Here is a 288358-nt window from a genome sequence, read left to right on the forward strand (position 1 = left end):
GGAGAAAGCAGGAGACCCAAGGACAGCCAGGGGAGAGAGGAGGCCTGGCAGACACCTAAGTGGGGGGGGGGGGGGGGGGCGCACGACATCTGAGAGGACAGATGGGGGAAGCTGGAAAGGAGCATTAGCCAGGGGGAGGAGGGGAAGACTAGGGATGATTCAGAGATACAGAACCCTGCAGAGGCAGAAAAGATGGAGAAAAGAGACTGTCTGGGGGACAGTCAAGGAGAAAAGACTGGTATGTCAGGTGAATGATGGAGTATGTGAGGGGGAGGGGACTGGAGACCTAGAGACAGCTCACAAACATCTAAGCTTCTCCTTCAGCCCACACAGCCTACTAGGCACATCCTACATCCCCAAGCAAGGATGTGGCGGGTGGGACCAAGATGGAGAGGAGGAGGTAATGGGATGTACCCCTGCAGGGCGGGGCCTGGAAATCTGCAGTCAAGGGCAGTAGCTGCAGAGCCAAAAAGAATCACAGAATTTTCATCCCCAGTACCCGCTTCCTTGAAACAAGTCAGAGAAAAGAACCAACCCACTTCCCCTGTCCCTAAGGTTTGAGGTCGAGTCGGGGTCTTTGGGCGGGGCTGTGGGTACCGCATGCGCTGGGTGCTCCCCCCACCCCCGCCCCAGGCCCTGGCAGGACAGGCCAGGCACTTACGAAGCAGCTAAGCATGGAGCAGGAGACGCGGGCGGTCAGGCTCATGGTCACGGGCTGTCTGGACCAGCGCACATGTCCCCGGAGCCGCTGCGCTGCCCGCCAGCCCCGGGCGCCCGCTGCATCCCGGCTGCGGGGCCCGCCTGATGCAGCCGCGGCCAGAAGCGAGCGCCCTGGCGCCAGGACCCAGCCTCTGCTCCAGCGCGCCTCTCCCCTCCTTTCCACAATGGAGCGGGCCCGGCTCCGCCCTCCGGCAAGAGCGAGGAAGGGAGGGGAGCTCAGCGACAGGAGTGCCCAGGACGCCGCCGGGGAGGTGGAGGCGAAGGCGGAGGCAGAGAGGCTCCCGGGCCCCGCCCGCTGCCCTGGCTCCTCCCGCCCCGCAACCTGGGCGGCGTTGGGGAGACAACCACCGCCACCACCGCCACTACCCCTCCCGGGAACTCTAGGGACATTCTAGAGTGGGACGAGGGACCGCCCCAGGACCGCTCAGAAAGGAGAAGCAAGCCTGCCCACACCTTTTCATTTCCCATCTTTCCAGGTGTGCTACCCAATGTGCTTGTCACACATTTCCCACATGGTCTTCCCTTCTCCCAGAGCACTCTCTAAGCTTGCTACAGATCCCAAGATGGAGCTCTCCCCATTTTCTTTACAGCCCCAAGCCTTTCTTCTTTCCCTCTGAAACCACAGCCCAGCAAGCTCGATTCATCTGCCTCCCTGCTTTCATTAAAGTCCTTTTGTCCTCTTAAAAAGAATATTGGTCTGGTGTTATCTTAGTGGACATTCCACACCTCTGTAAGGGAAATCCTTGGAATTTTGTATTTTACCATCCTCCCAAACACTCCTTAGTTCCATCTCTCCCTTGATTCACACGCCCTGATCAATGGAAAAGGAAACCCTTTGGAAGAACTTCTTAGTCTAAGAGACGAACTGGGATTATGGGCCATTGAAGCTACAGAAAACAACAACACTCAAAACCCAGGGGCAGAGCAATGAGTGGTGTTGGGTAGAGAGCCAAGGAATAAGTCGTGAGTGATAAGCGGCTTAGTGTTTCCAAAAGTAACAGAAAGCTTACTAGAACTCTTACACTTCCTGTTCCTGGTAACTTTCACAAACCAGAGCTTTTGTTTTGGGGGCTTGGGATGAATTTTTAATTAAGTACTTACAATAATGGCCAGCAGTGTCAAACATTACCCTAACTGTCCAAGAATAAAGCTCAATCCTGGTTCACTGGTGAGACTGTAGGCTTAGAGAGAAACTCTGCACTTCTTCTAAGTGGTGGTGCTAATATGAAAGAGACTCACTGTGAAATGCACAGTGTTTTCAGTACACCACCAAGCCAGAAAAGGGGATGAGCTATCAGTCTAAGGGAGCAGGGTCAGTAGTAGGCTCTCTGAAAAGAGCCTGGGCTAACGCACACATCACAGACAGAACCACGGGTCCAGGGAAGGAGGGAATGCACCCACTGACTGAATTAATTAACCTGTGACCCCTGAAAGGAACTGAGAGATACAAAGGATGGGTCCTGTCTGGAAAGGGTTTCAGGAATGTCTCCTCATCTTATCTCTGGAACCCTAGCTCTTCAACTAGGTCTAAGATGACCCATGCCCACTGATACTCAGAACACCTTCATAATGCTGTCCTGGTAGATATTCAGTCAGCTGTCACCTGCAGTGGCTTAATGGACAGCAATACCTGGGAGCTGGAAAAGGCCTACAATTTGGGTGGAATCACTCCTGGGACAGCACCAACAATATATTCATGAGACGAGGTTCATGGATCTGATTTAAAAAAAAAAAAAAAAAACACCAACAACACAAAACCATGAAGTCTTTTCTGGAACTCACTACACATTCTTGGCTGACCTCACTGAGAGTCACCTGTCCCTGTCTCCAACTGATGTGATTAAAGGACTCTGCCACCACGCCCTGAAGTTCAGGAATCTTAGATAAGAAAGACTTGTTTTCTTAAACCAGAATATGCATAGTTTTAACCAGGGATCCAAGTAAGAGGAGACAGAGCAATTGTTAGTATAGAGAAGCAACAGCCTAACACTGAGAAAAACTACAAGTTGCTGAGCCCAGTGTTATATAACATAGTGCCTGATCTTTTTTCAATCCTCGGAAACCGTAAGCTAGATACATAGTTCAGTGTTAGAGTACTTGCCTAGCATGTACAAGGCCCCATGCTGCACTCACCTGCGATTCTAACACTTAGGAGATGGAGGCTGAAGGATTGCCATGAGTTCAAGGCTGGCATGGGCTACATTTCTAGCACAAGGCTAACCAAGACTTTACAGCAAGAAGCTGTCTCAAAACACCAGCACCCATCAAAAAAAAAAAAAAAAAAAAAAAAAGTATCAGGGTAAATGAGCCTGTTTAGGAAGTGAACTGAATACCCAGGAGTACTAGGGCCAAGAGAGGTGGGGCAGCTTCACCGAGACAGACTAGAGGATCAGACACACGGTGGTATGATGGAAAAGGAGTTACTCACCATTCTACTTTGGCGAGGGTCCTGGCTGCCTGCTCGTCACTAAAGGAGACAAGATGAAAGTGCACAGGTCATTAACATCACCATAGAATCGGCAAATGTCACAGTCTACCTGCCCCTGAACTTCTCTGCAACTCATTTCCCTCCATCATAGAGGATCCAACCTCTCAATAAAGCCACCACAACAGTCAGGCGATGGAAGAAGCAACAAGTAATCCTGCCCGGTGAGAATTCCACCACAAAAGTTCCAGAGCAGGCGTTTCATCCAAGCTTACTCAGCAGAACTCAAGCGTTCTGATTTCCCACGACCAGAAGTAGAGCACTCCAAACCCTGCTCTTTACAAAAGAGAAGAAATGCCAACTCTGAAGAGACAAAGACTGCCCAACTGGGACTCACTTTTGGCCCTGGTAGGGTCATGAATCCACAGGGCTGTTCGGCCAGTCTAGGAGTAGCACCCACCTGACCTGTTACTGGGGGGCAGAGTCCAGAGCAGAGGACAAGAGGGAGAGGACCACAACCTGTGATAAAAGAGCAGCAGGGTTGGCCCGGTCCTGCTGAGCATACTTGAGACCAAGTAGGTGAAGGTTAGAGGGAGGAGGCCACACAACAGGAGCAGAATTAGGCCAGTCCGGCCTGAGAGTCAACATCTGTCAAATGGGTCGAATTAACAAGGATTTCAAGTTAAGGCCTCCTAGGCCCACTTAGGGAGCCAGGTCTGAGTTTCACTGACACTCCATGTTTGGTATGCTCGAGGGGGTGGGTGTGCAGCAGAGCCCACAGGAGGCTACGACGATTAAAGCCTCCATTGTGATCCTACCAACCTTCCCTCCCTCACGGGGGAGCCCGCAAGCGGCCAGCCGGAGGTGCTGCCTCACGGCTCACTGGCACGCAGCCTGAGAAACAGAGAGAGGAAGGGAGCGATAAGGACCAGGCCTAGGAGGCCCAGGGTTTTCACAGTTAGGGACTCTGGTCTTGGGGTGGGGGGTGGGGGAGGACGGGCTAAGCAGGCAGGAGATCCAGGTGCCCAGGTTTTAGGGGCGGGGCTAAGGGCTCGGAGGCGGAGCCCCGAATGACAGAGGGCGGGACTCAAGAGTGCCGGCGAGGGCCGGGCAGGACTTGGTCGTTGTGGTTCTCAGGCTGGCAGTGCACGGGGTACAGTGACTCACCCAGGCGGCGTTCGCCCGACCCTCCAAAGCCGCGCTCTCACCACTTCCGTCTCCCGCAGCTGCTGAGGCCGCGCAGCTCGAACCCCACCACGGTCCCTTCTCCCCAACCAATCGTATCTCTAGCCTCTACCCGCCCTGGCCAATAGCCACGCGAAGTCCCGCCCTGCCTTACCACGCAGCCGCCGCCCTCACTCTCCACGCCGCTCACTGGTCCAGTGGGCAGACGCCCTCTCAGCCTGTAACCTATCCGCCACCCAGAGACCAGACAGTACCTGGAGGGAGGAGGCTTGGCGCCAAGGGAGCAGACGCGACCAATAGGAAATCACAGCGCGTCCCTCTGGCAGCCAATGGGAGAGGAGTAAGAGGGGTTGCAGATTACGGCTCCGGGGACAGGAAGTACGGCGGCCTGTCGCCTACTGGTAGCGCAATTGGAGGGCGGGACATTGCAGGGAATGTTAGCAGTCACTTCCGATGACGATCCCGCGCTAGAGGTAGTTCTCAAATGACCTCGCGGTAGCTCCGCATTTTAATCCAGTCGTGTTTCTGTTTCGCTCCAGTAATGCGGGGATGGAAGGGAAGCATGCCGGCTAGGAAAGGGGACAGTTCCTTCCCAACCTTTCAGTTCCTTTGCTCTCGTGTTTCATCCCTAGGTTGGTGGAAAAGAAAATCCTTCTGGAAATTCTTTTTTTGGTCTGCGAAAGAGAAGAGCTAGGTTCGCGGACTGCTGAAGCTATAGAAATGGAAAACTTGAAAGACCCTCCTAGAAGGCCTAGGAGGAAGGAGCTCTCGCATTGGCAGCGCTGGCGTTTCCCTTTGCGTGTCCGGACTGATTCTCACGACCTCCGATTCTTAACGACCCATCGACCTTGCCGTCCTTCGAGACCTGCATTAGCCGCCAGTCCAGAGTCTCTCAGCCAAGAGAGAAAAACTGGGTCTGACTGCCGTTAGCTAGCTGCGGCTTCCTAGTCTGTAAAAGGGGTAGAGGGACAAGACTGAAACGCTTGGAGCCGGCACCGGGACGGAGGTCACCGGTAACGCTGGAGGTCTTCGTGATCCGCGCCACGACTAACCAAGCAAAAACGGAAAAGATTCCGATTCTGAACAAATAGTCTAAGTTCTGGAGTGGGTCTGAGCGCTGAAATTCTAGGCTAGTGTCCTCACGTCTTAGTTTATGAAGCACTGGAACTTTTAGTACAGTTACTAAGTCATAGGAAAACAGAAACCTCTCCTGAGTTCACTGTTTTAGTTCCAGGATCTAGAACCGAGGTCTAACCTAGCAGACGCTTGATACTAAGCTCCGTGGGAACGATGGTGTTTTGTTTTTCCTATGTCCCAGCACTTTAATTACAGGACCTTCAGCATTTCTTCAGCGCTCTACCAAAAGCTTCCTGGAATTTAGAGCTTAATTCTGCATATCTGTTTACCCAAATCTGGGGAAAACCGGAAGTCAGGTTGCCACGTAGTTAATACCTTGTTTTTCCCCCGAGAGCAGCAACAAAATGAAGGTATTATATATGGGAAACATGAAGGCAGAGTAGAAATGGTCAATAAGGAGTGGACGAGCTGTGTCGTAAGCGGAGTGAACTCTATAAGGGAAGGGGAAATTTCCCCCTTTGTTTCCTACTAAAAGCCAGAAACCAGTACCCCTTTCTACCAGCCTTTCAAACAGTCATAGGAGCTATGTTCCAGAAAATGGTAAAAATACAGAGACACCTGAAGCCACATATAGGTTAGTTTATTTCCTCTGAGTCTCTGAGAAGTCAGCAGGGATATAAGGCGAACTGGTAGGAGCTGCGGGGTGGGGGGGCCCGAGTAGAGCTGATGCAGGGAAGAGAGGCTGGCATGGGCAGGAAGAAGAAATTTAAATATTCAGGTCCAAAAGCCCGTTAGTGAGTCTCCTTCATCTGTCTTTGGATTTTGTGTAGCATCTCCTGCATCCGCCGCAGCTGAAACAGGCACATAATCAATACAAGGTGTCTGATAGGAAGAGTCTTACTGTACTGAAGAAGTGTTCCCCCAGATTCTAATCCCTTGAGTCTGGGGCTTTGGTGGCCCTTATGTATGATGAAAATGGCAGAGCCACTCAACATCCCACATATGTACCAGAGCACAAGTATATGTCCTTCTATTCCCGAGCCAAGAGATAATGAGACTTATCGAATGGGGGACTTCCCAGGCTGACAGCTACAGCAGGTTACTCTCACCTCTTCATCTTTCTCCCGTATTAGCTTCTCAGTTTCTGGATCTGTCCCTGGTGGGACAGCAGGGATAGGGAAGTCAGTACCACTCTCTCTTGTCAGTTTGCTGAAGGGAGGGGGAAAGGAGGGTAGTAAGGTTGGGGGGACCCCAGCACCAACTTGAGTGAAGCCTGGGGCCTGCAGAGTAATAAGGGGAGGACTTGGGATTCCCCTGGCCAGCTTTGTCCTGGCTCCTGGTCATACTTGCGATTCCGTTCCTTCACTACTAGCCGGGTCATGCTCTGGATGCACTGTGCCCTGTAGTTCTCATAGTGTGTCTCTCGGGTCACATCCTTTAGGTCCTGCATGTGGGTACGCACCAGCATTGTCCTCAACTTGACAAAGTCGCAGTGACCTGGGTTTTCCACTGCATAGCAAGGCTAGGAGTCAGCCAGGGTCATAGGTAAAGAGGAGCTCCTAAGGGCACAGGTACTCTGGTCACAAGCTCAGAGCTTTACCTTCCACGATGCCCCAAGGGTAGAGCCGGCCTCGAACTCTCCGCCCCCTGGCTTCTACCACAGTGTTGCTGCCAATCACCGCAAACGGGATGCTTTCCTAAGAGAAGTTTACAGCTGCCTGTCAGCACTCCTGTCCCTTTCCACTTGTGTCTTCCACTTTGCTCTAAGATGACAGGGTCCTCTTCCACCCCAACAGTCTGTCCTTGTATAGAATTCTCCTCCCCTTTTCTGCTCAGCAGAAACAAGATAGGAAGGGGGTGCCCTAGGGTGGCCCCACCTTTAGGGCTTGGTCCTGTAATTTGAAGTCCTCATCCTCATCAGAATCGCAGTCTGGGAACTGATAGATCTTGATTCCAAAGTGCTCAATCTCCTCCCGGATCTGGCAAACAGAGGAGGGTCCACAGTTCTGGGGTACCCCATCCTTCCTAGAAGCCCACCTGACCCCTCCCACCACTAGCCTCCCTCACTTTGCATTTCTTTCGGTCCACTTCAGGAGGCGTCAGTGTGTCTGCCTTAGCCAAGATAGGCACAATGTTGACCCGCTGATGCAGGGCCTTCATGAATTCAACATCCAATGGCCGGAGCCTGGGGAACAGGAATCAGTGACTACCCACTAGTGGTAGCCCTGCCCCGTGGTGCTCTCGGCCTGTTCCCTTAGTAGACCCCGGTAGTGCCAGGAGCCTTAGGCTCAGACCATACCCGTGGCCAAAGGGTGAGATGAAGTACAGGCAGCAGTGCACCCTGTTGTCTTGGATGTTCTTGCGATTCAGGCCACTTTCGTCTCGGAAATACTGCTCAAACTGCTGGTCGATGTATTCGGCCACAGGCTTCCAGCTGGGGCAAGGACAGACAAGCAGAGAGACTGTGGGAGTGGGAGCTGCCTGGGAAACTCTGGCCTGAGCCATGTTTGGCTTTTCCTACTTTTCCAGGGAAATACCTGAGTAGAATGGGAGTATTTCATGTCTTGATAGAAAATTAGACTGGGTACACAGGTAGTTCAATGAATACTAGTTTGAGGAGCAAAAGGGGCTGAGGGGTGACCAGGCAAAGAATGGCCAAGGGGCAGCAGGTGAGCACCAAGTTAGAAACCAGGAAAACTGAGTTCACGGTCTAGCATTCAGAGCCTCTGTCTCTCCAGAGCCTCTTGTCCTTCTTATCCAAGACCCAGTTCTTGCATGATAGCGTCTTTGACTATAGCAATGCACACTGTTCTCCACTGCATAGCCGGATGTATATTACTGCACAGCCATCCACCATGAAGCAATGTTTCCATCAACCTCGAGATCCATATATTTCATTAGTCCCACAAGGTAACTGAGCTCACACAACTGCCACTCTAACGTCATAGCGCCTATGAGTGCCTCACATGTGCTACCAGGCATGGAAAACAGCACGCAGCTGACGAGAGCTCTCACTTGCTAAGAATGCTTGCCCCACAAGCAGTATGGGCAATTCCAGGCACACAGGTAAAAGGAGAAAACTGGTTTCACGGTGTTTTAATCTCATCTCCATACGCTGCCCCGGCACAAACACACCATGCACTCTGACAGTACATTTATAAAAATTAATTTTAAACTATAGTACAAAAAATGTGTATCACTTAATAGGGCTGACAAATGGCTGTCACCTCATTCACTATAATGTACTATAGCATACACTCTCTACGTATGAGAAATGTTTATTGTAAAACAACTTTTATGCCAACAGCGGCCTCATTTGTCTTATGTTTGGTCTCTTGTCCCTTAAGAGGTCATGTCTAGTAAGGGATCTACAACATCTGGTTCTGTGTTAACAGACTCTGTAATATTCAATGATGAAATCACCTAATGTGTTTCTCTTGATGAGTCCCCACAGTTAAACAATGCCCCCTCCCTGTGTGTGCCTGTGTATATCTGTATATGTGGGTGTGTACCTGTGTATGTGCATACTCACATGTGTATGTGTGTGTGCATGTGTGTATGTGCACATGTACCTGTGTGTGTGTGCATGTGCATCTTTTAAGAACTTCACTTTTCAGGCCTTTTGCTCTTTTATGTAGTTTAATCCTCACTGATGTGACATCAGCACTTCAGGCTCAGCATTCTCATTTTACACATAAATCAGAATCCTCTGAGAGACTTCCTCCAGATCCTTTGACTAGTAAATTCTCTACCACTTGGGTCTCTGGCTTTGTGACTCCCAGCTCAGTGACAGTAACTACACGTGGCCTTACCCACCCATTAGTTATCTGACAGACACAACTGGCTACAAAATCGCTCTCCCTCTGCTCCCCCACTACCACAAGGGTGTGCGCCTCTCTCAGGGATGAGGATATTTGTTCTGCATCCCTAAAAATGTCCACCTTTGTATATGTGTGTGTTCCATTCACTATAAATAGTGAGGTAAAATTATCTGGGAACTGTTATTACTGAAAGGAAATTCTTACTGAAATGGAAATTTATTAAAAGGAAAAGGAGGTAAACGGGTTGAAAGAAGAAAGCAGGTACTAGTTGGGATTGGGATTTCTGGACAAGCTGTCTGTTGAGACATACTGCCAGAGCAGGAAAGATGTTGACAGCACAGTCATCCTCAGTCCATACGAAACACTGATGGAAACCACAAGACCAAGACCCAAAAACTAGCACAGTGCTGTAGCAAGAATGTAAGAGATGGCCACCACCACGGCTTACACAGAGTTGACGGTGAGCCAGTTGTCTGTGAGGACAGCCACACGGTGTGATGATCAGGCAGGTGATGAGGGTTTAGATAGGCCTGTGAGGGTCTGGTTAGTCAGTGAGACAGTTACTCAGGGTTAGCACCATGGATATACAGCCCGTGCAGTCACAAGGGAATCTGCACTCAGGAAAACCATGCTTGATCTGATGTTCTTCTGCTATTATATGGAAACTCCTAAAATTACAAACATGGGGACTCACAAATCTTGTTGCTGGCCCTGCAGTTACCATTGCTAAAATGCACAGGTGTCATTCTGGATTATTTTCAGATCAAACAGACCATGTAGAAATGGCTGAGTGGGGTTGTTGTTGTTTTGCGGGCTTTTTGTTTGTTACTGTTTTCCATAAGGAGAGAGAATGCAACCATTTGCTCAAGCTCATCCAGTTGCTAAATGCCAATCAAGATCTGTGCTCTTACTCCTGTCTGCCCAATTCATCAAACATGCTGCCCCTTTCTCCTGCCTTTTTGGTCCACTGCCTGCACCTACTCACTTAGGTGTGACCATTACCTAAGCATTCCTCTAGTTCATGAAAAACAAAGTTAAAGGTATGTATGTGCTTGTGTGATGCACGTGTCAAAACTGCCTTTCTTTTGTTAGCCTGAAAGCCTCCTCCTGGAGTTCCTTCTTTTTCTTCTTCCTTCCATCCCTCCCCCTCACTCTTCTTCTTCTTTTTTTTTTTTTTTTTTTTTTTTTTTTTTTTTTTTTTTTTTTTTTTTTTTTTTTGAGACAGAATCTCATATAAGCCAGGCTTCATGGTTGAGACTGGCCTGGAACTGGTCCTGCCTGCAGCTCCCGAATACAGGGCTGACGTGGTGCGCAGCAGTGCCGCTTGGCATTTCTTTGCTGATTCCCTCCCCCCCCCCTCCACGATCTTTTTCTTTTCTTTCCTTCACGCCTCCCTTTCTTTCCCCTTAAACAAGCTCTATTAGCATCTAAAATAATAACTGGAGGAAAGGAAGGAAGGAAAGATGGTAGTGTTCACACTGCACCCACACGTGCTCACAGGCGTTTGCTCTTTTGAGGCTTTTCACTGGTGTCTTCACATCAGAGAGCTGTAGGCACAGTAGCACAGGCTTGCAGTCCCAACACTTGGGAGGCTAATGCAAAAAAAACCCTGAGTACAAGGCTAGCTTGATTTACACAGCAAGTCCCAGGCTATACAGCAAGAACCTTAAAAAAATTAATCCGAGATCTTGGGAGGCAGATCTCTGAGGTCAAGCCTTGCCCAGCCTACATAGTAAGTTCCAGGCCAGCTGGGGCTACATAGTAAGAGTGCCTCAAAAGTAAACAAAACCATCCATCCCAGTCCTTTATCTCTCACTCCTACAGAATAGACAGCTGTCCGGCTAAAGGAACCCAGCTGTCCAATAAGGTCACTGACCTCTTCCTCCTAGCAAATATGACTATGTCTGTGACCAAGTGTGACCTGTGTAAATGCATCCAGTACGTGGGTGGAACAAGGGCAGCTGGGGCTGTACTTGGTCAGACATACCACTCTGTGTTGTTGACTGCATCCCCAAACCCTGGCGTGTCCACAATGGTGAGCCGCAACCTTACTCCCTTCTCTTCTATATCCACCGCATGCTTAGTAATCTCCACGGTTTGCATGATGCGCTCTGGAAAAGAGGGAAACTGAGGCAAAGACAAGGGCCATGGTCCTGCCCAGGTCCCCCAAAAAGCCCACCCCAGCTAGCTTTGCTGCCCAGACAGCCTCCCTTTCCACCCCCAGGCGCCTGAAGGCCTGTTCCCTGGGAACCAGCAAAAAACACATTTCCCAACACAGGAAATGCCGGTGGCTGTTGGCTCTGGCCCCAGCCTCTCCTCTGCTCCAGGCTTTTTTCTTGGATTCCTGGAATCCTTTAGGGGTCAGAAACTCACACAAAAATTGGGATTCTGGTCCCTGCCCTGCCTTTGCACCCAAATCTTTTTATCCCCCAAAGACAAGGTTGCCTTGGCTGGCCTTGAACTCTCTCTGTAGACCTGGCTAGCCTCGAATTCATTGTGATCTGCCTGCCTCTGCCTCCTGAGTACTGGAATTAAAGGCATGTGCCACCACGCCCAGCACAGCACCCAGGTCTTTAGAGAGCTGGCTGGTGAACTTGCCAGGTCTGTGGAAAGAAGCCATATATTTCTCAGGGAAGCCCAGGGCTTCTACATGCCAAGGCGGCCCCATCTCCAGCACCTATAGGGAGTTCAGCTTCTTTCTCCTTTCCTTACCTTCGGCACCGAGCAGTTTCCGATCCCGGTACAAGTCAGTGAGGAAGAGGCTGTTGACAAGAGTGGATTTACCCAGACCAGATTCTCCTGATGGGAGAGAAGACAGAGGCACCAACTCAGAAGGTAAGGTTCACCTGTTCAAGATCTGGGACAAACTGCTGCCTTACCAAGGAGAGCTAGATCGACCAAAGCACAGTATTTCAGAGCTGGAAACTTATACAGCCCTCTTGATTGAATGAAGCCAAGAGACTGCTCAAGGTAGCAAGGGAAGGGGGAAAGTCTAGAAAACTGTTAGCCAAGCACATCTTCTTCTCCAGAATCTGCATTTTCAGCCATGCTTTATGTGACTTCTCAAAACAGGACAGCGCCATCTGTTGCTCATTCCTTCCCTCCCCATGCACTCTTCAGACACACACATCAAATCCACCAGAAACACCCATGCCCACTCCAGCCTCGACCCTTCCTACCTGCCACCATGAGTGTGAAGTCAAAGCCTTTCTTCACAGACTTCCTATGGACTTGATTGGGGAGGGTTGCAAAGCCCACATACTCCTTGTCATCCTAGTGGACAGGAGACAGAATGCATCAGAGTGAGAAGCAGCTCTGTCACTAGCCTTCCTCTTCTAGGTCTTTGCCTCATCGTCTGAGCTCCCATCCGAGGCCTCTGGACAGGGCTTCAGTTCCTACTGTTACTATGAGTTTCCAATGCCTTCACGGCAGAAACCACAGAGCTGGGGCTGATGCAGAATAGAAAAGTTCTCCTGACACAGTTAATGCACACAACCACACACCTACCCCAGGCTCTCTCTGCCCTCCCTCAGCCTTTCAGCACCCACCCACTGAGTGGCAAAGGCAGTGGAGTCTCTACCTCAGAGGAATCATAGGGATCAAGCTTGCCCCATGGACTGCGGGGCCTGGAGGAAGGGCTTTGAGGGGCTGGGGCACAGAAGTGCTGCTGATTGTCAGAGGGCTGGGGCCACATGGTGGCTCTAAACTCCATGTCATCATCACAGAGGTCTGGGCTCTGGGGCCTTGGCTCCAAGATCTGGGGCCTGGCCACCCTTGTCTTGGACTCCGCTGCGTGGTAGGGTTCACTTCCTGGGAAATTCTTCACGAACTTGCTCAGTTCAGCATCATCAGTGCTGTCCTCCAGGAAGTGCTTGATCTAGGGGTTTGGGGTAGAGGAGGTGGGAATGGCAGAAGGGGGCAGGATGGGAAGATCAAGGCAAAAGACAAAAGGTGAAAAGGAAAGAAGGAAAGTACCTGTAGTTAAAAGAAACAGCAGCAAAGCCAGAGGATGTGCTCACACCTCACCTAGCCTTGTTCACACCTAGCTGTGCTCACACCTAGCCCCGCACACACCTGCTCACTAGCTTCCCCAAGCCCCAAGAGACTGGAAAGGGCCTCAGACTCCAGCCCTACAAAGCCCTGTGTTCCTAGCAGGTCATCACCGAGGCCACCACTGCTGGAGGTCAGTCTGCCCTAATCAGGGGCCAGCAGCGGTCCCAGAAGCAAGCAAAGAAAGAGGAGGAGGAGCAGAGGCCAAAAGACTCAAGTGTGCCGCTCAAGAGGGGTGCAGAGTCAGAAGAGGGTAGGGGTGCTGGTGGGCAGGGTGGGGGGAGGGAGTTTGTCCTCCAGGTAAATAAAAAGCCAGCAGATGGTTCAGTGCCTGTCACTACTGGTCAGGGATCTGGGGAGCTAGGTGCAAATTCTACTACAGGTACTAATTTCTAGGCTTCCTGCCCAGGCTTTAGACCACTGACCCTACTCGTACTCTAGCTGGTGAACCATGCCCAACGTCGGCCTAAACCCCAGAACTGAAGAGTAACACCTTCCTCCTGCCCAGCGGATGCTAAATACAGAGGGCAGCCAGGAACAGCCAGGTGATCGATTATAAAGGAAACACCAAAAAGGCCCGGGAAGGCTGCGGGATGTATGGCTAGACCTCCTGCTCTAAACATGTGCCATACGTGGGCAGCGACATCTAGGAGAGGGTGCCCTTAGTTGCCTACGGGCCCATTTTTCCTGAACTCAGCAGTACAGGAAGGGTTATGGCCTCATCTAGGAACCACGAATGGGGTTGCCGAGAAGAGAACTGGCTGGCTTCCCTGCAGAAGCATGTTCCACCCTCCTCATGGAAGTCAAGTGGTTCCCCCTATTCTTGCCCTTAGCTCCCCCATAGCCATAAGCTTCATAAGAGTTTCCCCTCTCCTTTGGGGGTCAGCATTCTTTGTGGGGTGCCTGGCAGTGCTGGGCTCATCTCGGCCTCACAACACCCACGTGCCACCCCCAGACAATGGACAAGGGCCAGCTGCAGAGGCTGAGTCACCGTCTGGGGATTGGCCAAGCCAGCGGGGCTACCCTGGACCACTGTGAAGCCTCAGCCAAAGCAGGAGAGGTAAGACAACCCCAGCCTTCCTGCATAGCACCATTTTATGAAGGTCAGAAGTGAAAGGGACAGACATGCACACTGCCAGGTTTATGCTAGAAGAGACAGAGAAGGGGAGGTTAGAAGGGAGAGTCTTGTATGACTCAGATCCCTACACCTGCTGGTCATCAGTCTTCAGGGGTTGCTCGGACAGGAGAGAGGAAACGGGAACCAGCGTGTGGACCTTAGTGCCCCCAAGAGACTATGCCAAGACAAGGCTGACTATGGCTCCCCATGCCCATTATATCTGAGGGCCAACAGGCTAACCATACAACCCCGTTTATGCTTGTTGGCCTAGCAGAATGATTAACTGTTGCCCCTTTCACTCTCGAGTGTCCCAGCCTGGCTAAATTAACTATACAGCAGCAGAGAAAGGACGGAGTGGCTCTTGTTGTCTGGCAGCTAATGAGTCTGGGGAATCCTGGAAAATCTCCCTGCACCATGCCGTGGTGACCCAGAAGTTGATCTGGGGGCCTTGCTGAGCATTTGAGAAAAGACTGTGTTCTCTCTGGGGCACTGAAGACTGGGAAGCACTGATGGAAATCCCAAGCCCACAGAGTCTTCTGGCAGAGCCACCAAGATCCCAGCATCACCATCTTCCTTGCTGGACCTGATGGTACGTCAGCACGGGGAAAGCCAAAGGACTCCAGACAAGGAGTTTGAGGCACTAGGTTCTTTGCCCATCTGTCTATCCACCTCCTCCAGCTTTGCCAGGGACCAAACCCTTTTCCACTTCTGAGCCCCTATGCAGGTACCAAGTGGAAGACCACTTAAGTCTCCCCATCTCCCGGAGCACCACCTTACCCCAGTTTCAGTCCCATCCTCGGGGACGGAGTTCCCTTGCCATTCCAATGAATGGTCCATGGCCCACACTTGAGACCCCCGTCAGCAAGCTCTAGGTCTAACTTTATCTCCAGGCAAAGGTCCTCCCACTGAAACAGGCTTGCCTTGATGCTCCTGCTGTCATCTGGCGTCCTGGTTTGTTCCTTCCCCTTTTTTTGTTGACCCCACTCTGTCTCCGTGGAATGTTCTTCTCCTCCCTCCCCTCCCCTCCTCTCCCTTCCCCTCCCCTCCTCTCCCCTGGGCTCCCACCCTCCAAGGATGGCTCAGCTGCAGCAGGGTCAGTTAGATCCTCTGCAGCTCCCTCTTCCTCTGATTGGCTGCCCCGTGGCATCTGCCTGCTTCCTACCCTGGTGGGCACAGCACCAACCTCCCAACAAGTCTGCAGCACAGGCTTGATCCACTTAGCTTCTCCTATTAACCCCTAAGGACACTGAAGACTGCCTGAGGACTGGGACATAGATTCCTAAGGTGACTCGGCCCATCAGTACATCGAGAAGGCCAACCAAGGTCCAAAGATTCCAAGCCCTTCCATCTTTTGCCTTAACTTTAAGCAAAGCTAAAAAAAAAAGGGGGTGGGGGTGGGGATGCCCAATAATCCCCTGCATATAGGTTCCATGGAAATGTGGAAATGGCCCCACACTTCTTCCCAGGTTTCCCATTGTTTTTTGTTTTGTTTTGTTTTGTTTTTTTGTTTTTTTTTCTGAACCAGAAGAAGCTGCTGTCCCATTGTCCAGAAAACTGCTGCTAGATTTCTCTGCAGGGAACCCCAGCCACAAAGGAGTCTTTGCTCCATGGACTCCAGCCATCCAAAGATACACGAACTTTGTACTCACGAAGACCTATGACCCACTACCTTGTCTTTTCCACAAAATCAGTAGAGCACTTGGTCTCTAAGGACCATGGGTTCAAAGCAAAGAAGGCTGGCATCTCAGAGACCAATTGAGGGGTCTTGGGGGGGGGGTACAGATGGAGCATCCACTAGGAGTCAGGAGGCCAGTGTTTCTGGTTGTTGAGGAAAAACCTTTTGTGAGCCTGAATAATCTCTCAGTTTTAGGGCTTTACAGTCCCTCCCTGGCTTTCATTTCTCCCAGAACAACTGAGGAGAGGAAGCACTCCCAAGGAACAAACACCTCAAGCTGATCTGAAGCTGAAGTTCCTCTCAAGTCACAGACTGGTCATTAATAGCGTCCTGTCATTCTTTTCATGTGGAAATCCAAACTTCCTAGAGCTCCTCGGCTGGAGGTCTCCCGCACTCATTTCCAAAGGAGCTAGGATACTGACCTCCTCCGCTGGCAAGACACAGCACAGAAAAGTGTGGCCCGACATGAACCGGTCAGCCCAAGCCTTTGGCTGGTTGTGAGTGCGGAGGTATCAAACTGGACATTTGGGTGGTGTGGGGTATCTTTAGCTAGAAAAGAGCAGGGTGGCCTCAGCCAAGCTGAAAGCCCAAAGACCTCAGTTGAACTGAACTTAGTGTGTGGCAGAAAAAGCCCTCCCACCCCGTTCCTGCTGGGTTTAGCACTGGGGATAATCAGTGCTCCCCCAGGCTTCTATCTTAGAACAATCAGTCTGTCCATCTCCCATGTGGGCAGAAGGTTGGGGAACTGGGATAAGGACAAGCACAACTTGGCCTCTCCCAGGAACCCCCTTTGAGTAGGTCATAGGGTCACTAACACTTCCTGGCCAAAACTTGGGCCTCTGCCTAGACACAGCTTGAGAGACGAAAGCCCGAAAGGGTGGCCTTTCTAGACCTGAAAGCTGGTTCCTGATTCCACAGGGCCCAGAGAGTTCCCTTTTGGCAGCTGCTCACAGCCAACATCCTGCCCTGTGGGCTGATCACCAATCCCCTCCTGTTGTAAACAGCTTGTGTCTCCCCATGCAGAAGGCAAGGTCTGGAAGAAGAAGCTGGTGTGTGGCTTGGAAGCCTTGACACTCCCCCCCCCCCCCCCCAATACATTGTGTTTCTGGCAGGACAACAGCAGAGGAGCTGGCATCATCAGAACCAAGGGTGAAAACTTTTATCTGGGGTTACAGCTTGTCTTCTCACAGGCAGGTGGCAGAAATGAGTCCCCCCCCCCCCCCAACCAACCAACCACCAACCCCCACATACTGCAGAAGGACCTAGTTGCAGGGACAGGGTAGACGCAGCAGGAGAAATGTTTCTCATGGTTCTGGACCAGGAGGCAAAGGGATAGAGCTGATCACACCCCTGTACAATAGGACACTGGACCTGTCTCTTCCTCTCTGAGAAAGGTCCAAGGGATGTGGGCCATTCTGTCATCATTCCTTTTAGTGAGCCTGGCAGTGTTTACGGATTTCCTCTGTGTTTTCCAAGAGAAGTTGGTGCTAGTCTCTGCATCCCAGGTAGGTGAGGAAGGGTCATCCAGGTAACACAAGCTGATTTCAGAACGGGCAGGGACCCCCTACTATCCTTATCAATGCGGTCCTCTCCAGCACCAGAAGCTACCAGCAGGCACCTCCTACAAAACTGACCTATTCCTTCCCCCAAGACCTTGGGCAGCACCCTGGGGGTCGCGCCCGGCTCAAAACAGCTCCGCTCATTAGGAATAACTTGAGAACGGCGATGCGGCTCCTAGCACCAGCAGTGCCTTGTCTGAACCCGGAGCCGGGGACAGTACCTCCCGCCCTGCCCAGCCAGGGCTGCAGCTCCGAGTATCCCCTCGGAACAACCCGGGAGTGGCAGGCCCTGTGTTTCCGGCTGTCCTCTCTCCTTACCATGGTTGCAGCCCGAGCCGGGCCAGCTCCTCCTGGACAGCGCCCCAGCCACCCGTGGTGCGAGCTGCGCGCCGACCTCGTTGCACCGCGGGGCCCCCACTAGCCTTGCAAGAGTGCGGTCCGCTGGTGGCAGGGTGGGGCGGGGCTAGTCGGGCCTGGGGCGGGGCCTGTACCTCTGCAGCCGCGACGGGTGCCTGCGTGAGCTTCTGAAGCCCAGGGCTGCGCTGTGCAACTGCTTTTTCTAGAATAGTCTCTCCAGGCAGTGTTGGACCGCAGGAACTCGAGTCAGTTCCCACAGAAAAATAAACCAGCCCACCTGGCATCCCTGGAAGAGAGGTTGCCTTTGGCACAGGAAGGGCGAGTTGTGGCAAGAGTTGGAGAGCGAGCATTAGTTACCCCCGCCCCCCAGATTCAACAAGGATTTAGGGGAGTGAGCTGACTGAACATCCAAGTTACTCATTGCTCATACCCACACTACACCTCCTATGAGGGAAATGTCAGATATTCCCCACCTCCACGCAAGCTGTGAAAAAGACACAGGTTAACTGCAGGTTCCTTTTGTTCAAGACCCCAGATTAAAGATTAAAGAGGATTTACTGCATAAATTATCCAGAGATCATCTGCTGGCAGGGAGGACGGAAGAGGCAGAATGGCTCTGAGAGGGAAGGTGAGCCTTGCCTGCGGCAAGGCAGAGTGGGGAGGGCCTCTGGAAAGGCCAGCCGAGCATAACTAGCAAGGGAGGCCATTCCTCCAACTAGCAGATGAAATGCAATGGGACTAACGCCCCAGCAGCTTTGGGAGCATTAGAAGGTCAGAAGGGTCAGAGCAGCAGCTAGCTAAAGGTAGATTCTTGGGAACGGGGAGTTGGGAAGGGATTTCCTGAGTTAAGTAGGGGCTGAACTGGTCAGGCTCTTGTGAAAGTTTCCAGAAACGTGTCCCTCCCTGACCCCCAAAAGCCCTTCCCCAAGGGCAGGTTGACTGACTGGCCTCTGCCTGAATATGCTTCAGGCAAAGCCAAGCTCCACAGCTATCACTCTCTCAGTACAAGTGTTAGCAAGCCAGCTGAGGAGAACCCTTTCTAGTTGGGAGACCTCAGGCAACGCACTTCACCTCAAGGCTTCAGCTTCCAACCCCTGAAATTAAGGCGATAAAACTAGAAGGTTTCTAAGTTTCTAACCGTTCCTTCAGGCTTTCTAAACATAGGTGCAGTGTGGATGGAGATGTGCTGTATGCTTCTATCGGCCTTAGAGGCAGATGGGAAAAAGGCACAAGTTTAGCCATGAAGAGACCCTGAGGGATATGGTGGGGGGAGAGGGGGACCCTCTGAAGTTATACATAGGTCCCAGATAAAGGTTTGTGATAGACAGGAGATCTCAAGCTGCACCCAGAAAAACAAGGACACAAAAGGGGAACTCCAGTGCTGCTGGAAATCTACAGAAGCAGCTCCCTGAGGTGGCTGTACCATCTGAGAGTCAACCTTAGGCTACACAGAGCCTCAGGCCACCAGCACACACCTGAATGATGCATCATCAGTAAGATACATCATCAGTCTTCTTAGTCAAGTGGGTGGGAGTGGGAATACATCTGTATCAAAGCAAACAGACCTGGGGATGATGTAGCTCAGTCTACAGAGTGCTTTCAGTGCGAGCTGGAAGACCTGGACTTCATCTTCAGAATCCATATAAAAGCTGGGTGTGGTGACCTACTGTAATCCCAGCATGAGGAACGTAAAGACTGGTGGATTTCTGGAGCTCACTGGCTGGCCAGCCTTACCTAACTGGTAAGCCCCAGGATCCAGTGAGAGAGCTTGTCTGAAAACAAGGTGCACGGCTGTCCTGGGAAACAACACCCAAGGCTGAACTCTGGTCTGGTTTCCACATGTACATGTATACACCTACATTCGTGTAAGACAGGGGGGCAGCAGGCCTCTCTGTAGCCACTTCCCATAAGTGGTTCAAGAACTAGTAAGTGTCTCCCTTCTGCCACAAATGAATGACTTACTGATGATACAGTCAAGAGCTCTGGTGGAGCCAAACTGCTGGGGTGTGTCTTTCAAGGAAAACTCAGTAAGTTTGTACAGAAGCAAAAAACAAAACTCCCTTAAACCCCCCCAACCCTTCACCCCACCCCCAGCTGCTGCCTCAGCTTCCACATTTCTGGAACAGGCCAGAGATGTGGGTGACACCAGTTATGTGGCTATGCGAAGAGAGCAGCTCCGAAGCTCGAAAGGTGCCAAAGGCCAACCATTTGATAAAGCAGGAATCTCCATCACAGGAGGTCCAGGTGGGAAGGGCCTGGCATGCCTTCTGACATCATCACTCCCTGACTGGTCTGACTCTCCTAGCTTCCCAGCCTCCCTTTCAATACCTCCTCGGCTTTTAAGGGCATGGACTCTATACCCTGCAGTCTATGGAAACTGATTTACCAAGGTATTTGTCAGGCCCAGTCAAAGTATTCCCCCACCCTGGCTAACTGCTTCTGTGCTAGAAGGCTTGCTGACTCATTTCACTAGACTTTGTTTGTCCTTGATGTCCACGCCCTTTCAAGTGACCTGTCTGTATACAGTTCTCTCCCAAATTAAGCAAAACCCCTAGGGGGGCTGGAATGTGTCTTCCATTTTAACCTCTGCTGACTTCTATCCTGGGAATAGAGAATCTGTCATGTGACAGTAACAAGGCCCTGCCCCCAGGAGCTGGCTAATCAATACGCACTGGCTAAAACAGTGCACTAATTAATTTTCCGTTCTGGTTTTAGTGCACAGGCAAGCCTTCAGGGTCTAGACTTCACTGACCCAGCCCTTGTCCTTCGTTTTGTCTGCTCCCAAGCACAGGCTTCCTCACATGCGAAGGCGTGACTGTTGCCCTCAGAAATACCCTTCCCTTTACCATTCCTGACATTCTGAAATGCTGAGAACTTACTTTATAGGAAGATGCGGCTACAGAGGAGTGTCTGTACCACACTGTGGGGCAGTAGAATGGGATATTCCTTAGTGTTCTCAGCTTTGACAAACAAGCTCAGACCCTCAGTTTCTTCATCCGTGAAGCAAGGAGAAAAAAAAATGTCTACGCCACAGGTTGCTAGAAATATATTCAGTAACATGAGAAGGTAAAGGCACTAAAGTGAGCAGTAGCTATTATATCTGCAAGTGAGGACATTAGCAACACCAAACCAGCTGCTGCCAACTGTGGCTAGTTCACATGTTTTCCCTCCAGAGGATTAGGAGTGCCTGCGTGTGATGGGTACAGAGAGATGGGAGCAGAGAATGCCAGAGTAGTGCCTTAAAGTGACGTTGGAATATGTTGCTGCCACCTGTAGGTCAGCTTTTCAGGTCTTGCACTTTAGACCGACCAATACAAATTCCCAACAACTGCCACTACAGAGATCATTTTAGATGACTTTTGACGATGGTGGCTGTACCAAGGAAGAGACTGGCCCCTCCAGGTCAAGTCTGAGTGCTGGGGCTTCTCTCAGGAACTAAGAGACATTACTCACATTCTGTTCCCCTCCTCCAAGGATTGTCCACCCCTGAGGAGCAGCTGTCTCTCTGGTCCCCTCCCAGCAGCTGAACCAAAGGCAGCTGGGCAGAGGGTGAAGGGACATGGCTGGCTCCACTGATCATGACAGCGGCCTTCTGGCTGAACAGCTGTCAGGATGGCTTCTGGACTGAAGAGTTTCGCTGTCAGAATGGCTTCTGGAAGGAAGAGTTTTATTCCTCACTTCCTCATTCAAGTTGGCCCCCTGAAGCCAACCTTCCTGCTCTACCTGAGCCCACTGTCTTTCTCCTTACTAAAACCATCACCTCAGACGTCACTAAAATACTCTAAGTGAAAGTATTGGAAATAGAGTCCAGTCAGGAGAGCAGTTAGCTTTTCAAGGAACACCGATGGGCTCGGGGAGGTCTGGAGATGTAACTTGATGCATAAGAGAACTGGCTGCTTTTCCAGACCCAGGTTCAATTCCCAGCACCAACATGGTGGCTCACAGCTATGTAACTCCAGTTCCAATGACCTGATGCCTTTTTCTGGTTTCCCGGGGTACCAGGTACAAATGTGGGACACTGACATACTTCCAGGCAAAAATACCCACACACATAAATTAGGTAAATAAAGAAGAAAAACATATACCAGGAAGTCCAAGATGTATGTGCCTGTGTGGGATTATTTTGACAACAGAAAACTAAGGAAGTTTAGCTGCTTCAGTGCCACCATCAAAGCCAGAGAGGAATCACATTTTCCTGCCCTTATTACAATAGGGTTTAGAGCCAGCTGCCCAGGTCTTACAGTGAGGCTGCGAAATCTGTCCCTCAGCTCCACATCCAGAGGCTGATGCTGAAATGGACCATTCCACAACTTTGGGGTTGTTCATGAAAAGCAGGACTTTCAGTAATAAACCCTTATGGTCAACCTAACCTGTCCCCAAATTAGTGAGCCATGGCCAGAAGTCACCAGCTAGCTGTTCATCCTGCTCCAGAAGTGACTACCCATAATAGGTACAAATGAACGATGTGCCACCTGATAGGGGAAGAGGCTGTGTAGTGGGGCCAAGCTGCTGTGAAAAGCCTTCTGAGGTACCCTGCCTCATTTTCACCCACATTGCTCTATGCTTCCAACCACCAGATAGAGCAGCTGTCCTAAACCTGTGGGTCGTGAGGGGTTACCTAAGACCATCAGACATCACAGATATTTATATTACAATTCATAAGAATAGCAAAATTACAGTTATAAGTAGAGACAAAAATAGTCTTATAGTTGGGGGTCACCACGACATGAAGAACTGTATTAAAGGGCCCCAGCATTAGGAAGGTTGAGAACCACTACTCTATACAAGGCAAGAGGACTGAGGAGAGTGGGAAGAGAGTTCCCAGGATTCCTTTCAAATAGTTCACATTGTAGGATTCTGAACCTCCTTCATGAATGCAGACACTCCTGGGTTCCTAAGAGACTAGGGGCTTTCCTTTGTAAACAAGGTGCCTCAGAGCAGAGCTCCCCCAGGGTTCAGAAATCAACAGGAATCTGACAACCCTCTCCTTCTGAGATCAAACGACCCTGGGTGACCCTGAAGACATTTCAAGTCTGCCTTGAGTACCACTGAGATGGCCTCCTCTGGTAACTGCCCTAATTTCCAGCACTGGTTTCTTACATAATTGATAGATGCAGCAAGAAGGAAACCACCTCATCTTCTGATAGCCCGAGAAGTCACATCCAGAGGCCAGGAGGTCTAGTACCTGAAGGCAAGTGATCTGGGGGCTCGAGTACCCCATCCATCAGAGGCATTGCAGCCTGTCTTATTAAAAGATGTGTTATTTCCAGAAATCCCGGGGCCAAAGGAGAAGGCAGCTTCCCTGACCCACTTCTTGTTGAGATCTGCTAGTACATACTAGATAAGAATGCTCCCTTAGGTTAGTCCCGTCTTCTCTGGGGAGATTCCAACCCCTATCATCCCAATCCATGGGTGAAAAGCACTTCTCAACCCTGCTCCTAGACAAAAGGGCCTCGAGATTAACCAAGTCATTGGCAGAATCTGGCGTTATTCATAGCTGCAGACCCAGAGGGGCTTATGAAGTTCAGTATTCTCCATAGCTGTGGACCTGGAGGGTTCACAGTTGAGTATTCAGTAACAAATGCAGCCTTCCATGGGCCAGCCACTGAGGTTGAGCCACTAGAGACTTCCTGCTGGGAATGGAATCTGGTACAGTCTCTATCTATGGTCAAAGCACTCCCAAATCAGAGGAACCAGGGTCCTTGTACAGCAGGACCACAAGTCTCCATCCTGGGCCTGCTTGAGGGTTACGTTAAACCCTACCTCTAGAGAGCCAAAGGAGACCCCGGCCCAGCTGCCTGAGAACCTCTCTTCCTAGCTTCTGGGGAGCAGCTTTGCTACTGAACAGGGCTGAAGAGCTGTAATTATCCAGACAGGATAAGAGCTATTTTGGGAAGAAGTCATTCTGCTGCCAGAACTTTTGACTTCCTAAACTAAAACAAGATGCACAGAAAAGGGGGTGAGGGTGGGAAGGATGGAGAGAAGCCTGCTTAGTCACAGGCATTAAATCTTGAACTGAAGAAAACAGTACCCCTTTCAAAGTTATAGCTTTGTATTAAGGTATCTATTAGGATATCTCCCTCTGGCCTCGGAAAGGAAGCTGTAGCTACTCTGTACTCCCCTCCTCCTGGCATCCCATCTCCTAAGCCCCATCAAGAGCATTCATTCAGCCTGTTGTTTGTTTGGATATCCAAGCACAGACTAGTATCTATTTATATATTGTTTTTTTTCCCTGTCCATGTCTTATCTCTCCATTCCTGTAGTCAGTATCTCAAAGAAGAGAGAGAGAGAGAGAGAGAGAGAGAGAGAGAGAGAGAGAGAGAGACTCTGTGTGTGTGTGTGTGTGTGTGTGTGTGTGTGTACTAGTGGCTAGCAGAGTATCAGACATCTGAATAAAAACCATCTATGGAATGAAGCAACAGGATGGGACTGGAGGAAAGTAGAGGAAAGAGGGACTTCCTGCTTTGCTTGGAAATAATCTCTCCGAGTGCCTTCTCCCACCTGCAGCTGAGCTCAGGGCCTGCGGCAGACGGGGTGGCAGCTGCATTCCTGGACACCTCCCCTCCAGCTGTTGTTATCTGAGCTCTTGCTGTACCCCCTCGTTTCTATCTCAAGTCAACTGTTCATCCCGGGTCAGCCAGCCATGAATGGGACTCACTAGAGATTTTTGCTCGGATTTGGGTTAAGAGAGGAATGTGGTCAAAGAGTGGATAGCGGAAGAGCTTTGACCATCTTATCAGAATCGGACCAAGAGGAGCACAAGTACTTAAGGGAACAGTCAACATACTGCAAAATCAGGACACTGACAAATTTAGGACACAGGACTGCCAAGGGCAGAGCCCACTTAATGTTTCTCCAACCTGAGGACTCAAATAGTGTGTAACCCAGAAAGGCGACCCCTTTCTGAAGTGCCCTAGGCAGGAGAGGGAAGAGCCAGATGGGAAATGGGCTCCCATAGCTGCCCAGTCTTCCCCTGGAGCACTGGGTGAAGATCTCCACACTTTGTCTTCAAAGCTGCAACGTTAGCTCATGTGACATTTTGTACAAATGCCCCTGCACAGTGCCCTTCTACGAAGTGGACAACCTACCAACCACGTGTAGTTCTGTCTCCTTCCACATCCGTCCTATCAGAGGACAGGAGTAGATAAGGGGTTGGGACCCTGGACTAGAAGTCATATCCCATCAGGATTCTTACCTCCTCATCTGTCAAAACAAAGAAGCAGCAGCCAGGCATTTCCGGAGGCGGGCAACAAATGGAATTCAGGAAGTGTCAACATGAGGGAGAAAAAGAGTGTGTTACTAAAGATGGCTAGTTGACATGGGAATAGTCCAGCCCAAGCCCCTTCCTAGGGCCCCAAATGGCCTAAAAAACTGCAGCTACCATTTACTGAGTGTTAACGATGCCAAGCACCATGTTAAGTGCTTTATACATAAAGCAACTCACACAGGCCAGGCCCTCCAAAAGGGAGAAGAACTCGGGATTGGAGTGTGTACACAGGGCACTTTCCTCCTCCAAAATGTCATCCAAAGCCCTGTCCTGTGTCCCATTAATAAATAGGACAAGGGCCGGGCGGTGGTGGCGCACGCCTTTAATCCCAGCACCTGGGAGGCAGAGGCAGGTGGATTTCTGAGTTCGAGGCCAGCCTGGTCTACAGAGTGAGTTCCAGGACAGCCAGGGCTACACAGAGAAACCCTGTCTCGAAAAACCAATAAATAAATAAATAAATAAATAAATAAATAAATAAATAGGACAAGGAAGAGGAATAAAAAAGAAAAAGAAAAGAAAACAGAAGAAAAGAAAAAAAAAACAACAAAAAGAAAAAAAATAGGACAAGGGCTTATCACGCCATAATTCTTACAGCAAGAACTCTATGCTACCAAGACACACTCTTAGAGGTCTGATCCCCACGCTCCTGTGCCACCAGTGGCCAAGCATAAAAAGGAGCAAAGGATATGAGACAGTGTTAACGATTCCAGAGACATAGGCAAGACCTGCTGGTATTTGGGGGGGTGGGGTGGGGGGGGAGGTGTGAGCCGTTGAGTTGGCCTAGAGATCCTACCAGGGCAACAAGTGAGGGAGAGCTTGAGGAGAGTTCTGAACCCTTAACCTGAATCATTGGGGATTCAACAATGGGCATGACTTCAAAGTGGGTTGTCATGTTTTGGTGACTTTCCCTTAAAACACATGATTAGTGGGGTTAAGAGCACTGGCTACTCTTGCAGAGGAACCAAGTTCAATTCCCAGCAACTACATGGCAGCTCACAAGTGTAACTCCAGTTCCTGGGTATCTGACGCCCTCTTCTGGCCTTCATGGGCACAGAGATACATAGGCTAAAGACCCATACACATCAAATAAATTAAATCTTAGAAGCAGGTGGCACACATCTTTAGTCCAAGCACTCTGGAGGCAGACAGATCTGTATGTATTCAAGTCCAATCTGGTCTACATAGAAAGGTCAAGGCTAGCCAAGGGCTAGCCAAGGCTATATAACAAGACCTTGTCTCAAAAACAAACAAAAACCCAATCTATGGTAGGTAAGACCACAGGACTTGAATTGTTCACCTTCCCAGTTGTGAGTTCTCATTAGAAGGAGACTGCTGAAAATGAAAAAGGTTCACATTCCCAAAGGGATGACTAGCATTGGAATTTAAGGTGAAAAAGAGAATTATCGCTCTTTTACGTCTAACCCCTAGCCATTTAGTTTCCTGACAGACTTCAAGTACAGGACAGACATGGAGGCCACCCCATCACCTGTCTTCTTACCCTCCCCACAAGCCTTTCACAACACCCTCCACCCGCCCCCGCCCCCACCCCCAGAAGGGAAAACACAGACCTTTCAGCCACCAGAGGATCCGGTTGTACGTTTCCTCGGAAACATCTGAAAGTAACAGAAACTTGCTTTTTCCTGTGTGTGGAATGTCATCCTCTCTCTATGCCTCCACCAGAAAGTCTTCTTAGCTCCTGACCCTCTTCACTCTCCTCCCACCTAGGACTGGGTACCACATGCCCGCTGTCCCTCTTCCACCTTCTCTGTGCATTTTCACACTCTCTGCCTCCTGGAAGCCTGAGACCCAGCCCATGTGTGCCCCAACTACTCTACTTTCAAACCAGAGCATTTACCTGAGGCTCCTGTTCGTTTTTAACAGCCTCACTAGCCCTCACCCTGGCTCTTTATTTCCACTCTGAGGAATCCACTTCTGACCCTGCAGTCCATTCTCTACCTTCCACGAAGAGTTAAGCTGCAATGCCTGTTAAAAGTCAATGCTCAACTCCAGATTTAACCATCTGCACTGATGTCAGCAGCTTGGAGCTCACTGAAGCTGGCAGGCAAGGCACGGAGCACTGAGCTCAAAGATAGAACCAACTTTGGCACTAGCAGGAAGGCAGCCTTGGGGCCCAGAACGAAGAGAGGGTGCTTTCCTGCCAATCCCAACCCATTTCACTAAATGTGGGCTGCAGCTGGACAGTTTGCTTCTTCACATACCCAGGAAGAAAGCATTGAACCCTTGAATGGGTGGTTTGCTGGTGGACTTCGGGGTCTTTTGCACTTCTGTCAATGGTACTCGGTATAAAGAATCCTTCGGGGATGGTGGTAGGCTTGCTTTGTCTCTCTGGAACATCAGGTCCTCACAGAAAGGGGTTGAGTCCATTTCATAAAAGGACTCTAAAGGGTCTAGGGGAGGAGGTGACTTAGGTTCAAAATCAAATATTGGTGACTGGTTTTGGGACGTTTCAACTTTAGGATTCAGTAAGGCCCACCATGAGCAATCGGGCCCATACCTAGGTAAGGACCGAGGGGGCAAAGGCCGAGGGGTCAACTCAAAGGCTGAGGGGGCTTGGGTGCAGGAGGGTTTTGGAGAAAGCTCTGAATACAGGGGAGACTTATAGCCTCCTTCAGACACTGTTCGACATGTCACACGATGAGGTGACTGCATTGACTGTTTTCCTGGGGAGATGGTCACCTTGCGTCCGACCTCACGTTCTCGGGTTGGGGACCTCATAGTGGGCTCCATTTCAGATATTAAAATCTTTGGGGTGGGCTTGGTCTCAATACAGACAGAACGGTCTGGTCGAGGAGGAGGAGGAGCTCGGTGTGCCCCATCTAAATCTCTAAGGACAGAAAGTTTGAGGCCTGATGATAATTTTGCATTCTTTTGTGAGGTCTTAGGTTCTGAAAGTATTGAGCTGTGACCAACTTCTGGTTCCTGGGGAGGGATCTTTCTAATGACTATCTGAGGGTTATTAGCCATGCGAATGCCATGCTCTTGGACAGAGATATTTCTTGAAGATTTGACCTCTGTAGTAGTCCTTCGGGTGGGCTCTGTTTGTATAGCTTCATCCTTCGGGTAAGCTGAAATCCTACGGGGCACTTTAACCCCCTGGGGGTTCTGGACCTTGGAGGGTGGGTCCTCCTCTTTTTCTCTAGTAAAACACAAGTGACGGTATTTTGCATCAGAGGCCATAGAGGAATGGTAGCCAACCTCACGCCCTGGCTTGTTCTCAGTTCTTCGTGTTGCCTCTTCCCTGACTGGACTGACATTCCGATGTACTCCTGCGAGATGGGAGGACAGAGTCTGGATTGACTGGTTCTTTCGATGAGGAGAGTGATGAGGAGAGTGATGAGGAGAGTGATGAGGAGAGTGGTGTGGAGAGTGATGAGGAGAGTGATGAGGAGAGTGATGGCGGGGTGCCTCTATCCTTGTTCGGGTCTCAGTTCCCCGTGAAGTGGTGACTGCACAGAAGCCAGGCCCTGATTGTGGGGACACAGAGCGTGGGTAGTCTGATGTTGAATGGTGAGTGGTGGGTGCAGCAGCTTCGGTTCTTCTCTGGGAAGGAGGAGGAGGAATAGAAGAAGGACTCAGGGAGACAGCAGCAGCAGCTCGCTGGCTTGAGGAATAATACCCACGTCCCCTCTGAGGAGTGGACGTAGTAACCTCAGCCCCTCTGTGCGAAGAAACTGCTACCTTGGACCCATTTTTATTTGTCTTGTACACCTGATAGACTGTGGCCTTCTGGGTAGATGCCATGTTTTATCAGCGGGGTTGTTTTCAGGATCCCAAATAAGCATGAATGTTTACCCTCATTGTTTTCAGAGCTGCTGTTCTTGGTCCCCCACGAAAGTGGCAGCTGTTCTAAGAGTGTCTCACAGTTCACTTTACAATCTGTCTGATGATGTCATAAAAGGAGCTTCCTATTAAACATCTTGTTTTACAGTTACAATTCTTCATAGAGAATCACTGCCCAGATGGAAGGTCACTCTGTCTTTGGACTTGACAATAAGCCTTTGGCCAAGTTCTTAGGAAAATCAGGATTTCCTTCTATAGAGGGAATTTCCTTATTCATCCTGGATTCTAGGAGTTCTCAGGGACTCAGCTAAGGAAAAATCAGCTAGAAGACCTTATGAAGTCAGCCTCACAGGTCAATCAGGCTGTGCTAGCTCAGCTTGAACAAGGTACAGACCTACAGATGTAATGTATTTATTCCCATCTTGTTTGAAATTGCTACATATGAATTAAATAATAATAGTGATGATGACGATGGTGCCCCAGCCTCATGATTGGTTTGGTTGACTCTAGGGTCAAAACCTAGGTTACTCAAGTCATAAATTCTCACATTATTCCAGGAGCATGTAGTATCATAGTAAAGATCTGGAATTAGTTTGGTCTTGATAATAAACAACTGGTTGAGCACCTTGGGCATGACTTAGCAGAGTCTTAGTTTTAATCTGAAAACTACTGCCTTGTACATGAGAATCACACAATAAATATTAATGTTTCTTCTCATTAATGATCCTCTTGTTAGCAATCAGCTAGATACAGATATTCATCCTTTTTCTTTTCTCTTGATCCCCTCCCCCTCTCTTTTGAACAGGGTCTCATGTAACCCAGGCTAGCCTTGAACTCTTTCTGTAGCCAAAGATGATCTTGTACTTCTGACTTCTTGTCCTGATTCTATCTCTCAAGGATTGGGATTATAGACATGTGCTACCATACCCAGTTTATGTTATGTTAGGAATCATGCACAAGGTCTCATGTATGTTAGGCAAGCTATCCATTAGGCCACTAAGCTATATCCCAACCTTCATTCACACACACACACACACACTAATATATATGTGTGTAATATATACGTATGTGTGTAATATATACATTACATATACATATTTATACACATATACACATATATATATACACACACATATATATACACATATATACATATATATACACATATATATACATATATACATATAGGGTTTTTTGGGACAGAGTTTTTCTGTGTAGCTCTGTCTATTCTGGAACCTACTGTAAGACCAGGCTGGCCTTGAACTCAAGAGATCTGCCTGCCTCTGCCTCCTGAGTGCTGAAATTAAAGGTGTGTGCCACCATACCTGGCTCTTTTGTTTTGTTTGGTTTGGTTTGGTTTTTCGAGACAGGTTTTCTCTGTGTAGTCCTGGCTGTCCTGGAACTCACTCTGTAGACCAGGCTGGCCTCGAACTCAGAAATCCGCCTACCTCTGCCTCCTAAGTGCTGGGATTAAAGGTGTGCATCACTACTGCCCAACCCCTGGCTCTTTTATAAACATTTTAATTATAAACATTTTATAAACATTTAATTATAAACATTTAATTATATTTAAACATTTTAATTATAAACATTTAATTATGTTCATGTGAGTGCTGGTGCCCCCAAGGATAGAGGTATTGAACCATTGTGAGCCACCTCATATGGATGCTGGGAATTAAACTTAAGCACTCTGCAAGAATAGTATATGCTCTTAACCATTGAGCCATCTTTTCAGCACCGTCCTCTTTGGGGAGAGATTCTCACTAAATGGCCCAGGTTAGACTCAAACTCACCATCCTTCTACCTCAGCTTTTCAAGTTGTAGGGATTTTAGGCAGGTGCCATTATACCTGGTCTTATGGCCTGGGTAGTCTTTCACAACATATGTTCTCCTTCTCTGTCTGTCTCTGTCTCTCTGTCTGTCTCTCTTTCTCTCACCCTGGCTGTCCTGGAACTCACTCTGTAGAACTAGCTGAGCTCAAACTCACAGATCTGCCTGTCTGCCTCGCTGTGCTGGGACTAAAGGTATGTGCCACCACTGCCTGGCATGGCATTTTTCTACTTGAAGACCAACTTTCCACTTTCAATGAACATTGTGGATAAAGAAACAGTTACCTTTCTCTTAGACATCCTTTACCCTCACTTTTTGACAGAAATTATCATATGTAACTGTCTATCACTGACTCTGAAAGACTAAGTTTTGTTTGAGACAGAATCTTACTGTGTAGCACAGGTTGACCTCTTACCTACAATCCTCCTGAATGCTGCGATTTCATATGTTAGGCCAAGACTTACCTTTATAATTTAAAAAATTTATTTATTTATTTGATGTATGAATGTTCTCCTGCATGTATGCCTGCAGGCCAGAAGGCGGCACCAGATCCCCTTATAGATGGTTGCTGGGAATTGAACTCAGGACCTCTGGAAGAGCAGCTAGTGCTCTTAACCACTGAGCCGTCTCTTCAGCCCTACCTTCGTATTTTTGTGTACTACACTCACCATTCTCTTCTGTTAGTTTTTCTTCAAATGAGTTATGATAAAATTAATTAGGTTTATAGTTAATTATAATGGCATTCTAATCTCTCCAAGGACTTTAATTTTAAGTATTTCTAAACTCTGTCTATTCCCCCCAATTAAAGGAGTTTGCAAAGAATTACAAAAACTTGAAATTATATAATAGGATCAAACTTCCCTATTTTATTATTTAATAAGTATTTTCTGCATTTCCCAAATATGGACATTATAAAGTTATATAAGTGGAATCCTATTATGTCTATTAGAATATTACTACTATCACTATTTCATATGTCATAAGTATGTTTCCATGCCAATCCATATCTATAATAGGACTTTTAATGAATTCACTTATGGTTATTTTGTAAGTTTTTGTTTTTTCAAGACAGGGCTTTTCTGTGTAGCCCTGGCTGTCCTGGAACTTGCTTTGTAGACCAGTCTGACCTTGAACTCACAGAGATCCACCTGCCTCTGTCTCCCAAATGGTGGGATTAAAGGCATGCACCACCATTGCCCAACTATTATTTCATAATTTTAAAACAAGTCTTTTATTATTGGACATTTGGGTTATTTTCAATAGTCCAGTATTATGAATACCACTAAAATAAACACCCTATATACATATCATCTTTATATACTCTATTATGCCCTCCTTAAGACAGCCATTCTTTTTAGTTTTTGGTCTATCTATGAGTATTTTGTATGTTATGTATATATGTGCACCATGTGCCTCATAACCAAAGAGCTCAAAGGCAGCATCTGATTCCCCTGGTACTGGGCTAGGGATGGTTATAAACCACCATGTGGGTGATGGGAACTAAACCTGGGTCTTCTGAAAGATCACTAAGTGCTCTTAAGTGCTGGAGCCATCTCTCTAGTCCCAGAACAGTCTCCCCTAGCCCCAGAGAGGTTTTAAAGCTCATATATAACCTCAAGTAAAACAGAGGGGGGAGGGAGATCTCTTCAGGTGATTCTAACATGGACTCAGCATAAGGACCACTTCAGAGCCCTCCAGGACTGGAGTTACAGTTGTGAACTGCCATATGTATGGGTGCTGGGAGTCAAAGCCAGGTCCTCTGGAAGCACATCCAGTGAGCCGTATCTCCAGCCCCTCATTGCAACGTCCCAACAGCTTCCTCATAACTAATTCTGCTTCTCTATCACACTGGCATTTTATACATACTGGCCTTTCATACCTCAGTTCAAGTGTGTTCCATGGAGCTCTGTACCCATGGCTCTTGGTGCTGGATGCTCATCCTCCAGACACAAGGCTGGCTCCCATCATTCCAGACAAAGTTAAAGGTCACATCTTCAGAGCAGCTTCCCTTGAATACTTTATTTAATGTTAAGTTGTCTGTTTTTTTTAAAAGATTAATTTGTTTGTGAATTTTATGTATATAGATACCTTCCATGTATGTCTGCTCATCGGAATATATCATCAGACGGTTATGAGCTGCAAATGGGTGCTGGAAATTGAATTCAGAACCTTTGAAAGAGCAGCTAGTAATCCTAACCACTGAGCAATCTCCATCCCCATTAAGTTGCCTTTTAACATCCAGATGTAATTAGTATCATTTTAACTTGTTAGCATTACAGCATTTACCATGAATACCATTTGGTCACCGAATCACTAGGTAAACTCCAGAACAGAAGACTCTGTTTGGCTCCTCGTTGCTTGAAGACATAGGGCAGTGACTGGCAGGTAGGAGTTATTACAAAGATTTGTAAGGCAGGCTTGGTGTCACGTATCTGTAATTCCAGCACTTGAAAGGTAGATCCAGGAGGATCAGAAGTACAAGGCCAGCCTTAAAGGAGACATACTAGCTGGAAGGAGCCACTTGTGAAGGCTGCTGGAAGGGCAGTGGCAACAAAAGTGAGAAAAAGTAAGGAAAAGTAAGATGAGGAACCTACAGTTTGGAGGTGAAAGTTTCTTATTTGTCTGGCAGGGAGGGGCTCTTTGCTGTTGCCTGGTTGGTCTCAAACTGTAGCCCAGACTGGCCTTGAACTCTAGGCAATCTTAGTGCCTCAGCTTCCAAGTGCTGAGATTGTGATCCTGTGTCACCAGGCCCAGCTTGAAACAAACAAGTCTTTACTGATTTTTTTAAGTGCAATGAGTTAAGATTGTAAATCTAATGGAATTGAGAGTCACGGATGGTATCCGGATCTCTGATTTGAGTGGATAACACGACACTAATACTAGTGGAAGGAGAAGCTAAAAGCTAACGAGCCAGACATGGTGAGCTCAATATTGGCTGGACCAGTGAGTTACCTAAAAGTAATTCACGAGGAGGCACTGAGTGTACAATAAGTTCATGGGCTCACATCAGAGGCTCATTCCTCACAATACAGGATTGTTAGAGCATGCCCGATGTCCAAAGCCATGGAAGTAAACTAGGTCACTGGTTTGTACTGTGAAGAGACACCATGACCAAACAAAAGAAAGCATTTAATTGGTTACAAGTTAAGAGGGTTAGTTCACAATCACCATGGCAGAACACAGACAGACATGGCACTGAGAGCTTGAAATCTCATAAGGGGTGGGGAGGACCTGGGCCTGGCATGGGCTTTTGAAGCCTGACACCAGCAACACACCAGCAAATAAGGCAATAACTCCTAATCCTTCCAAACAACTGGGGACTAAGCATGAAAATATATGCGCCTCTGGGGGCCATCCTCATTCAAACCATCAGTCATTTAGAAAGAACATTCAGAGAAAAGCTAGAGGTGGAGGCTGAGGTGGAATACTCGGAGGTAGAAGAAAAGCCAAGTGTCTAACATCAATAAGACTGAAAAAGTAAGTGGCAAGAAAAATTAACATGGAGCAATTAACATGGAACAAATATTATCACGGAGAAAAATTAACATGGTGACTGTGTGATTTAGGAGTAAGGAAGACACTGGTGACCTGAGTAACTTCTGAAGAAGTGGGACCCAAATTCTAGTATGCTGAGGAGAGAGGGGGAGGCAAGGAACTAAAGATATCCAAGGTAGTGGGTACTATGAATTATGTATTCTAGTTAGCCTCTATAAAAGACACAAAATCCTTTTATTTATAAGCTGTAGGCCTAGATTGTCCAGGTTTTGAGCTATTCTAGCTTACATCCCAGCCACATGTCCCTTGTTACCTGCTGTTTGATTCTTGCCCAGATTATCCTTAGGGTCCACTTCTCCTGGTCACCTGCTCATGATCCATCATCCAGCCTTGTGGCAACCTTCTCCCTATCTCCTCCCCTCCTCTCCCTGGTCTCTCCTGAGACCCCTTTCTCCATCCTCAAGTCCTGCCTTTCTCTCTACTGCTCAATCCGACTCTAGAAGAATAGTTCAGTGGCTGGAGAGAGGGTTGGGATGCGGGACATGTTTTCTGCAGTGCTGAGGACTGAACCTGAGACCTCACACTTCAGGTAAACACTCTGCCACTTGTTTGATTGCTGCTTTAAAACTTAGTACTCTCTGTATTGCTCTGTGGTTTGAGGAGTTTTTTGGAGGCAGGGTCTCTCACTATATAAGCTTATCTATTTTGGAACTCATTTTGTAAACTAGGCTGGCCTTGAACTAACAGAGATCCACATGCCTCTGCCTCCTAAATTTGGAAATTAAAGGTGAGCACCATCATGGCTGGGTAAAATTTATATTTTTTAAATCTACATGTATGTGTGCACTACATGTATTATTGGGTACCTGTGGTACCTGTGTCTCACCTGGAGCTAGACTTAAAGACAGTTGTGAGCTGCCTGGTGTGGGTGTTAGAAACTGAACTAGAGACCTCTGAAAGAGCAGGTTCTTTTAACTGTTGAACCATCTCTGTAACCTGCTATGTTCTTTCTGCAGTCAGGTTAGTCTTGAACTCATTCTGCAGTCCACCCTGGGCACCAATTTGCAATTTTCCAGCCTTTTATTCCTGAGAGTACAGGCCCAGATTGGGGGAATAATTTTTTAAACCCAAGAAAAATCAGTATGTGAATGCTTATGGAAAGAAATGAATAAAGAAGAATGTTTGGGACTAGGGACATGTTTCAGCGATTAAAGCACTTGATGCACAATCATGGGGACCAGAGTTCAGATCCTCAAACCACTAGATAGATGCATCAATAATCCCAGGGCTTGGAAGACAGAGATAGGATCCCAGGAGCAAGCTGCCTAGCAAGAGTAGCCATAACAGTGAGCTCGGGGTTCAAGGAAGACACTGCTTTGAAGAATAAGGCAGATGGCAATTATAGAAGATTTCTGACATCAACCTTGGACCTTCACACATGTAAACATACACAGACAGACAGACATATGCATGCATGCACGCAGGCATGCACACACATAGCTATGCTGTCCTGGAACTATGTAGACCAGGCTGGTCTCAAACTCAGGGAGATTGAAAGCCTCTGCTTTCAAGAGCTGTGATTAAACTATGTTCCACTATATCCAGCCTAAATTAAATTTCTTATCAGCAAGCATTAGTGCAATCTTAATCCCTATGAATTGATGATGTTACAACTACATAAGCACATTTCTCATGCAGTCTGCTATTAGTCTCCACAGTTCCTTACGTGTAGTATTTGTTGTAGCGGGCAAATTACTGCAAGTTGAAAGGAGCTAAGGTGGGAGGAGTAAGGAGAGGAAGAGAAGTAAAGGGAGGAAGAGAAGGGAGAAGAGGAGGGGGAGGCAGAGATGTAGCGCCATGGATGACCACACATGTATCTGGGTAACAACGTATATCTGGGTTTGTTACTTGGGAAACATCTATAATTATGTGGGCATATTGTTGAGCATTACCAAATATATAAAGCCTTTAATTAATATTTAAGCATTAGTATTTCATTTCCTACCGGGCCCACGTGGATGGTGGGATGGTCTGGGCATAGCTCAGCCTTGTGGAGACAGCGTGGAAGACTGGCAGAGCCATCTACCATACTGGCGTCTTGTGGGTGGCAGGGCCGGTGTCTTTGGCTGCCTGAGCCTGCGGACTGAGCTGAGCTGCCATGATACGCCACTGCTGCTCGTGGCCACAGGCCTAAGCTAGTCAGGAACATGGCAGCTGATTAAGAAAAGCCAGATTAAATGCATCCATTTTAAATATCTCCTGCAACATTTGTAAACTTGGGGGTGGTATTATTTTGTTGCTTGCTTTTCAATTTTATTATCATATTTGTTTATTCCTTGTGTGTATATGGAGGGAGATCAGAGAACCACCTCTGGGAACCAGCTCTCTCCATCTCCCACACAGGTCCTAGTGACCAAACTCAGGCTATCAGGCTTGATGGCAAGTGCCGTACACGCTGAGCCATCTTGAAGGCCCCCTTGTTGTTTTCTTCCTTTCGGAAGGGTCTCACACTGTGTCTCAGAGTGGCAATCCTTCTTGAATCAAGGAAATCCTTCTGACTCAGCTTCCCTCCCAAGTGCTAGAATTACAGGCTAGAATCCATGAGCTATCACGTATCCATCCATGTAACTGACTAGTTTTCTGATGGTTTTCCTCTGGTTAATTGTTTTAAGGTAACCAAACAAATGCGTATTTGCTATTTTATCTGTGCAGAAGAAATTTTCTGCAATCTAAAACAAACATGATCATTTGCAACAGGAGCTATTTGGTTTTCACAACCAAGACCTACTACTTACTGAGACAGAGTCAGACGCTAGCACTGCACAGCAGTATGACCTACTACCTACTGAGACAGAGTCAGAGGCTAGCATTGCACAGCAGTGTGACCCACTACCTACTGAGACAGAGTCAGAGGCTAGCACTGCACAACAGTGTAACCTACTTCCTACTGAGACAGAGTCAGAGGCTAGCACTGCATAGCAGTGTGACCCACTACCTACTGAGACAGAGTCAGAGGCTAGCCAGTATGACCTACTACCTACTAAGACAAGAGTCAGAAGCTAGCACTGCACAACAGTGTGACCTACTTCCTACTGAGACAGAGTCAGAGGCTAGCACTGCACAAGTGTAATGCTTCCTAGAGAAGTTGCTAATCATATGTGAAAATTCTACATGGACCCCTGTCTAGATAACATATTCATCTGACTAATAGTCACAAAAAAGCTAAATAAGAGAAAACACTGATTTTAGTTTTGCCACAGTTTCATTCTTCTAGTTCCCTGATGATGTTAGATGCGCACTCCAAAATGTGTGGAGATGATGTTCATCTTAGAAATTCAAAATACATTGTGGGGGGGGGGGGGTCTACTGTCTCCTAGTAAGCTGGTTCTAGCCAGAAGGGAAATTCAGAAATCTTCCCAACTCCCCAAACTAAAGCACAGAAATGGATCATTCACAATTGGCACCTAACTAGCATTGAAAGTAAACACTTTATTATATAACAAAGTTATGGTTTCAAAATTTTACATCAATAAAAACAAAAGCCATTCTGAACACAATTAAGTGTTTGCCATTATGGTTACTTTGAACTTTTCAGAAACCTGATTTAAAACAAATGATTAAGCATGCTACATGATAGGGCCGCATTACTGTGCCCATAGTAGCAGCAGAACAAAGCATGAGTTACAGACTGGAACTACTGTCCTTGAAGCAGCTGAAGAAGATAAGAGAAGGAGGTCACAGCCACAATGCAAGCACGGTCCAGTTCCAATCAGTCTGACAAGTTGCTCTGATCCAGCACAATTATCCTGTGTGCATATATTTTAAGAGACAAAAAAAAAAAAAAAAAAAAGGCAAGTTTTTTGAGTTCACATGTACTTTTAAAAATTCTTGTGCAATACTTAGACCTCACACAAACCAGACAAGCATTCTGGCACTAAGCTCATTTCCTAAACCCAATGTGTATCTGTGTATCTAACGCATACACACACACACACACACACACACACACACACACACACACTTTTCCTATTCAACTGAAGTCATAGGAAAGGAATTCCAGTCTGTATAATCAAGGCAGACAGTATCAACAATGTATCTTGGAAATGCAAAATAACCACAAAGCAACTGATAGCAGCAACATCCTTCATACTCCCTGTGTATAAAAACTTTACTTGAACAGCTATCACTTACTTAAGCAAACTTGGCATTAACTTCACCTTTTTTTTTTTTTTATCAATTATAGAGATAGAACTTTAAACCGATCAGCGTGGTATGAATTCAGTCTGTTACTGATATTTATTTAGACACTGGTAAATATTTTAAGTCTGCTCACACACTCTAAAAAAAAGCAAACTCTGACCTACAAACATGCTATCTCATTACCTGGAAGGTTCGGACCAACCCAGTCGCTTCCAAAAACAGGGTTTTAGTTCATCTTGATGGAACACAAGAGAAGAAAGAGAAAATAAAGCCTGGTTACTTTCTAGGTCGAGGGGGGTCAGACTTCAGTACTCACACTGGAGGGCTCTCTAGTTTAGTGTGCTGTTTACTTACTTGTTCCACTCTAGATGCAGACTTCCTAAAAATGCAAAGTGTTTTCTAAAATACAGCTAATGGCTTCTTCTCCTAATATCCTATAGCTCCCTGCCATAGCAATGAGTACCAGTGACACTAATTCAAAAGTCCCTGCATTACCTTTCCCAGTCCCCTGAGTTATGGTCCTAGTAAATTCACTCTTGGGTAAATGTCCATATCCTCTGGGCCCTGTGCCAGCCAGAGTTCTGGAGGAAATAAAATGTACACAGAGCTGGTACAGATAAAGATCCCTTAACAGAGTGGCTATCCACGAAGGTATAATTAGAGCTAAGAGAACAAACAAGGACGACAGAGCTTCTTTTGGCTACAGCCAAAGCCTAAGTGGACAGCAGCTAACAGTGGGGATGGGATGGCAGGACAGTTACTGGAACCTGGGGGGAGAGAACTGGAGCTAGGAAAGACAAGATACTTGTGAGGGACACCATGGTTACCAGATGCAAGGTGTTCAAGTAGGTAGGAGAAGGAAGTGAAAATAATCTTCTTGCCCTCTGATCTTCTGCCAGGGCCCCCAGAAAGTCAATGAGATACAATCCACTAGGGTCAGCACCCTGAGGCATAAAGCATAGACCAGGGCAGGGAAAGGACAATGAGAAGGGACTGGGGAGAAGAAGTTAGGGACACTAGAAGACTCAGAAGGGTGGACATCTAACTCCCGAGTAAAGTAAACAGAAAGGGGGATCATCTGTGAAGATACACTAGAAGCCTGGAACTCTATTAGAATAGTTTTAAAGTTAAGGTTAATTTGCAACATTTATATTACTTGTAAGCTCCATTTAAATTCTGTAATGAATGATTTCCTCAGTTTCCTCAGTATCCATGTAAGCTAAATTTAAAGTGCATACGAAGTTGTATTTTACATTTATGTGTATGCACACGGGCATATGGAGGAGGTCAGAGGACAACTTACTGGAGCTGGATCTCTCCTGTCTCCATGTGGGTTCTGGGGATCAAACGTACATCTCTCTGGCTTGGTGAGAAGACCTGTTAAGCAATTTCCAAGCCCTTGGTTTTTGTTTTGTTTTTAGACAGGTTCTCCCTGGCTGGCTTTGAAATCCGTGGGTGATCTTCCTGCTTCTACCTCCAGAGTACTGGGGTATGCATCACCACGCTCAACTTAAATTTAAAGTTCTTTTGAATACATTTAAATGCAAAACAGCTCTACAGACAATGTACAGATTGAGGCTGGCCCAGGGCTTGTTTTAGAAACAGAACTAAAAAAAGTCAGGAGTGTTGGCCCATGCCTGCAATCATGGCACCTGCTAGGTAAGAGGACTGACTGCTTTGAGTTTGAGGTCAACTTGGTTAGAGTGAGACCCTGTCTCAAAAAACAAAAGAAGAAAAAAAAAACCCTCAAAATCGGTATTACTGTTTAGTATGAAGTTGATTGCAATTATTACAAATGCTGAGCTGAACTTCAAGGAAAAGGAAACTATCCCAGGTTGCAAGATGGTATGCAGCATCTAGGAAACATTTCTTAAAAGCTTTGATGGTCACCAAAGCCCAAGGACTACAGACTACATATAATCATTCATCCATCCATACCTTCCTCCAAAGTTCCTAAAAAGCTGTCTGATTTCCTTCTCTCTGGCTTGATGCTTTCTTTTTTTCTCTTCTGTTCAACAACATCTTGATCTTTGTTTTTTTTCTCCCTTTAATGACAGTGATTTGGGATATTAAAACACATATATAACCATCAGGGGAACAAGACTATGTTCACAAGTAAGCACAGAGTGCTTAGTACTAGTGGGATGCCCCTACAGAGCAAGTGTTTAAAGATAAAGTATTTATCTTTATTTACCTTTAGTTTTTGTTTATCTTTTTTTTTTTTCTTTTTTTTGGTTTTTCGAGACAGGGTTTCTCTGTGTAGCTCTGGCTGTCCTGGAACTCACTCTGTAGACCAGGCTAGCCTCGAACTCAGAAATCTGCCTGCCTCTGCCTCCCAAGTGCTGGGATTAAAGGCGTGCGCCACCACCGCCCGGCGTTTTGTTTTTTATTTTATTTTATTTATTTATTTATTTATTTATTTATTTATTTATTTGCTTAGAGACAGGTTTTCTTGCTGGGAAAACCTTTATAAATGTATGTTAACTTTATACAGTTTTCTGAGCTGTATAAAGCAGTTACTGCCACATCTACATTGAGTGATGAGAAAACCAAGGCACAGAAAATGACATAACTAATTAGTTCTAAAGCCTATGTAATCAGACTTTGTTTTCAACATTAACACTATACAGCTAGTCTCAAAGGGGGAAACGCATTTCCCTTTTATTATCAGCATTCTCTTTCAAGTCGACTATTCATCACCTTGTCTTCATTTCCTTCAAGGACCCTGAGACGTAAGAAATCTAAGTAAGCATCTCACAATTTAAACCACACTCTCCTTAAAAGCAGAAATAGCTACCTCTAGGGTGGGGGAGAAGATAAAGCCACCTAGGGCAAAAAGAGGCTTTTTCCTCTTTTAACCTTCACTAACATAATCAGATGCTCGAGAGTGGGCAAAGGCCTTTATATTTATCTTCTACTTCTGTCCAAACTCCCAGTCATCACGTCCACCTGAGCAGCTGTGCCTCTGTTGAAATGGAAAGGTTGTTTCTTCTATATAATGATTATGGCCATTACAAAATCATGCTTCACTAATAAGAAGCTGTTACTGTGCAACATCCAGTCCACCAGCTCCATCAGAAGACAGTAAGCAGATGCTCTTCACTTTACAGTATTTCAGGTAACTGAGGGAAGCTATCAAATTCTCCACTCATCTGCTCTTTTCAGGCCGAGTCTCCCTGGCTCCTCAGCTGCTCTCCTATGACCTGGTTTCCAGACCTGGGACTATTGTGTGTCCTCTCTGTTGACTGCTGACATCCATTTAGAAATGCGTCCTGGGAGTCCTCCAATAGCACATGTGTGACCTGTGTTAAACTTCTCTGATCTGAACAGCTCATGTTTGTTTATCCAGCATTAATGCTATATTGACTTTTTCAGAAACTAAGTGCTGGGTATGTGAATTAAGACTTCCTGCCCTCAATATAATTACAGTTAGCAGTTTCCAATTAAAAAAAAAATTATCCAGCTAGGCTTGGTTTCTCACACTGTATACTTTTGGATCTAAACTTACCAATCTTTTAAGTGTCATTTGTACTGTTATAGTTTTGTTTGCCTGAGATATTGGAGCTCTATGTTCCTTGGCTGACTTTGAGCTTCTGGGCAAGCTCAGTCTTAGACTTCTGAGTAGCTGAGACTACAGATCACGAGACAGCCATGCCTGGCTTTATCTTTATTTTTTTTAAGTGGCAAACATTTCCACCTGTCAAGGTAATTTTGCATTTTCAGTCTATCATCCATCACATGAACATCCACTTCTAATCCACTTGTTGTGTTATGTGAAAATTTGATACAGATGCCTTTTCTGATTTAACTCAAATGACTGATGAAAATGTTGAAGGTGACAGGGCTAAACTCAAATCTAAGAGCTCTGATACCTGTCTGCTAATCAGTGTCCTGGGAGAGAAGATGGCTGTAGGAAGAGAGGCAGGTCTGAATGAGGACAAATGGTCAGAGCTGGCTCATCTACAGCAGGACAAAGCTAACACCAGAAATACATTCTGCAAAAAGCTGAAAGCCTAACACTTTCTGGGTGAGAAAAAGGTAGAAACTGGGAACCTATCGAGTCTTCTATGACCTTGTATGTTTTTTCCCTATGAAACATAAGAAAATGATTCCTTAGGGGGTAAAGACAACCTTGTAGAGCCCTTGGTGGGGTCCATCAGTGCCATGTTCTCCTCAGGTAACTGCAGCAATCTTTCCAGGTCCTCATCAAGAGAAGAATGAGCTCTGTCCAGGGGGAAGTAAAGATAATAACAAGAGTCATTTTTCCTCATAGCACATCACATCACATCACATCACATCACATCATAGGCAAGAACTCTACCAACTGAGCCACATCTCCAGTCTAAGTAACTAACCTGGTGACAAGGTACAAAGAACTTTACATTGTGTAGCCAAATGTAACTTGCTTTTTTTGTTCTTAAAACAGGATCTCTATCAAGTCCAGACTGACTTTTTTTTTTTTCCCCTGAGACAGGATTTCTCTGTGTAGCCCTGGCTGTCCTGGAACTCACTCTGTAGACCAGGCTGGCCTCGAACTCAGAAATCCACCTGCCTCTGCCTCCCGAGTGCTGGGATTAAAGGCGTGCGCCACCACCGCCTGGCCCAGGCTGACTTTCAACTTTGGTCTTCCTGCAGGAAATACAACATGTGCCAGCACATTCAGCACCAATTTGATCTTGGGCAACTCATGGCTTATTGTGGAAAGCGTCTGAGAAGACAGATGGAATAGTTACAAAGTATTACAAAGTACCTCCGGTAAGTACCTGCCACACAAGCCTGACAACCCTCATCTCCAGAACTCACTTAAAAGCTCTCCTCTGACCTCCACACTCAGATCACAGTATATATGTATGCTCCCATACACCACACACACACACACACACACACACACAAAAAAAAAAAACCACAGGAAGTAATGATACATAAATTTAATAAGTAAAAACGTTCAAAGGTTTCCAAAATGTTTACCAGGGAGGAAAAAAGTCTTCTTCCTTTTACCCCTTGGTTTTCTGTCTCCTTTAAAAATAAAAAAATTAAAAAAAAAAAAAAAAAACTTTCTTCTCAGCTTTTAAGATTGTCTCCTACTTCTGCAATTCTGTTTTAGGCTTCTCCGTTCGTGCCTTCCTTAAAAAGAATGATTTAGCTTTTAAAGTGGGAAGTACTGGATTCACATTCTAGCCAATGAAATATAAGTGACTATCAGCTGGAAAACTTTCGGGAAAGGTTGTGCCTCCCAAGTTAAAGCGAGCAGACTCCAGTGACATCTTCCTTTGTCCTACTCTCTTCTTACATTTGCCTGCTGTGTGGACAACAGCCATCCTGTCACCAGGAGACAGGTGTTGAGAGAGACAGAAAAAAATAAACCTAGAGCAAAGGCCAGCATGTCACAGGTGATAGAGCAGAAGACTGAAATAACCAAAGTCTCTGGTGGTGTGACTACACCACACCCACGTGCCACCCATGAGCCTCTTATTAAGTGAGGCTAACTCACTCAGCCACGGCAGTGGGGCTTTCTATTCGTTGCTGCTGAAACCACTGTGTAGGGCTTCCCCAGGAGATGTAGGGCCAAGATTAGAAGTAGGATGAGTCGAGGGAGCACATGCCACCACACACCTAAGTCTGGTTTGTAGGATGAGGAGAGGGGGCACATGCCACCACAGGGCTAACTAAATCTCATCTCTTTTCAAAGTTTATTTTGTTCATTGTAAACTTGTTTGTATTAACTTCAATCTTTTCAATGTTTTATTATTCCTTTTTATTTTTTATATTGCATTGGTGTTTTGCTTGCATGTATGTCTGTGTGAGGTGTCAAATCTCTTGGAACTAAGTTACAGACTGTTGTGAACTGCCATGTGGATGCTGGAAATGAAACCAGGGTCCTCTGGAACTATAGCCAGTGCTCTTAACTCCTGAGTCATCTCTTCAGTTCCAACTTCAATATCTTTTTTTAAATTGCATTAAAATATTACCTAGCTCAAAAAGAGTGTCTTATTCAGTGTTCTGTTGTTGTAAAGAGACAGCATGACCACGACAACTCTTATCAAAGAAAGCATTTAATTGGGGTGTGATAACAGCTTCAAAAGTTTAGTCCATTATCATCATGGCGGGAAGCATGATGGCACTCAAGCATGTATGGTGCTGGAGAAGAGAAGTAGCTGAGAGCTCAAGGGCAACCTGGCCGGGCTTGGGTTTCTGAACCCTCAAAGCCCACCTCAATTGACACACTTTCTCCAGCAAGTCCATACCTCATAATCCTTTTAAATAGTGCCATTCCCTATTGACTAAGCATTCAAATATATTGTCTATGGAAGCCGTTGTTCTTCAAACCACTACAGACAGCTCAGCAGTTGACATTTGCAGCTCTTCCAGAAGACCTGGGTTCAATTCCCAACAACGACATGGCGCTTCACAGCCATCTGCAACTGCAGTTCCAGGAGATCCAATACCCTTTTCTGAACTCTGCAGGCCTTGGGCATGTATATGGTACACAAACATATGCTCAGATAGAACACTTGTGTGTGTTGTAATAAAATAAATCTTTAGAAAACATTTTAAATAGTGAAGTTTTTCCTGCCCCTTCAGGTTGTGCTCAAGGTGTAAAACTCACCTCTCCCTAGTCCTGGACAATATTAGAAATAACAAGTAGCAAAGGCGAGGACAGACTGGAACCCTTGTGCAACGTAGATGGGCACACGAAATCAGTGTGATGATTACTTACAAAAATTAAAAATAGATTTACCATATGATTTATAAATACCATTTCTGGGCATATATCAAAATAACTGAAGGCAAGAAAGTGGAAAGACTGCTTAGGAGCACTGCTGCTCTTAGAGAAGACCTGAGTTTAGTTCTCAGACCCCATGCTACTCCCTATTCTGACTTCTTCAGACACCCGAGTGCACATGATGTACACACACTGGTATACACACACACAAATGATGACATATACTGGCACACACACATACACATACACACAATGATGTGCATACACTGGCACACATACATATATACAATAAGTAATAAATCTTAAAAAAAATTAAAAGCAGGGCCTCAAAAACAGCCTAGAGTTGCATCAACAGATGAACCAGGAAAAAAAAAAAAAAAAAAACATGAAGCCCAGTGTGATGGAGCACGCCTACAGACCCAACACTCCAGAGGTTAAGGTAGGAGGTCTGGTACATATTGTGAGTTACCCTGGTGCTGTTTGTATTTTGATGTTAATTCTGCTTCCTAAAGAGGGACTGCCCCTAACAAGGAGTAGATCACGTATAGTGATAAATCTGCCTAATCTAGGCATATAACTTATTGTGATGGTTTGTATATGCTCGGGCCAGGGAGTGGCACTATTAGAAGGCATGGTCCTGTTGGAGTAGATGTGTCACTGTGGGTGTGGGCTATAAGACCCTTACCCTAGCTGCCTTGAAGTTAGTCTTCCACTACCAACCTTCAGATGAAGATGTAGAACTCTCAGCTCCTCCTATACCATGCCTACTTGGATGCTTCCATGTTCCTGCCTTGATGATACTGGACTGAACCTCTGAACCTGTAAGCCAGCCCCAATTAGATGTTGTCTTTTTAAGACTTGCCTTGGTCATGGTGTCTGTTCACAGCAGTAAAACTCTAAGCTAAGACACTTATAATAACAGAGTTGTATGTTTTTTATATGGGCTTATTGGGTAAGAAATTACCTCAACAGGCACAGGTTAAAATACAGCCTGGGAAACAGTGTCAGACCCTGTCTCCAGCAAAATAAGTGCTAATTACATTCTGTGAAGAGGAACAAAGCCCAGTGAGATGGCTCAGCAGGGAAACATCTCCCATTCAAGCCTGACTATCTGAGTTTAATCCTTAGGACCCACATGGTAGGAGAGAACCAACACCCCCATTTTTCTCTGACCTTCCCATGAATACTGTGGTATGTGGGTATGGATGAGCATACATGCATACACACACATACACTTTTTTAAAAAATGGCATTAGGACATTTGCAGAAAAGTGGCTTGAACTTGCATATTATTATATTAAGAAAAACACTCCGTGTTTTCCTCTCACATGTCAATTACATTTAAATAGTGAGTTCCAGGACAGTCTACATAATGAGAACCTGTCTCAAAAACAAACAAAAATATATCAAAAACTTTTAAGTGAACCACCATGGATAGTAACTATATAATTAACATTGAGCTATACACTTAAATTTGTTAAGAAAAGTGATTAAATGTTATATATACAAGCCCCAGACGCCCTGCGCATCTCTAGACAGTTAATGACTGCTGGGGGAAGAGAGACGTGCTCTTCAGTGGTGTAGCGACCGGTAACGTGTCCATGTTCCTATAAGTAACCCTCATCCACGCTCCTGTGAGAGACCCTACTGATGCTCATTAGGTCCCACACCATCCACAGAAGACAGGAGAGTAGAAGAGAACTAGTGAGAGAGGGAGAGACGAGAAAGAGTAGTGGGAGATGCACTTGATAAAAACACATTGTATACGTGTATGAAAACATCATCATGAAACTTACTCTATAATTAATACATGCTAATGTAAAACAAAACCCTAGCAACAAAGAGAGGAGAATAAAGAAAAGATTATTCTGTTCCTTCTTATTTGTTCATATAATAAAAAGTAATATACACAAATGCAATTTTAAAATCCTTTCAAAAGTCTAGGTTTTTTTGTTACCTCTCTGTGTCTTCCAGATCCTGAATTTCTCTGCTGGAAAGAAAACTGCTGTCTTTACTACTGTTGGTTTCTTGTTCTTCCAAATGCCTTTTATCTAAAGCAATTGAGAGAGCTAATTTTATTAAAGAGAAAAATGCTCGAGAGCGTGCTTTGAAACGCACTGTAAAAATCAAGGCCATCAGTCCTTCTGCAATGCACCAGCCCCACGTTCCCAGGAGAGCAGAAGGCCAGGTGGCAGTCCGCAGGGCACCAGCATTCACAGCAGCTGCTCCTGGGGTCTTGGGAGATCTCCGGTGCCAGGTGAAGCTACAGGAAGCCTAGCCAGTGCCAAATTCAGAGAACCAGACAAAGCAAAGCAAAGAAGGCACACAAAAGAGGAGGCAAACAGCTCTAAAAATAAACCACACAATTGTGCTTCAGGACACGCTTCCCTTTCTTGCTTCCTAGACATTCCAAAGGTAGAGCTTGACAGAAGAGATCTGTGTGGGATAAGGCTGATTCCTTTAATGTATGCCAAGCGTTTTACAAATCCTGGCTCCTTTCATCTGGCCAGCAGACCTATGAAAGGAAGAGGACTAATACTTGCTAACTATTTTAGTGTACTAGGCACTGTGCATAGAGCTATTATGTATCATGAGATAGAAACTATTGTTCCCATTTCACAGATGAGGATAGAAGAAGTTCAGAAATGAAAGTTTGTCAGACAACATTAACTGGTAGAATCAGAATTAAAATGGAGTTGTACCCCAACCTAAGTCACACTCTCCCACACAGACCACCATGCTATTAAGAGCTGTATTACATAAAAACCTCATGCATAAAGACCTGGGTATCAGCTTACCATTTTCAGTGACATTCAGATCATGTGCTGTGTTCTCATGTGACACCATGGATGAGACCTGCTGCTGCTTCAGTTGCTCTGTCACAGTACAAAAGCAGAGGGCGACTTATCCTACCTTTTCAGACCACACCATTGTCTAGGACAGTGGCTCTCAGAGGCCGGGCCTCAGACTGGCACTATTAGTAAACCCAAACCTACTGAACCTGAAACTCCTGCAGTTTAACTAAGTCATATTTACATGATTCTGACTCCTGAAAAACTGAAAGTCACTACTTTAGTACACTCTGAGTTCAGAAGGAAGTCTTCAAGTAAGAAAGCCCCAAATAATATCTGATAAAGGATTTTTAAATGATTGATAGTAGATGTCGTGGCACATGCCTAAAATCTCAGTACTCAGGAGGCACAAGCAGAAAAACTTGTTTAAGTTTGATGCCAGTCTGAACTACATAGCAAGTTCCAGGCTAACCAGGACTGTAGAGTGAGATCCTGTTTCAAAACAAAATAAAACATTAGGAGGTGTGTGGTTGGTGCACACCTATAATCCCAGGATGTGGGAGGGAGAAGCAGAAACTGGTAAAGGTCAGCCTTGGCTACATACATGGAGTATGTATGTAAGGCTAGACTGTATTACATAAAACTTTGTCTCAAACAGTAGTAACAACAAACAAACAAACAAACAAACAAACAAACCAAGATGGTTTGATGGGTTAAGGCACTTGCCTCCACACATGATGATCTGAGTTTGATTTCTAGGACCCATTGGGTTGAAGGCAAGAAACAACTCCTTCAAACTGTCCTGATCTCCAAAGCTCTTTAGAATGTGCATTTAAGTATACACACATACACAAACAACAAATAAACAAGTGTAAAAATGTTTTTTAAAAAAAAGAACATGAAAAAGAAAATAGGCTGGGTGTGATGGTGGACACCTTTAACACGAGCACTTAGAAGCAAAAGCAGGCACATTTCTAAGTTTCAGGCCAGCCGCAACTATAGGTGTAGGCCCTGTCTTAAAAACCAAACCAAACAACAAGGGTGAGGACGATGACGGTGGTCTGGGTGGGAGGTACTACTTATTTCTGTCTATCAGCTGAGGATTCATGTTCACAGTCCTAACAGCCCTATGATACTGACTATATTGTTTCTACTTCTGGTCTTCAGATGAGGAGCAACAGCACTGAGACCAGAGCTGAGAAAGGGCCCTGGAGCACAGCTACTGCAATGGGGAAAATGAAGAGAGCGGTAAGGAACTTTCATAAATGGAAAAGAATTAAGTAGGAGAATTGAGACTGAGTCCAGGAAATCTTAGCTCTAAAGTTTATGCTCCAAACTTTGATTTTAAAAATAAAATTTAAGATTTCAAATTTTATTTGTGTATGTATGTTGGCACATAGGTATGTAAGTATGTAGGTATGTATGTTCCACATTTATGCTTTGTGTCCACAGAGACAGTAAGAGGGCTCCAGATCCCTTGAACTGTTACAGAAGCTTTTAAGCCACTATATAGGTGCTAAGAACTAACCCCAGGTCCTCTGCAAGAGGAGTAAGTGCTATTAACGCTGAGCCAACTCTTTACCCCCGATCCTCACTTTATACTCTCAGTAGCAGAGTAATTCACAGATGTCTCCATCTCTACTGGCCTATGTTATGGGTTTGTTTTGTTTTCTTTTGTTTTTTTAATCATGAATATCCATCTTTTCCACTTCCTTATAAAATGCTCACTGGACCAAGATAAGCATATGCTAAATTCAGTAGCTGCTCTGTATTTGCTTATTTCTTATTTCTTATTTGCTTATTGTAGGTGCTTATTTCTTTCAAAATGCTCTTCAGAGCAAAGCAGAGATAGCTAGGGCCTACCCAGGCTCACTGTGAGGAGTAGGCAATGCTGGTCTACTCCCTTCCTACTTGTAGTGATTTGAGTATGCTTGGCCCATGGGAAGTGGCCCTATTAGGAGATGTAGCCTTGTTGGATGGAGGAAGTGTGTCAGTGTCAGGGTGGGTTTTGAGGTCCTATGCTAAAGCCCTGCCCAGAGCAGAAGAGAGCCTCTTCCTAGCTGCCTGCAGAAGAGAGTCTACTGGCTGCCTTTGGATCAAGAAGTAGAACACTCAGTTCCTTCTAGATGTCATGTCTGCCTGCACGCTACCATGCTTCACGCCATGATGAAAATAAATAGAACCTCTGAAACTGTAGGCCAGCCCCAATTAAATGTTTTATTTATAAGAGTTGCCTTGGTCATGGTGTGTCTTCACACCATGGAAACCCTAACTAAGACACTACTGTTAGTAAATTGCTACCTGACAGCTCTTGAGCTCAACAGTCTTTTGCTGCTCTTAAATGATCACCTATACCCTGAATTCTAAAAGACCTTTCCCTTTAAGACTCCTGTCAGGGGTCTAGACCTCTGGATGTGAACACTCCAAAAAAGCAGGGGATAGAGCCTGACGACTCCTAGAGGTCTTTTCAGAAAAAAAAAAAAAAAAAAAAAAAAAAAAAAAAAAAAAAAAAAAATCAAAATCAGTGATAGTACTACAGATACCCAAGTTCATTATGTCAAAGGGCAGGGGTTAAAGGTTATGCTAAGGAGTGCAGAGGATAGCTATGCCTTGAGTCAGAGCACTGATTCTTTATTCCTTATGAGTCATAAGACCTCAGAGATCCTGAAAACCAACTGATGCCCTGTGAGAAATTCTAAGTAGGCCCATCACATAGATAAGAATTGGACCATCACAGATCAAAGGAGACGAACCCTCTAAAGATAAGGGCTACACACTTCCAAGGAATATCTGGTTTGGATTGAAAGGGATATCAACAATTCCTTTAATCAAAGGAGTTTATCATCTAGACATGGTGGGACACTTGGAGGCTGAGGCATAAAGACTGAGGATTTAAGGCTAGCCTGGCTATGAAGTGTACTCTAGACCAGCCTGAGCTACACAGCAAGACCCCATCTCAAAAACTGAAAACGAAACAAAAACCTCACAAAAATTAGTTTATCACCATAAAACATCTGAATTTCATTACTTTACCTTAGAGTATTTCCCATAAACCCTTTAGTAACAAATGACAAAATAAGTGGGCCAATTATCCTGGCCACACTGTGGCCTACTTGATTCAAAAATTGTCCCTTCCTGAATTTCTACATTCTTTGTTTGTTTTGGTTTTTGAGACAGGGTTTCTCTGTGTGTAGCCCTGGATCCACCTGCCTATGCTTCCCAAGTGCTAAAATCCACCGCCGAGCCTGAATCTGTACACTGAACCACAACTTCATAGTTCTTTGTACTAGTGTGGATACCTAAGAAGAAACCATAATGTGGTCAGTAACCATAACCAGCAGGGGCCACAGGGTCCAAAACAGGGGTATTGAACACTTCTTACCAATTTCATCAAGTAGCTCCTGAGCTGGGGGTGGAAGTTCATCAAGATGATGCTGAGAGGTGGCTTCTGCTAGTTCTTTGAAAAGATCAAAGGAAAAATGACAACACACTCCTAGACCTGAATGGCAGTTTTCTAGGCTTTCCATGGACCTGAGGCTTTCTCAGTGGTGAAATAAACTAAAAAGTGTGAAAGCACCTAACATAACATTCTTAGTAGAAGCTTCCTTAATGTATGATGGCTTCTACTCTCCACTTTCATCCCACGTATGCCACTCTTTGCATAGGACACCTTTCCAAAGGACACTTGAATCAGATAAGGTGCAGATTCTTACTAAGAGGCTTGGGGATGATTTGGAGCAGGTTGTTAGAGGTTGTGACCCAGCCAACACAAACAAAACACATAGCAGGAGGCTGTTCTCTGTAGGTTATCAGGCCAGGAGATATGGAAGCAACCATATTTTGGGCCCTTTACCAAGTGCTCAATTATATATAATAAGTCCTTCCATATAACATACAGAAACTCCAAGAAACTCTGGAGAGAAACTCTAAGAGCTATAGCAAAGGTCTTAGACATTGAAATTACTGCAACAAAGACAATTTGCTCTAGAAAGTTTAGCATTCTTGTGTGATCTGAAAACTGTCTTCTAAGAAATCTATTTTAAGGAAAGGATCAGAGATTCAAATAAGGCAAACATACAAAGGAAAGCCTTGGAAAACTAAATTTTCAAATAAGAGAAGGGTTAAATAATATAGTGTATTATTATGTAGCTGCTATATATTTATTATCATTCTTAATTATATATATTATATAAGTACATATATAATATATAATTCCTAATTACAAAAGGAAATGCTCAAAATATAATTAGCCTTCACTGTTTATAAGGAAGTAGTTCCAGAATCTCTTAGCCTGGCAATACCAAAATCCATGGTGTTCAAGTTCCTCATACAAAGTAGCATAGTGTTTGATGCTTATATGCTTATATAATACCTAATATAATACAGATGCTATGTAAATCATTGATATAGTATACTATTTAGTTAGGGAAGAAAGATGAAACAAAGCAGCTATACATGTTAAATACAGCAATCTTTTTCAAATTCTTTTCATTTGCCACTAGTTGAACTCATAGATATGGAACTAAGAGGTAAGGATGCTGAGCATGACAAGGGGAAACATAGTCTAAAACTGCTATATGGCACAGTATAGTAGATATAGTAAATATTAGTAAAATATCTGTTATATATTCCTAAAACTATGAAACAATGTATCACAACTGTATGACACAGCAAGCTGTGCTGTGATTATCTAATCATTTTTGTTTTTTAAAACTATTTCTTATTCACCTCGTTTTCTATAATGAGTATGTTTTACTTTTATAATCAAGAGAAAATAGCATTTTGTTTAAACCAAATGTCACATGGAAGATTGATGAACATCAACCTAAGCCTTCTTAAACCGGCTTACTCTTACAACCTTCTTTAATATTAAACAAGGGTACCTCCAGGTAGGCTCTTCCTCTTGGTAGCGTGGGTTGACGTTACAAATACTGCAGATATGTTAGAAGAGCCAGCCCCACTGAACATACACAATCTTTGCTATAAAAATAAGACATAAAATATGGTAATTAGTATGTGCACTGAGTAAAAAGACACATGTAGCTCATTCATTGCCATTTATTTTGGACAGTAGATTACAAATTCAAGAAGTCGCCTCTTCTGAAAAGTCTTCTCAACTCTGTCTGCTGAGCACTTGGCCATCACACTAGGCCTGTCCTCCTCACTAAGGCATTGGTAACTTCAAGATAGGGCCTGTGTCTTTCTTATTTAGGTTTGGATATGGCGCCTGACACTTAGACTCTTCCCAGTTAACAGTTCACTGAGTGAAAGGGTAAGATTCTAAGTGGAACTTTTATGAGCCAAATACCAAAAACAAAACAAAACAAAACAAAACAAAAAACCCATTTACAATCAATTTTCCATTGAGTACTAAAGAAAATAACCAGTCTGCTTCTAGAGGGTGTAACAGTTAGCTTTAATAGTTACCTTGATATACCTAGCAAAAGGGGAACTTAGTTGACAAGTTGCCACCAACAGATTTGCCTCTAGGCATGTCTGAGGCATTTTTCTTAACTGCTAATTGGTGTAGGAAGCCTCAAACCACTGTGGGCGGTGCTATCCCTAAGCAGGTGGCCCAGACTAGGTAAGAAGAGTAGTTGAACAAGCCAGAAGGAGAAAGCCAGTAAACAATTGTGATTTGAATAAAAATGGTTCTCACAGGCTCATGTATCTGAATATCTGGTTTCTAGCTGGTGGACTGTTTAGGAAGGATTAGGAGGTGTGGCCTTATTGAAGAATGTGTATCAATTAGGGTGAGCTTTGAGGTTCTAAAAGCCCATGCCAGGCCCAGTTTGTGCTCTCTGCCTACAACTTGTGAGTCAGATGAGAGCTCCCAGCTACTGCTTCAGTATCATGCCTGCCTGTCATACTCCTGACACGGACTAACTCCCTGAAACTGTACACAAGCCCCCGGCTAAATGCTCTTCCTTTTATTAGTTTCTTTGGTCATGGTATTTATTACAGCAATACAATAACCGTGAGAACAATGTTTCTCCATGGTTTCTGCCTCAGATCTTATCATCAGGTTACTGCCTTGAGTTCCTACCTTGGCTTCCCTGGCTGAAGGACTATATATAACCTGTAGGCCAAATTAACCCAGTAGTTGGTTTTGGCCAGTGTTTTATCTCAGCAACAGAAATCAAACTACTGGAGAGGGTCAGCCAAAAGTTTTGGGGTTTTTGTTTGTTTGTTTGTTTGTTTGTTGAGACAGGGTTTCTCTGTGGAGCAGCCCTGGCTGTCCTAGAACTCACTCTGTAGCCTAGGGTGGCCTCAAACTCACAAAGATAAGCCTGCCTCTGCCTTCAAGTGCTGGAATTAAAGGTGTGCACCACCACCTCCTGGCCAGTGAAAAGGTTTTTAATGAGCAGTATTAGGCAGGAATTTGTGGTTTTCTTTTAAAAACTAAACATTTGCAATATGAACAAGAAAGAAGTAAAAGCATGTGGATGAGGAAAAAGTGATAGAAAATGAACTTTCCCTGCAAGGTGAGGGAGAGCAATCAGCTCAAGGTGAGGAAGCGGCAGGCTTCAAAGCAAAACATAACTCTCCCACAGTGCAGTCTCTAGAGAGGAAGCTCAGAGATGCCTGGAAGAAATCTAGTGTATTCCTTGCTTCTCAACACATCTGGAGAAATCTTAGCCATTTGGTCATTGAGGGCTTTGGACTGACCTCATGAAAGTGTAAAACAAAACTAGGACACTTACAGGGTCAGTCAGCTTTGCAGGTAGGGTTTTAGAAGAAGCGAGGAGAGATTCCAGGCTCTTAGCTCTCTCTCGCACTGTTGTAAATTTGGCAGACAAAGTTCTCATAGTTCCTTGACCATTCCAAAAAAATGTAGATCCTTTTTTAACATGAAATGTGGTATTTTCAAGGCAGTCTTCATAGTGACTAGCAGCTGAAGAAATCGACTCTAGGAGAAAAGAGAGCAGTAAATATCTAAATTCTTTACATTATAAACAAAACACCCACAAAACTGTGACAGGAATTTTCCAAATTGCTAAAACTGAAACATCCATGAATCTGAGATAGCTTCTCCAGTCTAAAATTCTATATTCTAGGTTCTCAAGGCATGTGTATATATACACAAATACATATCACACAAATACACACACACACACACATGCATAAACTTGGTCATCAAAATGAAATAAAGGAAAATTAAACCACAAATTTACTAGAAATAAGAACAAATATAAATATTTGATGCTAGTTATGTCTGGTAGTACGATTTAAGGACTGTATGTTTAGGCTGAAAGTAGTGTTTTCAAAATCCAGTGTTTCTGCAGTTACTACAGAGGTGCTTGTGCACTGGAGTATCTAACACTAACTTCAAACATTAACCACAGCACCAGCACTACCACGTTTAATGGAAACTCAGGGTCATAACCTACTGCCTTAGTTTCCCTGCATTCTCAAAGAAAAGTTAAAAAATCGTGAATTGGTAAAGGAAATTGGTTTGTTATAACTTTACTGGGGGGAGGAATATATATTATATTATATATAATATATAGGAATAACTTTATATAATATATATATTATATATATATATATATATAATAACTTTATATAATAATATAATATATAGGAATAACTTTACTTAGGAATATATATTCCTAAGTCCTTTCTACTATGCCTTGGCAATCTTGCAGTTTATGAAAAACTCATGAGAGAGGGTAGTGCTGGGGATTGATTTCAGTGGTAAAGAACTTGTTTGGTTTTACAAAGTCCAATATTTGATCTCCAACATTAACAGAAAGCAAACAAAAATAACCCAGGAGATATGGATATTTAACTATGAGAACAAAATTGACTATTTCTAAGGGGAAGGCAGCCCAGTGCTAAAACCCAACTTTCCTCCATTATAGAAGGCTGCCTCCAGCAGGGAGGGTCTGTTCCACTGTAACACCATACTTCTACCTGGAGAGACTGCTACACTGTAACACTCAAAACCCTACCTGACAGCCCACAGAATAACTGTTTAGTTCTCTTCAAAAAACACCTTTGCTCTGGGAGAAAGACAGTCATCCTGAGATATGCCCAGTCACGGCAAATAGCAAAGGCCTGTGAATATCTCTTCTAAAAACACTCTTCCCTGTGTATGACTACCTGGGCTGAGCGGAGTACTGGCACTAGTAGGTGCGTGTTTTAATTTAGGTGTTTTGCATGAGGTTTCCTTAAAACAGCCGTCTTGTTCATAGGTGATGCTGGACAGGTCTTGAATGTCTGTCAGTGATCTAAAGAATTAAGAACACACAATAATCTGGTCATAGTGGTACAACTGTGTTATCCCAGCAGTTCTGAAGCTAAGGCAGGAGGATTGCCATGACTTCAAGGCCAATCTAAGCTACACAGTTGAAAGCCAACCTAAATTACATTGCAAGATCCAATCTTAAAAGGAAAAAAAAAAAAGGTACAAAGTAATTGTGAGATGTGGGGAGACGTTTGGAAAAGCAGAATAATATATTCCTGATAAGAACGTCTTTTATTTTGATAAGTTTGAACTCACCGCAGGCTGGCCTTTAACTTATGATCTTATGGTTTCAGACTTCTTAATATACAGAGTGCAGATATATACCACCATGTCCATGAACTTTTAGTGTATGTTCGTGATAAAATTGTTATTTGTCAATAGATTTTAGAGTATATTAAAGAAAATATTAAGAATATCTTTAAGCCGAGCAGTGGTAGCACATGCCTTAATTTCAGCACTATGGAGGCAGAGACAGATGAATCTTTGAGTTCAAGTCCAGCTAGTCTACAGAGTGAATTCCAGAACAGCCAGAGCTACATAGAGAAGCCTTGTCTGGGAAAAACAAAACAAACAAAGGTGGTGGAAGAGAAATATCTTTAAAAGTAGGGCTGGAGAGAGATGCTCAGCGGGTTCAATTCCCTGCACTCACGAGATTGATCATAACCACCGGCAACTCCAGTTCCAGGGGAATCCAATATCATCATCTGGCCTTCTTGTGCATTGCATACAAGCAATATACACACTTGCATGCAAAATACCAGTAAAAATAAAATAAAAATTGAAAGATATCTATCTTAAAAAGAGATTCTGTGGAAAAAAAAGAGAGAGCAGAGATTCTGCGACCAGCAGTAGTAGTAGCTTGCTTATGCCCTTAATTTCAACACTTAGGAGGCTAGACCGGAAAAGAAGGACTGCTGCAGTCAAACTGCAAGCCCCACAGACTACCTCGACTTTGAGGCTAGCCTAGGCTACAGTGACTCCAAATAAACAACAACAACAAAACCAAAACCCAACCCAAACCAAAACAATGAAACAGCTGGGGCAGGGGATATGAATATGTCCATAACCCTCTCACTCCCAAATCAAGAAACAAACAACAAACAAAAAGAGACACTGAGCTAGGGAGGTGGTTTGGTGGCAGAGCACTTGCCAAGCACGTGACAAACAGGCCCTGGAGTTCTATTCCGGGCACCACAAAACAAAACTACATAACTTGTAACATATTTTGGCTGATTAAAAATAAACTATTCCCACTTATGAAAGGATATTTATAAGGAAAGTACATTAATCTATCTCAGATAGTAAACTTATTAGCATCATCATTACCATCACTCTCTGTCCTGGATTATAAGATACTGTTATAGTAGAGTATATCATCAACTAAAAACAGACTTTTGATGAAAGAAGAGATTTATATTAAATATATTTATGGTGCGAGTAAGAGTCATGAAGATGCTCAGAGAATACAGGCACTTGTTGCGCAAGCTTGGCAGCCTGAGTTTGATCCCCGGAGCCCACGTAAATGCAGAAGTAGAGAACAAACTCTACAAAGCTGTCCTCTCACTCCACATGCATATCATGGCATAAATTTCTCAATAATAATAAATAATAATAATAAATGGGAGGAATAAAGATTCTTACAAACAAGAAAATATTTCCATAAAACTATACAAATATCCTTTAGCTACTCTTTGGTGGCCATACATGTTTTTCTCTTTCAGTTCCTTTGGCATCTCCTCTAATGTCTCCTCTTGTTTGTCTTCAGCACTGTGTGAGGAAAAAGTAAGAACATTAATGAGTCCCTTGCCAGTCTGGTACAATAACATGGTACCAGTTCAGCAGCCTAGGAAAAGGAAAATGCACTAAATTCAGAAGCAGAGAGTGTGGATTCTAGTTTTGGTCCCAGTGCTCACTAGTCACAAGCTCTTTGGCATCACTGGATCTCAATTCTCCATATATTGGACAAACACTCTCAAAGGGTGACCCCAGCTCTGAAATAAGCCAGTTGGTCTATACGACAGGGAGAAAGCTCCTTAGAAAGCCATGGAACAGAGGAACTTTGCTAGTAGGCAGACACTGGCGCAAAAGGCACAGACAGGAGACTTTAGCAACTGTGACACAGCTTCCTGGTATAGAGAACCAAGAGAGGCCAACACCAAGAAACTCCAGAAGAGATATTGAAGACAAACAACCCATTTCTACTTCAACCAATGCTTAAGCTTCAATTTCAGTACTCGTGGGTATAGAGCTATAAGAAGATCCCACACTAAATCTTTCCCTATGTCTTTACATAGGGAAAAGACACACAGGTTGATTATGTCTCTCTGTAGCCTTAACTGTCCCAGAACTCATCTGTAGACCAGGCTGGCCTTTAACTCAAGAGATTCACCTGCTTCTGCCTCCTGAGTTCTGGGGTTAAAGGCATGTGCCACTAGCACTTGGCTTATAATTTTAATTCCTATGTCAGTGGTCTCAGAATTTTTATTCCAATTTTATTTATTCATTTATTTTGAGACCAGGTTTCACTACATATCCTTTGCCTGTTCTGAAACTTGCTATGTAGACAGGCTGCCCTTGAGCTTATAATGCTGGGATTAAAAGCCTATGCCACCAGGCCTGGCTTTATCATTCCTGTTTTAAAGATGTGACGGCAGGAAGGCAGAGACCTATAACCCAAGTCATGTGGATAGAGAGTCCAGAGCCAGGATCTCAATACAAATAATCAGTCCTTTTCACTACCTATCAAATTCTGCTCAACAAGTCCTATTATTTTTAAGTTGCTCAGAGCTAATTTGTATAGTGGGTAATACATTTGAAGGCAAGTAATACATAGACCTAATCACTCTCACCAATGAACATTGCTTCTGAGCCTTAAAGTGAAGAAGAAAATAACAGCCATACCATTGAATAGCTTGAAGCTGAGGCTTGGTCAAAATCTCAGCATTCTTTCGAAAGATTTCTCTTATTTGGAAATTTTCTTCAACTGAAATGATAAAGAAATGTATTTTTACTTTAATCTCAGCACTTAGGAGGCAGAGACAGAGACAGAGGCAGAGAGGTCTCTGAGTTCAAGTCCAGTCTGGTTTATTTTGTGAGTTCCAGGACGACCAGAGCTACATCGTGAGACCCTGTCTCAAAAAAATAAATATATGATGATAATGATGCTGATGATGCTGACCCTGACCACCATTACCACCATCACCACCATCACCATCTGGGTTGGACTTTAAGCAGAAGCACTTGCTCAGAAGCTTGACAGCCTAAATTAGGTCTCTGGATCCCACAAGGTGGCAGGAGAGAACCGACTAAAAGTTATCTTTGGATTTCCAAATGTGTGCGTTGGTGTATGTGTGAGCTCAGTGAGAACTATATCCCAACACTCAGGATACAACCAAGCTATTTACTAGCCTTTGGATGTAACAGTTATTTCTGGAAACAAATGTTATTTTGTCTTTTCAAAGCACACTAACTGTATTCTTGTAAACAGACACCAGGGGGCGATTTTTTTTTTTCCACTTAAGATTCTAAATTTAAAATGACAGGGATTGGGGATTTAGCTCAGTGGTAGAATTCCTAAGCAAGATCCTCAACTCCAGTGATTTGGGGGAAAGATCATTAACTGAAGAGTCCCAAACAACCAAAAAAACTGTGCCTCTTATCAATCACAGTTTATAGAGAGGGAAGCAGGAAGTGGGGAAAGTACGGAAAAGGTAGCTCAATAATCTGTTTTGTTTTTTTTTTTTTTTCTTCAGGATATGAAATGTCTGAAGTTAGTCTTTTCCTGTTCTCTGTAAGAAGCTTCACAAGTCTGTAGGCAAGCAGATCAGTTTCCTCTCCATGTTAACGTGCTCTACAAGAAGAGCAGCCGACTCGGACTCCAGATGCTCAGAATCACTTAACTCCCAAGGACTGAGAGGCTGGTGGGCACCAGAAGGTCCACCAGAGCATTGCTGCCTATGGCAGACACGAAGCTCTGAAACCCAGCTAGTAGAGAAATGTTGGGGGGCTAAGATTCCTCTTCCTGTGACATTCCTTTTAAAAGATAAACCTCAAGAAAGCATAAACTAAAAACCACAATTTATTACTATTTTAAACATGAGCTACAGGCCAAGGCTATGCAGAAGAAAATCAGTGGCAGAACAGGCTGAGAACCAGTAGGTGTCACATTGTACTTCTGCCACAATAGGAAGGGGTTGGTTATCTATCAGAACCCTAAGTGGGAGGAGAGGTAGAGAAAGGCTGTAAAAACAGAACAAACTAGAAGCTTTAGGATTTTTCATATACTTTAGATGTTTGTTTAGAACTGGCCCTGATTTTCTGATCTATCTATCCTACCATGCCTTTATCCAACAAAACACTCCTCCAAATCAAAGTGGCCATGTTTATACCTGACCCACAGAAAGTGATCATTGAGTAAAGACTGAAAGAAAGCATGGTATCTGTAGATCCTGGGGTCTTTTAATATACAGATCCTGAGTCCTGAGAGTTTCATTTCATCTCAAAGTCTGAAGTTCTTTTTCAGTACAGCATGGGTACAGTAGGAACTGAACCCAGGGACTTACCCATGCCAGGCAGATGCTGCCCCACAGGAGACAGTATCTTGCTACTTGGGTATTACTTGTGTCTTATCATTCACATGTGGTGTGTGTTCGTGTGTATGCACATAGTACACAGGCATGTGGAGGCCAGAGGTCAACTTCAACTGTTATTCCTCTGGAGCAACACCTTTTTTGAGATGGGGTCACTCATTGGGCTGGAGCTTGCAGTGTGGCTAGGCTGGCAGTCCAGGAAGCCCTAGGATCCCTCTGTGTCCATTTCCCTGATGATGAGATGTACAAGTGTGTGACACCATGCCAGGCTTTTTCACATGGGCTCTGGGGATCAGAATCAGGTTCTCATGCTTGCATGGCAGACACTTCCATCACCTGAGCTCTGTCTCCAGCTTCAGATCTGGCTTCTAACTCTGGTTTAACAATACATGATGCACATGCCAAGAGGGCAGATTATATAGCATTTAAAAGCACCTCTAGCAGAGCTGATACTTCACTTCCCTGCCCGCTGGTCCAATGTTACTTTCTTATGTAACGGAAAGTTCCTTATAAATTACATAAGAACCAAGGGCTGCTATCAGGACACAGTGGCAAAGACCTGCAATTCCAGTACTCAAAAGCTTGATGCACAAAGATCATGAGTTGAAAGTTAACATGGGGACCAAATAGTGAAACTTTGTCATTAAGAGAGAGGGAAAAAAATATAAAAGGGTCATAGGAAAAATGGATCAGCAGGTAAAGACCCTTGCCGCCATGCCTGATAACCTTAATTAGGGTCCCAGGATGCATGTGGTGGAAGTAGAGAAGTGACTTTCTTAAGCTATCTTCTGATATCCACATGTGTATCCCCCCATGTAAGCACATACATACATATATACATATACACACACACATATACATACATACATGTATGTATGTATATATGTATGTGTGTGTGTATATATATATACACACACATGTAAAAAATTGAAAGTTAACAAAAAAGAGGTGACTCTCTTAGACAAACCTACACCCATGATTCTTAAGTATATCTTATTTTTTGAGTCTCTCATGCTTAAGCCTGTATTAAAATAACTTTAATAAAACTCCAAATCTGCTTTCAAAGAAAAAAAAAGGATAAAGGAACCAAAGATTCCCTGGGGGTATTGAGTTAAATCTGCAAAGCTGGCTGTTATTTATTGGCTTTTTAAGATACTAAGCAAGCTAATAATTGCCAAAACATAAAATCAGCCTAGACAGCTATTAACAGATGAATGAACGGATAAAGAAGATATGTTGTGTATACATAATAAAGTTTTATTCACATGTAAACAAGAATGGAATTACTTCTTGTAGGAAAATAGAACTGGAAAACATAAGCAAGAGAAGTTAGACTCACAAAGACATACTTATAGTTTATCTCATATGCAGAATCTAAATTTTTAAAAAACTGTATGTGTTATAAAAATAGAAGGGAGACTATAAAGGAAAGGGGGACTACTGAGAATGCGCAGGGAGAACAAGAGAGGGTGACAAGGGACTGACTACACATAAGCAGGGTATGTGTGTGGTATACAATGTCACAACAAAAGCTTATTTTTACACCGATTTTAGAAGCATAAATTTTAAAGGAAGGAAAAAGGTACTAAGCAAAGGAAAATGGTGGTGACATTATGGCTTCTAGGGTAAAGAAAGACCAGAAATTCAGTTGTAGTTTTTGTGCTATGAATAGTCAGCTCTGTGGTGTATGGAAATCCCTCAAGCTGCTCAAGAATGATAATGCTGTACCTGCTGTACACCTGTTAAGGGACCTACGCTATGGGAAGTGTGCACTGCTTACAAAATGTACCACGGAAATACCCAGGGGGTGTCATTAACACAATGTGTGGCTACCAGGAGACTGAGGAGGAGGAGGGTTCATTCTTTTTCTTTTTTTATTCTTTTTATTTTATTTTTAACCTTGTTTATGTGTGAGTGGTTTGCCTGCATATATGTCTGTGCACCAAGTGCATGCAGTGCCTGCAGAGGTCAGAAGAGTGCATCATATTCCCTGGGAATGGAGATGCAGACAGTTATAAGCTGTAGTGTGGGTGTTAAGAATGGAATCCAGGTCCCCTAGGAGAGCAGCCAGTGCTCTTAACCGCTTAGTCATCTTTCCAGCAAAATGAAAATCCTGAACAAGGATTTCTAAGGAGCCCCTCCCCCCCCCCCACTGCCCTGCCCCAGCTGTAAACACCTGTGATCCAACAGAAAACGAAGGCAAACAATTCCCGAGGAGATCTGTTGTGGCGCTTACCAGAGCCTTGAGGTTGGGCAAAAGAACTTTGGATTCTTTCAAAGTCGTCTTCTATGGGACTTGAGGTCTATGAAAGAAAAGCAGAGAAAGTAGATCCTGAAGGCAAAGGCAAAGACATTTTCAAAAAGTTAAAAGAGAATTTCTTGGTATTTCTGTTTTGTTGTTCAGGTGCTGGGCATCAAAAACAGGGCCTTCACTGGACTTTTCGCATGCTCCAGTGAGTATATGGGCAACAGAAACTGGGAATTTTTTCTTCTTTTGGGGGGAGGGGGAATCAAAAGGAGGAAGTAGACCTGGAAGTACTGATCAGGATTCATGATGTGAAACTCCCAAATAATCAATAAAAATATTATATAAAAAAACAAAAACGAACAAGCCCCAGGCAGGGCCGTGTGCATGGTAGGGAAGCACTGAGCTGCACAGTAAGGCCTCTTGGTGCTCTTAAACTTTGACAAGTATAGAAAAAGAGCATTTTCCCAGATACTATTTTGCTGTGCCCTCCTTCTACCTCCACTGTGACCTCACTTCTTCCACTATCTAGTATTACCCATGTACAACACCCTAACAAAGACGCCATGGTTGTTGAAGCTCTGTCTCCAGAAGCAAAGGAGACTGAAAACAGCCCAAGAGAAATACTTTAGTGAAGTGAGGAATGAGAGCAATGACTGAACAGGAGGACAAGGGAGCTCCTTGGGGACACGTGATGCTCAGTCTCTTAACCTGGCAACTGGCTATGTGTTTCTGGTTTGCAATAATTCATAAGCTAAACTTTGCACTTTTTTATTTTTTTTAATTAATTTATTCTCTTTAAAACCCAATAGCAGCTCTTGCCTTCTTGCTTTTGCTCTATCCTCTACCCCCATCCCTTTCCCCTACTCTTTCCACATGCTCATGGCCAGCCTCTACTTCTCTACTCTTAACACACACACACACACACACACACACACACACACACACACACACACCTATTCTCTCTCTCTCTCTCTCTCTCTCTCTCTCTCTCTCTCTCTCTCTCTCTGTCTCTCTCTCTCTCTCTCTCCCTCCCTCCCTCCTCCCTCCCTCCCTCCCTCCCACCCAACTCTCTTCTCTATGCCCTGAATAAAGTCTATTCATTAAAAAAACTAAACTAAAACCCAAGAGCAGCCTCCTTCTCTTTAGAGAAGGGAAGCCCCTCCCTGAGTGTCATTTGTCTGCCCCTTCTCCCCAGTGTCATACACATCAAGTCATTGTGGGGCTAGGTGCATCTCTCCCACTGAGGCCAGACAAGGTGGTCCATTTAGAGGCATAGGATCCACCAGCAGGTAGGCAACAGGCTCAGGGACAGCCTCTGCTCTAGTTGTTGGGGGGCCTGCATGAACACCAAGCTGCTCATGTGCTACATATATGCAGAAGGCCTAGGTCTAGCCTTGGTTTGTGTTTCAATTCAAGGTTTCTGTGTGTGGCACTGGCTGTCCAAGAACTTGCTTTGTAGACCAACCTAGTCTCCAACTCAAAGATCTACCTCCCTTTACCTCCCAAGTGCTGGGATTAAAGTTGTGCACCACCACTGCTCAGCTAAATTTAGCACCTTTTATATGTGTGTGTGTGTATGTGTTGTGTGTGTGTGTGTGTGTGTATTTGTGTGTATATATATTTGGATTTTTTTTTATCTATGTAGTTTAGGCTAGCCTAGAATTTAATTCTGTTGCCTCAGCTTCCCAAATGCTGGGATTACAGACATATGTTATCAAACCTAGGTCAAGATTTTCTCTTTTTTATTAAAGACTTCTTAATGTTTCAGTCTGTATATGGTAAAGAATACTCAAAGTTGCTGGGCGATGGTGGCACATGCCTTTAATCCCAGCACTTGGGAGGCAGAGGCAGGTGGATTTCTGAGTTCGAGGCCAGCCTGGTCTACAGAGTGAGTTCCAGGACAGCCAGGGCTACGCAGAGAAACCCTGTCTCGGAAAACCAAAAACAAACAAACAAACAAACAAACACACACACAAAAAAAAAAAAACCCTCAAATTTAATAACAGAACATTGTTCTGAGTTTTCAAAAACAGAGACAAATGGAAATTACACTTTTCATGTATCTTGGGATTCTTTTAGTCAGTCAAATGCTAGACTTGACAACTATAATCGTCCCTTTCCTTCTCCCACTTTTTGTGATAATAAAAGCAGGACAATCCTCGCCAGGCAGAGGAGCTGACTCAGACTGTGTCTGCTGTGCCTGCAAGAGGACTGCAGTTTGATCAGTGGGATGAAGGCTGAAGGTTTAATTTAGTTAGTAGAGTGGTTGCTTAGCATGCATGAAGCTATATTCAGATCCCCATCGCCATGTAAGTCCAGCTATGGTGATACATGCCTGTATTTCCAGTACTTAGGAGGTACAGACGGGAGCATCAGAAGTTCAAGGTCAGCCTTAGCTACACAGCAAGTTTGAGTCTGACCTGAGCTATGAGAGACCCTGTCTCAAGAAAAACAAAAAACAAAGACAAAATAGCCCCTGGGATATAGAGTATATAAAACCAGTGCTAGGGAAGTAGAAACAGGTTAGATAGCTTTCCTCAGGTCTCAGTAAGAACCTTTGTCTCAGAAAAGAAGATTGGCCTCTGGTTTCTACATGCTTGTATGCATGTGCAAACACACACACACCACGATTCTTTAAAGGTGACAGGTTTTGAAGAGGTAAACAGATAAGCAATTGTGAGTTATGATAAAACAGCCTGTACAGACAGGCTCAGGCAAGTCCTCACAGACTAAGAAAACTTTGTTTCTCATGTTTGTTCTCGACCCTTTGCTTCTAATTCTCTCTCCTGCTAAAGCTTGCTGACTAAACTTCACCCCTTACACATCTACATGTCTTAGGGAGGGATTCCTTTCCTTAGAAAGGACACAGGAACCAGGAAGCATGAATAAAAGCATTTTGAAAAATGTATAAAAAGATACAAGTAAAGTTTCTGGAGAAATACAGAGAAACTACATGACCTTTCATTGCCAAAACTCTTATTTTCTTTCTTTCCTTTTCTCAGGCTAATTCTGAACTCAGGATGAGTTTAACTTGAGATCCTCCTGCCTCTGCTTCAATAGTGCTGGGGTTACAGCTGTACACCACTGTGCCTGGTCTCTGTGGTTCTGGAACTCACAGTGCTTTTGTGTGTTCATTTAAAATAATTTAAATTATTAAATCATGGTGCTTTGACTAATGGTGCTTGCCACTCGGGCCTAATGACTTGTTTGATCCCCTGGAACCCACTGTGGAAAGAAAGAACCAATGCCCAAAAGTTGTCCTCTGGCATACTGTGACACATTTGTCCTTGTGTATGGGAAGGCAATGGAGAAATCTGCAAGTGTACTTTACTTTATCTTAGTTACTCTTCCTGTTCCTGTGATAAAATGCGCTGAACATTATGGCAGGGAACCCTTGGCAGCCAGTCACGTTCCCTCTGCAGTCAAGAGGCAGAGAACAAAGGCTGTTTGTGCTCAGCTAGTTTTCTCTTTTCATGTAGTGTAGCCGAGGGAGAGACAGTCCTCCTTTAGGATGGTTCTTCCCACTTCAATGAACCTAAAGATAATCCTCCAGAGGACATGCACAGGGGCTAACCTTGTCTAAACAATCCCTCAACAAATGAGCCTGGAGATCTGTATCCTAGGTGACTCTAGATTCTATCCAGTTAACAATCAGCACTAACCATCAAAATATAGATACGAATTTTACACATAGAGCTAAGGTTGTATTTGTTTTTGTTTCACAGATGATGAATAAAAATACTCATGGTCTGGAGAGTGGTTCAGCAATTAAGAGCAGTGACTACTCTTCCAGAGAACCTGGGTTTAATTTCCAGCACCTACATGGTAGCTCACAACTGGCTGTAACTCTAGTACCAAGGGCTCCAACAACCTCTTTTTGCCTCCTCAGTCACCAGGCACAAAATGTCGTGTACATTCATACATACAAGCTAAGGTAGTTTAAATAAGAACGGCCCCCAGAGGCTCATGTGTTTGACCCCTTAGCCCCTTGGGAATTATTTGAAAGGATTAGGATTTTGTGGCCTTGGTGAAAGAAATGTGTCCTTGAGGGTGGACTTTGAGGTTTCAATAATCCACAGGCAAGCCCTGTGTCTCTGCTACTGATGCTGTAGATCAGGATGTATTTCTCAGGCACCTGCTTCAGCACCTTGTGTGTCACCATGCTCCCTGCCATGATGATGGACTAAGCCTCTGAAACGGTAAGCCAGTTATATGCTTCCTTTTATAAGAGTTGCTGTAGTCGCCAGGCAGTGGTGGCGCACGCCTTTAATCATAGCACTTGGGAGGCAGAGGCAGGCGGATTTGAGTTCGAGGCCAGCCTGGTCTACAGAGTGAGTTCCAGGACAGCCAGGACTACACAGAGAAACCCTGTCTCGAAAAAAAAAAAAAAAAAAAAAAAGAAAGAAAGAAAGAAAAAAAGAGTTGCTGTAGTCATGTGTCTCTTCATAATGATTAAGACAAAGGCAAAGCATTCATACACATAAAATAATAATTAAAAGATATACTATGTTCTGAAGTTTAAATTGATCTCTTATGTCCTCAGAAGACTCTGATAAATTGTACAGACAGATCTAACTAACAATGAGGGAGCTAATGTTTAAATTGCTATTCACTGCAAACAAATCCTTTTACAGCTGGATGCAATGTTAATAATGGGCTTATCCAAAACTACCAGGAGCCTAATGCTGCCCTAAGCTGGCTCCCCGTGTCTATTTGAACATGTACCTTCCTGGTGGAAAGAGACAGTATAGAGAATGTTAGTACTATTTCAACATTTCATTTGCAAAAGGGAAAGAGATTAAGTAAACTTTCTGCTCTGAAAATCTGAGAAGAGTGGTCCTAGGCAATTAAAGCTGACACCAAACTGAAACACCTGGATCCCTCAGGAGCATGGTGTAATCCATGTGCTAGCACTGTCTTATACATGAGGATATTGTAGCTGTCCAGAACTTGAAAGTTAAGATACCACAGTTTCAAGACAAGTTAGGGAGTCTGGTTTGTAAAATGACAATGAAATTTCAAGAATGAAATATAAAAAGTAGTCAATTCTGTGTATACTTGCTATATTTGGGTCCTGATTATTATCTGGCCTTTTCCATTTCAGACAGGTATTCTGTAAGATACTGCAGCTAATTTTCTTGGACATTACTTTTGCTATACCCTTCAGAATCTACACACTTAAGAGCTGTTCACTTTTGCCTGTCTTATCACAACAAAAATCCTCTGAAAACCCTGACCTCCTCAAACCATCCCCACTCCCTGACTAGAGCTGCTCCAGGTAAGTCAATGTGTTCAATGTATATCCCATCTTTCCAGCCCTCAGATGGTAGAAAGAGTAAATGTGATTTGTTGTTCATGTGATCTAAGTAAATATGACTCTGTACCATGTTCATTAAAAGACTTCATTATTGGGCTACTGAAATGGCTCTGCTCAACAGTAAAGATATATGACACATAAGCCTGGTAAAGCAAGTTTGATCTCCAGAACCCACACAAAAGTGAAAGGAGAGAACAGATTCCAAAATGTTGTCCCCTGGCCTCTACACCTGAGCCATGGCCCACATGCCAACACATATGCACCATCACAAGCACAATGACATTAAAAAAAAAAAAAACCTTACTATTGAATCATTATATTGTATCATTCTCAACAGTTATCTGTATCCCCCACCTATTTAGGTTTTCGGTTTGGGGGATGGGGTGGGTTGAGACAGGGTGGCCTTGAATGCTATCTATGTTATTTAAGCCACTATAGCCCTGTATAGTTAATATATCTAGTTTGTATAGCTAACATTTTGATGTCATAATATACAACAACTCAGGCTAATTTATCAGATCGCTGTGTGCATCTTGGTTCTGCCAGGATGTACTACTTACGCTGTAAAACTTCTCAGTGCCCACAGATGTGTCACAGCTTGCTTGAGAGGCTTCAGTGTGCTCTGGCTGCTCGTGGCTTCTGAAGAACGGGTATCTAATCCCTAGTGATCATGACACAATCAGAGACATGGTCACTCAGTGATACTCATGTAGCAGGAAAAGGCAAAAGTAATATTAGGGTAGAGATGTAAACACATTCTGCAAAGAGTAGCTAAATTCTCTAAGTTATATAGATATAGACACTGTGAATTTAGCCTGGTCCTAAAACATAGCCCTGGATCATCCAGCCATTTTGACCACGAATTCAAGAGCAATTCTTTTTGTTGTTTTGTGGGAGTTTTTTGTTTTTGTTTTTTGCTTGTTTGCTTGTTTGTTTGTTTGCTTGCTTGAGACAGGGTTTCTCTGTGTAGCCCTAGCTGTCCTAGAACTCACTCTGTAGACCAGGCTGGCGTCGAACTCAGAAATCTGCCTGCCTCTACCTCCCAAGTGCTGGCAAAAAGGCATGTACCACTACTGCCCAACAAACAGCAATTCTTGATGAAGAATAGATTCTAAATACCAAAAAACCCTCAGCAATTGATTTTACTGTGTTATTATTGCTCTTTGGTTGGTTTGGTTTTCTGGAACAAGGTTCACGTAACCTAGGATAATCTGGAACCTACTATGCAGCTCAGGAACCTGAACTTTTGATCCTCCTGCCTCCATCTCCCAAGTGTTAAGAGTATGAGTGTATATGCTACTCTGTATGGTTTTTCTTTTCTCATTTGTGTGTGTATGTGAATGCACATGTACATGAAGGTACACATGTGTGCATGTGAAGGTCAGAGATAGATGCTGTGTATTTTCCTCTATCCCTCCCCACATTATCTTCTGAGACAGTCTCTCAGTGGACCTGGCATTCACAGATTGCATGAGTTATGTATCCAGTGTGCCCTAGGGATTTACCTGGGGTTTCCAGGACTAAGGTTACAGATGCTGGTAGTCATGATTGAATTTTACATAAGTGCTGGAAATCTGAACTCAAGCTTCATGCTTACAAAACAGTGTTTACCCAGTGACCCGTATCCTCTAGATTCATATTCTCTGTGTCTCTGCGTCTGTCTGTCTCTCTCTCTCAGAAAGTACAGAGAGGAAGCCAATTGATTTTCTGAAAATCTAAGTGTCAACTTTAGATGTCTTTTTCTTTGGCTTCAATAGCTGAAAAATTATCTGATGATTTGATTGTGAGCCAATTATAATGACAGTAAATGTCACATGGACTCCATAGGTTTATCTCAAGCTTAGAATGAAATACAAAGAAAAAAAGCAAACTGGATGTAATAGCATACACCTGCATTACCAACACTCAGGTTAGCCTGGGCTATACTGCAAGGGGCTGTCTAAAGAACAAAGAAACATTCACTGGGGAATGATGGCCCATGTTCATCTTTAGGTAAGAAAGGTTTGATTCCTTACTAGGTTAGACCCAGGACCAAGGTCAGCACTTGGATATTATTTTACTTCCTTTGGACAAAGGGATCTTGTTTCAGTTATAGGAAAATTAATTCATCTCTTCACCTTTGGACACAGGGTTCTCAGAAAAGGAGACAGGACTAAGCACAGGGACTATACTAGAAGTGCACATATTTTGAGAGCTGGTAAGTTAGATCACCTGACCAGCTCCTCCAGTGAACTTACTTGTGAAACGCTGAAGGCCTGTCCATCTGCTGTGCTTGTTCTTGTTACAGTCACTGCTGTCCACTTTGCCAGGCTCTGTACTTCCTTCCAGCTCATCATTTCCCCTCTGGCATTCTAAAGTGTGCTGCCAATCTGTGCTCTCGGGACCTCTAACTTCGGGCCATGGCAAAGGAGTGCTCTCATTTTCAACCTTACTCTCAAAAGGCAAGCTACTCTGAGGATTCCAAGGAGGTACTAGGAGCTGTCCAGAAACTGCTTTCTCTGCCATTTCTTTTACTGCCACTGGACACAAGAGAAAGTAGCATTAAAAACATTACTGCAAACATTAGAGACAAGAATTTTCACCCTTAAAAGATATAATACTATTTCAGCCATCTTCTAACACTAACTGCTTTGTACACTTTCATTGTTCTTATCTCGCCTGCTTGCCTTTAAGGGGAGGGGATGAGAAAGAGCTCAACTGACTACAGGAAACTCCCCCAAATAACAGCCCATGCTGCCGAATTCCAGTAGCAAGCAGTAGAGATGGATCCTCTGCTGACTTAATGAGGAAAATCCTATCTGAAGTTCCCTGGTAATAGAAATCACCATTTGCATAACCTTTCTAGACCACACTGAGTCCAAACCTTTGGGAGCAAATACACACCTAGGACGCTGTAACAGAAGAGTTGTACAGAATATGTGAGAGAAACACTGCATGCTCTCCATTTTAATAACATTTATGGGGTAAATATACTGTGTATTGTTTTACTACATGTTATACAATATGTATCTATATAGATAGAAACTTTCCCTATAATTTTAAAAATAGAAAATCACTTTCCTTCTACAGTCTAATCAGAAGCGCTGTGCTTTCATTATCCAATGGTCTTGGAAAGGTGCTGTGTATAAAACAGTGTTGTGATCCTGAACAGTGAAAGCTGTGCTATATTTCAGAGACACCAAGCAGGAGCTGGTGGTGTGGCTTTGCTCTAGGTTCACTCCCAGAACCATAAAACAAAACAAACAAAATTGATAATAATCAAGAACTAAGAGATTCATTCCTCAGCTGAGCACTGCATGCCTATAACCATAATACTCAGGGATCATGAATTTAAAACCAGCCTGATCTAGATAGTGAGATCCGGTCTCAAAAAGAACAATAAATTAAATATTACCTTAAATAACAAACACATGACTCCATACTCACATCTCCATTTTAAGTGTGCCTCGCCATTGTCTTCATTATTTCTTGACTTAGTATCATTGATTTCAGAAGACAGAGACTCCATACTGATCCTAAGTTGCATCATTCAGGGCAGAAGTGACATAGATACAAATAACATCTATTTGTTCCAGTTCCTGACAGAATTCAAAACCCGTAACACTCTCCCTCCCTACTCCTAGTGATGCACTGACCCCGACTTACCACCAGAGGGCACCACACCATTAGACTATGGCCTTCCACCTGCCAGACCTCTTGGGGACTGGGTGATCCAGGCCTCCATAAGTGTCTTGACTCAGATAAGGGTACACTATTTAGCCGAATAACTTTTCACTTGGATCCCTGATTCCCTGGACCTTTCCTGGCTGAGAGGTTAAAAGGTTGAGCTAAAAGCTCTCTACTAGCTGCTTTACTATCCAATTTCCTCCATCATCATCCATCATCATCCAATTTCTAACAATGTTGCTGGGAGATCTTCAGAAGTAGAAGAGACTGACAGTTGAAATAGTTTCCTCTGACAGTGTTTGTTTGCTACTGCCAAGCCCACCCTGCCCCCAGTAAGACACATCATTCACGTTAAGGTTCTGCTTGGGACTTTCTATCAAAATTCTCTGGTACCAAACCGTATCAGTGACAGCATAAAAACTGACGTGGGAAACAAGGACCTTATGGCACAAGCACCCTAAGAACAAAGTTTTTCAGGGTTCTGGATCCTGCTCATTTGCTACGACACCTGTCTTGTATTAGTGAATGTCAGTCTCTCTGAATCAAGCTTCTTTACCTGCAAATCAGAGCAGTCTCTCTTCCTCTAAGTACCTCATGATTTTATCCATTTTGTCATTTATGAAAGTAGCTCTTCAGGGATAGACATGGATACATGCCTGTAACCCCCGCCTGTAACCCCCACCTGTAATCCCAGCCCTCTGCAGGTAGAGGTGGCAGACCTTTGTGAGTTCCAGGCCAGCCAGGACTACATAGTGAAACCCTGTTTCAGATACTAACAACAATACTAGTAAACAATATATAAAAAAGTAACTCTTCAAAAGTTTGTGATTCATGGCCCAGCTATGAAATCCTTGTTGCTTAGAATGCACTACCACCCAGCTGGACCAGAAAGGAACAATCAGATCTGACCAGATGTTTTCAAGAGCATTTTGGCAACAACTATGAAGGATCTTTAAAATGTTAAAAGCCTGTAAGTAATTCTGCTCCTGGGAAACTATCCTGAATACTTAACCAAAAACATAGAAAAAAACCCCTGGATTTTTAAAAAAGGTTTTTAAAGGATTATTTTATGCGTATGAGTACACTGTTGCTATCTCAGACACACCAAAAGAGGGCACCAGATCCCATCACAAATGGTTGTGAGTCACCATGTGATTGCTGGGAATTGAACTCAGGACCTCTGGAGAGCAGTCAGTGCTCTTAACCACTGAGCCATCTCTCTAGCCCTTAAAAAGTTTTTTTTTTTTTTTCTGTTGTTTTTGAGAAAGGGTTTCTCTGTGTGAGCCTGGCTATCTTGGAACTCACCCTGTAGTCCAAGCTGGCTTCAAACTCACAGATCCAATTACCTCTGTCTCTCAAGTGCTGGGATCAAAGGCAGGCACCATCATGCCTAGACTGAACTTTTTAAAGTCACTATGACCTTGCTTTCAAGAGATTAAAAAAAAAAAAAACACTATATAAAATTCAACAATGAAAAAAATTTCAAAATAGTCTTACAGAAGTTTTTAAAAATAGCATAGCATGTGAAGTCAAATACATGTATTTAGTTTGTTTATTTATTTTAGAGAGTCTATGTAGCCCAGAGCAGCCTCTACCTCCTTAGTGCTGAGATTATAAGCATGAGTCATTACACCTTACTTCTGGCATCTTTTTAAAAAATATACACATATGGGTGATTTGCCTGCACATCTGTTTGTGCCCAGTGCCTGTAAAAGCCAGAAGAGGGCACTGGATCTTTTGGAACTGGAGTCACAGATGGTGAGCTGCCATATGATTGCTGCTGGGAATTGAACTTGGGTCCTCTAGGAGAGCAGCCACTGAGCCATCTCTCCAGCCCTCTATTTTGCTTTGTTTTGTTTTGAGACAGAGTGACACTGAAGCCCTGCCTGGCCTGGAACTCACTATATAAATGATGCCGACCTTAAACTGTGTCTACCTCCAAGGTGCTGGGATCACATGCATATGCCACTATGCTATACTTTTGCACATTTTTATTTATTTGGGAGAGACTGTGGAGGTGTGTGTGCACGCATACACACACACACACACACACACACTAAATGTAAAAAAGCTGGAGATGGTTCAGTGGTTAACAGTACTTGCTACTCTTGCAGAGCACCTAGGTTTAGTTCTCAGCAACAACACAGTGGCTAAAGAACATTTTTAACTCCAGTTCTAGGGAATTCATGGGCATGCACATATACAGTATACATACATACATGCAGGCAAAACATCCACACTCATAAAATTAAAATGAATGTTTTAAAAAATATAATAAATATAGTCCAGCATTGTGACACACACCTTTAATTCTAGCCCTTGAGAGACAGAGGCAGGTAAAGCTTTGAGAGTCTGATGCCAGTCTCGTCTACATAGTGAGTTTCAGGCCAGCCAGGGCTACATAATGAAACCCAATCTCTAAAATAATAATAACAAGGCTAGAGAGATGGCTCAGTAGTTAACACAGGCTGCTCTTCAGGAGGTCCTGAGTTCAATTCCCAGCAACTACATGGTGACTAATATCCATCTATAAAGGGATCTAGCTAATAATGTCTTCTACCATGCAGGTGAACATGCAGACAGAGCAGTCATAAATAAATAAATAGTAATAAAATTTTAAGTTATCTAGGGAGTTTTGAAAAGGTAAAATGCTTTACTACTGATATTGATAAATTCTATCTGATTTAATCTGTTATGCACTTGGCTTGTGATGGCTCCTGTAAGTTTCCACTAAATCTGTTTCTGCATTGTTTTATTCATTATTTATAATCCATATGTCATTACACAGTTGAAGATCAGTAAGCACATGAGAATATTAAGGCATATGACACAAAGAACAATAAATGTTAACCCACCTCCTACTATTTTGGTTTGTATTTCTTTCCAAACTCTCCTTGACTTCTTGAGTGGATGGTAATTGTTCACCTGTGTTCTGCTTCCCAGGACCACAAGGAGTTGGCAGCTTTAAAAACAAACATGTTTCAGTGCTTTGGGTGAGGGATTATTGTTTCCACTCTCATACTCTATTTTCAAAATCATTTTTGCTAAGTGGGTAGAAATAACAAAACTAACTATGATTAATTTCCTTTGCATGCTTCAAATCTAATAAACTACCTATTACCTGGAGGCTTTTACCTCCAGGTAAAATGTGGAGTCCAAGGTCCCAGTCCAAACAGAGTGCAAAACAGACAGAAGAGAAGCTTAAGTATGGTGGTATACATTGCAGTACTAGGGAGGCTGAGGCAGAAAGACGGCTGTGTGCCTGAGGCCAGCCTGGACTACTGTACAACACAGTGAGAACAGGGCCAACCTAAGATGCACAATGAATTCTTCCCTTAAAAAGTAAGTAAGAAATCAGAAACCTAAACCCTTTGCTAAACATTTTTTTTCCTACACCAACATAAAGGCAGAGATTTTTAATGGCAAGACCTCTGGACCTTGGATTATAATCTAAGTCTTGATGAAAATGATACAGAAGTCCCCCAGTTCAATGTCATCATCCATAAAGAGAAAGTCGTATCTACCAGTGGGGTGCCATGAAAATAAAATGTATTAGAAGTTACAATCCTTTGGAAATAGCAAAAGTAAAGAATAATAAAAGCCTATTTTCTTCATCGACACCTGTTTACCCCACTTTTACTTCATTTTAATTAACAGTCGTTATTATTTCCTAGCTTACAGCAACAAGTCTGGAGCTTGAGGATGGTATCAAGACACACAGAAATGAGAGAAATTATATAAAGTATATAGTGAGCTCCTGGCCAGCCAGGGCTACATACTGAGACCCAGTCTCATGAAACTGAAGTGATGATTCTGTTAGTGTTTAGCTAGCATCAAGAAACCAACTGAAGTGATGATTCTGTTAGTGTTTAGCTAGCATCAAGAAACCAAGGGTCCAATCACCAGCAACCATATAAACTAGGCATGGTTGTAGTACCTCAGGATGGAGAGTCAGAATTTAGGGCCGGTCTGAACTATAGAGAGATCTCGTCTAGAAAGTGAAAACTGGGGGCTAATAAGACAGCTCAGCAGATAAAGACATTTGCCACCACGCCTGACAACCGGAGTTTGATTGCAAGACCCACATGGTGAAAGGAGACAATGGATTCCCGTGAGCTGTTCTGACATCCACAAGTGTGTCATGGCATGCATAAGTATACATATGCATGTATGCACACAGGCATATATGCATGAACACACTCATGTAATTTTAAAACACCTTTAATTGAAAAAAGTGCGAAGGAAACTTCCAGGCCAGCTCCTAGAATAGCTTGCTTATTTTTACTGAACTATCTTCTTTGAAAACAGGTTCCTCACCCTTTGTGTTTAAGTTAAAACACACAGGTGTTTAAGTATGAACACAGTCTGTGGCTTATTCGCCATTATATGCCAGACTCTAATATAACCTCTGGCTTTATAAATGTTTATTTACTTATCCTCTTGTCTGTCTGTCATCTGTTTGTCTATCTCTGTGTGAACACACGAGTGCATGCATCAGTCAATAGGTATCTCCTCAATCAATTCCCACCTTATTTTTAATTGTTTATGTATAGATAGATATATTTATTTATTTAATGTGTAGGGCTGTTTTCACTGCATGTATATCTGTGTACCAGGTGTGTGCCTGATGCCCACAGAGTTCATAATACCATGTCTAAGCCCTTGGCCCTTAGGTCTTGAGTTATAGACAGTTGTGAGCTGCCCTGTGGGTGCTGGGAATTGAACCCTGGTCCTCTGGAAGCCCAGTCAGTGCTCTTAATCTCAGAGCCATCTCTCTAGGCCTCCCCACCTTATTTTTGAGACAAGGTGTGCCACTTGTCTCAACATGAAACTCACCTATTCAGCTACAATAGTTGGCCAGCAAGCTCCAGGGATCCTCCTGTCCCCACCTCTCGAGCAAGAGGATTACTGGAACACACTTACATAACTGAAATTTTTTTCCATGAGTGCTGGAGATCAAACTCAAATTCTCATGCCTGTCTGGCAGGAAATTTACCTGCTGAGCCATCTTCCCAGTTCCATATTAAATATTTCTTAAATACCTCAGTGAATAATATAAAGTAGAGAATTTTCAAATGTGTGGGCCTGTGTCTGTATATACAGAGGAGGGCACTAGACCCCCTAGAATGGAAGTTATGGGTGGTTGTAAGCTGGCTCATATGGGTGCTGAGAAATGAACCCAGGTCCTTTGCAAAAGTAACACGTGCTCTTAAATACTGAACAGTATCTCTAGCCCCTAAAATACAGATTAATACCTGTCCAAAATACCTTATACACTTTGAACTATGTCAAATTGCTAGTACTTAATTGATCTGTAAAACAGAAATTTACATCACTGAACCTAATACGTTTGAATGTACAGAGAAGGACAGAGGCTTTGTCCTTGGTTTGGAATGGGTTAGAAAGAATATCTACCATAGAATTCTATCCTAGTGGCCTTATTTCCCAAACCAAGAGGACTTTGCTAAGAGCTGCCTGCATTTATTTATAGGCACTGCATGCAGGCTGCAGAAAATGCTAGTTCCAGGATCCTACTAAAGCAGTACCTTCTGCCCACATGACATACCTGATTGCTTGGCTCTGGGCAGTCCCCCCTGCTTTCTTCAGACACCCGTGTAAAAGGCTTCCAGCCACAGGCACTTAATTTCTCAGGTTTTGTGCCAAAATGTCCCTCTTGGAACTCTCTCTCATTTCCTGGAGACCTTGCTAGGGCCAACCAGTTGCCACCATTTTCAGGCTGCTTGGACTCTGATAATTGCATAACAGGAGGAAGATAGGTCAAAGACGGAGGGCCTACAGCTGACAGGAACTTGGCATTTGCAAACCTTAAGGAAGCATCCCACAAACTCCTGCACTGATTGTCCAGCTCCTTCTGCGCCCACTCAAGTTCTTCTACCTCCTGCTCAAGCTTCCTCAGCCACTCAGCACTCTGCTGCATCATCACCTGAGAAATCTTTAGATTCAGCACACACTTACTGACGTACTCGTCAGTCTTGGACCAGCTGCTCGTTTTGCCCTTGGCTTCTCTGGTTGGTTCAGGCAGGCTGAGTGAACTAAGAGAATCACTTTGCCAGTCCCCATCCTCAAAGCAAAGGTCTGTGTCAACTTCTGAAAGGCTTTTGTCCTCCTCACAAAAACAGTGCAATTCTCTCTCCATCTTATCCAGCTCTTCTTCCAGGGATGGTAGTTCATCTACCTGGTTTGGTTTATCCCCGTCAGGTGAAGAAGTAGTCCCCGGACACTCTTCCTCTTTGTCAGTTCCCAATGTCAAGCAGCCTGAGTAGACTTCATTGATTTCAAAGCTGCAGAGGCTGGCCTGACTTGCAGTGGGGCTCCTGACCTCTTCTGCCAAACATGAAGCAGGAGGAGAAGGAACACTCGGATTGTCAGGTTCCTGGGCTGACACACTTGAATCTAGGGTCTGAGGAGCTAGTGTTTTTTCAGTGAGAAAGGAGTGATCTGTTGGTGAATGAGGCTGACTACCTGTTGGAAAGAAGAGTAATACTAACTCATTAAACTGACCATGTAACAGAAGCAGCCCTGGCTATTGTTCCAGGTGTACAATATGAGCTGGGGCAAGTGGCATACACACCTTCAATCACAACATCTGGGAGTCTGGGACAGAAGGGTCTCAAGTTAGATGCTAGCTTGGACTACTAAGCAACTTTGAATCCAGTCTGAACCACATAAAGAGAGTCTGTCTCACTTCAAAAACAACAATTTTTTAAAAGGCACACACACAAAAAAAAATCTTTTATTTTTCTAACTCCCTTCTCAGAGAAGTGAGATCCTATCAGATACATTCGACAGAGGATAAAAGTATATGTTGTTGTTGTTGTTGTTGTTGTTGTTGTTGTTGTTTGAGACAGGATCTTTCTACCTAGCCCTGGCTGTCCTGGAACTCATGGTCTCATTAAGCAGACCAGGCGAGCCTTGAACTCACAGAGATCTGCTTGCCTCTGCCTCTAGCCTTCCATGTGCTGGGATTAAAGGCAGCAGAGGATGAAAGAAATTTCTAATCTTAGTGATAGTTCCCATATGGACACTGAATGAGATAGACATTTGGGGCTATGGAGGTCTAAGAAGAATGCTCTAAGCTTCATTTACACTATTTTAAATGTGTTTAAGTGTTAGAACATTCATATCACAGGCCCCTGGATCCCAAGGACTATACTCATGGCTTCCTTTGTGCATTAAATACTGTGACTAAAAATGGTCAAGGTGATGCTTTTGTGAGCACCTGATAAAAATAGTGGAGAAGCAGCCCAAGAAGCTACTTCATCTCCTGAGGGAGAAACGACTACAAAGATAACTCAGGTGACCCACACATGACATCTGTTTGATAAGGGTACTACTTTCAGGAAATAAGATGAAGGACACAAACAATGGAAACTTGGAAAAGGACATTCTGGGAGCTTCCAGTCCTGTCGGAGAAGAGTCCAAGTAAACAGTGATCAGGCTAAGATTAAGGCCCAGTTCCAATTCTGAAACATACTCAGGAATCCTGAGTGTTACAAGCTCCCTAAACCTTAGCCTCCTCAGCTGTAACAGGGTGACGTCGAGTGAGCACTATGCCTGAGAGCTCCCTTAAGAAGTAAGGCCCCGTGTGGCTAAGACTGGTCTCAACCCTCAGGACTCAAGTGATATTCCTGCCTCAGTTTTTCAAACAGTGGGATTATAAACACACACCACTGTGCCCAGGTGGTCAGCAGATAGTAGATTAAAATTTTTTACATTATTTTTGTGGGGCTGGAGAGATGGCTCAGAAGTTAAGAGTACTGTCTGCTCTAACAGAGGTCGTGAGTTTAATACCCAGCACCCATATGGTGGCTCACAACCATCTATCATGGGATCCAATGCCATTTTCTGGCAAACAAATGTACATGTAGATAGAGCATCCATATATATAAAATGCACAAATCTTTCTAAAAGTTATTTTTGTTTCTAAACAACTAGATAAATCCTAAGTGATCATGCTATAAATTCTGTAACTATTAAGTTTTGTATATAATCCAAATGTTTATACAGCTTACAAATTTTAATGATTTAAGAATCTTAAATTTTTCCTCAAGTACCCATCTTTTTTCAGCATAGGTTATATACACAGTTTTAGAGGAGACAGCTAGAGTCAGATGATTCTCAAAAAAGCAAACTGATATCCAGCATAGTGGCATATGCCTATAATCTCTCCATTTGGGAGACTAAGGCAGAAAGACTGACAGTTCTAGGCTATGAGACTCTATCTTTTAAAAGACAAAAAACAAACCAAAACCAAAACAAAACAATAAAACCCAGAACTGGAAAAGTGGCTCATCTCTGAGCACTGGCTGTTTCTCCACAGGACCCAGGTTCAATTCCCAGTACCCACATGGCAGCTCACAACCATATATAATTCCAGTTCCAGAGGATCTGATCCCATCTTCTGGATTCCATGGGCATTAGGCATAGACACTGGTGCACAGACATACATGCAGCCAAAAAATATACCCATAAAACAAAATCTCTCTTTAAAAAGCCAATGAGACAGCTCAGGAGGTAAAGGCCCTTGTCATCAAGTCTGACAACCCAAGTCTGATTCCCAGGTCCCACATGTTAAAAGGAGAAAACTGACTCCCACAAGCTGTCTTCTGACCTCCATGCATGCACCACGGCAAACGTATGCTAGCACACATACACCAACTTTTAAAACGTAAAACAAAACACCAAAATCATCCCACTATTATCAAAGTAATGGTTAATCCGTGGGTTCAAGACATACCTGTTTCCTTTAGCTCCTTGATGTCCAAGTCTGGAGGGTCTTTTTGATATTCTGAAGTTAGACCTAGGCAGATATTAACATCAGGATGGGGTTCATATCTCTGCCCTCTGGGGCTCTCAGTTGGCTGAGTTTTCTGAGCTCCAATAAATTCCTATAACAAAACATTGTCAAGGACACATTCCAAGTCACCCAAATGTGTTTGTGTTTTCAGAAACTTACCTACATATATCAGACGCTACCTTCTTCCTGTTAGGCAGAGCAGCTATTGGTCCTAACTAGCTAGTTTACTCTTATTCCACCATTCTTTACTATGCCCTACAACTTCTCCAGCACCTCCTGAGTTCCTTGCTGCCTTCACTAAGTTAAACAGGCTTTTCTCAGCAATGTAGAGTATAATAAATGAGGCTTTCCAAAACTATGAGTTTTTTAAAGACTCAGTCATAGTATGTAGCCCTACACTGGCTTTGAACTCTCTATGTAGTCCAGACTGATCTTAAACTCCAGACCCTACTTCAGCATCCCCCACCCCAACACATGTGCTTCCATGACACACATCCACAGGCATGCACCACTGGCCTCCATTTCAAAAGTTTTAAAAACTTGGGTTTTTAGCTTCCTGGTCTGTAACTTGATGGAGTAGATAGCAGAAACAAACTTCTCACAACTTCAGGGCTTGCCTTTAAGTCATTCTTCAGAATATAACGAATATCTTGTAGGTTCATTGCTCGGTTCTTCGGCTTGGCGTTGATACCTGTCTTAACAATATCATAGTAAGGTTCTGGAAGCCTGACATCAGCTTCTAAATAATTTCCCAAGGCTATGGTTTCTTTAACAAGTGAGCCATCCAAGCCGTTCCAGGGTATGTTGTCTACAAGGAAAGAGTAATAGATAGGAGTAACATTAAGATAAAACTGAAAGAGGGAACAAGATTTCCTTCAGTAATGTATACACTGGTAAGTTACCTATGCCTCTTACTCATGTTCCTATAAGCAAGCCTAATGGAACCCACTGGGTCATGAAGAGATGGGGGAGTGGGAGCAGATAGAGGGAGGGAGAGAGACAGACAGACAGACAGACAGACAGACATGAAAGTAGAAAGGGGACTAGTTGGAAGTAGAGTATGAGTGAAAGAAGAACAAGAGCAGGTAAGTGAAGGCTGGAGAGATGGCTCAGTGGTTAAGAGCACAGCCTGTTCTTCTAGAGTACCCAGGTTCAATTCCTAACACCCACGACAGCTTACAATCATATGTAACCTTAGTCCAGGGAATCCAATGCCCTCTTCTGAACTTTACAGACACCGGGCACACAAGCAGTGCACAGACATGCATGCTGACAAATACCCACACACATAAAATAAAATTAAAAATAAAACAGAGAGCAATTGGGGTGAATATGATACAAATATATTTTATACATGTATAAAATTTCATCATGGAACCAATAATTATATATAATTAATATGTTAATAAATCATTTAAAAATACAAATAACATGTAGAGAAGTAAAGGAAAAAAAGAAAAAACTTTAAATCAGAAATTGTTCAGTAGCTTTAGTGAATCACTTGGTCTCTTTAAACATTACTTTCTTCCCACAAGGAAACCACTTAGAAGCCCAACTATGGACAAAGAGCCTCTTTACCTATACACCAGGCCAACACCTGCCAGCCACAGCAAACATTAGTGTCAGCATCCTGCACACACGGGCATCCCTAGCACACTTGGGGGCAAGAAAATGCCTGGGCATCAAGCTGAGTACATCATTAATTCATCTCATGGAAAAGGTAGTTTTGCCTCTGGGACGGCAAACACCAGAAAGCCAGCTGACTCTGGCCTACTCCCTAAGCGGAATGTGGTTTTACTCTGGTGTTGTATGTGGCTATGCCTGCCTCTCTCTCCTGAAGGAGTCCTTTTGTCTTCATTTACATGAGTGCTTTCCATAAAGTCATGTAGGTCTGTCTCAAAGGCCTTTCATGTCTTTCAAGAGACATCATATATACATCTGCGATACCTGTGAGTGTTCAGTTTCATGTTTACTCTCCAGACGCCAACCTTCTCTCCTTTGTAAGTTTTTCAAAGGGGGATATCACAAAGGACCTTAAGTACCAACACAAATATTCAATGAACTTAGAATAAATACTCAGAAACGCTTTGCTCTGGAGGCTGGAGTACAACTCAAGTGATGAAGCTGTTGTTCCGGGTTCAATCCCCAGCACTGGAGGGTTTTTTCCTTCTTCTGTTAAATGCCTTATCACTAGCAGGAAGACCTATGGGCTTTTCTGAGCCTTAATAGTTAAAAAAAAAAAAAGATTTCTGGGAAACTATCTTATGTCTAATAAGCACAAAGAAGATCCTTGAAGTCAAATGTAGTGGTGTATGCATTTATTCTCAGGACTCAGGAGGTAAGTTCTAAATTCTCATACATCTAAGTAATTCCTGGGGGAAATCTCTAAGCTAACAATAAGAATGTTGATCAACACTTAATGTGCTCCTGGATCACCTGTTAAGATCTCTTGTATGATCATGCAAAAGCTGTAGATGTCTGACTTCATCGTGGCTGCCTTCTGTAAGACCACTTCTGGTGCAGCCCAGTTGTACAGCTGGGTGGGGAGGGGCACTCGAGTCATGTCCCTATGTGGACCACTGTCCTGGCTAGGGAAGGAAACACAAGGCAGAGTTACCTTAAGGAAACATTATGATCACCATAAAGTGCACTTAAATATTTTCCTGTAACAATCTCCTGGAGCTTCTGAAAATGCAGCTGAACACGGAATTAACAGGCTTCCCTGGAGCTCTTCCATTTCCTGTAAATTCCTCCCATCCTTGCTTGCCTGACCTGCATGCCCCATCTTGTGTGGCCACTCTTCCTTTCTTAGCACTCCATTCAAATGGCAGGAACCACCTTTCAGTCCCATCAGGAAGGCATCACTACCTCTTCCGCACTGCATGAGTAGTTAGTTCCCTCTGCCTGGAATGCCTTAGGGAGCCCTTCCCTAACCATCTACTTTAAAAGTAGTACTGTTTTACTAGCTACATTTTTTGTTGTTGTTTATTAGATCTTACATGCACTTAAGTTTCATTACTTACGTTTTTTTCTGCTGTTTATTATATCTTGTAGGCAGCTTTGAGAGTAGCTATTTATTATTTTAAAAACAGATTTTATTACATTTATTTACTGTGTATATGAGTGTATGTGTTTGTGGCAGAGCGCACATGTAGAGTTGAAAGAACAATTTGTGCCGGGCAGTGGTGGTGCACGCCTTTAATCCCAGCACTTGGGAGACAGAGGCAGGTGAATCTCTGAGTTCGAGGCCAGCCTGATCTACAGAATGAGTTCCAGGACAGCCAGGGCTACACAGAGAAACCCTGTCTCGAAAAAAAAAAAAAGAAAGAAAGAAAGAAAGAAAGAAAGAAAGAAAGAAAGAAAGAAAGAAAGAAAGAAAGAAAGAAAGAAAGAACAATTTGTGAGCATCACTTCTCTCTTCCCACCAAGTGGAACCCAAGGATCAGCCTCAGGTTTTCAGGCTTAATGGCAAGAGCCTTTCTCCTATGAAGACCAAGCTGGCCTCAAACTCACAGAGATCCACCTGTCTCTACTTCCTGAATGCTAGGATTAAAGGTGTGTACAACCATGCCCAGCCAATGTCTGCTTTTTTTCTGAACTCATGTCCTCTGGGGAATGAGCTGTTTTAGTTCATCAAAGTTCACTGATTGACCTAAACAACTTACCTTCTCAACCAGACACCCTATGAGCCAAGTCAAACAATCCTAAATATCTCCCAAGCCAATAAGAGGCCTCAGGGTGAGGTGAAGTCAGTACTGACTGCCCGTGGCTGTCATAGTAATCAAATAAAATTATGGATGTGGCAACCCTCTATGGTGCATACAGTGTTCATTCCACCAAGTAAGAAATGATATGAACATAATGGCAGGCATCTGATAAAGGTTTGATGACTGCTCACTGATAACTAAGTTATTATGGTGCTGGTGATATAGTTTAGTTGGTTTACATAGCTTATATGAAGGGCCTTTGACAGAGAGCAGAGAGGTCAGCAAACAGTGAACTAGAAAATGTGATCCTGGCATTTTATTTGTATTGCCAAATGGTAAAGGGGTGCCTTGTATACTATGATATGCATACAAATCTAATATATGTTTATATATTTAATTTGTAAATTTGGAATATTTACTATGTAATTATATAGTAAGTTAACATAAATTACATTAGTATCACAAAAAATCAGTAGGCTTTTTCGTTGGTTATGGTTTTGTTTTATGGGGGTGCTAGGGATCAAACACAGATACAGTTCTTCCCTCAGAGGCAATGAGTATTCTGTTATCTGTAATGTATTTTAAGAAACTGCCATGCTTCCTTCTTTAAGCTGGGCATTTCGTCAAAGGAACCTCAGGTCTCTGGCTTAGCTAAGGCTCTCGAGAAAGACAAGTCACTTATAAGCAGAATTCAAATCCTGTCTCTTATGTGCTCACGTTCTTCTCTTACAGCCTGTCTTCTTTCTCTATCAAAGCTGCATGGGGAGGCTGAGATACAGGCCAAGTGCTCACTTATTTTATGAGAGGCCCTGTGTCCCTGCCCACAGGAATGGGGTGTGTGGTGCTGAGGATGAGAGACTTGCAGAGTCAAGTGGTGTCCTGCTCTAAAGATTCAATTGAGGAGCCGGGCGGTGATGGTGCACGCCTTTAATCCCAGCACTTGGGAGGCAGAGGCAGGCAGATTTCTGAGTTTGAGGCCAGCCTGGTCTACAGAGTGAGTTCCAGGACAGCCAGAGCTACACAGAGAAACCCTGTCTTGAAAAAACCAAAAGATTCAATTGAGGAATTAAGAACAGAAGAAGACTGCTATTTATCTTTACAACAGGAGATGGAATATTACCATTAACAAGCATGTAAAACAAACTAATGTGCCCAAGCAGAGTGTTACCCAAAATAAATGCACAATTGAAAGCTATTTGGACTCACAAGTCAACTTACATCACAAAGAAAAGCATACTGTTGCAGCTATGATAACTTGCTGATTTCCATGTCTGCCTGAAGTTCTATTCTGAGCTCAGCAAGCCCAAATGTCTCCAACATTTCTATCATGCCCTGTATGTCTCTAGTGAACCCTAGCCAACTCTCACCATTCTCTCCTTCCTTTCAACCTCACCCCAACCCCAGCAGCTATTAATACCAGTTCCTCCATGCATTCCACTTCTATCTACTTTGGCTCTCTGGCTCCATCCCAGTGTCTCCTAACTGATCTGCTTCCTAACTGCATTCAACTTCCAGTCCATCCTACCTGTGGCCTAGGACCATTTCTATCATCTGGCTCTACTTCATTATGCCCCTGGACCCCTTCATCCCTCTGGACCAGTTTCCTAATTTATAAAGGCAAAGGGCTGAGCGGAGGCTGTAGCTTAGTGGTGCAGCACATGCCTAACATGTGTAGCCCTGGGGTTTATCTCCAGCACCATAATTTAAAAAGAAGTGGGCGAGTTAGAAAACCTCATTTTACTTTGGGATTCCTATTTCTATGGGAGCACAAAGCCAGAATAAATTGTTATGCTGTTTCTCAACAGCAGATGGCACTCCTTAACTGACCAATTGTGTCATTTATGTTAGCCTTTGAAGTCTCTGAGAATATGTATTATCAAGCAAAAAGTTTAAAAAGGTTAGCTGCTTTGGATTATAGAGCCAAAGTAGTTAACCCCGATTTTGTCCCACTAAGTGTTCCTTCCATCTACATCCATCCAATCATGCTGCAAATCCTGAGCACTGCCCTGGCTGTTCTATTGTCCACTGAACATGAGCTAGAGTCATTTGAGAAGAGAAAACCTAGACTGAGAAGATGCCCCCGAGACTGGCCTGTGGGCAAGCCTATGGTCCATTTTCCTGGTTCATGAGTGATGTAGAAAGACCCAGCTCACTGTGGATGGTGCCACAGCTGGACCAGTGGTCCTGGGTGCTATAATAACATGGGCCCATCAGTGCCTCCCTCCTAAAAGGATGGGGCCTTGTACTCTGGTTTATATAAATCCATATAGCCCCAGGTAACAAATCTCCCACTTTACCATGGCAAGCTTAAAAGCACTTCTGTTCTCATCTCCTCCCTAGTAGTGGAATTGGGAACTACAGCTAGTGTGGACCTCGGTTTAGAAGAATAGCATCTTTAGAACGCAATGATCTATCTAACAAGGCTATAAAGGGCAGGGAACAGATAGGTGAAGCAGTAGAAACAATATAGGACCAAATAGATTCCCTGGCAGACGCCATCATCCAGAAGAGGCCTAAATCTATAGCAGCAGAGAAGGGAGGACCCGCAGTCTTAAACGAAGAATTCGGCTATATTCTAATGTGCTACTAAGTTAGGAATAGTCAGAGATCCAACAGTTCACCAGTTAAAAGCAAACAGCCAAAAGGAAGGAAAAAGCACTAAAAAACATCCTGAGACTCTGGGAAATTGTTGCCTGATATCTTTAGCAGGGCCTTTCCTCCTGATCATTTTGAATCTTTTATTTGGACACTCTAAGTTACCAACTCCAGTTCATTACCACCTTTTTAAAAAAGATTTATTTACTTTATGTATATGAGTACACTGTAGCTGTCTTCAGACACACCAGAAGAGGGCATCGGATCCCATTACAGATGGCTGTGAGCCACCATGTGGTTGCTGGGAATTGAACTCAGGACCTCTGGAAGAGCAGCCAGTGCTCTAAACCACTGGGCCATCTCTACAGCCTCTCATCATCTCCTTTTATGCAAGCTATAAAGTTACAAATGGTATTGACATCTAAGCCCACCTACTAAGTAACACAGCAAATGGACCCGAGATGTCTGGCTCTTGAAGGACAATTCTAAAACTGAAGCTGTTTATGAAATCAATCCTCCAAAAGGGGGAGTGAAGGAGAAAGGAAAAACAGCAAGCTTTAATATTAATTATGAGGTCACACTGGAATAAGAAACTACTTCTAATCTGAGACAACAGAGCTAACATTGACTTCTGCTTTGTGAGCCTGCTTGCCCCTTCCTCTTTTCTAGAAAGGGTAACATCTGCTCATCTCCCTTAAGAAGCAACCACCACCAATATCTGCTTAGACAGCGACTCCTGTTTGCTAAAGATCTAACTGTCTTAACTAGAAACCTGCACAGTTCAGCTTCTGTGAAGTTAGCTCAGCACTGGGGGAAATCTTTCCTTTAGATGGAGATGAAAAGATGTTAATGGTCATATGATGATGGCTAGGCCTAACCTTATGGAAAACAAGAAATACTTTTCATGGGACTAGGCCTCTTTAAGCAATAGCTACAGGATACAGCTATGTGCTAAAACAAGTTCTTCCTTTGTCACTGAGTGCTGAGAATTTCATGTCAGGGAAGGTCGAGGCCTACGGCCTCTATATAATCTCAGTGCTGGAAGTCCAGAGACAAAAGGACCCCTGGAATAGAGAGCAACTGAAGACACCTGATGTTAACCTCTCAGGCACATGGACACAAATACACATGTGCATACATACACACATACACAAATGTTTTAAAAATTAGTGCTGGACATGGCTATAATCCCAACACTCAAGGGGCAAAGGCATGAGTACTGCCATAAATTTGAGGCCAGTCAAGTCTACACAATGGATTCCAGATACATAGTAAGATCTAGTGGGGGGAAAAAAAAAAAAGACAGGGCTGGAGAGACAGCTCAATGATTAAAAGCACCTACTGCTCTTTCAGAGGACCCAAGTTCAGTTCCATCTATAACTAGCTCCAAGAGGATCTGATACAGTGTCTTCTTCAGGCAGTTGCACACATGTGCACATACCCATGCACAGACACACATGAATGTGTACTTTAAAAATAATTTTAATGGAGGCCAGCCTGGTCTCCAGAGTGAGTTCCAGGACAGCCAGGGCTACACAGAGAAACCCTGTCTCAAAAAACCAATAATAATAATAATAATAATAATAATAATAATAATAATATAATTTTAAAAAGAAAAAATACAAGAGGGGATAAGTATATTCGAGATATACTAGATATGGTAGACACAATGAGGACACAGAAAGTGAGCAGGCTGAAAGTGAGCTCAAATGACCAGGAAGGGTCAAGAAGAGCAGCAAAGGCCTATGATTCCAGCACATGAGAAGTAGAGAAAAGAGGATCAGGAGTTCAAGGCCATTCTTGGCTATCTAGCAAGTATATAAGGCTAGCCTGGGCTATTTGAGGCTACAGAAGATAAAACTAACTAGGAAGACCTTGAAAGACTCTGTGTGTGTGTGTGTGTGTGTGTGTGTGTGTGTGTGTGTGTGTGTGATCAAAGGCAATTGTTATAGCCAGGAGGTAGTGGTACACAACTCTTTCATCTCACCACTAAGGAAGCAGAAGGAAACATCTATTGAGTTCAAGGCCAGCCTGATCTACAGAGTGAGTTCCTGGACAGCCAGGGGTTACAGAGAAAAACCCTGTCAATGGGAGGGGGTGCATGGGAAGAGAGACAACTTTCAGACAGAAATTCTCTCCTTCCATCGTGGGTTCTGGGGATCCAATTCAGGTTGCCAGGCTTGTGTGGCAAGCACTTTTACTTGCTGTCTCCTGGGGTGGAGAATTAAGAGTCAGTCTCTGGCCTCAGCCCAGTAGGAAACTAAGACCAACTACCAGCATTTGAACAAGGGAATTGTTTGAGTTTCTTTTGTTGCACTTGAGTGCCCTGAAAGTCTGTCTTTGCTATCCAGCAAAAGATAAAACTGTACAGAGGGGCTGGGCAGTGGTGGTGCATGCCTTTAATCCCAGCACTTGGGAGGCAGAGGCAGGCAGATTTCTGGGTTCAAGGCCAGCCTGGTCTACAGAGTGAGTTCCAGGACAGCCAGGACTACACAGAGAAACCCTGTCTCGAGTCTTATCTAGAGCCTTGGCAAACAAAGCTAGGCATTTGGGAAATCTCCTTCTGTACTGATGAACAGTTTTCCCATCAATCATGTGTCCTGAACAGATTAGATGTCAACCCTGTAATGAAGGTCCCCATGGAGTTCCTCTTAAGAAAGAAGCTACACTGCAGCCTTTACCTACCTTTCCATCATGTACTCCAGGTTAGTCAGCCTTGCTTCTCCTGCAGAGACAATGTGGACAGCGTAGGAGCTAAGGGAGCGATGGATGAACCCTCGGGAATGTAGGTATATCAAGGCGTCAGCAATCTGGAGCAGCAGGTGCACAATCACTTCCATGTGTAACACTGGGAACTGGGACCTCTGCAGGCAAGAGAGAAAGAAAAGACCTCCAGGCGCCATTTCCAAAGCCTTTTCATTTGATTTTCACTGCTTCCTGGTTTCTCATTCAGCAGATGGGAGCCTAGAAGTCAGTGAGGTCAAGTGACTACAGTTCCACTGGCCCAGGTCTCAGCTCCAAGTCTCAGATTCTTTCCTACAGGTGAGCTTGGGAGGAAGTACTCTAGATTTGGTATGTGCATTGCAGGTTAACCTGGGGAAATGCCAGGGAAGTCTCTCCACTCACACCAGTAAACCTGCCCTGGCACCTTCCTATCTAATGTAGATGGAAAAATCTGGAAGCTCAAAGGACTCTACAAGTTGAAAAGAATTCAGCTTCCAGCCCAAACAGATAAAGAAGAGATTCTCTGAGGGTCTCTCTTTATGCCTAGCCAGGGTATTTAGCATAAGATCACAAAGAGTTCTTAGAAGCCATATCCCAGCACAAAGAAGCTTAGCCACAAAACCTGTCAGTCACAGAAGAGTCCTCCATCCCAAGGAAATCTGAGAAGTAAGAAGGAAGTGATGAAGGCTGCTATATAAACAAACCATGACAGAGCACAAGGAAAATGTAGGGGGAAAGAGCCTGTGGCTAATGGCTCAGCAAGAATATGTCAATGTGTCTCTAGCTCCGTCAAAACTGATTAAAAAAAAAAAAAAAAGGAAAGAAAGAAAGAAAGAAAGAAAGAAAGAAAGAAAGAAAGAAAGAAAGAAAGAGAGAGAAAGAAAGAAAGGAAAAGACTGGGAGGCCAGCAATTGTGCTACATACCTGCAATCCCAGCTTTTAGGAGACTGAGAAGTAAGAAAGATTTGAGCTCAATGCTAGGTTGGGTTACATAGTCAAAGCCTGTCTCAAAACAAACAAAACACAACCAGATGGCTCAGCAGGTAAAGCAATTGTCATATAAATCCTATGACCTGCAATGACCTGAGTTCATTCCCCCAAAACCCACATAAAGGTGAAAGGGGAAAAACCAATTGCACAAAGTTATCCTCTGACTTCCACACACATAACTGTGGCATATGTGACAGGGATACAGCACACACACACACACACACACACACACACACACACACACACACACACACACACACTAATCATGCAAGCAAGTGAGCAATGTGAAAAAATAAATCACATTAGTTCCAACACATGCTTTCAGCCTTATCTGGCTTGTTAAACCGTATGCAGTACATGAAAAAGATTTACAAATTTATCTTCCAAATGGAAACTCTGAAAAGATAGCAAGGAAGAGGGCAGGGAGAAGAGTAAGGACACCTGGGGAATCTATGGAATGACCATTTACCCGTTCATGGAGGACACTGAACAGTGTGCCGACTGTGATACGCTCATAAACCAAGCGAATTTTTTCCAGGTCCCGGGACAAACATACAGCCATCAGCTGCAGCAGGTTAGGATGGCGCAGGTTGCTACAAAAGATAAAAATCTTCAGGAGGACAGGGAACAGGACAGCAGGATGAAAACACAGCAGTAATACTCTCTCTCTCTCTCTCTCTCTCGTAGGTCGTTTGAACACATTCTAAACAAATCCCATTTACAGCCAGGCACAGTGGCACAGCCTTTAATCCTGGTAGTGGAAGATGGAGGTAGCAGGAGGTTCAAGGTCACCCTCTACTACTCAGTGAGCTCAAGTCTAGTCTGGACCACATGAGATCTTGTCTCAAAAACAAACAATATATAGAAAACCAACGACTAACAAAATACAATTTATATACAGCATTTTCTTAGAAAAGAAGACGGGTTCTGGAAGGGGAGACATCTATTGGAAGAAGCTGAAGGTTTAAGCATTCTCAGTAATGGGATGGAGAGATGGTTCAGTGGTTAGAGCACTGGCTGCTCTTCCAGCGGACTGGGGTATAACCCTCAGCACCACAAGATAGCGTACAACTGTCCATAACTCCAGTTCCAGGGCTTCTGACATTCTCACACAGACATACATCTAGACAAAACACCAATGAACATAAAATAAAAAATAAATTGTTTATTAAAGAAAGAGTTATCAGTGGCAATAGTGACAGTGCTGGAAAACCCTACAAATCAAAATAGTCTGTGTGATGGCTAGTTATAGGTCAGCTTAACACACAAGCTAGAGTTATCTAAAACAAGAGAGCCAGAATTGAAATGTGTCCAAAACAACATACCTACTCAGCCTTATGTCAAATCATGCCTATCCAACTGTCTTTTCAGACTGTGTGGGTTCAGGCAAGCTTCTTCAAAAGCAAGGGATTCACCTGTCTAGAGACACCTCCTACAGGCTGAGTGGCCTACTCAGAAACTAGCTCAATGGTCAGGATTCATGACATGACTCTGGAACCTCAGGAAGCCTTTGGAACTGAGACACACGGAAATGTCCTTAGTAGTGAAGATGTGGTTCTCAGATCTGGCCTCATGGACTGCTATGCTCTATGAAAGCGGGACAGTCATTTGCTCTCTGGATGGGTACAGGGTCCCAAACAGAGGCTTCGGGAACATAGCAAAAAACAGATGGTCCTGGGTCCTGTCCATCTAAAGACTTGAATCACAGGACAGATGACAGAATTGAGGCCCTTACCATCACAATCCACATGCCTCAGAATTCCTTTCTCTTTAGCAGCTTCTAAAAGTCAACCAAGTCCCACACTTAGGACATGCCAAGGCTAGGTCTGTACAGACTTAGCCCCCGGAGTGGCTCCTGTTCTAGGGTTCTTCTCACCTGCTGTGTTCCTGCTCAGCAATCAGCAAGTCGGCCAGCCTCAGCCTGCTACAGTGGGGATGGGTGGGAAGGTTCAGCTCCTTCACTGTAACTCGGCTCCTGTTCCACACGAGGCTAAAAGAGCAGGAGAGAGTGTAAGTGGAGGGGCTGAGTAGCCACTGCTTCAGTGAACCAGTCTTCCTTCCCACACACCTGGAAAACAGGTTCGCACAGAATCTCTACTATCCTCTCTCCCACCAGCCCCACCGCCCCATCCCCCACCCACTCTAAAACACCCTGGAGAGTGAAGTGAGGAGGCCAAGGTCACAGAAGGATTCAAGGGAGTGAGTAATCTGGTCAGGATTATATTAGACCACGGTGACAGCAGTATGGAAACAGATAGGGCTGTGGTGACCCAGACAATTGGGAATAGTCATTAGCAGGGCTAGGAGCCACAGTGATGGAACAGAAACATGACCTAAGGACGAATTCATAGCACGGGCAGAAAAACTGGGGGTGGGGTGGGGGGGGGTGTTGCGGACCCAGCAAAGGCATTTGTAGATGTGTGTTTCTTTGAAGAAAAAAAAAAAATATCCAGGTTCTAAAAGCTGAGACATCCTGGCCAGGACAACTCTTCTGACCCTGCAGGGATGAGATCTCTGAGGATTGAGTACAACCAACAGGTTTCTGTCACATCCAAATCCTGTTACTGACACCATCCTTGGATTTGGCCAGTGAGAACCACACCCTGTTTCAGAGGCAAGCTAATTGCCATCTTGCTGCTTCTAGTTCTTTAGACAGCAGAAAAGCTAGCATATTGAAATGGGAAATTGTTTAGAGAAGTTGTTCTCTGGATAGAGTATCCTTTGGTAATGTCTATGGTCAGTCTTGTCACATTCAAGAAGGCTACAGACAGAACGGGGAAAGATTAGGCACATTCCTGACCATCCTACAATGCACATGTCTGACCACAACAAGAAATCATCTGGCCAAATGTAAAAAACACTAATTTAAAGACAGTATGAGTTCCTTCATGTTTGAGAAGAAGCTACAAATACACACTAAGCCACTCTTCCCATAGGACTGACTCCCAGCAACCAGTCCCGACTTACTTAGTCATGACCATGTAGGGGCCACTGAAGAAAGAGAAGGTCGGCTCATCGTCAGCCTGGATCACTTCCTTTTCTCCAATTACTGGAAGAGATCCTGGGTAAGTGAGCTGCATCCCTGAAGTGAGGTAAAACTGAAACCAAGGCACAGCTTCAAATTGTGGGAAGGAAAAAGAGAAAGTAGAATTCCTACCTCCTGTCCTCCTGTCCTTGGCTTAAAGCTGCTACTTGCCTAGTAAATACACCTATGTACTTACTCTCTTTGCTGGTAGTGGTTGGTTGGTTGGTTGGTTGATTTTTTGGGACATGATACAGAACTCACTATGCAGAGCAGGCTGGCGTCAAACTCAGACTAGCCTGTCTGCCTTCCAACTTCTGGGATTAAAGGTAAAGCTGGTGATGCCCAGCTTGTTTTTTAGATAAGATCTCTATAAGTAGCTTACCTAGGCCTCAAATGCATGATCCCCCTGCCACCTTCTGTGTAGTGGTACTGCAGGAGTGTGCCATCTCAGCTAGCTTCTAGCATCTCTTTTTACAATAACTCATCCTTCCTAAGGAGTAGGATCAGAGGCATGATCCTACATGGTCCACAATTGACTTTATATTATTTTGAATCTTGAAATATTCTTTCCCTTTTACTGAGGTGGTTCAGACAGAAGTCCAGCATCTTTTCTGAAGTGATGTGACTGGGACTGAGGGCTGTGATGGTTTGAATGAAAATGCCCCATAGGCTCATATGGTTAAGTGTTTGGTCCCTAGTTAGTGGAACTGTTTGAGAAGGATTAGGAGGTGTGGCCCTGTAAGCTCTCGGCTAGTACTCTTGCACTGTGCCTACTTGCCACTTGCCATGCTCGCCACCACTAATCTTCTGGAATTGTGAGCTGCCAAATTAAATGTTTTCTTTTATACGGTGCCTTGATCAGGGTGTTTTGTCACGGCAATAAAAAAGTAAGGTGTGACCTCTTCAGAACTCAGGCCATGTGTACAAAAGTCAATACACCTGTGCTGGGGATCTGACTCCCAAACAGAGCATCACATGTCATGCCAGAGATCTTGGCTTCACCTTCATCAACAAAAGGGAGAAAAGCCAAAATTCTTTTACTTCCATCCTCACCCAAGCACCTTGGTAGAGGGCAGAGATCCTTCATTCGCACAGCTATGTTCCCAGTGGAATCACTTCTACATACTTACTATCTTGCCAGAGTCATTCAAATCAATTTGCTACAGTGTTTACCATTTATTGTGCAGTAAGGACAGGAGTGTCAGGAGCCATAATGGGACAAGTTAATAATTAGCAGATGATCATCCTGAAATGCTTGCCTCAGATTATTATATAATCTGGGACAAGTGAGCCCCATTAGCAAGGCTGTGGCGGACATAATTTTAGGAAAGATTCCTGCTATTAATAAGCCTTTTCTATTATTATTATTATTATTATTAAACATATGTAACAATCACTAAGCAATAGCACATCCCTTTGGAACAGAACTCTGCAGATCCACAAAGATGTACTGTCTTGTAGTGATACTATATAGACAAATAGATGACTTAAGTCTTAATGATGATCCTATAAGAATTCCTAAAATTGTCCAACTTGGGCCCGGCAGAATGGCTCCTGCAAAGAAGGGTGTCGAGAAGAAGAAGGGCCATTTTGCCATCAACGAGGTGGTAACCCGAGAATACACCATCAACATTCACAAGCGCATCCATGGAGTGGGCTTCAAGAAGCATGCTCCTCAGGTACTCAAAGAAATTTGGAAGTTTGCCATGAAGGAAATGGGGACTCCAGATGTGCGCACTGACACCAGGCTCAATAAAGCTGTCTGGGCCAAGGGAATAAGGAATGTTCTATATAGCATCCGAGTACATTTGTCCAGAAAACGTAATGAAGATGAAGATTCACCAAACAAGCTCTACACATTGGTAACTTATGTGCCTGTTACCACATTCAAAAATCTACAGACGGTCAATGTGGATGAGAACTAACCTGAATATCAAATAAAGTTGCAGTACTGCCCCCCCAAAAAAAAGAATTCCTAAAATTGTATCAATGATTATTAAGCTCTTTTATAAGGGGACTGCTATTAAGTCCCTCAGGCATAGTCAAAACTGCAACAAGAACTCTGACAGTCTCCCTATCAGTTAATTGCCCCGAGAGAGATAATAACCAGACTTTCTCCTGCTCAGAGCACATTCCAAGCAGTTGTAAAACAATTAACCAAGGATCACTAAAAGGGAATTAACAATTTATTATAGGTACCAGAACAGAAGAGAAAATATTGCTTGGGTTTATCTATACAAAACTTCACTAATTATAAACTAGTTATAGCTTCAAATTTTCAGCGAACCTGTGGAGCTAGATAGGTGATGAATGTCTAGCTAGATAATTACTCCTAATGAATATTCATGTAAACATTCTGTGTTGTAAACTTCTATTTCAATTTATGACTTGAATTTTGGTGTGAACTTGTGATGAACCTTGTAACATGTGACCATGTACTCTGAATGATGTATAAGTTCTGAGGACAAAGAGATTAGAGTGAGTTAGACAGTTAGAATAGTTAGGGAAGTTAGAATAGTTAGATATAGAAATAGAGATAGAATAGAATTTTTTCCCTTTTCCCAAATAGAATATTAGTTTTCTTTTTTCCCCAGTTAGGACCTTTCTGCTTTTCCCCTATAGCTTTCATAGGAAACTTTTTACACTTAGTAATAAAATCTATATAATAACTTTTCTTAAGTGTCTTTTCTTTCTGCCACCTCAGACTAGCAGATGTAAGTTAGAGCCCAGCAGTTCCTGCTGAGATAGAACAAAGGCCACATTGCCTAATCCTCTGGTGTTAGGCTACAGGTGTTAATCACCTAAGCCTGCAGTCTTTTACCCTCAGAAGAAGTTTTTAGGACTTTTTAGAAGTTATCAGCCAGGCAGTGGTGGCACACGCCTTTAATCCCAGCACTTGGGAGGCAGAGGCAGGCGAATTTCTGAGTTCGAGGCCAGCCTGGTCTACAGAGTGAGTTCCAGGACAGCCAGGGCTACACAGAGAAACCCTGTCTCAAAAAACAAAAAACAAACAAAAGAAGAAGAAGGAAGAGAAGGAAGAGGAGGAAGGGGAGGAAGGGGAGGAAGAGGAGGAGGAAGAGGAGGAAGGGGAAGAAGAAGAAGAAGAGGAAGAAGAAGAAGAAGTAGTAGTTGTAGTAGTTGTTATCACCAGCATTCCAGTACAGGCCAGAGAGCCAAAAAGCCCCGAGACCCTCAGACTTTAAAGCCATCACCAGAGTCCTACTCTGTGCCCCCTCTCAGAGCTGGGCTGGCTCCTGGCACAAAAACACTAAGAAATATTTTTCCTACAATGCAGAAGAGCAAAGAAGAAGAAAATACTCTGAGGATAAGGAAGAGGGATTGAGGGCTGGTGTTAGAAATAGATAAAGGCCTATCTTGCCTAGGATGCAAAAGAACTGAGATTCTTTAATTCTCATGAAGGTCCCAGGCATTTGCCTTTAACAGAGAGGCAGGCAGAGAGCTGTGTCAGCTCTATGGACTTGCTTCCTGATGACTTCACCCTTCCACAGGTCTAATAAATATACTTAAAATGCTTTTAATGAACTAAGAAATGTTTTGAGGACAAATAGTATCCTTGGGATCTTCTATTCTTCCAGTTAAAGAAAGAGGCCACTGGGGAATACGCTGGGTCAATGAATGGTCTTTGCTTTTCCAGAATCCGGTAAGGAGAAAAAATTAGCAGGTTTAGCCAAGAGCAGACATGATAGTTTACACCTGTAACCCAGCACTGAGGCAGGACTATCTCAAGTTTGAGATCCTATTCCAACCCTTACCTCACAAAACCCGGAAGAGTTGAATAAGGTGGAGAGATATGGTCATATGATTCTCTAGCTAAACCAGCAAACCTAGGCTGGGAGTATCAGACTCTTACCTTCCCAAAGCCAAAGCTGTAGATATTTTGGGCAGAAATGATTCCAGGTTTAAGCTGTCGGCTAGGAGAACTATTTGGGCTTCTAGAAACATTTTAAAAAGAGAAAAGAGAGAAAAAGTAAGACTTTTATCATTTATACTCAAAAGAACAATACTAAACCAAGTTTTCAAAAAGGTTATCATATCATAGTTAGCTGTCATCTTAACACAAACCTAGAGAGAAATGGGGGAGGGGAGAGAGAGAGAGCGAGCTGCTCTGTCCCAGCTGGAGTTCCTGTCATTCCTCTCAATGATAGACTGTAACTAGGAAAGGAAACTAAGGCAGCTGGTATTTATTTACTATTTGGTTTTTCTTTTCCTTGTGACAAGGTCCTTTTAGGTAGCCCAGACTGGTATGAGATCTGCCCCTCCTCAAGTGTTGATTCTGAGGAACACAGGGTATAATGTATAATTATGTATAACAAGTTTGGTGGATACAAGAACTTAAACTCAGAAGAAAATTCAAGGCCAATTTATTAAAGCTTAAAGAAGAAAAAAAAAAAAAAACAGGACAGGCAAGTTGGAAAACTCTGAAACTTTGTTGGGGGAGACAGATAAGAGGAAAAAAGAAAGGTGGTACCACTTTTCCTCTGCTTTAGAAAGGATATTGTGGGCCATGGATTATGCTAGAGGAAGCTGACATAGATATGTATTCTTTCTGTTCACAGTGGAACCTGAGAAACACTTGGCTGCAAATTGCTCAGTTAGTCCTCTTCTCCCTGCTGGCAGCCCTACAAGGATGCACCTCTGCATCACCCACATAGCTTGACTTCTTGTTAAAAGAGAATTATCGTTGCATGGTCCTCACAACTGTAATCCAAACCTTTGGGAAGTGAAGATAAATGGACTGCCATGGGTTGGAGTCCAGAATGGGCTGAGACAGGGACCCTGACTTTTAACAAGAAAAAGAAAAAGGAATTAAAACGTTGAGTCTTTGTTGTTTTTCTTTTGGAGACATGGTTGGCGGAGGCCATACAGAAAAAGCTATAGCAAGCAAATGAGCTTCCTGGAGGCGGCCCACAGTCTTTGCATGACTACGATGGGTATGCCCTGAAGAGACATGGATCCCAGGTAATATGCCTTTCCATGCTTGCCATATATCTGGCATGATGTAGAGAGACCCTTACAGCGTATTGTTCCCTGGGTATTAACCCACTCTGTCGGGCAGATTTCCTGCAGAATCAATATGAAGATGTAGTTTCATGTAATAATGCTATTTGGATAAACTGATGGCTTCGCTAAATTCTGATAACAATTTTATAAAACTCCTGAGTTGATTCAAGTAATTCAAGTGCCCCCTACAGAATAAGAAAGCTTCAAAAAAGTTCTGTGAACCTTCATGTGTCACAAGCACATAAACTGCACTAGGAAGAGAAATAGGCTTAGGACAGATTTATCATCAAGGAAAAACATTACTCTAGGCTAGGTCCAGATGATGATAATTCGAAAACAGAAAATAGATAATTAGCTAATTTAACTATACAAAACTTTAAAAATAAGATATAAATGACCTGTCCTTGCTAATTTATAATATAAAAACTATTGCTCTGAACTTATAATAAATTTGTGGAGCTAAAAAAAGATAGATAAGGAATATTTATTCAGGTGCAAGTCTTACTGGAAAGTCACGTAAACAGTTCGGGTGTTAACTCCGTAAACCTTATTGACCTATACGACATGATTAACGATTCTACTTGTTCTTATAATTGCTTTTACAGGCTGGGCGGTGGTGGCACACGCCTTTAATCCCAGCACTTGGGAGGCAGAGGCAGGCAGATTTCTAAATTCGTAGGCCAGCCTGGTCTACAGAGTGAGTTCCAGGACAGGACAGCCAGGGCTACACAGAGAAACCCTGTCTCGAAAAACAAAACAAACAAACAAAAAAATGCTTTTACAGCTATGAGGTAAGTTTTCTTAAGTAGAGAACTTTATCTGAGGAGGTATAAAAGCCTAAGGGCAAAAAGAAAGTGTTGGAGCCCCCTTTGCTTCAGCAGTTGAATGTATGTGTGTGTGTGTGATTTTTTTTTTTCTTTTTCTTTCTCTCAGGCCCAAGTGATTGTCTTTTTCTAATAGCCTGCTGCTCTCCACAGAAGACCAACTGCCAGAAGCAACCAGCTCTGGTCCCAGAAAAGTAAAAAAGAGTTCAGACTTTCTTGCAAATTACAAGCAGTGAGCTGATCCTGAGCCACTAAAGCCAACAACTCTGGCTCCTTCCCTGTTTTTTTTTTTGTTTTTTTTTTTTTTCCTATTTTAATTGTGTGCATAATCAAAGACCTTGGTGCCAAGCCTACTAGTGCATGCCTATAATCCCAACACCCAAGAGGTTACATAAAGTGAGAGACCCATGAAGGAGTTGAAGCTAACCCAAGCTACACAGAAAGATCCAAGTAGGGTGGGACCATAGAATCCCAACATTTCTAAGGTAGAAGGAGAGGATCCAGAGTAAAAGGTTATCCTTGGCAATACAGTGAGTTTGAGGCTAGCCAGGGCTACATAAGACTTTGTCACAAAAGGGGGACAAAAGACTTTAGGTAGCTGAGAGTGAAAGCACAGAGCTGTAATTTCAGCATCTGGAAGGTTGAGGCATGAGGACTTCAAGTTTGAGGGCTCCTGGGCTAGTGAGTTCAAGACCAGCCTGGGCAGCCAGGCAAGACAGCACATGTAATCCCAGCACTTGGGAGGTGGAAACAGAGGATACAGAGTTCAAGACCATCTTTAACTGGAATATTCCAGTTAAATGACCAGAGTTGGATCTCTGAGACCCACATGGTGGAGAGAACTGACTCCTGAAGGTTGTCCTTTGATCTCAACTCTTGCATGATGGCACGTGCATGCATGGCTGCATGTGTGTTAATGCATGCACACACAAAACATACACACAATAAATATTAAAATATTAACTAGCCTGAGTTATATGGCATGGGGGTGGGGCGGTGGGAGAGGCTGACAAAGAGCAGAGGTTATCACAGGCAGTGGGGATGCTCAGCAGTTCTATGAACCAGTACGGAGGGGACGGCTCTGTTTCCTTCCTACTAACAGCCACACTGAAAACTATCAAACACTTCACTAACTTGTGTACTATGTTATGTTAGCACAGGGGCCATGGTAACTTTCTCTGTATTCCAACTTGACTGTATGTATGGCCAAATGAACATAATTTATTGACTTTCTCTTACGGAAATGAAGATGGTATAATAGACACCCGCTGAGGAAGGACCTATGATTCTCTCCTCCTGGTATTTACATTTTCCAGGGTCACTTCAAGTCGCTGTTGACTCAGTATATTGCAGGAATAATAGAGTTAGTTACTTGGGTGGAGGCCACTGAGCCTGATGACCAGAGTTGGATCTCTGAGACCCACATGGTGGAGAGAACTGACTCCTGAAGGTTGTTCTTTGATCTCAACTCATGCATGATGGCACGTGCATGCATGGCTGCATGTGTGTTAATGCACGCACACACAAAACATACACACAATAAATATTTAAAAAGCCAGGCAGTGGTGGCACATGCCTTTAATCCCAGCACTTGGGAGGCAGAGACAGGCGGATTTCTGAGTTCAAGGCCAGCCTGGTCTACAGAGTGAGTTCCAGGACAGGACAGCCAGGGCTACACAGAGAAACCCTGTCTCGAAAAACAAAAACAAAAACAAAAACAAAACAAAAAAGAATAAATATTAAAAAATAAATAAATAAATAAAGGCATTATCTCCAAAGTAAGATCTACCAAGACTTCTGCCCTGATCTCTGGGATCACTGATTCTGAGGGAATTGTGAGGACATTCAAGCCTTCAGATGATGGTACCCTGAATCCATTCTGATTCCTGAACCGCAGAAACTACATGAGATTAAAAAATACTTAGTGTTGGAGATTTGTGCTAATGCTTTGGATCTGTGTGTCCATATGCTGAAGGTCCTTATCCTCAATTGGTCTTTGATCTATCAATAAAGATGCCAGCAGCCAATGGCTGAGCACAGTGTGGGACACCTAGAGTTGCATGATAGGATGCAGGGGGAATCGCCAAGAGTAGGAAAAGAAAAAGGGCATGCAGTAGTGACAGGAGATAAAGCCATCCAGCCATGTGAGTTTTCAGGTACGTGGCCACTGGCCATGTCCCCAATTGAGCCTGCAGTAGTAGGGGAAGGCTTAGGAGTGCCCAGCCTTGTCAGACAGTGATGGTCACACCTTTAATCCCAGCACTTGGGAGGCAGAGGTAGGCAGATTTCTGAGTGCAAGGCCAGCCTGGTCTACAGAATGAGTTCCAGGACAGCCAGGGCTATACAGAGAAACCCTGTCTCAAAAAAACCAAAATAAATAAATAAATAGATAAATAAATAAATAAATGGAGTGCCCAACTTTGAGTTAGCCAAAACATTTTAAAATTAACTGGTGTGCCGGGCAGTAGTGGCACATGCCTTTAGCCTTTAATCCCAGCACTTGGGAGGCAGAGGCAGGCGGATTTCTGAGTTTGAGGCCAGCCTGGTCTACAGAGTGAGTTCCAGGACAACCAGGGCTACACAGAGAAACCCTGTCTCAAAAAACCAACCCCCCCCAAAAAAAAAAACCCCAAAATATTAACTGGTGTGTGTGTGTGTGTGTGTGTGTTATCCATTCACAGATGTACAAGGCAGTGCAGCCATAAACACACAACAAGAACTAAGTTCTTAAAGTTGTTAAATCTGTGAGGTGATTCATCATCCATCAGTGTGGGCGCCATGGCCCCTTGGGTGGGTCCCAGAGGACAGTAAGGGAGGCTTCCATGCCACTCTAGTAATAGAGGTCCCATGTCCACTGGCATACCACATGACACAAAACAGAGGGTCCTAGCAAACTAGTAGAACCTCAGAATGGGCCCAGAATAGGGTGGTAGCTGCTTCCCCAGTCTTTATGGAAGTCCCTTCAGGTGCTGGCAACCTGGCATCTCCTGATAGTAACAGTGGGAAAGGTGGCTATTCCAGAGCTTATGTCAATTCCCCATTGGTCCAAAGGGTGTATTTAAAAAAAAAAAAAACCTGCTTGCTGATGTACAATATATTAAACCTGCACCTTGATGCTCGTCAGTGGACTTTCCCAGGTTGGTGACTCTGCCTCCCACAGGCCCTCCTGAATCCCGGCTACCACATCAACAGATAAAAGTACAGATGGTCAGAGTTGGAAAGATTCACAAAGCATATCTTCTGCAACCTTTTCATTTTACAGATGGGAAAAATACAGCCTCAGAAGGGGAAACTGCCGGTCTACAGAAAGCTAGAGAACACTGGCCAGACCTAGATGTGAATGGTACTCACCCAGCCACTGTTCTTCCCACACACCACACTCAACCCACCCTGCACACCAGGGTCCCACCAACTCAAGTGTCATTGCAAACAGGAATAGCGCTATGTATGCAATGGCTGCTCAGTCGATGCTTCAGCAGTTTCAGCTCAGACTGAATGAAAACTATTCTGCTGCCAGGTGTGATGGTACACACCTTTAATGTCAGCACTTAGAAGGCAGAGACATGGGCTGGAGAGATGGCTCAGCCGTTAAAGGCTAGGCTCACAACCAAAAATATAAGAAGGCAGAGGCAGGCTAGCTTTGGAGTTTGAGGCCAGCTTGGTCTGCATAGTGAATTCTAAAGTAGCTGGGGCAATGAATGTAGAGAGACTATGTCTTTTAAAAAAAGAAAAGAAAAAAGAGGAAGAAGATGTGAACGTTACAATTCTGATCTTGGAAAGACTATAGGTCCTATCTCAGTAGCAATTTATCAATGACAGGCTTTCTCTTCCCCACTTCAACCTTTCAACCTGTTATGCTGCTAAAGAGCCACAAGGCTCCCACCAGGAAAGATGAAGTGGCTCAAGACTGTACTCACCCCTGAATGAGGCTACCAAACCAGGGTGGGCTGCCGATGAGCCGCTGAGGAGAGTCTATCTTCTTGAGGAGGTCATAGGAGAAGCCCTGGATGATAGCCTTCATGTGTGAAGCACATCGCTGCATGAACTCCACCATCTGTAATACAGAGAGCAGACTCAGCTCTGACAGTGTCAGGGAACGGAGGTGTAAACATGCAGGTGCATTTGAGGAGCTGAGGGCTCTCAACAGGAGTATCTCTGGAAAGAGATAAATCTGCATGATTTTCTAAAGGTATGGAATGTTTTCACGGAGGGAACCTGTCCTTCAATGGACAAGGAAGCTATGGCAGGAGATGAAAACCACAGGCAGGGACAGGGACTGTACATGGAAGTGCTGGCAGACGGCATGCTATTGTGTTTTACATTTTTCATGTTATCTAGTCCTCACTAAAACGTATCACAGAACTAAGGAGGTGGCTTCATTGGTAAAGTACCTGCCATGTAAGGATGAGGACCTGAGTTCAGCATCCCAGAACTCGAATTAAAAGCTCGGCAGGGTGGCACATGCCTGTAACTCCAGCACTGGGAGGTGGAAGGCATCAGAAGGGAAACAGGTAGCTCTCACAAGCTCACTGGTTAGGCCTACCAGCCTGGTTCAGTGAAAGAGCTTGTCTCAAAAAAAGAAAAAAGGAGACGCATAAAAACTTAAATTCAGCTGAGCAGTGGTGGCACACGCCTTTAATCCCAGCACTTGGGAGGCAGAGGCAGGCGGATTTCTGAGTTCGAGGCCAGCCTGGTCTACAGAGTGAGTTCCAGGACAGCCAGGACTACACAGAGAAACCCTGTCTCAAAAAAACAAAATAAATAAATAAATAAATAAATAAATGAAAATAAATAAATAAATAAAAATAAAACCTACAAGGAAAGAGTCCTAGTGGAATAAAAATACATTTGAAGCTGGGTTTGGTGGCACATGCCTTTAATCTTAGCACTGAGGAAAGCAGAAGCAGATGGAGCTCTAGGAGTTCGAGGCCAGCCAGGTCTACCAAGAGTTCCAAGACAGCCAGGGCTATAAAGAAAGAACCCTGTCTCAAAAAAAAAAAAAAAGTGTATGATTGCTTACATGGCAGTTAGTTTTTCTTTATCAGTTTAATGGTTAAGGGGCAAAAGCACAAATGCAAAAAAAAAAAAAAAAAGAAAAAAAAAGAAAAAAAAAAAAAGAAAGAAAAAAAGAAAAAAAAAAAGTCAATCTTTAAGAAACCTGGCGTTGAGTGCTTGACCAAAGGCACTCAGCATTTATCACCTAACTTGCTTCCCCAGGTCTCTGTTCAATTAATACTGAGACTGCTGTAAAGTTTGTTCTTGCTGTAAAGTTTGCCATGGATCCTGACTGACAGTCCACGGTCACAGAGGCCTACTTTTACCTGAGTGCTACGATCCTTCCCTGCTGTCAAGGCCCAGGCCTGTGGGTTTCGACCCTTCTCATCGTGGAGTCGCAAGTCTCCCCCTGCAGTCAGTAGTTTACTGAGGATCCACTGGTTGCCTGAAAAGGCTGCTGCATGGACAGGGGTGCTCCCATCAAAGCAGCGGCTAGGAACAGAAACAAACAGTAAGCGCCTATGACACCTCCTTCCTTCCACTGAAGGGATTTAGTGCTAGGTCTTCCAGTCATTAACAGTACATTGCAGAGATGAAGCTTACACTATTGTTTGTGAGAATACTGGTCTGCGGCAGTAAGAACTTTACACACATCCCTTTTCCCATCTTTATCTCAACCTCCTAAACAGATGAGGGATCATAAGGCCTTCATACCCAGAGAGGGATTTGAACTGTCTTCTTTCCTTACTACTCCCTGACAATGGCTTTACTGAACCATTTCCTTTATGTCTTCTGTATCTTGGGATGAAGACACAGAGGCCATTCCTCTCAGGTGACTCGTGCTCTGCTATCCACACAAATACAGTAGTAGAGCCCAACAAAAACTTTGACATCACTAATCCAGACAAAAATATGTTCCTCAAAGCTTCCACCAATGCCAAGAAAGTAAGCATGATTGATGGTCTTTATTTGTCCATGACAAGATAAGGCTATAAAAGATATAGCTGGTTTCCTAACAGGGTACACATCAGAATCACCCAGGAGAGCTCTCTCCCTGTAATTGAAAAAGGAAGCAAGAGGGCGTGTTAAAGAGGAAGAAAGGGGGACAGCATTAGAAAGTTTAAAGGAAAAAAAAAAACTTCCAACTTTTTCTTGGTTAGAGGCAATTACAAGTTCTGGATTCTTCTAGAAGTTTTCTATGTGTATACAAATCTGAATAAGAATATTTCATATGAGGCTGAAGAGATGGCTCAGTAGTTAAGAATACATGTTGCTCTTACAGAGAACCTGGGTTCAATTCCCAGCATCCATATGGTGACTCACAACCACCTAGAACCCCAGTTTCAGGAAAACTGACACCTTCTAACTGCAACAGGCACCAATGCATCAACGTGTCAGGCAAAACATTCATTCGCATGAAATAAACCTAAAAAACCCCTCTACCTTGTTTTATTCTAAATTTTGTTTAGTTCAGGAATATTAGAAGTAAATTTTCATGAGCTGTTTTTCTTCTACTAAGATTCTATTTAGTATTTGGCCCTTGGGACTGTAATCACTTAGAAGCTTTAATCCCATGATCAGTTTCCTAAACTTCCCTGTCCACTAGAGTTACTGTAGTGCTTTGTATCTAAGTGTCTTCCCTTTGACCTTGCAATTTCTTTGTTTTAGAGCTGGGATTCAGGCTTTAGAGCTAGACACTTATCTAGTCTGTACAGGAACTACAAAACATTCAAGTCATTTAACGTATTCATGGATTTATAAACACATCTTTAAAAGATTTCTTTCTTTTCCTCTTCTCCTCCCTCCTCCTCCTTGAACAGGGTATCTTTGTGTGACCCTGGCTGTGCTGGGACTTGCTACAAGAACTGTGAAAGGACTCGCCTTTCTTCCCTGTCAAGACCTATAGCTCAGGTGAGAATGTTTATGCCTAAAAAGAGACAGTGTTTCATGAAGAGACAGTCACATGCTACCAATCATTACATTGCTGTCCATATTAAAATCTGTACCAAATATTAAACTGAGATTATTTTAATTCCTAACCTTAAAACTCAGGCAAAAGTTACCCTTTCTGAAAATTGATATCAACTACATGTTTGTGGGTATTTTGATCTGTAAAAGCAATCAGAGTACATAATATAAATTACAACCCAGGGAATAGAATGGGCCAAAAGAGATAGTAAAGATTCATTATTATCACGTAATTATTTCAGAAAAATCATAATTTCTCAGAAAATCAATTTTATTAAAACATTTCAAGATAGGTAGATAACTATTTTATTGATAAGAAATTAATAAAGGTTCTTTTTAAATATTTTTTCAAAACAAGGAATAGAAGTGGAGCTCAAGGATTAGAGTCCTGGGTTCAACCCTCTAAATTAAAAAGAAATTGGCCAGGCATGGTGGTGCATGCTTTTAATCCCAACACCCTAGCACAGAGGCAGCAGATCTCTGAGAGCTCTAGCCAATTTGGTTTACATGGCAAGCTCCAAGGGACACATAGTGAGATCCTGCCTGAAAAAGCAAAACCTAGAAAGAAAAGAAAAAAAACTGTGTTTCTGTATGAGTTTTTAAAAAGCTGCAACAGCACTGTCATCTTACAAAGCTGTAAGGACCTTAAAAATGAGCTGGATATAGTAGCATACACCTTTAATTCCAGCACTGGGAGGCAGAGGCTGGCAGAGCTTAGTGACATGGCAAATTCCAGTACACTGAGGGGTTAGGGAGGAAGGAAAGAGGGATAGAGGAAAGGAGGGAGGAGAAAAATCTGAAAATGGCAATAATATTTTAAGATGGAAAGCATTTTCATAAAATATTTAATTAAAATTTAATTACAACTAGTTCTAAGAACTTAATAAAATCTGATAAAGTTAAGAAGTTTTTGAAAAAAAAAAAAAAAAAAAAAGCAAAGAGTGGTAACAAATAGCTATAATCCCAAAACTTGGCAAGTAGAGGTAGAAATTCAAGGCCAACCTCCGCTATATCAGACCCTGTCTATAGACAGACCAGAGAGATGCCTCAGCAGGTAAAAGTTCTTGCTGCTAAGCCTGACCCCCTTTGTGTTGGCATCCCACTCCCAGGTCCAACATGGTAGAAGAGAATCAACTCTCCCAAGGTACCCTCTAACCTACACACATACAATAGCACACTTGGAAATTAAATGTACACAGTGGCTGACATCTGAGAGGAGGTCCAATGTGTGTTCAAGGACAGCCTGGGCTAAATGGCGCCTTTCATACAACAGGGGATGCAGAGTAAGACTCTGACTCAAGAAAAATCATTTTTTTAAAACATAGTCTTTCATTTCTAGAAATTAATATTATTGTACTTACTGATTTGGATCTGATCCATAATCCACCAGAACATCGACTAATTTCACATGGCCCAATAATGCTGCAACAAAAAGTGCCGACTGGCCCAGAGTGTTGACTGCATCAACACAGACTCCTGGAAAACAAGTACAGATCAGTGTGGACATCAGGTTCATCCTGCGATGGAACTGGTGAAATTAATATTGGGGGAAATTTTTGTTTTTATGTTGTTTTTTTTTTTCTTTTTTCGAGACAGGGTTTCTCTGTGTTGTCCTGGCTATCCTGGAACTCACTCTGCAGACCAGGCTGACCTCGATGTTTTTGTGTTTATAATATATGTGTGCGGGTGGGTGCATAAAAAGGCCAGAAGAGGACATCCTACTCCCAAGAGCTGGAGTTACAGGAGGCTGTGAGCTAGGAACCAAACTCTCAACCCACCCTCTTAACTACCAAGGCATCTCTGCAGTCCCATGTGCTTTTGACTTTTGAAACAGGGTCTCAGTCCAGCCCAACCTGAAACTCCTGATCCACCTGCTGGAATTACAGGCCTGTGTCAATGCACTACATAGGAAGAAATCTCTAACTTTTCTGTTATTTATCTCATTTACTTATTTAACATAAAAGTCCTATGGGGATTGAAGAGATGGTTCTGTGGTGGTTAACAGCATTAGATGCTTTTCCAGAAGGTTGGGGTTTGGTTCCCAGAAGCCATATGGTCACTCACAACCCTTTTTAACTCCAGTTCCCAGGGATCTGATGACCTTCTCTGGCCTCCTATGGCACTCCATCAGCATAGTGCACAGACATGCATGCAGACAAGACTCCCATATGCACAAAACAACATAAAATGAGCATTTTAAAAAATGCAAATGTTTGTGTGTCCAGACTGGCCTGGTTGCCTCATTCTACAAAATAACTGGTAAATAACTGGTTTTAGGGGCTATACCCCCATAAACTGGAAGAACCTTTCATAGGCAGGAGGATCGCTATAAGTTATAGACAAGCCTGGTCTACATGTTGAGTTCCAGGCCAACCAAACCAAACGATTCATAACAAGACTAATCACTTTTCAATACTTTCAGGTTGTGCCTAGGATTTGTGGTTAGGGCTCTGGCAGGTTCCATTCCCAGCACCCAGTAGCCTGCAGTACTAGTTCCAGGAAATCCATCTTTTGGCATGTGCTTTAGGCATCTCTCACTCCACCTGTGTGTAACTAGCAGGTGAAGCACTCATTCTCTTTTCTCTCTCTCTCTCTCTCTCTCTCTCTCTCTCTCTCTCTCTCTCTCTCTCTCTCTCTCTCTCTCTTTTTGTTTTTCTAGACAAGATTTCTCTTTCTAGCCCTGCCTGTCCTAGAACGAACTCTGTAAAAGCAGGCTGGCCTCAAACTCGGGAGATCAACTGGGCTATACCTCCAAATTGTGCCACCGCCTAGCTTTCATTCCTATAAATTACAAAGCGAAACACAACAAAAAACCCTTGTGACTGCAAGGTCCTCAACCTGACACATTGAGCTCAGTCATCCTTACCCACAGAAGACAGAATCAACTCCTGCCAGCTGGCCTCAGACTTTCACACTTGAGCTATGGCTCACACAATACAAATACACAAAATAAAAACCTTTAACCTTCAGGCGGCGTCTCATGTTTTATTTCATGATACACTGGTGCTGAACTCAGCTCCCGCTGGTAGGGTTCTGTTAGAAGTGTTGAGAACTTAACCACAAGTCAAGAATGGCTTTAAATTCTTAAACTCCAGCTTGAACACTTGAGAAAGTAGTTAGATGTCTTAGTCTCACCATGACAAAATTTAGGAAAAGAATAAAGGCCTACCTAAACAAAAACTTCTAAAAAAAAGCCACTCGTGAAAGAAACCTCCACAGACTAAGTAGACACCTTTAAGAAAAGGGGAAGTTAATAGTCTTTTCTTAAGACCATGGAAAACTAAGCCGAGATCCACTCAGACTGCGTTCCCTCCCTCTCACCCTCCCGAAGGAGAGAAGAACGATCATCAATGGCAAGAGGCAGCTGCACTGAAGCAACAACTAGAGCCGGCTTCACGCTCAGGAGGGGACGCTACGTCTCGTCCTCGTGGTTTCGGGTGCTCTACACAGTCAGAGAAACTTCTCTAGTAATGAACTATAGAAATGATCCCTGAAAGTATAGTCTTAGCCACACACTCCCGCCATCGCCCGACTGTACCAAGCGCCCTCACATCTTACACACGGCGACTGCCGCCGAGACGCCCCACGCTATCCCTGTCGGCGCTCCCATCGCACAACACGTCTGCCCACGCGGGGACACGCGCTCTGGCCTCTCCATACCCAGTCCACCGGGCATTTGGAGTCGATACAGTTTCCCTGCACGGCCACCGCGATTAGCATACAGTCGCCGAGCAGCCAATCGGCTCGCAGTTCTCTCCTGTCTCATCCCACCTCCGCCTGCGAAGGGTCACACTTCCTCCTCCAGCATTATTGGAATGATTTTAAATTACATTTTTCTATTTCTAGGATTTCTGTTGCTTTTTACAGCTGACTTTTAAAAATTTATCACCACAGCCAGGCAGTAGTGACACGTGCCTTTAATCCCATCACCTAGGAGGCAAAGGCAAGTGGATGTCTGTGGGTTCCAGGACAACCTGGACTACAGATAGGGTTCCAGGGCAGCCCAGGATAAACAAAATCTGTATCAGGAAAAAGAAAGGAAGGAAGGAAGAAAGGAAGAAAGGAAGGAAGGAAGGAAGAATCTCCACAAATAACACATAGTTGTCAAAGTGATATAGTATACAAAAAAAAAATGATTTCTGTGAAAATCCATTTCTCTGCAATTCCTGGCTAGGTCCAACCGGTGCTGACCTTGAGCGTGAGCGTTTACTTTGTGTTGTAGATTTAGTCTTTGAAAAGAATGTGCTGTACATCTTTGTTCCTGCTGTCTGTATGTCCAGCAGCAGCACTGGGATGAAGCGGCTCCTGTTAGGCATTTATCTCTACTTCTCTGGCATGGCCACCATCGTCTGTCTTCTCAGCTTTATGTTCTAGGAGAGCCTGGTGCAGATGTCACAGGTGCTATTTAACAGCTACCACAAGATCATCATTATGCTAAAAATTGAAGTTACACATGGAAGAAGCTCAGACACTTCCAGAATTGGTTTTGTCTCCTACATGGGAACACACTCAAACCCAGAAGGGCGCACTGGTCTGACCTGTATCAATAGATCTGTCCCATCTATTGATCTCTAATTCACCAGTGGCACAGAAACACCTCTGTCAAACTAAACAAACGTTTTGGGTTTTTTGTTTTTGTTTTTTTTTTTGTTTGTTTGTTTTGTTTTGGTAGCTAAATGCAAATCACTCCTCATGCCTTCCCTCTGTTCACACTACAAGGAAAGCTCACAGCTTCCCTCTACCAACCTCTGCCCAGTGAAGGATTCAGAGAAAATAACTGGGCTGTACTGTGCTTTCGTGGGCAAGACTGACTCACCGAAGCAGTAATGACTGACTTCACTTATAGTCAATACGCTCTGCAGGAATGGATATGCTAAGGTCAGTTTACCGGCCTACAGCAGCACTTCACTTTGGTGCAGCCAGCTTGGATGTGTCCAAATTTACCACAAGAAAAGAACTGCCCATCTGAGTGTCATGGTCACAGCCTTTGCCACAATTGTAGCAGCACTGCTCCTGTTCCTTTCAGTCCTTGGCAAAGGAGCCACCTTTACCAAAAGTAGCAGGCATCCTCCTAAAGATCAGAGACCTTGGCAAAATGACCAGACTCACCACGGTAATAATAGATGTCTGGTAGAGATGAGAAAACAAACTGAAACGTCTATCCAAAGTAAACCACCTCTGCCACAGCTTCTTAGTTTATAACCCCAGTCATCATCAGTTGGGCATTCCCAGGCCCAGTGGCCAAACCATCCACACCCAAAGCACTCAATGCTCATAGCTGCAGTTAGAGCTTCTGTGTTTGAGTCCCCTGTAGGGGTGGAGAGTCTACCACAGGCCCCTGAAGGCAGCTCTCAAAGCAGTGGTTGTGTTTTCAGGGTTCCCACTGACACCATACACAGGTCTGCCATGTTGCCAATTCTTGGTTTTCCTAAGCTACTGAGGTATTTTCCAGGAAGTCCTTGCTATGCTCTAACTTTAAGTATTTCCCTTTCATTTTTGTTGAGACAAGGTCTCATGTAACCCAGATTGTCTTCAAATTTGCTATTATATCCAAGGTTTTTTTTTTGTTGTTGTTTTTTTTTTTTTTTTTTTTTTAAGTTTCTTGAGATGGGGTTTCCCTGTGTAGCCCTGGCTGTCCTGGAACTCACTCTGTAGAACAGGCTGGCCTTGAACTCAGAAATCTGCCTGCCTTTGCCTCCCAAGTGCTGGGATTAAAGGCGTGCTGGGATGTTCTTAAACCCCTGATCCTCCTACTTCCACTTCCCTAGTGCTTTGATAAAGGGATTGCAGATAAAGAGCCACCATACCTAGCTTTCCTTGTAGAAGTTGCAGGCCTTATATTAAGATCTCTGACCCATTTTAAATTCATTTTTTGGGCAGAATGAGCTAGAGCTCTAGTTAATTCTTCTACATATGGATGCCCAGTTTTCCCAGCAGCAGGTTTTTGAAGAGCCTGTCTTTTCTCCTATGCATTTTTAAAAAGTACCTGTAGCTCTGTTGGGTGTGTTGATTAATTTCCAAGTTCTCTAGTCCACTGGTCTCTGTTGTCTGTTTTCTGTGCTAGTATCATACATGCTCTTTGTTAGACTAAAATTATGATTTAAAATCAAGTCCCACTTTGAGCTTTCTGTTTGGGATTGTGTGTTAATCAGAGTTCTGTTAATGATCAAAACAAACAGAATGAATATTTATTATAAAAGAAGTGTATTAGATTGGCTTACATGGAATGTGATGGTTAGAATAGGTATGGACCCTACAGACTCATGTGTCTGAATTCCTGGCCCGTAGGGAGTGGCACTATTTATTGGAGTGGGTGTGGCCTTGTTTGAGGAAGTAAGTCACTGTTGAGGCAGGTTTTGAGAGTTCTTATATACAGCTCAGGCTTCGCCCAGTGCTGACAGTCCCCCTTTTTGGCCTTCAGATCAAGATGTAGAGCACATAGTTCCTTCTCCAGCACCACCTGCCTGGATGCTGTAGTCTTCCCACCGCGATAATAATGGACTAAATCTCTGAACTGTAAACTGGCCCGAGTTAAATGTCCTTTACTGTACCCTTCCCCCTGGGCCGCCAGCTTGCCTGGCTGAGCAGGCCCAACACGCTGTTTACTACTAGAGACCTAATAACAAAGGACCTGGGAAGCTGCTTGCATTGGAGACCCAAAGTCTGCCACAGGAGTCAAGTTGAATAGATTGCCTGCTGAGCTTGCTTGTTACACCTCTGCCTGCCCCGTGATTAAGGATGCATACCCACGCTGCTGAGCTGAAGTGCCCACTCTTCTTGTGGGGATGGGGTCTCCCTCTTTTTATTCGGGGGTCTTACATTAAACTTTGAGCCTCGAACTTTGTCCTGGCTTCATCTCTCCCCGCCCTTTCCCCATCCTCAGCCTCTCTTGCAGGTGAACCCGGTTCAACTGTTGCTGCTGGCGACAACACTTTATAAGAGTTGCCATGGTCATGATTTTTTTTCACAGCCATTTTTTTCACACCCACATGGTGTGGGGCTGGCTATCTGTATGCTTGAAAGGCTGAGAAACTGGTAGTATCTCAATCCACAAGACTATACATATCTTCAGCATTCACAATCTGTGGCTGAAGACCTGGAGAATTCCTGGAAAAATGGTGGTCTTTGGTCCACTTGAAAAGCTAAAGAAGCTGTGTTCTGATGCCCCACCCAAGGATGGCAAGAACAACAAACAGGAACAGGGTATGTATGTGCCATCACTCACAATGAGCAAAGGTAGCATCATTGTTTTTCCCTCAAACTGCATTATATCTAGGCAACCAGGGTCTTCCACCAACCCCAATTAATCATTCCAGAAACTATCCTCACAGAACAACTGAAAGGTCCGGGACTCCCCAGAAAGGGGGTCCACTTAAGTCACAGGATAGCACGCACCCAAAGGACACACGAAAGACCGTCTTGCTGTAAAGCACATGAGGTGGTTTATTAAATCAGAGCTCTGGGCCAGCCCATATCCCCATATCTCACATAGGGGATAGAGGGACTGACCTCGTGGCTCAGGGGCATAGCGCTTATATATGGGCGGGGTAGGGAAAAAGCGAACTTTTGCGCGGGTGCACAGGATTGGTTGTTTTACCTTTTTTGAACACTAGTAGGCAGTACCATGGGGGCAGGGTGTAGTTCTTCCCTTGGCCAGTCAGTTTCTGGAATGTTCTTAACAGGCCTTTGTACTGTAACTCCCCCTCCTCTGTAACTAATTAGATGGACCCAAACCTGCTGGCAGGTGCTTTTCTGCCCAAGGTCTAAGGCGAAAAATTTACACATATTTTATAAGATGGCCTTTATAATTTTTCACTCTACACAACCAAGTGTGTCTCTCACTTGGTATCAGATACACATACAACTAAGATCAATTGATTTTTCTATCTTTCACAATCATTATACTGAATAATGTGGTGACACTAGTTTGTAACCTATACTTGGAGGCTGAGATGAGAGTGACTACAAGTTCAAGGTCAACTTGTTTGACTACATAACAAGAACGAATCAGATGCTTATGTGTAGAGTGATTCTGTACCTTGATACTGTGCTCAAAGTGTGTATCAGATCTAAAAATTTTCTCATGGTTAATTTAAAGTATGACATCATATCATCTGCAAATAGGGATAATCTGACATCTTCCTTTACTAATTGTATCCTTTCTTGGCCATCTTATCCTAGCTAAGATTTCCCCCATTATATTCAATAAGAGTAGATATGAAGATTAGCAGTACTCTAAAGAGGGGGATGCCTCCAGATTTTTTCCATTTAGTATAAAGTTAGCTTGGAGGTTTGTCAAGGAAACAAAACCAAAAATCCCACGTGCCACAGTGAATGTGTAGAGGTCAGAGGACAACTCCCAGGAGTTAATAATTCTTCCTATTTGGGACCCAGGGAATGAACTCAGGTTGCCAAGCTTGACACAAATTAACTTTACTCATTGAACCATCTTGCCAGTGCCATACTTGGGATTTTTAAATATTAGACTGTAGCACTTTTATTTTTTAACATCATCAGGTAAATGTAACTTAAGTCATTGCTCAATTTGATACAAGGTCTCCCTGTATATCCCAAGTGGGGCTTAAATTGGTGATCCTCCTTTCCAAGCTTTGGGGATGGGAACAAAGGCTCTGAGAACACGAGGCAAATACTCTATAATAAGATATATCCATTATTTATTCAGACAGGGTCTGAGCACATAGTTGGTTGGCCAACTTCTGATTTTCCTACTTCAACTTCCCAGCGCTGAGATAAAAGGATGACCACCAAAGCAGCACTTTGTATATACAGAGTATGGTTAGATATTCATTTATTACATTGCCTAGACTGGTCCTGAATTCTTGGATTCAAGTGACCCTCCTCCGCTTCTTTAATGTTGGGACTTTAGATGTCTTTCATTAATGTTTTTAGGTTTTTTTTTTCCCCCCTTGGGTACAGAGGCTTTTGAACCCAGAGGTCTACTTCATGATACATAAGTGTTCTTGACTAAGGAGGTCTCCAGACCAGCTTAGAGTGACTTTTAAAAGCCTAGGCCAGCCTTGAATTCACTAGATATAGGTGAGGAAGACTGAAATCCGAATCCTTCACCTTCTACTTTTGAAGTACTAAGATTACAGGGGACCACCACTCATGGTTTCTGGGAGTTTGTGCCCTAGTTTATGTATGTAACAATGTATATAACAATGTCATAATGTAAATAACTATTTTGCATAACATCAGTTATGACAGTCTAGGTGTCATTCATATAACCTGAACCGACAGGTTCATGTCAAGAGTGACCTGTACTTATACAGGGTATTAAAACTTGAAGTCAAACACCCTTTACATTCCGAAAATATTTTGCATGTAACTTTCACTACAATTGTTAAGGATGATAAGGGTGATGACTACTGTAACATACAAAAAAAAGTTAGAAAATTGTACATATATAACACCAAGAAAGAACAAGTAGACTTAAACTGCTCAAATACAAAAAGACCAAAGCCATCTAACTTTTCACTATTAAAATTAAACCGAAGTCCACTCAGACTGCGTTCCCTCCCTCTCACCCTCCCGAAGGAGAGAAGAACGATCATCAATGGCAAGAGGCAGCTGCACTGAAGCAGCACCTAGAGCCAGCTTCACGCTCAGGAGGGGACGCTACGTCTCGTCCTCGTGGTTTCGGGTGCTCTACACAGTCAGAGAAACTTCTCTAGTAACGAACTATAGAAATGATCCCTGAAAGTATAGTCTTAGCCACACACTCCCGCCATCGCCCGACTGTACCAAGCGCCCTCACATCTTACACACGGCGACTGCCGCCGAGACGCCCCACGCTATCCCTGTCGGCGCTTCCATCGCACAACACGTCTGCCCACGCGGGGACACGCGCTCTGGCCTCTCCATACCAGTCCACCGGGCATTTGGAGTCGATACAGTTTCCCTGCACGGCCACCGCGATTAGCATACGGTCGCCGAGCAGCCAATCGGCTCGCAGTTCTCTCCTGTCTCGTCCCACCTCCGCCTGCGACGGGTCACGCGTCGTCACTGACGGCCACACGCCGCCCGCCCCAGTCCCCCGGGACCGCGCTTCCTCCCTGCCGTGGCGTCCGCCTTCAGCCCCCAAGGTGCCCGAAGCGGGAAGCGCCGCGGAGCTGCACGCGAGTTCGCAGGCGCGTGCCGGTTTGGATCTGGCTCAAGCCCGAGGCCTTTCGTGAGAAACAAAATGAAAAACAATGTGGGGAAAATGGCAATTGAAGAACTGCACGCTATTGATTTTGAACTGCACCATTTTAAATTTTTAAACAGAAAAGTTTTGTTGTTATTTGAGATACGAGTTTCCCTATGTAGCCCAGGCTGACCTTGAACTTAAAAATGATCTTATATGCCTCTTCCTTCTGAATGCTGGGTTTATAAGAGTACACTACCAGGTCTGGCCTCTATTTGTTTTCGGTTTTGAGACAGAATTTGACTGTGGCACTGGCTAGACTGGAATTCTATGTAGACCAGGCTAGCCTTGAACTCACAAACTTCTGCCTAACTCTGTCTCCCAAGTGCTGGGATCAAAGGCCTGGGGCAAAATGCCCAGTCTGGCCTCTATTTAATAAATTTTATTCTGTGATGAAAGTACCAGAAATAAAACTGGATATAATGGCACACTTGGGGAGACTAAGAATTGCCCTGATTGAGTGCCAGCTGGAGCTACGATTGTGTGAGATACTATCTACAAAAAAAGAAAAAGTACCAGATGGAAAAGCATTTTTCTTGTTTAATATTTATTATAGATGTGTGTGGTGCCTTCCAAAGGCAGTAAAGGGCATGTAAAGGACAGAAAAGAGCCTACGTTCCCCAGGAGGTGTTACAGGTGTTTATGAGGTGACCAGTGTGGGTGCTGGCCACCAAACTCAGGTCCTCAGCTAGAGCAGCCTCGGCTCTTAACCACTGACCTCTCTCTTTAGTCTGTTTTAGGATTTGTCTAACATATGAAATTTGCTCTACACAGGGTACATCTTGCTTTTGAGGGTGCAGGTGACTTACCGTTGGGTTGCAGAGCTTCTCTATCTACTCCATGGCCACTCATGTTCAAGCCACACTCATTTAGGAGCTGAAAATAGAAAATAGAATCCGGGTCCTCTAGAAGAGCAGCTGGTGCTCTTAACCGCTCAGTCATCTCTCCAACCCCTGGTTTTCAGTTTAAGTTTTATTACATGTATTTGTTTGCGTGTACCTTTGTGTATGTGGGTATGCACATGCAGCAGCATGTGTGTGGAGGTCAGAGGACGGCTTGCAGGAGTCAGCTCTCTCCTTCCTCCATGATATTCCTGAGCATCAAGCTCAGTTGTCAAGCTTGGCAGCAAACAGATTTGCCTGCTGAACCATCTCCCCAGTCCCTCAGTTATGTTCACCGTTGTTCTGTTCTGTTTGACATAGACAGGGTCTCCATGTGTACCCCAAGACTGGCCTTGAATTCTTGACCCTCCTTCCTCAGCTTCCTAAATGCTGGGATTACAGGCAAGAACTACTGTACTTAGATTCTCAGTTATCCTTTAAATGATGGCTTGTATCACCCATATGAGTAAGAATGGTCCCATAGGCCCATTTATTTGAATGTAAATTTATATTTGGATTACAAGGACTAGGATATGAGGCCTTGTTTGAGGAAATATGTCACTGGGGTGGGCTTTGAGGTTTTGAGGTTTCAAAAGCCTATGCCAGTCCCTGTCTCTGTCCCTGTCTGTCCCTGTTTCCCTCCCTCTCTCTCTGCCTCTCTGCCTCTCTCTGCCCCTCTCTGCCCCTCTCTGCCCCTCTCTGCCTCTCAAACAAAAAAAACAGAGTTGTTCCTAAGGAACAAATCCCAAGATTGACCTCTGGCTTCCCTATGCAGACATATGCAGAAATTACAAGCGCAAGAACTGAGGTTGGGGGAGTTAGAGAAAGAACTATGAATGAGAGAGAACAGGGTTCATGAGAGGACAGACAACTAACCACAGAATCTAGTGAGATTACTCAGTGGAAAGAGGCACCTGCTGAGAAGCCTGATAACCAGTTTGATCCCTAGGTCCTACATGGTAAAGGAGCGACTAACCCCTCCCAAGTATCCTCTGATGCCCAGGTGCATGCACACACATATGTACACAATAAATAATGCAAAAATATATAAATAAACATGGAAGTTGCTAGGGAATATGGTATGTAAAAACAACCTAAAAAGTATGTACCATGAGAATGTGCTCCTTGCTCTGTGTAGCTCTCCGGCGCTCTTCATCTTATCGTGGCATCTTTCAGAAGTGTGTAAATATAAATAAATGGCATCCCTCATTACTAAGACTTTACCATTTCATGCAAATATCAGTGTTTACCTTCCTTCCATGAATAGCTAGGCCCCATTGATTGTAAAAATATTAAACTTACAACCTGTGTTAGTCATTGTTCTATTTCTGTGAAAAGACACCACAACTCTTAGAAAAGAAAGCACTTAATTGGGCACTTGCTTACACTTTCAGAGGTTAGTCCATTAGTACTGTGGAAGGGATCTTGGTAGCATGCAGGTGGTCAATGATGCTGGAGAAGTTGTACATTCTGTTCCACAGGCAGAGAGAGAGAGAGAGAGAGAGAGAGAGAGAGAGAGAGAGAGGCAGAGGCAGAGGCAGAGAGGCAGAGAGGCAGAGAGGGGCAGAGAGGGGCAGAGAGAGGCAGAGAGGCAGAGAGAGAGGGAGGGAAACAGGGACAGACAGGGACAGAGACAGGGACTGGCATAGGCTTTTGAAACCTCAAAACCTCAAAGCCCACCCCAGTGACATATTTCCTCAAACAAGGCCTCATATCCTAGTCCTTGTAATCCAAATATAAATTTACATTCAAATAAATGGGCCTATGGGACCATTCTTACTCATATGGGTGATACAAGCCATCATTTAAAGGATAACTGAGAATCTAAGTACAGTAGTTCTTGCCTGTAATCCCAGCATTTAGGAAGCTGAGGAAGGAGGGTCAAGAATTCAAGGCCAGTCTTGGGGTACACATGGAGACCCTGTCTATGTCAAACAGAACAGAACAACGGTGAACATAACTGAGGGACTGGGGAGATGGTTCAGCAGGCAAATCTGTTTGCTGCCAAGCTTGACAACTGAGCTTGATGCTCAGGAATATCATGGAGGAAGGAGAGAGCTGACTCCTGCAAGCCGTCCTCTGACCTCCACACACATGCTGCTGCATGTGCATACCCACATATACAAAGGTACACGCAAACAAATACATGTAATAAAACTTAAACTGAAAACCAGGGGTTGGAGGGATGACTGAGCGGTTAAGAGCACCAGCTGCTCTTCTAGAGGACCCGGATTCTATTTTCTATTTTCAGCACCTAAATGGTAGCTCACAACCATCTAACTCCAGGTCCAAGGGATTTGACCCTTCTTCTCATCCATGGGCACTACATGCATGTAATGTATGTGTGTGTGCAGGCAAGACACCCATACATATAAAACAAAAGGTTGAAAAAATTAAAAACAAAATAGAATTTTATTTAGAATCTGTGATTCTAAAAATAACCTGGTACCTGAAAACTAAAGCAAGGTGCAGGCTTTGCCTCTGCTAAAATCTAATTGAATCTGGCAATTGGTAAATCTTAGCAGTTACTAAAATAACTACCCTAATTTGACTTTTTTCTTTTTTAAATCAAATTGATTGGTTGATTGATTGATTGATTGATTGACTGATTGAGATATGGTCTGGCTCTATGTAGCCTTGGCTGTCCTTAAACTGCAAGCATCTTCTCTGTCTCCTGAGTGCTAGGATTACAGTCAGCCAAGAAATAGGTCACCGCAACCGTGGCAAAGAGAATGAGTGACTGAAACCCAGGTATCAGTAACAGAATCTTGTGGATTTTATACCATGTTTATTCTATTTGTTGAGGGCTGAGCTGATCCAAGGCCCTGCTATATGGAAAAGGAAGAAGGCTACTTCTCAAAACCAGAAAGCCTGGGGCCAGAACCTTGGGAACTTTTCCCTGATGTCCTAATAAATATAGACAGAAGGTAGTTCAGTTTCTAAAATCAGGAATATACTTGGCAGAACCTTAATGGCTGGGGCTTGTGGAGGAGAAATTAGGAAGCTGTGAAAGGATTAAAATTTTCAAAATCTCCTAGCAGGCTGGGCAGAACCAAGAGTGCAGGTCAGCTTGGTCGTGAGCTCTGTGTTTCAGGAACTTGGCTGACAAGATAGATGGCTGATTATGTACAGGCTCTTAGAGAATGGCCAATACAACATGTTCCCCATGACTGTTCCTTGTACCCTGTCACAAGCTGAATAATGGGCTGGGACTTTCCACAGGTGCTCTCCAATAGCCCTCCTTTACTCCCCCTGGGTTGTGGTTTCCCCCCTGAGTTGTGGTTTTTGGCTTTAAATTCTATCTGTCTCCAAAGCCCGGGGGTCAGACCCCATTGCCCCTACGTGGGCTACAAGTCTTGACCTCAACATGTTGATCGAAATATACCTCTTGCTGATTGCATCAAGTTCGGTGTCTTGTGAGTTAATGGGTGGCCGAGAATTCCTGAGGCTTGGGTGAGGTCCTCCCTTTGTGGGGGCCTTACAGCTGTAGCTTTGGATCTTGGGGCCCCCTTCTCTTCTCAGTTACAAGGCTACAATTCTCAGTCCCAAGGCCTCTGTGCTTTGGGACTATAATGCTCTTGAGATAACCTGGGTTTCCTCTGGGCAACATTGCTTAATTAGTCTCCAGCTGACTTTGTCCCAGTGTATGATAGATTCTGCTGACTTTGGCCATTTTCTCCCCTGGAAATGGTATATACACGTGCTTTACTTCTTAGTAAGTTTGTTTCTCATAAGATATGTCTTGTGAAAGATCTTTTCTAAAAAAAAAAATAATATTTATTTACTTTATGTATATAAGTACACGTAGCTGTCTTCAGACACACATCAGAAGAGGGCATCGGATCCCATTACAGATGGTTATGAGCCACCATGTAGTTGATGGGAATTGAACTCAGGACCTCTGGAAGAGCAGTCGGTGCTCTTAACTGCTGAGTCATCTCTCCAGCCTGTGAGAGGCCTTCTGATCCCAAACTTTCTTTTCATCTTCTGATCTACTGGTCCTCTCATGACTCTGTCGTTGAAGAATGACTCTATTGCTGATCCAGTTCAACTTGTTACAATTTTTGAAATTTTACAATAAAGTTAGTTGCAGCTGGGCAGTGGAGGCACACACCTTTAATCCCAGCACTCGGAAGGCAGAAGCAGATGGATCTCTGTAGACCAGTCAGCCTGGTCTAGAGAATGAATTCCAGGATAGCCAAGGCTACACAGAGATACCCTGTCTTGAAAAAACTGTTAACTACTGAAGGCCTGCCACATACCCAGTATGATTCTGAATGCTTCACATAATGTAAATGTAATTAATCATCACCTCAGTTTTGTAAGAAGCTTAAAGAGACCAAATAACTAATTTCACTAAAATGACAAGCATTAAATAGAACCCATAGGCCAGGTGTCTGTCACCTCAACACTTGGGAGGGAAATGAAATAGAATCTGGAGATCAAGATTAGCATCAATTATGTAGCAAGTTTGTAGACACACACACACAGACACACACACACACACACACACACACACACATCTTGACAATCATCTATCTCTTCTAAGTGCTAAGCACTATTTCTAAGTTTTAAGTTTACAGAGTCAGAGGTACAGAGGTGTGTAAAGGTCTCTACTAAAAAACAGACCACATTAGTAGGAAGGAGAGAAAAAAAAAACAGATATATAGAAGAATACCAGATTATGGGGCACCCAAAAAACAAGGTTGAAATACAGAGACTTAACATCTAGAGTTCAGTAAAGAAGGCTTCTCTTTGGAGGTTACATTTAAGCCAAAACTTGAATGATTAAAAAGTAGCCATCCTGGGGGCTGAGAGAGATGGCTCAGTGTTAAGAGTGAATACTGTTCTTGCAGAGCATCTGAGTTGGATTCCCAATGGGGTATCAGGAAGTTCACAACTAACTGTAACTCCAGCCCCAGTTCTGACACTCCTCTGCCCCCGTCCTTCTCCCTCCCTCCCTCCCTCCCTCCCTCCCCCCACCTCTCTCTCACACATACATAATTTTAGAAGCCCTCAGATGATGATGAGACGTGTATTTTAATCAATGCCAAGTTCTACACAAGAGAACAAGATAGTAGAAATCTAGAGAACCAGATTTAGAAAGAGAAGACAAGAAGGAAGGGGCCAGCAGGAACCAAATAAATACTTCCAGACCAAGTTTTCTAAGTTGGTTCCACAGGTGGTTCTATCTGGCCCCCAGAGAGTACTGAGAACTAAACTTTCAGGCAAAGTTTCAGCAGCCATTTGTTTCATTGAGACATTTGTTTAATTGCCCTTGCCAGCACTGAAGTAATTCTGCAGCCTAGGCAGGCTTTGAACCTGTGCTCTTTCTGCCTTACCCTCCAAAACAAATGAGACTATAGGTCTGTACCACTCTGTTTGACACAGCGCCTAATTGGAGAGCTTAAGCTGTCATGGAGCTTACTTTGTAGCCACAGTTGGCTTTGAACTTAAGATCTTCTTGCCTTAGCATGTGCCACGGTACAAATACATTTTAAGACTTTAAATGTGAAGGGAAGTCACTGAGAGATGTGAAGCTGTAGATGGCAGTTCCGAGGCTGGCAGAAAGCATCTTTGAGAGACACCATGCACTGGGGCATGCTAAAGAAATGAAGAAACTGTTCTAGAAGGCGAGTTCCTATGAATCACTGGGATGGGGACAGGGTGAAGGAGAGACTTCAATGGTAACACTGGGGACTCGTATCAGTGGGGAGGAGCTTGCTTGAAGACAGGATGAAAGACAGATTTCTAAGTGGAGGAAGGAGCCTTTTCAGAACGGGGAAAAGGATTACTGAACTACTATAGTTTCTTAATCTAACTTAACCCTTCCAACAACCCCACACTGTACTGTTACTACATGTCTCTAATTTACAGAAAAAATAAATTCAGGTGAAAACCATTGAAGGGTTACTAGCTAGTAAATAAGCAAAACAAAACTACCAACCAGAAGCAATTCTTCACCAAAGCAATCCCACACACACTTTCTAGAAAACAATAGGAGGAAAGGAAGCAAATAATTGCCCACACTGCAACAAAACACAACAGCGAAGCCAGGCATTAGTTGCTAATTCTTCTGACATCAGCACTCATGAGGCTGAGGCAAAGACTGCCACGTCAAGGCCAGACAGACTTCACAGGGAGACTCCCTTCTCCTCCTCCTTTCCTTCCTCCCTCTCTCCCTTTGTTATTTCCTTTTTTTTTTTTTTTTTTTTTTTTAATTTCCTTTCTTCAAGATGGGGTTTCATTGTAGTCCTGGTTTCACTGAACTCACACTGTAGCCAAAGCTGGCCTTAAACCAACAGAGGTCTGTCTACCTCTGCCTCCTGAGTACTGGAAATGAAGGCATGCACAACTTTCAAAAAAATTAATTTATAATATGAACCACTCGGATGATGTTTTCTCCCTCTCAAAGGTTTCCCAAAGGAAGGGCCATCAAATGTAAATGAACACTGCAGTAAAACGACACAGGAGGACCAACCAGCTCTGTACTCAGAAGAGGATACTACATTGACTATAGAGACACTTGAGTATAGAAATGATTCTTCAGATAACAAGAAAACCCAAGGGCAGAGAAAGAGGTCGTTCCCATGAAGATTTTTTTTTAGTTTTTTTTTTTTTTTTGGGGGGGGGGGGACAGTGTTTCTCTGTGTAGCCCTGGCTGTCCTGGAACTCACTCTGTAGACCAGGCTGGCCTGAAACTCAGAAATCCACCTGCCTCAGCCTCCGAAGTGCCAGGATTAAAGGCGTGCGCCACCACTGCCCGGTGAAGATGTTTTCTTGATTCAGTGTTTCACAAACCCCTGCCAGCTTTAGTTCTTCAAGTTTTTCTGAATTCAGCTCAATTATTTCCTTCAGGAAATCTCAACCGACACACCACCCACCCAGTCGTGTTTAAACTGACTTTGTATATGCTTCCTGGCATACATATTTCAACTTCAAAGCTTTTATTACACAAGAGTTCTATGTGGTTTGTTTCAGATTAAATAGTAGAAAGACATCATAAAGATGCTATGTTATCATGACTCTTTTTTTTTTTTTTTTTTTGGTTTTTCGAGACAGGGTTTCTCTGTATAGCCTTGGCTGTCCTGGAACTCACTCGGTAGACCAGGCTGGCCTCGAACTCAGAAATCCGCCTGCCTCTGCCTCCCAAGTGCTGGGATTAAAGGCGTGCGCCACCACCACCCGGCATCATGGCTCTTTCACACAGTCTATACACAGTATCTAATATGTGAGTGAAAAAGAGAGAGAGGGCAAATGAAAAAGAAATGTTCAGGCTAGTGAGTGGCTCAGCAGTGAAGAGCATTTCATGCTCTTCCAGAGGACCTGTGAGTTTAGATCCCAGCACCCAGGTCAGGTGGCTCACGGTTACCTGTGACCCATCTTCTATAGCTTAAAAATGCACTCAAACACATGAGACAGACACCCAAACATAGAGTAAATATTTTAAAAATTAAAATTAAAAAAAAAAAAAAAGGCAATCTGAAGGCAATCTGACCTGGTCTGTAGGTGCTGCCAAGTCACTCCTGAGTGTGCATCTTTACCAAGTAGATAACATTTTACCAGGGCACTATCTCCTAAAAAATTATATAAATGCATTTTTAAAAGATTTCTTTAAAATTGATTTTTATTTTATGTGTATGAGTATTTTACCTAAAGTATGTCTGTGCCAGGTGAACTCAAAAAAAGGCCATCTGATATCCTGAAACTCGAGTTACAGACAGCTGTCAGCCATCATGTGGGTGTTAGAAATATGAATTAAAATCCTACAGAAGAGCAGTCAGTGCTCTTAACTAATGAGCCATCTTTCCAGCCCCAGATTTCTATGTTATTATTTAAAGATTTGTCATTCTAAATTATCTATAGGTATATGTGTCTAAGTCAGGTGCCCATGAAGTCCAGAGACAGCATCAGATTCCTTGGAGCTGAAGTTACGGATAGTTAGGAGACACCTGATGTGGGTGGTAAGAACTAAACTCAGGACTTCTGCAAAAGTTGTATGAGTACTATGTTAGTGTTGAGAACCGAGCTGGCCCACGTTTGGGGGCCCAAGTGTCTCCGACCGTTCTGTCAATGTTGGAACCCGCACTGCCAAAAGCCTTGGGGACTAACTTGTTAGCCCACACGGGGTTCAGCAAGAGAGAGTGAGGAATGGAGACAGAGTGTGATTCATTCCCATTTATTCTTCAGTCTCTCTTCTCTCCAAGTCCCAAGTCTTCAGTTCGTAGTCCCTAGTTCCTAGTCCCTAGTGCCTCCAAGTTCCAAGTTCTTTCTCCAAGTGCCTAATAACTAATAATTCTTCTTCTGAGTTCTCTAGTCCAAGTGTCTTCTTCCTCAATGCCTAATTCCTACTCCAAGTTGTACTCTAAATTGTACTCTCTAACCTAATTCCTAGTTCCAAGTTGGACCTCCAAGTGCCAAATAATCTGTTACTGATTCTCTGTTCTCCAAATTGTTCTGCACTCTCCTGTCTGCCTCCCGCCTTTTATGTCTCACTTCTAAACCACGCCTCTAAGTCACACCTTTTATCATGCCCTTAGGTCTTGTCTCTAAATCTGATCTCTAAGTCACACCCTTAAGTCACACACCTTTAAGTCTCACACACCCAAGGGGAAATTCTGGGTATCTAAAGCAAGATGTTATCAGAGTGTGCTCAGCTGCTGAAGGCTGATGTAATCAAGTCTCTTTTCAGGATATATGGCTCAAGATGGCTGAAAGGATGATAGCCCCCTTCTGTCGGCTCCCCACATGTTAGTGAGACAATTGTGGTGCATACATTTAATCCCAGAACTCTTGGAGGTAGAGGTAGGCAGACCTCTGAGTTCAAAGCCAGTCTGCTCTACAGAGCTAGAGCTAGTTCTGGCCAACCAGGACTACACCTACACACACACACACACACACACACACACACACACACACACACAAACTCACTCTCAAAAGTCCAAAACCAAAAAGGGGGTGGGGGAGAGTAACATGTTCTTAATCACTGAGCCATCCATCTTTCCAGGTTTTTTTTTTTTAAATTATATGTCTATGATTGTGTGGAGGTTTGTATACATGAGTGTATAAGTGCCTGCAGAGACCAGAAAAGAACAATGAATCCCATGAAGCTGAAATTAAAAGCAACTGTAAGCCACTTGGTATGAATAGATGCTGGGAACCAAGCTGCAGTACTCTGCAAAAGCTGAATGTGATCTTAACTGCTGCTGAGCCATCTCCGCGCAAAGCTACATCAATGCATTTTCACATACAATTACTCAAAATAACTGAACATATTTCAATTCTAAAGACACTAGTGACTTATCTTCTATTATAAAAGACAACTATTTAAAAGCTTTTGAGGGCTGGGAAGAGAGCTCAGCTGGTAAAGGGACTTGCTGGGAAGCATGGTGACTTAAATTCAGTTCCAGGACCCATGTAGTGCAAGGTGAGAATAAATTCTCACAAGTTGTTCTCTGAGTCCTTACTGTGTAAACCAGGCTGGCCTGGAACTAACAGGGTTCCACCTGTATCTGTCTCCCAAGTACTGGAGTTGTGGCACGGTGCCAAGTTTGTTGCTCCTGTGTCTGTTTTTTGAGACAGGATTTCCTCGTGTAGCCCTAGCTGTCCTGGGACTCAATTTGCAGACCAGGTTTGGCCTCAGCTCAAACTCAGGGATCCACCTGCTCTGCACACTAAGAGTGGGGATGAAAGGAACTGGGTCACTATGCCCAGCTTCACTGAAAAATAAAGCTTACTTTAAAATTTTTGCTCGCTTAAAAAATAATTTCTTTTATCTATGTGGATGTGTCTGCATACCTGTGTGTAGCCGCTCACAAAGACCAAAATAGGGCATCAAATCTCCTGGCACGGGAGTTACAAGTCATAGTAAACTGCTTATATGTAGGTGTTAAGAACAAGCACCCTGAACCACTGAATCTCTTCAGCCACTGGCTATATTCTAAGACTTCATCCTCCTGTCACAGCTCCCAAACTAAACCCGTTACAAAACCAAGTTTACTTCATTTATTCCTATTTTTGTATCTTATGCTTATTTGTGTTTTCAAGACAATGATTCTGTGTATCCCTGGCTGTCCCGGAACTAGACCAGGCTAGCCTTGAAGTCAAAGAGCTGTCTGACTCTGAGATTAAGGTGTACTCCACCTTTATGAGAGACGAGCTTCCTCATCAGAGTTCTAATTGCCCTGAAGCCCGCTATGTAGATTTAACTGGCCTCAGAAAAACTGTTAGTCTTGTGTCGCAACTCGGAGAAGCAACCAGAACTGAAACACCTAAAAGGCTGACACTAAAACCTTCTTTGGTTTCCAACACCCTTATACTAATTTGTGAGTACAAAGTGTTATGCCACAAAAACGCATTGTATGTATGTAAGAGATGCGCTACCCAAATACAAACTGCCCACAAAGAAAGCTGAGGAAAAGAGTACCGGTTCTAACTTTGTAACTTAAGTAATAAAGTTTCCGAGATCCACTCAGACTGCGTTCCCTCCCTCTCACCCTCCCGAAGGAGAGAAGAACGATCATCAATGGCAAGAGGCAGCTGCACTGAAGCAGCACCTAGAGCCGGCTTCACGCTCAGGAGGGGACGCTACGTCTCGTCCTCGTGGTTTCGGGTGCTCTACACAGTCAGAGAAACTTCTCTAGTAACGAACTATAGAAATGATCCCTGAAAGTATAGTCTTAGCCACACACTCCCGCCATCGCCCGACTGTACCAAGCGCCCTCACATCTTACACACGGCGACTGCCGCCGAGACGCCCCACGCTATCCCTGTCGGCGCTTCCATCGCACAACACGTCTGCCCACGCGGGGACACGCGCTCTGGCCTCTCCATACCCAGTCCACCGGGCATTTAGAGTCGATACAGTTTCCCTGCACGGCCACCGCGATTAGCATACGGTCGCCGAGCAGCCAATCGGCTCGCAGTTCTCTCCTGTCTCGTCCCACCTCCGCCTGCGACGGGTCACGCGTCGTCACTGACGGCCACACGCCGCCCGCCCCCGTCCCCCGGGACCGCGTGCTTCCTCCCTGCCGCGGCGTCCGCCTTCAGCCCCCACGCTGCCCGAAGCGGGAAGAGCCGCGGAGCCGCAAGGGAGTTCGCAGGCTTGCGCCGGTTTGGATCTGGCTCAAGCAGAAGACCTTGAGTGAGAAACAAAACGAAGGATTGCACGCTCTATTTAATAAATTCTGTTCTGTGATCAAAGAAACATCTGAAACTGCACGTTGTCAGAACTCTATGGAGATTGACGCAAGCACTTTTTCCCAAGTGTGAGGCCAGATGTGGTTAGCTACAAAGTTTTTACCCTTGGTAAAAACAACCCAATATCTCCAAATTCAAACCTATAATATTTTAGTTACATACAAAGTTTATTTACGAAATTTAAAATACATAAAATTTGGGGATTTGAGAGATAGTTCAGCAGTTAAGAACGCTGGCTGCTCCTCCACAAGACAGGTGTGTTCAATTTCTAGCACCTACATGACAGCCCACAATTTAACTTCAGTTCCAGGGTATCAGATACCTTCACACAGATATACATGTAGGCAAAAAACCAATGCACATAAAGAAAAAAAATAAATCGTTTTTTAAAAATATGTGCAACTTTGTACTTTTTTATTTATTGATTTACTTTTTTTTTGGGGGGGGGGGGTTCGAGACAGGGTTTCTCTGAGTAGCCCTGGCTGTCCTGGAACTCACTCTGTAGACCAGGCTGGCCTCGAACTCAGAAATACCGCCTGCCTCTGCCTCCCAAGTGCTGGGATTAAAGGCGTGCGCCACCACCGCTCGGCTTGTACTTTATTCCTATGAAGCCCTTCTCCTTGCCCTGGTTCCACCTTCCCTTGTCATCCTGTCTGTTTTCCATAGATATCCACACATATATCCTTATGGAGGAGAACATGACGTTTCTCTATGTCTTAATATGATGAGTTTCAGCTTCATCCATTTCCCTGCAAACGATAATATTATGGTTTTTGGAAACAGGGTCTTATGTAGCCTGAGCCAACCTTAAACTCATTACACAGGTGACCCTCAAGTGCTGAAATTACATCAGGGGTGGACATGGTGATGCTTGCTTTTAATCCCACCTCTGGGGCAGGGTAGATCTGTGAGTTTAAGGCCAGCCTGGTCTACATTGTTCCAGGACAGCCAGGGCTAGGAAAAGAGAGATTCTGTCTCAAAAAAAAAAAAAAAGAAATTACATGAGTGGACAAACACACCTGGCTTAGAGTGAAGACCGAATAAACCTCCATTTTGCATACATACCACATTTTCTTTATCCATTCATTTGCTGATCAGCATATAGGCCATATTGTAGCAATTCTGTCTATAGTATTCTGATTTACATTCCATCAGTGGAGCCAGAGTGGAGTCTCAGAAGTCAACTGCAGCACCGTGGATGCAGGAGTTGTTACTACTTCAAGGATTTTAGGCCAGTTTGGTCTTTGTAATGATGTTCAGGTCAGAGAAACCCATAGTGAGACCCGCCCACTATAAGGTTCGGACCAAGGCTCTAGCTGGCCTGGAACTCATTCTGAAGAGAATTTTGGTGATCCTCTTATTGCTGTCACGTTAGCACAACACTCAACTATTTTGTTTTTGAGAAAGACTCAGTATGCAGCTCAGACTGCCCTGGACTCACTCATGTGGCTCAAGCTAGTCTGCAGCTTTTGTTTGAAAACAATTAGAGCTGTAGAGCTCTAATTGACCTGAAACTTGCTACTTATATGTAAAACAACCTGGCCTTGAACTCAGAGATCCACCTGCCTCTGTCTCCCAATTGCTAGGATTAAAACTGCACACTACCACCCACAGCTGGTTTTCAAGTAGAAATATAGAGACCAACACTTTGTTCTTGAGGGCCACCACGCTGACTTCTATAGTGGGCACACACCAATCCATGTTCCCACTAGCAGAGAGGGGTTCCTGTTTCCCCCACATCTTTAGTAACATTTGTTATTTTATTGACACTAGCTATTCTGATTTAAGATGGAATCTTATCATTTTTTTTTGGAATATTTTCTTTATTTACATTTCAAATGTTATTCCCTTTCCTGCCCCCCCCAAACTCATTATCCCATCCCTCCTCCCCCTGCTTCTATAAGGGTGTTCCCCCACCCACCCAATCACTCACTCACTCACTCCCGGAGACGGAATCTTGATGTAATTTTATTTTCTCCTGATGACTAAGCATAACACATTGCTCATGTGTTATGTATGGTACACACGTGGGAATCAGAAGACAACTTGTAGAAGTGAATTCTCCTCCCACCCTGTGGGACCCATGTGTTATAGGCTCAGGTCTTCCGGCATGTTGGCAAATACTTTTAGCCACTGAGACATCTATCCATCACTTTTTCATATATTTATTGGCCATATGAACTTCATTTTTTAAACTTGTATGTGTATGAGTATCTTTCCTGCATGTGTGAATGTGTGCCATGTGTGTGCCTGGGACCAGTGTAGGTCAGAAGACAGCTTCATTCAGACCTCCCTGCCATGTCGGTGCTGGAAACTGATCCAGAGTTCTCCAAAAGAGTAGTAAGCAATAAGCACTCTTTACTGCTGAGCCAGCACCCCAGTACCCATCTTTCGTCTTTTGAGATCTGTTTTTTTCAATTCATTTGGTTATTCAATGACGGGACATTTGGGTACTTTTGGAGTTCTTTAAAGATTAATCTTCTCAAAGATAATATAACTAACAAAAGCCCCTTTCTTCCAGACTCTTTCTTCACTCTGCAGATTATTGCTCTTGCTATGCCTTTTAATTGCTTTCTGTCCAGCTTGCCAATTTCCCTCCTTCCTCCTCCAGCATTATTGGAATGATTTTAAATTACATTTTTCTATTTCTAGGATTTCTGTTGCTTTTTACAGCTGACTTTTAAAAATTTATCACCACAGCCAGGCAGTAGTGACACATGCCTTTAATCCCATCACCTAGGAGGCAAAGGCAAGTGGATGTCTGTGGGTTCCAGGACAACCTGGACTACAGATAGGGTTCCAGGGCAGCCCAGGATAAACAAAATCTGTATCAGGAAAAAGGAAGGAAGGAAGGAATGAAGGAAGGAAGGAATGAAGGAAGGAAGGAAGGAAGGAAGGAAGGAAGGAAGAATCTCCACAAATAAAACATTGTTGTCAAGGTGATATAGTATACAAAAAAATGATTTCTGTGAAAATACACTTCTCTGCAATTCCTGGCTAGGTCCAAACGGTGCTGACCTTAAGCATGAGCATTTACTTTGTGTTTTAGATTTAGTCTTTAAAAAGAATGTGCTTTGTTCCTGCTGTCTGTATGTCCAGCAGCAGCACTGGGATGAAGCGGCTCCTGTTAGGCATTTATCCCTACTTCCCTGGCATGGCCACCACCGTCTGTCTTCTCAGCTTTATGTTCTAGGAGAGCCTGGTGCAGATGTCACAGGTGCTATTTAACAGCTACCACAAGATCATCATTATGCTAAAAATTGAAGTTACACATGGAAGAAGCTCAGACACTTCCAGAATTGGTTTTGTCTCCTACATGGGAACACACTCAAACCCAGAAGGGCGCACTGGTCTGACCTGTATCAATAGATCTGTCCCATCTATTGATCTCTAATTCACCAGTGGCACAGAAACACCTCTGTCAAACTAAACAAACGTTTTGGGTTTTTTGTTTTTGTTTTTTTGTTTGTTTGTTTGTTTTGTTTTGGTAGCTAAATGCAAATCACTCCTCATGCCTTCCCTCTGTTCACACTACAAAGAAAGCTCACAGCTTCCCTCTACCAACCTCTGCCCAGTGAAGGATTCAGAGAAAATAACTGGGCTGTACTGTGCTTTCGTGGGCAAAACTGACTCACCGAAGCAGTAATGACTGACTTCACTTATAGTCAATAAGTTCTGCAGGAATGGATATGCTAAGGTCAGTTTCCCAACCTATAAGCAGCACTTGACCTTGGTGCAGCCAGCTTGGATGTGCCAAAACTTACAAGGAAAGAACTGCCCATCTGACTGAGCACAATCACAGCCAGATGGTCAGCCTTTACCACATAAAAAAACCTTTCCGAAAAAGACTAAGGAACATAAAAACTATCTTTTTCACCATTAAAACTAAGCCGAGATCCACTCAGACTGCGTTCCCTCCCTCTCACCCTCCCGAAGGAGAGAAGAACGATCATCAATGGCAAGAGGCAGCTGCACTGAAGCAGCACCTAGAGCCGGCTTCACGCTCAGGAGGGGACGCTACGTCTCGTCCTCGTGGTTTCGGGTGCTCTACACAGTCAGAGAAACTTCTCTAGTAATGAACTATAGAAATGATCCCTGAAAGTATAGTCTTAGCCACACACTCCCGCCATCGCCCGACTGTACCAAGCGCCCTCACATCTTACACACGGCGACTGCCGCCGAGACGCCCCACGCTATCCCTGTCGGCGCTCCCATCGCACAACACGTCTGCCCACGTGGGGACACGCGCTCTGGCCTCTCCATACCCAGTCCACCGGGCATTTGGAGTTGATACAGTTTCCCTGCACGGGCACCGCGATTAGCATACGGTCGCCGAGCAGCCAATCGGCTCGCAGTTCTCTCCTGTCTCGTCCCACCTCCGCCTGCGACGGGTCACGCGTCGTCACTGACGGCCACACGCCACCCGCCCCAGTCCCCCGGGACCGCGCTTCCTCCCTGCCTTGGTGTCCGCCTTCAGCCCCCAAGGTGCCCGAAGCGGGAAGCGCTGCGGAGCCACACGGGAGTTTGCAGGCGCGTACCAGTTTGGATCTGGCTCAAGCCGGAGGCCTTTCGTGAGAAACAAAATGAAAAACAACGTGGGGAAAATGGCAATTCAAGGACTACGTGCACTATTTAATAAATTCTGTGGGTAAAGGGCATGGTGACTCACTGTTGTAATTCTAGCACTTGGGAGATGAAGGCAAGGGGTCAGGAATTTGAAGCCGGTTTTAAGATTTTGAAGCCAGCCACACCTACATGAAATCCAGTCTAAAATGATCAAAAAACAAATATGTGTTTAGAGAAAGTGAAAATAGACAAAGCGAACTGGCCACATTATTAATTACTAGCTCAATTACTGGATATGTACTTGATGATCACTATTTTAATCTCTCATCCCATTTTAGCATTTTACCAGTAGGAGAAGCGTTATTTCCTTTTCTTATAGATGTTTCATTGCCTGACATCTGTTTAACAAGAGATGGAAAAAAAAGTTGGGTCTCTTTTCTCTCTGGTACAAAGAGCATTGTCTGACTTATGGGGAGTGAGGAAAGCTCTGAGTGAAATCAGTCCTGAATGAATGTGTGTTATTAACATGAGCACATCCTTATCAAGAACCACTCAAACTCATATGAAAAGAGATGGCAATACCTTCCTCTGGTTTGTGTGCATCTGTTGACAGTATGTGGAGAAAATATCCACCATACCTTTGTTTCTTCCCATATATTTTACACCTGAAGATGGCTCCCATACAAACTTTGGTCTCTCTGGCCATGGCCCTTCAATATTTAAGTCTTCTCCATTCTTCATTCCCCCTTTTGTTTTTGTTTTTGTTTTTGTTTTTTTTTTTTTTTTTTGCTTTTGAGATAGGGTCTCACTCTGGCAGGACTAAACCTCCCTTTGTAGAGCAGGCTGGCCTTGAACTCACAAAGATCCCTCTACCTCTGCCTCCCAACTGTTGGATTAAAGGCTGTACCATCATACCCCACTTACTTTCCACCTTCTGAGACATCTCTGCCCCTTCACTACACATGCTATACCTTGGTCTTTGAGTAGATGCTCCAACAGCACACGAGTCTGAACATTTCTCTAACATGTTCTAAGATTTAACTTGCTAGACATGTTGGGTCATGCTATAATCCTGACACTAAGGAGGCTGAAAACAGGGTTACCCACAAGTGTGAGGCCAGACTAGGCTACATGATAAGTTCCATATCAACTGGGTAAAAAGAGAACCATTTCCCCAAATAAAGAGCGGAAGAGCTGGTTCAGCAGGTAGAGTATTTGCTTTCTATCAGAGGGCTGGATCCTAGCACCTAGAACAGGCAGGCCACAAATGCCTTTACCTAAACTATAAAGGATCCGATATCCCTTTCTGACTTCCATGGATACTTACACACATACATGTGCATACATATACACACATAGATCCTCTTAAAAGATAATTAAAGGGCTGCGTTCCTCCCTTGGAGCCCTTCCCACTCTTGGGAATGTTTCTCCCTTTTCCTTAATAAATCGGGGCCTATGGGCGGCACTTTCTACCAAAGCAATTACTGCTTTCTACCAATACTGAAAACCTGACTTTCATTCCCAGAAAACACTTTGCTAGCATTTCTTCTAGGCTCCACCCCAGTTACCTGGCAACAGCCAGGAATGCCAGACTGGATATAAAAAGGGTTGCTTGCCCCTCCTCTCTCTCTCTTACTCTCTTACCCTCTTCCCTCTGTCCCTTCTCTCCCCATTCCCCTCCCTGCCTCTCCCCTCTCTCCTCTCTCTTCTCTCTCCCCCCCCCAACTTCCTCTCCCCATGCCCTAATAATAAACTCTATTCCATACTATACCCATTGTGTGGCTGATACCTCAGAGGGAAGGGATGCCTCAGCAACACGATGCACCTCTACCAACCATATCCCTGGCTTCTCTTTCTTTTTTATAAAACACAACACACATGGTGGAAGGTAAGAACCAATTCCTACAAGTTGCCCTCTGTGTAACAACATACACACACAATAAATAAATGTAAAAAATTTTAAAATAAATGTACATTCATTCTGCAATGATAATTAAGCAAGTCAATAAAACAATACTATTTAAGATGCTACTTCTCTGTAAGCCTTACAGACAGGTCTCAATAAGGAGCCATGACTGTCTTGGAACTCACTATGTAGACCAAGTTGACCTTGAACTCACAGAAATCTACACATGCCTCTGCCTCTGAGTACTGCAATTAAAGGCATGCACCACTCTGGCAAACCACCACGTATTTCGAGACCCCAATTATCTTTCTATGTGCATGTGCACAGATCAATTAATTGCAAATATATTTACTTACTTTACTAAAGTGGGTGTATTTAAATTTTGGTTTTGGCTTTTTGTGTGTGGTAGTTTGAATCAGAATGGCCCCCATAGGCTCACGTTTCAATTCTTGGTTCCTAGTAAGTAGAACTGTGTGGGAAAGATTAAGAAGTGTGGCCTTGCCGGGTGGTGGTGGCGCACGCCTTTAATCCCAGCACTTGGGAGGCAGAGGCAGGTGGATTTCTGAGTTCGAGGCCAGCCTGGTCTACAGAGTGAGCTCCAGGACAGCCAGGACTACACAGAGAAACCCTGTCTTGAAAAACCAAAAAAAAAAAAAAAAAAAAAAAAAAAAAAGTGTGGCCTTGTCGGAGATACTGTGTCACTTGTGGTGGGTAGCAATTCTCAGTAAGCTCTCTCTTTGTAAATGTAAACTCCCAGCTACTTTCCCCATGGTCATGCATGCCTGGCATCCTACTCCCCTCCATGATGGTCACGACTCTGAAACTGCATGCTCTAATTGGACTTTTTTTTTAATAAATTGCTTTGGGCCTGACATCTCTTCCAAACAGAAACTAAGAGTGTACAAGCACATGTCCCACTTGGGTGTAGCCCTCCCTCACAATCTACCTTGTTTGAAACTGGTTCTTGTCTTGCTACCGACCGCAGTCAGCTAGCCAGTGTAAACTTACCAGCCTTGAGCAGGCCAAGCAGACCTTGAACGTTTGTCAAGACAGGTCTTAATAACCTGGACAGAGACATCTGCCTTGCCTGTAGTTACAGGTTTCCATGGAAACTTAGCTGTTTTGGCTGCCGTGCTGACCTTGCTCTACAACATACTCAAGCTGAATCAGAGGATGGATTTTATAGTTTTTCCCTTTATAAACACAGTGCTTATTATTAAACTTTGAGCCTTGATCAGAACCTTCTTGTCTTGGCTTCATTCTTCTCTCACCCCCCCCCACCCCCGCCCTTTTCATTTCCTATTTGTCCTTTAGCCACCGGATGGCTACAAGCCAGTCTGCAAGCCTCCAGGGATTCTTTTCTCCCTAGTACACCTCTCATGGTAGGAGCACTGACAGTACCTATTGGTGATACTGGAAACAAACTGGGTTCTGAGGATTCCAACTTAGATCCTCACATAGTCAGGCTAAATGCGCTCGCTAACCAATGACCTATCCTCACTGCCCACTGTAGAGGTCCTCTGTTCTTCATGTGTGAAGAGAATGAGCTGTGCAGCTCGTCTCCTCACAGGCTCAAGTGATTATCTCAGTTCAGTTCCTACTTAGCCGATAGGACAGGAATGTGACAGTGAGTGTGTTTTTCAAGACAGGGTTTCTCTATGTAGCCCTGGAAATCCTTCTCTAGACCAGGCAGAGATACGCCTGCCTCTGCCTCTCCAGTGCTGGGATTAAAAGAGTGTGGCACCACGGTCTGACTATGACACTGTATTATGATTGGAAGACTTTGGTTTTTGGCGTTAGGGTGTAGCTGAGGCTGGGTCTCACTCTTTACCTAGACAGTCCTTGAATTTATGGTGATCTGTCTGCCTAACCCTCCCACATGCTGGGATTACAGACATGAGGCATCACACTAGGTTTAGGTCTTTCTGTTTTCCTTTTTACTTTGTCTGGACACAGGCGTCTTTTATGTAGCCCAGGGTGATCTACAACTCAAGGCGCTCATCCTCTAATACCCCAGTGCTGTGACTGGAGACATGCAGTATTTCAAAAACCAGAGGCAAAATAAACATAAAGAGAACTATCAAGAAACACAACTCAGGATTCTCACGCTCAACAGGAGAGCTCTATATGGACCCATAAATACTCATTTGTGTGTATCTTTGTCATAATGTGAATATTGCTACTGTATTGTGCTTTAATCTCATAAATATGAATGTTGTTATTGTATTGTGTTTTAATTGTTAATTGATTTGTGTGTCACTCCAGTAAATACTGAATTACTTGATGGTTTAAAAAAAAAGAAAAAAGAAAAAGATATAGGGGTCGGGGAGGGACTCAGTCAGTCAGTCACTGAATGTGATGTAGGCCAGGTACTAGGTATTCGGGAGAAAAAAAAAGAAAAAGAAAAATCCAAAGTTCAAGAGCAAGAGAGCTGGAACATGTCCACCATCCTAGTACTCAGGACGTCATAGCAAGAGGAATGCACTAGGTTTGAGGGCAACCTGGACTAAAAGTAAGAACAGACCACCCTGGGCTGCACAATGAAAAACTCTCAAGAGGGAAAATACAGATAAGACATACCTGAGCAATTAAGAGCACTGGCTGCTCTTCCAGAGGACCTAGGTTTGATTCCCAGCACCCACATAACAGCCACAACCATCAGTAATTCCACTTTCAGGGTATCTTCTATTTCCTCTAGCACCAGGCATACAGACAAACACCCATACACTATGAAGCACAGCTTAGAAGAAACATTGGAGAAACCAGAATTGTCAGTTACACATGCCTATTTTCTTCAAAGCAAGGGAATGAATGGTGACTCATCACCTGGAGCGCTGAAGTGACCAACAACCTTGTGACCCTCTGCTTGTCAGTTAGGAGGCAGCCTCCACCTGACTCCCCAATGTCCTGAGCTCTACCTCTCAGCGAATAAAATACACCCCTATGAAAAAGGCCCCATGTACTGTGCATTCTCCACCAACAGAATCTATCCTTATGCTTACCATAGACCGCTCCTCATAGCCAGCAGTTCTCAAACTGTAGGTCATATAATCAGATATCCTTCATATCAGATATTTACGTTTCAATTCATAACAGTAGCAAAAATACAGTTATGAAGTAGCAACAAAATTTTATGCTAGGGTTACCACATGAAAAACTGTAGTTAAAGGGTTGCACCATCTGGAAGGTTGAGGACACTGGAGTAGGACCTAGTCTTGAGCACTGTTGTTATCAGCCAAAAGAATCTCTCTTATTGTACAAGGTCACAGGTGCTTGGATACTTTGCAAAGAAATTTCAGTGTAGCCATCCCTGAAGCTTTGTTGTAAGAACTGTCACATGGAGACTTTTCCCTCAAAGGTTTACTATGTTTAAATGTGTAAGGAAAGCAAATCAGTCCCTGAAGGGTATAATCCAGTCCTGAAAAGATTGTACTGTCTCCAGTCTCATTCTTCACCTCTTGAGGACTGTGTTAACACCTCCCAGGAGGCTTGTAAGAAGGATATTCCTGACATTAAAATAAGTATCTTTGAAAGAGGGATGCCTGGCCTGGCAGTGGTGGTGCACGCCTTTAATCCCAGTACTTGGGAGGCAGAGGCAGGTGGATTTCTGAGTTCGAGGCCAGCCTGGGTCTACAGAGTGAGTTCCAGGACTGCCAGGGCTACACAGAGAAACCCTGTCTCAAAAAACCAAAAAAGAAAAAAGAAAGAAAGAAAGAAAGAGGGATGTCTATAGTGATGGTTCAGCATTTAAAAGAGCTTGCTGTAAAACAAGAGGACCAGATGTAGCAGAATTTTAGCAGAGCATAAATGAATTATGGCATGATAGCACCCAGGCTCTGAAGTAGTCAGTGATTGTTATCTGAGGTTTTATGGATTGTTTCTAAGGAGTCTCAGAGCCTTTGCCTAGTTGAGTTCAGAGACATACCAGGCAAACTAGAAAGTCTCATAAGGCCGAGAACTCCTTACATAATGATTCCTTCAGATAAGAGGTTTTAGTATTTAGACCCACTTGTTAAAGCTCCTTTTGTGAAACAATAAAAAGGCATCTGCTAAGCTGCCAGTGTTCAGGTGTCAGAGCTGGTCCCCTGCTGCCAGCAAGACCCTAATGCACCCTGCAGTATCCCTCTTTCCCGGAACACTGACAGCCAGAGGATTTTGGTTTCTTTTTCTTCCAGTGCTGTTCCTCAATCCTTCTGAAACCAACGACCTCTTTTTCTTTGTATTATTGTTGCAAAGATCAGAGACTGCAGCACTCAGCACAAGGCAGGCACTATCCCACAAACACCTGTGACCCCTGCAGGACTGCTGGCATCCTGCCTAGACAAAATCCAAGTTCAGGGAGAGAGCCTGTCTCAAAGGAGGAAAACAGACAGAGAACACCTGCTGCCTCTGCCCTTGCCTGTGCACCCTCACACACTACACACAAATATACCTCCTCATACATTTGAAAAAGAAAACTGGGGCTGGTGAGATGGCTCAGTGGTTAAGAGCACTGATTGCTCTTCCAGAGGTCATGAGTTCAAATCCCAGCAACCACATGGTGGCTCACAACCATCCATAATGAGATCTGATGCCCTCATATGGGTGTCTGAAGACAGCTACAGTGTACTTACACAAAATAAATAATAAATAAATTCAAAAAAAATATTAAAAAAAAAAAAAAAGAAAAAGAAAACTGAAGGACTTGAATGTTGGTACAGAGGCCTGGGTTGGTACAGAGAAGAAGACATGGGAAAGGAGAAGGGGAAAATTAGGAAAACCACCGGGGGTACGGGGGGGGGCGGGGGAGAAACTCTGAAGAAATCTAAAGAAAAACAAAATATTAGAGGTTGGAGAGATGATTTTCTGAAGGACCAGAATTTGTTACCCAGCACCCACATCAGGAGGCTCAAATCCACTTGTAATTCCAACTCCAGAGGGTCTGTCACCTCTGGCGTCTGATGTGCATGTATAATTTAAAATACACGTACAAAATGAAAAACTTAGTATTACATGGAGGGGAACACTGATTCAACTGTTGGGAACTACAGATGCCAACAGTCAGGCATAGTGGCACACACAGCACCCAGTTTTATTTTTTATTTTCTTTTTGGTTTGGTTTGGCTCTGGTTTTATTTTTATTACTTTGTTTTGTTTCAAGACAGGATTTCTCTGCATGGCCCTGGCTGTCCTCAACATTTGACGTGTAGATCAGGTTGGCTTCAAACTTACAAAGATCCGCCTACCTGTACTTCCCAAGTGATGGAATTAAAGATGTGAGCCAAGGAGCCCAGATACCCATGGAAGACAGAGGTGTCAGATTCCCTGGAGTTACTGTTACAAGCTATCATAAGCTGTCTAATGTGGGTCTTCTGAAATAGTATGTACTCTTAACTACAGGAACTGGTTTTTTGAGACAAGGCTAGCCTCAATTCACTAGATAGCTGGGGTGACCTGGATTCCTGATTCTAGTTACTCTACCTCCTCAGTGCCAGGATCAGAGGAAGGTGCTGACACATCTGGTTTTCTATGTGGTGCTGAGGATGGAACTGAGGGCTCCATCGATGCTAAGCAAACACTGCTCCTGCTGAGCTGCACCCCAACCCCATTTGTTTGTTCTGAAAAAGAACTTTGTTGGGAGCTGGAGAGATGGCTCAGTGGTTAAGAGCACTGACTGCTCTTCCAGAGATCCTGAGTTCGACTCCCAGCAACCACATGGTGGCTCACAACCATTTGTAATGGGATCCAATGCCCTCTTCTGTGTGTCTGAAGACAGCGACAGTGTACTCCTATACATAAAATAAACCAATAGTTCTTTAAGAAGAAAAAGGAGAAAAGAAAAAAAGAAAAAACTTTGTTGGCATTTGTTTGTTTTGTTTTTTAGATAGGATTTCATTGTATAGATTGGCTAGTCTCCAACTCCACTTTTTGAAGAAGCTGGCCTTGAACTCACAGAGAGATATGTCTGCCTCTGCCTCCTGAGTGCCAATTTTAAGTGTGGGCCACCAAATCTAGCCTTGGCACTGTTTTAACCAAACACTATTCAGAAATACGTTGCCTCTGCCACCTTAACACTGTATTTACCTTTCTTAAGAATTTTCTTGACTTTCACATAGTTCCCTTGCTTGGCATATTCATGAAGCTGCGCTTCCAAGGAGTCATCTGTTAAGGTGCCAAGCAGCACTGGACAAGGGACTGGAAAATGAACAGCCCGAGACATTCTGTTGGAAAGAGAACAAACACATTATTCTTACACCTCACAAATGCAAAGAAGCAAGTGCTTTCTTTCTCCTCTCTCCTTTCCAGATACAGGCAAGCCTGCGCTCACCATGGAGATCAAACTGAATTTCCATTCTTTTATTTCCCTCTGCCAGTTTAATTCTTGCATTTTTTCTTACACTCCTGGAGGTTTTTTTTGAATAAAAATGCCCACCATAAGCATCCCAGCAATTGAGAGGCAGAGCCAGACATATCTTTATTAAGTTTGAGGCCAGCCTGGTCTACAGAGTGAGTTCCAGGACAGCCAGGGCTACACAGAGAAACCCTCTCTTGAAAAACAAAAACAAAAAAAAACAAAACAAAAAAAAAAAAGGCAAGACCTGATCCCCCATAGACTCATATATTTGGATACTTAATCAAGACAATGGAACTGTTCAAAAAGATAAGAAGGATTGGAACATATAGCCTTATTGGAAGAAATCTGTGTGTCACTGGGTGTGGGGTGTCACTGGGTGGACCATTTCCTTCTTGATGGTGCAGGGAACTGAGCCCAACCCCTTACACATGCTTAGCAGTGCTCTACAACTGAGCTAGATTCTAGTCCCACACTTTTCTTTTGCTATTTGATGTTTTAAGACAGATCTTAAAAGTTGCTTAGGCTAGGTCTGACCTCTGTAACTCAGGTAAGCCTTCAACTTTCAATTCTTCTGCTTCAGTCTCCAGAAAGAGCTAGGATTATAGATATGTACCACCAGACCCAGTTTTAGATTCTTTCATACTTAGAAAACTGTCTTCATTAACATAGTTGACACTTGCAGAGCAGTGGTGGCGCATGCCTTTAATCCCAGCACTTGGGAGGCAGAGGCAGGCGGATTTCTGAGTTCGTAGGCCAGCCTGGTCTACAGAGTGAGTTTCAGGACAGCCAGGGCTACACAGAGAAACCCTGTCTTGAAAAAAAAAAAAAAAAAAAAAAAAAAAAAAGCAAAAAAACAAACAAACAAACAAAAGTTGACCCTCAATATCTGAGGAGGAATGGCTCCAGGACTTCCCACAGATGGCAACTTAAAGTCATAGATGCTCAAGTCCCTCATAGAAAATGGAATAGTATTTGCATGCAGCCTACACATACATTCCCAGTGAACTTACAATGCTGCCTGGATTACTTGCAATACTGAGGATGAGTCCTAGACAAACAGTTGCTAGGCTGCACTGTTTACAGAATAAGGCCTAGAAAAAAAAGCTTGCCCATTTTTACTACAGATGCAATCTCAGGGTGAAGCAGTGTGATGAATAGTATAACTATATTAACTGTTGACCTGACAGAAACTAGAATGACCTCAGAGATGCACACCTGTGGCAGATCATTTTGATTAGGCTAATTGAGATTGGAAGACCCACCCATGGCAGAGAGTGCTGTTTCCCTGGACTGGGATGCTGGGCTGAATAAAACGGAGAAAGTGAGGCAAGCACAGGCATTTGCTGCTCTGTTTATTGACTGTAGCATCAAGAAATCCTCCTCCTCAAGCACCTCCCAGGGATTTCTCTGCACTGACAGGTCAGACCCCCAAGCTAGAAGCCACAGTAAACCCTCGGTCTTTAAGTTACTTTTGACAAGGTATTTTAATCATCGCAACAGAAAAAACAAAACTAAAAAACCAAGACAGGTAAGTTGAGCCAGGATCCCACTCTATAACTCAGGCTAGCCTAAAAGATGCTAGACAACTCAGACATGGCTTCAAACTTCGATCCTTCTGCCTCGGCCCTTTAAGTGCTTGGATAACAGGTGTGACTTACATAGCTATTTTGTTGTTGTTGTTGTTGTTGCTGTTGTTTTGAGGATTTTATTTAAAAAAGGTTCAGTGTAGCTCAAGTTGGCCAACAACTCACTATGAAGCCGCAGATACTCTGAACTCCAGATCCTCTTGCTTTTACCTCCCAAAATCTGGGATTACAAGGCAAGCACAACCATGCCAGGCTTATTATTTATTTGCCAAGGCAGGGAGGGGACCTCACACTGTAGCCCAGGCTGGCCACAAACACAAAGCAATCTGTCTGCTTTAGCCTCTTAATACTGGGATTTTGGGCATAAGCCATGTAGGAAATCAGATGCAATTAAAAACCATTTTTTTCCAGTTCTAGCAATTAAGAACATTTACTATTCTCACAGAGGACCCACATAGTAACTCACAAACCAGTCACAATTCCAGTTCCAGGAGGTTCACTGCCTCTCTCTGACCTCCTATGACAATAAACACACACACTACACAGACACATATGCAAGCAAAACAGCCATATACATAAAATAATAGTATTTTTAAAGACTCAGAAAATTCTAAAGTAAGTCTCCTGAGACTCAGAAAGTAAACAACTCAAAAATCTCAGGAAACTTGCCAGATGCATAAAGCCCCTCCTTCCTCAAGGTTATATAAGTGGCAAGGCCTGCTAATACAGAGAAGACTCTCACAACTGTCCAGCTGCATTTAAGGTATATAGAGAACTCCAGGGTTCCGGCTTTTGGAAAGATCACATACAATGGGGTAGACTTTTGGTGATGAAGCCGTCTTTGAGTCTTCTATGCTCCTGTACATAACCCCTCACCCATAGTCCTATAAGTAACCCAATAAACTCATTGGTTCACCAAGTTAAACTTTGGTGATATCATTATTCTAGTGTTTCATCAGTTCTCTAGATAGTGTGAGTAGACATTTTCTCATGTCTCCCAGAAACATTATCACACTACAGATGGAAATAGTGGTATGTGCCTATAATCCCAGCATTTGGGAAATGGAGGCAGAAGAATCAGAAATTCAGCAAATTTGAGGCCAATCTGTGCTACAATGAGATATATTCTCTCTCTCTCTCTCTCTCTCTCTCTCTCTCTCTCTCTCTCTCTCTTTCTCCCCCATCTATTTATCTATAATGAGAAAAAATAATTAGAAGAATATAAGCTCTGACACGTTAAGATACAAAAGGAATTATTCCATTGCTGGGTAAATAAATGACAGACTATGCTCCCAGTTTATTCTAAGATCTTGGCCTAACTTTGTTACCTTCCCACGTAACTGGTAAGAACAGGATAGAAAGCAGCCAGGTGGTTTTAGAGCAGAGGGCTACTAAAGTTTCCCTTGACTAAAAGCACTGGCCTTGTGAGCAGTTCTGTCCTTGCCTAATTCTAGAAATATTTAAGCCAAGATGTCTTTGGTTCTGCTCTGGCCAGAAGTAAAGATACCACAAGGGAAGGAAGTCTGTTCTCTGTTCATCTCTCTCCTTCACATGAGCACCTTTCTTAGAACTGTATATGAAGACATGACAAAAACTGTGAGTGACACCTGGACATTCCATGGTTGAGCCATCTCCTTTCCCATTCCTCACCCCAGTTTCTGTTCTGGACAAAACCGCTCTATTGGAAGGTCAGTGGTATTCCACTTCTGAGATCCATTCTGCTCCACAGCAGCTCTGCCTACTTCCTCTCAAGCTCCCACCTATCAGTCTATACAAAAACATTTTTTCTAAATCTATTCTTCTATTATCCATGAACTTCAACATAAGAGTCTGGGGGCTGTTGGGAGCTGACTCCTAGCAGAAAGCAGCTACTACCTTTGCAGCCATCTTGGGCCATATATTTGCAGGTTAATACTCCCCCCCCCCCAAGAGACTTGTTTTTCTAGCATGATATTTCTACAAACAGCCCACAACAGCTGAGCACACTCTAGTAAACATCTTGTTTTTCTCAGACATATGGGGGACTTGTTGTTCAGTGTCCCCAGCTGCACTCCCCTGCTTGTGCTTATATATCCATAATTGCCTTTCAATAAACAAGACTTGATCAGATACCCTGTCTTGTCTCCATTCTTCGCCTCTCTTGTCCCTCCATCCCCACTCTCCCTTGCAGACCCTGTTGACTGACCTGCGGGCTAGGTCAGGGGGCCACTGACTCTATGTTTTGTGTGACTATGAGCTTCTGGAACCCTAACTCCCCACCTGGGGAAGAGGAAAAGTCTCTATCAAACTAAAAGACAACCCACTTTCTCCATGTTACAACCTGAGAGCAATGATTCAGCACAGATGAAAATGCTCAACTTCTCCATCCACTAAGGAGGATAACAATAACCAGAGAGTTGTTGAGAGGTTTAAATGAGCTAATAGGTGCTAAATACCTAGAACTGTCCCTGGTACCCAGTAAGTTCTCTATAGCTGTTAATGTGCCTGAAAGCATGTGGTGGTTTGAATATGAATGTCCCTATAAGGATCACTCATGTTTGCATGCACAGTCCCCAGTAGATAAAATGAAATCTCAGTTTTTGGAAACTAGATCTCCAATGTAGAGGTGTTGGGAGATAACTTTTAGAGGTGTTTGGGTCAAGGGGCACCATACCGATGAATAAATTAAGGCCTTTTTTTTTTTCACAGAGGTTTTTTAGCAAGGGAGTGGGATGTACAGTTATAAACAATAGCACCCAATTTCTCTCTCTCTCCCTTCCTCCTCTTTTCTGTCTGCCTTCTTTCATGGAATAAGGCAAGAAAACCCTCAACTAGATGCAGCTGCTCTAGACTTTTAACTTCCTGACCTGTGAGAAATAAATCTCCTCTGGGTATGGCGATTCACACCTGTAATAACTCCAGCACTTGGGAGGCAGAAGTATGAAGAGCACTGTGAATGTTGATGCCAGCCTGGGATACATACACAGTTCCAGACCAATCTGGGTTATATGAGAGCTTGTGCCAAAAACAAATGGTGGGGCATGGTGTTGCACTCCTGCATTTCATCACTTGGAAAGTAGAGGCAGGATCAGGAGCTCAAGGTCACAAGCCTGGAGGCAGGAGACTCATCTGCTACACATGTCCAAGACCAGCCTAGGCTGTAAGAAACTACCCTCCTCTGACCCCAAAATAGCAGAGTGTTCTTGTTTATGTTGTAATTATAATACTCAAGAGACTGAGGCAGAAGAATCAGCAGGTATGTGAGGTTACATTGTCTTAGTTACTTGCTTTGTTTGTTTGTAGACAGGGTCTCATTATGTAGCTCTAGCTGTCATGGAACTTACTATGGCCTCGAACACAGACCTGCCTGTCTCTGCCTCGCAAGTGCTGGGATTAAAGGTGTGCACCACTATGCCCAGCTGTCTTATTTTTATATTGTTGTGACAAAACACCGTGACCAAGGCAATTTATAAAAGAAAGCATTAACTGGGCTTCTGGTTTCAGAGGGTTAGAGTTTATGGTGGCAGCACAAAGGCATGGCAGCAGAAATACCTAACAACTCACATCTCGATTTCATGTAGGAGGCAGACAGAATACTGGGAACGGCATTAGTCTCTTGGAATATCAAAACCCACCCCAGTCACAAATGGTCCTCCAACCAGAACACCTTTTAATCTTTTCCAAACAGTTCCACCAGTGGAGAACAAGCAGTCAAACATAATGAGTCTAAGGAGGCCATTCTCACTTAAATCACCACACACAAAGAATTTTCTATTTAATATAAGTTATATATTTATTTATTATAAATTATAAAGCTATACAAAAAAACCTAAGTTGCTCAATGTTGTCTTAACTGACAGCATGAGACTGCTAAAACTACACCATTCTCATTTACAATGCTCAGTTTAAGGAGGACAAATGGCAACCCGTGTTCAAAAAAAAAAAACAAACAAACAAAAAAAAACATGAATCAACAAGCACAAACATCAAGGGCAAGATGACGACTATGGACTACTATTTGAAGAGGAATTAATAACAATTTAAATATAATAATCCTTCAGTCAGGAGGCTTGAGATTGTAGGTCACTTCTGAGAAATATCATACATCCTTTGACTAAATGTGAAAAGTGATTTTTTAAAAATCCTAGTGCATCAACTGTCTCTATATATGTAAGCTTTTTTTTTTTTAAACAAAGTGTCACTCCCCTCTCTACTTTCTTATATTCCCAGATACTAAGGGGGAAAATGGGTTATTTTCAGTATAATTTGAATGTGTAAATACAGATCGATGTTTCCACCCTTTGGGTGTTAAAATATTATCTCTAGTATTTCAAAATGTGCACGGTAGCCATATGTATTTAAAGAGATTAAAACCATCAAGGTGGAAGAAAGGGAGAGAGGCTGCTAAGAAAAAGATGCTTAGTCACCCAATAAGTAGGGTATCTACTAAACAGAATGCCACAAATTAGGATACTTCAGCCAAACACAAACATAAGGCTGACTCACAAGAGACTACAGGGAGACACACCAAGGGAAACATACTATAGAAAGCAAATGGGTAGTAGCAGGGAAGGAATGCATGCAACCAAAGCTCCAGAACGCCAAAGACCATAGAGAAACAAACTTTCATACATCTGCTCACCAAAAATAAGCAAACATTAAAAGCTACTACACCAAGTGGCAAACAACACTAACTCTTTTATTTAACCATAAGACCAGGGGAGAGCGCGAACGCAGTCCCCCACTACCACAAATTATGCAGTCGAGTTTCCCGCATTTGGGGAAATCGCAGGGGTCAGCACATCCGGAGTGCAATGGATAAGCCTCGCCCTGGGAAAACCACCTTCGTGATCATGGTATCTCCCCTGCCAGGTAAGTATGAGTTGGGCAGGCCACAGTATTACCTCACCCTGATCATCGACACACTATACAGTTACGGTCAATTATACTACCCATTCTTTTGGTCTTGTTTTCGAGACTACACAGTTTTTATCTTACACAGATGAGAGTACAAACTTCTAAATACTTGATGAAAATACTCCGTCCAAAAAACGCCCCCCAAAATTAAAAAGAAAAAGAAAACCAGGGACCTGATTTTTGTCTATTTGCATATCCCCGCCCCTTTTGGTGACGTCTCAAAGGTTTTTATTCTCTTTCCCCTTTCTCTTCCGAATGTATTAACTCTTAAACCACTCCTTGCTGTTACCACAACGCTAAGGCGATTTTACGTTTTTCCTTGAATCTTTTGCTATTAACAGAAATTTTAGCTTGGATCTGTCATGCTGTTTCAAGGCAATTGCTACTGCATTTAAGAGAATCGATTAAATTCCTCGCTTCTACTTCTCAAAATTGCAAAGAGAATTCTGTCAACAAAATTCTGGGAGGACTATGTATTTATTTGTAAAACGCTGCCTGGGTTTAAGTTGACTTTTGTTCTCTGCTGACAGGAAGTCTGAGTCTGGTCCCAGCACCTATGACAGACTGCTCACAGTTCATCTTTATAAAAGTGTACGGGGCTGTTTGTGAGCCTAAAGTGCCCTCAGAGACCAAGAGAATACTTCTTCCTGTTGCAACCAGAGCTAGTTAGCAGCGGTTTGAAAGAATGGCATAACCAACTAAATAATGCTCTCAAGTGAAACTGAAAAGGAACAAATAATACTCGCCAAACTTCAGAAGGCCTTGTCAACTCTAACCTGTTTTCAACACTAAAAATGTCAAGGGAAAACATGAACACAACCCCTCCCCCACCACCACAACTTTAATCCTCACAGCTTTCAGGTAAGAATTCAAACTGTACTCTCTTCATGGATAAAGTATTAGCAACGTAGTGATGAAATGACTTAAGTAATGCATTCTATCCTATGCCTTCCACTCCACAATAGCCTCCTCAATCTTGGCAATGCTTCCTGGACTGGCTATGTCTAGAAGATGCAGCTGAGCCTTGCAAAGAAAGCAGATCTTCCCAGGCCACTAAATCCCTCACTAACAGAACTTACCTCCCCTGAGCACTGATGTAATCATTATGGTTTGTCTTTTAAAATGTTCTATCTGTGAGCCTGGGCACCAAAGAGGCTTTTCAGAGGCAGGAGGGGCCTCTTGGTCTAGGCATTAATAAAACAAGAACTCAAAATTTATTGTTAATTTTTATTTAATGTCCAGTGGTATTTTGTCTGTATGCATGTCTGTGTGTGTGTCTGTGTGTATATATGTTTTGCCAGTATGTATAAACTGGACTTACAGAGAACTGTGAGCTGCCATGTCTAGGCCGGGAAGCGAACCCTGATCCTCAGCAAGAGCAGCCAATGCTCGCTCTTAACCACTACAAGTCATCTCTTCAGCCCAGGACTCAATTGTTTACATTGGCTGAAAACAGCATGAATGTCAGTAACTACCTCTTGAAGACCATTTCAAGTGAGATCCTACCATAAAAAACGGATAGTAAGGGGTTGGGGATTTAGCTCAGTGGTAGAGCGCTTGCCTAGCAAGCGCAAGGCCCTGGGTTCGGTCCTCAGCTCTGGAAAAAAAAAAAAGAAAAGAAAAAAAAAATGGATAGTACATTTTGTTTGTTTGGTTGGTTGGTTGGTTGGTTTGGTTTTGTTGTTTTTGACATGAGGTTTCTGTGTAGCCTTGGTTGTCCTGAAACTAACTTTTTAGACCAGGCTTGCCTTAAATTCAGAGATCTTCCTGTCTTTGCCTCCTGAATGCTGGGATTAAAGGCACAAGTCAACACTGCTCTTAGAATTTTTTAAAGAAAACTGAATACTGGACAGTGAAGTCAATACATGTGTTCACATGTTACACTTTAGAAGTGAGCAGGCTGTTTAAGGATTTACAACAGGGAAACTAGATCTTGGCAAGATGAGATATAGCTTGTCTAAATTGAAAAGAACATTGTGGTAATGAATATGGATGCATCAGGGTCATCCATTGAACCCTAATTTGTGGAAATACCACTGTATATTGCACACACTTAAACATGTTAATATAATTACTGGTGCTGAGATATGGCCCTGCCCAGGCATGTCTAGATAACTTGTTATGTGGAAGAGGAAGACTAAGAATTCATGAGCCTTCTGCGGCTACTTTCCTGGTATCTGAACTATAGCTGTGCACTCCTTAACACCTTGCTCTATTAGAATAACCAACAAGTCAGCATGTGGGGCTGAAGAGATGGCTCAGTGACTATGAGCACTTGTTCTTGTACAAGAGACCAGGGTCCAATTTGGGAACCTACATGGTAGCTCAAACACATCCATAACTCCAGTTCCAGAGTATCCAATGCCCTCTTCTGATTTTCTTAGATGCCAGTCATGTGGGTGGTGCACCTATTTATATACAAGCAAAACACACACACACACACCCTAGAGTGGTGTTGCATGCTTTTAATCCCAGCACTTGGAAGAAAGATCTCTGTGAGTTCGAGGCCAGCCAGGGCTGTTACACAGAGAAATCCTGTTTTGGCTGCTTCCTCACCCCCTTCAAGCCCCACAAAGAAACAAAACAAACAAAAACCTCAAGCAACACACACACACAAAGTTAGAACTCATAACTCGAACATGCTAGGCAATAGTTCTACTACTAACCCGTATCTTTTCCTTCAACTTTTGCTTATGCTTCACAACAAAACTGGTACTCTGTATGTAGACCACGTTGGTCTCTGCCTCTGCCTTCTAATAGTTGGTTTATTTCTAATGGTAAGTACATATATATGTATACCATATATATATTGACATATATACATATATATGTATATATATACACACACACACGTATGTGTGTGTCAATTTAGAGACCACATTTTATTCAGTAGGAACAATACACCCAGAATTCTGGAAACATTATCAATATAATTATATTGCTGGGGGAAAGACTTAGAAACAGGAAAAGTCTTGAGTAATATATCCAGATTCAATCCTAGGTACTGTAACATTCAATTCAACTGACACAAAACTCACACTCCCAGGATAAGTCTAAAAGGTGTAGTAAGGAAAGGCCCTGGGCACGCAACACGCAAAGGAAACAATACAGAACACTAGATGACACACAAAAATGGTAAGTAGTTTTCTAAAATAACCTACACAACAAACCATATGAAACAAGGGTCAACTACAACCTGTTATAGTCATAAGGCCTTTTTTTAAAAACTAAATAAATCAGGGGAGAGCGCGAACGCAGTCCCCCACTACCACAAATTATGCAGTCGAGTTTCCCGCATTTGGGGAAATCGCAGGGGTCAGCACATCCGGAGTGCAATGGATAAGCCTCGCCCTGGGAAAACCACCTTCGTGATCATGGTATCTCCCCTGCCAGGTAAGTATGAGTTAGGCAGCCTCGTAGCCTGAACAGCATGATATGCGTACCATTTCTTGGATACGGTATAAACTTAGGCGCTCATTAAAAAGTTCTATATCTTTATGTACAGTAGCTCCCCACATTCTAAAGCATTCAGAACTGGTAGGTAGGGAGTTTTCCCAAAACTACACTCTAAAAATCACAACTATTTGGAAGCAGTTGCTTTTCCCAGTTTGCTCCTGAATTCTCATCTACATAGCACCGCCTCCATAGCGACTCATTTCCTGTACTCGGAAACCCGCCTTCCTGTCAGCGGGAAAATACCATTGAACCTATAAGCAAATGGCAGTTTGCTTTGTCTTTTGTTCTATATCATAGAACACTAGGCATTTTCTTTCGTAAACATAGGAGTCGGATGCACCTCCTTTAGTGTGAATTAACACCAAGAGTAACAACAAAAACAGCCGCACCGTGAAAACTGGTACAGAAAGGTTAGTTTTAAAAGCACATTATTTGTGGATTGTCTTACTCTGCCTGATAAATCATAAAAATGCTCAGATTGATGATTCATGAACAGTAAGGGTATTTGCCTCCAAGCCTGAAAACTGGAGTTTGATTCCAGAGACCTACACTGTAGGAGGAGAGAACAAGTCCGTTTGTTTGTTTGTTTGTTTGAAAGACTTGCTCTGTAGCCCTAAAATGGCCTCAAATCATGACAAACTTCAGATCCAAGTGCTGGGGTTATAACTGTGCACCAGCCAACCGAGCTTGAGGTACATCTTAAAGACTGAGAAGACACTGTATATTATTTTTGAAAGAATCAAAGTTCTGGAAAGAATGAAAGGATAACTAGAATTTGGGTGAGAGAAGAAAGTGCTTCTAAGTAGTGTTTATTCATTATTCATCTACTGTGTAATTACAATAAATGTTAAAGAAAAAAGAAAAAGTGGAATAGGATCTGGCCATGTGAAGATGCTCACTGTAGACACAAAGAAATATGTCTTACCTACTACACACTACACACATTGGTTTTATAGCTGAGAAGGGTATCTAGAATAATCTCTTATAAGCAAGACCTGTCAATAAAAAAAGCTATGGCCAATGAGCGGTGCAGAATATAGGAGGTGGAACATCTGCTAGGGATAGAGAGAATTCTGGGAAATAGAGGGGTGGAGATTTGCCTGTGAAAGCTGAGGAGCCAGACCTAAAACAGCAGAAGGCTAGCTGAACCCGGGTTAGAAAAAGGGATAGTAAGTTAAGAACAAGTCAGAGAACAAACAAAAGTTTATGGCCTAGGCATTTATTAATAAATAATTAGTTTCAGAGTTGTTATTTCCGGGAATCAAAGTGGACAGGAGGAAAAACGATTAGTTTACAGGTATCTGTTTCTGGGTAACTGGCTTAGGAAAGAATAGTAAGGCAGGACAAAAAAGAACTCTGAATGTCAGTCTTCAGCTTAGACTGACTAAGAAGGTCTCCCTGAGGAGAATGAAAGGACTCTGTTCATAGTACTAAACATAGTTTAGAAGAAGTGAAATAAAAACCTGTCAGAGATTAGCCAGAAACAAGGAGAGACGTCCAGCCTGGCTCCTGGGTTTGGAAGCACTCCGTAAGACTGACTTGATATTCTACTATCAGTCTCTTTTTCTCATCATGCAGTTCAGGCTCTTTCTCAGATTTAAGATCCTTTTCCCTCAGCTTCCAAGAAAACAGCTGAGCTGCCTGGAAGAGGTTTAGACCAGAGTCACTTGGAAAGGACACTTTCCAACCTGTTGAGCTGCCTGCAGGCTGTGCAGTGTGCTCCAAGTTCCCAGCTCTGTGAGCTGTCATCCATGCTGGGGTGAGCCGTGGTGATGCAGCTGTCTCTGAGTCATTTCTGCTCCTGTGAGTAACCACTCACCCATATTCCTCTAAGTAACCCCCATAAAACTTGTTAGTTCACCAAGTCAGACTTTGGTGATCTCTGTACTTTGGTCTTTCAAAGGTTCGATATCTAGAGTGATAAGGTCTGGATGCTCTATCTCCCCAGGTGAAACTCTGACACGACTGAGCATTCCAATTTTATAAAACAGAGATTAAAATTCCAATTTGGAAAAATATAATGGAGGAAGTAATACATGACTTTATTTTCTCTCAAAAACTTACATGAGGGGTTCCTAGCAACTGTGTCAGGATACTCATAACCAAATAGAACTCCAGATCCAAGGAATCCAACACTTTTGTGGCCTCTGTGGGCACCTGTACTCATATGTGCATAATCCCACATGCAGATTCTCACATATATACGTAATTAAAGATAAAAAATTCCAATGAAAAATGACCACAATTCTTAAAAGTGGGGTTTGGACTTAAATCAGTGATAGAGTGCTTATCTAGTGCTCATAGGCTATAGATTTGATCCTTGACATTATATCAATAGCTGGCAATATCAAATGCTGGCAGGCCAGGCGTAGTGGCCTACTGCTTTACTTTCAGGCAGAGGCAAGAGCAGACTGGTCTAGAAATCAATCAAGTTCCAGAACAGCCAGGGTCCATAGTAAGACCTGTCTCAAATAAATTAATAAATGCTGGCAAGGATATAGAGAAACAGAACCTTGTGTTTTTTCTGCTGAGAATATTGAACAGTGGTCTCAGTTTGGGCTCCCTGATTAGGAGCACTGGCTGCTCCTCTAGATAGAGGTCCTGAGTTCAATTCCCAGAAACCACATGCTGGCTCACAACCATCTGTAATGGGATCTGATGCCCTCTTCTGGCTTGCAGGTGTACATACAGATAGAGCACTCATAAATTAGGTAAATTAAAAAAAAAAAAAAAAGTTCTATAGTCTCTGAAAAGTTGTCATGTACTTTCCAAATGATGTTGTCATTTCATTTCTACATGTTTTCTTTCCCAAGAGAAATAGGAACATATATTTACAGAATGACATGTATGTAGATGCTAACAGTTTTATCTTTTTTTTTTTTTATTATTACTGTTATTATAGCCCAGGCATTTTTAAAGGCCTCATGTTTATACAGTATATAATATTCAATTATCAAAAGCAACTATCTGCAGGGTATGGTGGTGTGATTGGGTCCCAGAGACATTAGTAGGCCCTGAGATCTTAGCAAAACTGACTCCAAGATGGAAATGTCATTCAGGCTGTAAAAAGCAGGTAGACAGCACCACCTGCCAAAACTAAAACAAAGGTCTAATCCATCCATCAAAGTCCATGTAGCTCTAGGAAAGTCTCAGGATGTTCTAACCTGGCTTTTTAGCTTCTATAGTTCTACTTCTGGTTAACTGTTCTAGTTAACTAAAGAATGTTGACCCAGAACATGGTTTTTGTGTTTAAAAGCTCATCCTAAGAAAGGTTTGGTGCTACACTGGGATCCCAAACACCCAGTGTAATCACTGGCTGGATAATAGAGACCTTCTATTGGCTTAAACCTATGTCTGAGCAGTCTACTCTGGTGACTACTCCAACAGTGGCACACTCCTTTAATCCCTGCATCTGGGAGGCAGAGAGTCCATGGCCAGGTTAGTATACATAATGAGTTCCAAGTGGGGGAGGGGAGAGGTCAGGTGGGACTACACAGTAAAACTCTTGTCAAAAAAAAATGAACTAGCAATACAGGTGGTATCATTTATGAATTTCAAAAATATAGTAAGTGGGGGCTGGAGAGATGGCTCAGAGGTTAAGAGCACTGACTGCTCTTCCAGAGGTCCTGAGCTCAATTCCCAGAAACCACATGGTGGCTCACAACCATCTATAATGAGATCTGATGCCCTCTTCTAGTGTGTCTGAAGACAGCAACAATGTACTCACATACATAAATAAATCTTTTTTTAAACAATTATTTATTATATATAAGTACACTGTAGCTGTCTTCAGACACACCAGAAGGGGACATCAGATCTCATTATAGATGGTTGGGAGCCACCATGTGGTTGCTGGGATTTGAACTCAGGACCTCTGGAAGAGCAGTTAGAGTTCTTAACCCCTGAGCCATTGCTCCAGCCCATAAATAAATCTTTAAAAGTTAAAAATAGTAAAAGAACTGTACATAGACTACAAACTATACAACTATTCTGTTTTATACAAAATATTAGGAAAAGTAGGTATATCCACAGAGTGGTAATCGTTTTCTATAGCTGGGTTTGGGACACAGACTAGTGGACTGCAAATGCTTTGGGGTGGAGGGTGTGTGGAGATTTTTCAAAGATTCATTTATTTTTATGCACTGGTGATCTGTCTGCATGTCTATATGAGGGTGGCAGATCCTCTGGAACTGAAGTTATAGAAAGTTGTGAGCTGCCATGTGGGTGCTTAGAATTAAATCGCTCTTAACCACTAAGCTATCTTATAGCTTATCTTATCTCATCTCATCGTGGGGCAATTCTTTGATGGTCATGAAAATATTCTAACATTAGCCAAGTATTATGGTTTAAGCCTGTAATCTTAGCTACACAGGAAGCAGAGGTAGGAGAATTGAAAGCTCAAGACCTGCCTGGGTTGCAATGTGAACTGAAACCCAGCTGCCCACCTACCTACATAATATACAACTGGTTTGTCCTGATGTTGTCCTGGGCGACTACTATATAAGCATATCAAGTCATCAAATCATACAATAGGTAGAGTTCTGTAACAGAGGGTCAAGAGGGCAGGGACATCCTCTACTATAAACCAAGTTCAAGGCCAGTCTAGCTATCAGACCTTGTATCAAAACAAAATCACCAAGGCTAATGACAGGAATTTGATCCCTGAGACCCACATGGTGGGAGAACTGCTAACTGAAAACTGCCTTAGGCTCCCCTGTGCACCTCAACATACATGCAATCATACATAGGACATTTAATTTTTAGGCTTATGTATTTTATATGAGTGTTTCCCTACATATATATTGACATGTAGATACATCCCATGTGTGCCTTGTGTCTGAAGAGAGCAGATAGTTACAGATGATTATGAGACACCAAATAGGTACTGGGAACCAAATATGGGTCCTCTGTGAGAATAGCAAGTGCTCTCAACTGCAAAGCCATCTCTCCAGGACCAATTTTAAAAAACTTTTCTTTCTATCTATTTACCTATCTATCTATCTATCTGTCTGCCTTTCTAGCTATCCACCCATCAACCAATCTAATGTGTGTGCATATTGACTCAATGTGTCTGTGCTCCCACATATATGCCTGGTCCCCAAGGAAGCTGGAAAAGGTGGACAGATCTTCCGGAACTAGAGTTACAGATCATTATGAGCAGCCATTTGAGTATTGAGGATCTGGGTCCTCTGGAAGAGGAGCCGGTACTCTTAACCATCAAGGCATCTTTCCAGGCCCTGTTCTATTGGTTGGTGTTTGTTTGTTTGTTTTTTTTTGTTTGTTTTGTTTTGTTTTTTTGAGTCGGGGTTTCATTGTGCAGTCCTGGTTGTTCTGGAACTTGTTTTGAAGTCTAGGCTGGCCTCCACCTCATAGATCTACTTACCCCTGCCTCCCAATGCTGGAATTAAAGGCATGTGCCACTAAGTCAGGCCTCCAGTCCTACATTTTTATCCTTTCCTACAACTAGAGCAGGCATAATGGCATGTTTGGTTTCAGAGCCCAGCACCCCTCAGTCCCTAGCTGGCGTACCCTGCCCCCAACCCTGAACTTCCCAGGCCAGGGACTGACTGCCCTTCCCCCAGAGGCTCTTCCCTAGATAATCCAGACATCTTGCTCTCCTGTCTCTTTTCCTTCTCTCTCTCCTCTCCCTCTGAGAGTGCTCTTTCTTGCTTTCTCTTTCCCCCTTCCCTCTTTCCACTTCCCATGGTGATTTCTCAGGCCTCAGTCCTTGGGGCCAGGGAATCCACTCCAGAGCAGCTTCCCAATGAACCTGCATTTATATATCTGTATTTTAAAACTTGGCTTGAATTGGCTCATTTCACTGACAGAGAAATAACTTACTGGCATACAACTTAATTCTAACACTTAAGAGGTAGAGGCAGACAGATCTGAGTTTGAGGCTAACCTTGTCTACACACTGAGACCCTATCTCAAAACAATAAAAACAAACCCTACAAAGTAAAAAAAAAAAATCCCCCAAACTTTCAAACACTAACATTTTGGCCTTTAGTCTCTCCACTCATGTGTACCACACGTGTATGCACACAAAAAGCTCCTTTGATTTGAGAACTTAGTTAGGTAGGCAGAATTTTGTGTGTGTGTGTCTAGCATGCCATGGGTTTGATCTCCAGTACTGTGTGTAGTAATGGCCACCTGTAATCTCAGAATCTCAGTACACACGAAGAGGCCACACTAACTATAATGTGAGGCCTTCCTGGTACATATGAGACTGTCTCAAAACAATATATTTCTCTCAGGTGTTATTAAGGATTTGAGATGAGATTATTTAGGTGGGTCTAAAGTAAATCACAGAGCATGCAGAAAGGCTAGAGAAATACAAAGGTATTCAGTAAGAACTGAAGTCAGAGACAAGATGTTAACTAAATTGCTTAGCATGCTTGGAAAGTGGACTTAAGTGATGTCATACATAAGTGATGTGGAAGCTTAAAAGGTTAAGGTAGTAAATCCCTACCTAATCCCTAGAGCCTCCAAAAATTCCTGGAATGCAGCCCTACTTTCTGGCTGTAGGGTAACAGACACTCAAGTGAACAATACTACTATACTTCCCACCCATTACAAGTGTGATAAATTTACTTCAATCAAACAATGAAGTCTGTGGTAATATGTTAATAATAGTACCAAATTGTGGGGAGAAAAAAAAAAAGCAAAACACAAAAGATTTCTGAACTTCTGTTTTTTTTTGTTTGTTTGTTTGTTTGTTTGTTTTGTTTTGTTTTTTTGAGACAAGGTTTCTCTATGTAGCCCTGGCTGTCCTGGAACTCACTCTGTAGACCCAGGCTGGCCTCGAACTCAGAAATCCGCCTGCCTCTGCCTCCCAAGTGCTGGGATTAAAGGTGTGCACCACCACTGCCGGGTGATTTCTAAACTTCTAACAGGTTGTTTGGTTTCAGACCCAGGAACAAGGGCCTGAGGTGCATATTTTACATATCAAAGCAGACCTGGCCACTAGGTTCTCCCAGTATCCCTTACTCCCTAGCTGGCAAACCCTGCCCCCAACCATGAACTTTCCAGCCCGGGGGTTTGGGCTGCCCTTCCCTCAGAGATTCTTTCCTATGTAATCCAGATTCTTTGGTGTCCCCAGGCTGTTCCTTCCCTCATACTCCCCAGCGCACGCTTGCTCTCTCTGCCTTCCTCTTCCTCCCTGAAGGAAAAATAACTTAACAGTAAGTATCAAACAATTTAACATGTCTCATGTCTTATAAGGCCTGCTCAGTTGTAAGAAAATGCAAGCTCTATTTTTAAGCAACCTGAAAATCAGGGATAGCATAAACTACAGCCTCAAACGACCACAGTTCGGCTGCACATTTAAAGAAATCACAAGACTCAGCACATCTGAAACGCAATGGATAAGCCTCACTCTAGGGAAAATACCTTCATGTCCATCATCTATCAGCTAATTCTAAGTTTCTACTTCTTACTCTATGGAATCTTCAAATTCAGATCACTCCAAACTTTTCTCAAGAGGACTATGAACTCTGTGATGTAAATCATGGTTTTTGACATACTTGGGAAAGGTGTTTTTCCCCCAAGACTGAGTTTCTCTATGTAGCCCTAGCCATCCTGGAACTTGCTCTGTAGACCAGGCTGGCCTTAAATTCAGAGATCCAGCTGCTTCTGCCTGAGTGCTAGGATTAAAGGCATGCACCGCCACTGCCCAGCAGTAAGAGGAAACCTTAATTGAAGAACTTTCTCCATCAGACTGGCCTATGAACATACCTGTGGAGTATTTTCTTGATTGCTAACTAATGTTGGGTCCTGTGGACGGTACCATAGGTAAGAAAGTGGGTATGGGCTATGTAAGAAAGGACCATAAGCCTGGGAACAAGACATTAAACAGTGTTCCTCCATGGTTTCTGCCTTAAGTTCCTACTCTGACTTTCCTCAGTGATGGACTATAACCTGTAAGATGAAATAAGACTTTCCCACCATGTTGTTCTTGGTCATGGTGCTTATCACAGCAACAACAATCTAACTAGGACAGACTTTTACAATTGTAGGACAAAGAATTTGCAAACTGCTAACACCTATGTGGCAATATATTATATTATTATATCCACCAAAATATTATGAACTCTAGGCCTATACAGCTGGGGTTGTAGTTCAATTGCTAGAGTTCTTGCCTAGCATGCACAGAGCTGTCCGTGGGTCTGACTGTCAGCATGGCTGTCATGCCTGTAACCACAGCACTCAGGAGGTGGAGGTAGGACAATCAGAAGTCATCCTCGGCTATATAGTTAATTAATTAAACACAAATCTTTAAAAACCTACAAAGAGAGAAACAGAGGCAGTGAGATGGGTCAACAAGTAAAAGCACTTGCTACCTATCAAGAGGACACAGATTCCTCCACTTCTCCCAGCTGAAGACCTCTTTTGCTACATATGCCATGAAAAGTCCCTTGGGAAAGTACCCAACACTGTTCTAGAAACTCGGGGTTGAACTGCCCCATATAACTGCAAGGTTTTGGCTACTGTTAAACTGCTTGTTTGCTTTAATATGCCTCTGCAACTGCCAACCTGGCTGTAGTTTTTCTATGTGTTTTGTCTCTAAAAACTCTCTATTAATATGCATTGAGACTGCTCTTGAGAATTGTTTTTCTCCAGGCAGTCACCCATCTTAATATTAGACTCTCAATTCAGACTTTGGTTTCTACCTCACAATAAAGCCCGCCCCTGGGACCCACATGATAAGAAAGAACTCCCCACAAGGTTCTCTTCTGACTCCTACTCGTGTGAGACTACTTACATACATAACAAATTATGTAGTTTATTTTTTATTATTATTATTTTCTTTTTTTCTTTCTTGAGACAGGGTTTCTTCATGTAGTCCTGGAGCTTGATATGTAGGTTAGCGTCAAACTCACAGAGATTTACCAGCTAGGATTAGAGGCATGGGCCACTACACCTGCTATTATAATGTACGTTAAAAGTTCAGTTTCAAAAAGAGAAAACAAAGTATGTGTGTGAAACAATGCTTTTAAGAAAAAGTGCATAGGCCAGGTGGTGGTGGCACACGCCTTTAATCCCAGCACTTGGGAGGCAGAGGCAGGTGGATTTCTGAGTTCGAGGCCAGCCTGGTCTACAGAGTGAGTTCCAGGACAGCCAGGGCTACACAGAGAAACCCTGTCTCGGAAAAAAAGAAAAAAAAAAAGAAAAAAAAAAAAAGAAAAGAAAAAAGAAAAAGTTCATGGCTGCTTTGTGTACAGATTCTGTGTGCCACATCCATCAAGTGTCCTCAGAGGCCACAAGAGGGCACTAGATTTTCTGGAACAGGAGTTATGGATGGCTGCAAGGTACCAAGTCAGTGCTAGATCCTCTGGAAGAACAGTCAGTGCTCTTAAACGATGAGCCATCTCTCCAACCTAACAATGCTGTTTTAAGCATCTTACTAAAACTAAAAATGACAAAACAAGAAATGTCTGACATGGGAAGAAAAAAAATAGGGCGAGTTGGGGGGAACCTTTCAAGTGGGAGAAACTGAACTCTGGGTCTCACACATGCCAGGCAAGTGATCTACTTTCCACAGTTTGCTAGTTGTTTCATATTAATTAATTAATTAATTAATATTTTCAGAACAGGGTTTCTCTGTATAACAGCACTGGCTGTCCTTGAACTCACGTTGTAGACAAGACTGGCCTCTGCCTGTCTCTGCCTCTTGAGTACTAGGATTAAAGACATTAGTTATTTTATTTCTATTATATTTATTTATTTATGTTTGGTTTTTCATTTCTTTTTTTGTTTGTTTGTTTGTTTTTTGTTTTTCGAGACAGGGTTTCTCTGTGTCTCCTCTCTGGCTGTCCTGGAACTCTGTAGACCAGGCTGGCCTCGAACTCAGAAATCTGCCTGCCTCTGCCTCCCAAGTGCTAGGATTAAAGGCGTGTGCCACCACTGCCCCACTTATTTTTTGAGACAAGGTCTCACTAACCTTGGCTGCCTGGACCTCACTATGTAGACCAGGTCAGTTTTTTTTTTTTTTTTAAATCTAAGTTTTTATTAAGATTTATTTATTTCATATACGTGAGTACACTGTCATTGTCTTCAGACACACCAGAAGAGGGCACTGGATCCCTTTACAGATGGTTGTGAGCCACTACACAGTTGCTGGGAATTGAACTCAGGACCTCTGGAAGAGCAGTCAGTGCTCTTAACTACTGAGCCATCTCTCCAGCCCAACTAGGCCAGTCTTAAACTCACAGATATCTGCCTGCCTCTGCCTCTCTCTTGAGTGCTGGTATTAAGTATACATACATACATACATACATACACACACACATATATAATCTATCTCAAAGTAAGTATATGTTGTATACATATACAGATATACCCTATATACACATGTACATATATACAATTTATAAATAAAGCATCACCTCTATGGTATGGAATATTAAGTGCTTGCTCTAGCAACACAGATAGTAACACTAGAATGATACAAAAAAAATTATCATGGCTCCTGTGCAAGCATATGAAAATTTGTGAAGCATCCAGATAAAGACAAAGAGAAATGTCAAGATACTTTGAAATCTGGTTTGCAACTAAGCATGAAAGGGAAAAGGGAGTTACATGTGAACTAAAGTAGCATTATGAAAAAGTTCAAAGCTTACATACTAGTTTTAGAAGTTTTGTGACTTGAAAATCTTTTTTCTTGTTAACATTTGTTTATCCATTTATTTACTTATTGTGTCTATGTGTGTGGGCATATATGTGCCACGGAACAGTGTGTAGTCAGAGGAAACCATGGGAGTCAGTTCTGTTCTTCCACCATGTGATTCCTAAGGATTAAATTCTAGTTTGCAGATTTGGAAGCAAGCATCCTTACCTAATAACTATTCATACTGGTCCTAGGAGTACCTTATTTACTAGCATATACACACAATAAGTAAATAAATGAATAAATTATATATAATAAATATATAATATAATAAATATATAATGTATATTTAATATTATAATTTACTATATAATATATATAACAAATATATAATATTTTTAATAAAATATTTATTTATTTGTTGTTGGGTATGAAGGTGCCATGATGCACATATGGTGATCAGAAGGCAACTTGTGGGTCTTGGGAATCATACTTGGGTTGTCAGGTTTGGCAAGAAAGTTCCTTACCCAACAAGCTATCTTCCTGGCTTCCTATGCATACTTTTTAATTTTTTACATTTAATTAGTAGATGTGTCTATGTATGTGTGAACTTGCATGCAAGTGGCACAACTCATGTGATCCCTCAGAGAGGATCAACTGGTTCTTTTGCTTGCCATGTAGGTCCTTGGAAACATAACTCAGGTCCTCAGGGTTTGGCACCAAATGTCTTTTCCATTGAACAATCATACCTGTCCCCAGCAATACCTCCTTAAACTAGTAACAGGGTGTCCTCAACAGGTCCATAGCCTTCACAAAATTCAGTTACAGTATTTTACAAGATGTTCATCATCACTGGCATACTTATGCATACAATCTGTCTTAGGACAAAGAGGTGACTTTACTAAGCCAGGCATGGTGGCTGAGACCTGTAATTCTAACACTTTGGGAAGTTGAAGTACAAGTTTGCAAACTTGTACTTCAGCTTCAACTTCAAGTTTGCAGCCAGTCTATACTGCATAACAGTTATGGTAGCCTAGGCTACAGAGAACCCCTTTCAAAAGCAGCAAACCAACCACAACACCCACAGAATATTGAGTCAGGATCAGTAGTGATCCCACTACTCCAAAGGAACCAAGAGGATTATAAATTTGAGGCCAGCTTTGGAAACACAGAGACTATGTCTCAAATTTGAATAAATGGACTGCAGATATAGCTCAGTGGTGAATCGCTTCTCTGGCATGTGTGAGGCTACAGATTCCTAGAATTATTTCTCCACTGGTAAAATGAGCCAGTTCAAGCCAGATTAGACTATATTAAAAGCACTTTTATTGGAAAGCTGTTTTCAGGGGGGCTAGTTCACTGGCCCCAAGGACCAAGGCCAGGTAAGTCACCATGGGGAGTGGGGGAGGGGAAAATGAAAGGGTGTGAGCCCAGAGAAAGAGAGCAAGGGGAGAGGTGGAGGGGAGGGAACTGGAACACACAAGCAGGAGAAAGGGACAAACCAAAACCAAAATGATGTCTGGATTATACAGGGAAGAAAGAGCCTCTGGGAGAAGGGCAGTCAGTCCCTGGGCTGGAAAGTTCAGGGTTGGGGGCAGGGTATGCCAGCTAGGGACTGAGGGATGCTTGGAGAACCTGGGGGCCAGGTCTGCTTTTGATATTTCAAATATGTAACTCAGTCCCTTATCCTGCCAAACAGAAAGATTTATTTTGCAATTACATTTTATATATTTGTTTTCTGAAAAGGCAGCCATGTGCGGAGGTCAGAGGACAACTTTCAGGAGTCACTCCTCTCCTTTCACCATGGGGTCCTGAGAGATCAAACAATGGTCATCAGACTTGGCAGCAGGATCCTGTTACCCAATGAGCCATCTTCTTAGCCCCTTTCTGCTTTTTTGTTTTGTTTCATTTTTTGAGACAAGATCTCACTATATAGTCCTGGCTAGCCTGGAACTTGCTATATAGAGCTCACAGGTCTATTCCTTGCCTCCCTAGTGCCTAGATTGAAGGTATAAAATATTATATCTGACCCTTTTCAGGTTTTTTTGACAAGTGTCATTATATAATCATGGCTAGCCTATTACTAAGTACATACACCCTTAAATTTGAGACAGTTTTCCTGCCTAGGCCTCTGAATGCTGAAATTACACATGAGACACTATGGGACAGTGGAACGTGCCAGGAACCTTGGTAAGGTAGAGCAGGGGTCTGCAACCCCGGTACCCAGGTACCCACCTGAGAGGTAGGCGCCTCCCAGATCCCTACTAGATTCCTGGCCTCAAACATATGTCCACACTCCCCACATTGTTCATGTATCCCAGAACAGAGTTCTCCATACTAATGAAGTATCCAAGACTCTGAGGGTTTAGCCAATAAGCTTCCCTTCCCAGACATTCCTCCCTGCAAAAGGTATTTAATCTCTGGTCCACTCTGAAGAGTTGGCAAGCATTCATTTTCCATGATGAACAACCAATAAAGAGTTTGGAGTCAAAGACTATCTCTTTCATCAAGAACTGCCATGGAGAGCATGGAGAAAGCCTTCGACTACTGAGCCGCTGCCTAAGTGTACCACAGAAGGCCTTTCTTTGCTCCCAAACAACTGTTGCCGAGCTAAGGGCTTTCCACAATGAGCTAAGCCAAAGTTCTCACTCCCCTAGTCCTGGGCTTGTCGTTGCCTCGGCCTACAGGGCCCCAATTCCATTCCCAACTCTTCTTGACCCCGTACCACTGGGTTGCCTAGATGTCCAGGAGTTTGGGACCACCCAGTCCTGGCTTTATTGCAGGTCCATGGACCCTTGACACTTCATTCCCAACTCCTCTGTGTAGTATCCCAGCAGCGACTGAATTCTTGGGAATCAGAGAACCCCAACTTCAGCCTTCCACATGCTAGACTGCATTTTCCCACCCCAAGTAGTGTCTTGACACTTCCCTAAAGTCCAGTCTCTCCAGTGGTGCTTCCACACCCCAGCAGCAGGGCAGAATGAGGACCCACAAGACACCATGATCTGCCTTGATATCTTTTTTCTTATCATAATATGTTTGTAGGCATGTATTTATGTCAGGGAGTTTGGGCACTTCAGTGCCATAAAATGCATATGGAGGTCAGTGAACTACTAGCCATCACCTTCCACCTTGAAATTTGTGCTGGCTGCTTTTATGTCAACTTGACACAAGTTAAAGTCATCTGAGAGGAGAGAACCTCATTTAAGAAAATGTCTTCCTCTGTAAGACTGAGGTATGACAAACCTGTAGGACATTTTAACTTAGAGATTGATGGGAAAGGGCCCAGCGCATCATTGTGGGTGGTTACCATCCTTGGGCTGGTGGTGCTTCAGTCTACACGGAAGCAGACTGAGCAAGTCCTGAGGAGCAAGCTAGTAAGCAGCACCCCTCCATGGCTTCTGCATCAGCTCCTGTTCTCCAGGTTCCTACCTTGCTTGAGTTCCTGCCCTTCCTTTTAAGATGAACTGTGCTGTGAAAGTGTAAGCTAAAAAAAAACCCTTTCCTCCCAGCTTGCTTTTGGTACTAGTGTTTCATCACAGCACTAGTAACCCTAACAAAGATACCACTGCAGATGCCAGGCTAGTTGGCCCACAAGCTTCCAGGGAGTTCCCTATCTTTCTCACATGTTAATGTAGGAGCACTAGGATTATAAAGTGCCACCATGATCAGTTTTACAAGCATTCTGCAGATTTGAACTTAAGTTGTTGGTGGTTTTTTTTGTTGTTGTTTTGTTTTTGTTTTGTTTTGTTTTGTTTTCTCGAGACAGGGTTTCTCTGTGTAGCCCTGGCTGTCCTGGAACTCACTCTGTAGACCAGGCTGGCCTCGAACTCAGAAATCCACCTGCCTCTGCCTCCCAAGTGCTGAGATTAAAGGCGTGTGCCACCACTGCTCAGCTGAATTTAAGTTTTTATGCTTGCATGACACATATTTTATCCCCCTAGCTCTGATAATAACTTAAAACAAACAAACAAACAAAACCCAACAAACACAGATATAAAGGGCTGGAGAGATGGTTTAGTCAATAAAAGTATTTGCAGTTAAACCTGAAGACCTGGGTTGGATTTCTGGGACCCACATGGTAGGAAAGACTACAGGAAGTTGTCTCTGCAGCACACATGATTACTTGCTCTTGCTCTTTCTTTTCTCTCTAGTGTGTGCGCATGCGCGCACACTCTCTCTCTCTCTCTCTCTCTCTCTCTCTCTCACACACACACACACTCACACACACACAAACACACATAGAGGGAAATTCCAATAGATGCTACCATATAGACTAATCTTAAGAACATCATTTAAATGAAACAGACCAGTCAAAAGAAGAATTACTATATTATTCTATTTGCACAAAGTATGTATTCATGAAAGCTATGCTCAAAACTGAAAGTAGAGCCTGGAATGACAGGGACTAAGAAGTTCTAGGAACTGCATGTCTGTGACACCCTGTCTACTGAAAATTAGATGGCAGATGTCACCAGCGTCTAATTTCCCAAGTCACAGTCAAGTAGCTTAAGTCTCCAAGATGAAGTAAAAATCTAAAAAGCAAATCCACTGCATTTGGCCAAACTAAAGATGTATTACTACTTGTAATTCCATTTTTCTTGTTTTTATTTGCTTTTTAAAAATTATTTTAATAATTTATTTTTCATTTTATGTGTATTGCTGCTTTGCTTGCATGTATGTCTTTGTGAGGTCATCCAATCCCCTGGAACTGGAGTTACAGAGAGTTTTGAGCTGCCATGTGGGTGTTAGGAATTGAACCTGGTCCTCTGGAAGAGCAGCCAGTGCTCTTAACCACTGAGCTATTTCTCCAGCCTATTTATTTTGTTTTTGTTTTGAGACAGGGTTTCTCTCTTGTGTAGTTTTGAGTGGCCTTGAACTCAGCAATCGGCCTGCCTCTGCCTCCCACGTGCTGGGATTAGAGGCCTGTGCCACCACCACCTGCCCCTTAGAATTCTCTTTTTTAACTATCTTCTCACCTAAGAACCCAACTGCTTTATAAACATTAAGCACGGATTCTTCCTGGGGATAACATCTAATAATTACTGAATGCTCAAATATAAATCTTACATAAGCTAAACAATGTACTTACATAAACCATATTTTGTCCAGTCTTACCAAGCTTTCCCTGAGTCATCAAATGGGGTAAATCCATTCTCCTCCTCCCAGAAGGGACACAGAATTTGGAGATTACTCAGGGCAGTTAAAAGAATTCTGAGTTCAAACTTTAGTTTCAAGAAAACGGTGCTGTTTTTATATCTTCATACTTTATATGACATGTCTATGCACACTTAAGATATATGGTATTCGGGCTGGAGAGATGGCTCAGCGGTTAAGAGCACTGACTGCTCTTCCAGAGGTCCTGAGTTCAATTCCCAGCAACCATGAGGTGGCTCACACCCATCTGCAATGGGGTCTGATTCCCCCTTCTGGTGTGTCTGAAGAAAGCAATGGTGAATACATAAAATAAATAAATAAATCTTAAAAAATAAAAGATATATGGTATTTACTACACTGTTCAACATGTTGCTACCTTCCTTAGTATTTGAAAGAGTGATTTGGAGTATTTAAAGCTTAAATCCCTGAATAAAAATCCAGGCTAAGAATCACTGCCAAGTGAGGGGAGAGGTAGTTCAGCAGGGAAAAGGAAAATTCCATCCCCAGTACCCACATGATAAAAGCAGAGAGCCACTGGCACCTTCACTAGCACCGTGGCCCTTGCGTCTAAACACAAGCACAAAAGAAATGTAATAGAGTCGTTGCTTTAGATGGGCATTGGTGGCGATGGCCTTTCTAATCCCAGTACTCAGAAGGCAGAGGCACGTGAATCTCTGTGAGTTCGAGGACAGCCTAAGCTACAGAGCCAGTTCTAGGAGAGCCAAGCAAGAAACCTACACAAAGAAACCGTCTTGAAAAACCAAAAGTTAAAATAAAAAGAAAGTTGTTGCCAATACGTAGTGCACAAACGGGGAGAGTCACGTATTTCTATATCCCATAGTTTAGAAAGTTTAGATGCTGTCTTCAAAAAATGCTAGATAATTTTTTTACTTAAAATGTAGGGTACGGCCGGGCAGTGGTGGCGCACGCCTTTAATCCCAGCACTTGGGAAGCAGAGGCAGGAGGATTTCTGAGTTCGAGGCCAGCCTGGTCTACAGAGTGAGTTCCAGGATGGCCAGGGCTATACAGAGAAACCCTGTCTTGAAAAACAAACAAACAAACAAAAAAAATGTAGGGTACGACACACTTTTTTATATCATCCTCCGTATTTCTTGGACAAAGCCACCTTCCAAACTGCCAATCTCCCCAAAAGTTCTGTTTTGGAAGCGGTCACTTCCGCTACATGAACATCCCTGGTCAACTCTACTCAAGAGGTCCAGACCCTCCCTCAGGACACCAGAGGCCCAGGCTAGACTACGAGACGACAAGGACACGACATCTTACTTTTCCAGCTACTTCTTACGCTAGGCAGGCCTGCGGACATTAATGCTCTCCGAAACAGCCACGCTCCGAGTGAGCTCCCGAGTCCCCGGTTACCCACCGGAAGCTGTGTGTGCGTGGGCGAGTGCGTGGACGCCCGCGTGGGCGCCAACCGCTCCCTAACGCAGCCCCCCCAGGGTGGGGGGCTGGCCCACAATCCCTCGCGAGGGCGGGAAAAGCAAGGGGTCACCTAGGACGGGTCAAGGGGCACCATTCTTGTGGGGACACACAACAGGCCTTCTACAGGGCTTTTTGAATCTTTCACAGCAAGAAACTGCCAAATGATCAGCTGCTTCTACTACAACTTCCATCCAGGGGGATGACTCCCTTCAAAGATTCTTGAGGAACCCATGAAACAGGGCAGAGCGTGGCAAGGAAATAGGCCGCATGGGATCCACTTGGCCTGGTTACCATCCTCGCGTCTCCAGCCTCGCTTTTGTTTATTTCCACTGTCAAGCTATACCCGAAACGAGACTCGGACGAATGACACTAGAAAACAACGCTAAACGTGAACAGTTTGTGGGATTTCCTCAGCAGCAGCAAGGCCTCGTGAGCCTAGGCCGCGCGAGCCCCGCCCCTTACGCCACACGCATGACGTCACGCCGCAAGCCCCCCCCAGCGGGCGGGGTTTGGGCCTCTAGGGCTTTCGCGCCTCTCGCTGTACGTCACTGCGTGCGTAAGCGCCGAGCTTTCAAAATGCAGCGGGAATTGGTGGGTTTTCCGCTGTCTCCCGCGGTGCGCGTGAAGTTGGTGGCAGCGGGTTTTCAGACTGCCGAGGACGTCCTGGAGGTGAAGCCCTCCGAGCTCAGCAAAGGTAACGACTTCCGGCAGCCAGCTGATGCCCCGCGGCCGCTTGGCGCCGCCTCTGTCTTCGTTCTCCCGCCTCCGCCAAGCTGCTCTTTGACTCCGCTGTAATTCTCCTGTGGTCGGAACTGTGTGGAGCAACGTTTACTGATGGCTTTCTCCGTTCCCGTGCCCGCTAGATGCTTTGAGGAATGCCTCACTTAATGCTCCTCTTGGACCAGCGTGTCCAATCTATAGATGAAAGAACCGACTTCGCATCTTGAGGTTTCATGATAAACTGGGTTGGAAAACAGTCAGAAACCATGTAATTCTCGCTGTTCAAAGATCCTGGGGGGTGGGAAGTGAATTTGAGAAACGAAGGATTAGAGTAGGACTAGAGACACTTAAGTGAGAAAAGTAATAGAACAGTCCCTTAGACCAGGAGGAGAAAACTCTAGAAGACCTTCGTGATTCACGGGGAATACCCTCCCCCTGCCCCCCGACTTTTTTTTTCTCAGAGTTGTTCTTCAGGTTACATGTAAGTGGGAACCACTGCATCCTTAATGTACACAAATCCAAACTTGGCTGTGGTCACCCACTGTGCCAGTAATACTATGGGTATCTCTTTGCTGGTCACCCAAGAAGACAGAATGGAATCTGGTTTGCTTTTTAAGTGTTGTGTATTGAACTCATGGTTTTGCCAATGTTAGATCAACACTCCACCACAGAGCTACACCCCCTAGTCTAATTTTAAGTTTTACATAGTAGTGATGATGCTATCAGGGTAGCAGCAGAATGGTGGAGCACCAGCTAGCTGCTCATGCCCAAGGCCCCGGTTTAGATCCCCACTGCTAAATAACTAAATAACTGGGTAACTCATTACCGTGTTAGACTTTTGTTTGTTTCAAGAAGAGGTTTCTCAGTATAGTCCTGACTGTTCTGGAACTAGATCTGTAGACCATGCTGGCCTGCCTGTCTTCATGGTGCTGGGATTAAAGGCATAGGCTGCCATGCCAGGCTCTGAGTTACACTTTTTAATCTCTAATGTCAGATTTTTCTTATTTTATTTATAGAAGTTGGGATATCTAAAGAGGAAGCCTTGGAAACTCTACAAATTCTAAGAAGAGACTGTCTCACAAATAAACCAAGATGTGCTGGTACATCTGTGGCAAACAAGAAGTGCACAGCACTGGAACTTCTAGAGCAAGAGCATACCCAGGGCTTCATAATCACCTTCTGTTCAGCACTCGATAACATTCTTGGGGGTGGAATACCCCTAATGAAAACCACAGAAGTTTGTGGTGTACCAGGTGTTGGAAAAACACAGTTATGGTAAAATAGGACGTTTCCTACTTAAGGGTGGACTTAATGTAACAAATAGAATATTCTGCTGTGAGTTTGTAGTCAGGAAACCAAGAAGCATACGTTACTACTTTGAATGTATTCACATCAATTAGCTTGCCATTTATATTATCCAGGTACCCCATCTTCTTGATAAAGTTTTGATATCAAAAAAAATTTGGTTTTTTTGTAACATAGCCTGGTCACTAAACACATACACTCCTAATTAATTGGCTTCTGAGGTATATTTGTCAAATGTTTAAAAGGTGATTAATATATGATAAAAGTTCTGAACCAGGTTTGGTGACACGCTCATAATCTCATCACTCAGGGTATTGAAACAGGATTGATTCATAAACAATGTTTTGGACTATATAGCAGTATAGATCGGCCAGTGATATATAGCAAGACCCTGTCTCCCCCTCAAAAAATAGTGTCTACCTGATTATGGCACACCTCCATAAACATGGCAGTAAGGGTAAAATGGAGACTGAGATAAAAGGATTGAGAGTTGAAGGATCAGCCTGGGCCACATTGCCTGACCCTGACTCAAAGGGAGAAAATGTAAAGTGTTCAATTCCCAGCAACCTAAAACCCACTAAGACTTCCTTACTCATAATTTTGTACAACACTTTTATCTATTATCTATTGATTCATATGTATTTGGAGTTATGGAGAATTAGCCATATCTTTCGCCTTGGGGTATTTATTTGCATTTAGAAAACTTGATCTAGCTGATGATTATATGCAGTTTACAAAAGACATTTTAAATGGTTATGATAATGACTTGGTCATTTCATTTCTTGACAGTATGCAATTGGCAGTAGATGTGCAGATCCCAGAATGTTTTGGAGGAGTGGCTGGTGAGGCGGTGTTTATTGATACAGAGGGAAGTTTTATGGTTGATAGAATGGTAAGCCTGGCAACTGCCTGCATTCAGCACCTTCATCTCATAGCAGGAGCACACATGGAAGAAGGTAAGTTAAATACAGTTTGTATTTGTGCATATCTCAGACCTCAGTAAGACATTGTCCCAAACTGGAAGCTTAACTAGTTAAACTCCAATACTTTTGTTGCAAAATGATATACAGTGCTCTCCCCATAACCTAGGCTATGTCTGATCCTCTGTCTCAGTCTCCAAAATGCTGGAATGGTAGACCCATGTCATACCCTATTTGCCAGCTATTAACTTTTTTTTCTTGAAGTTTTTTTTTTTTTTAATTTATTTGTTTTATATATATGAGTACACTGTAGCTGTCTTCACATACACATCAGAGAAGAGGGCGTCGGATCCCATTACAGATGGTTGTGAGCCACCATGTGGTTGCTGGGAATTAAACTCAGGACCTCTGGAAGAGCAGTCAATGCTCTTAACTGCTGAACCATCTCTTCAGCCCCCCTCCTTTTTTTTTTTTTTTTTTTTTTTTTTTAAAGATTTTAATTAAAAAAGCCAATATTTTAGGGACTAGAGAAAGGACCTGGATCCAATTTTTAGCACCCACATGGCAGCTCACTCCTGTCTGTAACTCCAGTTCTGAGACTTCTGACACCCTCACACAGACATACATGTAGACAAGACATGAATGCACATATTAAAAGGAAATTACAAAAATATATTTTAAAGTAAGTGTTGCGTGTGTACGTATGGACACATGCATGTGTACAGGTGCCCACAGAGGCCAGAGGCAGCGGATCTTCCTGGAGCTAGAGTACAGAGGTTGTGATACAGACACTTAGAGTCAAACTCAGTTTCTAAGGAAAACCAGTTCATGTTTTTGTTGTTGGTGGTTTTGGTTTTTTTTAAACAAGGTCTTATTATGTAGCCCTGGCTGTCCTGGAACTCACTATGTAGACCAGGCTAGCCTCAGACTCAAAGAGTTCTGCCTGCTTCTGCTTCCTGAGTGCTGGGAATAAAGGCATGCACCACCACATCCAGCACAGTTCGTGTTCTTAACCACTGAGCCATCTCTCTGGCCCAGCAGCCATTACTTTTTATAAGTAATTGCAAAGTCAAACACTTTGGCCATTGAGATTGCTCAGCAGGTAAAGGTGCTTGCCACTCAGCTTGATGGTGTGACTTTGATCCCTAGAACCCATATGGTAGAATAAGAGAACGCACTCCTGAAAATTACTCTCTGATATCCACAGACACACTGTGGCATTTACATAAGAGTACACACACACACACACACACACACACACACACACACACAGCTTGTTAAAAACAAATTCATTGTTTATATATATGGGTTTTCAGTAGTATTTACAGGGTTCAGGCCAGAGATACTGGAAAGGTAGAAGACAAAATTCTTCTGTCTAAAGAGTCTTACCTTTGGCACAATCTGTACTTTAATAAACACCTTAAAGTCTTGCTGTACATTCAGTAGGTCTACTGAGGCACTGGGAAGTGAAGGTCTTAATGATTGGTTTATGGTTAAAGCTAAGTTTTTCTGGTGACCATTTTACTACCGTTGAAGAAGCCAGTGTCCTTATACTGCTTGGTTCCTGATGATGACCTTTCTAACTGGAGCTTTCTGCCTCCTTTGCCCTCCTGCTAGGTTACAGGTCTGAGCTACCCTGTGCTGCTAGTTTCTTTTTTCCCCCTTTGTTTTGTCCTTTGTTTTTGTCGCAGTGAGGATCAAACCCAGAGCCTTGTAAATGTCAGGCAAGCAGCCGTCACTGAGCTTCATTCCAGTTCTTGTCTTCTGTGAAGATCTGTGTATATTTGTGTATACACATGCTGGGCTGAACCCAGGGCCTTGCTCATAGTAGGCACCTCCAACTCCAGCCCCTGGTTGGTTTTGTTCTATTATGTTAAACTGTAAGTACTTTTTTTTAATTTGGCTTTTAAAGAAAGGATCCATTTCTGTTACTCAAACTGGCCTGGGACTTACTGTGTAGCTTAGGCTGGTCTCAAACTTGTAGTTTAAAGAGTTTCTGATTTTTAAAAATTTTTTTTAAATCATATTTATCATGATGTAGAGATGGCTTAGTTGTTAAAAGTACTGCCTTCTCTTCCAGAGGTCCTGAGTTCAATTCCCAGCACTCACATGGCAGCTCACAACCGTCCATCATAGGATCCAGTACCTCTTCTGGTGTGCATATATACATGCAGACAAAGCATCCTTTTACATAAATAAGTCTTTTAAAAAATCATTATTTAGTGTGTGTGTATGTGTGCATATGTGTTCACACATGCCACTGCACATATGTGAAGATCCGAAGAAAGTTTTTTTTTCTACTGTGTGGTTCCTATGGATTGAACTCAGTTTATCATCTTATCATGGATCCAATACATCAGAGGGGCTGAAGAGATAGTTTATTTGTTAAGAACTCTTGCTGCTCTTGAAGAGAACCCAAGCACCCATATAGCAGCTTATACCTGTCCTCAGCCTCAGTTTCAGGGAGTCCGATGTCCTCTTCTGGTCTTCATGGGCACCGTGCACATGCATGGTATACTTACATGGAGGCAAAACACCCAATAGCATTAAAATATTTTTAAAAACATTCTGAAATGTAATAATTAGTTTTTCATTTCAAAACCAAACTTTATATTTTTTGATTTTTATATGTTTGGGTGTTTTGACTGAATGTATGTCTGCAGTGTGTGTGTGTGCAGTGCCTTTGGAGGCCAGAAGAGGGCATTAGATCCCTGAGTTCCAGGGTGTTGTGAGCTGATTTGTAGGTTCTAGGAATCAAACCCTAGTTGCTCTGGAAGAGGAGTCAGTACTCTTAACCACTGGTCATCTTTCCAAGCACCCTTCTCCCTTTTATTTTTTGAGACATAGTCTCACCATGTAACTGGCTGAGGCAAGGCACATGGAGGACATGTGATGTTTGGAGGATATGAATAGGACTGAGTGACAGAGACAGCTTGGCTTGCTGGTACAGCAACACTTGTGGGTCGTGAGTCTTTGCTGATCTTCACTTCCCTGAAAGAGGCATAGCTGAGAACTCCTGGTGTTCTGTTGGTTCCTCCTGATGACTGGAGCAGAGGCTGAGGCCTGGCTGTCTCTGCTAGGCTGTGTCACTACTATTGCTAACCCGACTACTTAACTGGGCTGCTGGTGTACCCATGAAGTGTTTGTGAATAGATTGAGATGCTGCTAGGCAGCATCTAACTTGTGAACTGAACTACGGGAGTTGCTAGTTGTTACAAAGAACCTTTCTAAACAGGTCCACTTCCCATATTCTTTCTTTTTCACCATTTCTGGTGGATGGTGGGCTACAAGGGATACAAATAGGATTTGAAAAAATTAAAGTTGTAATAGGACAGCAATCATCAAAACACAGTTTAGCCGGGCGGTGGTGGCGCACGCCTTTAATCCCAGCACTTGGGAGGCAGAGGCAGGCGGATTTCTGAGTTCGAGGCCAGCCTGGTCTACCAAGTCAGTTCCAGGACAGCCAAGGCTACACAGAGAAACCCTGTCTCGAAAAACAAAACAAAAAAAACAAACAAACAAACAAAAAAAACAAACAAAAAAAACCCCACAGTTTAAAGTCATTTTGCAATGGTTGTGTTGTCTTTTAGAAAGTATGTTTTACAATGATACAAAGGTATTCCATTTTGTTATTAAAAATAACTTTTTATTTATGATAGGCACACTGTTAGAATAAGAACAACTAAGCTATTTAGGATTGCTTTGTTTGTTTCAGAACATCAGAAAGCCTTGAAGGATTTTACTCTTGAAAATATTCTTTCCCATATTTACTATTTTCGTTGTCATGATTACACTGAGCTGCTGGCACAAGTCTATCTTCTTCCAGACTTCCTTTCAGATCATTCAAAGGTATGGACCATACTGCTGAAATAACATCTTTGAGAGTGTTGATAATACAAAAATAAACAGTAGCACTAGTATAAACTTAATACCAGTTCAAAAGCCTCTTCTTTTCCTGCCCTACCACTTACTTCTTTTGCACATATATGTTATCCACATTTCAAAATAATGTATATTCATTGTATAGTCTTAAGTTCGGAATACCTGTTGATCACAAATCCAAACATTCTGGATTCTATTCTATTGAGCTATGTACCTATTCTTATGCCAGTTGGTTTTTTTTGTTTTTTGGTTTGTTTGGTGTTTTAAGACAGGGTTTCTTTATGTGTAGCCTTGGCTGTCTTGGGGTTCACTTTGTAGACCAGGCTGGTGTCAAACTCTCCTATGCCTCTGGAGTGTGTGCACACCAAACTTTGCTGACTTTGACTTCCCAATCACCCTGTCTTCATTCAAGTGGTGGGATCCAGGTTTGTGCTACTATAGTCGGCCTATTGTATCATCATCATCATCATTATTATTATTGGATTTTTTGAAACAAGGTTTCTTTTGAAACAAGGTTTCCAGGCTGACCTGGAACAGTGACATATGCATGTTAATACTAGTATTCAGATAATAATTACTGTAAAATCGTTGGATAAATACTTTCCAAAAGAAAGCCTTTGAAGGGCTGAAGAGATGGTTCAGTGGTTAAGAGCACTGAGTACTCTTCAGAGGTCCTGGGTTGGATTTCTAACACCCACATGGCAGCTCATAAACATCTATAAATCTGGTTCCAGGAGATCCTTGTGGTACACAAACTTACATGCAGGCAAAACACTAATACACATAAGATAATAAAATGAAGTTTAGGAGAAAACCTTTAAAGAGATAAAGATGAAGCTGTAGGAGGAGGGTACAGCTCACTCAGTGGTAGAGGGCTGACCATGCATGGGCCGTAGGCTTTATTCCCAGCATTGAGAAAGAAAACTGTAATTTTCATTTGTAGTTACTTAATTTGAGTTAGAATCCCACTGTATAGCCAAGCCTGGCCAGAAACTCATGAATCTCCTGCCTTTACCTCCTGTGTGCTGAGATTATGGATACATACTACCATGTTCTTTTTTTCATTTTTAATTGTATAAGTGACCGGAGGGCAGAGGAGGGCATTGGATGCCTTAGAGCAGTGGTTCTCAACCTTCCTAGTGCTGCAGCCCTTAAATACAGTTTCTCATGTCAACCATAAAATTATTTCCAGTTACTTTATACTTATAATTTTGCATCTTTTATGAATTAAAATGTAAATATTTGATATGTGCCCTCATGTGAAAGGGTCAGTCAGCCCCCAAAAGGGTTGTGACCCACAGGTTAAGAACCACTGGCCTACAGAGATCTGGGGTTAAAGGAAGTTGTGAACTGCCTGACATGGGTACTGGGAACTGAACTCAGGTCTTCTGTAAGAGCAGTATACACTCTTAATTGCTGAGCCATCTTTCCAGCTTCATCAGAAAATGCCCAGCTAGCTAGCTAGAGTTCTTTCTTTTTTCAGCCCAAATTTTAAGATTTATTTATGTAATGGAATGTGATTTAGAGATGCCATCTTTATTATAATTTTAACTCCAAACCTAATTTCATTCTCTCTTCTGTCTTTAGGTGCAGTTAGTGATAATAGACGGAATTGCTTTTCCCTTTCGTCATGACCTTGATGATCTGTCCCTTCGTACTCGATTACTAAATGGCCTTGCCCAACAAATGATCAGCCTCGCAAATAATCACAGATTAGCTGTAAGTATTATTAGTCAGAAGAATTTCATAGTTAAGACTATGAAATGTTAATGTCTAATTATTAATAATAATTAATGACTAATGTCAGATTCTGCCTGACTGTAATGTGAATATGGTTTGCGGGGTTGGTGGTGGTGGTTGTTTGTTAAAGCTTTGATAAATAGCCTGAAACTTGATAATGTAGTCCTGCCTGATCTTGAACTCTATCCTCCTACCTCAGCCTTCTTAGTGCTGAGATTTTAGATGTGTTACCATACATGGCTTTTAATGTAGATATCTTTTAGAAAAGCCAGGTTTTTTTGTTTTTGGGGTTTGTTTGTTTGTTTGTAATAATAGGGATTAGACCCAGAGCCTCATGCATGAATTATAGGTAGGCAAGTATCTACTACTGGGCTGCTGCATCAGTCCTAGAGCTAATTCTAGATTTGAAACATGAAGGGAGAAGTAAACATGAGGTTAGGCATACAGGACACCTGTTCGCTGTTGTGTCCATTCTGCAGCCACATCCTCCCACTGACGAAATACACTCCTCAAAAGACAGTGGACGATAAAAGTGCTTTTAAGTTAGTCTGTTTTGTTTTTGTTAAGGAAGTTCTTAGCACATGCCTGTAATATACCAAACACAAAGAGCTTCCTCTATAAAACTGGAAGCATTTTATTTTCCAGATCTTATTTTTAAGTTATATTTTATTTATTCTGTGTGCATGTACATGTGTTGTTGCATGTATCATAACACACTGTCAGAGGACAACTTGCAGAAGTCAGTTCTTTCTACTATCAGGTCCCAGGGGTCAAACTTAGGTTGTCAGTCTCCATGGCAAGTGCCTTTCATTGAGCCATCTTACAGGCCCATTTGCCACATTCTTTTTGCCAAAGCATAGTGCCCTTTGAATTATTTCTTACTGTTATTTGGAATTTAACATTGTTCACGATGGCATCCTGAAGATCCCCCAGTAGAGGGCACCCAAGACAAATAGGCTGTATAGAGTCAGTTGCTTAGGTTTGGTGGTTTGTTGTTGATGCTGTTTTTCTTTGTTGTTTTGTTGCTCCTGCTGCTCCAGCTCAGGACTTCAGACACGCTAAACAAACATTCTGCCATTGAGCTACATCCCCTGCCCTATTTTAATTTAGTTAACTCGCTCATTGTTCCTCTCTGCATTAAATCTATATAAATTTTGGCTTGTGTATGAATCCATGTATACATGATGGCACATGTACAAGTATGCATGGGCTTGTGGGCCAGAAGTTAGCATTGAGTGTCTTCCTCAGTCATTCTCCACCTTATTTTTACCTTTTTAAAAGTTTTATTTCTTTTGTGTGCCTCTGTGCATGTATGTGTGCACATATGCCATTGGTGTACATGTGGAGATCAGAGGATAACTTGTGGTAGTTGGGTCTCTCCTTCCACCATGTGTGTCCCAGGGAATATATTCACATGACAGGCGCCTTTATCTGCTGAGCCATGTCACTGTCGCACCCACCTTATTTTTTGAGACAAGGTCTCTTACTGAACCTGAGTTTGTCTAGGTTGTCTGTCTCTGCCCCCCTTAGCCCTGGGAATATAGATAAGCATCTGGACTCAGGTCTTCGTGCTTGCATGGCAAGTACTTTTTACTGGCTAGTCATCGTAAGTTCCCTTTCTCTTTTAAATGTCATTTTATATTACTAATAACCTGCAGAAAGGGTGTTTGAAAGCATGTTTTTTTTCATCTCTGTAGATTTGTGCGTTTGTGTGTTTGTGCATGTGTATACATGTGTTCCTGGAGGCCAGAGGTCAGCTTCAGACCCTCCTCAGGAGCTGTCTGCCTTCTTTTTTGAGGCTTAGTTTTCTGACTGTTCTGGAGCTTGGCAGTTAGGCTAAGATGCCTTTACTATCCAGTGGTAGATTGTAAAAAGACCAATACATGGGTCATTTTCACCTGGGGCCTGGGGAGCCAGGTTAAACCAAGTTCTCAGGCTTGTGTATCAAGCATTTTACCAACTGACCTGTCACACCCTTCTTTGGAAATATACTTTGTATTTATTTATTTCAAGACAGAATCTTGCTCTATATTCCTAGCTGGCCTAGAACTGACTATATAGACCAGGCTGGCCTTGAACTCACAGAGATTCTCCTGTAATTGTTTCCCAAGTGCTACGATTAAAGCTGTGTACCACCATGCCAGGCCTGAAAGTTATGTTCTCCTTAAAAATAAATTGTAGCTTTTGTTTTCCTGCATCTTTAGCAGTTTTGAGTATTTAAAAACATTTTAAATTTATTTATGTATATGAATGTTTTGCCTGTTTATATGTATATGTATCCTGTGTGCTTCTGGTGCATGTGAAAGTCAGAAAAAAGTATCAGATTCCCTGGAACTGTCATTAAGGATGCTTGTGAGATACCATATAGATGTTGGAAACTGAACCCAGGTCCTTTGCAAGAGCAACAAATATTCTTAACTGCTGGGCCATCTTATTCTATCCCCTTTTTGAGTGGTTTTGTTGTTGTTGTTTTGTTTTGAGACAGGGTCTCACTGTGTGGCTCTGGATACCCTGAAACTCACTATGAGGTTTAAAAGAAACCATATAATTGGACTTTTCTGTACTGAAAAATTAGTATCAGGAGCTGGGCATGGTAGTACATTCCTGTAATTCCAGCAGTCGGGCCACAAGTTTGAGGCCAACTTGATGTACATAGTGAGTTCTAGGCCAGCCAGGGCAATATATTGAGACTTTATCTCAAAAAACTAAAATAGAATTACTGTTGTGGCAGATATGGATGCTCATGCTTGTAATTTTAGCACTTGAGGAGGCAAGAGGATTGGGTTTAAGGTCAACCTCAGCTACATAGCAAATTCAAGGCCAGCCTGGGCTACGAGACCCTGGCTCAAAAAAAGGAAACAAATTTGGGTGCTCTAGGTGAGAGCACTTAACTGAAAGGGAGAGCACTTGAGTACAAATCTCTAATACACATGTCACCGTGCTTAGCGAGGCCACTAAGCCGGCTGACAAGCACACTAGCATACACACTCATGCCCATACACCACCGCATTCCCCACAAGCACACTAGCACACACACTCATGCCCATACACCACCGCATTCCCCACAAGCACACTAGCATACACACTCATGCCCATACACCACCGCATTCCCCACAAACACTGATATATTCTTAACCCCTCCTCCATGTATTGACATTACTTTTTCAAGGATAGGGGGCTAGAAGAGATGGTACATCAGTTAAAAGCACTGACTGCTCGTTCAGAGGACCCAGTCTTGATTCTCAGCACCTACTGGTGGTTCACAAACATATGTAAGTCCTGTCCCAGGGAATCTGATGCATCACATAAAATAAAAGTAAAATGAAAAAGATATTATTTGGGTGAGGGATGTAGCTCAGTTTTAGAGTTTATGTTTAGCATGCCCAAGAACCTAGGTTTAGTAGCATCTAAAAGTCCAAGTGCTAGTTGTCAAAATGTAGAATATTTTCCCTCAACTCTTTGTTTCATCCATGATGATTAATAACACTTTCATTTTGAATAAAATAGCAGTTGAATAACAGAGTTTCTTGTTAACCTGGTTACTGTGTTGTTTTTGTTTTTTTAACTTTTATGTGTGCATGAGTGTTGTGCCTACATAATATGTTTGTACACCATGTACACGCTGTATCCAAGGAGGTTAGAAGATGGTATTGGATCCCCTAGGACTGGAATTATAGATGTTAGTTAGCCACTTGGATTTTATTGTTTTCTCAGGGTAGGGTCTCATTTAGCTCAAACTCACTACCCTGAACTCTTTTTTTTTTTTTTTTTTTTTTTTTTTTCTATAGAAACACGGTTTCTTTATGTAGTCCTGGCTGTCCTAGAACTTACTCTGTAGACCAAGCTGGTCTCAAACTCAGAGATCCACCTGCCTCTGCCTCCTGAGTGATGAGATTAAAGACACATGTGCAGGCTTGCAGATTTTTTAGCTCAGTGGTAGAACATTTGACTAGCAAGTACAAGGCCCTGGGTTCAGTCTTCAGCTCAGGGGACCGCCCCCCCCCCAAAAAAAAAAAAAAGACAAAAGACAGACGTGCTACCACTGCCCGGCAACTCCGAACTCTTCTTGATCTGCTTTTCTTTTTAATTTGAGACAAGGTCTAACTATGTAGCTTTGGCTGTCCTGAAACTCATGTTACTAGGCTGGTCTCAAACACATAGCAATCTACCTACCTCTCTATTCCAAGTGCTGAAATTAAAGGTGTGCCCCACTCTGCCCAGCTGTTTACTTTTATATTGATGTGACAAAACACCTTGACCAAGGCAATTTATAAATACAAGACATGTATATATAAAATATAAAAGAAAGCATTTAACTGGGCTTAAAGGTTTCAGAGGGCTTAAAGGCGTGTGCTACTTTATTGAATTCCAGGCCTGCTTCTGCTTCTTTAGTGCTAGGATAAAAGGCATATAAAGTGAAATTTAAAATTTGAATTTTAAAAAGTGAAGTTTCAAAGGAGGGGAACTAGAGAGGTAGCTCAATGGATAATGTGTTTGCTTTGGTAGCATAAGACCTGTGTTCAGAGCCCCAACATTTCCATATGAGCATGGCCATGTACTCCTGTACCCCCAGCACTGCTTGAAGGTCAGGATGGGGAAAGGATTCCCACAGGGGCATCTGAGGCTTTTGCCAGCCAGCCAGTCTAACCAAAACAGGAATTCTACATTAAATGAGAGACTCTCTCAAAAAAAATGAGATAGATGCTTGGAGGTGTTGTCACGGACCTTTAATCCCAGCACTCAGGAGGCAGAGGCAGGTAGATCTCTGAGTGTGAGGGCAGCCTGGGCTACAGAGCTAGTTCTAGGACAAGGAGACCCTGTCTCAAACTACCCCCAACACCCTCCAAAAATCCCAAATCAACCAAGAATTCTTTGTTCCTTCAGATTTTTTTGGTCAGTTATATCATGTATTCTGGTAACATATTAACATAATATTTTTGCAGATAAATGCAGATTTTTATTTTTAAATTTTCAAACAAGAGCATATTCCCCTCTTCTCTTCCCTTTTAAAAAAGATTTATATATTTTATGTATATGAGTACACTGTAGCTGTTTTCAGACACACCAGAAGAGGGTATCAGGTCCCATTACAGATGATTTTGTGCTACAATGTGGTTGCTAGAAATTGAACTCAGGACCTCTGGAAGAGTAGTCAGTGCTCTTAACCGCTGAGCCATCTCTCCAGCCCCTTCTCTTTCTTTTTCATCAGAAAAACTTATAATTTTTAGAGAGTTACTTAATTTGTGTGTATATTTTGCCTGTGTGCATGTCTTTGTACACATGTGGGCCTGGTGTTAGAGGAAGCCATAAGAGAATATTAGGTCTTCTGGACCGAAAGTATAGATGGTAGTGAGACACCATGTGAGTTCTGGAAACTGAATCTGGGTCCTACAACCACTGAGTCACCTTCCAGCCTCTAATATATTTTCTTTTAACTTATTATATTCAGAATATTAAACTCACAGGACTGTTTATATATAAGTTTTATGCCCTAACTTTCTTATATTTTGTTTTTATAGGTTATTTTAACTAATCAGATGACAACAAGGATTGATAAAAATCAAGCTTTGCTTGTTCCTGCATTAGGTCTGTAAGTAAATGAGTGAGATAATACTTTTTTCCCCCCTCGATTTGGTTTTTTAAGATGGTTTCTCTGTGTAGTCCTTGAACTCAGAGATCTGCCTACCTCTGCCTCCCAAGTGTTAGAATTCCTGGCAGGCCTGGAATTCAATATATAGACCACTATACCTGGCTCTGAGATAAAAAGATTTTTAACATTTTTTTCTACATTTTCATTTTATGTTTGATGCATGCTATAAGCTTTTGAAAATAAAGACTGTCTTATTCACTGACCACATTGATTAAATAGCTGCTGTCTGACACCTATGTGTCAGAAATCTGAGAAGTAAATATTCAAAATAGGTTTCTAAACATTAAAACCCCAGTCTTAGACAGGAAGGAGAATAAGTCTATTTAATGACAAATCATACTCTGTAAACAAGTATCACTGTATTTCTAGCATTGTGATTTTATTAGAACACAATGCTTCAAGATCTAGCTCCACTGGAATTCAATAATACTCTCTGTGGCAAAGATGGTAATAACAGATGTAGCCCTAGCTACTGAGGAAGCTGAAGTAGGAGGATCTCTTTAGCCCTGAAGTCCTGGACTACACAATGAAACCTGCATGGCAGCTCATCTTTATTTTTTATTTATCTTTTTTTTTTTTTTTTTTTTTTTTTTTTTTTTTTTGGTTTTTTGAGACAGGGTTTCTCTGTGTAGCCCTGGAACTTACTCTGTAGACCAGGCTGGCCTCAAACTCAGAAATCCGCCTGCTGCTGCCTCCCGAGTGCTGGGATTAAAGCCGTGCGCCACCACTGCCCAGTGGCAGCACAGTCTTTAATCCCAGCACCCCAGAGACAGAAGCATGCAGAGTTCTCTTAATTCAGACCAGCCTGTGCTACATATTGAATTCCAGGCCTGCCAGGACTATAATGAGACCATGTTTCTGGGTGTCAGAAAACTCTATTACTCTTGGGATTGTACTCATATACAAGAGGTTTTGAAACAAAGAATATTCTTATTTTTAGTTTTGTAAAGTAATATTGTAGTTGACCAGACATTCTAAGTAACTTAGAAAATTCTAAAGGTACTTTATAGTAATTTTTTTTTTTTCTTTTAGGGGAAAGCTGGGGACATGCTGCTACAATAAGGCTAATTTTTCACTGGGAACAAAAGCAAAGGTCAGTATAGAAATAAGTTCATAACTTCAGAATATCAATCTAATTATACTCAACACTTAGTGGTTTGTTAACATCAGTCCCCAGCTTGAGGTTTACAGTGACCCATAAACCACTTCTGTTGTTGCCTTGTTTGACATCAGTTAGAGCAAACATAGAAACACGTTGTTAATACTGCGCATTCAGCCACACAGGGAATTCTTTGTATATTTAAATGATGGTGTGAATGCACCTGGAACATGTAGGTGGCTAAGGAATTGCTGCCTTCTGATAGTCTTTGAAATCACATCTTAGCCATGAAGTAGGAGGAGGTACCCTGTGTTCCCAGAGGAGACTGAAAGAAGAATAAATCAGGACAAAAGGAAAACTTTGAGGTTAATGTTAGGACTAATATATGTGGAAAATAGGAGAGTTTTTCTTAGTGCTTAATATAGTTCTTGCATGAAATTGTGTCTGCCATTTTTTCCTTTTATTACCCATGTATTTACCTGCCTTTCACAAGTATTGTTCTTTAAAATAAAATCATGGCAGCATGAAGCCTTTGTATTTATTTCTAAAGCTGCTGAGCAAGTGAATGAACCAGCTTTCCTTTTCTTTAAAATAGGCCATTGAAAGCTATGAAGTCTTTTATTCTGAACTTCAAAAGCTGCCAGATTTATGCCAGCCTTTCTGCTTTGTGATTAATTGACATAACCTAGAGAACTTGGTATGGAAGTGCTCTAATAAAGGGGGAAACTGAGGCAGTATGTAGGGCGATATTTAGCTCAGTCAGTGATACTGCTTTGCTTTGTTTGTGTTTTTAAACTGCATTATGTGCCACCTTCTAATATTCTTTGAAATCTATACTGTAGCTAGCTAGGTGTGTTGGCACATACCCAGAGTTCCAGCACTCAGAGACTGAGGCAGAATAGCCTGAGTTTGAAGCTAACCTAGGACAGAGTGAAACTGCATAAAAAGAAAAGAAAGCCATATCATGAAACTATTTCATGTTCAAAAATCTTGGGGGGCAGGAGGTTTGATACTTGGTCTCTCTGTGTAGTCCTGGCTGGCTTGGAACTCACAGAAATCTTCCTGCCTCTGCCTCCTGAGTGCTGAGATTAAAGGCATACACCACTACTCCCAGCTGTATTTAATTTTTAAAATGAATTTATTTTATGTGAGTATTTTGCCTGACTTTTTGCATGTAAGTCTGTGCAACACGTACATCCCTGGTGCCCACAGAGGTCAGAAGAGGGCATCAGATCCCCTGGGACTGGGGTTCTAGATGGCTGTGGGCTGCCATGTGAGTGCTGGGAACTGAACCCAGAACTACAAGTGGCCTAACCTCCATCTTTCACTACAACATCTGATTTTATGTTTTGCTTTTTTTTTTTTTTTTTTTTTTTTTAAAGATTTATTTTATGTATGTGCATACCCTGTAGCTGCCTTCAGACACACCAGAAGAGGGCATTAGATCCCAGTACAGATGGTTGTGAGTCAACATGTGGTTGCTGGGAATTGAACTCAGGACCCCTGGAAGAGCAAACAGTGCTCTTAAACGCTGAGCCATCTCTCCAGCCCTATATTTTGCTTTTAAGAGAGGATCTTACTATGTACCTCTGACTAGTCTGGAACCTACTATATAGACCAGGCTGCCTGTACCTCCCCAGCACTGGGATTAAGGGTGTCAGTACCACATGTGTGCAGTAATGTCTAATTTTTAACCTCTGACAAATGACAGAATGACATTCCAACAATTCTTAAATGATTTTGTCTGTGTCCTTATATTATGTGGGTTCTCCAATTTGCATATTCATGATAATATGAGGCCAAGATTGTTCTTTGCCAAGAAGATCTGGTGGTAGAGTGGAGTAATACATCACACCCCCACACAGCACTTCCTATGTGTGCTCAGCTTTAGAGCACACATTGTACTTCTGTCTTGTTTCTGCCTGACCCAAACTCTGTAGTTCAGCCATATGTTAAGCTTCTTCTCACTGGGGCTAGGAGCCAAGAGATTCTTTTTGGTTTGGTTTAAAAAGATCTCTTGAAGAAAAGATTTTTTGAGATGCAGACATGACATACAAATTTTTTTACCTAGAAATTTGAAGAGGATTTTCTAAGTTGAAAGCTTAATTAATTCCCTTTTTACTTTATAATTTATTTTTCCTTTAGAAAGCCCCGCCTGGCCTAGAACTCTTAGCAATCCTCCTGCCTCCTGCTTTATTAGCATTATAGGCATAAGCCACCACATCTGCTGTTCCCTTGGATTCATACTGACTTTGTAAAGCCTTCTTGAAATTTTACTACCTTTTTGCTTTGATATAGTATCATAGACCTGCTCTTGAGGGGAAGGTGTGGGTTCAAGACCAGTCTGAGGTGCATGGTAATACTGTCTCAGTTTATCATTCCCTACCAGCAAGTGAGTGAGCAAGAAATTACTGCTTGTTAATAAGTTCTTCAGCCGGCCGTGGTAGCACACACCTTTAATCCCAGCAGGTGGATTTCTGAGTTTGAGGCCAGCCTGGTCTACAGAGTGAGTTCCAGGACAGCCAGGGCTACACAGAGAAACCCTGTCTCGAAAAACAAACAAACAAAATAATAATAGTTTCTTCAAACATTCAGGCGTACTTGGCACTTTTTTGGACACACTGGTATTGTAAGATGACTTACAAGATGAGCTAGTTTTTTATTGAGTCAAAAGTAAGGGTTTTTCTTTATTATATATTTACTTGTTTACTTTCTCTTTTTGTGTGTGGGGGGCATGTGTGGGGCTGTGTGTGTGTAGGTGTGTGTATAGGAGTTGGTTAGCTGGTTCTTTCCCTCTACCAAATGGGTCATGGGGACATTGAACTCAGGTGGTCAGGAAAAAAGTGATTCTTTTGGGACTTAAAGTGTAGTTCAGTGGGGTAGTGCTTGTCTGGCTTGTTCGAGGCCCACAGCTTAATTTTTTTTTTTTTTTTTTTTTTGGTTTTTCGAGACAGGGTTTCTCTGTGTAGTCCTGGCTGTCCTGGAACTCACTCTGTAGACCAGGCTGGCCTCGAACTCAGAAATCCACCTGCCTCTGCCTCCCAAGTGCTGAGATTAAAGGCATGCGCCACCACTGCCCGGCCCACAGTTTACTTTCTAATACTTCCTTACCTTAAGAAAATGAAAATTCCCAAACTATGACTTTTCTAAAATGTATGATTAAAATATATTTTGCCTCTGAAATACTGTGATTAAAGATATCTGCCATTATGCCCAGCTAAAGAGAAATTACTTTATTGTTTGTGGTATTGATAATTGAACCCAGGGCCTCTTGCATGTCAGGCACACACTGCACTGTTAAGTCACATTCATAGACCTTGTTGGATTTTTGTTGTTTTGTTTTTTGTCTTTTTTTTGTTTGTTTGTTTGTTTTTATTTTTTGGCTTTTCTTTCTCTCTCTCTCTCTCTGTCTCTCTTTCTTTAGAATTATTTATTTATTTTATGCATATGAGCACACTGTAGCTGTCTTCAGACACACCAGAAGAGGGCATCGGATCCCATTACAGATGGTTGTGAGCCACCATGTGGTTGCTGGGAATTGAACTCAGGGCCTCTGGAAGAGCAGTCAGTGCTCTTAACTGCTGAGCCATCTCTCTAGCCGGTTTTTGGTTTTTCTAGACGGGTTTTTCTGTGTAGCCCTGACTGTCCTGGAACTAGCTCTATAGACCAGGCTGGCCTCAAACTAAGAGATCCACCTGCCTCTGCCTCCCGAGTGCTGGAACTAAAGACCTGAACCACCACTGCCTGGATCCCATATTGTCCTTATATGTGACTCAGCAGTTAGTTTTTATGTTAACTTATAGAATTTATGACATTTTGGGTTCTATTAGTTTTGTTGTTTTGTTCTGTTTTGCTTTGTTTTTTGGTGTGGGCGGTTAGGTGTTCTACCTGCATGTGCAGTGCCCTCAGAGCTCAGAAGAGAGACCCTGGAACTGGAGTACATAAGGTTGTGAGCTCCCATCTGGGCACCAAGAAAAGGATTTAGGTTCTCTGGAAGAGAAGCCAAAGAGCTCTTAACTGTTGAGCTATCCTTTAAGCCCCAATCGTTTTCAAAGTAAAAAAAGTCTTTGATTGTTTGTTTCATGAATTATGCTTTAAGGAGAGGGGCATTTTTGAAATTAGGAAAGTTAATAAATAATAAACTAGATGTTCTTTATAGTTTAGTTTTGAAAATAAGCTAAGCTTGGTGGCGTATGCTTGTAATCCTAGCATTTGGGAAGTGATGACAGGAAGATTAGGAATTCAAGACCATCCTTGGCTACATAGTAAATTCAAAACTAGACTGCCCATATGAAATCCTGGCTCAAAAACAAATGAGTATTATATTGTAAAGAAACTAATAAAAGTCTATGATTGTTTCCTGTTAAGTTAGAATCTATATTACATAAAACTCCAAAAAAAAAAAAAAAAAGAAACTGTAGTTTTAGCTGTATTTATACAGCTGGCTGGCATTAAGTACATCCATATTCTTATATGGCCTTCACTACCATTTATTCCAGAATATTGTCATCTTCTTTACTTCAGTGTTAAATAACAGTGTTGTCCCTGGCAACCACTGTTCAACTCTGTCTGATTTGATTATTCTAAGAACCAAATATAATTGAAATCATACAATATTTGATTTACTTATTTCACTTAGAATAATGTCTTCAAGGTTCATTTTGTAGGCATGTCAGAATTTTCATCCTAACAATGAGAGGGATGAGAGAGAGAGAGAGACAGAGAGAGGTATTCCATATTTTATTTATTTATCTCTTAGTAGACATTGTTGCTTCAGTCTTTTTGCTGTTGTGAATGACTTAAATATTTTAGAAATAATTGTAGGATGATAACTCAGTAGTGAAGCACTTTCCTAACTTGTATGAGGTCCTGAGTTCAGTTTCCATCATCACAAAAGAATAATTCCTTTTTTTTTTTTTTTGAAACAGGGTGGTGTATCTAGGGTGCCCTCAAAGGTCTATGTGGCCTAGGTGGTCCTTGAGCTTACAACAGTCCTCACAGCCCACTCCATCTGCTTTAGCTGCAGGTGTGCACCACCACATCAAGCTCCTTAAAAGAAACTTGAAAGATTTTTATGTTCTTGCTCTTCACACTATTTGAATGTAGTTATTAAAAGTGTAGATTGTGGAGTTGAGATGGTGAGTCAGGCCATAAAGGGCTTGCTGTGCAGACATAAGAACAGGAATTTGGATCCCCAACACCCACATGAAAAAGTCACGATGGTGTGCACTTGCAGTCCTAGCATTGGGGAGGAAGAAATCGTAGGATCTCTAGGACTTGCTGGACTCTAGGACAGCAAATTTAGTAACTGATTGAACCCTAGAATCAGTGAAAGAACCTATCTGAAAAAACAGTAAAGAGATTTAATTCAACCTCTGACCTTCACGTGTATATGCACACATACAAAAAGAGCTTTAGCTGGGTGGTGGTGGCACATACCTTTAATCCTAGCACTGGAGAAGCAGAGACAGTCTGATTTCAAGGCCAGCCTGGTCTACAGAGTGAGTTCCAGGTGGTTACAACTGTCTGTAACTCCACATCTCCAGGGGATCTGATGCTTCCCTGAGGGTGCTTGTACCCATGTATACATACCCACATACAGACACACACCCCTGCACATAATTAAAAATAAGAATAAATCTTTAAAATCATACATGTGTATACAAGTCTGCTTACTTTTTAGGGGGAGGATAGGCTATGATGTAGTCCAGAGCCTCAAACTCTCCATATAGTGAGAATGACAACCCAGGCTGTCCTGGACCTCACTATGTAGATCAGGCTTGGCCCCAAACTTAGAGATTCAGGTGTCTCTGCCTGGATTAAAGGCCTGTGCCACCATACCCAGATTTTTAATTTTTAAAAACTTTTTAATTATTATTATTTTTTTAAGATTCAGGCTGGCCTTGAACTCCTGAATTTAAAAAAAAAAAAAAAAAGTGCCTCTGGTTAACTGAGACTGAAAAGCACCCACAGCACTGCCCTGTGAGGAGAGGTTTCATTTTGCTTTTTTCAATATATTTCTTTTTGTTTTGTGTTCTTGAGAACACATAATGCAAGCATAGTATAGGACTCTGTACATTTAAATTATAAAACCAGTCATGTGACCTAATTAATTGAGGTAATGTGTTTATATGTATTTTTTTTCTCCAAGCAGATTTGCAACATTGTACAAGTCACCAAGCCAGAAGGAGTCCACAATACCATTTCAGATCACAGTCAGTATTATTTCATCACAGTGGGATTTTGCAGTTGTTGGGCAGTAATTATCTGAAGAGGTCATGTACAAATCGCTTCTGTTAATCTTGTAAGCAGCAAGCATATCTGAGGATAGTTTAGATGTGAGAACATTATCAAAATAGTATTTACACAGTACTGTAGTCACAGTTGAACTGAAATTTATCTTTGAGAACAGATGAAATATTTATGTATGTTCCATGGCATATGTAAAGTCTATTCAAGATTTTTATGTTGGAAGTGTTTCAGAAAGGAAAATGTATAATGGGACATGATGGCACAAGCCTGGACTTGGGAGACTGAGGCAGGGGGATCAGTCGTATAAGGCCAGCCTAGGCAGCATGAGAGCCTGTCTCACACATTTGTGTTTCTACACTAATATTAATAATTTTGACCAGTAGATGTGGAAACACTTGAGACAACATTAATTTCCTGAGCATTTATATCATTGGACTCTAGGCCCAAGTTGGCCTCAGACTCACTACAGAGCTGAGCGTGACCTGGAGCTTCTTTGTTTTGAGACAGGGTTTCTCTGTTTGCCCTGGCTGTCCAGGACCTCACTCTGTAGACCAGGCTGGCCTCACATGCGCCACCACACTCAGCAGTCCCTTATTTTTATAAAGAGAAAACTAAAAATGGAAAGCAGTTCTGAAAGTGAATTTTCCACTTAGTTTTTACACTAACCTCATTTAACGTACATTAACCTGTTCTCAATTATTTTGTCTTGTTTGAGAAGAGGTCTTGTTATTTAGTCCAGGCTGGCCTTGAACTTTTGACTCTCCTGCCTCCACTGCCTAAATGATGCTATTACAGATGCATGCCACATGCCAGGCAGAGTAATTTTACTATAAAATGATTTGTGAAATGCCTATGTGGCCGTACACACTACTTCTTTCTACTTCTCCCAGCTGAGGCACCATAAGACTTCTTACGATTCTTTCTAGAGAACTAGAAAGAATTTTGTTGTTGTTAACTTGGACATCACCACAGGTCAGGTCTTAGAGAACACCCTTATGTGGTGTTATTTTTATGTAATGTGTGCTCTTTATAGACGAGCACTCTGGGTTAGACTACCTGTAAAGTTTGTCCTCTCAATTCAATGATTGATAAATCCTCTTCCAAGAATAACATAGCCTCTTTAAAGACTATTTGGAAAACTAATCTTTTAAATTATCTTTTAACTGTGTGTGTTTCCCTATCCTGCAGCCTCAGGGATTTAGAGATGCTGTTGTCACTGCTGCCTCATCACAGAGAGAAAGTTCTTTGAATTTTCGGAAACGGCCACGAGAACCAGAAGAAGAATGCTGACCAAATACTAATATCAGTGCATCCAGATAACTGATGATGTGCTATTCAGTGTGGTATGTATGCATGCATGCATGCATGTACACTGTGTGTGTGCTGGTGCCTACAAAAGCAAGCTGAAGGTGATGGATCTCATGGAACTGGAGTTACAAGTAAAACTGAACCACCATGGAGGTGCTAGGAACCAGACCCTAGTCCTGCAAGAACCAAAAATGTTCCTAACTGCAGAGCCATCTCTCCAGCTCCTCCACCCTGACTCAGGCAGGTTTCTTCTTTTGTCTCTTCAACCTCCAGGTCCTCATACTGTGGCTACTTTTGATTTTGCCTCCTTTCTCACTAGGAACATTGGGATACTGGTGTGTAGCAACAGGTGTGGGCTCTGGTAATTGAACTCAGGTTGTCAGGCTTACATAGCAAGTCCTTTTATCCACTGAGCATCTTTCCAGGCCTTCCACCTTAAATTTTAAGAAAAAATCTCTTACTGAACATGGGGCTCACTGACTTAGAGAGCCACCTGTCGACCACCCAGCACCAAGATGCACAGATATGCTGTACTAGCTTTTATATGCTGTTCTCATGCCTGCATGTCAGGTGCTTTGCCACAGAGCCATTTCCCTAGCTCCTGAAAAGATTTTCTGAAGCACTGTTCTATAATTATATTTTAATGTGTTTTTATTTTGAGAAATGTGGAAAGCTGATCTTATGTTACCTATCTGGATTTACCACCCAGAGTAGAAAATTTCTTTGTCAATTGCCTAAAAAAATAATAGAAATAAAACACTATAATACATTTTAAGTGTGTGTGTAATATGTGTCTGTGTGTTGCCAACTATGTGGAGGTCTTCAAAGCCTCGAAGAGGGCATCAAGTCCCCAGCACTGGACTTATGTGTGGTTGGCTGCCAGAGATGGGTTCTTAAGAAATAAATGCTGAGTCATGTCCCATCCTATCTTAATATTCTTACTTATTCTTAAATGTAGCTTTGGGGGCCTAGAGAGAGGAGCACTTGTTGCTTGAAAGATCTGGATCAGTTACCAGCACCCAGTAACTCCAGTTCCAGAGGATCTGTCCTCCATGGACACTTAAGCATGTATGTGGTATACATACATACATGTAGGCAAAACAAACAAATATGAAATAAAATTAAAAATAAACAAATATAGCTTTGAAAAGAATTAGCATATCACTAGTTAGTTGGGTTGGTGGTTTGGTCTGCCGACTCCTGGTCTACATGTCTGCCTTGCTGCTGGGTTGCCCAGAGCACCTCCTGCAAACCATTGTTGGAGGCAGAACACAGTCTGTAATGGGGGTTGAAGGTCTGTGTCTCCCCTTGGTGTCTATACACCAGGGGAAGGCTGAGCCCTAAAGAGGGGCAGAAGCCAGTTTGGTTCCAAGTCAGTGCCAAGAGTATGGGAGGGGCTAGAAGAGGAGGCCTTCTGAGGATTGAGGCCTAACTATGCCCCTCCCCGCACTGTGATCCTTGATGAAGGGATGGTCCTTGCTTGTCCAAACTGTTTTCTTTGATGGATGTGAATGCATACACCTTACTCAGGGTGAACCAGGGGTTACTACCTTTTGCAGGAAGAAACGCCCAAGAAGGGAAACTAATCAGCCTAATACTCAAGGCCTATGTAGATACCTCATTAGAATGGAGAACTCCAGGTTCTTATGCTATGTGACTGATTGGTATTATGATTACATGTTCCAGAACAGATAAAGCTTGGCAGGGATCTGGTTTGACTCCTGTCATTTTCAACTCTGAAATTCCCTGGGGTCTGAGCCTGTTCAGCCTTACCAGTTCTGTCTGGTGGCACAGTCTGCTTGCCCCACAGTTGGCTGCTTGTGGTGTATGTATGTATGTATGTTTGAATAGATTTGCCTCACATAGATTCATGTATTTGAATGCTTGGCCTTTGGGGAGTAGCATGATTAGGTGTAACGTTGGAATAAGTGTGGCCTTGTTGGAGGAAATGTGTCACTGTGGAGGCAGGCTTTTAGGTCTCCAATGCTCAAGTCATGCCCATTGTGACACACAGTCTCCTGCTGTCTGTGGATCAAGATGTAGACACTCTTAGCTCCTTCTCTAGCAACCTTGTCTGCCTACATGCCACCATCCTTTCAATTGCAATGATAATGGACGTTTAGGCAGCCCCAAATTAATTTTTTTTTCTTTGTAAGAATTGCTATAATCATGTTGTCTCTTCATAGCAATAAAACTAAGCCTCTCTCTCTCTCTCTCTCTCTCTCTCTCTCTCTCTGTGTGTGTGTGTGTGTGTGTGTGTGTGTGTGTGTGTGTGTACATATCTTATTATGTTCCCTGACTGACCTGGAATTCACTATGTAGACCAGGCTGGCCTCAAACTCAAGAGATCTGCCTGTCTGCCTTTGGGATTAAAGGTGTACAGTCCATACCTATAGTTAATTTTGTGGATAGTTTTACAAATTTGAGCAGATGAAATTAGTTTTAGTGACCTCAGTTTATTTGTTTAATTTTTGTTATTTGTCATTTTAAAGGGAAAATTTTGTAACTGTGTGTAGCCATTGAAACATATCCTCCTCCTTGCCGGGCGGTGGTGGCACACGCCTTTAGTCCCAGCACTTGGGAGGCAGAGGCAGGTGGATTTCTGAGTTCGAGGCCAGCTTGGTCTACAGAGTGAGTTCTCGGACAGCCAGGCCTACACAGAGAAACCCTGTCTCGAAAAACCAAAAAAAAAAAAAAAAAAAAAAAAAAAGAAAGAAAGAAAGAAAAAAGAAACATACCAGAATAGTCAAGTTGTAGTACATTTTTGAAGTACAGTGTGAATAAATAAAAATTCTGGACTTTTAAAAATAATGTTTATTTTATGCACATTGGTGTGCTGCCTGCATGTATATCTGAGTGAGATATCAGATCTCCTGAAACTAAAATTACAGATAAATCATTTAAAAGGACTAGAGAGATGTTTCACTGGGTAAGAGCTACTGTTCTTCCATAGGAGCTGAGTTCAGTTCCCAGCATCTATGTCAGCAGCTCATCTCAGCTCCAGGGATCTAATACCCTCTATTAGTCTTCTTGAGAACTTACATACATATGGCATGCACTCACCCAGATACATACACAGAAATAAAATGTTTTAAGACATCTACAAATGTTGTAAGATATTTGATAACACTGTGAACCCCAAAACTGGGTTATGTACTGAACAAAACTTTGTAGGTGTGGTGTGGCTTGGCCCTAGCACTCCCAAGCAATGAAGGTAAAGTTTGGTGCTCTGTGGAGGGAGAAATTCTAATTTTTTTTAATTAATTAATTAATTTATTTATTTATTTTGTACTGGAGTCAAACCCTGAACTTGTGCATGCTGTGTGGTACTCCAGCACACTACCACAGAGCTACATCCCAGCCCCAGAAAAATTACTTAAACAATTGACTATTACATATATTTGACAGTATTTTCAACATTTCTCATAATAGGTGGTATTTTCTGTCTTAAGCTGAACACTATACTTAGAAAGTTCTTCATTGTGACTCTTGCGGAGTTTACATATGGGCTAACTAAAGCTTATTAGGTGTGTGCATGAAAGCAGAACTTGTAACGGTCACCGGGGCAATTGCAAGCATGCATGTGGTCATCTTAATCACACAACTAGTTTGAGATAACTGCTTTAACAGAATGGTTGATTATAATGGCATTAACTGATCATCATTAAAAGTTGCCCGCCATTTTGTATTTTGTCCATTCAGGTCTCATAAAGCCAAGAGAGTCAAAGTGTTCTGAGTAGTAAACACTGGGTCTCTTCAAGCACTGGGTAATGTGGATTCTTGCCTTTTCTTTCCTGTTTTATCTTGTTTGAGGCAAGGTCTCGCTACAGTCAGGTAGATTTGACTGCACATTCGTGTCTTTGTTGTCAGTGCTAAGACTGTAGAGGGATGTGCCTCCATACCTGGGTTCTGCTTTTACTAAGGATAATGCTTTTCTTTCCTAAGTTATCACCGTGGTATCAGATTGCTATACTGAAAAAAAACTTGAGACCTTGATTATAAACAAAGCCAAGTACTTATGTGTATAATGCCTTTAAAATAAATTTACATAAGAGCATTTAAAGTTCCTAATGCTGAAAATACATTTTTCCAGGAAAAATAAAACATTTCCTATATATCTTCTAAGACTAAAACTGCCACAGACTTAAGTGACTTTTCCAGCCAGGCATGGGAAGTGGATGCAGGAGTTCAGTCAGCCTAGGCTCAATAGCAAGTTTGATGCTGCCCTGAACTACATGAAAGCCTGTCTTTTTTTTTTTTTTTTTTTTTTTTTTATTATTATTCATCTTTACATTTATAGAGACTAGAAATCTGATGTCCAATATAGTCAAGTTTTGGTGAAAGCTTTCTCCCTAGCTCGCTTGAGGAACGCCTACCCTCACGACCTGTGCATGGAAGTCACTAGTTGTATCAGAGTAAGAGAAAATATTTTTGTTTTGTATGTGTATGAATGTTTTGCCCTGCAAGTAGGTATGTGTACCCATGTACCTGTCTGGTGTTTGTGGAAGTCAAAAGGGCTTTGCATTACCAGCGACTGGAGTTAGAGATGGCTGTGAGCAACCATGTGGAATCAAGCCAGGTCTTCTGTAAGAGTAACAAGTGTTCTTAACTTCTAAGCCAGCTCTTTACTCCAGGACCCACTCTTAACAACCTGATGATCCCCAATTAGCTTGTAAAGTTCCTATCAAAAGACTAGCTAGGCCTAACCGTGTTTAGCTTCCAAGATTAGATAAGCTAGGTGTGGTCAGGGGTGTACATGACCTCTCGGGATTTTATTCTGCTGTGAAGAATGACAGACGCTTTTGCCCATGAACCATCTCAGCTTGCCCTGTATTTGGTGCTTTTACATTTTTTACATTCATCTATTCATCCAGTGGGTGGGGAGGCATTCCATGTTGTTTATGTGAGGCTCATTCAACCACTTGGAAGAGCTGGTTCTCTACCATGACAGTTCCAAGAGTCAAACTGCTCATTCGGTTTGTTGCCAAGCACCATCTTGCTAGCCTTTGTATTTTATTCTTTTGAGAAGGGGTCTTTGTGTTCTTGAACCGATATGTAGCCAAGGATAACCTTGAAATCCTGATCTTGCATTCACCCCCCCCCCCCAAGTGCTAAGATTATAGGTATGTGTCCCCATTCTCTGTGATGTAACCTGCTCTTAAGAAATCCTAACACTTTTTGGAGTTTTAGTTGTCACAGTACATTTAGTATAAGAAATTTAGGGCTGGCCAAGCCTGACAACTTGAGCTCAACCCTCACAATTCACATGGTGGAAAGAAGGAACCAAGCCCCACAAAATGTCTCCTAACCTCCACATGGGCATTGCTACACACAGACGCACACCAAAAGATAAAAGGAAAAGAAACAACGCTTTTAATAAGCATATAATTCCATGTTGAGTTATTTGTATTAGTTTTCATGCTACTACTATAGTAAACATTTAATCATAATGGTTTAAAGACTACAAGTTTGTAGGGCTGGGAATCATAGCTCAGTGGTAGAGTCTACCATATTACACCTTGGGTTTAATCCCCAACCATAAGAAACTATTAAAAAGTATTATTTTGTCATTTGGGAATCTGAAATCAACCCTACTGGCCTAAAAATAAAGTGCTACCAGTCCTTCATACCTCCTGCAGGGTCTGAGAGAAAACCCAGTCCTTTTCTCTTTTTTTTTTCCCCCTACTTTCTATGTTCTGGAGACATGCTAAGCAAATGCTCTACCACTGAACCAAATCCACCAGGCCTCAACTATTTGAAAGCTTTATTTTTCAAAGATAGTTATACTCTGTCAGTTATTTAGATGCAGACTTCCCTCGAGTAGCGTTTTTCTGTTTCTTGGTTTGAACTGGTGATGGTTTATTTATTGTCTCCAGTTTATATGAGCTTGTTTCCCAGTTTGAGATGAGTGAAGTAGATAAAAGTCTAGAAAGCCCAACTCTAGCACCTGGAAGGTAGAGCAGGAGGATGAGAAATTCAAGGCCATCCTCAGCTACATAGAGAGTTGGAGACCAACTTGAGCTCCATGAGACTCTGTTTCAAGTTCATCTTGACAAACAGTTCTACCTGGCAGACAGGAGATGCATTTGGATTTTATCTTGGAGTTAGATTGTATGGTCAATTAAAAAGAATCAGATTTCCTTTTATTTCCTGTCATGGCTATGATTCTGATAAGGTCATGATGTACATACATGAATATTGATATAATGCGACTGCTAAGTATCTATTAAAGGTTAATGTGGCTTAAAATTTGTTTCCCAGGGGATATTATTGGAAGGTAGTAGAACTAAGAAATGGGAAGTGGGAAGTGGGAAGTCCTTAAATCATTGAGTGTGCTGTGGGACCCCGAGTCTCCATTTTCTCTTGTTTCCTGGGGCGAGCAGTTTAGTCCTATCATGTGTGTATCTGTTATTGCCATTTGGCAAACCCACCAGAGGTCTGGAAGCAATAAGTCTGTCTGATCATGGGGTACAACCTTTAAAACTAAGCCACTTTAATCTCAGGTGTTTGTAGTAATGAAAGCCAGCCCAAGCAACAGTCCCGAGATTTATAAATGCTTTGACTACATATGTATATGTGTACCATGTGTGTCATATAAAGCTCAGAAGACAGTGGCAGATCCCTTGGAACTGGTGTTACAGGCAGTTCTAAGATACCATTTACATGCAGGGAATTGAACCTAGGTCCTCTGCAAGAGTAGCCAGTGCTCTTAACTGCTGGAGCATTTCTCTAGCCCCCAGTAGTGTTGCTCTTTGTTTGCTTGCTTGCTTGCTTGCTTTTGTTTTTGTTTCCTTTTTCAAGACAGTTTCTCTGTGTACCTTGGCTGTCCTGGAACTCACTCTGTAGATCAGGCTGGCCTTGAACTCAGAGAGATCTGCCTGCTTCTGCTTCCTGAGTATTGGGATTAAAGGTGTGTACCACCGACACCTGGCTGTTAATTAGCATATTCGTTGTACAAAGTAATGTGTTTCCTGAAGATATTTTTATTATAGGTATATCATTACTCACTCCCAGTGTTTTTATGTCATGCCTATGTTTTACCATGTTTTAGACGTAACTAGTACAACATAAGCTTACTTTAAAAACTCATTTTGGGAAAAACAAATACCAGAAATGTATACTGTTTATTGCTGTACTTGGAAAATCAATTTGATTCCAAGTTTAGGTATTTAATATGATAAAATATAAAGTTAAAAGCTCACATAACCTAATTCAGCACCTGGTTTTGTTTATTTTTAGGATACAAGTTTAACATTTTAAATATAGTTATTACATATCTACATTGCTAGGAAAGAGATTATTCCACCAGGTGTCAGGGAGATACTTCATCCAGTAAAATGCTTGCCATGCAGGTATGAGGGTTTGAGTTCCATCCATGGAACCCACATGAAAGAAACAAAATACACAAACTGTGTGCACTTGTGGTCTCAATACTGAGAAGGCTGAGACAGGCAGATCATTGGAGTACATGGGCCAGTCAGCCCAGCAGAATCTGTGAGCTTGGTCCAATGAGGCCGTCTTAAAAGAGCAGGGTGTGCAGCAACTGGGGAATGACACTGAGTTGTAATCTAGCCTCTACATGCAAACACACACACACACATACACACACACACACACACACACACACACGAAAATCATAATCCAGGTGATGGTGGCACATGCCTTTAATCTCAGCACTTAAGAAGCAAAGGCAGGTGGATTTCTGTGAATTTGAGGCCAGGTTGGTCTACAGCATGAGTTCTAGGATAGCTAGGGATACACAGAGAAACCCTGTTTAAGAAAGAAAAGAAAAGAAAAGAAAGAGAGAAAGGAAGGAAGGAGAGAAAAGAGAAAAGAAAAAAGGGAAAGAGAAAAGGAAAGAGGAGGAGGAGGAAAGGAAGAAGAGGAAGAAAAGAAGAGGAAGAGGAGGAGGGAGGAGGAAGAAAGGAAAAGAAGTAAAAGAAATAAGAGGAAGAGGAAGAAAGAAAGTACTACCAGTATTTTTCCTGTGTGATCCAGGTGTTTGTTTGCACATTTGTATATGTGGGTGAGTGTGGTTGTATGTGATCACAGTCCAGGTGGGGTGGTTAGAGGACAACCTCGTCGTGGTTGGTCCTTGCTTTCTATCTTGTTTGAGACAGCATTTCAGTATGGTCCAGGACAGCTGGTCTGCAAGCTTCCAGGGATTCTCTTAGCTCTACCTCCAGATTTGCCACAGGAGTGTCAGGGTCACAGGTGCTTGCTCTTAACCTCTGAGCCATCTCTAGACCCACTGTGTTTTATTTTTGTCAGTAATGTTCTTAATTTTTTGCAGTTGGTGGTGAAATTATAGCATAATGTGGTAGAATGATCATAGGACCACATCTCACTGCCTGAGACGTCCAGACGCCAATTCGGGCATCTTTATTTTCCATGTCTCGGCCTTATTCACAAACGAGGTTGTTTATAAATCATTGTTTAATATCATGGCTTTTATTTTTACAGAGACATTATGAGGCAGTCACTGGAAATAATCAGTACTGGAGATATTGGAAAGAGAGACATATTTACTTTCAAGATCACAGAAGTGTGGTTGCTGCCTACCTGTAATCCCAGCACTTAGGAGGCTGAGACAGGAGGATTGCTGCTAATTTCAGGCTAGCTTTAGCTCTACACCAAGACCCTGTGTCAAAAACAAGTAAAACACAATAAAAAATCAATATTGGGATTACTACTGGAATATGTTGAATTTTAGTTTTGAGACAAAGCTGATATTCTATTGCTTTCAAAAAACATATTGAGTTACAGGAAAGAGGCTGACTGTTCATAATATGTATTTTTAGTTAACATCAGTGCCTAAATTTACTGTTACTGTTAAAATTTACAGAACATTTTGCTCCCTTAGAACTGATTTTGGCATAAAATATGTTGACAAGATTCCATGTATTTTTGACCGCAGTCTATTTCTTTGCCTCTTTTTGGTCCCAGCTCACCTTTAACAGAGGGTTTTTGAGATTTCAACTGTCCATTTGATTCCCATTATGTGTAGTGAGATGTCAGTTTTTAAGTTCACTATTACTTTAAATACGGTTTTATTTGTATGATTTGTTTTATGAAGATAAAAAGTTGTACTCAAAAGGGGTGTAGAGAGAACACAAGATTACATCCTACCTACTTTCAAAAATAAGAAGTTGCAAAATAAATAACAAAAACCAAGCAGTAATGTAAAGAGAATTTATGTCAAGAAGCCACAAAAATTGAGGCTCCAAGAGAAAAATATAATTACAAAACTAATCGGTTCAATTATAGGAAGTATACTAATTCTTAGAAAGAAAAAAATTAAATGAAGACAAAAATAAATAGAATGGCTTAATAAGCTCCTCTCTTCAAAAAAAGCAAAAACAAAGAAAAACAAGAAAAAAATGTCATGACTTTCTTTCTAGTTCTTTTCTTTTGTTACAGGATTTAAATATGAAAAGCACTAGATTTAAAGAAAAGGTTTTTTTAGTCTCTAGTCACTTAGTTCTCTCATATATGTATACTCATATATATATTATATATAAGTATAATATGTATATATTATTCATATATATACACATATTCATACACACACTTTTTGAGGCAGGATCTCATCCTGTATCTCTTGGTAGCCTGGAGCTCACGGTGGACCAGGCTGACCTTGAACTCACAGAGCTCTGCTTGCCTCTGCCTCCCAAATGCTGGGATTAAAGGCATTTGCCCTATCACTTTGGAATGAATAGTTCTCACTGTGATTCACATTTTTATTGTGGGTTTTATGTATTGGTTTCCTGTTAGCACTCGATGATATCCTAGGTAATTAAGTTCAGAACACATTTCTGAGCTCCTAAGTTCAAGTTTCTAAACTTTGTCATAAACTCATGAAGATAAACATTACAGTACTTTAAAATAAATTACTTGGCCCCTTTTTTAACAGCGGGTGCAGTAGGTCCTCTTTAGTCTAAAAGAGGTCTAATTACTGACTTGACTGGTACAGTCCCATCAAAAGAAGTGACGCTGTTCACTCGCGAGGGTGGCTATTACAAAACTATGTTCCATTCCCTCATTTAGGACAGTCACTTCCTCATCTTTATCTTTATCTTGTTTTACTGTACGTTGAACCTAACACCATGTGCCCTACCACTGAGTTACATTCAGCCTTCAAACAGACAAACAAACAAAAAAACAAAAAACCCAAAACCAGCCTTCCCAAGCCAGGCAGAGACAGACGGATCTCTGAGTTGAAGACCACTCTGGTCTACATAGAGAGTTCCAGGATGGCCATGGCTACACAGAGAAACCCTATCTCAAGCAAACAAACAAATAAACAAACAACCCCCAATCCCAGCACCCAACAATTTTCTTAACTACATTGCCTAAGTTAGCCTTAAGCTGGTGATCCTCTTATTTCGGCCTCCTGAGTAGCTAAGCTTATAGGCTTGTGTGGCCAGGTCTGGCTAGAACACTTGCTTTTAAAGTCCTAAGTCACATGTAAGAAGTGTATCTACTCTAGGCTGTGTTACAGATGTTACATGTAGCATGTTACAATGGACATCATTAGCTAAACTCAGTACACAGCTAGGCATCAACTGCCAGCTTAGCCGTAAGGTCAAGTTCTTATTTCTCATTATTCACCTATTCACATATTGGGCGGTGGCACGGTAGCACGACTGAGAACCCAGCACTCCGGACGGGAAGGAAGGGCTCAGCAGTTAAGAGCATTTGCTGCTCTTTCAATAGACCTGGGTTCTTAGTACCCACATGGCAGCTAACCTCCTTCTCTAACTTAAGTTCTAGGGACCCAACTCCCTCTTCTGGACTCCATAGACACCAGGTACATATGTGGTGCACACACATACATGCAGACAAACACTCACAGGATAAAAACAAACAACGGAATTTCAGCATTTGGGAGTTGAAGGCAAGAGAATCAGAGTTAAAGGATAGCGTTGAGTATATAGGACATTGAAGCCAGCCTGGGCTAATGTGACCTGTCTTACCTCCTGTAATGAGTGTTTCCAATATAAATGAAACAATGGGAATACATTATCTTCAACATGTGGTCTTTGACACCTGCAAACGAGAACCATGTAGCGAAGTTCGGTCAAGGCTGTGGAAGAGGCCGATCTCAGATCTCAGTGCTAAACTTAAGTTTACTTTGATGCAGTAGAAAACTGGCCTAGCCGGCTGCCTGTGAGTCTCTCTGGGTGGACTGCCAGGTCTTCCCAGTGCTGGATTTAAAATTGTGTGCCACCATACCCAACTCGTGGCAGAGTTTCTAAAAGCACAATGCTTACCACATTGCTTTGCATTGCAAATTTTTTGATAGTGCCTAGAAGAAATAATTACAAGTTTATTTCCTTAGATATAATCTTGAACTCTTCCCATAGGTTGTATTCTTAAAAGAGTTTTGAAATTACTGGTATGTACTTCCAGTGATATAAAAATTCAGATTTTTATGTGGTAATTAAACAGGCCATTTGAAATATAATTGGTTTTTAAAGTTATGTGTATGGGTGTTTTGCTTGCATCTATGTCTCTGCACCATGTACCACATGTGTGTCTTATGCCACTGGATCTTTTGGGACTGAGCTTGTGAGCCACTGTGTAAATACTGGGAATTGAACTCATGTCTTCTGGAAGAACAGCTAGTGTTCTTAACCACTGAGCTATCTGGTTGTTTTGTTTTGAGACAGGGTTTGTTTGTTTGAGACAGGGTTTGAGACTTTGTATAACTCATGTTAGCCTGGAATTTTCCTGCCTCCACCCCTAAAAGTGCTGGAATTACAAACAAGTATTACTATGCTATTATTTGAAAATAATTTTTACGTTTGAAAGACATATGTTTACTTTGGATATGTACTTCGATGGCTACCTTTTTGCAAATAAATACCATGTTAGGTATGCAGTAAGGGTTAATAAGAGTAAGCCTTAGCTTAATTGCTGAAGACAGCATGTGCTGTCTTGGTGCCAGATATGTCATTTATAGATCACTCTTTCACAAGGCAGCAAACGACTTCATATGCCCAAGTCATTTCCTTCCTGGAAAAGATGCATTGTGTCAGCATGGTCACCATGTGTGGTAATTGATAACGTCTGTGCCACATGGCTTGCTTCTACTCTTGTCGGACACAGCTAGTCTACCACCTATGAGTGCCATATGCCGAGGCACTCTAGGTTAACTGAGTCACTTCATCTTCTCTTCCAGTCACAAATGGTACCATGGCTCAATTCCATCAACGACAAAGGAAGTATTAGCAAGATCTAAGTGTAGAAAACATCTTTGTTAGGAATTTTCAGATTTAGTTGCCTGTTCCATTTTTATTGAAAATACTGCTGCTTTGGTGTTGGGCTTTTCCTTTGCTTTATTTTAGTTTTAATGAATGCTGCAGAGTGATGGGTGACTGCTAGCTGACCTAACTAGGAGGACATGTTCACTCATTAAGAGTTTTTCCATGTACTCATTCTAAGTGAATATTTAAAGGTAATTAAAATTAGATGATAATAAAAGTAAATTTTTATTACCAAGAAGCACTTTCTGGTCTTGTATATTGAAAATTAGTCAGAAAATATTGATGTGGATATTTTAGTAGTCAATTCACTTTAGAAGAATCATTCATTATGGAAAGAACATGCCACATGCCAACATTTATAGCATCAGATTACCATCGGACCCTGCCCTCTTCATCTGTAAGGATGTCCTAAGTTCATATTTTGGTTGGTGACAGAACAATGCTAGATAAAAAAAATTCTGTTATCTATAAGCATACGTATAACTTTAAAAGAAAGGCTAGAACTTATTTGCCTTTAAAACTTGTAAAATTTAGTTTATATGGCTTGTTACTACTTTGAATGAATTTTAATATTTGTAGCTTTGGCCCATTCCTGCAAATGACTATATAGCCTGAAAGAGGAAAGGAATTAAAGATTATTATAGCAAGCATGTTTTTGGCTGCAAATGGGGATGATTTTAAAAACACAGCTATTAATCGAAGCCCTATTTGAAATAATTTCTGTTATACCCAGTCTGTTGTCAGATACTCTGTGGCACTCTACTAAGGTGATTTGATGACACTATTTTTTTTTTTTTACTAAAATGTTTTAATTAAATTAATTTTAAAATTTTAAAGATTTTTAATTATGTATCTTGGGGCTGGAGAGATGGCTCAGTGTTTAAGAGCACGTGTCACCCTTTCAGTGTTTGTGGGTGTGGGTGTGTGGGTGTGGGCACAGAGCCTGTGGAGGCCAAGAGAGGGCATCCAGTTTCCTTGTTGGTACTACAGGCAGATGTGAGCCTCTTGTCACGGTGTTTGGAGTCAAGCTCAAGTCTTCTACAAGAGACAGCAAGTGTTCTAACTGCTGAGCCACTTCTTCAGCCCTACACATTCATATTTTAAAAGTTATTTATATATTATCCTTCCGTTTTTAACTCAATTATGTTAAAAACATTACAAATTTGAAAAAAAAATTTAGATGGGTGGTGGTGGCCTATGCCTTTATAAACCCCCAATACTTGGGAGGGAGATGCAGGGGGATTTTTGAGCTTGAGGTCAGCCTGGTCTACTAGTAGATTCCAGGGAAGCCAGGGCTAAACAGAGAAATCATGTCTTGGGGAAAAAAAAAAGTTTGTAGTTGGCACACATCTTTAATCACAGTAGTCAGGAGGCAGAGGCAGGCAGCCTGGTCTACAGAGTGGATTTTAGGATAGCCAGGGCTACATACAAGGGTACAAGAGAAACCCTGTCAAAAAAAAAAAAAAAAAAAAAAAAAAAAAATCAACCAAACAACAAAAAACTTTCACACACTAAAATTAACCAGACCCCTAAAATGATACAACTCAATGAACTTCTCTCAGTTACAGCAGAATTAGAAAAATAATTAGCTTTTTATTCTCTTTCATAGCTCATATTTATTTTTCAAAGATCTTATCTGTCTGTCTGTCTGTCTGTCTATCTATCTATCTATTCTGTCTAAGAGACAGTGTCTTTCTATAGAGCCCTGGCTGTCCTGGAACTCACTATGTAGACCAGGCTGTCCTGGAACTCACTATGTAGACCAGGCTGTCCTGGAACTCACTATGTAGACCAGGCTGTCCTGGAACTCACTATGTAGACCAGGCTGGCCTCGAACTCATTGCCTGTGCCTCCTGAGTGTTAGGATCAAAGGCATACATCATGCTTAGCCTTTTAGAAAAGTTTCAAAAGTTTATATGTGTGTATGCCACATGTGTAGGTGCCCTCAGGGATCAGCAGAGGACACTGGATACCCTGGAGTTGGAGTTACAGGAAGTTGTGCCCAGCCTGAAGTTGGTACTGAGAACTAAACTCAGGTCCCATGGAATAGCAAATGCTCTAATCCTCTAGGCCACCTCTCCAGCCCCAAAATTCAGTTTTAAAAATAGTAAAAACACAACATTCATCATTAGGCCTAGCCTTAAGCATTTGCATAAGCATTGACTTGTAGGCCACTGGACAGGAACTAAATATATATCTTACCGTTATGCTGTTTTCTTAAAAATATAAAAACTAGCCGGGCGGTGGTGGCGCATGCCTTTAATCCCAGCACTTGGGAGGCAGAGGCAGGTGGATTTCTGAGTTCGAGGCCAGCCTGGTCTACAGAGTGAGTTCCAGGACAGCCAGGGCTACACAGAGAAACCCTGTCTCGAAAAACAAACAAACAAACAAACAAAAAATATATATATATATATTACTTTGAAACATAAAATATGCTTTATTACTTGAGATATAATATTAACTTCATTGACTTTAGAAATTAGGAATAAAACAATTGAGGTTTTTAAAAGCAGTATCTCTATTTTTCCCTATAAACAGATAAGGAAGACATATTTTAGAAAAGATAGAACATATAACCTAGATTTCCATAACTAAGAGACCATCGATTGGAGATAAATTAAGAAGTTACAGATTTTAAACATTACATGCCTTAATTATTCATATATCAAACATTAAATTTAAAATTACTGAAGGTTTTTTTTTTTTAGAGCATATTTAAGTTGGGATATCCCAACTTTTCTGTTAAAAGTTAGGGTAAAGTTAGCATGTTTGCCTTCTTCCTTTCTCCCTGTTTCTAACATCCTGTGTTACTATGATACAGTGTTTATAACTGATAAACCACCACTGGTTTGTTAGCATCACCCACTGGTGCCCGTATTTACATCAGAGTTCACTCATGCCTATTCTATGGAATACTGATACGCAGCTACTATTTCAGAGTTGCTTTTAAAACCTCCCTTTGCCTTTCATAGTGCACCTGATAATATGTTCTTCTAATTTTAGGAAATAATCTACTGCTAACTTTGTTTTAGGTAAACTCTGTTCCAGTACAACCTTCAAGACTTAACACTGCTTTAATTTCAGGTTAATCCACTTTAAATCCTGTCCCATATAATCCTTGCATAGTTTAAGATATTGTTATTATATCATTTTAGTTAAAACGCATGCAGAAAATTATTTATACAGTGATAAAATTTTATAAGAAGATTTCTCTAATTTCTCCAAGATTAGGAACCTGGAAGCTGCCACCATCCCTAGGCTGAAGGGAAAATGGAAGACGATGGTTCTAGAGTTCAGGGACTCAGGTCACTGTCCACAGACTGAAGTCCCGCGGACGTTTAAGGGGAACAAAATACAAAGGAGAAAAAACAGGCTCAGGACTGAAAAAAGCGATGCTTTTTTGTCCTCCTCACTTAAAATTTCTTGTCAGTGCCTCTCACTGGGCAATGACAACTGAAAGGCAGCTGTCAGTGGAGCCTGGTGGACGCAGCCTAAATGGGTCAGCTCCGGGAATACAGAGTGGGACAAGGGAGGGAAGGCTGGGGAGGATAGCAATGAGGTCAAGGGTCAACACCAAAGTCAACACTTTAAAAATCAACTTTATTAAGGTATAATTTATGTACAATATACTTACTTTAAATGCACCTTTTACACACTAGGCAAGTGCTCTACCAATGAGGTACATCCTTATTATCTTTAATGTATATTTTGATAATTTAATAACTCATAACTCATACAACCACCCAGTTAAATGAAAACATTTTATTTGGTTTTGTTTTGTTTGAGACTATGTAGCTTTCTCTGGCTACACTCTGTAGACCTGGTTGGCTTTGAACTCATGGATCCATTGCCTTTGCCTCCTGAGTGCTGAGATTAAAGCTGTGCACCACTACACATAGTGACAGAGAATGTGTTAATGAACTCACAATATTCACTCGAGCTACTTTTCCACAAATTTCTACTGAGCATCGGTTTCATGCAAAGAAAAGCCTGTTTTCTCACATCTGGTTGGTTCAGCCTTTTTTGCTGTTGTTTGTTTTTCTTGAGACATTCTGGCAATGTAGCCCAGATTGACCTTAAACTTGCAATCCTCCTGTCTCAGTCTCCTGAGTGCTGGCATTATAAACATGTACCACCCACCATGCCACATCTGGTTTAGTCTCACCTGTTTGTTTTTTTAAGGATGTTATCATCCTAGTGGATATACCCTGTATGGATAAAATCATATAATATGAATTCTTGTCTTCTGTGAAACGGAAACTATTTTTATGTGTAACATGTTTTGCCTGCATGTATTGTATGTGCACCATATGCCTGTCTCATACATTGAATTCCCAGGAACTGGAGTTATAGATGCTGTGAGCTGCTGTGTGGGGACTGGGAATCAAACCCATGTCTTCTGCAAAATAAGTGCTCTCAAAAACTGAGCCATTTCTCCAGACCCTCTTTTGTGTAATTTTTGTGTCTCAGTATATATATGTATGTGTGTGTATATATATATATATATATATATATATATATATATATATATATATATATATATATCTCCCAAGTACATGCCTGGTGTCCAAAGAGGCCAGAAGAGAACATTGAGAGAACATTGGATCTCCTAGAACTGAGTATCCATGTGGTGCTCTAAACTAAGGTTCTCTACAAGAGAAGCAATGAGAAACTCTTAAATGCTGAGCCATCTCTCCAGTCTTCTCAACATGTTTCTGAGGTTTATCCAATGTGTCTGGTTTTTGTTTTGTTTGTTTGATTGTTTTGACCTAAGAGGATCTCATGGTAGCCCAGGCTGGCCTTTAACTTACTATGTACCAAGGCTTGGCTTCAACTCTTTCTTTTTCCTTTCTTTTCTTTCTTTTCTTTTTTTCCCCCCGAGACAGGGTCTTACTATATATCCCTGGTGGCCTAGAAGTTGCTGTGTAGACCAGACTGCCTCAAACTTACTGAGATTCACCCGCCTCTGCTTCCTAGTGAAGTGGGATTAAAGGTGTGTACAACCACATCTGGCTCAATTCTTGATCCTGTTGTATTCTGAGTGCTGGGATTCCAGGCTTGTACCACTACACGTAGCCTAGTTCTTTCTTTGTTTTTATGGTTTTTTTTTTTGTTTGTTTTGTTTTGTTGTTGTTGTTCTTTGTTTTGTCTTCTTTCTCTCTTTGTTTTTTTTTTTTTTTTTTTTTCAAGACAAGGTTTCTCTGTGTATTCTTGGTTGTCCTGGAACTTTCTATTTAGGTCAGGCTGACCTCAAATTTATAGATTCACCTGCCTTGTCTTCCAAGTGCTGGGATCAAAAGTGTGCCCTACCAACTGCCAGGTCTTAGTTCATCTATCTTTATTGACAAATAGTATTCTGCTGTATGAATATACTACAGTTATCCATCTTACTTGTTCATGGATATGTATATTGCTTCCAGGTCCAAGCTGTTATAAATAAAACTGTGAACATTTATGTACAGGTTTTCATGTATGTTTTTGTATGTATGACAACTTGTTTCTCTTGGGTAAATATCAGAGGAAAATGTCTGGTTGTATAAGAAACTACTAAATTCAGCATTTTTCTACCCTTACAAACATTACCATAAAAATTTATGAGAGGACATTGTGCATTTTCTTCAACAAGCTAAGGTCTTAGAAGAACACTTTTTGTAAGAGAGAATCTCAGAACAAATCACTTTACGTTCCATATACATTATGCTTTCTCATAGCTTGAGTTTTTAATGAAAAAATTCATTACATATTTCAGCAAATCCTAAAATCATATCAAGTGCTAATAACAAAATTTGTTTTAAAATACAATGGCAGCAATGTATGGTCTTATTTTCCAGAGAAGATGCACACAAATACAACGATGAGAATAAAGAACGAACTATGTTAAGAGCAGGGAAGGATGTTCAGGTGGTCCGAGAAAAACCAATCGGATGTAGAAAACAACTATGAGAGTCTGAGAATGTGTCAGGTCTCCTCACATTTTCTATTAGATAAAAATGCAATAGAATGGACTTGGAGGTGTGAGGAGAATGGGAAGCACAGTGATGGTAAGAATGGACTGAGTCTTGACATCAGCAAGCCCACCTACACAGCCACTTTGAGATCCTACCACTGCTGCTGCAGCTGCTGACAAAGCTTCCTTGCTAAAAAGAATGCAATAGGATCCATATTGATCTTTGTAAAGGAGTGTCTTCATTAATATAAGCAAAGACGCCTCTCATTTCAAGCAGCAGAGGTGTGGGCTTTTTCTTTTATTCTTAGAAGTACTATTTTACCAACATATATCATTTTCCTTTGATGTGTAGGCTGAGTCATAAATTAATGTCACAAATGTCATCTAAATGAGGGAGGCGGCTACATTATGAGGTAAGAAGGTGTAGCTTGACATGAATTGTTACCATTGACAGCTACGCACTCCTGAATTAAATGCCACCGTGTTAAAATTGAGGATAGTAAGAGTTTGTTGGAATGTAAAATTGACGTTTAAAGTTGCTGCAGCCTAGAAAGTTGTCACTCCTTTCTTCTTCTCCTTCTTCTTCTCCTTCTTCTCCTTCTTCTCCTTCTTCCTTCTTCCTTCTTCCTTCTTCCTTCTTCTTCTTCTTCTTCTTCTTCTTCTTCTTCTTCTTCTTCTTCTTCTTCTTCTTCTTCTTCTTCTTCTTCTTCTTCCCTCCTCCTCCTCCCTCCTCCTCCTCCTTCTTCTTGTTAATTATTGTTATTAGTATTGCTTTTAGTATTATCATTATTATTATACAAGGTCTCAGTACATAGCCCCAGATGACCTGGATGACCTGGGACTTGATAGTCCAGGTTGACCTAGGACTCAGAGTGCCACTGCCTTTGCCTCCAGTGTACTGGGATTAAGGGTTGTGCCACGACACCAGCTCTTTTCTATTTTTTCTGAAATGGCAGTAAACAGGTAAGTAAAAAACAAATGACTTTGAGGGCTTTCTTGGCATCCCATGGAACAGTTTCTTTCTATAGATTAGTTGGGACTTTCCATTCATCTTAGAAAAAAATAGAGAAAATTCCAAGTGCACTATTTACTATACACTTTCTATCATGTATTATTCTTGACCTAGGAGAGAACATAGAACTCTACTTTACATGATACCATTAGTAAGTTCAACCCACTTAATCTTAAAATAACAGTATCAGGTCAGGGATTTAAAAATACAGAATTATAGGAAAACAGTTGGTGAGAACACACCCTCTTCTGTCATTAATAACTGACTGGAAATGGTATTTCAGATCCTAAATCCAGCTGAAACCCAGAAACAATAAATGGAGAGATGGAGTGGATAATTTGTGAGTACGTGTTATTTCAAAGCAGAGAAAAGAATCACTATGTTTGTGCTGAATTACATGCTGCCATGGCCGTGGCAGTATGCAGCAATGATGCTATCATCCATACAGATGTATAACACACCTCCCTCCAAGCGCCCACCACCAACATCATCACCATGAAGCCTGAAAATAATAGGTTAGTGTATAGTTTGGTAAGAAAATTAGAATAATTTAAAGTCATTTCAGTTCTAACTTGGGGGGAGTAAAAAGAGACACAAGAGGTGGTGGGGAAGAACAAAATATAGACAAAAAATACAGATTATATGATAGGATAATATAACATAATGACATGCATTATATAGAGACTAAGGAGGGGTTTTAGGGTGATGGAAAACGTTCAAGTGAAATCTACCATTTCAACCATGGACTGAATTCTTGTTGCATTGCTTGCTTCTGACCTTGAGCAAAGTCACTGTTTTTAAGGCTTGTTTCCTCATCTGTAAAACAGAATCATAACGGTAATATCCTTTGCCTTAAAGGACTGTGGTGAGGATTAGAGATGAACATGTGTGGACTGCAAAACCATATATATATATATATATATATATATATATATATATATATATATATATATATGACATTGTGTGGATACGAGGCACAGACAGATTTTCAGAGAGCAGATTTAAGGGGAAAGATTCTAAAGGCTTTGGAGACTTAAATCTGGGCTCTAACACCCATGCCACAGCTAGAAAGTCTTGACTTTAAAGCAAGCGAATTACTATTTTATTTCTCACGTTCATCTTTTTGAGAAAGGAAGATACATAGAATCAAATGAAAGAACCTGGGCAAAGGAAACTACCCTTTTAGGTGCCTGTGCACCTACTTTTTCAAGGCATATCATCAGTAAAAGGTGTTTACTGTGTGCTATCGTATCAAGAGACAGACTAAGGAAGGCAAGGCAAGCAGATAAGGAAACTGAAGTCAGTACACTCCTGGTGGAACCAGCAGAGATGTCGTACATGAAACTAGGGTCTTCACCCAACAAAGACCATTCGAAGTTGGAGTGCAGGAGTCCAGTGTCCTTACTACTCCACCGACTCGACGGGAGGGACCCTGGAATTCTTAATTAGAACCGGTTGCCATGGCGACAGTCTCTAGGCAGCGTGGGCTGAGCTTTCGGTAGGGATTGCGGGTGGGCCGCCGCTGGACCCTGTGCGCGCGCCCGCCACCAACTTTCCCTCCAGACCGGAGAGGGGTGGCGCGCTCCGCCCCCGCCCCCGGGCCGCGCACGTCGGAGCTCGGTGGCGCGCACGCCTGCGGGAGCTCTCTCCAGGCAACCCAGTGCTGATCGCCGGTGCCGGTGAGGCCGTTCCCCCTCCGTAGCGGGAGGCGAGGCTCCGAAGCAGCCCCCTCCTCCTCCTGGGCTCACCTCCCACCTCCTTCCCGGTGGATCTCGGGGCATGAGCAACGATGGCGGGCTGCATCCCTGAGGAGAAAACTTACCGGCGCTTCCTGGAGCTGTTCCTGGGCGAGTTCCGCGGACCGTGCGGCGGCGGCGAGCCAGAGCCCGAACCCGAATCCGAGCCCGAGCCCGAGCCCGAAGCGGAGCTGGTCGCGGCTGAGGCGGCCGAGGCTTCGGGGGAGGAACCGGGGGAGGACGCTGCGACGGTAGAGGTGGCCGAGGAGGGGGAGCAGGACCAAGACCCCGAGCCCGAAGAGGAGGCAGTGGAGGAGGAGGCGGCGGCCGAGGGCGAGGAGGAGGAGGAAGAGGTGGAAGCGGCTGCCCCAGGGCACTCGGCCGTGCCGCCGCCGCCGCAGCCCCAGCTGCCGCCGCTGCCCCCGCTCCCGCGGCCGCTGTCGGAGCGCATCACCCGAGAGGAGGTGGAGGGCGAGAGCCTGGACCTGTGCCTGCAGCAGCTCTACAAATAGTTAAGTAGCGGGGCTCGGCCGCGGGTGGGCCGCCATCCCCGGGGTGCTGGCCTGGGTCCCGGTCCCCGCCACCCGTGTCCCTGCGGTGCACCCGGGCGGGGTCGCCGCGCCTGCCCCGGGCCCCTCTTCACCGGCCCTCTCGGCCAGCTTCTCCGCCACTTTACACACCCTTCTCCGGAGCCTTCCTGCCAAGGTCTTCCCTCCCGTCTTGGGCTCCCCATTCTTCCCAAGCGCCTTTCTTCCTGGGGTTTCCTCCCACCTTCGTCTGTCTGTCCTTTCCTGGGCTGCGTTCCTTGTTGGGCGGCGAGGACGCGCGACTCCTTTATGGACTGTAAGAGGTGCCTTTCTGCGTAACCGCACAAAGCTAATACCGTCGGTGTCCAGAGGAGCCTAGACCCCTGGATTTTCTGTTAGGCGCTCACTGTTGAAATGAAAAAGCTCCATAGATGGCTTTCCTATGTGAGAGCCTAATATACTTTACAGACATTTGGCAGCTCATAATTGAGAGCAGTAGGGAGGAACTGGGAAGGAAGGTTAAGTAAGACCCTACCGAGCAAGCCTTTAGGTGAAAAGACAGGGTCGTAATTCAGAAAAGTCAGCCTGGTTGGATAAAATTGCAATTAAGTGCAGTATTTTCAGTCCATTAAGTAGATGGGGTGGGAGGTGGGAGAAAGCAGATGGCTTAGCTACCCAGATGCAAGTCTAAAATAGAAAGGTCAAGGCTTTGCCTTTCATCCGAGTTCTGCTTTTTATGGGCTTGAAATAGAAACAGTTTACAATTGTGTTTCTTTCCAAATGGAATTGTTCTGAAATAATGCCTCTGCAAACACCGTAAACCCGAGAGTCTTTTGCCATTCAGCTAATAGTTGTAATGAAAGGTGTTACTCTGACCACCCAAAAAGTTTACTACGGCAAGATTCACTGCAGCTAAGTTCAAACCCACTTCCTGGATTTTTCCAAAGCCTGGAGGGGCCTAGAGAAGAAAGCTATTTTGTCTTCATCTGACCTCGTAGATAACTAGTCAAACTGTTCTCCCGTTAAAAGCAGCAGCTTGTCAAGGGAAAGCCACTGAGCAGATCTGTAGAATTGGCCTGTGTGGATGCTACATTTGTAAACCATCTAGTAATTAATTTTAAAATACTGTTCACTTACCAGGGGAATAGTGTGTTTTGGGGAAATGCAAAAATAAAATGGCGTGTAATACCACCACCTGGGGATAAACAGCATCAACGGTTTAGAGTGTTTCTTCTTTTGTAAACTAGCAAGGAAAAGGACCTACAGAATGCCTTTTTTTTTTTTTAATTTTAAAATACACGATTCAGACATTTAAATATAGTGGAAATATTTACCAAAGTGAAGGAATTTATCTTAGACTGGTATTATCTGGATAGTTTTTACTTATACATATACACATCCAGAATTCTAGGGACAGTTTAAGGATTAGAGAATGCTCCCCTACTGTCATTAATGTAGTACAGTCCTGAATATTTCAAGGCTTTTAAAACTCAGATGTGCAGAATGAAATGGTAAGATGTGGGTGTTTTTTTTTTTTAATGTGATAAGGAAACAAGATTAATCTTACTGTACATACCAATTAGAAAAATGATTACAAAGAGAAGGTGATCGTCGGTGGAGCACAGAAGTTTGTATTAAGATAAAACTAGCAAAATTAAAGTTAGAAAATATTATTTCTTCTTAAAATGGACACTTATACTCTGACTTCACATAAAATCAGACTTTGTACTGTATTTTGTTCTGAGCCTAGTCTAGATAAAATGGCTGGCTTGTTTATGTAAAGTATCTGCAAGGTCCTCAGTGGGTTAAAGGTCTTAAAATGCGTAAATGCATAAGAACATTTTTAGTTTTTATTTTATTCTTAAAAAAGCTTAAGACTTAGTCATAAGAACCAGGACCAGCCGACTCTAGTATTCGGCCATTTGTCTGTTCAAGCATTTCATTTTACAGGAGAGGCTACTAAGCCTCTATCCAGATTTGAAAAAACAAAGAACAAAAACAAGTCATGTAAAAATGATCCCAACATGATCTCTGCTCTCAAAACATCTGTTACAGAGGGAATGTTGACCTCAAACGTCTGAGAAAATTATGTGCCTCTTTGTAGGTGTGTGTATGTGAGTGTAGGTACCATCGGAAGCCAGGGGTGTAGAATCCTCTGGAGCTGCATTAACAGGCTGATGTTAATTGCTGACATGTGGGTCCTAGGAACCCCACTCCAGTCCTCTGTAAGAGCATTAAGTGCTCTTAGCCACCAAGTCTTCTCTCCAGTCCCTAGAAGTAATGCTGACTACAAATTTATAATGAAGACTTAAAAAAGATACGTTATCTTAACTTCTCTCAGTTTTTTCTCTTCACCTGTTTTGGGAAATAAACCTAGGGCCTTATGTGTGTTCACCAAGTGCTCTACCACTTGGGCTATGTTCCCAGGCTTGCCACCATGCCCGACTGAAATTTTGCTCAGGAGTGTAGCATAATAACACATTTTCCTCCATAATTTGATTCTCTCAAATTTTAGAATAAGAATGACAGACATCTATTATTCCTAATCTTGACAGTCACCTAGATTGCCCGGTAATGATGGTGCACACCTTTAATCCCAGCACTAGGGAGGTAGAGGCAGGCTGAGCTCTTTGAGTTCTGAGACCAGCCTGGTTTACAGAGAGATTCCTAGGATAGCCAGGACTACAGAGAAACCCTGTCCTCCCCACCTCCAAAAAACCCTCAAACAGCAGTAACAACAAACAAACAAACAAACAAACAAACAAAAAAACCCCAGTTATGTAGCTAAGAAAAGAGTGAAGGTTTAGGCAACTTGAAAGTATCTTAGAAGCTGGAGAAGGACACTTGCTGCTATTACATACAGATGACGGTTTGGTTCACAACACCCATTTGCAGTGGCCCACAACTGCTTGTAACTACACTCCAAAGAATCCTGTGACCTTTCCTATCCTCAGTGGGCCCAAGCATAGATGTGGTGTACATTCATACAGCTCACACCCAAAAAATAAAATTAAAGAAATCCTTTTGAGGGGAGGTTTGGTTTTGTTGTTTATTTGGAATTTTTTGTTTTGTTTTCTCTCAACAAGGTTTCTCTGTGTAGTCCTGGCTGTCCTGGAACTCACTCTGTAGACCAGGCTGTCCTCAAACTCACAGAAACCCACCTTTGACTCCTGAGTGCTAGGATTAAAGACACGAGCCACTACCACCAGGCTGAGATTTAGGTGTTTGTGACAAGGTTTCAGTATAGCCTTGGCTGCCCTGTAGCTCCCTATGTAGACCAGGCTGGCTTGGAACCTACAGAGATTCTTCTGCCTCTGTCTCCTAAGTGCTGGACTTAATGGGGGTGAGCTACCATTCCTGGCTAAAAAGTTAGAGTAATAATTAGGGTAAGATTTTTACTTTACTGCTTCAAAATATAAAACCTGTACATCAGTATGCTGCTCCTATGCAAAAACAACATGTAACATTTTAAAAGAACAATAATTTCAAAATGTCAACAACTCCCATCCCACCTATGAAAAGGTTCTTCTGCCTCCAACTCCCAAGTACTAGGATTCCATGCCTGGCTCCTGTTTTTCCTGGTAGGTATCCATTCTACCATTGAATTGAGCCACATCACCTGATTCTCTAATTTTCACATAAAAATTTCACATAAAAATTATAACTTTTTAAAAAAGATTTATTTATTTTATGCATGTGAGTCCACTGTAGGGTTCTTCAGACACACACCAGAAAAGGGTATCAGATCCCATTACAGACGGTTGTGAGCCACCATGTGGTTGCTGGGAATTGAACTCAGGACCTTTAGGAAGAGCAGTCAGTGCTCTTAACCACTGAGCCATCTCTCCAGCCCCAAAATAAATAAATCTTAAAAAAAAAAGTCAGTCAGTACTGTGTATCCCCCAGCTCCATGCAATACTAAAGATCAATTTGTTTTAATCTGTGAGGTACAAATACACTGAAGTCTTATTTTAAAGCTGTGTTGTCACATTTTCAAAGTAGTTGTTTTCTCGGTTATTCATTTCGGCCGGGATGGGCTTCCCAAGGGGTAGAGCGCTATCGCAGCAGGCTGGCGAAGTTAAGTAGTTACAGATGGCTCACTGTAGCACTGAAGATGGCACTTTTAAAATGGTTTGGAAAACAAAATCGCTGGTTACAGACACTAATAATTCAGTTCTGTTGAATCATGAATGACTTTGGGAAAGGTCAGAAAATCCTTCAGCTTCATTTCATTTTTATATATTTACACAGATAAGTAAACAGATGAAAATTATATCACTCATCTCAAAAATGAAGCTTCCTTATAAAGAGTAATAAAGGTTCACTAAAAAGTAGAGAAGATTTACCCAAACAAAAAGGGTGATATAAATACAGCTTAGCGTTAATCATAGTTCCCAAGCTTTTCTCTTCTCTTAGCCTTTGAGGCTGGAACTTGGCTGTGAGTTTTCTAATATCCTTCCCATCTCCTTATGTTGATACGCTGTTCTTGACCTTCTCAAGACTGCTTGTCTGTCCTCAATACCGCTCATTCACATGATTGGCTGTTGTGGCTGTTGTAATGGCTCCCAGCTCTGTCATCATCTGTGCTCTGACTGCTAATGGAACAGCTTCCACCTGGTGTCTAAAGGCTCCTCAGACCTAACCGTCCAGCATCCTCTTCTACTCCTAAAACAAAACAAATCCTGGTACTCAGGTAGTAGCCTGTTTGCTGTATTGTGGGGATTGTGTGCTAGGTCAGCTCTCCACCCCTCAGCTCCGGCTCCAGCCCCAGCTCCCAGCCTGACACCTGATACTCGTCATAAGGAATCCATCATATCTTTTTTGACCCCTCACATTTGATTTGTTTATTTAGCCTTGTAAATATCTCATTTATATTATTCCCACTGTCCTTATCATCTCTTGTCCATTTTATTTACCTTCATTTTTTTTTGTGGCCAGAGTTACTACTATAGGAATAAGTTATATAAATTTTTTCTTTCTTTTTAAGTTTTATTTATTCTATGTGTATGTGTGTTTAGCTAACATATATGTCAGTGTCGATGCACCACATGCATAGTTAACAGATGGTTGTGAGCCATCATGTGGGTGCTGGGAACTGAACCTGAGTCCTCTGGAAGAGCAGTCAGTGTTCTTAACCACTGAGCCATCTCTCTAGCTTCAGATTATATAGATTTTCTAAGTGTTATACTAAAGCATTTAAAATTTTTAGTAGTAATATATATTATATATTACCATATATATATGTGTGTGTGTGTGTGTGTGTATTCATGTATGTGTATGCTTCTGGGAGTCAGTTCTCTTCTTTTACTGTGTGTTAATACAAGACTTCTGATCCCAACTGTAAAGACAGAATACCAACAAAGTTTAGAAGAAAGAGATCATCTAAGACCACCCTCATTTCTAAGACCAGCGCTGCAAGTTGTTTGGGGTTCCTCTTGGGGTTCCTCAAAACTGCCTTCAAATCCAGCAATTCTCTAGAAAGACAAGTAGAGCTCATTGACCACTATGACTATAGCTTATTGCAAGGACAAGCTATAGATTAAAATCAGCCCAAGGGAGAGGTGTACTCTGTGAAAGCAGCAGATGTCAAGAGTCTCCCGTGCCCAGGGGTACATTGCCCTCCCATAACAAATACCTGGTGCTGTGCTCAGAGTATGGCAGTCTGAGAGCCCCACCCTAATCCCAGTTTTCAGAATTCTCACTGGTATCTGCACTTAGGAATATCTCTGTTGTAATCAGAAATTCTGGAGACTTAAAGTTTTCCTCCTTGGACCTGAGAACAAAACTGGACCTTTCTTTAGGCCGAGCCGAGTTGTGGGTAGTGAGGCTTTGTATCTCTCTCTTCATCCACGTCTAGCAACTGCACCAACTACAGCAGACTACGTCAGTGTGTGTATCTTTCTTATGTATCTTCACTTTTCCAATAGTTGAGAATTCTAAACTCCATCCATGGTGCAGCCCAATCCCTTATGTATTGTTAGGTTTCTTTAGGAACCCCGTCCTCATCATCCCCACATCTATGATGTCCCTTCTATGTCCCCTTCCAGACTACCCAGTGCACACTCTGTAAGCTCTTGTTTCATTTCTCATGTTTATATCTCCACCATTCAACTGGTGGTCTTTACAGTAAGGTGTCACTAAGTTCACAAGAGCAAGGGGAAAAAATGGTAAATATCTATTATATACAAAATATGGGATTAAGCCAGTCATGGTAGTGCATGACTGTAATTCCCAGCATTCTGAAGATAGAGGCTGGAGGATGGCCTATTTGAGGCCAGCCTGTGCTAAAGCAAGTTTAAGTACACATAGCATGCACTTCCAAAATGCAAGAGCTGAAGATGAGGATGAAGCTGAGTGGTAAATCACTTGCTGAGCATAGGGAAGACCTCGGGTTCAATCCCAGTAGTGCCAAAAAACAAGTGCTATTGATATTTGCTGTAATTATGGAAATTGGTAATTTGCTCTGAACGCAGCTGATTTCTCAGTAAACCTGTGAGCTAAGAGATTAATAGTGGTGTGCATTCTCTAACTTTTAGGACATTGTAAACTGTGCAGTTCACCTGTGCCTGATTAAATAGAATTAGGGATTATATTTCCTAGTTTAAAATTTTTTAGTTCTCATGAAATAGACAAATGACTTAACATTTTTTTCTGCAATAACTGGGGTTAGAGAGGTAGCTCAGAGGTTGAGGGCTTGCTATTCAAGCATGAGGACCATAGTTCAAGTCCTAGCACTCCCTAACAAGACAGGTGTAATCTCCACACTTCAGCTCTGAGGGATCCAGTTCCTTCTTCTGCTTCTGTGTGCTCACCGCCCACCACATCCCCCGAGCCCACCACACACATACAAACACTCATGCCCGTACATACCCATAAATAAGTTGGCTTTATTTTTTTTTAAGTTTAAGATTGAACTTTGTAATAGAAGCACAAGTTTTGTTGCCTTGGCTGTCCTGGAACTCTGTAGACCAGGTTGGCCTCAAACTCTACCTGCCTCTGCCTCTGAGTCTGAGGCCAGCCAGGGCTACATAGTGAAACCATGTTTCAAAGCAGGGGAATTAAAAAGAGAGAGAGAGGTTGGGGTAGTGGGGCAGGGATGTGGCTCAGTGGCAGAGAACTTGTGTAGCCTGGGAAAGATGAGCAGTTTGATCCCAGCACTGCAAACAAAACAAAGCCAAGCATGGTGGCACAAGCCTGTAACCCCCAGCACTTAGGGGACTGAGGCAGGAGGATGGTGGGTTTAGCTAACCTGGGCTATAATACCAAGATCCTGTGCACTGGTTGTTCTCTCATCACTGACAAAATATCTCACAAAAGCAGAAGAAAGGAAGGGATGGTTTTTATTTTGGCTCACAGCTTGAGGATGTAGCCTGCAGCCACAGGGCAGGAGAACACTGGCAGGAAGCAGATGAAAATGAGTGTCAGTGCCTCGATTGCTTTCTCACATTTATCCTGGAACTCTGGCCTATGAGATAGGGCCAGCCATAGTGCATCTTCCAATCTCATTTAAACCAGTCTTGAAACTCCCTCACAGACAGACCCTGACTAACCATCATACCCTGTATCTAAATCTGAGACAAAATATTTAACAGAAGCAACCTAGGGAAAAAGGATACAGAGAGGCATGGTGGATAGGATGCCCTCTATGGTGGCAGGAGCTTTAAGTGTGACATGTTCTATCTGGACAGATCAGGAAATGGAAATGTTAAGCCAGAACTGGGATTACCTAGAACTGTCTGAGCCCTGCCCCTATGTGCCCATGTCTACCAGCTAGGCCTCATTCTAAAAGGTTCCACAACCCTCCCAAACAGTTGGGAATCAAGTGTTCAAATGTACGAGCTTGTGGTGTACATTTTACATCCAAGCTATAGTTTTCTGTCCCTTCTCCCATAGGCTCCTGGACATCTATCCAGGAATGCAAAACATACTCAGTCCAATGTCATGTATCTCAGCATCTTACAGTTCTAAATGTGTTTAAAGTCCAAAGTCCCTTCAAAGATGCAGGCAATATATGGTATTCTCTCTCTCTTTCTTTCTTTCTCTCTCTCTCTCTCTCTCTCTCTCTCTCTCTCTCTCCACACACACACACACACACACACACACACACACACACACATATACGCACATACACACACACACATTTCACACGTCTCCCCTCACCTCTTGTTATGTTCTATATGACTTTTAGTGAGTGTTCAGTAATTTGAGTTCTATGAATGTGTTAGGTGTCCCCAACTTTAGGTTACTTTGAGGATACTGTGGCGATCATCTTTTGGATAAGTCTCATTTTCTTTTTCTTTCTTTTGTTTTTGTTTTGTTTTTTGTTTTGTTTGTTTGTTTGTTTGTTTTTTGAGACAGGGTTTCTCTGTGTAGCCCTGGCTGTCCTGGAACTCACTCTGTAGACCAGGCTGGCCTTGAACTCAGAAATCCGCCTGCCTCTGCCTCCCAAGTGCTGGGATTAAAGGTCTGGGCCACCACTGCCCAGCTGAGTCTCATTTTCTTAAGATTTATTTCTGGATTTGAGATTGCTATATTAAAAGATATTTATAGCTGGGTATGGTGACACACACCTCTAATTCCAGTATTTGGGAGACAGAGATGTGGATCTCTGTGAGTTCCAGGCCAGCTTGGAAGTTTCTGGACAACCAGGGCTACATAGAGAGACCCTATCTCAATAAGAAAAACAAAAACAAAAACAAAAAACCCCACAAACCAAAAACACAAAACAACAACAACAAAAATATATTTATTTAAGTTTTTTGATACCTAGTTACCTAGTTCTAAAATGAATGTCTTTTAGCATAATTTTAGTATTTTACACTCGAAGCAGGTATTTTTTGTCATATAAATCATAACAATGTTTGTTATACCAGCAGACTGCACATACAATGTTGGTACCATAAGATTATATTACCTAGTGACATTATAGTGTTTCAGAGTAAGTACACTATGTGATGTTCCTAAAGAGATGAAGCAAACCATCAATGGGTCCATTTCTCAGAATACATCCTCTGATCATCCATGCATGACAGTCTAAGAAAATGAGTGCTAGTATTATGAAGTAATTTAATGAAAAAAGTAACAGAATAATGAAACAAAATGCCAATATATACATTATTAAGTTTCAACATATTACTACAATTTCAATTATTTTAAGGAAATGAAACATTATATGGAACCAAGCATGGTGGCTCATGCTTGTAATCCCAGCACCCAAAGCCTGTAATATATTTCTGCACATCATTTGGTCAATATATAGTGAGGTTTTTGGTTTTGTTCTTTTTTTTTTTTTTTTTTTGAACTAGCTTTTAAAAGACCTTTGAAAAACAGATGTACCCAGTAGATGTAGTTCTTTTATTTTCCCATTTTTAGCTACTACATGTTCTGTTGTTTTCTTGGCTGTGATTTATTCAATCTCATTTTGATGGACATGTGGATCGTTTCCATTTTGGAGATAGTATTCATATATTAGGAAGTTAAAACTAGTCTTAATGGAAACATCCTGAAACCTCTAAATTGTATCACGTTAATTTCTTGCTTGCTTAGAGTCCCTTCAGTAGCATAGAAGGATCTGTCTCGTGGCTTCAGTGAGAGGCCCAGGCGGATAGAAGCTCTGCGGTGGTTTGCAAAGTTGCTTTAGGCATCAACCATTAGAAAGAGATGGGTGTCTGAGGGTTTTAGAGGTCAGGCTTTAGAAGCAGCATAGAGATATCTCTTTTCTTCATGTTCCATTGGCTAGACTAGTCATGTGACACCATGGCCTGCATTTCCCAACAAAGGAGTATGGGAAATGAAGTCTCTGTCATGGCAGTTACTTTCAAGAAATAACTCCACATTGTGGAAAAATAACTGGTAACCTCTGCCCTATAAATTCCCCACACTTTGGTTATGTCTCCATATGCATATGTTCATAACTTTCTGAGCTATATATTCAGGTCAGATTGATATTTTGTATTAATATCACCAAATTGCTTTGTCCAATAGCACTGTGAGAAATCTGATTTCCTTATATTTTTGTTATTTAAAATGTTGTTTACCCCTCTCTGGTGGTGAGGGACTCTTATCATAAACCTTGGAACCATAAGCCCCAAATAAACCCTCCCTTCTATAAATAAATTAAAAAGTAAATAAATTTAATCGTGTGTGTGTGTGTGTGTGTGTGTGTGTGTGTGTGTGTTGCCTGTGACTATCTGTGCATTTTGTGTGCTTAGCACCTGGGAAGGCCAAAGAAGGCACTGACTGGTGTTACAGATGTGCGCTGTCGTATGGGTGCTGGGCCATTGAGCCATCTCTCTATCCCCTTTTGTTGCTACTTCATTTGCTACAACACCTTATATTTTTATTTTTATAGCTATATACCGTTATCGCCATTGATAATTTGTAGAAGAGACAAATACTTTTGGCTGATTCTAATCTTGGTTTAGGACATTCTAGAAGAGGAATGAGTGCCTAGAATGTCAGACCAGCTCTATCGAGTAGGCTACTTGGTTTTGCTGATTGTTTTGTTTTATTTTCTTGCAGCTGATGACTGAACCAAGGCTGTGCATTTGCTAGGCAGATGCTTCACCATTCAGCTAAATACCTCTCATCCCCCTATCCAATAGGAATGTAATGTGAGCCACAAGTATTGTTTCAAATTTTGCATTAATCACACAGCAGAAAGTGAAAAGAGCTAGTGTGGTAGTTGTGATCCCAGCTGTCAGCAGCCTAAGGCCAATGGATTGCTGTGAGGCTGAGGCCAGTCTGGATCATACAATGAGTCCAGCCAGGATTATGTAGGGAAATCGTATCTTGAATAAAAGAGAAAAAAAAATTGAAAAGAAAAAAAAAAAGGTTAGTTTAGTCTTAATGACTTATTTAGCCAGAAGTACCCAAAATATTTACATTTCAATCTTATCTCAATCTTATCGATAATCTACTAAATATTATATAAAATTCTCATTTTATGTTTTTAAAGTTCTGTGTATATTTTATAATGACAACACAGTTCTGTCTTTACTCAGATACTTAACAGCCACAGGGTAGTCAGTGGTTGTCCTAGCAAACTGCACAGGTTTAGACTTAATACACATTTCTTTAAAGGCTAGAGTTGCAGACTTCACTCAGCGATAAGAGTTTTATCCTCCATGTGTGGGACTTGAGTTCAATTTCTAGCACTGGAAGAGAAACTAGCACAGCGTAATAAGCACGCGATCATCGAGTGATGTCCCATTCACGTTCTTAGGTTTCCATGTTTAGAGCAGCGTGTCTTTAGGGAGCCATTTCAGAAAGTCTCTATCCCCTCATAGAGAAGCAAAATGGAGCATTTTAATTATTTTGTTTAGAAACCTTTTAATTTCATTTCTAAATGAAAACAAAATGTTCTGCCTCCATTCCCACCAGCCTGGTCCAAGCTACAAAGTAGCAGACAATTTTCCATATTCCAGAGTGTTGCTTTTCTATCTGCTTAAGCACATCGGTGTCCTCAGCTCGTAGCTGGGACTGCCGTGCTTGGCGAGCCTGCAGGGTCCTACCTGAGACTGCTCCCGCAGGCTCCCGCAGGCTCACCTCAGCTACCCTGTGTTCCTGGCCAGTAACTATGCACCAATCATAAAGATCTTGATGGAGTCTGCAGAACTGTGCCCGCTCCCCGCCTCTGTGCTTTTGTTTTCTTTGCTCAATTGGCTTTTTTTTTCCTGTTCAACTCAACTACTAGGTTTTATTTTAAATATCACTTCTCCATAGAATTATTTATTTCCTTCTAGTTTAAAAAGGTTACATTTGTTTGTTTGTTTGTTTGTTTGTTACATGTGTGGGCATGTGTTTGGAGGTCACATGAAGGTCAGAGGATAATTTGGAGGAGTCAGCTCTCTCCTTCCAACATGTATGTTCCTGGCATGGAACTCTGGTCATTAGGCTTGGTGGCAAATGCCATTATGGTCTGAGCTATCACCAGTCTTTTTTTTTTTTTTTTTAAGAGTATCGTGTGCTGGGTGGTTAATCCCAGCACTAAAGAGACAGAGGCCAGCCAGAACTTGAGGCTAGCCTGGTCTACAGAGTGAGTTCCAGGACAGCCAGGAAACCCTGTCCTGGGTGGGAAAAAGTATTATATAACATGTTGGCTTTGAACTTGTTACGAAGCTGGGGGTAACATTTAACTTCTGATCTTCCTGCCTCTGCCACCTGAGTATTGGGATATGGGCATGGTTGAGCCACTCCTGGTTTATGTGGTACTGGTGATTGAACTCAGGACTCTGTTCATGTTTGAAAACATTCTACCAACTGAACTATAGCCCCACCCAACCCATGGCCTTTGCTTTTTGTTGTTGTGTTTTGAGACAGCATCTTTTGTAGCCCAGGCTGGCCCAGAACTTGATCTATATTAGGATAGCTTTGAACCTTCAATCCTCTCTTCTCTCCTCTAAGGCTGAGATTACAGTGTGGCCCGCATGCCTGGTCTCAGGTGGCAATGGGAATGAAGACCAGGGCTCTGGGCTTGCTGGACAAGCGCTCCACCAACTGAGCCGAATCCCCAGTCCAACATTTTGACTTAAAGAGAAAAGAGAAAAGAGAAAAAAACTCCAGCCGGAGCTTTCCGGTTGAGACAAGGATCGAAGCTTGAAGGTGTCATCAGCAGCATTGGCAAGACCGCAATGGGGGAGTGGGTGGGGGAAGCCAGCCTTGCCCAGGGCGTTCCCTAATTTGGATCGGTAAATAAAAGCATCTTTGTGGAAAATAAAGTTAAAGTTATAAATCTGGTGACGGTCAGCATTGTCTGCATCCAGGATGACTGCTGCCCCCTTAGGACAGCACAATGAATGTCCTGACATGACGTGGAGAGTTGGCTTAAGCACTGTTCCACGCTTGTTCCCTCCTTTACCTATGGTAGAAAATAGATGTATTTTATTAGTAAATAATTCTGTAGTTGAGAAATCCAAGACAGATGTGAAAGAAAGTTTCCCTACCAGTATGTCATACATACTGTTCTCTAGAGAATCTGAGGTAAGGAATGACAGTCAATGGCAACCAGTGTATGATTCTTGGGTTTTGTTTGTTTGTTTGTTTGTTTGGTTTTTTGAGACAGGGTTTCTCTGTGTAGCCCTGGCTGTCCTGGAACTCACTCTGTAGACCAGGCTGGCCTCAAACTCAGAAATTCGCCTTCCTCTGCCTCCCAAGTGCTGGGATTAAAGGCGTGCGCCACCACCACCCAGCTCTGTCTTATGATTCTTGTGTTACATTACAAATCTATTTTCTATCAAGAAAAATCTCAGTGAAGATGCAAATGTAGTAATTCTTGGAGTTTTTATCACTACCATTTGTTTAATTCAGATTATTTTTTAAATCTCTCTCTATGTATGTATGTGTCTCTGTGTGTTATGTGTGTATGCACACACATGCATGTGTCCATGTGTGAGTGCAGGCACCTCTGGAGGTCAGAGGACAACTTTAGGTGTCAGTTTCCACTTTCTACATTGTTTTTGCACTGTGTACTGCAGGCTAGCTGGTCTGGGAGCCTGTTGTCTCTCCACCTCTGGCTTTTACGTGGCATTTTAGAGATTTGAACTCAGGCTCTAACACTTGCGCATTTTACTCACTGAACCATCTCCCTAGCTGTAGGTTAGGCTTTTATCAGATCTTGTATTATTACTTTAGTTGCCTCCCAGCTAATTACCCTGTCATTGGTCTCTCTCTCTCTTTTCTGACACAGGCTTTCTCTGTGTAGATCAGGCTGTCCTGGAACACAGAGAGCCACCACCTGCCTCTGCCTCCCTAGTGTCAGGATTAAAAGCTCTTCGCCACCATGTCTGGCTGTCATCATTTTTCTTCCTTAAGTCTAACTTAGTCCACACTATCTCCTGAGAAACTCACAGATACACACTTCCCTGCCTTTCTGCCACAGGCAGGCATCTTCTGGTAACTATAATTACCATCGCTTTCGATGGAGAGGGAAAGCGGGCTTTTCATATTGTCTTTCATGCAAAGTTAGCCTGTTCAGAGACTGCTATAGAGGAAGAGCAGGTTAAGCATTCTTTTTCTCACCAAATACTATTCTAAACTCTTGCTTTTCATAAAAGAAAAAAGTGGGGCTGGAGAGATGGCTCAACAGTTAAGAGCACTGGCTGCTCTTCTGGAAGACTCTGATTTGAGTCCCAGCACCCACACGGCAGCTCACAACTGTCTGTTGTGATCCAGCTGTAAGGTGACCCAAATCTCCAGTTCCAGGAGATCTGATGCCCTACACAAGCAAAACACCAAATGTACACAACATAATAAATAAATAAATCATTTTTAAAAAGCCACCTACCCTCATTTGCAGACACTCTTCACCTTCACCCCCTCACTTTATAAAAGAAAAGAAATAAAAGAAAAGGTTCTTAGTGCTGCTATTGCAAACAGAATTTGAAATCCAGCAATTATTTAAACAATAAATTTAAAAAAGCAGTTTGCATCTTGGTGTATAGCTGGTAGGAATGGCAATTTTTTTCTTTAAAGGTAATTGTTCATTTACCAAGATGCCTGGAGATATTTTTTTTTCAAATTAAATAGTTGACTAATGCTGCAATCAATTTAAATTTTAAATTTCAATTATTATTAAAGTAGTCAGAGTCAGCCTTTTTTCCTCTATATTTTTAATTCCTGATATAATAGGCATCTATTCAATGCATGTCTTTTTTTGAAAAGCAATCTCTTTTTAAAATGTGTATGTGTGCATGCACACAGAGGTCAGAGGTCAGTATCACATCTTCCTTAATTGTGACCCATCTTGTTTTTTGAGACAGGGTCTCTCACTGAACATGAAGTTCACTGATTCAGCTGGGCTGGTTGGCTGTCAAGAGCTCTAGAGATCTGCCTGTCCCTGTGTTCCCAGCGCTGGATTACAGGATGATGCCATGCCTTTGGGCATTGGTGAGATCCTGTGGTCCTCTGCTTGCCCAACGAACACTTTGCCAACTGTCATTTCTCAGTTTGTATTTATTTATTTTTGATGCTGATGTTCAAACCTTGAAGCAAGACTTTCATGAATGCTAACCATGTTTTCTACCACTGAGGTATAACGTCAATCCTCCTTTTAATTTTTTTTTAAAATATTTTGAGACAGTTTCACTATGTAGCCTTGGTTAGCCTAGAGCTTACTCTGTACACCAGGTTGTCCTAGAACTCACAGATATCCGCCTGCCTCTACCTCCCTAGTGCTGGGATTAAAGGTATGCACCACCACATCCATTTAACATTTTTTATTATTTTATTTAAAATATATGAGTGTTTTGCCTGCACGTATATATGTGTACCATGTGTGTGTGTGGTGCCTGTGGAAGCCAGAAGAGGATGTCAGAGCCCCTGTTGGAGCCCCTGGCACTGGAGTTAGGGATGGTTGTCAGCCACCATGTGGGTCCTAGGAATTGAACTCTGGTCCTTTGCAAGAGCAAGGAGTATTTTAAACTGGTAAACCATCTCTCCAGCCCCTGTTTTTAAAAAAAAATATTTAAAAAAAGAGAAGAGTTTGCAAACTATATTAATGTAAATGTAGCACATGATATTTTAGAACCCAATAAAACACATACTGGTCATTAGTAAGCAGTAGATTATAAATTAACCTGAGGAACTGATACTTTGTATTCTAAAAGTGGACACCATTTTGTCCATCTGCTGTAAAGGTTCAGAGGATCATCACTGTAAAGTCACTATTCTTTTGAATAATGATTAAAATAGCTCCAAGGCCGGGTGGTGGTGGCGCACGCCTTTAGTCCCAGCACTTGGGAGGCAGAGGCAGGTGGATTTCTGAGTTCGAGGCCAGCCTGGTCTACAGAGTGAGTTCCAGAACAGCCAGGGCTACACAGAGGAACCCTGTCTCAAAAAACCAAAAAAAAAAAACAAAAACAAAAACAAAACAAAACAAAAAAAATAGCTCCAAGTAAATCTTGTCATTATAGGTCAGAATTCTATTAACTATAAGAGAAAATATAGGACAAGTGATGTTAGCATGTACTGAGGACCTGGGTTCAAGTCCCAGCACTTATCAAGAACTGAGCAAAAAGATGGTAATTTAGGTCTATTAAAGTATATTGACGATCAGGGAGCTACAGTGAGTGAAGTGGCAAAGTAATTCAGCAGCATTCATGAAGCCCTGAGTTTGATCCTAGTAAGGGAGGAGGAAGAAGAGGAGGGCAAAATGTTGAAAATCAAATATAAAATAAAGGCATTCTCTTAGAACAAAGTCTAATAATTGTAAAAAGCTCCTTAAAGTCTTACTCTTAGTCAAATGAGCTAATTAAACGCCACAGTGGAAAAGTCCATTAAATACGACATTAAGTAATTAGTACATTTTATATTGCTACATAGGTCAGAATCATCAAACCATGAAACTGAATTTCTTCTCATTTCCCCGAAGACTATAAAAGATTTTAATTAATTGAGCTTTCCATTTTGAGAATTTCCTTGGTTTAAAAAGCTTTTTATTTTATTATAACCTTTTAAAAGTGGTTGTCAAATAAATATAGCTTTCTCTGTTGCCTGGTAGCTTTTGTGGTTGCTGGATACAGACCTTGGGAAATTATTATATTATTCAGTTCCTTCAGCATAGATGACCAGCTATGTTCAAACAAAGTACTAAATCATTTGACAGTTTATGATATGCATAATTAACAGTGAATTCTAAGAAAATATAATTTAAAACTATTTTTAAAACAGTTAACATGAAGTTTATTGTTTCCTTACTACAGAAAGGATTTCAAATGATAAAATGATTTTACTATAATGAGAATACTTATTCATAGTAGTATCTATCATATGCCAAGCACTGAGCTTAATGCTGTTTCATAGAAATAAATAAGCATATTCCTTTTCTCACATAAGCAGTTTAAAGTCAGACCAGTGAGCCAGAGATACACTACAGCGTGAGCGTAGTCAGAGTCAGTGCCTGTCCATGTGTGTGCTAGTGTGCGGCTGTGTGCTAGTGTGCTAGTGTGCGGCTGTGTGCTAGTGTGCGGCTGTGTGCTAGTGTGCGGCTGTGTGCTAGTGTGCTAGTGTGCTGCTGTGTGCTAGTGTGCGGCTGTGTGCTAGTGTGCGGCTGTGTGCTAGTGTGCGGCTGTGTGCTAGTGTGCGGCTGTGTGCTAGTGTGCTAGTGTGCGGCTGTGTGCTAGTGTGCTAGTGTGCTAGTGTGCGGCTGTGTGCTAGTGTGCTAGTGTGCTAGTGTGCGGCTGTGTGCTAGTGTGCTAGTGTGCGGCTGTGTGCTAGTGTGCGGCTGTGTGCTAGTGTGCGGCTGTGTGCTAGTGTGCTAGTGTGCGGCTGTGTGCTAGTGTGCTAGTGTGCGGCTGTGTGCTAGTGTGCGGCTGTGTGCTAGTGTGCTAGTGTGCGGCTGTGTGCTAGTGTGCTAGTGTGCGGCTGTGTGCTAGTGTGCTAGTGTGCTAGTGTGCTAGTGTGCGGCTGTGTGCTAGTGCGCTAGTGTGCTAGTGTGCGGCTGTGTGCTAGTGTGCTAGTGTGCTAGTGTGCTAGTGTGCTAGTGTGCGGCTGTGTGCTAGTGTGCGGCTGTGTGCTAGTGTGCTAGTGTGCGGCTGTGTGCTAGTGTGCGGCTGTGTGCTAGTGTGCTAGTGTGCGGCTGTGTGCTAGTGTGCTAGTGTGCTAGTGTGCTAGTGTGCGGCTGTGTGCTAGTGTGCTAGTGTGCTAGTGTGCGGCTGTGTGCTAGTGTGCTAGTGTGCTAGTGTGCGGCTGTGTGCTAGTGTGCGGCTGTGTGCTAGTGTGCGGCTGTGTGCTAGTGTGCTAGTGTGCGGCTGTGTGCTAGTGTGCGGCTGTGTGCTAGTGTGCGGCTGTGTGCTAGTGTGCGGCTGTGTGCTAGTGTGCTAGTGTGCGGCTGTGTGCTAGTGTGCTAGTGTGCTAGTGTGCGGCTGTGTGCTAGTGTGCTAGTGTGCTAGTGTGCGGCTGTGTGCTAGTGTGCTAGTGTGCGGCTGTGTGCTAGTGTGCTAGTGTGCTAGTGTGCGGCTGTGTGCTAGTGTGCTGGTGTGCGGCTGTGTGCTAGTGTGCGGCTGTGTGCTAGTGTGCTAGTGTGCTAGTGTGCTAGTGTGCGGCTGTGTGCTAGTGTGCGGCTGTGTGCTAGTGTGCGGCTGTGTGCTAGTGTGCTGGTGTGCGGCTGTGTGCTAGTGTGCGGCTGTGTGCTAGTGTGCTGGTGTGCGGCTGTGTGCTAGTGTGCTAGTGTGCGGCTGTGTGCTAGTGTGCTAGTGTGCGGCTGTGTGCTAGTGTGCTAGTGTGCGGCTGTGTGCTAGTGTGCGGCTGTGTGCTAGTGTGCGGCTGTGTGCTAGTGTGCGGCTGTGTGCTAGTGTGCGGCTGTGTGCTAGTGTGCGGCTGTGTGCTAGTGTGCTAGTGTGCGGCTGTGTGCTAGTGTGCGGCTGTGTGCTAGTGTGCGGCTGTGTGCTAGTGTGCGGCTGTGTGCTAGTGTGCGGCTGTGTGCTAGTGTGCGGCTGTGTGCTAGTGTGAGGCTGTGTGCTAGTGTGCTAGTGTGCTAGTGTGCGGCTGTGTGCTAGTGTGCGGCTGTGTGCTAGTGTGCTAGTGTGCGGCTGTGTGCTAGTGTGCTAGTGTGCGGCTGTGTGCTAGTGTGCGGCTGTGTGCTAGTGTGCGGCTGTGTGCTAGTGTGCGGCTGTGTGCTAGTGTGCGGCTGTGTGCTAGTGTGCGGCTGTGTGCTAGTGTGAGGCTGTGTGCTAGTGTGCTAGTGTGCTAGTGTGCGGCTGTGTGCTAGTGTGCGGCTGTGTGCTAGTGTGCTAGTGTGCGGCTGTGTGCTAGTGTGCGGCTGTGTGCTAGTGTGCGGCTGTGTGCTAGTGTGCGGCTGTGTGCTAGTGTGCGGCTGTGTGCTAGTGTGCGGCTGTGTGCTAGTGTGCGGCTGTGTGCTAGTGTGCGGCTGTGTGCTAGTGTGCGGCTGTGTGCTAGTGTGCGGCTGTGTGCTAGGCACCGAAGTGCTATTATTCTGCTTTACAAATAAAAGTAAATCCTAGACACCAGGTGATTCTCTAAGGCCACACAAGATAAGGAGTAGAATCAACCTGGGACTCTGAAGCTTGTTATCTTGTTGCCTGAGACACTGAGTGGGCTTTGCCACCTCTGAACTGACTCTTACTCCTGCCTTCTAATTTGTTTTCTTTGGCTTTTAGAACAATGACTTGTAAATTTATGTACTTGTTCTCTCTCTCTCTCTCTTTCCCTCCCTCTCTCTCCCTCTCTCTCTTTCATCTGCACTCCCTCCCTTCCTCTCTCACTCTCTCCTCTCCCCCTCCACCCCACTTCTTTCTTCATCTTATCTGATACCAATATGTAAAGGTTTTAGAACTGAAGAGTCCCTAAAGTTTTAACTATGGTTAAATCGTATTTACTTCCCAAAGATGTAAAGGGATAATAAGAGGGTTTTTTTGTTTGTTTGTGGGTTTTTTTTTTTTTTTTTGGTTTTTCCAGACAGGGGTGTAGTCCTGGCTTTGTCCTGGAACTCACTCTGTAGACCAGGCTGGCCTCAAACTCAGAAATCCGCCTGCCTCTGCCTCCCAAGTGCTGGGATTAAAGGCGTGTGCCACCACCGCCTGGCGAGGGTTTTTTTTTTGTAAATCATATCTTGCACATGATAAATGTCCAAAAAATACTAAAATCCTCAGACATGTATGGAGAAATAGAAGCACACTAAGATGCTGGTTGGATATAAAATACAGCACAAGATGGTGACTCAGATTATAAACCAGCATATATTATTCATTAGTTTACTTTCCTCTCCTTTATAGTCTTTTGAATTGAGAGATTCAGCTCTCAATGCTCATTTCAAGGTCTCTCCTACTAGAAGCATGAGGTGAGCCAGAAGTGCCACGCCCTCCCATGACCCACACCAGTCTTTTTACTTCTGTTTTCCAAGTTAGGAATGGAACTCATGACCTCACGCACGCCAGACAGACACTGTAACTCTAGTCCCTGTTTAGGCAAGCACTCTACCACACAGCTATAGCTTCAGTCACAAGACCTCATCTCTTAAAATTGCATTTGGGAGTGGGGGTGGGGAGTGCTGGAGAGATGGCTGAGAATTTAGAGCACTGGCTGCCCTTCCAGAGGACATGGGTGGGTGCAGTCCCCAGGATCCACATAGCAGTTTACAGTCATTCTTAACTCCAGTTCCAGGAGAGCTGAGTCCCTCTTTTGGGTCTGTGTGCACCAGCCAGACATGCATACAGTACAAGCAAAGCAGCATTTCTCCATGGTTCTGCTTCAGTTCTTGCCTCCAGGTTCCTTTGTGACCCCCACCCTGATTTCCCTCGATGGTGGCTTCAACCCTGTAAGATGTAATAAGCCCTTTCCTCCCCAAGTTGCTTTTGGTCATGGTTTATCAGAGCAACAGAGATGCAAAACTACTGCAGCCATATAGGCAGTTAGAATAGGCATACAAATGAAACATTCATAGCTAATAAATCATAAATTTATTTTAATGCAATTCTTTGGTATTCATATAATTTTACCATTTACTAAAGATGAATGCAAATAAGCACACTAATGAGATGGATTGCTTATTTATTTTTTCATGAATAATTAAGTCCTGGCTGAATATTTGCTACTGCAGGACATAGAGCATCTTCAGCAGTTTTCACAGTTAATTGATAATTTGATTTTACAGTCATCCATGTTGAGGAGGCCACTTTGCATTCATATACAGCACAAAATGGCAGAGGTATATTTCGGGTTGTTTCCAAGATGGTTGACAATTCTCTCCTAATTACAAGCCGAAATTCATTCAGCGATTTTTACTAAATTCAAGTGAGCAATGCAAACAGGAGTAAATATTAAATTAAAGGAGTAAAATCAAACACCCTTACTCTATCCAATCCAAAAATATGCTAATTTGATACATTTTGAAGGATGACTGCAAGAAAATATAAAATGTCTTTGTTCTCTACAATTAAACTGTTTTTTAAACTAGATGCATTCATTTAAAAAAACACTTAATGTGTTTTGCCTGCATGTATGTATGTATGTGCATCATGTTCATGCCTGGTGCCCGTAGAGGTCAGAAGACAGCATCAGCTCTCTTGAAACTAGACCTATGTCTGGTTGACCTGGTCCTCTATAAGAGCAACAAGTGCTCTTAACCCTTGGGTTGAGCCACCTCTCTAATCCCATTGTGTTCTTACAGGAGCAGAAAATGTCACATGTATAGTAAAAACACTGCAGTTTATAACTTAACAGTAATCTTGACTCTAAGCTGGTGTTTTGCAGTGGTGTTGGTGCTGTGTGGCTGAGGCATGCACAGTTTGTGCAAACTATGCATGTTTGTGTGTTTAGAACCAAGGCTGAGATGAAGCTGCTTGATGCAGTACCCACAAATGCTTCCAGAAAACCCTGGGTTCTTTGTGTGTTTGGTTTTGATTCTTGGTCATTGTGTACCCAGAATCCTTTTATTGTTGCTATTTTTTTTTTTTTTTTTTTTTTTTTTTTGTGATGCCCTTGTTTAGTTTAGGCCCATTAGGAGTTACATCCCATTGTTTAAGAAGCTTTTCTGTAATCATGGTGAACAGCAAAGTCCAAGAGCTACTGCTTCAAGGAGAACATAAGGAACCAGTTAATGTCTCATTTACATGATCTTATGGCTATGCAACAATGTTATATAGCTATGCAACAATGTTATAGTTATGCAGCACTGTTATTAGCAAACTAACATTTAGTATCTGGTATAGTAGAAAATACAGGAAAAGAAAAAGAAAATATTTACTCCTGACGGACATTTGCTATATAATTCTAGCTGGTCTAGTATTCACTTGGTATCACAGACTAGCCTCAAGCTCAAAGCGGTGGTCCTTGCCTCTGTCTCCCAAGTGCTCTGATCCAAGTGTGCATCACTATGTCTAGCTTGAAAGGAAATCTATCTTTCTTTTTTTTCATGTGTGGGTATGCATGTAAGTATGTGTGGGTGGGTGTGAATGCATGAGAAGAAGATGTTTCAATGTCTCTAAATGTAACTAGAGATCCTTGCTTAATATTTTGAAACTATCTTTGAAACCATAATTAGTGGTAAGTAATCTTGAATACTGATGATGAATTTCTATGAGTGCATTTGGTATAAAACACATTGGTTTTATAATTAAAGAATTTAAAAGAACTCACTGAACATGACACCTATACATTCTAATATTGCTGCCTGCATAGATTTTAGGCATAATCCCCTATAGTAACATTTGTGGATAATATTATGTACTTTAAATCATGTACTTTTTTTTTCAATTTTATTTTACATGTGTGTTTGTGCCAGCATGCATGCACTTTGTATGCATATGGGTTCATGCTATGGTGTGCCTGTGGAGGTATGAAGAGAACTTGAGAATGTCTTTTTTCTCTATCATGAATTTCAGGGATTGAACTCAGTCATTATTAGTCTTGGTGGCTTTACCCACTAGGCCATCTTGCTGGCCCTGGATTGGTTTAATTGGATTCTGCAAGCCTCTGTTCCAGGCAGCTCAGAAGAGCACCGAATAACAGAGGAACTCAAAGTGGGAAAAGTTGGGAATTGAGCAAGTGACAGAAAAGGAGGAATGGGTTCTGTGACTCTTTAACAGGTCACTGCTCTGCTTGAATGGCTCTGAAGAGATGGCTCAGCACTGGCTGCTCTTCTAGAAGACCTGGGTTTGATTCCCAGCACAACTAATAACCAGGAGATCAGAGGCCCTCCTTCTTCCAGGCTCTGCTGCACAGACATGACACGCAGACACCCATACACAAAAAAATAAAAAAATTAAATCATGTGCTTCAGAATACCATGATTTTAATGGTTTCAATGGATGCTTGCTTACTTATTGTTTATTTGAGACAAGGTCTCTCTAGCCCTGGCTAGCTTAGAACTCACTGTGTAGCCCAGGCTGGCCTCAAACACAAGGTCATTCCTTCCTTAGCCTGGATTGCTGGCACATATCTCCCTATTAGTAAAAATGTATGATCTAGTAAATTCAATGAGTGTGGCAGAATAGCAAGTTATCTATTGAATTATTTTTTGGCAGGAAGGAGGAGGAGAAAGGATTTGCTTGTTTGTTTGCTTGTTTGATTGTTTGTTTACAGTTCCAGAAGGATTGCACTCTTATATGGCAGGGAAGACATGACATCAGGCAAGAGAGGCACAGGCAGAAACAGGAAGCTAGCTGACCACATTTTCACCTGTACACAGGAAGCAGAGGGCTCTCTTTCCAATTCTTAAAGAAAAACAATCACTGTGATTTTTACACGACAAAATTTTTGTTGTTGTTTGGTTGGTTTTTTTTTTCCATTAATTTATTTATTTGCTTTACATCCCAATCACAGCCCCTATCCCCTCCCAGTGCCCTCCCTCCCCCCGCACCCCCCCTCACATGGCCCCTCCTCCAATCTCACCCTTCCCTGATGGAAATAGGACCCAAGGCTTGGAGCCTGCTAGCTAGCATTGAGCTTCATTTTTACCCAAGAAAAGGTATTTCTTGTGGGCTTGGTTGCTTATGCTTGTAATCTCAGCACTTGGGAAGTGGAGGTAGGAGGTTCATCCTTGGTTAACATACTGACTCAGAGGCACACTAGCTGCAGGAGAATTTATCTTTAAAAAATAAAAATTAAAAAAAACAAAATTAAAAGGGAAACCCTCAAACCTTTAATCCTAGCATGATGGAGTCAGAGGTAAGTAGATCTCTGTGAGTTTGAGACCAGGCTGGTCTACATAATGAGTTCTAGGCTGGGCAGGGCCTCATCCTGTCTCAAACAAAATGATACGACTTGGACATTAAATTTTGGTCTAAATTTTGTCATTTTTATACAAAAGTGGGAAGCGAATGAATTTTTTGACACAAATGTGAGAAGTACCCTAAATATTTAAATATAAAAACCATGAAAATAAAGGATTTGATTTTTACTGAAGTAGCATTTGCCAGGTGGGTAGGAAAAGGCAAGTATGGTGTGTGGAGGTCAGAACAAGTACCTCTGGAACAGAACACAAGGTGCTTAATAACTGGAAGAATGTTCTAGATCCCAGTAGAATTCAAAGTGTTACAGTGGGGCATGAGCCCAGGGAAGGCAGGAAACGTGTTTTGCTCTCTATCCGATCAGAGCCTAGGACCTGAAAGATTTATGGTAAGTACGTGGTAACATATTTTTTATTGTTATACATAACAATATGTGTTTTAAATAACATTTTCCCCATCTAGGTAAGACTTGTACACATTTCAGGATTTTTTTTGAAAGTACAACTAAAAAGAACAGAAAATTCCTCCATCCCTAATCTCCAAAAGAGCCAAACCCAATGGTACATACCTGCGATCCCGGCATTTAGGCAACAGAGGCAGTGGGATTGCCATAGGGTGGAGGCCTGTGTGGGCTACAGAATGAGAGTTTAATAAGAAAAAAAGAAAAAAAAAGGGAAAACAAAAGTGTGTGTTGGGGAAAATGGAGAGATGGCTCAGAGGTTGAGAGTGTTAGCTGCTCTTCCAGAGGTCCTGAGTTCAATTCCCAGCAACCACATGGTGGCTCACAACCATCTGTAATGGGATCTGATGACCTCTTCTGGTGTGTCTGAAGATAGCTTCATATACATGAAATAAACAAATCTTTTTTTAAAATGTGGGAGGGGGCTGGAAATATAGCTCAGGTTAGGTTAACAGTAATTGCTGCTCTTCCAGAGGACCTGAGTTATGTTCCCAGCACCCATGACAGGCTCATGATAGTTTGCACCTCCAGCCTCAGGGGACCCAACACTTGCATAGTAAGTGCCTTACTGCCTGCTTCTCTCCCGGTTTTGTGATGCTGGAAATCAAATCCACAGTTAAGGGCTTTCCCCAGTTACATCCTCAGGGCTGCCTCCTCACGCCTGGTGTTGGATTTGATTTAATCCAATTTATATGGCTTTTCTCCTGTCGCTTGTGCCTTTGATGTGGCTTGAGCTCAAATCTGCAGACTCCTCTGTTTCCTAAGAGCTTTGCAGCTTTAGTGCTTGAGTCCAGGTCTGTAACGCATTTGAGGTCATTTGTGTACATGCTGGGAGAGGCGGGACATGCTTCACATGTGGATACCCAGTTGTCATAGCAAGATATGTTGAAAACATTGTTCTTTCAACTTTTTAATTCTTACTAAAAATTAGATTTTGTTATAAAACTAGGGACAAATCAGGGACAGCTGTGCGTAATTCTGCAACTCTGGACAACTTTATTTTGTGATCCTCTTTCAGTTATTTTTCCATAGACTTGAATTTTACAGAATTGTAATTATACTGTATTATATATCTTATCCTTTTCATTAGAATAATATGTTGTTGTGTAATGTTTCATTTGTAGATTATACAGAATTTGATAAATCAGTCTCACGTTTTGAAAATTGGAGTTTATTTTTTTAATCTAAAAAATTTTGCAATTTTCTCATCTTTTTACCTAAACTAGTCATCTTTCATTGGACAGTTTCCTTAGATAAATTTCTAGAAACATTTTTGGAAACATTGAAAGTAACTAGAGACTAGGAATATGATTTTTATTTTGAGAATTCTGGAAGAGAGAAGGTTTGTACCACTTAATGTAACTGACAACTGATACCGTCCTTTGACTATGGCCCAGACAGCATTCAGGTTTTTGTGTGTGTGTGTGTGTATACTTAATTCTCACATAATTCAATTAGATAAGAAATCTCAGGCTCAAAAAAGTTTGAAGCTTTGCTCAAAGTCATTAATAAATGACAAGATGGCAGGATTTCTCTGTATAGCCCTGGCTGTCCTGGAGCTTGCTGTGTAGACCAGGCTAGCCTTGAACTCAGAAATCCGCCTGCCTCTGCCTCCCAAGTGCTGGGAGGCACCACTGCCCAGCATCTAGATGTCTTAAGTGTACAAATTATACTATTTTAAGAACCAGTGAGATGCTCAGTGGATAAAGATGTTTACCACGAAGCCTGATGTCCTTCCCTGGGCTCCCACAAGTTGTCTTCTGACCTTCGTGTGCATCCTGCAGCATGTCCAGCACCCCTCTTAGCACAATATAGATAAAATAAATATTGCCTTTTAAAAAGTCATGGCATTGGAGAGATGGCTCAGTGGTTAAGAGCACTGACTGGTCTTGCAGTGGATCTGGGTTCAATTCCCAGCAACCACATGGCAGCTCACGACTGTAAAACACTATTTCCAGGGCATCCCACGTCCTCTAGTGACCTCCTCCAACATAGCACAGAGCATGCATGTGGTACACATACATATATGCAGGCAAAGGGCTCATATAAAATCAATTATTTAAAATTTTTTAATCTTTAAAGGGGGGGAAGGTGTTTGAGAAGTTACTCAGTAGTTAAGAGTGAATACTGCCCAGTATTGAGCAATATCTTTATCCCAGCTCTTGAAGCAGGCAGGGAGCTGTGAGTTCGAGGCTGGTCTGGTCTACATAGTGAGTCCCAGGCCAGTCAAGACTACAGAGTAAGACCGTGTCTCAAAATCAAGTGAAACCAAAAGAGTACTGCTCTTACAGAGGACCCAACTTTTCTTCCCAGTACCCACATCTCCTTATGAGCTGGACGCAACATTAAATCTTAATTGAGAACCTTTAAAATTTTTTGAAAAGGAAATTTTACTATTTTAAACAGAATAAACACAACAATATAAATTTTAATTTAGATGTCTGATTCATATATGATGTATTAAGTTGATTGAGTTCAGGTGTTAGCTGTTTCAATTGTAGAGTATATATGCATTTATGATGATGAAAACATCATAAGAATAAACCTGAACTTAAAAAAGAAATTGTAATTTTGAAATTTAATGGCTTTTAAGAATTGGTTTTGCTGCATACAGAAATAACAGTTTTCTTTAAACCATGAAAATGCTGAGCCCTTGTTCACGTTTCTATTTTTACAGTCTCCCAGCTCACCATACTCCATGAACCCTTCCCTTGATCTTCATCCCAAGGGTTAGACTGTTTCCCAAGATTAATAGTGCCAGGGGCCATTTGTTTTCTACACAGAAGGAGCCTGTTTGGTCTTTCATGGTGGCCACAGCTTCATGTGGACTTGTGAGGCAGGTCAGATACAGTCACTCACTTCCTGCAGTGTGGATGCCCTTGGTCCTTTTCATCTGGTCTTAGTTGGTCAGGTTTCTTCTTCTACATGACACTTCAAAGAAGGTTCCACTTGTTTCTGCTCCAATCTCTTGTTACTGTTTCTCTCTGTCCTTTATTAAGCTGAAGTTTCATTCTGCTTCTGACTTTCCCAGCATGTGTATGGTAGATGGATGTTGAGTTCTGTTGAGTGTTTCTTATGTACCTTTTTGGGTCTTGGTATATTCTTGCCCTTTGTTCTGTTACTATGGTGAATTGCAGGTTCAGGGATGTAACTCAGACACAGAATGCTTGCCCAGCACGCAGGAGGCTTTTGGTTTGAATCTCAGCACTGAGGAGAAAAGTAAAGAATATTGTTTTTTCATTTAAAATTCCTCGAGTAAGCTCCATTTGTCACGATGATATATTATCCTTTTCTATGCTGCTAGATTCATGTGCTAGCATTTTTATTTATGTATATATTTTAAAGGATTTTATGTGCATAGGTGTTTTACTTTCATGTATGCATGTCCCATACATGCTCAGTGCCATCAGAGGCCAGAGAGGGCATCAGATTCCTTGAAATGGATGTTACAGACAGAGTCACCATATGGGTGCTGGGAATGAAGTTCAGGTCCGCTGGTAGGGTGGTCAGTGCTTTTAGCTGCTGAGCCAGCTCTTCAGCTCTTAAAGACATTTTACAGTTATGTGTCTGTGTAGTTTGTGCTCATGTGTGCAGTTGTGCTCAGAGGCCAGAAGAGGGCATCAGACTCTGTTGTATAGGACTGTCTTCCCTGCCAAACAACCCCATCTGCGGGAGTTGTGTCTGCTTACAAAAGACCATCCCAGCTGGACCTGCTGACTGGCATCCCTTGTAGAAGGAGGGGCAGGGAGGTCATGAGACTCTCACCTGAGTATCCAGCCACTCCAAACTACCTTTTGTATGCAATTCTACCCTAATTGCATGTGGTCTGGGAGATAGACTTCCCTACTGGGTGAACAATTTCCAGTGTGGCTTTTGTGGGAGGGTGAAGACCCAAACTCCTGAAGGAACCCCTTCACCTGTGCTGTGAAAGTAAGCTCAATTAAAACTCACTGATGCCCTGGGGTGAACTTTAGTGGTACTGTGTCTTGGTTTGTTATTGGGGACTTATATCATCTCCCCAAGAGAAGGCGTTTGAGCAATTAACCCCTGGAACAGGAGTTACAGGTGCTTGTGGCTTGATGTGATTTCAGTTCTGGGAACTGAAATCAAGTTTTCTGCAAGAGCAGTACATGCTTTTACTGGTGAGCATCTCTCCAGGTCTCTCTCTCTCTCTCTCTCTCTCTCTCTCTCTCTCTCTGTGTCAGAATTTTACGTAGTTCAAAGTAGCTTTCACCTTGTTACACAGTCAAGGATGACTTTGAACACTGAGTCCTGCTGCTGCCATTCTCCACGAATGCCAGGTTTTATTCACTGATCTATTGCTATGTGGACACACCATTACCAAGTCAACTTCTAGCCGGGCACACACCCTTAAATCTCAGCACTCGGGAGGCAGAGGCAGTCAGATCTCTGAGTTCCAGGCCAGCCTGGTCTACAAAGTGAATTTCAGGACAGCCAAGGCTACACAGAGTTATCTTGTCTAGAAAAACAAAAAACAAAAAAAACATGTTTTTCTTCTTTTAGTCTATCAGAACATTATGAATTTTGTCAACTTTATTCAGTTGAGCTTTTCAAAAGTGCCAACTTTTGGTATTGTTATTTCCTGTTTGCTGGATTCCTTGTCACTGATTGCAGGGTTTTTTCTTTCATGATCCTGCTCTTCTGCACCCCAACTCCAGCTTTTGTACCTTTACTTATAGCTTTGTTTTCATACAGAAGCATTATGGTTTTATTTTTTCCTCTTTTTTGGAGGGGGAGGGGGGAGCTATTGTTTCCCAGGCTAGACCTTGAACTTTTGATTCTTCTGCCTCTGCCTCCTGAGTAAGACTGCAGGTGTGCAGTGTCACACGTGGTTTCCATGGCAATGTTAATTAAACTCAGGGCTTTGTGCAACTGCAACGGGCACTCTACGTCCCAGCCTTATAGATGGCATTTTAATTATTTTGTTTCTTTAGGGAATATCTTTAAAAATTTTTAAATTAACTTTAATCTTTCTATGTATGTTTGATGCATGTGTGTATGATATTTGTGCATGTATATATGTTTAAATGTCTGTGAGTACAGCCATGTTCATGCCACAGTGCACATGTGGAGGTCTGAGGACAATTTGCAAGGGTCGGTTCTCTCCACCTAAGTGTTCTGGGACTGAACTCCATCTCTTAGCCACTCTCCCAGATCCTGGTTATCATCATGATCCTGGTTATCATCATGATCCTGGTTATCATCATGCCATGGTTCCATGAGCTTGGTAATTTTAGGTTCTTTTTTTTTTCTTTTTCTTTCTTTCTTTTTTTTTTTTTTTTTTTTTTTTTTGGTTTTTCGAGACAGGGTTTCTCTGTGTAGTCCTGCTGTCTTGTCCTGGAACTCACTCTGTAGACCAGGCTGGCCTCGAACTCAGAAATCCGCCTGTCTCTGCCTCCCAAGTGCTGGGATTAAAGGCTTGCGCCACCACTGCCCGGCGTAATTTTAGGTTCTACATGAGAAGTGATTAGTGCAGCCACCTTTCACCCTCAGGACCCACAGTAGATGAGTTCCAAGGTTCACTATGGGTGCTATGACCCAATGATGTTCAAGTTGTTCATATAAGGTGGTGTAGAATTTGCACATACAGGGCTGGTAAAGATGGCTCAGGGGATAACAGTGTGTGCTGCACAGGCCTGATGACATGAGTTCAGTCCCTGGAACCTGTGGTGGAAGACTCTGAAAAGTTGTCCCCTCCTCCACACATGGACCCTGGCATGTACATGTCCTCATACACAAAGAGATGTTTTAAAGAATTTACACACACCTATGTTTATCTTATTAAATACTTTAAATCATCTCTAAATGACTTTAATAATGACACATGCAAATGTCATATAAATAGTTGCTAGACTCTGTTGGAAGAAACTGACAAGAAAAAGTCTGCAAGTTTAATGTAAAATGATGATATTTGTCCTCCTGTGCAGTGTTCTCAAGCTTCATTCCTTTGGCCTCAAATAACAGGATTTACTTTGTTTCAAAAGCTGGATGCTTCCTGCTGGATATCCTCCATGTTTCTCTGTTCATCCAGTGGACACTTGTCTTCATGTTTGGCTATTGTAAACGTGCTGCAGTCAACACGGCAACTCAAACTTCCACAGGAGATGCTACCTCATTCTCTTTGGCTGTGCACCCAGAAGTGGAATGGCTGGATCGATTATATGATAGCTCTATTTTTAATTTAAAATCAATTGAGGAATCTCTGTACTGTTTTCCATAATGGCTTTGCCAATTTGCATTTCCACCAGCCTTACATAAAGATTCTTGCCTAGTCCATAACCTATACAACACCTGTCTCTTTTACCTGGATAATGATGTTTGAATACCTTTCCGTATTCCTGTTGGCCATTTGTATGTCTTCTTTAGAAATGTCTGTTAAATCCTCTGCCCATTTTTAATTGGATGGTTTGGCTTTTGCTGTAGATTTGGATGAGTTTCTTATATGTTTGGGGATGGCCATGGTGGTGCATGGCAGTAGGCATAGACCAAAGAGGATGAGAGTCAGGATTCCAAATTTGAGTTCAGCATATATGCCTAAGGCATAAGATATGATGATTAATGTATGTATGTATGTATATATGTATGTCGTGAATGAGAGTTTCAAACATGCCAAATGCAGCTGATGTGCTGTATGTGTGACTCCATTCATGGGTTTCTAGTCTGGGTGCTGCTGGCATTTAGGGCACTGTTATTTCTTTGTTGTGGCACAATCATATGTTTAACAGAATCCTTGTCCTGTGCTTCCCAAATCCCAGGGACACCTCTGTCTACTAAAATTTCTAAAGACAAATCTCCTGTTATGTGAGAAACAACTGCTAAGCAGTAACCTGTATGAAGTAAAACTACACAGGAGTAGAGACAGCAGTTACCCTGCACTAGTGTGTTCTGTCTCCCCTTTCTTCTAGGCTGCCAGGACTTAGGGGGAAGTAATACACTAGCAGATGATGAGATTTGCTTTCTCACTTTTGTACTTCTCTCTCTTTGTATGTGCATGATCATGTGTAGGCATGTTAATTAGTATGCACACAAACACACACATATATTGAGGTCAGAGGTCAACATCAGGCCGTCTCATCTACCTCAATGGCTCATCCATCATATATTTCACAAAAGGGTTTACCACTAAATGTGGAGCTTGCTGGTTTGCTAGAGTAGCTGACCAGCAAGCCCCAGGGACCATGTTGTGTCCAGAACGCTGGGGTCACAGATGTGCACTATGACACCCAGCACTTACATAGGTGCTGGGGATCCACTCAGGTCCCCATGCTTATGTCTCAAACCTTTACCAACTGAACCATTTCCCCAGCCCTGTTTCATTTCCTTGTTCATACCAAAACATCTCCTTTAGCTTTAGGGAGCTGTATACATAGTTGCTCATTATTTTATATAATCATGGAGATGGTAAGGGGAGGATGGTGCATTTCAAGTGTGTCAGCTGGCTTTTGTGGGAGGCAGAGGCAGGTGAGTCTCTAGGAGTTTGAGGCCAGCCTGGTCTACAGAGCTGGGTCTAGGACAGTCAGGGCTACACAGAGAAACCCTGTCTCAAAAAGCCACCAAGGATTAGCTTTTCTGCTTGCGTGTTATGACTCATTAAATTTCATTATTATAATAAAGATGTTAAATCTATTTACTTTCACTTTATCACCACATTTCTCCTTGGAGGCAAGGTCTTGCTTTGCTGGCCAGGATAGCCTTGACCTCTAAGGCTCGAGGCACGCTCCGTGTCAGCCTCCCAGGAAGCTGGACGGCTGGCGTGGGTCCAGCATCCCGCTTTGCCATTTACTTTGTCTAAGCTCCAAACAGTTTGATCAAGCATGATAATTTTTTGAAGCGAACCCTGGTACAGAAGCTTCTTGCCATTTTCTTGGTGCTGTTGTTTTGTGGTGTTGAGGATAGACCCAGGGCCTTTTGCATACTAAGCACATCCATTGCCACTGAGCTGTGTCCTCAGATCCTTGCCACCATCCCTTAATGCTGCCATTATCTGAACAAAGATAAACAGATGACTTGTTTACTGATAGAACTGCAGGAAAATAGTCTGAAATAATGAACATGCACCTTCACAAAGTAGCCTTGGAAATCATTCTGTGTTGTTTTCAGACTTCAAAAGTCTGAAAAAAAATTAGCATTTAGCATAAAGGAAGCAGACCTAAAGATGTGTGGTTTCTCACTGACTCCCTTTACCCCTGATGTTTTAGATATGGTCTTACTCTGTAGCCCATGAAACCTGGAACTTACTGTGTATCTCAGCCTGGTCTTCCACTCATGGTCGTCCTCCTGTCTCAGCTTAAGCTTATATGATTTATTTCAATATGAATACAGACTAGTACTGGTAAACTGTTTTTGTCTCTGTAAGACAAGTCTCAGCTGTGGTGGCGCACGCCTTTAATCCCAGCACTTGGGAGGCAGAGGCAGGTGGATTTCTGAGCTCAAGACCAGCCTGGTCTACAGAGTGAGTTAGTTCCAGGACAGCTGGGACTACACAGAGAAACCCTGTCTCAAAAACCAAAAAAAAAAAAAAAAAAAAAAAAAAAAAAAAAGACAAGTCTCAGTGCATAGCCTATATTGGTCTTAAAGGGATGATTCTCCTGCCTCAGCCACCAGAGTTGTGATTGTAGGTGTGCACCATCATGTCCAGCCCTGGTATTGTGTTAGTGAGGTTTGGACTGATCTGATAAATTATTATCTCAACCCTGACACATTGTTCTTGTAAAATGAGCTCAATTTGTCAAGCAAGAGGTAGACTAGGGACAGGGGCTAGCAGCACTTGCTTCTCTTCCAGGGGACTCAAATTCTGTTTGTAGCACCTATATCAGATGGCTCACAACTGCCTGTAACTCCAACTCTGAGGGGATCTGCTGCCTTGGCCCTCTCTATAGGAGCTGAAACTTATGTGCACACACACAATTAAAAATATTAAAACAGGATTCATATGCTCTCACCACTAAGTGACTGGGGGACATCTCTGTTTACTTCCCTATGGTTCTATAGACCTAGGAATCTAAAGCAGTGAGACAGACCATATCTTTTCTACATGGAGTTGCTAGCTTTCTGGGTAAGGAGCATGCTTCTGACTGTGTCTAAGGATAAGGGTGAAGGTAGTTTATCACAAGTTGAGAACTGATTTATTTATATGAGAAATTACTTTTATTTTCTATTAAATTATTCACATTCCAAATGTTGTCCCCCTTCCCAGTCCCCCCTCCTAAGAGTTCTTCACCCCATCTCTCCCTTTGTCTCTGAGAGGGTGCTCTCCCCCTGCCCCCCCTCCCCCAGCATCGATTCTCTACAGGATTAGACGAATCCTCTCCCACTGAGACATGTGCCAGGGGCCACAGACCAGCCTGTGTATGCTCTGGTGGCTTAGTCTCTGGGAGCTCTGAGGGGTCTGGTTAGTTGATACTGTTGTTCTTCCTATGGGGTTGCAATCCCCTTCAGCTCCTTTGATCTTTCCCCTAACTTATCCATAGGAGTTTCCTACCTCAGTCCAATGGTCAGCTGTAAGTATCTGCATCTGCCTCAGTCAGCTGCTGGTAGAGCCTCTCAGAGGACAGCTAAGCTCCTGTCTGCAAGCACAACATGGCATCAGTAATAGTGTCAGGGTTTGCTGCCTGCCCATGGGATGGATCCCAAGTTGGACCAGTCACTGGATGGCCTTTCCTTCAATATCGGCTCCATTTTTGTCTCTGAATTTCTGAGAAATGACTTTTAAAAAGCTATTACTGGGGGCTAGAGAGATGGCTCAGTAGTTAAAAGCACTGGTTGCTCTTCCAGAGGTCTTGAGTTCAATTCTCAGCAACCACATGGTGGCTCACAACCATCTGTAATGGGATCTGATGTCCTCTTCTGGTGTGTCTGAAGACAGCAACAGTGTGTTTATATACAGAAAAATCAATAAATAAACCTAAATAAAAGCTATTACTGACATTTTCCTTCCTTTCTCCTTCTCTCCCTGCCTCTTTCCCTTCTTTCCCCCACCCCTCTCTTTTTTCTTCATGAGACACAGTCTCTCATGTACCATGTGTCCTTACCTGACCCTCTTAACTCCGTTCCTAGCACCCTGCACCAGAGATTGTATGTGTCTGCTGTTATTTATATGTTTATTTTGAGATTTTAAAAAATGATGGTGTTTGTGTGTGTGTGTGTGTGTGTGTGTGTTTTCATGAGTTCGTTTGCATCCAATGCTTGCAGGAGCCTGTGGAGGCCAGGAAAGGGCATCGGATACTTTAGAACTGCAGTTACAACTCTCTGTACCTAAGTAATGGACTACAGGTTCCAGTGTTCCCAGCCTTCACCTCTTCAGAATTTCCTCTGTATTTCCATATCCACCAAGAGAAAATATTGGGGAGAAGGGAGGGGGAAGGGTAGGAAGTGTGGTATGCTCAAAGCACATGATGTACATGTGGGAAAAGTCTCAGTTAAACCTGTACCATATTTTATGAACATATATGAATAGAGTGGGATCTGATGTGGTCTTAGGAACCACTGTACTGGAATTATTACGGGCAAGAGGACTTAGCATGAGCAGCCATACGATCCTATCGTCACATCTGCCAGCTCTGCTCTGTGCTACCTTGGGCAGTGGGCTGCCTTCTTTAAGCCTGTATTTCCTCCTCTATGAACAAGAAGGTCAGGTTACTGTGAGCATGAAGTGATTTCTATGCAAAGCACCTAACGTAATGTCTGGTATATGGCAAGTACTTGTTACAAAAATCTACACACAACGTGCTTTAACAATAAAACTAAAGATAAAATTGTACTAATTTAAAAATTACTTCAATTAATTAATTGAATCAGTTGAAAACTAAAAGTTAGATTAAAAAAATAAACAATATCTTAGTGTGTAGCTAGTATGTATTTTATATTAATTAGTAAATGTAAATGTAAAGATGATTATTTTTGGTGATATTGTCAGTGATTTAAAGATGATTCTTTGGCAATTTGTATGGACATGCTTGGTCAAAGCAAGATGAATTGTTCATACCAAACAGTCAGAATTTCTGCTAAATGGGTCAATTTACCTGGCGCCTGCCAGTACGGGAGGAGAGAGGAGACACACAGGACTGACGGAGGTAGTGCTAGTATACTTCATCTAATTGAACACTTTTTGCAACTTATTTAACATAAAGGGCTAACTTTTTTTTTTTAATTAAGATTTACTTATTTTATGTATGTGAGTACATTGTCGTTCTCCTCAGACACACCAGAGGAGGGCATCGGATCATATTACAGATGGCTGTGAACCACCACGTGGTTGCTGGGAATTGAACTCAGGACCTCTGGAAGAACAGTCAGTGCTCTTAACCGCTGAGCCATCTCTCCAGCCCAAGGGCTAACTTTTTAAAGGTGACTAAAATTAACTATACAAATAAGCAGAAATTGCTTTATAAAAAGAAATCCCAAAATGTTACTTTCTGTAAAAAACTCATGGTCCAATTTTATTCAGACCAGAGAAAGAAAGTAAGTTCGGAATACATTAAAAGCGGCTCAGCTGTTGGTTTGGGATGTTACAGCTGGAGCCACACGGCAGTGAGGACCATCTGCTGATACAGTTGACTTGCTACTACATTGCATTCTGTTCCCAGAGTACTGCAGTTACGTTCTAGAACGGTCCTTACAGGCAGGCATAACACTTCACACACTGGTTTTCTTTGATTATTTGGGCCTCTTCCTATTCAGTTAAAAAAATGTTTTTCAGTGCTGGGGATTGTACCCAGCGCTCACACATGCTAGGCAAATGCCCCCTAGCCACTGAGTTACTGCCCCAGCAAAGTTATTTCTGTTCTCGAAACCCATCTAAGGACTTTCCCTGGATGGTATTGACCACACTCTTGTGTGTCACATCAAGCAAACCTTCAGTGCCTGTGTACTTTACAGGCGGAGTAAATTCAAAAAGTGTAACTTGGTCAGCTTTCAGCAGGAATTCTTGGTCCCAAACAGGAAGACCACAGTTGGTTTGTTGTTGTTTTAAAGTATTTGCTTTATTTCTTAAATGGTGGATATGTGTGTGGGTATGTGCACATTCGTGGAGGAGTCCAAGAAGTTCAGAAGTTACAAGGGGTTGTGAACCACATGGGTCTTGAGAACTCAGGAGTCACCTCTCCATCCCTATTGTGTTTTTCATTTGTTTTTGGATAGGGTCTATACTGTGTCACAGCCTGGCCTGAAAGTCAATATGTAGCTTAGACTGATTTCAACTTACAATGATCCTCCTGCCTCAACTCCCCAAATAACTGACATTAAAGGGTCAACCACTGTACCAACCTCCTATTTGTGATTTTGATAGTGAATTTGATTGCTGATACTTTATCTTGAGAATATATTTTTTTACATTTTTGCTAGCATTTTAGGTGACTTATCTTGGTATTTTTTTTTCAAAGTAAATTAGTGCTCTATTGGCTTGGAATATTTATAGTTTATAGCTGTATTTATAGTTGATTCACTAGGGAGAAAATTGGAAGACTTAAATATCTATAATAACATAATTGGGAGTCTGCCTTTTAAAATAGAAAATTTAAATTCATCTTTTGCATTATGGTGTCAAAAATGGTGTTTTTGGTCTGGGTTTTTTCCATGTTCAAGTTTATTATTTTCCATGCACTGTGCAATCAGAACTAAATTGGTAGGAAAAAAGGAAGACATTGCTAACTGGTGTCTCAAATTATAGGTATCCATGTGACTCAAATGTCCCTTTACCTATTTCTAAAAGATGTTATTGATTATTGACTAACAGGCACAAAGTTAATGGGTTTCTACTGCTCCTCTGTCGTGGTTTGTTTTATGTTTACTTGACATAAGCTAAAGTTGTCTGCAATGAGGAAATCTTAATTGATAAAATGCTTCCATAAAATTGGGCTGTAGGCAATCCTATAGGGCATTTTCTTAATTAGTGATTGATGAGGAAGGGCACAGTTCACTGTGGGTTGTGCCACCCCAGGCTAGTGGTCTTGGAGTCTATAAGAAAGCAGGTTGAGCAAGCCACGAGGAGCAAGTCAGTGAGCAGCACCCCTCCATGGCCTCTGCATCAGCTCCTGCCTCCAGGTTCCTGCTCTAGCTTTTTGCTTCGGTTTTCCTCAACTGACTCAACCCTTTCCACTCTGAGTTGCTTTGGTCATGGTGCTTTATCACAGCAGTAGTGACCCTAGCCAAGACATCCTCTAATGCAGTGGTTCTCAGCCTTCCTAATACCCTTTAATACAGTTCCTCATGTGGTGACCCCAACCATGAAATTATTTTATTACTTCATAACTGTAATTTTGTTATTCTTATGAATCATAAAGTAAATATCTGATATGCAAATCCCCAAGGGGTTGGGATCCACATATCTAATAGCATGATTTTATTTTTGTGGTTTGCATCCTTACCAGTAACTCTAGTACTTGGGAGGCTGAGTAAGGAGGGTTGCCATGGGACAATGGCTAATCTGGGCTATGTAGCAAGCCCTCACATCTAAAAACAAACAAATAAAAAACCACAAGCTCCTCCAAAACCAAGAAAGAGACTAGTATTTTTATCCTTCGTTGTTAAAAGGTAGGAAACAAAGGCAGGACCGATGTCTCAGAATCCCATTTTATTTTTGACTCTCTAAGCTCCCTAAGAAAGGGACTTTATAATGTAGTCTGTTCAAGAACTCTGTGACAGAGCCTGTGGCAAGAGCTGTGCTTGACAGATTCACACTGTGTGGAAAGGAAATGGTGGGGGCTGAGCTGTTTTACGTCCTTTGCTCCAGCTTACCTCAGCGGAGACTTTTCTTCCTATATTGTTTGAGGGATACATTTTTGTCTTAACTATAAATAGCACACATTGTTTTATTCTGCAGGTTCCCTCTTGTCTTTTTTTAGAAGCAAGCAGACTATAAATCATGAAAAGAGAAGTCTCCCTTCTCTCATGTGGCACAAGGTTTGGGGGTTTTTTGTTTTGTTTTTTTCCAATTTTTTGAGACAGGGTGTCTCTGTGTAGCTCTAACTGTCCTGGGTTGTGTAGACCAGGCTAGCCTCAAATCTCAGAGAACTGCCTGGAGTCAAAGGTGTGCACCACCACACCTGGCTTCTTGTAGCTCAGTCTTAAAGCCCAAAACAATGTTTGCCTTAGACTAGCATCATAATTGGGGACTCAGCCAATGAGAAATGAAATTTTAAAATGTTTTTGAATTCTTTATTTTTGATGCTGGGCAGGTTCCCCATTAGCCTCTGAGCTGCTCCCCCAAAAGAAAGGCTTCTGAACATGGCTTCTAAAATATGTTCATTTGCTTCATCTCCTGTTTAACTTTTTCTTTTTCTTTTTTTTTTTTTTTTGTTTTTTGGTTTTTAGAGACAGGGTTTCTCTGTGTAGCCCTGGCTGTCCTGGAACTCACTCTGTAGACCAGGCTGGCCTCGAACTCAGAAATCCACCTGCCTCTGCCTCCCAAGTGCTGGGATTAAAGGCGTGCGCCACCACTGCCCGGCTAACTTTTTCTCTCTCAGAGAAAATTTAATCTCTTATGTATGGCAGGGGCTGTTTTTACTTTATATCTCTTATCTTTTTTTCTAAATCTTCTGGCCCCCGAAGGTTTTCAGATTCTCCAAGATAACCTTTCTTGGCTGGTTTGTCCAGTGGGGCTTTAAACCTCATTCTTCTGAAAACATCTTGGAGTTTTTTACCATCATGGAAATTTTATGTGGAGAAATGCCCAACCTAAGATGACTTAGGAGGAGATTACCATCGTTGCAGAAGGATCTTAAGATGTCTTTCTGGATCATTTGCTTTCTGATATCGCCAGATTGTCCCTTAGCCCAGTGAAAACAGATCTAGGAGACTGTACTGTAATTAGCTAATTCTGTCACTCCTGCCAAGACAGTGAAGGTTCCTCACTGTGAACACATTCTGCTGCCAACAGCTCAATTGGAACATTGTGTTTATTTATGAGGGGATCTGAGTGTGAACAATTTGGCTTCAAGATCAAATGAGGGAATAGGTTATATTGATAAACCTGATGTAATATTAGTCTTTTAAAGGAACATTACAGTCACAAAAAATAAAGGCGCTCACATGTGAAGGATTGAACATCACAGAAATCGAAATCTCTCCTTCATTACAAGAGTCCCCTGCTTTCATTCCTCTTGCCTTTGTGAAAGCGGACAGATGTACTGGAGACAGCCTAGCTTGGTACCATAACAGCAGATTGGAACACAGTGCAGAACTAGGTGTACAGCGTTAGGCAGTCCAAGTCAGGAGTATTGTGGAGGAACTTTGATAGGCAGTCTAGTGGGACACAAAGCATAGTCATGAGTATATGCATGCATCAAAAGTCCCTAAGTCATATAAAGTAAGACTATGCAGAGCTGGGTATGCTGGCACACACCTGTAATTCTAGCTCTTCGGAGGTGGGAACATGAGGATCGGGTGTTGAAGGTCCTCCTTAGCTATAATGACCTACAGAGTTCAAGATCAGCCTGGGATACCTGAGGCCCTGTCTCAAAACAGCAAAAAGAAACACACACACACACACACACACACACACACATCAGAAATGGAAATAGATCAGTGAATCGTGAAACTAGAAGAATGCTTGCTTTGGCAGTGCATGTACTAAAATTGGAACAACACTGAGAGAAGATTAGCATGGCCCCTGAGCAAAGAATGACATCTAGCTCTGTGAAGTGTTCTATATATTTTTTTTGAGATTCAAATAAAACTTATCTGACAGTATATTTTAGTGCCATAGTGTATTTTGCTAATAGAATTTAAAATAATAGATATTTTGTCAAAGTCATTATTATTATTTTTTGAAATGCCATTATCAAGTTCAGTGTTATTCCCCGATTTGTTTTCAATCTAAACAGATTTTTCACATTTTGGATTAACATGGTTGAAGGTCTATAACAGGAATAGGAAACAGAATGAGCTGAGTGCTGAGCAGGATTTTCAATAACAAAGGAGGGGTAGGAGGGACCAATGGGCACTGGTTAGAAAATCAGAACTTTGGGGAACAGAGGAAGTCCTGAGTCCTGAATGGATATGTGTTGTTGGCATGGGCATGGCCATGTAAAGAACCTAACTAATGGCAAAACCTTTTAGGGTCCATGTGTAGATGTTGATAGCGTGGTGGGCAGAAAATGTCCATCATAGCCTTCTTCTTCAGGGTGTTTAAGACTTGAACACTGCTCCTTTACAGAAACTGCTCCTACTGATATTAGCTAAACCCACCTTCTTGGTCAGCTGTATACCAAAGCCCCGCCTCCTTGGTCAACTGTATACCATAAACCCTACTTCCCTGTTCAGCTGTATATAATAAACTCTCTGATTCCTGGATCCTGTGCCTTTTCCAGGATCCCAGACCTCCCGATCCCAGTTTTTCTGCATCCATGTGTCTGGGTCTGTCATTTCTTTACTTCTTCGCTGCCCCATCAGGTCAGGCCTTTGGAGTAGTGTAATGCCTCGGCAGAGAATGGAAAGCTTGTTGGCTGTTTCCCACCTGTAGTTCCGATCACTTGAGAAGCTCCAATTACTCGTCAGAACTCAGGAGTTTGAGACCAGCCTGGGCAACATACCAAGAACCCATCTAAAAAGTAAAATCAAATATAAAATTTAAGTTGATTCTAGAAAAGGAGTACCATTTTAATAGCTGGAAGGAGGTAGGGGTGCAATTGGGAAGCTCTAGCTTTGAGGTAAAGTTAGATGTGGCTGCGTGCATTACTGACATCATTTTGTGTAAGGATAAAGGATAATATAAGGCCAACTTGTATTGGAATATATAATAATTATTGAAATGATAAGGATTTGTATGGTATTGTCACATACATACTTGAGAATTATAACAGTTCTGGAAGGCGTTTATTATCAGTCCCACTGCATTCACGCCCCTGTATGATTTCCTTCAGAAAGACTGGGACTTGAAGGCATTGCCCCTCACAAGAAGTGTAACCTGGGACACATTCCTAGTATTGCACTCTAGTCATGCACTCTATCCAGTGAGCTGTTTTCAGCGCCACTGCATAGGCTCGGTGCTGCCTCATTCTGGAGACAGCCATCATACAGGCCAGGACCTGTTAGTGCTCTCTACAGAGAGCCAGCAGTAAATAGTACAGGCTTTGCCAGCCACAAGGTACTGCAACTCAAAATTGTCACTGTTGCACAAAACATCCAATGTATAAACCTATGAGAATAGGCTGCCCTTCCCTCTCTTTTGAGATGGTGTGTTGCTGTGTAGCCCAGGCTGGGCTTGGCCATGCCTGGCTTTATAGAGTGATTGTATTCTAAGAAGATGTCCATCCCTCAGAACAGAGGCAGGACTGGGCTGACCCACATTTCTGAAATTTGATAATTACACATGAATGGTAAACCTGTAATGTGTAGGCCTGTGTTGTACAGGTTATTTGAAGAAAGAAATTTACAGGATCCAGAAGATGATGTAATTTTCTAGCCTCTCTCACGTGGTTCCTCCAGGATAAAAGCTGACCAGTGGGTCGTAAGTAAGCCATTTAAAACCTTCCCTTTAACTCCGGAATTCTCAGTTGGAAAATAAAAGCCATCGTCTCTCAAATTAACTATAATTAGGTATGTGAGAAAGGGCGATAGTATGTGGCTGTTGTTCTGGATTTCTTCAAGGCAGACTAAGTAGAGATTGGAGCTGGGACTTGTAACTGAGCAGCACACTGAGTAACATCCTGAAATACAATATGACAAGGAACCTACAGCCTGAACACTGGGCAGCTCCCTCCCGGTCTCAAGTGATTTGGTCTTTTGTGCTGACTAGGGTTTATCATTTTGAGACAGGATTTCTTTATGTAGCCCTGGCTGCCCTGGAACTCACTCTGTAGACCAGGCTGGCCTCGAACAAAGAGATCCACCTGCCTCTGCATCCCAAGTGCTGGAATGAAAGGCGTGTGCCACCACTGCCTGGCCAGACTAGGATTTTTTTTTTCTGGAGGAAACATGTATTGCTTTGGAACTTCTGCTTTGCAGAATTATTATGTAGTGATAATGTTATATTGATTTGTCCAAATCCACATAATTTCTGACAGCCTGCCATGATCTCATTCTTGAAGTGATTACTAATAAAAGTCACACGTGTTCTTCTAGTAGGTCTTAAGGAGTGGCTGATAGGAACTTTTAAAATTAGTTAGATCCCTGTTCGCACTGTCCCTCTACCAACTTGCTTGTTTGTTTGGAAAGGCTTATTTTAGCTCCCAGTTTTAGGGATTTCAGTGCTGGCCCTGTTGCTTTCAGGCCATGTAGAGTTAGCAATCAGGAATGATAGACCATATGGTGGAGGCTGCTCCTCTCAAAGTAGCTGGGATGGGGGGTGCAAAGCAAAACAGTTCTTTAAATATTTTCTAAGATTTTTTTTTGTTAACAGCAGTCATTTGAAAAGTTTGCTTATTAGAATATATTAATATTAATCAAATGCTGAGTTTTACTAGGGCAGTGTTGACACTTGGTCCTCTCTTTCCACCCTGTGGGTCCCAGGTCCTCAGGCTTGGTAGCAAGTGCCTTTACCCACTGAGCTATCTTGCAGGCTCTTGCTACTTCTTTTGAGTCTTGACTGAAGAATACTTGATTCTTTTAGAACATCACTGGCTAATCCTACCTAAAATTTTCCATTGTCGTGTTAGTTATAATGTTGCATTGTCATAGAAAGTTTATTCATCAACTCTTGTTTGTTTTGTTTTATTTATTTATTTTTTTGTGTAACCTTCAATGGGTCTGGGACTCATTAGGTAGACCAGGCTGGCCATGAACTCAGAATTCTACCCTTCATGACAAGACATCTTTTGTGGTTATCATGTCAGTAGAGTAGGATTTCTTTTCTATTTTTCTTTTCTTTTATGTTTGTTTGTTTGCTTTAAGACACACTCACTCTGTTCCCCCAGGCTCTTGTCTCCTTTTATTTGCTTATGTATGAATATGCTTTTTCATGCTTGAGTTATTCCATAGAAATTGAATCAGGCATTTTCTATCGCAGGTTTCCATGTGTTTTCAAGGTCTCTCCATGTTGTACATTTGTCAGGGTTTCTTCACTTTTCTTCGATCCCCCTTTCCTTCATTTCTTCTTCTGCCCTTTGCCATTTGTTTATCAACTATCAAAGGAGAGAGGCCTGGTAGGTCTCAAACTTGCTGCAATCCTCCTGCTTCAGCCTCCTGAGTTGGCAGGATTGCAGACATGAGCCACCATATTCAGCTTCTGATTCTAGGCGAGAACTCAACTGAAGCCACATCCTCACTTCATAATGCGGCTTTCAGGCACGGTCCGAGCCTTGTTTTCAGTTCTTGTGGTATATACGTAGGAGTAAAATTACAGTATTACATGATGATTTTATACTGAGCATTCAAAAAACTGCAAACACTTTCCACAGTGGTACACATTTTAATATGAGTTCAGAACCTTAATTTTAATTATTTTTTAGACAAGGTTTCAGGTAGCACAAACTGGCTTAAGCTGACTATGTAACTCAGGATAACCTTGAGCTTCTTTCTATTCCTCTTGCATCTACCTCCCCAGTGGTGGATTACAGGTGTGTGCCATCATGCCTAGTTACGAAGCTCCATCCATGTCAGACACGTACTTTACTACTGGTCTACATCCCCAGCCCTAGAATCTTAGGGGTTTGTTTTTGTTTTGTTTTTTCAAGACAGGTTTTCTCTGTATAGCCCTGGCTGTCCTGGACCTTGCTCTGTAGACCAGGCTTGCCTCAAACTCAAAGATTCACCTGCTTTTGCCTCCCAAGTGCTGGGATTAAAGAAGTATGCCACCCCTGCCTGGCAGAATCTTAGTTTTTAAATGTCAATTATTTATTTTAAGATAAGAAATGTCTTAGGATTTCACAAATTCTGTCTGGAGACAATAGCATTTCTAGAATTGCCCTTTTAGAATTTTCTTTTTCATCTTTAGATTTAAAACATTCAATACTGATTTCTTTGGCATACACTCACTGAGAAGCCAGAGAGACTTTTACATTCCAGCAGCATGGGAACATGCTAAAAATAGATCATGCTACTTTCCAAACGAGTTAACACGCAGGGCTCCCAAGCAGTCTAAAACTTACACATGACAAAACACTGGATTTTTCTTTTCCTTGTTAAAAAAAAAGATTTTAAATTTTATCTACTTTGTGTGTGTTGGGGGCGCGGGGTATGAATGCCGTGTCTCTTGTGTGGAAGTCAGAGGAAGACTAGTCTTTTCTTTTCCCCATGTAGGCTCTGGCAATCAAGCTCAGGTCGCCAGGGATGGCTCAAGTACCTTTCCCTGCAGGGCCATGTTGTTGACTGTAGATTTTTATCTCCTACAAAATGCTTATGTTCCTAAGTAAGTGTACACTATAGTGATTTCTCAGTTAAATCTGTGTTGTATGCTGTCCGTTATCAATATCATGGTTTGAAATAAACAACGATGAGCTGAGTGTGCTGATACACTAGAATCCCAGCACTTGGCAAGACTGATGTAGGGGTAGGCTTGTGAGCTCAGGGCTAGTCTGGGCTATGTAGCAAGGATCTGTTTACATTGGGGAAGAGATGGGGCATGGAGGGAGGGGTAAAACAGTAGGACAGGGAGAAGAAAAGAGAGCAGGATGAAGGGAGGGAAAATGGGGAGAGACAGAGATTGCTAAATAGGAAAACAGCATTGCTAAACAGGAAAAAGGAAACATTGAGACCAGCTCCTTCGCTGACTAAGCACTACAGACCCATTCATTATTCAATTCAATCCCCTCAGTAACCCATACTGAGTAAAAGTTCTTACTCTGTTGTACAGGTGAGAAATGCACACGGAGACATTAGTTAAGTTGTCCGAGGTCAAGTCAAGTAAAAAGCAGTAGGCCTGCATTTCATTTATAGCTTTTTAAAGTTTATCTAGTCACACTTGTTGGCCCTGATGGAGATAATATCTCTAATCCAGTGTGGAGTTCACAACAAAGATGAGCCCAATATAGTTACTATTGTATGGGACACATTTTTTTTTAAAGGCAATTGGACTTTCATTGAGGCACTTTGAAGGCTGCCCACTCTCATGTCTGAGCTTTAATTAGTGTAAGGTTTTTACAGTCACTAGATGCACTATTTTCTCAGTATTTTAGAAACCAGCAACTATTACATGAGCCAGTGATAATGAGATCAGCCAGGTCCTGAGCGGAGCCACTGCAGACAGCTTGCCGTTGGCTTTTTGTTATGGATTCTGTAGTGACTCTCCCTCACTTCCTGAAACTGGGTGCTTTCTGGAAAAATATCTCTCTGTCAGCCTCATAGAGACAGGAGTCTCTGAGCAGTCTCTGGTGGTGATGTTCAACACAGGGTTGATGAATGCATTGCTTTACTTGAGGTTTTAAACTAGCACACCAGGTTATGGGTTTTATTGTGTCATTTCCAAACATTCCTTGTTCCTGCTGAGTCTCCTCCCCTGCAGCCCACCCCTAATACATTGCTTCCTCTTTATAAATGCTTGTTAGACAAGATAATGGGAATTGCTACTGATTACTGTGGTTGTTGATCTCTGTTGCCGCACTTTTCCATAGCCATACGTGGACTTATGTATGTTTTCATGAGTATGTGAAAACAATTTAGCACAGTAATAGAAGGCAGAGATGTTGGTGTCAGACTGGCCTGAAGTTGTACTGGCTTTAGGGTTGTGTATATTTAGGCAAGGCACTGAACTTCTCTAACCTCGAGTATCTTGTCAGGAAAAAGCTTTAACATTCTCCTTACTTGTGGTTTTTCTTTACATAGTTTTAGCTACCTGTAATCAACTGCCATACAAAAATAAGAAATGAAATTTCAGAAATAATAACCCGCATGCTACTCTGAGTTGTGTATGGACTCTCACCATCTGCCTAGGATGAGACTCATCTCTGGGTGCATCATGTCTAGGCAGCAGGCACTACCCACCCTACAGTCACTTCAGAGCTATCTTGGTTATCAGGTTAAAGAAGAACCTCAAAGTTCTTGACTTAAAAAGAAAGGAAAAAACCCTAGTATGTTGAACTTGCTAAGAAATACAATACATCATTTTGGGAGATGACATTCACATTACTCGTGTGTGTGTATGTGTGTATGTGTGTGTGTGTGTGTGTGTGTATGTATGTGTGTGTGTGTGTATGTGTGTGTGTATGTGTGTGTGTGTATGTGTGTATGTATGTATGTGTGTATGTGTGTATGTGTGTGTATGTGTATATGTGTGTATGTGTGTATGTGTGTGTATGTGTGTATGTGTGTATGTGTGTATATGTGTGTATGTGTGTATGTGTGTATGTGTGTAGTGTATGTATGTATGTGTGTATGTGTGTGTATGTGTGTATGTGTGTATGTGTGTATGTGTGTATGTGTGTAGTGTATGTGTGTATGTATGTGTGTATGTGTGTATGTGTGTATGTGTGTATGTGTGTAGTGTATGTGTGTATGTATGTATGTATGTGTGTATGTGTGTATGTGTGTATGTGTTTTGAGACAGAGTCTCACTGTGCAGTCCTGGCTTACCTGGAGCTTGATTCATAGACCAGGTTGGCCTTGAACTATCTGCCTGCCTTCTGAGGGCTAGGACTAAAGAGGTATGCCACCATGCTCAGTCGTTCACATGACTTATTACAGTATAATTATTATATTTTATTTAATCTCTGCTCTGCCTAAATAGTAAACTGAATTTTTTATTATAGTTGTATGTATAAGAAGTAGCAGGCATAGGGTTTAGTGTCGTCTATGCTTTTAGGCATATCCTAGGGCTGAGGTCAGACTTCTTGCCCTGTAAGTGACGGGGGACTGCTGTGGTGTTGATTCACAGCACTGCTGGGGCTAAAACGACACATTTGATTTGGTAAAATAAGTTTAGGAATCATGCATAGTTAACATTTTTTTTCCCATTCCAAATTACTTACTATTCAATTGTAGATGATATAATCAAACAACTGGAAGACTGTATTTTGTAGGATACAGATTGGTAATTTGTTCTCTTCCACTTATGCATAGCAATGGCTAAAATACAGACTATGAATAAGGTAAGTAAACAACACAGACTAAGTGTGCATCAGTGATGATAACTTCATCATCACGTCCAAACTGCCAGAAGCCCGACGGGATTGCTGTGTGAAGTATCTCACTAACGTAGGCAAAGGATTTTTAAAAATTTTATATACATGAGTGCTCTATCTGCATGTACACCTGTGTGCCAGAAGACGGCATCGGATCTCATTACAGATGGTTGTGAGCCACCATGGTATGGGAATTGAACTCAGGACCTCTGGAAGAGCAGCCAGTGCTCTTTAACCACTGAGTCATCGCTCCGGTCTGAAAATAAATGTTTAAGAATAATAAAAATATACTTAAGGGTCTGGGTATAGCACAGTCTGTGGGGTGCTTACTTAGCATGCATGCAGCCCTGGGTTCAGTCCCCAGCACCACATAAAACAGGGTGTGGTGATAAGGATCTGAAATCACAGTGTTCAGAAGGGGATGCAAGGTCATGGGTATCCTTGGCTACATACAGAGTTGAATGCCAGTCCTGTCTCAGAAAAAAGAATGTATATATTTTAAACTCTGCTATGACTAAAGGAATTCCTTGTGGGAATGAGTCAGACCTAAAGGTTGGTAGCAGCGGGTCTTGCTAACTTTAGATAGAGATCATGCTGTGTGAATATCAAGCTACAAAGACCTAATAGATGCCCGACTTGCCATCATCAAATGAAGTATAACTGAACTTGAAGCGTTTACCCCTTGGCTCGATTCCAATGGTAGGACAAGATATTTAAAGTGCAACTGCAAAGCAGTTTATGTAAGTGATTGTATTCTAGGTGATATTTTACATCTTAGCTAAGCTTCATATTTTAATAATCAACTGGAAAGCAGGAAAGAATTTAATAGAAAAAGAAGAGAGCTGTTTTATCTCACTATGAGTATTTCTACATGTAAGCCTCCTTTTCAGTGGGTACTGCTCTGAGACCAAAATAATAAGATATCCTTCATTTAGATATAAACATTGTGAGTGTTGGATAGGTTAGGACCAGGCAGGCAATTTCCTGACACAGAAGAAAGAGCTTCCTTCCCTTACGAAGTGAGGAGAGATGCAAACAGCAATGGCTGAAATCCTCTCCAGCAATGGAGGAAATTTATCTAGAGAACTGTGGGACCAGGGCAAGAGTGTTTATTACATAGCTAAAGGCCGGGGCAGCGGGGAGGCTGAACTATGTGAATGCCAGGAGTTCTCTGTCTATTAGGCCTTCAGAGCTGTTATTCATACAGCTCGATAATCTGCTTATCTAATTGTTGAGAGCGCTGCTTAGGTCTGACTCACACTCACAGGAATTCCTTTGCTCATGATACATACTTTAAATATATATGAGCATAGTCTTTTCTCGACAATTTCCCTAGCCTGTCTAAAACACGCCAGTTATCCCCCAGCCGTGTGCCGCCTAGTGTGAACTCAGTCCGTCAACCAGCTGCCTATGCCTACCTGACATGCATTTTGCTAATGAGGGATTGAAAGGTGACAGAGGAAAAAGATCATTTCATGCTTAAGATGATGAAGCAGCAGCTTGAAGTGGGAGTTGAAGTAGCAGCTTCAGGAAGGAGTCTGGAAGGTGACAAAGAGCCCAGCTGAAGATGAGTGCAGAGAATAAAGTTGGAATAAAGGGCTCATTAAGGGAGGTAGACAAGTGGGGGCGTGTGTGTGTGTGTGTGTGTGTGTGTGTGTGTGTGTGTGTAAAAGACCAAAGAGGCTCTGTACAGTATCAACTGAGATAAACTGGCATTACAGAGCAAGAACAGCAATATGGGTTATGCAGTTGCCAACTTGGATTTTGGGGGGTTAGCTGAGATTTAGGACAACTTCTGAGTGTTTGCTTTACTGTTAATAGGAAGAATGCCAATATTGGGGTCACCTTCTCTTGTTCTTTTAGTTTGGCCTTACACCAGGATTAAGTGTTCTTAGAAGATGTTCGCATTGCTAAAGTTATACCCTATAGACATTTATAAGTGTGCTCAACAATTAAGATATTTCTGCTTTGAACACTGGCTGGCTGTGAGTAGAATGAGTGGAATTCAATGTTCTTTTCCCTCCCTGTGGGGGAAACGCTTAAGTATAAGGAACATAAGTTTGATACTTTAGTTGATAATTAAAATTATGGTGTCAGTCCGGGGTACCATACTGTTGGGATCTGCTTTTGGAAAGAACAGATGGTAATTGATTCTGTTGTTCCAGATCTGTGACGACCAAAGGCTGTCAAAACCCATTGCCCACTTGCTGTCCTTGTCACTTGTAAAACAGCGAGGTAGCAAAGGATAAAAAAGATGTCAGGGACTGGCTGAGCATCGCCAGTGCTCTGCATCGTCCACCGGGGCAAACCTGCCAAGACGGATTTGTTCTCTGCTTTTTAAAAGGAGAACAGTAGTGTCTCCTTTGCTCATGGAAACACAGACTGTGACGAGGGGATGACAGAGTTATGTAAGCACCTTTTAAGCTACTGGGCAGAATGGTTTAAAAGTCTCAGGCTTGGGGGCTGGAGAGATGGCTCAGCATTAAGAGCACTTGCTGCTCTTGCAGAAGACCCAGGTTTGGTTTCCAGTACCCACATGGCAGCTCACAACCACCTGTCACTCTAGTTTCAAGGGATCCAACTCTCTCATCTGACCTCTGAGGGTGCCAGGCATGCGCATGGTGCATATACATACACACGAGGTGATATTTATTTATTTATTTATTTATTTAACATATTCACTTTACATCATGCTCACTGCCCCCTCTCCATGAACCCTCCCATGATCCTTCTCCCCTCCTTCTCCTCTGAGTGGATGGGCACCCCCAGATATCCCCCTGCCCTGGCACATCAACTCTCTGCAAGGCTAGGCACATACTCTGCAACTGAGCCCAGACAAGGCAGTCCAGCTAGAAAAACATATCCCACATACAGGCACCAGCTTTTGGGATAGCCCCCATTCCAGTTGTTGGGGAAAGCACATGAAGACATGTGCTGCCGTCTGCTACATACATGCAGGGAGGCCTAGGTCCAGCCCGTGTGTGTTCTTTGGTTGGTAGTTCATTCTCTGAGAGCCCCCAAGGGTCCAGGTTAGTTGAGTCTGTCGGTCTTCTTATACAGTTTCTAGCCCTTCTGGGGCCCTCAATTCTTCCTCCTATTCTTCCATAAAAGTCCCCAAGCCCCATCTACTGTTTGGCTGTGGGTATCTGCATTTGTCTAAGTCAGTTGTTAGATGGAGCCTCTCAGAGAATAACATGCTCCTGTCTGTGTGAGCATAACAGAGTATCATTAATAGTCAGGGATTAGTGCTTGCCCATGAGATGGGTCTCAAGTTCAGCCAGTTATTGGTTGGCCATTCCCTCAGTGTCTGCTCTACCTCCATCCCTGCATTTCTTGTAGTCAGGATAAATATTGGGTCAAAAATTTTATAGATGGGTTTATGTCCCCATTGCTCCACTGGGGTTCCTGCCTTGCTATAGGAAGTGGCCTCTTCAGGTTCCATATCCCCAATGCTGTGAGTCACAGCTAAGGACACCCCCATTGATTCTTGTGTGCCTCCCTTATCCTAGGTCTCTGTCTTGTCCTGGAGATGTCCCCTAGCCAGGTCAGTTGTAGATTTTAATTCATTCTTATGGACACCATCCCACAAAGACATTTGCTCAATTATGTTAATAGCAGCTTTATTTTTAATAGCCAGAAACTGGAAACAACCTAGATGTCCCTCAACTGATAAAAAAAAAAATGTGGTCCACCTACACAATAGAATACCAATCCAGCTATTAAAAATAAAGACATTATGAAGTTCTCAGGCAAATGGATGAATCTTGAGAATATTATCATGGTGATTATCCCAAAGGACAAGCATGGTATGTACTGGCTTTTAAGTGGATACTAGCCATAAAATACAGGATACCCACAGTACACGCTACAGACCCAAAAAAGCTAAACAAGAAGGCAGGCACAAGCAAGGATGCTTGAATCTCACTTAGAAAAGGGAATAAAATAGTCGTAAGAGGCAGATGGAGGGAGGGGACTGGGAAGGAAGGGGGATGAAGGAGGGAATAAGGGGGATTCAGGATCAGGTGTGGGGAGGGACGGGGGAATGAAATTACATTTAAAAAAATTAAAACAAAATCTGAACCTCTTCAGTTCTCTTGTCTAAGAATTGTATTTAATGTAAGAGGAGTTGAAATGGACATGTTCTTGCCTCCGTTGAGTTGCTGAACAGACTGAACATGTGTGGGAAAGCGATTATAACACTGAAGGTCGTGTGGATTTCCCATAAGGACACCCAGGGTTGTGATCTCAGGTGTAGAAATGGCTTCTCAGAACTGTTGTCACGAAGTTCTTTAAGAGATGCAGGTGAGAAGGCTTTAGGGACTGGGTGTGTTTTATATAAGAATGCAGGAGGATGGTTCTTAGGCATCTGTAATCAGTCTTCCCAGTTTGAAAATAGCACTGCCAGGGGCTGTGTGTGTCATCTGCTGATTAGTTCTTTGGGTGCCCTGTTGTCATTACAAAAGCCCAGCTGGCCTGGAGCGCTGTGTAAGCCTGGCTGCAAACCTTCAGTCTCCTCCTGTCTCCTAACACCAGCCATGTTCCATGTGCATGGATTTTTTTTTTTTAAATGAAAGTAGTTTTGCTTGTTGGTGGTGGCCACACCATTAATCCCAGCACTTGGGAGGTAGAGGCAGGTAGATCTCTGAGTTTGAGACCACCCTGGTTTACAGAGCAAGTTCCAAGACAACCAGGAGGACACAGAGAAACCCTGACTCCAAAACAAAACAAAAAACAGGAAATTAGTTTTGTAGATTACTGTACAATATCTGCAAAATTTAAGCATTGTTTTGATTATACATGAATAAAGTATGAGGTTTAATTTTTGTGAAAGTTAGTTGGTTATCTCCAAAATTTAAAAAATGTGAGCTATGGTCATGGCCATAGCTCAGTTGGGGCCCTAGCCTACAATACATAGGGAGAAAAGTTAAAAAATGAACAGAGTTTGAAAGGACAGAGAGACTGCTTCAACCCAAGAAGAAAATGCATTAACAGTACAGTTACTTATGTGTAATTTAAAACTGTTTTCTATGGGATAAAACTAGAGATGGCCCTAAATGCAGTAGTCATAACCTGAACAATTTGGTAAATCAGAAATTTCTGAGGCTGTTTGTGGGAACAGTTCCTCTCTCTGAGGAGCTGCTACTTAGCTGCTATATGATGCATGATAAAACAACTTTTAATATATTTTTTCCTTCTTCGTGTGTGTGTGTGTGTGTGTGTGTGTGTGTGTGTGTGAGCACACACACACGCCTAAGGAGGCCAGAAGAGGACACTGGGTGGCTGTGAGCTATGTGATGTAGATATGGGAACAAACCCCAGGTCCTCTGTGAGAGGAGTAAACGATCTTTCCAGCTCCACCAAACAAACAAAACCCCACAAACATCTGGGCCAGACATGGTGCCGCATGCCTTTAACCCCAGGACTCAGGAGACAGAGACAGGTAGATGGATATCTTTGAGTTCAAGGCCAGTCTGGTCTACAAAGAGAGTTCCAGGACATCCAGAGTTTTGAGAACCTGTCTCAAAACAACAAAAACATAAAAGAAAAAAAATCCATAGATTCAGAAGCTGGACGCAGTGAAGATGGAATTAGTGAAGAGAGACAACTCTTTAACGTAACTGCTGTGTTTTAGTGACCAAAACAGTCATCTTGAAAGGAGGAAGGATTCAAATGGGAAATAGTTATTCTGTTCACACCATTTCTTTTTGAGATGAGGTCTTATGTACCCTAGGCTGGCCTCAAACTCAGTATGTAGTCAAGGATAGCCTTGATCTTCTGATCCTCCTTTTACCTCCCAAGTGCCTGGATTATGTGTGAACGACATTCTTTATTCGGTCTTGTGGATCAAACACGGGTTTCTTTCTTTCTCTCTTTCTTTCTTTTTTTTTTAATAATTTTTTTTATATTTATTTATTTATTTTATGTACACGAGTACACTGTAGTTGACTTCAGACACACCAGAAGAGGGCATCAGACCCCATTACAGATGGTTGTGAGCCACCATGTGGTTGCTGGGAATTGAACTCAGAACCTCTGGAAGAGCAGTCAGTGTTCTTAACCACTGAGCCATCTCTCCAGCCCCAAACACAGGTTTCTTGTGTCCTAAGCAAGTACCCTTTAAGGGAGATACATCCCCAGCCTCCCCCACCCCTCTTCTCTTTTCTTTTAGATTGGATGTGAGATTTATTACTGAACATGAAATGATTTAGAGTGTGGGAAGGCAGAACTCAGCACAGTGGAAGCCCTCAGGAGCACAAGTCTTGGGGACCATGGATGGGGATATACTTGACCCCAGAGCCATGTGCTTCTTCTCAGCTATCATGTCCACATTGATCTGCATTTAACTTGGTGAATCCCTGCTTCTTTGACATGTGGATCTTCTGGCGGCCAGAAAACTTGAACTTGGCTCTCCTCAGGGCCTCAATTACATGTTCCTTATTCTGCTGCTTGGAGTGGATGGACATAATGACCTGGCCGATGTGAACTCTGGACTGTACCCTTAGGCTTTCCAAAACCACTCCAAATACCTATCTAAAGTTGACACTTAGGACAGACCTGAGATCAGAGACATGAATAGCCACAAGAAAATTGTCTCCAAAGCCCCTTAGGGCAAAGCATGTAAGTGACAGGTTCATATACCACCCGGGAGGCTGTTGCTTGCACACCAGGCCTGTGCAAGGGAAAGAACCTGGTTAGTTTAATTGGCTCCAGGTTTCTTTTGAAATGGCCTAGTCTGTAATGCATGTGGAACTCAAACTCAGTCTCCCTGCTTCAGCCTCTTGAGTGCTCAAACCCACTACACCTGTGCTGTTATTGCTCTCTAATCAGGGCCATCACAGCTGCTAAAGGTTTCCTATAAACCCCAGTGGTAATGTCTTTGTGTATTATATTATGTAGCACTGGAGAGATGGTATTCATTTTATACAAGTATATTTTAGAAGCTGAAGAGATATGTCAGTGACTGGAGCACATACTGCTCTTCCAGAGGACCTGAGTTCGGTTCCCAGCACCCATGTCAGGTGACTCACAGTTGCCTGTAACTCCAGCTCCAGGGTATCTATCTGATACACATACATACACACACATAATTAAAAATAGTTAAAAATACTAGATCAATGGATCAGGAACACTCACAGCTCTTCTAGAGCTGTTCAGCTCCCGCACCTACATGGTAGGTCACAACTGTCTGTAACACCAGTTCCAGAGGAGCCAACACCCTCTCCAGACCTCCTTGCGCACTAGACATGCAAGTGATACACAGACACACATGAAGGCAAAACATCATATACGTAAGAATAAATCTTTAAAAAAATAAAATAAGTCTATTTCTGTTGAGGAAAGTTGATAGTTTAGAACGCTTTGTTAACATGGCTTCTTGACCTCCACTGGTGCTCACACACGTATGGTACACACATATAGAGATGAGGAAACAAAATGATGAAATGAAAATGGAAGGTTTTTAGCTCTCTGTTTTATTCTCCATAGTCTATAGTTCATTTTAACATTTAAGATATAAATATTGGAATAATAGCTTTAGTTTTAATGCTTCCTGAATTTTTCCTTAGGTTTACCCAGAATAAATGAAAATTACTTTGGCGTTTTCTAAAAGAAATTTAACTGGACAGATCCAGCTGTTGCATTTATAAATAGCTACAGATGTCTACAGTGATGATTTACTCAGGTTGTTATGGCAACTCAGATTCCACAGAACCTCAAAGATAAGCTATATTGAAGGAAGAGAGTACATTAAATGTACATTTAACCCAATTACAATGAAATTATTGCTTACTGTCTATCATTTTAGATTTTAAAAGATAAATTAGTTTTAGTTCAGCAAAAGAGTCTCCCACTAAATTGCAGGCTTGTGTATCCTTTTAAGGGTTTCCTGTAGTTGTGGTGGACTCTGCTGGCCATTTAAATTCTCTCTCCTCCCATTATGTCCTTCCCAAACCCTCCCTCTGTCTCTGTCTCTGTCCTCTTTCTCTGTGGTACTGAGAATGAGGCACAAGGCTTTAACACGCCAGGCAAATGTTCTACTACTGAGCTATGTCCCCGGCCCTACCTGTTATTTTGCTCTCTCTGTGATGAATTGCATGTTTATTTAAGTCTGCTGGCTAAGGCTCAGGGTATGTTTCTGAGTCCATGGGATATGACAAAGATTTCTCTGGACTTTAATTCCATGATCTCATCATGAAGATTTGCTCAACTGGACTTGATTATAGTCTTTTAAGGCCATCAAATAAGTTGATCTGTCTGGGCACGGTGGTACAGACTGATAGCTTCAGCGTTCAAGAGACTAGAATGGTTGCAAGTTTGAGGTCAACCTGGACTAACAGCAAAATTCAAAAATAAATACATTTAAACTAGAGAGATGGCTTACTATAGTGGTTTTCAACATGTAGGTCAGAACTCCTTGGGGGGGGGGGCTGTCAAACAATACTTCCACATGGCAGCTCACAACCATCTCTCTGTAACTCTAATACTATGAGATCTGAAATCCTCTGCTAGCCTCTGTGACACCTGCATGTATATGGCATACATGCATGCAGGTAAACATTCAATGTACATAAAAAAAAAAATCAATGTTTTAAAAATGTTCTTATAAGGTGGGAGTGGGTGTGTGTATGTGAGGGTGTGGGTAGGTGTGAGATTATGCAATCAATGGAGTTTTCTGGATTTTGGTGTTGGTGATAGTAGTCATGTTCATTTTATATACCTTGGAGCTGGAGTTACTGGCAACTGCAAGCTGCCAGACATGGTTGCTAGGATCCAAACTCAGGTCCTCTAGGAAACCAGCAAGGGCTCCTAACCAACAAGCCATCTCTCTAGCCCAAAGATTGATTTTTAATCTTATGTACATACAGTTGGGTATTGGGAGAGAACGTCCATGTGTGCAGGTGCCTTCAGAGTCTAGAAGAGAATATTGGAACCCCTGGAATTGGAGTTACAAGCAGTTGTAAGGGGCCTGATGTGGGTGCTAAGAACCAAATGTGGGATGTCTGCAAGAGCAGTAACTGCTGAGCCATCTCTCCAGCCCTAATCCATGTGTTTTTAAGTAAGCAAAGTAGTTTGCTGTCAGTGTGTAATAAGGAAGCAGGCTCTTTCCCTGTTCTTTGTACCCCCATGTCTTCCTTTATGGCAACTATGTTTAAATGATTTGAATGGTTTCCTTTAGGATTTACCTCTGTTTCTTACTCTGAAGAAATAAATACAGAAAGATCTCTGAGTCCTGCTGCCTCTTGCCCTTCCCTCTTTCCCTCTACAGTCGGATCAGAATTTAGGACAGAGTAACTAACATTCACGTTGTTCATATTATGTGTCCTCAGCCTAGCCGCCTTCTGTTGTGCTTACATTTTACTTCCTGTATAATGTTTTATTTTCCCCAGAGTTAACGAGTACTGCTATTCCGTTTGCTTAGTTTTCTGTATCCTTATTGTTTCTGTTTCAGACTGTGTAGCTGTAAAATCTGAGCATAGCCAAACGCGTTATACATGCTTAAGACTTGGAGTCTAACATGCACTCATGCTGTGCTGGTGCATGCTCCGTGTGGCTTCCATTCTTGGGCTCCACCGTCACGTTTGAAGTCCCTTTGCTTCTTTCCTGTGTTGGAGTCCAGGTGTCCTGATCCTCAAGTCTTCCTCTTTCTGGATTTCCTCTTCTGTTTTACAGGTGCATATCTTTTAGCAGTCTTTCTATAAGAGTCACAGTTGTGAGGATATTGTGGTTTGGTCTTTTACCATTCTGAAATGTTCCCCTCACTTGATTAATATTTTAATTGGGTGTGGAATTTAGGTCTGCATATCACCCAATTTTGAAGGCACTGTTCTATCATCTCTGTATTTTCATTGCTATTATTGAAAAAGTAATAGCATTTTGAGTTCTTATCCTATTTGTATATGATCTGTGTTTTGTTTCTTAAGGCTTTTAGACTCTGCACAATATTTTAGGTGTTCATTCAGGAAAGACTGTTTGTGTATCTAACCCTTCACATAGCATCCTTATTTTTAGTAAAACGATTTACCTTTATACCTTACTATACTTTAAAAAAAAGATTTATTCTGTTTATGTGTGTGTCTCTCTCTCTCTCTGCACATATAAATGCGTAGGTGCTTGTGGAGGCCAGAAGAGGACATAGGATCCCTTTGAGCTGGAGTCTTAGGACATGGAAGCTGCCCTGTGTGGGTGCTGGGACCTGAATCCTAGTCTGCAGGGTTGAGGATGGAGGGTCCTGACCGTCCAGCCCTGTCTCTAGTCCCAGCTACCCTTTTTGTCTTGGAATACAGAGATGTCTGGTTCAATTATAGAAAGTAAACCTCGTCTCCCTCTAGTACGAGGGAGGAACAGTTGTGCGGTGGCGTGGGAAGGTTGGTGTCTTCAGTGTTTCCTTTATGGGTTTAATGTCCATAACTCTAGCCTGCTTCCTTACTCTGACTGCCTCAGAGAACATCTCCAGCTCCTTAGATTTTATAGTTTGAAGTGTCTGAAGCCAAGGAGCAGCCTTGATGTCCATTCCCATCCTGGATTAAGCTCTCTGCTCTGAGGAAAGGCACTAGCCCTTCACCACTACCCTTTCTTTCTCTTTAAATCCACCATCTTCTGTGTTTCTCTGTTATTTTAATTCCACGTCTCAGAACATTGCTGAGATAAATGAATGTGTATGTCTGCTATTTTTAGCTAGCAGTCCTGAAATGTCAACACTATCCCACTGCTTTTATTCTCCAAGCCAGTGGGCAATTCACCATCTTCTAAGACAGCCTGTCCACATCTTCTTTGAACTATTTTTTGGTCTTGCCTTATCCATCTTTGCCTCTGTAGGACAATTGATCCCAATTCTTCACCATAGAACTGCTCTAAGTATGGTGCACCTGCTGCTTCGCTTGAAACCTTCTGTAGATTTGAAGACAGCAATCAGAACTTGGCTGTCTTCTCTGAGCATGACCCTGGTCCTCTGTTTTTGTTTTAAGCTCAAGGACAATTAGAGTGTAAAAGAAAAATCTCAGGTCACGTAAGCTACTCATCTTGGCAACTGCCCCAGAGAAGAGAATGGAGACATGAAGGAGCCATGCCACTGGGTTAAGGTCGCATGGAGGTCAGAGGCACTCTGGAGAGAGTGGAGAGACTGGAGTCACCAGAGATAGTACTTTGCTTGTTCCTCACAGGATACTGTCTCAGATTTTTCTAATCTCCTAATCATTAACCTCTGAACTAACTGTTCACAAATGATGATCCTGGAATTGAAAGCAGGAATCCAGCTAGGTTCCACACAACACAGAGAAAAAAAAATCATCTTCCTTTGAAATACTGTTATATTTGGAATGGCTCACAAAAACATACCTGAGTCCTGGTTTGTTCTCTCAGAGTTTTATCTTGTTGAAATTAAAGAAAAAGTTCAGTCTTCCAGAAGATCTCTGTTTACATGTACAAACTCGCTGATTTGTGTGTTTGTGTAGTGAGTGAGCTTGCTTTTTGTAGTTTTTGTTTGTTTGTTTGTTTTGTGATAGTCTTGCTCTGGAACTTTAAGTGACCTTGAACTTGTGATCCTCAGCCCTTGACTCCTGAGTGATTGGTGATGTGTGTCACCACTCCAGGTTTCATAAAGTGATTTTTAAAATTGGAATAATTGGTGTTGTACCCTTTTAAAAAGTGATCTAGGGCATAGGTTAAAAGGTGTTTTCTACATAAGTAACAGGAATTTTAAAGTTCAATTTTGAACTGATTTTATGTTTACATAGAAATTGCAAAAGCATACAGAGTTCAGAGTACGAATTCATCCAGCTTTCCTCCAATGACATCTGTAGTTATTAAAACTAAAAACACTGGCACTGCTACAGTAGCCCTTGAATGTTTTTGTCTGTTTGTTTTTTGGTTTTACAGTATTGGAGATCTAATTCAGACCTGACATAGGCTAGGCTAGTTCTTTAACACTGAGCTACACCCCAGCTTGATAGAGGTGATGTATTAGCTGACTTAGCCTTACATCTTACATGTAAAGCTTACATGGAGTACTAATGCAGAAATAGACAGAACCAAGTCATGCTTTATCTTCCCATGGATGCCCTTCCTGGTCCACTATTTTGTTAAGAGGGATTTGGTATATACTACTCTAACTCGTAAAATGTTTTGTTTTTTCTAAAACAGCAGAGTTGCTTTTTACTTGGCTAGTGGTAAACAGAAAACTAGGCATGAAGTGTAGTGCTCGCCTATATACTAAATTGGTTCATTCTGAACTTGAGAGGTAGATGTTACTTACAAGCAACCCAGTAAAAAACAAATAGCTGCGTATTTTGTTCAGGGCCCTGTGTGTGTGTGTGGTCTCTGTACTAGTGTAAACATACCAGTGTATGTGTGTGTGTGTGTGTGTGTGTGCTGTACCAGTGTTAATTGCTCTGATTACCAGCAAGGTCTCTTGAAGAATGAAAAGGGAGCAGGGATCAGCACAATGGTGTGAGCTGGTCCCAGAGGCCCCCAGGCCTCAGTTGAAATAAAGCTAGGGGCCCAAATTTTCTTTGACATTTCTTGCCTTGTTTCTGGCGGAATCTGGTTTTTCTTGATTTCGAAGTGAGTGAATCAGGGTAGACCCTGTACTGGGAAACCAATGTCTCAAGTATTGTGTATTTGACACCCACATGACAGAGCAAAGTTCACCTCACTAAAACCAACCATCCAGCTGCAAGCTTTCTCCCTTTTAGAAATGCCTACATGAAGACATAGATTTCCACATAATTTGATGTAATCCTCTGAATCCTGACTCATGTGTGATCGCAGTTGGCTGAATAAAGGACTCTAGTTAGTATTTAATTTGAATGTAATTAAGTTTTGGTTTCTGTAATAAAAGATGAGCAGCGGTGGTCAGTACAGAAAAGAGGCTGACACAGTTCACAGATTCCCTTCAGGTCTGGGGTTTATTAGAATGTAAGGGCCTCAAGGTTGTGGCTGAGCCTCGATGTGGGGGTGTGGGGGGAGATGAAGGTTAGACAGACACAATACAGCATATTGAGGCCTAAACATGATGGGGCCTTAAAGGGAGGAGAGGTTTTCTAAAGCCTGGAGAGAATGAACATTTGCTTGCTTGCTGTTTCCTTAATTCTTACACATTTTCAGGCCCAACACATGAAATGGTGCCACCCACATAGGCTGAGTCTTCCTCCTCAGTTAACACTCAAGACATCTCCCACAGACGTAGCCACAGGCCAACCCCATCTAGACAGTTCCTCATTAAGACACTCTTCCCAGGTGATTTGTAGGCGTCAAGTTGACAGTTTTGCTTGAGCAGGGTTACCTAGAAAAGTGTTTTCTCTTAGGAAGTTGGGAAGTCTCTCTGGTCAAAGGGGACTAGACTATACATATTGAGCTGGCACCAGAATTCATTGGTGGCACCATCCATAGAATGATAGTTTCACATGTATGCAGAATGCAAGCCCTGAAGGTTTGTTCCAGGCTCGGCTGTGTAGCAAGGTCATATTCTACACGAGGAATGCCTGAGTGGGCTGTGCAAAAAGCTGTAAGAGCAAAACCTAGGTTGCAGTGGGGACCTGAGCAGGAGGCTGGAGATGACAGGTATACCGGCTGTCTGACACATAAAGCTACAAAGAGTACACCTGGCTCTAGAAGGATTGCATGCACAGTAGTGCATACGGGAGGACTAGACAGGCACAGTAACTCAGCGTGTTAGAGTGCGTGGAGGTATGCATGAGAATGGCCCCTATTTGAATGTTTGGTCCCCAGTTAGTTGAACTGTTTGAGAAGGATTAGGAGGTGTGGCCTTGTTGGAGGAGGTGTGTCAGTAGGTGTGGGCTTTGAAGTTTCATAATCCCAAGCCATTCCCAGTTAACTTTCTGGAAAGCTTTTAGCTGTTGCTGCAGCACTGTGCCTGCCTGCTACCATGGTCCATGCCATGATGGTCATGAACTCACCCTCTGAAACTGTAAGCCCTCATTCAATGCTTTCTTCTGTAACTTCCCTTGGTCCTGGTGTTTTGTCACAGCAATACAAAGGTAACTAAGACAGACCCCAATGATATCACCCTAAGCCCTAGATGCCAGGCACAGAGATGCAGTTTTGTGCTTGTCTGTCTGAACTGTGGTCTTGCTTAGGTGTGATCTTTCCTTGTAACACACTCCTCCCTTTTGGAATAGGAATGCGTACTCTGTGCATTATATATTGAAAGTATATAACTTGTTTTTTTTTTTAATTTTACAGTAGCTCACAGTGAAGAGGTTGCCTGAGTCTTAGCAGAGATGTTAAGCTTTTGAACAGTGTTGGGATTTTTGAAGTTGTACTGAATACATTTTGTATTAAATGATGGCTGTCAGCCTATGGAAACCAAGGGTGACAGGGAATGGTTTGAATGTGAACCAGCCCTATGCCGCATGTGTTGGGATACCGAGTCTCCAGATGGTGAATGCCTCATGTGTTGGAATCCAGATGGTGATGCTGCTTTGGGAGGTTCTGAAATATGGGGCCCTAGCTTACAGGCACAGGGATGGGGTTAGAGCATTACAGTTGGTCCTGGTTCCAGCCCAAGGTGAGCTATATGCCAGGATGTGGGTAGTCTTACATTCCCACTGCCACTGACAGGAATGGTACCCACTTCTTTGGATGTTGTCATGACTTCACCACTATTCGACTGTGAGCCAAAATCGATCCTTTCTCTTCACCACAAGAGGGAAAAAACCTCATAAAGGTGACTTAGAGTCCTGCTCATAGTGCTGGGGACATGGCTTTGTAGTAACTGAGTACTTGCCTGTTCATGAATGTTCTCAACAAAGACCAATACGTTTCAGAGAAGTGACAAGACAAAAGACAGCAGTCACACTTCCAACGACAGTAAGCTGTGGGAAGGGAGATGGATGGGAAGTGAACTGATGGAGTAAAGCCTGCTCCCACGCTCTCTGGCATCTCTCTGAGTGATTAAGGTTGTAGAGAATGTCTACCCTGCCTGTAGGTGGGAAGCACTTGCAGACAAACCTTTTATCTTTGTAAATGAAAGGCAGAGAGCACCCCTGCATCTTGTCTTTAGTTCTGGGAATTTTTTTATTACGAAGTTTGAATTTTTTGAGGCAAGCAAAGGTTGCCATCAAATGTATTTACCAATAAATTATTTGCATAGACTTAACAGTTTAATCTCCCATTATTTTAGTTATATTTGGGTAATTGTTACTCTTACTTTGAACTGAGGAATCTTACAAGACTTAAGCTTTATTCCAAAGGCCCTGCAAGAAATGGCATGGTTTACTTTTTTTCTTCTGAGGAGCAGGTTTTGAGGTAGGGTTTCTGTGTCACCCTGGGTATTCTGGAACTAACTCACTCTGTATATCAGGCTGGCCTCGAACTCACAGAGATCTGCCTACCTCTGCCTCCTGAGTGCAGGGACTAAAGGTGTGCATCACCACCACACAGAGTAAAATAAATTAAATAGAATAAATTCTTTTTAAAAGTTATTTTTTGTAGATGTGTGTGTGTGCATGTGCAGTCTTGATGCTCATGAAGGCTGGAAGACCATGTTGTATCTTCTGGAGCTAGATACAGATACAGGCAGTTGTTCCCTCCCTGACATGGGTGCTGGGAACTGAACTTGGGTCTTCTGCAATAGCATCAAATTCTCTTAACTGCTAAGCCATGTTTCCAGACCCTTAAATAAACTCTTAATTTAACTTCAGAATATTTAATTAGAAGACTGTAATTCATTTCCCCAGGAGGTTAGGTAGCATGCCACCATATTTAAACATTATGTTACTTTCTGGTTTGATTTTTTTTTTTCCTCTAGAGAGAACTAACATGCCAATTAATAGTGGATCTGTAACCTGAGATTAATATTTTGAAGTCTGCTATAATGGTGATATACTGCTGTATTTTTAGGGTTTTGTGCTTTTTTTTTTTTTTTTTTTTACAGGAAATTAAAATACTAGCAAACTGAAATACATTTGTTTATGGTTAGGTGTTTATTACTTCTGATCTTGTGCCTGAAATGTAAGGAATTAGATTTTTAAGGGGTTGAGAGTGTTGCTCAGTGGTAGACCACATGCATGATGCCCATCAAAACACATACACTTACACACACAGATACTCACACACTCACACACTCACACACACACACTCTCACACACATACACTCACTCACACACACACACACACAGAGTAAATCTCTTACTTCTAGAATGATAAATGAGAAGCTGCCATATAGCAGAAGAATGAAAGTTACTCTGCTGTTGGGAAAGTAGCTGAAGGAGTGAAAAAGTTCTTAGAAATAGTTTGTTAGAATATACCTGCTTGCCAAGGGGTGGGGTTGGTTCCATGGTTGGTTCCATGTGTGAGGTCTTGGATTCAGTCCCAAGCATCTCAATATAAGGGACTGGGAGTACATGTGAGTGACAGCTTTGCCCAGCATTTGAAAGACTGAGTCCAGCTGCTGCTAGCATTCCCACGCTTGCAAACTCGGGCCAATCATCTTTTATTAGACCCTTCTGTTCTCCAGGTTAACAGCTTACAGATGGAGCACTGGAAGAGAGAGACCTTGAGAAGTTCTCTCGCAAATGGCTAAATTTCCCCCTTGCTATTCAGTTTAGAAATTGTGAATAGTCAAAAAGCCTAGACCTTCAAAGCTAGAGACTAACGACTCTCAATTCTTAAGCCTTAGGGTCTGGAAGTGCTGTTCATTCAGGCTTTTCAAAGCTCAGCCCCCGCCCCCAGTTGGAGTTGTGGTGTTGGATACCTCAGCTCTTAGCCATACTAGGTGGCTTCTCCTGGCAGCTCCCAGAACTCTCCCAGCAGCCCCTGGGCTTCCATTCCTTTGCAGTTTCTCACCTTGTACCATTTGAGCTCTTACAGCCTCTTGCGTCTGTGGCTCAGCTCTCTCCATCTCTCACCTTCCCAGTTCTCTGGCTCTGCAGACTCTCTCCCCAGTGGCTCTCCAGCCCTCCTCAGCTGCCTTCTGGCTGGTGCTGCTACAGACAGCTGAGTACAATCAGCTCAAAGGGATTTACCCTTATGCTGTAAAGTACTGCAGGAGAGGATTTTCACCGGCACTTATTGTTGAACACAGGGGATGGTGGACAGGAGGATCGTTTCCAGGCAATTGAGGAGTCTGGGAACAGAGAGATGGGGCCACACCTATGAGGACAATCAGCCATTAGATTCCACGAAGAAAAGGGGTGATGATTTCCTAAGCCAGCTGCAGGTAAGCTTGTCTATAGGCCATCTAGAGTTGTTACTGGCAAAGTGACTTTGCCTAGAACCCTTGCAGTGTGGTGGAGAAACACCTGGGATGGCAGTAGAGTCTTCTGGAGCAAAACCAAGCCCAAAGCCCAGCTTTGGTGTTCCCATGGCTAACCCAGAGTTTTCTCTGAGCACCTGTAGTTGGCTTAGGGCTGCCTCCAGGTGTCTATAGTCTTAGAGAAGTTCCCTGAGATGATTGTGAAATGTTTAAGACAGCACATGAAAGTAGCTCACAGAGCAGGCTGGCTGGCAGCTGCCAGCTCCTCCTTAAAGCAGCAGCCCTCAGACTGGCTGTGCTGGGCCTTCAGGGGGCTGTAACGCTGCTTACAGTTGTCCAGGAGACACACAGCTCTCAGGTCAAAGGCAGTAAGAGACAGTTTGTTCTTGATCAAGTACAAGTGACCATGGCCCAGGAGCATGGCTTCAGGTGGCCTTAAATGCCACACACAAAGTTTGATGTTTTTATTGTGCAGAACAAAGTCATAGATCAAGGCACTTTTGTATTTATTTTACTTTTGGCATAGGGGTGGAGGTTGAGACAAGGACTCACTATGTTGCCTTCACTGGCCTAGAACTCACTGTGTAGACCAGGCTGGCCTGGAATTTATAGAGATCCACCTATCTTCTCAGGCCTTCTGAGAGCTGGGATTAAAAACATGTGCCACGACATTCAACCTTCAAAGCATTTTTTCCCCCAAACACATTGATGAAGATATCAAGTAGAAAGTCTACCTCAAAGCAGAGAGAACTTCATCGGTCATTAGCTGCTATCTGATGTCGGTTTAGCTTTTGGGTTGGTGGAAGCTGAGGTTATTAGGTCAGACACAGAGGCGGGCAATGAATGGCTGTTAAGTAGTTGAAGAGATCCTAAAATAATTCAACTCCGGCTCTGCAACATTCAGCTTTCCACAATTACAAAGTTCTGTCAGCCTTGCAGAATCTTCCCTGCAGGTGTGGCGGTTTCCTTCCTTGCTGTCTAGGAACCTTACTTCACATAGACCGACCACTGATGTACTTGGGAACAGTAGAGGAATCAAGTGACAGCCCCTGCCTGGCCTTGGTTTCCACCCTTCAACAGTTACTGCTTCAGCTCCCTGATACAGTTTTTTGTCCGGTGTGTGTGTGTGTGTGTGTGTGTGTGCGCGCCAGAGGTGGGGGTGAGTATCTGTCAGCCCAGATGTCAACTAAGCAACCACCATTGGCTTCTTCCTGACAGTTTAGTGAATTGAAACAAAACAAATCACACCTATGAATCCAGATGTGGTGGTGCATCTTTATAATCCCAGCACCGATAGGCGGTGTCAGAAGGTTACCCGGGGGGACACAGTGAGAACCTGTCTCAGAACAGGCAGGTAGGTGTACACAAAACCATTAAAGTGTGTTGACAATAAGCAATGCAAACATCAGTATTCTTTGCAGGTAAACCTCATCTAACAATGCTTAAATCACAGTCACACACTCTTAGGGCCTGTCTTTGAGGTGGGCATTGAAAGATTTTGGTAAGAGGAACATAAGAAACAAGACTTTGATATGTTAATTATATCTCAGTGGAGCAAATTTCTGAAAACTAAGGTAAAATAGACACAGCATCACTTTATCTCCTGGGCTGCCTGGAACTCCTGATACTTGGTCTTTTGAATGATGAGAATCCTGGCATTTCCCACCATGCCTAGTGTTATGGTTTGAATATGACAGGCCCCTGTGGGTCCCTGTGGTTTAAGTATCTGGTTGCAAGCTGGTAGCACTGTTTTAGAACATTGTAAAACTCACCTTTTATGAAACATACCTTTTAAGAGGTGAGTCCAGGAAGAGGGAGGAGTTTACAAAAGGTACACCTTACAACCTTATAGGTTATGGCCCACCCTCAATTTTGCCTGACCTGTCTGCTTCCTGGTCCACTGAAATATAAGCAAGCAGCTTCACACTCCTGCTGTGAGCTGCCACAGGCTCCACCATACTTTCTGACCGTGATGAACTGTACTTTCTTAGACTGTGAATCAAAACAAACCCACCATCCCTGAAGTTGTTCCAAGCATTTTGTCATAACCATGAGAAGAGTAGCTGGTACAGAAATTTGGTTCTGAGAAGTGTGGTCATCGCTGTGATAATCTGACCATGTGGTCCACGGGCTGTTGGAACTGATGCACATGGAAAATGTGCAAGGGTTTTAGGCTCTGCATTAGAGTCCTAGAATTCTGTAAGCAGAAGCCAATAGTCATTCTGATGGGATCGTTGAAAATCCAAATGCTAGTCGAGGTTTAGACAGTAAGGATTGTGTTCATGAGGTTTCCTGGGAGAACCTAAGGCTTTAGCAGGATTGGCCTGGAGGCTATTCATTTACATCCTGGTAAAACATGGCAATGGCCTACCCGTAACCTGAAAGCTTGAACGAGGCTAAATTTACAAGCAATAGATTAGCCAGGCATGTATTGTACACCTACAATCTTAGCATTGGCACTTGGACTGTAGCAGCAGGAGGATCGGGAGTTCAAGGCCAGCCTCAGCTATATGAAGCTTTGCTTCAAAAAGCCAAACCAAGCAACCATAATGGCATGAATTACAGAAGTTGCAAGCAGCAGAGGAGTCAGGCTGTGGCGTGGTTACTCATTGCTGCTCTTTGCCAGATTTATAAGAAAGAGCCAAGAGCAGAGCAGAGAGGTGCAGAGCACGTGCTTTGGCTAGGAAACTTGAAGCAGTTGAAGTTGCCCAGACTGAGATAGGTGATTGCAGCTGTAATCGTTAGCAAGCACAGTTAAGAAACAATTGTCAAAGGCATGGTTCAGAAAAGACTTTGTATTGGGACAGTAGCAATGCTGTTGCCAGGGCAAGACATCACCAACCAAAGCTCCAGGGTATAAAGTTAAAAACCCACTTAAAAGCATTTATTGGAAAGGAGAGTGCTTGGGGCTGGGGGCAGAGTCACTGGTAGTGTTACCTAGCTTGCCTGGGTCCCTACACTCAATTCTTTAGGCCTTGAAATGTTAGAGAAATATTTTTGGAGGTTTAACCACACAGATGCATGCAATGTTTTGCTTGCAGGTCTGCAAAATACAGGAGTTGCACTCATCAAAGTTTCAACCAAGGTTTCAGAAAAGCCCTGTGGTAGGCAGTGCATAGCAGGTTTGGATTCTGTGTTTGGAGTATCTAAGTGGGCTGAGTATGATGCTGAGAAGCTAATGCCTAGGTTGCAATGGGCCTTTGAGATACTGTGGGTGCCGGGAACATGGGATGTCTGCTGAGGAAAACTGGGGGCAAATAGAACTGGCCTATGTGGGACAGAGCTGATGGGCAGAGCCAGCCATGCCTGCTTTGTGATGCCCGTGAGTAAGCCTCCTATACTGAGCACTGATGCCAGAGTTTGCAGTTTGCCCTGCTCAGGTTTACTCTTGTCTTTGTCTGATGTTCCCTTGCTAGGCCTCTAGCCCGTCTTGGAATGGGAATGTTTACTTTGTGCCACTGAATATAAGAAATACGTAATTTGTTTATCTTTAATGGGCACTTATAGCTAAAGAGTTTATTCTTGTTATCTTGAGAGATCAGGTTGTAATTTCACTCTACATTTGGGTACCCAGTTTCCAGGCACCGTTTGTTATGTAAGCTGTCTTTTTCTAATATGTATTTTTTTGACAGTTGTCAAAGGTTAGGTGGCTATAGCTGAATGAGTCCCTCTCCACCTCCCGGCCCCCAGCTCCTCTATTCTATTTCATTTGTTTATTTTTTATCTACTGACCAGTTTTTGCTACTTTCTTTCTTTGGTGGCATAGTTTGAGATGAGGAATTAGGGCATCTTCCTTATTGCCCTTCTGCCCTTCTTCGTAAGGCTGCTCTGACTATGTCGGCCTGTGCTTCTGTTTGGATTTTAGGATTCTTTTTTCTGGTTCTGTGAAGGTTGGAATTTTAATGGGGCATTGCTTTAAATTTACAAGTCATTTCAATAATACAGGCATTCCCACACACTACCTCTGGGACCCCTGGTCACTGGTGTTCTTTACATCTTCTAGTGTTTCTGTATGTCTTCAATGTTTGAAAATTTAATTGGCTAGGTTTCATCAGAGGTAATTTTTAAATGATTGTGAGTGAATTTTTTTGTTTTTGCTTTTTGTTTTGTTTTGTTTTGTTTTTCGAGACAGGGTTTCTCTGTATAGCCTTGGCTGTCCTGGAACTCACTCTATAGACCAGGCTGGCCTCAAACTCAGAAATCTGCCTGCCTCTGCCTCCCAAGTGCTGGGATTAAAGGCGTGTGCCACCACTGCCCGGCTTCTTGTAACTTTTATATGATTTCTTGCTGTTTTTAACTGGCAAGTATATCATGGAGAATATTTCTACTTATGCTCAGGAGATATCGGCCTATAGCTTTCTTTTTGTTATTCTATCCTGTGGTTTTAGTGTCAAAGTATAGCTTCAGAGAATGAATTTGGTGGCATCCCCTCCCTTCCTAGCCTCTCCTCTGAGGAGCACTGGTATTAACTTTTTTGAAAAGACTTGGTAGATTTCAGTAGCAAATCCCTCCAGTCCTGAGCTTCTCTTTGGAGGCTCTTTCTTGTGCTTCAACCTTGTTATGAACCTGCCTAAAGTGTTTATAATCTTGGTGTAATTTTGATAGGTTATGTTTGTAGAAATTTATTCATTTCTTTTAGAGTTTCCATTCTGAGGAGCAATATAATATTTAAAGTGTTCTACAGCAATCCTCTGGCTTATTCACTGGAATCTGTTGTAACATCTTTGTTGCTGGATATTTGATCACACCGTGACCTCAAGATTGTGTTGTTCACTGAAAAAAATATGTTTCTAGTGGTGTGGCTTGGCCCTTAGCATACAGCTTTAATCTCTCTCTCGCTGAAACACAGATACATCCTTAGTACTCACTTTTAGTCCTAAACAATAAGAGTGAAGTTAGTTTTTAGAAGGAAGCACCCGCATATAAAAGTGATGTCTAAATGAGTGGCAGACAAAGTGACAAATCAGAGAAAGATTTGACAGAAGAGGATATGCCCAACTCTCATGAGAGAGAAGAAAGGGAAGCTACTTAAGAGAGCACAGAGAGAATGAGAGGAGGCAGTTTTACCAGGGGAGTTTTACAGAAACAGGTTGAAGAGAGAACAAGCTAGACACACGAAGACAGAGTGAGTAGGATCCAGATTAGAACATACTGCCAAAGTTAGTATGAGGCCAAGTAAGGCAATTCAGGAGAGACCAAAAGAGAGAAGCCAGATTGAACCAGTCAGTTTGGAGAGGAGTTTGGACCAAAACAGCTAAGTTGAATGAGCCAGCCAGAGCTCAGAAAGAACTAGAAAAGAGTGAGCTTATTCAGCAGTAAGCCTCAAAGGCCCAAAACATTCTAGGCCTAGATAGGATTGTACAGAGGCTAGGGGCTTCCAGGACTAGGTCTAGGTTAGCACATGAAGGCTGTAAGCCTCTGAGTCAACAATTATATCAGGAGAATAAAAGTGACATTTCACACATCTCTTTCTTTTTTTCTAAATTTACAAAGGTTGGTTAGAGAGTGGCTAGGGGTTTGTCAGTCTTGCTCAGGCTTCCCAGGAACCAGCTCTTGACTCAGGTGCTGTTCTAATCTCCGCTCTTCTTCTTTGTCCTGATCGTTATTATATTTTACTGCCTCGTGCTCTGGGGGTTGTTTTGTTTTGATTTTCTTTTCTACTTTGACACAGTCATATGTACACAGGATGGCTTGAAATCACACTGTGTCTAAGGCCGACCCTTAACTCCTGTTCTGGCTTCATCTCATAACTGCTAGGATAGCAGGCATAAGCCAGCAAGCCTGGCTATTTTTGTCTTTCTAAGACCCTGGGGCATACATTTAGTTACTTACTTAATATTTCTCTGAATTTTTAATGTAAGCAATCATAACTACAGACTTCCTTCTTTGAACTGTCTTGGTGGCTCTCCAAAGTTCTGTTGAATTGTGCTTCTGTTTTATTTGACTCTAAGGATTGTTGGTTTCTTCCATGACTTCAACTGGCACACAGTGCATACAGTTCTTGGTCTCTGAGTATTTATGTAGTGTCTGGGTTTCTCTTGCTAATGATTTTTAGTTTTATTCCACTATGATTTGATAAGACACATGAAATTATTTGAATTATTTTGTGTTTTTAAGATTTGCTTTAAGACCTAGAATGTGATCCATTTTAGAGAGGGTTCCATGGGCTCTTAAGGAAAATGTATACCTTTTCTGAAGCATAGACTGCTCTGTAGATAACACCTGGGTCCATTTGATCTGGAGTGGAGCACACAGCTGCAGGCATGGGTGCCTGTGTGTGCATGTGTGTGTTTAGATTGGGTAACTTAACAAAGGTGAGCATGGAGTCTTGAGGTCTTCGGCTGTAGTTTCTGGACCTATCTGATCTTTTATGCTCACTAGTATGTATTTTGCTAAACTTGGAACCTCAACATTTGCTGCCTATATATTTATAATTTTTCTATGATCTTAGTTAAATTGTATCTTTATTGGTATGCAGTGTAGTAACCTTCTTTGGTTCTTCTAATCCTGGGTTGAAGACTGAATTGTCAGTGATCAGGGCACTATGCCTGTTTGACTGACTGGCTTGGTCATCTTCACTTCCATCAGCTGACTTTGTGGCCATCTTTACCAATGAACTTATTTCTTGGAAATAATAGTAGATCTTGTTTTTCAATCTATTTTGTCTTTTTCTGTACTTTTGCTACTTTTGGGTGGAGACTGGTTGGGATGCTTGCTCTGTTTCCCTCTTTATTGATTATATAGGGTTTTCCTGGCATAGTGTCAGTCATGATGAAGTCTTTGCCCACACTCTGTGGTCCACCACTCCTTTCATGCAGTGTACTCTTCCTGTGCCCTCATGATTGATGTTGCCCTGTTTCCTGACTGCACAAGCATCGTTTGCAGTGATGGCTGGGAGGTCATGGTCGTGGACACCTTACTCTCTGCTTGTCTTGATATGTCCTATTTCTGTCTCCTGTTAACTATTAACTTCCTGGATATAGTAGTCTTGGTTGGGAGATATTTACTTTCAAGGCTTGAAATATATTATTCCAGGGATTAGAGAGATGGCACTGTGGTTAAGAGCATGTATTGATCTTGCAATGTTCTATAGGCAACTCACAATTGCCTGTAACTCCGGCTCCAGGAGACCTGATGCCTTTGGCCTCCGAAGCACCACACACACTCACACACACGTTTTAAAAAGGAAATACATTATTCTTTTCTTTCCTGGATTTTAGGGTTGTCAATGAGATAACCGGTCTTATTCTGACGTATTTATCTTTGCAAGTGGCATTTTCCATAACAACTTTTAATATTTTTTGTTTTGTATCTTTGACGTGTGGACTGTGTGTCATGGCGAGGTATTTGAAGTTATAGATGGCTCTTGTGTTTGGATTTTGGATGATTTCTAGATTTCAGGAATGCTCTGACATAATTTCATGGACTATGTCCTCTACTTGAGTGTTTCTCTCAGCTTCCTCCTCTCTGTGGATTCTTAGCTTTCTCGATTTTATGTCAGAGTTCTTTGTTCTTTCTCAAAGTCTGATACGGCATAATCAGGTTGAAAATACTAACCAAAAAAAAAAAGTCATCATAAAAACTGACCATGAGGCTATGGGTCTATCTCAGTGGTAGAACATGTCCTGAGTATCCAGGGTCCCAGGCTCAGTGCCCAGTACCAACAACTTTACAAAGACTTAGGATGCCCTTAGATGCTCTGCATAAGCCCTGGCTTCAAGTGACAGGAGGTTCCTGACGCCCATTGCCTTTTATGTGTGTTGTTGCTATTTTATTTCATTTTTACATAGCTTAGGCAGGAACTTGCTGGGTAGCCCCTGTTACTGTTGAAGTTACAGCCCTCCTGTATCAGCCTCCCAGGAAGCAGTGACTACATGAGCACCTTTTCGTCTGGTTTTATATCACATGCGGTCACATAGTCACACTGTCACTTATACAAAAAGTTTTCAAATAATCTAAAACTCTTCATTTTTTTAAACAACTAAAAATGCACCAATTTAAAAAAAAAAAACTGAGTACATTACATAGTAACAAACCCCAGGGTGCTAAGGAGGTAGCTCAGCTGGCGAGGTGTGCACGGCCCTGGGACTGACGTCAAGCTTCCTCCACATTCCAACAAAACTTAAAAGATGTTCCAAATGTCGAAGATGAGATAGAGAAGGAGAGAAACAAAAGAGAAAGGAAAACACAAATCCACAGAGTTATAGTTAGCTTTGGGTGAAAATTTTGGATTGAGCTATGAGTGAGCCAACTTGTTTCTTTTTTTTTTTTCTTTTCTTACTTCCAAGAAAGGGCTCCAGTCAACTTGGCATTTGCTGTAGCTCTCTGTGGGAGAAATAAAATGAAGATCCATGTTTAAGTGTGTGTTTTATTTTTCTTTTGTGAGGTTTTTAGCTAATCCAGCTATGTTGTAGCATCCGTGTGGATTAAGGATGCAGGAAATTCAGCATTTTGTTAAGTAAAACACACCAGGTATTATTTATTTTGTCATATAGGTGGGATGTGAAACACTTCCTGACGGAATCATCATCTTTGTGGATATGCTTTTCCAAGGAAAACTTAATGGGATTGTCATTTTTCTCAGTTCCTCTATTGGTTCACATATTTGGATCCAAATATTCATAATACTTCTGGCATCCAGATTCTAAATTTTTCTTACAATATTGCACTTAAAATCACAAAATTCTTGTTGAAAGCAATGGCCAGCTCTGCTGGTCCAAACATCATTTGGGGGCATGTGTGTGAGAAAAGGGTTTATTTCACTCACAGTTTCATATAACATTCATCATCAGAAGCAGTGAGGACAGGAACTCAAGCAGGGCAGGAACCTAGAGGCAGGAGCTGATGCAGAGACCATGGAGGGTGCTACTTACTGGTTTGCTCAGCCTTCTTTCTCTTCTCTTCTTTTCTGTTTTGTTTGTTTGTTTGTTTGCTTTTTTAACATAAATACATGTTTTCTTTTTTCTTTTTTTACATCTCAACTGGTGTTTCCCCTAATCTCCCCACCCTTCCTTTGCCCCTCCCCCTCCACCCCACCTCTGTTTCTCTTCAGAAAAGGGCAGCCTTTCATGGATATCAATCGTCAATTAACCATGGCATATCAAGTTGCAGTAAGACTAGGCTCCTCTTCCCCTCTTCCCCCACCTGTCCTGTATTGAGGCTGGAGTGGCAACCCAGTAGGAGGAAAGGTCCCTGAAGCAGGCAAAAGAGTCAGAGACAGCCCCTGCTCCCAAATAACATCATTATTTTGTTTCCAAAGAAAACCTCTCCGACTTCCCAGACACACTCAGATGTAGGGTTTCCAAAGGACAAAAGAAATGCAAGTGATGAGCGTTGGGAAACGCTTGCTAAAGTGATGATATGTATAGGTCTGTCTGGCCATGTTTAGTTGAAAAACACCACAGGTTCACTTATACTTTGTATAGTTAACCCTGACTGGACTTCTTCATATTAGTTGTGGGGCACAGGAAGAAGAACCTGTCTTCTTCCTTTTCTGCTCTCACTGATGTGAAAGTAGCACAGAATCTAAGGATGGGCTGGGTATCGTGGTGCACACCTCTGATTTTACCACTGGGAGACAAGGTGTAGGTAGATCGTTGTGAGTTCAGGGCCAGCCTGGTCTACATAGCAAAGCCTGTCTTAAACAAACATTAAAAACAAACATGCATTAAAAACCCAACAACCATCACTATGTCACATCACCTCTGAAGTCAGAAATTTGAGTGCCTTAGTCATACGGTTCTGGCTTAGAGTTCCTCTCAAGACGGTAGCCAGGCTGTGTGCCAAGACTCACTCTGGTTATTTCAGAGCTTTTCTGGAGTAGGAGATTCTGTGTCCAAGATCACTCACGGTTGTTGGTAGCTGGCAGCTTTCACTCTCATGCAGACCCCTCTATCAGGAGGCCTGCAGCCTGCAGCCTGCAGCTTGGCAGCTTGCCTCACTCAGAACTAGTGGTCCAGGAGAGAAGAGACAGCCATGAGGACAAAAGTCAAAGTCCTTTATCACCTTGTCTCCAGGTGACAGATGGTTACTTTCTGTATATATGCATTACACATATGGAGCCAGGTACCATACAGGGAAGGGCGGATAGAATGGCATAAAGCTAAGACAGGGCAGCCATGGAAGCAATCTTGGAAGCTGACAACCACAAAGAACAAACGTGGCAATTGGTCACGCACCCCCACCTGACATGGTGGGGAAATATCAGTCCACAAACCATCATTGAGGGCTGCAGAGATGGCTCAGCAGCCAAGAGCACTGGCTGTTCTCCCAGAGGACCTGGGTTTGAGCCACCTGCCTGGAGGCTCACGATCGTCTAAAAATAAAATAATAAAAAACAAAAAAAGAAATTAATTAAATTAAAAATAATTGTTGGGTCAGTAACGAGACTGGAGTGTAAGGTATAGATTACGCTGTTAGATTAGTGCTGTGTAAATGGTAAATTTCTCATAGTTGGTAGTTGTTTAGTGATACCACCCCTGAGTATCTTCAGGTTATTGTGCCTAGGATGATCTCGGAGAAGTGTATGTACTTGTCTTATGTTCATGTATAC

At 42.7% G+C, this 288358-nt stretch overlaps 6 protein-coding genes, 1 long non-coding RNA gene, 7 other non-coding genes and 2 pseudogenes across 29 annotated transcripts in view; 5 read left to right on the forward strand and 11 right to left on the reverse strand.

Moving 5' to 3' along the window:
* Mtmr4 (myotubularin related protein 4) overlaps window positions 1-4503 on the reverse strand; it is a 23179-nt gene extending 18676 nt beyond the window's left edge. Inside the window, exons 1-3 of one of the 6 annotated variants that reach the window (XM_076936074.1) lie at window positions 4313-4386; window positions 3606-3664; window positions 3149-3187 (exon numbers count right to left, since the gene is read on the reverse strand). In XM_076936074.1, coding sequence (XP_076792189.1) covers window positions 3149-3151 — 3 coding nt within the window. In that variant the 5' untranslated portion in view covers window positions 3152-3187; window positions 3606-3664; window positions 4313-4386. Of the gene's footprint in view, window positions 1-661; window positions 1020-3148; window positions 3188-3309; window positions 3418-3542; window positions 3665-4312; window positions 4457-4484 lie in introns of those variants that run through there. The other 5 variants (XM_076936075.1, XM_034505576.2, XM_076936071.1 and 2 more) reach the window with 5 other exon arrangements.
* A 1527-nt stretch (window positions 4504-6030) lies between these two features.
* On the reverse strand, window positions 6031-18109 carry LOC117710587 (septin-4). 8 transcript variants are annotated; one of them, XM_034505581.2, is made up of 12 exons: window positions 17948-18109; window positions 12809-13105; window positions 12408-12501; window positions 11941-12027; window positions 11216-11339; window positions 7707-7841; window positions 7475-7592; window positions 7285-7386; window positions 7008-7104; window positions 6754-6916; window positions 6517-6616; window positions 6031-6258 (listed from the first exon to the last, which is right to left on the reverse strand). In XM_034505581.2, exons 1-12 carry the CDS (start codon window positions 17948-17950, stop codon window positions 6199-6201), a joined length of 1380 nt encoding a protein of 459 aa, XP_034361472.1. In that variant the 5' UTR covers window positions 17951-18109; the 3' UTR covers window positions 6031-6198. The 8 variants fall into 8 exon arrangements, with proteins under 8 accessions (XP_034361472.1, XP_034361474.1, XP_034361470.1 ...); XM_034505583.2 differs by having other exon boundaries at window positions 6517-6563; window positions 17948-18081; XM_034505579.2 differs by lacking the exon at window positions 17948-18109 and adding an exon at window positions 15173-15522.
* An 8638-nt stretch (window positions 18110-26747) lies between these two features.
* On the reverse strand, window positions 26748-29140 carry LOC143442557 (uncharacterized). Its single transcript, XM_076935258.1, has 2 exons — window positions 27473-29140; window positions 26748-26866 (listed from the first exon to the last, which is right to left on the reverse strand). The coding sequence occupies exons 1-2, from the start codon at window positions 29013-29015 to the stop codon at window positions 26748-26750; spliced, it is 1662 nt and encodes a 553-aa protein (XP_076791373.1). The 5' UTR covers window positions 29016-29140.
* A 4923-nt stretch (window positions 29141-34063) lies between these two features.
* Window positions 34064-60405, forward strand: LOC143442713 (uncharacterized). The gene is made up of 4 exons (XR_013111118.1): window positions 34064-34361; window positions 43215-43334; window positions 49263-49343; window positions 60099-60405. It is a non-coding gene; the product is annotated as an uncharacterized LOC143442713 (long non-coding RNA).
* Window positions 37864-169038, reverse strand: Tex14 (testis expressed 14, intercellular bridge forming factor). Of its 4 annotated transcripts, XM_076936079.1 has the most exons (31): window positions 168916-169038; window positions 141657-141793; window positions 108196-108310; window positions 105193-105358; window positions 103789-103925; window positions 97897-97978; window positions 93968-94098; window positions 92877-92990; window positions 91470-91593; window positions 89972-90150; window positions 83421-83572; window positions 81602-81792; window positions 80925-81075; window positions 77733-78649; window positions 75022-75128; window positions 71927-72015; window positions 70738-71019; window positions 69061-69161; window positions 63172-63238; window positions 59248-59329; window positions 58051-58113; window positions 56202-56329; window positions 54800-55005; window positions 52979-53075; window positions 51478-51552; window positions 48102-48179; window positions 47261-47354; window positions 42711-42803; window positions 40518-40624; window positions 38763-38814; window positions 37864-38185 (listed from the first exon to the last, which is right to left on the reverse strand). In XM_076936079.1, the coding sequence occupies exons 2-31, from the start codon at window positions 141790-141792 to the stop codon at window positions 38149-38151; spliced, it is 4353 nt and encodes a 1450-aa protein (XP_076792194.1). In that variant the 5' UTR covers window position 141793; window positions 168916-169038; the 3' UTR covers window positions 37864-38148. The 4 variants fall into 4 exon arrangements, with proteins under 4 accessions (XP_076792194.1, XP_076792195.1, XP_076792196.1 ...); XM_076936080.1 differs by lacking the exon at window positions 48102-48179; XM_076936081.1 differs by lacking the exons at window positions 141657-141793; window positions 168916-169038 and adding an exon at window positions 110386-110473.
* Window positions 95567-95981, forward strand: LOC117710737 (large ribosomal subunit protein eL31 pseudogene; annotated as a pseudogene).
* Window positions 110126-110340, reverse strand: LOC117712245 (small nucleolar RNA U3). The gene has a single exon (XR_004607296.1). It is a non-coding gene; the product is annotated as a small nucleolar RNA U3 (small nucleolar RNA).
* LOC117712242 (small nucleolar RNA U3) lies at window positions 116353-116567 on the reverse strand. The gene has a single exon (XR_004607293.1). It is a non-coding gene; the product is annotated as a small nucleolar RNA U3 (small nucleolar RNA).
* Window positions 128389-128603, reverse strand: LOC117712244 (small nucleolar RNA U3). The gene has a single exon (XR_004607295.1). It is a non-coding gene; the product is annotated as a small nucleolar RNA U3 (small nucleolar RNA).
* Window positions 133018-133232, reverse strand: LOC117712243 (small nucleolar RNA U3). The gene has a single exon (XR_004607294.1). It is a non-coding gene; the product is annotated as a small nucleolar RNA U3 (small nucleolar RNA).
* Window positions 148209-148372, reverse strand: LOC117712156 (U1 spliceosomal RNA). The gene has a single exon (XR_004607225.1). It is a non-coding gene; the product is annotated as a U1 spliceosomal RNA (small nuclear RNA).
* LOC117712168 (U1 spliceosomal RNA) lies at window positions 151647-151810 on the reverse strand. Its single transcript, XR_004607236.1, has one exon. It is a non-coding gene; the product is annotated as a U1 spliceosomal RNA (small nuclear RNA).
* A 106-nt stretch (window positions 169039-169144) lies between the features above and the next one.
* Window positions 169145-192722, forward strand: Rad51c (RAD51 paralog C). The gene is made up of 9 exons (XM_034506170.2): window positions 169145-169765; window positions 170808-171066; window positions 171886-172052; window positions 175732-175865; window positions 177486-177617; window positions 183158-183224; window positions 184321-184381; window positions 190542-190602; window positions 191828-192722. The coding sequence occupies exons 1-9, from the start codon at window positions 169339-169341 to the stop codon at window positions 191927-191929; spliced, it is 1410 nt and encodes a 469-aa protein (XP_034362061.1). The 5' UTR covers window positions 169145-169338; the 3' UTR covers window positions 191930-192722.
* Window positions 192723-212784: 20062 nt separating this feature from the next.
* Ppm1e (protein phosphatase, Mg2+/Mn2+ dependent 1E) overlaps window positions 212785-288358 on the forward strand; it is a 132202-nt gene continuing 56628 nt past the window's right edge. The window contains exon 1 of the mRNA XM_034505961.2: window positions 212785-213422. Within this exon, the coding sequence (XP_034361852.1) occupies window positions 212965-213422 (458 nt within the window). The 5' untranslated portion in view covers window positions 212785-212964. The remainder of the gene's footprint in view (window positions 213423-288358) is intronic.
* LOC117712100 (U6 spliceosomal RNA) lies at window positions 253149-253256 on the forward strand. Its single transcript, XR_004607178.1, has one exon. It is a non-coding gene; the product is annotated as a U6 spliceosomal RNA (small nuclear RNA).
* Window positions 267181-267305, reverse strand: LOC117712136 (small nucleolar RNA SNORA70; annotated as a pseudogene).

This window comes from Arvicanthis niloticus, chromosome 6 (genome assembly GCF_011762505.2).
Source record: "Arvicanthis niloticus isolate mArvNil1 chromosome 6, mArvNil1.pat.X, whole genome shotgun sequence".
Classification (NCBI taxonomy): domain Eukaryota; kingdom Metazoa; phylum Chordata; class Mammalia; order Rodentia; family Muridae; genus Arvicanthis; species Arvicanthis niloticus.

Coding starts and splice junctions, on each gene's coding strand:
- LOC117710587 (XM_034505579.2), bottom strand. CDS start 15,232: ATGGACCATTCATTGGAATGGCAAGGGAACTCCGTCCCCGAGGATGGG. Junction 11,340..11,940: donor GAAACTGCTCGGTGCCGAAG/GTAAGGAAAGGA, acceptor CCTCTTTTCCAG/AGCGCATCATGCAAACCGTG. Junction 7,105..7,284: donor TACAGGACCAAGCCCTAAAG/GTGGGGCCACCC, acceptor AACTTCTCTTAG/GAAAGCATCCCGTTTGCGGT.
- LOC143442557 (XM_076935258.1), bottom strand. CDS start 29,015: ATGGCATCTACCCAGAAGGCCACAGTCTATCAGGTGTACAAGACAAAT. Junction 26,867..27,472: donor GTTCAATGCTTTCTTCCTGG/GTATGTGAAGAA, acceptor TGTTACTTTCAG/ATGTTTCCGAGGAAACGTAC.
- Tex14 (XM_076936079.1), bottom strand. CDS start 141,792: ATGTCTCGGGCTGTTCATTTTCCAGTCCCTTGTCCAGTGCTGCTTGGC. Junction 103,926..105,192: donor GGAAGGATCGTAGCACTCAG/GTAAAAGTAGGC, acceptor TCTGTATTACAG/ATGGTGGAGTTCATGCAGCG. Junction 38,186..38,762: donor GGTTGGTCCGAACCTTCCAG/GTAATGAGATAG, acceptor ATATGCACACAG/GATAATTGTGCTGGATCAGA.
- Rad51c (XM_034506170.2), top strand. CDS start 169,339: ATGGGATCCACTTGGCCTGGTTACCATCCTCGCGTCTCCAGCCTCGCT. Junction 175,866..177,485: donor TCCTTTCAGATCATTCAAAG/GTATGGACCATA, acceptor TTCTGTCTTTAG/GTGCAGTTAGTGATAATAGA. Junction 184,382..190,541: donor CACTGGGAACAAAAGCAAAG/GTCAGTATAGAA, acceptor TTCTCCAAGCAG/ATTTGCAACATTGTACAAGT.